Here is a 288358-nt window from a genome sequence, read left to right as displayed (position 1 = left end):
GTTGCCTCCACCATGTTTTACAGAGGATGTGGTGTGCCTTGGATCATGTGCGTTCCCTTTCTTCTCCAAACTTTTTTCTTCCCATCATTCTGGTACAGGTTGATCTTTGTCTCATCTGTCCATAGAATACTTTTCCAGAACTGAGCTGGCTTCTTGAGGTGTTTTTCTGCAAATTTAACTCTGGCCTGTCTATTTTTGGTATTGATGAATGGTTTGCATCTAGATGTGAACCCTTTGTATTTACTGTCATGGAGTCTTCTCTTTACTGTTGACTTAGAGACAGATACACCTACTTCACTGAGAGTGTTCTGGACTTCAGTTGATGTTGTGAACGGGTTCTTCTTCACCAAATTAAGTATGCGGCGATCATCCACCACTGTTGTCATCTGTGGACGCCAGGCCTTTTTGAGTTCCCAAGTTCACCAGTCAATTCCTTTTTTCTCAGAATGTACCCAACTGTTGATTTTGCTACTCCAAGCATGTCTGCTATCTCTCTGATGGATTTTTTCTTTTTTTTCAGCCTCAGGATGTTCTGCTTCACCTCAATTGAGAGTTCCTTTGACCGCATGTTGTCTGCTCACAGCAACAGCTTCCAAATGCAAAACCACACACCTGGAATCCACCCCTGACCTTTTAACTACTTCATTGATTACAGGTTAACGAGGGAGACGCCTTCAGAGTTAATTGCAGCCCTTAGAGTCCATTGTCCAATTACTTTTGGTCCCTTGAAAAAGAGGACGCTATGCATTACAGAGCTATGATTCCTAAACCCTTTCTCCGATTTGGATGTGGAAACTATCATATTGCAGCTGGGAGTGTGCACTTTCAGCCCATATTATATATATAATTGTATTTCTGAACATGTTTTTGTAAACAGCTAAAATAAAAAAACTTGTGTCACTGTCCAAATATTTCTGGCCCTAACTGTATATATATATACAGTACAGACCAAAAGTTTGGACACACCTTCTCATTTAAAGATTTTTCTGTATTTTCATGACTATGAAAATTTTAAATTCACACTGAAGGCATCAAAACTATGAATTAACACATGTGGAATTATATACTTAACAAAAAAGTGTGAAACAACTGAAACTATGTCTTATATTCTAGGTTCTTCAAAGTAGCCAACTTTTGCTTTGATGACTGCTTTGCGCACTCTTGGCATTCTCTTGATGAGCTACAAGAGGTAGTCACCGGGAATGGTTTTCACTTCACAGGTGTGCCCTGTCAGGTTTAATAAGTGGGATTTCTTGCCTTATAAATGGGGTTGGGACCATCAGTTGTGTTGTGCAGAAGTCTGGTGGATACACAGCTGATAGTCCTACTGAATAGACTGTTAGAATTTGTATTATGGCAAGAAAAAAGCAGCTAAGTGAAGAAAGACGAGTGGCCATCATTACTTTAAGAAACGAAGGTCAGTCAGTCCGAAAAATTGGGAAAACTTTGAAAGTGTCCCCAAGCGCAGTGGCAAAAACCATCAAGCGCTACAAAGAAACTGGCTCACATGAGGACCGCCCCAGGAAAGAAAAACCAAGAGTCACCTCTGCTTCTGAGGATAAGTTTATCCGAGTCACCAGCCTCAGAAATCGTAGGTTAACAGCAGCTCAGATTAGAGACCAGGTCAATGCCACACAGAGTTCTAGCAGCAGACACATCTCTACAACAACTGTTAAGAGGAGAGTTTGTGCAGCAGGCCTTCATGGTAAAATAGCTGCTAGGAAACCATTGCTAAGGACAGGCAACAAGCAGAAGAGACTTGTTTGGGCTAAAGAACATAAGGAATGGTCATTAGACCAGTGGAAATCTGTGCTTTGGTCTGATGAGTCCAAATTTGAGATCTTTGGTTCCAACCACCGTGCCTTTGTGCAACGCAGAAAAGGTGAACGGATGGACTCTACATGTCTGGTTCCCACCGTGAAGCATGGAGGAGGAGGTGTGATGGTGTGGGGGTGCTTTACTGGTGACAATGATGGGGATTTATTCAAAATTGAAGGCATACTGAACCAGCATGGCTACCCCAGCATCAGGGGCTGACTGGCAAATTTTAGCCTGGGGGGCAAGCACACAGCAGTGGCCCATGAGTAGCGGCTCATCCTTAAAGGGGTTGTCGGATCTTATGCTACATGTCTACAGACACTATGTGTGAATCCTCATATCATGCGCTATGAAGATTCTCTGGTGCCGGCAACAGGTGGTCTTGTGACTGCAAGCATGCGATATATATATTCCCAGCCACATTTCGACTAGACTGTTTTGGGCCTTGTTCAATACAGTTGCATTAGGCCATGCAAGTCTGGTCGGCATGTGACCGCATGTATGCAAATCACAAACTTACAGCCACACACCCGCCAAATGACCACAGCACTGCCAGCAATGTGAGAAGCACAAGTCTGCAGTCCAAAGAATGACAGAGTGAATGCACCAATGGCACACACACACACGCACAGCCCCACTGTATAATGACAGACACATGCACAGCCCCACTGTATAATGACACACACAGCCCCACTGTATAATGACACACACACACAGCCACACTGTATAATGACACACAGCCCCACTGTATAATGACACACACACACAGCTACACTGTATAATGACACACAGCCCCACTGTATAATGACACACACAGCCCCACTGTATAATGACACACACACACAGCCACACTGTATAATGACACACACATAGCCCCACTGTATGACACACACAGCCCCACTGTATGACACACACACACGCACAGCCCCACTGTATAATGACACCCACAGCCCCACTGTATAATGACACCCACACAGCCCCACTGTATGACACACACAGCCCCACTGTATAATGACACACACACACGCACAGCCCCACTGTATAATGTCACACACACAGCCCCACTGTATGACAGGCACATGCACAGCCCCACTGTATAATGACAGGCACACGCACAGCCCCACTGTATAATGACAGGCACACGCACAGCCCCACTGTATAATGACAGGCACACGCACAGCCCCACTGTATAATGACACACACACAGCCCCACTGTATAATGACACACACACAGCCCCACTGTATGACACACACACGCACAGCCCCACTGTATAATGACACACACCCGCACAGCCCCACTGTATAATGACACACACACACGCACAGCCACACTGTATAATGGCATACACACACAGCCCCACTGTATAATGGCATACACACACGCACAGCCCCACTGTATAATGACACACACGCACAACCCCACTGTATAATGACACACACACGCACAGCCCCACTGTATAATGACACATGCACAGCCCCACTGTATGACAGGCACACGCACAGCCCCACTGTATAATGACAAACACACACAGCCCCACTGTATAATGACATACACACACCCACAGCCCCACTGTATAATGACACACACGCACAACCCCACTATATAATGACAGGCACACGCACAGCCCCACTGTATGACACACACACACGCACAGCCCCACTGTATAATGACACCCACAGCCCCACTGTATAATGACACCCACACAGCCCCACTGTATGACACACACAGCCCCACTGTATAATGACACACACACACGCACAGCCCCACTGTATAATGACACACACACAGCCCCACTGTGTGACAGGCACATGCACAGCCCCACTGTATAATGACAGGCACACGCACAGCCCCACTGTATGACAGGCACACGCACAGCCCCACTGTATAATGACAGGCACACGCACAGCCCCACTGTATAATGACACACACACAGCCCCACTGTATAATGACACACACACAGCCCCACTGTATGACACACACACACACGCACAGCCCCACTGTATAATGACACACACGCACAGCCCCACTGTATAATGACACACACACACGCACAGCCACACTGTATAATGGCATACACACACAGCCCCACTGTATAATGGCATACACACACGCACAGCCCCACTGTATAATGGCATACACACACGCACAGCCCCACTGTATAATGACACACACGCACAACCCCACTGTATAATGACACACACACGCACAGCCCCACTGTATAATGACACATGCACAGCCCCACTGTATGACAGGCACACGCACAGCCCCACTGTATAATGACAAACACACACCCACAGCCCCACTGTATAATGACACACACGCACAACCCCACTATATAATGACAGGCACACGCACAGCCCTACTGTATGACACGCACAGCCCCACTCTATAATGACACACACACGCACAGCCCCACTGTATAATGACACACACACAGCCCCACTATATAATGACATACACACACACACATGTACAGCCCCACTGTATAATGACACACACACGCACAGCCCGACTGTATAATGACACACACACACGCACACACGCAACAGCACCATTCTATAATGACAGGCACACGCACGGCCCCACTGTATGACAGGCACACGCACGGCCCCACTGTATAATGACAGGCAAACGCACGGCCCCACTGTATAATGACAGGCACACGCACGGCCCCACTGTATAATGACACACATGCACAGCCCCACTGTATAATGACAAACACACACAGCCCCACTGTATAATGACAAACACACACAGCCCCACTGTATAATGACAGGCACACGCACGGCCCCAATGTATAATGACACACACACACACACAGCCCCACTGTATAATGACAGGCACAAGCACAGCCCCACTATATAATGACAGGCACACGCACAGCCCCACTGTATAATGACACACACACGCACGGCCCCACTGTATAATGACACACACACTCACACACAGCCCCCCTCTGTATAATGACAGGCACACGCACAGTCCCACTATATAATGACAGGCACACGCACGGCCCCACTGTATAATGACAGGCACATGCACGGCCCCACTGTATAATGACACACACACACACACCCATTGTATAATGACAGGCACACGCACGGCCCCACTATATAATGACAGGCACACGCACGGCCCCACTGTATAATGACACGCACACGCACGGCCCCACTGTATAATGACACACATGCAGCTCACATATGCACGCAGCACACACACGCACGCAGCTCACACACACGCACGCAGCTCACACACACGCACGCAGCTCACACACATGCACGCAGCTCACACACACGCACGCACGCAGCTCACACACACGCACGCAGCACACGCACGCAGCTCACACACACACATGCACGCAGCTCACACGCACACATGCACGCAGCTCACACACACACACACGCACGCAGCTCACACACACACACGCACGCACGCAGCTCACACACACACACACACTCTCCTCATACACACATACACTCTCTCATACACACACACACTCTCTCCTCATACACACACAGACACTCTCCTCTGTGGTGCAGGGGCGGCTGATGTCCATGTGCAGCTCTTCAGTTTCTCCTGCTCACAGCTCTGCACTGTCCCGGCACCTCCCCCATCTCTCCTTCTCTGCCGGGATAGCAGATAAGAGCAGGAGAAGCCGGAGCTCCGTGCACACACAGGCGGGTATGCCGGTATGCTGACCTTTCATCTTGGCTGCTGGCTCTCTCCCTCAGAGTGGCAGTGGCGCATAGGAGCTTGCTCATCACATACCCCTGCAGCTTGCATGTTAGGGCTGCTGGCGGGATGACACCATCGCGCACTACAGGTGCGCTATGTATTAGTCACTGCCAGTCCTCCAGCGGCCCTGTGCAGCTGCTTAGACACCGGCCCGGGGGGCATATGCATTTCTGCCACCTGGGCCAGCCCGCGCCTGCCCAGCATCTTGCAGCGGCATGCTATTCCATCCGGTTTGCATTTAGTTGGACCATCATTTATTTTTCAACAGGACAATGACCCCAAACACACCTCCAGGCTGTGTAAGGGCTATTTGACCAAGAAGGAGAGTGATGGGGTGCTACGCCAGATGACCTGGCCTCCACAGTCACCAGACTTGTACCCAATCGAGATGGTTTGGGGTGAGCTGGACCGCAGAGTGAAGGCAAAAGGGCCAACAAGTGCTAAGCATCTCTGGGAACTCCTTCAAGATTGTTGGAAGACCATTTCCGGTGACTACCTCTAGAAGCTCATTAAGGGAATGCCAAGAGTGTGCAAAGCAGTCATCAAACAAAAGGTGGCTACTTTGAAGAACCTAGAATATAAGACATATTTTCAGTTTCACACTTTTTTGTTAAGTATATAATTCCACATGTGTTAATTCATAGTTTTGATGCCTTCAGTGTGTATGTACAATTTTCATAGTCATGAAGATACAGAAAAATCTTTAAATGAGAAGGTGTGTCCAAACTTTTGGTCTGTACTGTATAGATTTATTTCACCTCTCGGAATCAAAGTATTTGGCACCTAATGAGTTAATTTTTCATTTTAGCTCCCAAGTAGGTGTAATTATCCCATTCAAAAACGTATCAAAAAGCGCACGCACAATATATCCATTTTAGTCAACGTTTATCCTGACAACACTCTTGAATTTGAAGCATAAAAATGTGCTACAAATACTGAACGTGTGCACGTACCCTAGTGGAGATATACCTGTCTGTCCACTATCAAAGGGTTGCTCTATCTGGGATGGTGTCACGATTCCCCTGACCGCTGTCACCAATTGGTCAGGATTCCCACCGTGACCGTCACCCCTACGTCACGGATTGAGGTGACTTTAGGCCAACAGACGGCTATCACATGTGCAGGGGGGGCTTATCTTAGTTATCCCTCCACTCCACGATGTGATGAAAAAAACCACACACAAGGCTATTGACCTCTTAGTTTACAGCAGGGGCTTATTCTAGGTATCCCACTGCTTTTCTATATACCACGAACTGCAGGGATTCATGTATATCCCACTTACAGTTCCACTTAACACTTGCAGCTCTCTGGCGCCCCCTTACTCTCAGGTCAGATTAGGTACTGCACCCTGGGTAATTAGTCGCCAGAAAGGCTGCCTGCTATGTACTGGCTATTGGGCACGCTGCAGCAACGCGATAACTACTCCCACTCAGGCAGGAACAATAATTAGCAATGCCGCAGTCGCTTCAGCATAACCCCAAAAGTCAGCCCACTCTCGCTGCCACCAGCTTCGATTAAACGGGTCCGAAGCTAACCCAACCCAACAGTAGCGTATTTCCCTTCAGAAGACAGGGTAAGTTTAGAGCAGGATGAACGAACTAATATTAAATATTATATCCCATAAAAATAATTAGGCAATGCTTTATCAAAAATATATTATAAAGAAGTTACAAATGAGACAATTGCAAATATGTACAAGGGTAATTATAACATAAAGGGAATAAATGAGAAAAAGCAACACTCACATGTTCAAAGCATGGCAGGCAACCATACGTCCCAGCTCATTTGGACGTGTGCAGGGCTCTTCCAGGAGAAGACAAGAAATCAAGCAGAAAGTGACTCCTCAGAGCCTGCCAGACACTTAAAACATTAAGGCTGTGACATCACAGAAAGGCTGGCTTATCCAGACCCTCCTCTCTCTACATTCTGCCTAAACTTTAAACTATTTTCTCTAATTTCTATAACTTCACTACAAAACACGTCATAGTTCTAACAAACTCATCAATCATCTCGGATTAACGTGAGCATTCTAATGAGATCAAATATGTCCTATCTGAGATACATATTTTCAGAGAAAACCCTACTTCTTTACCAGACGGAGTTAGAAGCCCGAGTTTCAAGGGATGGGTAGGTACACCGAGTGAGAATAAGAATATATATTTTCGTATGTCTAGCTTAAATCGTTTGCCTAATATCTAACAAAAACTAAACAAAGAATCTTTCATGGATCCTCGCGGTTTCTACTTCACTTATAGCTGAACAAGAGCTTACACAGGAAATGCCGGTCGTAAATTCCTTTTGGCTCTACTAACCCCCACACTCTCTGAGAAGGAAAGCCAGGAATTTGCAGTATCACTCCAAGAAGGGGGGCTTAGCCCACGCAGGCTAGCAAGAGAACTACTTATGATATTTCATACCATAGCGTGACAGATGGCTTAATGCAAGGAAGGGTTTGTGTTATGACCTGGTGGTTAGGACAATAATGGACCTGGTGGTTAAGAGCACACGGAATGACCTGATAGTTACTAATAATACAGGACGAGCTCTGAGACGTGGGAACTCTGCTGACCGCAATCCCTAATCCTATCACACACACTAGAAATAGCCGTGGATTGCTCCTAACGCTCCCTATGCAACTCGTCATAGCCTAAGGAACTAGCTAGCCCTAGAGATATAAAAATAAAGCCTACCTTGCCTCAGAGAAATTCCCCAAAAGAAAAGGCAGCCCCCCACATATAATGACTGTGAGTAAAGATGGAAATTACAAACACAGAGATGAAATAGATTTAGCAAAGTGAGGTCCGACTTACTGAACAGACAGAGGATAGGAAAGGTAACTTTGCGGTCAGCACAAAAACTACAAAAAGACCACGCAGAGGGCGCAAAAAGACCCTCCGCACCGACTCACGGTGCGGAGGCGCTCCCTCTGCGTCCCAGAGCTTCCAGCAAGCAAGACAAAATCAAAATAGCAAGCTGGACAGAAAAATAGCAAACCAGAGAAAAACAAGCAGGAACTTAGCTTCTGCTGGGAAGACAGGTCACAAGAACGATCCAGGAGCGAACTAGACCAATACTGGAACATTGACAGGTGGCATGGAGCAATGATCTAAGTGGAGTTAAATAGAGCAGCCAGCTAACGAATTAACCTCGTCACCTGTGGAAGGAACCTCAGAAGCCGCAGCCCCACTCACAACCACCAGAGGAAGCCCATGGACAGAACCAGCCGAAGAACCATTCATGACCACAGGAGGGAGCTTGACAACAGAATTCACAACAGTACCCCCCTCCCCTTGAGGAGGGGTCACCGAACCCTCACCAGAGCCCCCAGGCCGACCAGGCCGAGCCAAATGAAAGGCACGAACCAGATCGGCAGCATGAACATCAGAGGCAAAGACCCAGGAATTATCTTCCTGACCATAACCCTTCCACTTGACCAGGTACTGGAGTTTCCGTCTCGAAATACGAGAATCCAAAATCTTCTCCACCACATACTCCAACTCCCCCTCAACCAACACCGGGGCAGGAGGATCAACGGATGGAACCACAGGCGCCACGTATCTCCGCAACAACGACCTATGGAATACATTATGGATGGCAAAAGGAGCTGGAAGGGTCAAACGAAATGACACAGGATTGAGAACCTCAGAAATCTTATACGGACCAATGAAACGAGGCTTAAACTTAGGAGAGGAAACCTTCATAGGAACATAACGAGACGACAACCAAACCAAATCCCCAACACAAAGTCGGGGACCCACACAGCGCCGGCGGTTAGCGAAACGTTCAGCCTTCTCCTGGGACAATGTCAAATTGTCCACCACATGAGTCCAAATCTGCTGCAACCTATCCACCACAGTATCTACACCAGGACAGTCCGAAGACTCAACCTGCCCTGAAGAGAAACGAGGATGGAAACCAGAATTGCAGAAAAACGGCGAAACCAAAGTAGCCGAGCTGGCCCGATTATTAAGGGCGAAGTCAGCCAAAGGCAAAAAGGACACCCAATCATCCTGATCAGCAGAAACAAAGCATCTCAGATATGTTTCCAAAGTCTGATTAGTTCGTTCGGTTTGGCCATTTGTCTGAGGATGGAAAGCCGAGGAAAAAGACAAATCAATACCTATCCTAGCACAAAAGGATCGCCAAAACCTCGAAACAAACTGGGAACCTCTATCCGAAACGATGTTCTCCGGAATGCCATGTAAACGAACCACATGCTGGAAAAACAATGGCACCAAATCAGAGGAGGAAGGCAATTTAGACATGGGTACCAAATGGACCATCTTAGAAAAGCGATCACAAACCACCCAAATGACCGACATCTTTTGAGAGACAGGGAGATCTGAAATAAAATCCATAGAAATATGCGTCCAGGGCCTCTTCGGGACCAGCAAGGGCAAAAGCAACTCACTGGCACGAGAACAGCAGGGCTTAGCAAGTCCCACAAGACTACACAAAAGAACGCACATCCCGCGACAGAGACGGCCACCAAAAGGATCTAGCCACCAAATCTCTGGTACCAAAGATTCCAGGATGACCAGCCAACACCGAACAATGAATCTCAGAGATAACTCTACTAGTCCATTTATCAGGGACAAACAGTTTCTCCGCTGGGCAACGGTCAGGTCTATCAGCCTGAAATTTTTGCAGCACCCGCCGCAAATCAGGGGAGATGGCAGACAAAATTACCCCCTCTTTGAGAATACCCGCCGGCTCAGGAACACCCGGAGAGTCGGGCACAAAACTCCTTGACAGGGCATCAGCCTTCACATTCTTAGAGCCCGGAAGGTACGAAACCACAAAATCAAAACGGGAGAAAAATAGCGACCAACGAGCCTGTCTAGGATTCAACCGTTTTGCAGACTCGAGATAAGTCAAATTCTTGTGATCCGTCAAGACCACCACGCGATGCTTGGCTCCTTCAAGCCAATGACGCCACTCCTCGAATGCCCACTTCATGGCCAACAACTCTCGATTGCCAACATCATAATTGCGCTCAGCAGGCGAAAACTTTCTAGAAAAGAAGGCACATGGTTTCATCACCGAGCCATCAGAACTTCTTTGCGACAAAACAGCCCCTGCTCCAATCTCAGAAGTATCAACTTCGACCTGAAACGGGAGCGAAACATCTGGCTGGCACAACACAGGGGCAGAAGAAAAACGACGCTTCAACTCCTGAAAAGCTTCCACAGCCGCAGAAGACCAATTGACCACATCAGCACCCTTCTTGGTCAAATCAGTCAACGGTTTAGCAACACTAGAAAAATTACTGATGAAGCAACGATAAAAATTAGCAAAGCCCAGGAATTTTTGCAGACTCTTCACAGATGTCGGCTGAGTCCAATCATAAATGGCCTGGACTTTAACAGGGTCCATCTCGATAGTAGAAGGGGAAAAAATGAAACCCAAAAATGAAACCTTCTGAATTCCAAAGAGACACTTTGACCCCTTCACAAACAAAGAATTCGCACGAAGGACCTGGAACACCATTCTGACCTGCTTCACGTGAGACTCCCAATCATCCGAGAAGACCAAAATATCATCCAAATATACAATCAGGAATTTATCCAGGTACTCTCGGAAGATGTCATGCATAAAAGACTGAAATACTGATGGAGCATTGGAAAGCCCGAATGGCATAACCAGGTACTCAAAATGGCCCTCGGGCGTATTAAATGCTGTTTTCCATTCATCGCCCTGTTTAATACGCACAAGATTATACGCGCCACGAAGATCTATCTTGGTGAACCAACTAGCCCCCTTAATCCGAGCAAATAAATCAGACAGCAGCGGCAAAGGGTACTGAAATTTGACTGTGATCTTATTTAGAAGGCGGTAATCAATAATCACCATTACACACTGAATGGGAAACCACTGGGTAAATCTGACAGGGAGAAGGACTTGGGGATCCTAGTTAATGATAAACTTACCTGGAGCAGCCAGTGCCAGGCAGCAGCTGCCAAGGCAAACAGGATCATGGGGTGCATTAAAAGAGGTCTGGATACACATGATGAGAGCATTATACTGCCTCTGTACAAATCCCTAGTTAGACCGCACATGGAGTACTGTGTCCAGTTTTGGGCACCGGTGCTCAGGAAGGATATAATGGAACTAGAGAGAGTACAAAGGAGGGCAACAAAATTAATAAAGGGGACGGGAGAACTACAATACCCAGATAGATTAGCGAAATTAGGATTATTTAGTCTAGAAAAAAGACGACTGAGGGGCGATCTAATAACCATTGTGAGGTGCCAAGGGGAGAAGTACTAGAAAACAGATATGTTTCTCCCCGTTTCATTTCATATGTATCACGGTATTGATTGTGAAGCTGTTTATTTCTCTGTAATCCGGTCCTGGTTTCTTTAGTGATCAGCCTGAAAGCTCTGGTGCTTCCCTTCCACACATACGATCCAGCTTTTGCTTCAGCTGATATAATCAAGGAACTGCTGGGATCTCAGTCTCTCATCTGCTGGTCTGGGAGCTGACACAGTAAGGTTGCACAAACTTCTTTCTTGTTGTATAGGTTTATTTTGCAGTTAGTATCTTGTTGTTAGTTAGTGGCCAGACGGCCTTAGACATTTTATTTCATGTTTGGCACGTGTAACATTGTACGGCAAATGTGTACAATAAATACACCTGACACATACCTGTGTGGAACTCGCTAGCCTGCTATTGTTCGTTGTGACTCCATAGCCACCTGCTTGGGCCAAAGCAGAGATCCCTGATGAGCTATATTCCCACAAATGGTTTTGAGAATGCGGGCATAGTGGCTGTTGGACTGTGACTGCAGATAAAGTGCTCTGTGTATGTCCTGGCTGAAAGCTCATGTGCTTTTGAAGAGCCAAGAGTCCAGTAATATGGAGGAACTAGTGAAACAATTATTGCAGGCAAATGTGCAACAACAGCAGACCAATACTTACTTCCAGCAAGCCCTGGACCAGCAAAAAACCAGATTCAGCAAGAGCAGTTGAATGCAATAAAGCAGGCTTTGATTCGGCAGCCCCGAGATGAGAGGGATCATGCACAAAGTGTTGCTGGTGCACGGAAAGCCGTACAAAAAACCCTGCTTAAAATGACTGCTGACGATGATGTAGAAGCGTATCTCACCGTATTTGAACGTATTGCAGAACGTGAGCATTTACCGGTGGACATGTGGGCTGAAGTGGTTGCGCCATTTCTGAGTGGAGAGCCACAAAAGGCCTATTACGATTTAAGTGGAGTGGATGCTATGGACTATACCAAATTAAAAAGCGAAATCCTGGCAAGGCTGGGAGTAAACACATATGTACGAGCACAGAGGGTACATTTATGGACTTTTGTGGAAGATCAGCCAGCCCGCTCACAAATGCATGATCTTATCCATCTAGTAAAAAAATGGCTGCAACCAGAGATTTTGACATCTGCAGAGATGGTGGAACGTGTTGTTCTAGACAAGTACCTGCGGTCCTTGCCCCCTAAGTTACAGAGGTGGGTTGGACAAGGTGACCCATATACAGCCGACCAGTTGGTGAATATGGTCGAACGCTACAATGCTTCCGAAAGCCTACTCCAAGGGACGTTATCACCTCGCTGGGCTCCCAAGAAATCGCCAGAAAATACTGCGAGACCTACTTCATCTTCAAAAGAAGAGAACGTTGCAATAAAGGGTAGCAGACCCACAAAGAACTATGGAGGCGGTACAGTCTCACAGCAATTCAGCAGACCCTATCAGGCGTCTCCGGCGAGGAAGCAAGGACCTATACAATGTTGGCGATGTCGCGGGCTTGGCCATGTAGCAGCTAACTGCCCAATGACTACAGAGCCAATGGACTGTAACGCTATGAGACGTCTTTCGTTATATGTACAGTCAGTCTGTGTTGCAGAGGTCCTCACAGGAAATGAACGACACGTGTGTTGCCTCGAGGTCGACGGCCATAGTGTGAATGCCGTCTTGGATTCCGGCAGTCAAGTAACTCTGGTACATGCCAGTTTGGTGGACCCTAGAGCCCTAACGAACTCAACCCTGGGCATTAGTTGCATCCATGGCGATATAAAAAACTACCCCACTGCCTGGGTCACCATTGCCACGCCAGTAGGAACCAAAAGACATCAAGCGGCAGTCCTAAAGTCTATGGGACATGATGTAATATTGGGGAGAGACTTTCCCTTATTTTGGGACTTGTGGAACCTTAAAAATGGCATGAGCACTCTAGTTGAGGAGGGTGCCGTGGGGCTAACCCCTGAGCTATTGCAGCAAGAGGGGGGGGGGGGGAGTCCATCTCAGAGGTAACTCCAGAATCTGTAGACTCACCTCTGGCTGTATATGCAGGCGATGCAAGTTAACTAGAGGAGGCTATAGAAATGCCAGGTCTTGAGGTGGCCCGTGGTAAGTTCGGGACCGCTCAACACCAGGACCCTACTCTGGCAAGGGCATGGGAAAATGTAAAGGTCTCTGAGGGAAGACCATTGTACCCAGGGGCTCAAAATGAGTTCCCACACCTAGCTGTGCAACAAGGTATGCTGTATCATATAGACAAAGTGCGGGGGGTGGCGGTAGAGCAACTAGTGGTGCCCAAGTCCTTTCGCCAGGTAGTTTTGGAACTGGCACATAAACATCCCTTGGGGGGACACCTGGCCGGAGAAAAAACAAAACACCGTATTCTGCAGCGTTTCTTTTGGCCGGGTCTAGGGGGGGACGTGACCCGGTATTGTCAGTCCTGTCCTACGTGTCAATTGACCACACCTATGTCACATTTTAGAAGCCCCCTTGTGCCCTTACCAATAATAGAGGTGCCCTTCGAGAGGATAGCAATGGATATAGTGGGTCCATTAGTTAAATCTGCCAGGGGACATCAGTACATTTTGGTAGTACTAGATTATGCCACTCGTTACCCTGAAGCAGTGCCTCTGCGGAATGCCAATGCGAAAGCAATTTCAAAGGAGCTTGTTAATATGTTTTCTCGCACCGGCATTCCGAAAGAAATACTAACAGATCAGGGAACCCCCTTTATGTCTCGAATACTTAAGGACTTGTGTAAGCTACTAAAAATCTCCCACTTGCGTACTTCAGTATATCACCCTCAGACTGACGGGTTGGTGGAGCGATTTAATAAAACCCTGAAGGGAATGTTGAAAAGGGTGGTAGATAAGGACGGGAGGGATTGGGATGCTCTCCTACCATATCTCCTGTTCGCTATACGGGAAGTACCCCAATCCTCCACAGGCTTTTCGCCTTTTGAGTTAGTTTACGGGCGATGTCCTAGAGGCCTGTTAGATATTGCTAAAGAGACTTGGGAACGAGAGGTGACTCCTTATCGCAGTGTAATTGAACACGTAATGCTTATGCAAGATAGAATTGAGGCGGTCATGCCAATAGTTAAAGAATGTTTAGAACGTGCGCAACAGGCCCAAAGCACGGTATATAACCGAACGGCTAAAACACGAGTCTTTCAACCCGGAGACAGGGTGTTAGTATTAGTACCCACTGTAGAAAATAAATTTCTTGCGAAGTGGCAGGGCCCATACGAGGTGTTGGAGAGAATAGGTGAAGTGAATTATAAGATATATCAACCAGACAAGAGGAAAACCGAACAAGTCTACCACATAAACTTGCTTAAGGCCTGGCGGGATAGGGAGAGTCTAATGACAAAAGCCACCCTTAATGATGGACCTCGTAGGGCACCCCCATCTGTGGTAAATGACCCCCAGGTAGCATTGCCAGAGGTGGGTATTGCAGAGACACTATCCGAAAGTCAGAAACGAGAGACTAAGGAATTTATACAGAAAAACGCAGAGGTTTTTTCAGAGCTTCCTGGTCGTACTCAATTAAACACGACATTGTTACTGATCCACAGGTCCGTGTACGACTAAAACCATATCGAATTCCGGAGGCTCGGAGACAAGCCATTGCCCAGGAAGTCGAGAAAATGTTAGAACTTGGAGTCATTGAAGAGTCCCGGAGTGATTGGGCTAGCCCAATCGTGCTAGTGCCCAAACCCGATGGGACTATTAGGTTTTGTAATGATTTTCGGAAATTAAATGAGGTATCAAAATTCGATGCCTACCCGATGCCGAGAGTTGATGAACTTATAGAGAGACTGGGTTCGGCCAGGTACATATCTACTATCGACTTAACAAAAGGTTATTGGCAGATTCCCCTCACGGATTCAGCCAAAGAGAAAACGGCCTTTGTAACGCCCCAGGGACTGTTCCAGTACCGTGATATGCCATTTGGGTTGCATGGTGCTGCAGCCACCTTCCAACGTCTAATAGATATTGTCCTTAAACCCCACGTCCGGTATGCGTCCGCATACTTGGACGATATCATTGTCTTTAGTGATGACTGGGACACACATTTGTCAAAAGTACAAGCCGTCTTAGACTCCATAAAAACTGCTGGGTTAACTGCCAATCCTAAGAAATGTACCTTGGGATTGGAAGAGGCTCGCTATCTGGGATATAGCATAGGGCGAGGAGTCGTAAAGCCACAGACCAATAAAGTGGACGCTATTCAGAATTGGCCACGACCGGTCAACAAAAAACAGGTCGGAGCCTTTTTAGGGATCGTTGGCTATTATAGGCGCTTCATTAAAAATTTTGCCACCATCGCGGCCCCTCTCACAGAGCTTACCAAGGGCTCAAAATCTATCACAATAAAGTGGAACGCAGAAGCAGAGAAGGCCTTTCAGTATTTGAAAACGGTCCTCTGTGACCAACCAGTGTTGGTTGCCCCTGACTTTAACCCCTTCATGACCCAGCCTATTTTGACCTTAAAGACCTTGCCGTTTTTTGCAATTCTGACCAGTGTCCCTTCATGAGGTAATAACTCAGGAACGCTTCAATGGATCCTAGCGGTTCTGAGATTGTTTTTTCGTGACATATTGGGCTTCATGTTAGTGGTAAATTTAGGTCAATAAATTCTGTGTTTATTTGTGATAAAAACGAAAATTTGGCGAAAATTTTGAAAATTTCGCAATTTTCACATTTTGAATTTTTATTTTGTTAAACCAGAGAGGTATGTGACACAAAATAGTTAATAAATAACATTTCCCACACGTCTACTTTACATCAGCACAATTTTGGAAACAAAATTTTTTTTTGCTAGGAAGTTATAAGGGTTAAAATTTGACCAGCGATTTCTCATTTTTACAACGAAATTTACAAAACCATTTTTTTTAGGGACCACCTCACATTTGAAGTCAGTTTGAGGGGTCTATATGGCTGAAAATACCCAAAAGTGACACCATTCTAAAAACTGCACCCCTCAAGGTGCACAAAACCACATTCAAGAAGTTTATTAACCCTTCAGGTGCTTCACAGCAGCAGAAGCAACATGGAAGGAAAAAATGAACATTTAACTTTTTAGTCACAAAAATGATTTTTCAGCAACAATTTTTTTATTTTCCCAATGGTAAAAGGAGAAACTGAACCACGTAAGTTGTTGTCAATTTGTCCTGAGTATGCTGATACCTCATATGTGGGGGTAAACCACTGTTTGGGCGCACGGCAGGGCTTGGAAGGGAAGGAGCGCCATTTGACTTTTTGAATGAAAAATTGGCTGCACTCTTTAGCGGACACCATGTCACATTTGGAGAGCCCCCGTGTGCCTAAAAATTGGAGCTCCCCCACAAGTGACCCCATTTTGGAAACTAGACGCCCCAAGGAACTTATCTAGATGCATAGTGAGCCCTTTAAACCCCCAGGTGCTTCACAAATTGATCCGTAAAAATGAAAAAGTACTTTTTTTTCACAAAAAAATTCTTTTAGCCTCAATTTTTTCATTTTCACATGGACAACAGGATAAAATGGATCCTAAAATTTGTTTGGCAATTTCTCCTGAGTACACCGATACTTCATATGTGGGGGTAAACCACTGTTTGGGCACATGGTAAGGCTCGGAAGGGAAGGAGCGCCATTTGACTTTTTGAATGAAAAATTATCTCCATCGTTAGCGGACACCATGTCGCGTTTGGAGAGACCCTGTGTGCTTAAACATTGGAGCTCCCCCACAAGTGACCCCATTTTGGAAACTGGACCCCCCAAGGAACTTATCTAGATGCCTAGTGAGCACTTTAAACCCTCAGGTGCTTCACAAATTGATCCGTAAAAATGAAAAAGTACTTTTTTTTTCACAAAAAATTTATTTTCGCCTCAATTTTTTCATTTTCACATGGGCAATAGGATAAAATGGATCCTAAAATTTGTTGAGCAATTTCTCCCGAGTACGCCGATACCTCATATGTGGGGGTAAACCACTGTTTGGGCACACGGCAGGGCTCGGAAGGGAAGGCGCGCCTTTTAACTTTTTGAATGGAAAATTAGCTCCAATTGTTAGCGGACACCATGTCGCATTTGGAGAGCCCCTGTGTGCCTATGCAATGGAGCTCCCCCACAAGTGACCCCATTTTGGAAACTAGACCCCCCAAGGAACTTATCTAGATGCATACTGAGCACTTTAAACCCCCAGGTGCTTCACAGAAGTTTATAATGCAGAGCCATGAAAATTAAAAATAATTTTTCTTTTCTCAAAAATGATTTTTTAGCCTGGAATTTCCTATTTTGCCAATGGTAATAGGAGAAATTGGACCACAAATGTTGTTGTCCAGTTTGTCCTGAGTATGCAGATACCCCATATGTGGGGGTAAACCACTGTTTGGGCGCACGGCAGGGCTCAGAAGGGAAGGCACGCCATTTGGCTTTTTAAATGGAAAATTATCTCCAATCATTAGCGGACACCATGTCGCGTTTGGAGAGCCCCTGTGTGCCTAAACATTGGAGATCCCCCACAAATTACCCCATCTTGGAAACTAGACCCCCAAAGGAACTAATCTAGATGTGTAGTGAGCACTTTGAACCCTCAAGTGCTTCACAGAAGTTTATAACGCAGAGCCATGAAAATAAAAAAAAAAAATTATTTTCTCAAAAATGAATTTTAGCCCGCAATTTTTTATTTTCCCAAGGGTAACAGGAGAAATTTGACCCCAAAAGTTGTTGTCCAGTTTCTCCTGAGTACGCTGATACCCCATATGTGGGGGTAAACCACTGTTTAGGCACATGCTGGGGCTCGGAAGTGAAGTAGTGACGTTTTGAAATGCAGACTTTGATGGAATGCTCTGTGGGCGTCATGTTGCGTTTGCAGAGCCCCTGATGTGGCTAAACAGTAGAAACCCCCCACAAGTGACCCCATTTTGGAAACTAGACCCCGAAAGGAACTTATCTAGATGTGAGGTGAGCACTTTGAACCCCCAAGTGCTTCACAGAAGTTCATAACACAGAGCAGTGAAAATAATAAATACGTTTTCTTTCCTCAAAAATGAATTTTAGCCCGCAATTTTTTATTTTCCCAAGGGTAACAGGAGAAATTTGACCCCAAAAGTTGTTGTCCAGTTTCTCCTGAGTACGCTGATACCCCATATGTGGGGGTAAACCACTGTTTAGGCACATGCTGGGGCTCGGAAGTGAAGTAGTGACGTTTTGAAATGCAGACTTTGATGGAATGCTCTGTGGGCGTCATGTTGCGTTTGCAGAGCCCCTGATGTGGCTAAACAGTAGAAACCCCCCACAAGTGACCCCATTTTGGAAACTAGACCCCGAAAGGAACTTATCTAGATGTGAGGTGAGCACTTTGAACCCCCAAGTGCTTCACAGAAGTTCATAACACAGAGCAGTGAAAATAATAAATACGTTTTCTTTCCTCAAAAATAATTTTTTAGCCCAGAATTTTTTATTTTCCCAAGGGTTACAGGAGAAATTGGACCACAAAAGTTGTTGTCCAGTTTCTCCTGAGTACGCTGATACCCCATGTGTGGGGGTAAACCACTGTTTGGGCACACGTGGGGGCTCAGAAGGGAAGTAGTGACTTTTGAAATGCAGACTTTGATGGAATGGTCTGCGGGCGTCACATTGCGTTTGCAGAGCCCCTGGTGTGCCTAAACAGTAGAAACCCCCCACAAGTGACCCCATTTTAGAAACTAGACCCCCAAAGGAACTTATCTAGATGTGTGGTGAGCACTTTGAACCCCCAAGTGCTTCACAGAAGTTTACAACGCAGAGCCGTGAAAATAAAAAATAATTTTTCTTTCCTCAAAAATGATGTTTTAGCAAGCAATTTTTTATTTTCTCAAGGGTAACAGGAGAAATTGGACCCCAGTAATTGTTGCGCAGTTTGTCCTGAGTATGCTGGTACCCCATATGTGGGGGTAAACCACTGTTTGGGCACACGTCGGGGTTCGGAAGTGAGGGAGCACCATTTGAATTTTTGAATACAAGATTGGCTGGAATCAATGGTGGCGCCATGTTGCGTTTGGAGACCCCCTGAAGTGCCTAAATAGTGGAAACCCTTATCCCAACTGTAGCCGTAACCCTAATCACAACCCTAACCCCAACACACCCCTAACCACAACCCTAACCCCAACACACCCCTAACCCTAACCACAACCCTAATTCCAACCCAACCCTAAGGCTATGTGCCAACGTTGCGGATTCGTATGAGATTTTTCAGCATCATTTTTGAAAAATCCGCGGGTAAAAGGCACTGCGTTTTACCTGTGGATTTACCGTGGATTTCCAGTGTTTTTTGTGCGGATTTCACCTGTAGATTCCTATTGAGGAACAGGTGTAAAACGCTGCGGAATCCGTACAAAGAATTGGCATGCTGCGGAAAATACAACGCAGCGTTCCCGCGCGGTATTTTCTGCACCATGGGCACAGCGGATTTGGTTTTCCATATGTTTACATGGTACTGTAAACCTGATGGAACACTGCTGCGGATCCGCAGCGGCCAATCCGCACCGTGTGCACATAGCCTAATTCTAAAGGTATGTGCACACGCTGTGGAAAACGCTGCGGATCCGCAGCAGTTTCCCATGAGTTTACAGTTCAATGTGAACCTATGGGAACCAAAAATCGCTGTACACATGCTGCAGAAAAACTGCACGGAAACGCAGCGGTTTACATTCCGCAGCATGTCACTTCTTTCTGCGGATTCCGCAGCGGTTTTACAACTGCTCCAATAGAAAATCGCAGTTGTAAAACCGCAGTGAAATGCGCAGAAAAACCGTGGTAAATCCACGATAAATCGGCAGCGGTTTAGCACTGTGGATTTTTCAAATCCGCTGCAGAAAAATCCGCATAGGACCAGAATACGTGTGCACATACCGAAATCCTAACCCTAGCCCTAACCCTAACCCTACCCCTAACCCTAACCCTACCCCTAACCCTACCCCTAACCCTAACCCTAGCCCTAACCCTAGCCCTACCCCTAACCCTACCCCTAACCCTAACCCTAGTTCTTACCCCAACCTTAGTGAAAAAAAAAAAATTCTTTATTTTTTTTATTGTCCCTATCTATGGGGGTGACAAAGGGGGGGGTCATTTACTATTTTTTTTATTTTGATCACTGAGATAGGTTATATCTCAGTGATCAAAATTCACTCTGAAACGAATCTGCCGGCCGGCAGATTCGGCGGGCGCACTGCACATGCGCCCGCCATTTTGGAAGATGGCGGCGCCCAGGAAAGAAGACGGACGGACCTCGGGCGGCCAGGTAAGTATAAGGGGGGGGAGATCAGGGCACGGGGGGGGCGTCGGAGCACGGGGGGGTGGATCGGAGCATGGGGGGGGGTGGATCGGAACACGGGAGGGAGGATTGGAGCACGGGGGAGGATTGGAGCACGGGGTGAGGGATCGCTGTGCGGGGGGGGTGGATCGGAGCACGGGGGGGGTCGCTGTGTGCGGGGGGGGGATCGGAGTGCGGGGGGGTTTGATTGGAGCGCGGGGGGTGTGATTGGTGCACGGGGGAAGCGGACAGGAGGACGGGGGAGCGGAGCACAGGACGGAGGGGAGCGGACCACAGATCGGGGGGCTGGGGGGGCGATCGGTGGCGTGGGGTGGGTGCACATAAGTGTTTCCAGCCATGGCCGATGATATTGCAGCATCGGCCATGGCTGGATTGTAATATTTCACCAGTTTTTTAGGTGAAATATTACAAATCGCTCTGATTGGCAGTTTCACTTTCAACAGCCAATCAGAGCGATCGTAGCCACGAGGGGGTGAAGCCACCCCCCCTGGGCTAAACTACCACTCCCCCTGTCCCTGCAGATCGGGTGAAATGGGAGTTAACCCTTTCACCCGGCCTGCAGGGACGCGATCTTTCCATGACGCATATGCTGCGTCATGGGTCGGAATGGCACCGACTTTCATGACGCAGCGTATGCGTCAAAGGTCGGGAAGGGGTTAAACGGGAGTTTATTGTCCAAATGGACGCCTCTGGTGTCGGCCTCGGTGCAGTGTTGTCACAGGAAGTGAATGGCGAGGAACACCCAGTAAGCTATCTGAGTAGGAAGCTTACCAGGGCAGAAAAGAATTATAGCGTGGTTGAGCGCGAAGCCCTGGCTGTGAAATGGGCCCTATTCACCTTACGCTATTATTTACTAGGTCGCCAATTTAGGCTAGTAACGGACCATTGACCCCTAACATGGATGTCCCGCGCAAAAGAGGGCAATGCGAGGGTGACACGCTGGTTCTTGGCATTACAACCTTTTAACTTTTCCGTTGAGCACAGGGCAGGCGCAGCGCACGGGAATGCAGATGCGTTATCCAGAACACACTGCTTAGTGACTCATCGTGTCCGACCCTACAGGCTCGAACAAAGGAAGGGGGTATGTGAGGTGCCAAGGGGAGAAGTACTAGAAAACAGATATGTTTCTCCCCGTTTCATTTCATATGTATCACGGTATTGATTGTGAAGCTGTTTATTTCTCTGTAATCCGGTCCTGGTTTCTTTAGTGATCAGCCTGAAAGCTCTGGTGCTTCCCTTCCACACATACGATCCAGCTTTTGCTTCAGCTGATATAATCAAGGAACTGCTGGGATCTCAGTCTCTCATCTGCTGGTCTGGGAGCTGACACAGTAAGGTTGCACAAACTTCTTTCTTGTTGTATAGGTTTATTTTGCAGTTAGTATCTTGTTGTTAGTTAGTGGCCAGACGGCCTTAGACATTTTATTTCATGTTTGGCACGTGTAACATTGTACGGCAAATGTGTACAATAAATACACCTGACACATACCTGTGTGGAACTCGCTAGCCTGCTATTGTTCGTTGTGACTCCATAGCCACCTGCTTGGGCCAAAGCAGAGATCCCTGATGAGCTATATTCCCACACCATGTATAAGTATATAAGGGGACAATTCAAATATCTCGCTGAGGATCTGTTTATACCAAGGAAGGTGACGGGCACAAGGGGGCATTCTTTGCGTCTGGAGGAGAGAAGGTTTTTCCACCAACATAGAAGAGGATTCTTTACTGTTAGGGCAGTGAGAATCTGGAATTGCTTGCCTGAGGAGGTGGTGATGGCGAACTCAGTTGAGGGGTTCAAGAGAGGCCTGGATGTCTTCCTGGAGCAGAACAATATTGTATCATACAATTATTAGGTTCTGTAGAAGGACGTAGATCTGGGGATTTATTATGATGGAATATAGGCTGAACTGGATGGACAAATGTCTTTTTTCGGCCTTACTAACTATGTTACTATGTTACTATGTAATACAAGGTCTCAAAGAACCATCCTTCTTGGCCACAAAAAAGAACCCTGCTCCCAATGGCGACGACGACGGGCGAATATGACCCTTCTCCAAGGATTCCTTAATATAACTCCGCATAGCGGCGTGTTCTGGCACAGATAAATTGAACAGTCAACCCTTAGGAAACTTACTACCAGGAATCAAATTGATAGCACAATCGCAATCCCTATGAGGAGGTAGGCACTGGATTTGGGCTCATCAAATACATCCCGGTAATCCGACAAAAACTCCGGGACTTCAGAAGGGGTGGATGACGAAATAGACAAAAATGGAACATCACCATGTACCCCCTGACAACCCCAGCTGGACACAGACATAGATTTCCAATCCAATACTGGATTATGGACCTGTAGCCATGGCAACCCCAAAACGACCACATCATGCAGATTATGCAACACCAAAAAGCGAATATCCTCCTGATGTGCAGGAGCCATGCACATGGTCAATTGGGTCCAGTACTGAGGCTTATTCTTGGCCAAAGGCGTAGCCTCAATTCCTCTCAATGGAATAGGATACTGCAAGGGCTCCAAGAAAAAACCACAGCGCCTAGCAAACTCCAAGTCCATCAAATTCAGTGCAGCACCTGAATCCACAAATGCCATAACAGAATAGGATGACAAAGAGCAAATCAGAGTAACGGACAAAAGAAATTTCGACTGTACTGTACCAATGGTAGCAGACCTAGCGAAACGCTTAGTGCGCTTAGGACAATCGGAGATAGCATGAGTAGAATCACAACAGTAAAAACACAGCCCATTCCGACGTCTATGTTCTTGCCGTTCAGCTCTGTTCAAAGTCCTATCACATTGCATAGGCTCAGGTCTATGCTCAGATAATACCGCCAAATGGTGCACAGCTTTACGCTCACGCAAGCGTCGATCGATCTGAATGGCCAAAGACATAGACTCATTCAGACCAGCAGGCATGGGAAATCCCACCATGACATCCTTAACCCCTTACCGGCATCGGACGTACTATACCGTCCGATGCCGGCTCCCCTGCTTTGATGCAGGGCTCCGCGGTGAGCCCGCACCAAAGCCGGGACATGTCAGCTGTTTTGAACAGCTGACATGTGCCCGTAATAGGCGCGGGCAGAATCGCGATCTGCCCGCACCTATTAACTAGTTAAATGCCGCTGTCAAACGCAGACAGCGGCATTTAACTACCGCTTCCGGCCGGGCGGCCGGAAATGACGTCATCGCCGACCCCCGTCACATGTCCGGGGGTCGGCGATGCGTCTCCATTGTAGCCATAGAGGTCCTTGAGACCTCTATGGTTACTGATTGCCCGTCGCTGTGAGCGCCACCCTGTGGTCGGCGCTCACAGCACACGTGCAATTCTGCTACATAGTAGCGATCAGCAGATCGCTGCTATGTAGCAGAGCCGATCGGCTTGTGCCTGCTTCTAGCCTCTCATGGAGGCTATTGAAGCATGGCAAAAGTTAAAAAAAAAAGTTTTAAAAAATGTGAAAAAAATAAAAAAAACATAAAAGTTTAAATCACCCCCCTTTCGCCCCAATCAAAATAAATCAATAAAAAAAATATCAAATCTACGCATATTTGGTATCGCCGCGCTCAGAATTGCCCGATCTATCAAATAAAAAAAAGTATTAACCTGATCGCTAAACAGCGTAGCGGGAAAAAAACTCGAAACGCCAGAATTACGTTTTTTTGGTCGCCGCGACATTGCATTAAAATGCAATAACGGGCGATCAAAAGAACGTATCTGCACCGAAATGCTATCATTAAAAACGTCATCTCGGCACGCAAAAAATAAGCCCTCAACCGACCCCAGATCACGAAAAATGGAGACGCTACGAGTATCGGAAAATGGCGCAATTTTTTTTTTTTTTTTTTTAGCAAAGTTTGGAATTTTTTTTCACCACTTAGATAAAAAATAACCTAGTCATGTTTGGTGTCTATGAACTCGTACTGACCTGGAGAATCATAATGGCAGGTCATTTTTAGCATTTAGTGAACCTAGCAAAAAAGCCAAACAAAAAACCAATGTGGGATTGCACTTTTTTTGCAATTTCACCGCACTTGGAATTTTTTTCCCGTTTTCTAGTACACGACATGTTAAAACCAATGATGTCGTTCAAAAGTACAACTCGTCCCGCAAAAAATAAGCCCTCACATGGCCAAATTGACGGAAAAATAAAAAAGTTATGGCTCTGGGAAGGAGGGGAGCGAAAAACGAACACGGAAAAACGAAAAATCCCCTGGTCATGAAGGGGTTAAAGGGAAGGTGCCACCAGTTTTCTTGTATTTTGTTTTTTTGTGAAATTAAGCTTAAAATAGTAATTAAAATGTATTAATGCAATGTTTCCACTGTTTGCAAACATTTCTATATGAAAAATATTATATATTTTTCTACAAATATACATATTTACCACTAGGGGGAGCATTTTCCGTTTTAGACCTCAAGCAGCTATAGTAAGATTTAGCAGCTCTGCCCCAGGGATATTAGACCACCCAAAAGGGGAGGGAAATGGTGATGTCAGCAGTTACTGCCCCAATTTTGCTGCTAACAAAGAATGAAGAGCAGCATCACAGGGCAGCACCATTTTGTGTGTGACTGCCCTGTGACCTGCTATCACCAGCAGTTACTGCATCAGAGGCACAGCTTGTTTACAGAGGAGGAGAACACAGTGGGCTCAGCAGCATCTTTTGTGAATAACATTCTTGCCATTCCCCTTCCCCCACCTTAATCCCTGTCCTGTCAGCTGCCCTGCTCTCTCTCTCCAGGTGTCACCTCCCTCTCTGCAGGCTGTGAGTGCAGCTTACCAGAGATCACTGGGACTGTGTGTGAGGGGGAGGCAGGAGAAGCACACAGGGCAGTGTGTGAGGAGCAGAGGATGCCTGCTTGGAGTACAGAGGAGCAGTGAGGGCTTCTTCTGTCCTGCGATAGAGAGTAAGTGGAGCTCGGCACATAGCACAGGGCTATAATAAAATGGCAGCTAGTCACACCTACAGCAGTGAGTTGTGCAGCCCACAGAGGCGTGCCCAGCTCACTGCTGATGCTGCTGCAATGTTACAGATAGGGTCCGTGCTGGTCTATTATCTCCTATGTCCATGGGGTGCCGTAATCTGACACTGATAGGACCCTGCTACTGCTGCAAAACCAAGATGTCAGCCCCCAGTGCATTCTTTAAACTCATATAACACATGAAATCTGTTTCACATGCATTTCAAACTTGCTTATAGCAGCATGTTATGCTACATTACAGTGATTTATTAATGACCTACAAACGCGGTACCTTCCCTTTAAGGGCTTCAGAGAGACACTTTCTCAAAATTGCTGCCAGGGCACATTCATTCCACTGAGTGAGTACAGACCACTTCCTAAACTTCTGACAATATATCTCTACCTCATCCTGACCCTGACACAGAGCCAGCAAGATTTTCTCTGCCTGATCCACTGAATTTGGTTCGTCATAAAGCAATCCAAGCGCCAGGAAAAACGCATCAACATCACGCAATGCCGGATCTCCTGGTGCAAGGGAAAATGCCCAGTCTTGAGGGTCGCCACGTAACAAAGAAATAATGATTTTTACTTGTTGAACAGGGTCATCTGAGGAGCGAGGTTTCAAAGCAAGAAATAATTTACAATTATTTTTGAAATTCAGAAACTTAGATCTATCCCCAAAAAACAAATCAGGAATTGGAATCCTAGGCTCTGACATCGGATTCTGAACCACAAAATCTTGAATGTTTTGTACCCTTGCAGTGAGATTATTCATACAAGAGAACAGACCTTGAATGTCCATATCCACACCTGTATCCTGAACCACCCAGAGGTAAAGGGGAAAAGAGAGACAAAACACACTGCAAAGAAAAACAAATGGTCTCAGAACTTCTCTTATCCCTCTATTGAGATGCATTAGTACTTTGGGCCACCTGTACTGTTATGACCTAGTGGTTAGGACAATAATGGACCTGGTGGTTAAGAGCACACGGAATGACCTGATAGTTACTAATAATACAGGACAAGCTCTGAGACGTGGGAACTCTGCTGACCGCAATCCCTAATCCTGTCACACACACTAGAAATAGCCGTGGATTGCTCCTAACGCTCCCTATGCAACTCGTCACAGCCTAAGGAACTAGCTAGCCCTAGAGATAGAAAAATAAAGCCTACCTTGCCTCAGAGAAATTCCCCAAAAGAAAAGGCAGCCCCCCACATATAATGACTGTGAGTAAAGATGGAAATTACAAACACAGAGATGAAATAGATTTAGCAAAGTGAGGTCCGACTTACTGAACAGACAGAGGATAGGAAAGGTAACTTTGCGGTCAGCACAAAAACTACAAAAAGACCACGCAGAGGGCGCAAAAAGACCCTCCGCACCGACTCACGGTGCGGAGGCGCTCCCTCTGCGTCCCAGAGCTTCCAGCAAGCAAGACAAAATCAAAATAGCAAGCTGGACAGAAAAATAGCAAACCAGAGAAAAACAAGCAGGAACTTAGCTTCTGCTGGGAAGACAGGTCACAAGAACGATCCAGGAGCGAACTAGACCAATACTGGAACATTGACAGGTGGCATGGAGCAATGATCTAAGTGGAGTTAAATAGAGCAGCCAGCTAACGAATTAACCTCGTCACCTGTGGAAGGAACCTCAGAAGCCGCAGCCCCACTCACAACCACCAGAGGAAGCCCATGGACAGAACCAGCCGAAGTACCATTCATGACCACAGGAGGGAGCTTGACAAGAGAATTCACAACAGGTTTGTCCTGATGAAGCCATATAGTCTTAATGAGCTTTATAGGGTACGATTACTCCAGCGGGCATAAAGAGACCTATACACTGGGCAATCTGGGAAATAAGTATGCAAAGTATCTCTCCTTCATCAAAAAGAAGGCTGAGTCTCTTTGTGATTTCAAATGGCAGACGCTTGATCATAAGGTAAGCTGTTCCGAAGGTTTCTGCCCCTCATCAGGGCTGGGGTTAGAGGCCTTTGATAAAGGTCTCGGGGTTACCGTTTCTTCTTGTGGAGACCACAGACCAGGCAATACTTCCTGGGAAAATGTATGCAAATTAGTTCTCTTCCTGGGCGGACATGGCTGAATATTTGATGCCATTGTAAAGCAGGAACTTTGATGCAATGCATAGATAACACAATAACACAAGGCAGGAGCAGTCAGTGATCGCTATATTTCTATTAAGATGCAGTAGTAGTTTTGCAGTAGTTTAATATAATCTCTGAACAATTACAGTAGTGACAATAACAAAGCAAGTCAACAATGGAACATATAACATTACTCCTAGAATGTCAGATAAAGTCTTTCGCTATATAACGTTAATGTTCTCTTAGATAAGCTGGTGCGCCCATTCAGGGGGGTTACCACGTGAGTTCCCTCTGTCAATCTGGCCCTAGTTGGGGGTCACTGGGTTTTCCTGCTAGGCCCAAAGTCGCTCTCTGACGAAGTCTATTAAAGGGTGTTGAGCCTCCGATGCCCAAAGCAGCCACCTCCCAACCTGTTGCCCTAATCCCGGCCAACCCTAGTACCTTAGGTTATAACTGGACGGGACTGCCCTGCTCACTTGTGCGCTTCCTCATCAATCACAGGCATGCCTCTCCTGTCACAGTGTCCTCACAGATCTTTTCGGCTTGACTGACAACAGAATTCTTTTGGGCTTAGTGCAGACATAACTAGGCATTGGCTCAGACAGAACTCAGGGTCCTTCTGAGGGCTTGGCCAGGCGGTGATGGTCCTCTAAGAGGTGTAGACTTCCAGTTGGGGCCTGTTACGCTGATCTTGGCGGCATCACCGGAGCGCGTCTGCTCCACTCTCTTCTCTGGCACCAAAGCTGCCTGCGGCTCAGCGTGCAGGGATTTTATATCATGCAGGTTACCAGTTCAGGTCCAGCACAGTCATTCTTCCCCGCAAATCTTGCAGCACCAATTGGTTCCACTTGATTTCGCCGGGCCAGCAGGCAGCAGTCTGTCTTCTCTCATGCCATATGCTGCAAGGTTTCTTCAAGGGTGTCACTGCTAACAGCACTCTGACTCTCAAGGCTGCAGCCTATGGCTATGTGCACACGTTCAGGATTTTTCGTGTTTTTTTCATGTTTTTTCGACCGTTTTCCGCGGAAAAAGCGCTTAAAAAACGCATACATAAGCATCCCATCATTTTTAATGCATTCTGCAATTTTTGTGCACATGATGTTTTTTTTCTGCGAAAAAAAACGCATTGTGGTAAAAAACGCAGCATGTTCATTAATTTTGCGGATTTTTCGCGTTTTTGCCGCTATTTAATGCATTGTGAAGCTCTGGAAAAAAACGCACAAAAAACACAAAAAAAATGCATGCGGATTTCCTGCAGAAAAAGTACGTTTTTGTTCAGGAAAATTCTGCAGAAAATCCTGAAGTGTGCACATAGCCTAAAGGTGACCCCCCTAAAGGGGTTGACTAATTTAAAAAAAATCCAGGCCATAGTTATTGTTATTATATCCTGCAAAATAACAAACCAAACAATATTTCATGTGTCCTTGTACCTTCAGAATCACTTATCTGCTGCTCCTCCCTGGTGCTTGTTGACAAGACAGCAGTGGTGACATCTCCAATTACCGTACTTTTCTCAGTGGTGTCGTACTGTCTACCATGGCATGATCAGTCAACCCCTTTTATGCTCTGTTCACATCTGCGTTGGATGCTCTGTTTGGAACGTCCATCACAGGACAGGACAAAAATACAGGACAAACCCACAGCAGTATAATCCACTACTTGATAAAAGAAGATAGACCACCTCATTACAGTCAATGGACTCTGCCTGACAGCAGACTTTGTGCCAAACCTGGATAAGCCATTTTAAAGGAAATCTCAATGCATCAGCAAGCAAGACATTTTGGAGAATTGCAGCTTCTGTGTGGGAACAGTTTGGTGAAAGCCATTTTCTGTTCCCCATGAGTGTGGACAAAGCAAGGTCCATAAGGGCATGGCTGAGGGAGATCGCTGTGGAAGAACTTGACACTGTGAAAATCTTCAGTAAGGAAGGTGGGCCTAAAACTGTCCCTGGAACTGGGACCCTAATTATTCCTGTCCCGGGGGTACTCATAAAGGTAGAGAGGCCTGAGTCTCGAGACCTTACTATACTCCTGTTAAATCCTAAATGTGTCCCCTCCCCCACCCCATGATGCCTGAGACAGAAATATAAGGTAAACAAGACACAAAGACAAAACCAGATAACAGAAAGCAACAAACATACAAACACTCACCAAAGGCAAAGAGGTATATAGGGAAAAATAGGAATGTACCAACCAAATGGGAATAGGACAAAGATGAAGGCATATATCCAAAAACAGCACGCAACAATCTCCAGTAGCAACAATGATCTATTCAGCACAGCATCTCCAAGGAGCTAGGAAGCAAAGCTTTCACTGGCAAGACAGAGAGGGTCGGGCCAGGTTTTATAGGGAAAGGTAATGACCAGATCAGAAGCAGCTGAGAATGGAGCAGCAATTTTCTGACCAGCAGAGAAAGGGTCGTTAAACTCTTCAGCACCAAAGGAAACTAAATCCTTTTAATATGGGACACAAACACAAATGTTAAATTAAAGATCTGCGATTCCCAATATGCAGTGTTCTTCTAACCATGATCTCTCAGGAGGATGTGACACACTTGTGACAGGCGCACTGCATAGAGACCACATCTCAACCCCATCAAAATCTTTTAGGATGAACTAGAAGAGAGACATTGAGCCCGCTCATCTCATCCAACATCAGTGTCTGACCTCAAAAATGCTTTTTTGAATGAATGAGAAAAAAATCCCTAGAGACTTCCAAAGTCTAGAAATCCTTCCCAGAAGAGTGGATGCTCTTATAACCTTAATGGAACCAACTCCATATTAATAGCAATGCATGTAGAATGTGACGTCATAAAAGCTTGTGTGCAACATAGTACTGTTCTGATGGCACTATATGTATAGTACTATTTGTAAATGTAAGCAGTACATGGCAGTATTTTATATATACAGTTTTTTTATTTATTTTTATTTTTAAATGACTGGAAAAACTGTTGATAAATTAAAACCGAGGGATCATTTTCTTGTTGGCCAGGGTCCCTGTCAGGTGTCCCGGGACAAGGGGCTCCTTCCCGCTACCTAATGCTAGGGGCACCCAGCTCGCCCTGTTCCCCGGATTACTTGTGATGATGAAGATGCTGGGTCCCCGTACCTTGCCTTATTAGCTCCTGAATCCACCCTCAGTCTGTACCCTTCCCCCACCCAAGGTAGAGGGGACTAGTAGTGTACCATAATACAACAACCAGATTAACAAGGTAATACAAACAGGAAAAAGGAAAATAACAATCAGACAAATATTCTCACACAAACAGAGGTAAACATGGGAGTAGAGGATGGAGTAAAACCAAAGTAGGAGAAGGCGGGAGATTAATCCACCAAACACCTTCATAAACAACAACAACAACAAACCACCATCTGCTAAGCCATGATGAATGAAGCTAACTTTGGCAATTACTGCTTGCTAAGGCCCAGAATATATAGGAGAGGAGTGTGGCCAACAGTGAACAGCTGAGAGCTTTAATGCAGGAAAGCTTCCAAGAGCTCTCAACTGAGCATATTAACCCCTGCACTGCTAAAAGAAACCTGTACCATTTCATATGAAAGTGAAGTGCTTCTAAACAGTGCAGGAGTAGGAGAAATTGTTGCAGTCTTCTGGCTCCTCTGTAGTGGTAAACCGTGATAGTCAAAAAGAGAAGGAATGTCCAGCTTCACCGAATCCGTAAAAAAATAATTTTCTTTATTCACAAACTTTAAACATGGAGGATACAGACTTCAGCACGAACCATATAGGTAGGAATCTCAACGCGTTTCTGGAGACTAAGCTCCCTTAATCATGACACGCCTGGACACAGCGGGTCCGTGCTCCCGAAGATTGGTTTATGCATCACGGGTGAGCTGGCTTATTTTTCCTCTTTCCAAACCGTGATAGTCCCATTTTCTGTAGAAAAAACCCACAGCTTTAGCAACATCCCTGCCACCTTTTAGCACTTCATTAACCTCTTTACCCCCGAGGGTGGATTGCATGTTAATGACCACTGTCCCTTTATGATGTAATAATTCTGGAACGCTTTATTAGATCCTGGTGATTCTGAGACTGTTTTCTCAAGACGTATTGTACAGTCATGGCCAAAATTTTTGAGAATGACACCAAAATTATATTTTCACATGATCTGCTGCCCTCTGGTTTTTATTAGTGTTTGTCTGATGTTTATATCACATACAGAAATATAATTGCAATCATATTATGAGTACCAATAGGTTATATTGACAGTTAGAATGAGTTAATGCAGCAAGTCAATATTTGCAGTGTTGACCCTTCTTCTTCAATTCCTCTGCAATTCTCCCTGGCATGCTCTCAATCAACTTCTGGACCAAATCCTGACTGATAGCAGTCCATTCTTGCATAGTCAATGCTTGCATTTTGCCAGAATTTGTTGGTTTTTGTTTGTCCACCCGTCTCCTGATGATTGACCACAAGTTCTCAATGGGATTAAGATCTGGGGAGTTTCCAGGCCATGGACCCAAAATGTCTATGTTTTGTTCCATGAGTCATTTAGTTATCACCTTTGCTTTATGGCAAGGTGCTCCATCATGCTGGAAAAGGCATTGTTGGGCGCCAAACTGCTCTTGGATGGTTGGGAGAAGTTGCTCTCTGAGGACATTCTGGTACCATTCTTTATTCATGGCTGTGTTTTTAGGCAATACTGTGAGTGAGCCGATTCCCTTGGCTGAGAAGCAACCCCACACATGAATGGTTTCAGGATGCTTTACAGTTGGCATGAGACAAGACTGGTGGTAGCGCTCACCTCTTCTTCTCCGAATAAGCTGTTTTCCAGATGTCCCAAACAATCGAAAAGGGGATTCATCAGAGAAAATGACTTTGCCTCAGTCCTCAGCAGTCCACTCCCTGTACCTTTTGCAGAATATCAGGCGGTCCCTGATGTTTTTTCTGGAGAGAAGTGGCTTCTTTGCTGCCCTCCTTGAAACCAGGCCTTGCTCAAAGAGTCTACGCCTCACAGTGCGTGCAGAAGCACTCACACCAGCCTGCCGCCATTCCTGAGCAAGGTCGGCACTGCTGGTAGTCCGATCCCGCAGCTGAAACAGTTTTAAGATACGGTCCTGGCGCTTGCTGGTCTTTCTTGGGTGCCCTGGAGCCTTTTTGACAACAATGGAAGCTCTCTCCTTGAAGTTCTTGATGATGCGATAGATTGTTGACTAAGGTGCAATCTTTGTAGCTGCGATACTCTTCCCTGTTAGGCCATTTTTGTGCAGTGCAATGATGGCTGCATATGTTTCTTTAGAGATAACCATGGTTAACTGAAGAGAAACAATGATACCAAGCACCAGCCTCCTTTTAAAGTGTCCAGTGATGTCATTCTTACTTAATCATGACTGATTGATCGCCAGCCCTGTCCTCATCAACACCCACACCTGTGTTAATGGATCAATCACTAAAACGATGTTAGCTGCTCCTTTTAAGGCAGGACTGCAATGATGTTGAAATGTGTTTTGGGGGTTAAAGTTCATTTTCTGGGCAAATATTGACTTTGCAAGTACAGTAATTGCTGTTAAGCTGATCACTATGACATTCAGGAGTATATGCAAATTGCCATTAGAAAAAATGAAGCAGTAGACTTTGGAAAAATTAATATTTGTCTCATTCTCAAAATTTTTGTCCATGACTGTACTTCTTGATAGTGATAAAATTTATTTGATATGACTTGCATTTATTTGTGAAAAAAAGGAAATTTGGCTAAAATTTTGCACTTTTCCAATTTTGAATTTTGATGCCCTTAAATCACAGAGATATGTCACACAAAATACTTAATAATAATACTTAACATTTCCCACATGTCTACTTTACATCAGCACAATTTTGGAACCTGAATTTTTTTTGGTAGGGAGTTATAAGGGTTATAAGTTGACCTGCGATTTCTCGTTTTTACAACAACATTTTTTTTTTTAGGGACCACATCACATTGGAAGTCACTTTGAGGGGTCTATATGATAGAAAATACCCAAAAGTGACACCGTTCTAAAAACTGCACCCCTCAAAACCATATTCAAGAATTATATTAACCCGTTAGGTGCTTCACAGGATTTTTTGGAATGTTTAAAAAAAAATGAACATTTAACTTCTTTCCACAAAAAAATTACTTCAAATCCAATTTTTTTTTTACCAAGGGTAACAGGACAAATTTGACCCCAAAAGTGGTTGTGTAATTTGTTCTGAGTACACCGATACCCCATATGTGTAGGTAAACTACTGTTTGGGCGCACGGGAGAGCTCGGAAGGGAAGGAGCACCTTTTGACATTTTCAACGCAGAATTAGATGGAATTGAGATCGGACGCCATGTCGCGTTTGGAGAGCCCCTGATGTACCTAAATAGTGGAAACCCCGTACTAGTGATCCCATTTTGGAAACTAGACCCCCCCAAGGAACTTATGTAAATGTGTGGTGAGCACTTTCAATCCCCAAGTGCTTCACAGAAGTTTATAACGTACAGCCGTGAAAATAAAAAAAAATCATATTTTTTTCACAAAAATGATCTTTTCGCCCATTTTTTTATTTTCCAGAGTGTAACAGGAGAAATTGGACCGCAAAAGTTGTTGTGCGACTTCTCTTGAGTACATGGATACCCCATATGTGGGGGAATACTACTTTTGAAGCACCGTGCAAAGCTCAGAAGGGAAGAGGTGGCATACTGGAGTTCAGATTTTGCTGGAATGGTTTGAGGGAGCCATGTCATATTGGCAGAGCCCCTGAGGTGCCAGAACAACAGAAACCCTGCTGCCATTCCTGAGCAAGATCGGCACTGCTGGTAGTCCGATCCCGCAGCTGAAACAGTTTTAAGATACGGTCCTGGCACTTGCTGGTCTTTCTTGGGCGCCCTGGAGCCTTTTTGACAACAATGGAAGCTCTCTCCCTGAAGTTCTTGATGATGCGATAGATTGTTGACTGAGGTGCAATCTTTGTAGCTGCGATACTCTTCCCTGTTAGGCCATTTTTGTGCAGTGCAATGATGGCTGCACGTGTTTCTTTAGAGATAACCATGGTTAACTGAAGAGAAACAATGATACCAAGCACCAGCCTCCTTTTAAAGTGTCCAGTGATGTCATTCTTACTTAATCATGACTGATTGATCGCCAGCCCTGTCCTCATCAACACCTACACCTGTGTTAATGGATCAATCACTAAAATGATGTTAGCTGCTCCTTTTAAGGCAGGACTGCAATGATGTTGAAATGTGTTTTGGGGGTTAAAGTTCATTTTCTGGGCAAATATTGACTTTGCAAGTACAGTAATTGCTGTCAAGCTGATCACTCTGACATTCAGAAGTATATGCAAATTGCCATTAGAAAAAATGAAGCAGTAGACTTTGGAAAAATTAATATTTGTCTCATTCTCAAAATTTTTGTCCATGACTGTACAGTTATATGAAAAAGTTTGGGCACCCCTATTAATCTGAAGCTTAATGTTTTATAAAAATTGTTTTTTTTTGCAACAGCTATTTCAGTTTCATATATCTAATAACTGTTGGACACAGTAATGTTTCTGCCCTGAAATGAGGTTTATTGTACTAACAGAAAATGTGCAATCTGCATTCAAACAAAATTTGACAGGTGCATAAGTATGGGCACCCCACAGAAAAGTGACATTAATATTTAGTAGATCCTCCTTTTGCAAAAATAACAGCCTCTAGTCACTTCCTGTAGCTTTTAATGAGTTCCTGGATGAAGGTATTTTTGACCATTCCTCTTTACAAAACAATTCCAGTTCAGTTAAGTTTGATGGTCGCCGAGCACGGACAGCCCTCTTCAAATGATCCCACAGATGTTCAATGATATTCAGGTCTGGGGACTGGGATGGCCATTCCAGAACAGTGCAATTGTTCCTCTGCATGAATGCCTGAGTAGATTTGGAGCGGTGTTTTGGATCATTGTCTTGCTGAAAGATCCATCCCCTGCGTAACTTCAACTTTGTCACTGATTCATGAACATTATTGTCAAGAATCTGCTGATACTGAGAGGAATCCATGCATCCCTCAACTTTAACACGATTCCAGGTGCCGGCATTGGCCACACAGCCCCAAAGCATGATGGAACCTCCACCAAATTTTACTGTGGGTAGCAAGTGTTTTTCTTGGAATGCTGTGTTTTTTGGCCGCCATGCATAACGCCTTTTTGTATGACCAAACAACTCAATCTTGGTTTCATCAGTCCACAGGACCTTCTTCCAAAAAGAAATTGGCTTCTCCAAATGTGCTTTTCAATACCTCAGCCGACTCTGTTTGTGGCGTGCTTGCAGAAACGGTTTCTTTCGCATCACTCTCCCATACAGCTTCTCCTTGTGCAAAGTGCGTTGTATAGTTGACCGATGCACAGTGACACCATCTGCAGCAAGTTGGTGCTGCAGTTCTCTGGAGGTGGTCTGAGAATTGTCCTTGACTGATCTCACCATTCTTCTTCTTTGTCTTTCTGATGTTTTTCTTGGCCTGCCACTTCTGGCCTTAACAAGAACTGTACCTGTGTTCTTCCATTTCCTTACTATGTTCCTCACAGTGGAAATTGACAGGTTAAATCTCTGAGACAGCTTTTTGTATCCTTCCCCTGAACAACTATGTTGATCTTTGTTTTCAGATCATTAGACAGTTGTTTTGAGTAGCTCATGATGCCACTCTTCAGAGGAGATTCAAACAGGAGAACAACTTGCAAGTGGCCACTTTAAGTAGCTTTTCTCTTGATTGCATACACCTGGCTATGAAGTTCAAAGCTCAATGAGGTTAGAAAACCAAAAAAAGTGCTTAAGTAAGTCAGTAAAAAGTAGGTAGGAGTATTTAAAACAAGAAAATGATAAGGGTGTCCATACTTATGCACCTGTCAAATTTTGTTTGAATGCAGATTGCACATTTTCTGTTAGTACAAAAAACCTCATTTCAAGGTAGAAACATTACTGTGTCCAACAGTTATTAGATATATGAAACTGAAATAGCTGTTGAAAAAAAAACAATTTTTATAAAACATTAAAGTTTAAGATTAATAGGGGTGCCCAAACTTTTTTCATATAGCTGTATATAAGGGGTGCTGTCATGATGGACTCCTGGAAACACTATTACAGGTAGGACTAATTCCTACTTTCCAGGACATCCCTCCTGACAGCAGCACCAGGAAAAATACCAAATAACTCCTATTTTAGGGCGGGATTACAGCTTGGAGGACTTTCCTCCCAAATGTAGTTTGTTGGTTTGCTATAACGTCCAACTTATAATGCCTACAGAAGGTATTTGATCTAGACCAAGTTGCAGCTCTAGTTCATAGAAGCCCCGGCGCTTTCTGCCCATGAAGCCGAGATTGCTCTCAACGAGTGCACTTTGAGGCTTTCCGATGGGGATCTCCCCGCCGAGATATAGGCTGCACTGATAGTTGACTTAATCTATCTAGCTAGTGTAGCTTTGGACGCCTTCTTCCCTCTGTTTCTTCCGGCCATCTGGATGAAGAGGTTAGAGTCCACTCTCCAACTGTTTGTGATTTCTAAATAGTGGAGAATTGTTCTTTTAAAGGGAACCTGTCACCCCGTTTTTTGAGATTGAGATATAAATGCTGTTAAATAGGGCCTGCGCTGTGCGTTACTATAGTGTATGTAGTGTACCCTGATTCCCAACCTATGCTGAGAAATACATTACCAAAGTCGCCGTTTTCGCCTGTCAATCAGGCTGGTCTGGTCAGGTGGGCGTGGTGACATCGCTCTTTTGTTCCCCAGCTTTCCGTTGGTGGCGTAGTGGTGTGCGCATGTCCAATTTCCGAATTCCCTGCGCGCACGTGAAGAAACAGCGCACGATCTGCGCTGTAATCCCTTGCATCGGTGGGGGCGGCCATCTTCCTGGGGCCGCGCGTGCGCAGATGGAGTGCTCTGCTGCACGGGGCTTCAGGAAAATGGCCGCGGGATGCCGCGCGTGCGCAGAAGAGATCGCGGCGGCCATTTTCCCAAAGCCGAGTTTGCATCTCGGCTTTGGGAAAATGGCCACCGCGATCTCTTCTGCGCACGCGCGGCATCCCGCGGCCATTTTCCTGAAGCCCCATGCAGCAGAGCACTCCATCTGCGCACGCGCGGCCCCAGGAAGATGGCCGCCCCCACCGATGCAAGGGATTACAGCGCAGATCGCGCGCTGTTTCTTCACGTGCACGCAGGGAATTCGGAAATTGGACATGCGCACACCACTACGCCACCAACGGAAAGCTGGGGAACAAAAGAGCGATGTCACCACGCCCACCTGACCAGACCAGCCTGATTGACAGGCGAAAACGGCGACTTTGGTAATGTATTTCTCAGCATAGGTGGGGAATCAGGGTACACTACATACACTATAGTAACGCACAGCGCAGGCCCTATTTAACAGTATTTATATCTCAATCTCAAAAAACGGGGGTGACAGGTTCCCTTTAACATCTAAAGCGTGAAGGGAACACTCCTTCTCATTACTATAATTTTGGCAAAAGGTAGGTAGAACAATCTCTTGACTCCTGTGGAAGTCAGAAACCACTTTAGGCAGAAAGGCAGGATCTAGTCTTAGGATGATGCAGTCATCTTGGATTTTCAAGTATGGGTCTTGCCTGATTTAGTGGTTCATATGGTTCTTTACAAAGTTCGTTCAAAACTAGGTTGAGATCCCAGGGAGGTACTGTACTGCGTATTGTGGGCCTAAGCCGTTGGGTGGCTTTGACAACCCAGGGATGACTGGCTAGCTGGAAGTCATAGAAGGAACTAAGAGCTGAAATTTCTACCTTTAATGTACTAAGTTTTAACCCTTTATCGAAGCCTGATTGAAGAAAGTCTAGGATTCTAGGAATATCTGGGCTCTGAGAGACCGATACAGGAGTTGTACTTTGTGAACAGAACTTCGTCCATATTTTCCTGTATATTGCAGAAGTCACCGGCTTTCTACTGTTCTGGATGGCAGAAATGACTGAATCTGAAAGACCTTTAGACCTCAGGTTCTCCTTTTTCAGGATCCAAGCTGTTAACTGTAGCAGGCCCGGGTTTTGATGGTGTAGAGGGCCCTGAACTAAAAGGTCCAGTCTTGCTGGTAGATGGACTGGATCTTCTAAGGACATCCATTTTAGTAGGGGAAACCAGCTCCTCTTGGGCCAGTATGTCACGATTAAGATTACCGTCGTCTGACTTTCCTGAATCTTCCTTAAGACCCTCGGTATTAACGCCAATGGTGGAAAAGCATAAGCCATATTCACATTCCAATTTTGGGCTAAGGCGTCTATTCCTGACGGCCAGTCTTCTGGATCTAGAGAGAAGAATCTTTCAGTCTTTGTATTTTTCCTTGAAGCAAATAGATCTATTTCCGGGATACCCCAGCATTGCGTTAACTGAACGAAGATCTCCTGATTTAAAGACCATTCTGTGAGACATAGCTTTTGTCTGCTCAGGAAGTCAGCTACTTGATTTTCAGTGCCTTTCAGGTGAACTGCTGTTATTGATTTTACTGTGAGTTCTGCCCAGGAGAATATTGTGTTTGAGAGATCCTGTAAATGGCGATGTTTTGGACCTCCCTGGTGTAGTAGGAAGGCTACCGTTGTAGAATTATCTGAGAAGATATGGACGTGTTGGTCCTTTAGCTCTTCCTGATATCTCTTTAAGGCTTCCCAGACTGCTCTGAGCTCTCTGTAGTTGGAAGACCTGTTGCGTATTGACACGGGCCAGGATCCTTGGGAGTAGTTTTCCTCTATGTGGGCTCCCCAGCCTCTGAGACACGCATCCGTAGTGATGTTCACGCATGGAAATGTTTTCCAGGGTCTTCCTTTTCCCGAGGTTTGTTGTCCTGGTCCACCATGACAGTGAACTTTTGGTCTCCGCGGATAGGTGCACTCTGTTGTCCAGAGATGTGTCTCTGCCATCCCATAGTGAAAGAACTTCCTGCTGTAGAGGTCTTGAATGATACTGGCTCCAATGAACACTGGGAATGCACGATGTCATTAACCTAGTACATTAACTTCCTTGTTTCTGGTTTGAAATTTGATTTTTTTAGATTTATTAGCCATCCTAGACTCGTTAGGACTCACACGGTTGTCGTTAAATGTTGTTCCATTTGTTGAGGGGAGTCTGCTATAAGCAGAATGTCGTCCAGATAAGGAACGATCAGGATTTCTTTTTCTCTCAGAAAGGCCATCACTTCTGCCATAAGTTTGGTGAAGATTCTGGGAGCAGACGAGAGCCCGAATGGTAGACACCTGAACTGGAAGTGTTGTATGTGATCTCGGTTTTTTTATAGCAAATTTGAGATATTGTTGATGGGAGGCGTACATGGGGACCTGGTAGTAAGGACTTTTTAGGTCTAGTGTGCTCATTACTGAGTATTCCCTGATTAGAGGAATTACAGATTTGAGGGACTCCATCTTGAACTGTTTGTATTTTACCCACTGGTTTAGTGGTTTCAGATTTATGATTGTACGATATTCTCCACCTGCTTTCTTTATAGAGAATAGGCTTGAATAGTGTCCCCTGAATCTTTGAGAATGGGGTATCGGGATAATGGCCTTTAACTGGAGAAGTTCCTGTATATCCTTTAGAAGTCTCTGGAGAACTGTCGGAGACTGGGTCTGAGTCAGACAAAATCTTTTGGGGGGTAACTGGCTGAAATCTATTCTGTACCCCTGTTCTATTGTACTTAAGATCCTCAAATTCTGGGTGATCTCTTGCCAGCCCTCTAAAAAGTACTGGAGTCTTCCACCCACACTGCTCTGGCGTCATTGTTTGTTGGATCTTGATTTCTGATCCTGGAAGGTACCTCTACCTCTAGCACCTTTCGGGTAGCTCCACCTTACACCTTTCCCTTTATAGTCCTGTCTGGGATGGGAACGAGTCCTACGAAAGGGCGGCGTGTTCTTCGGGTTCTCTTCAGGAAAGCCCTTCTTCTTGTCTGCTGCTTTTTCAAGCAGCTCGTCCAATACTGGACCGAATACATGAAGGCCAGAGAAGGGTATTGAACAGAGTTTGTTCTTTGATTGTGTATCCCCAGACCATGACCTAAGCCACAGAGCCAATCTTGCCGCATTGGATAAAGCATTGTTTCTTGCTGCAAAACGAACTGATTCTGCCGAAGCATCAGCCATAAAATTCGTCGCCATCTTCAACAATGGTAATGATTTTAGGATCTCTTCTCTAGAAGTTTTATTGTTAATCTGGTCTTCCAGTTTTTCTACCCATAGTGACATTGATCTGGCCACTGAGGTTACAGCAATGTTAGCCTTTATGATGGCTGATGATGCCTCCCAGGCCTTTTTGATGAGATCTTCTGATCTTTTGTCCATAGGGTCTTTGAGACCAGACGAATCTTCAAACGGTATGGCAGTCTTTTTTGAGACCTTAGCCACTGGGATATCTACCTTAGGCACGGATTCCCATACTTTAGTTTCGTCTGGATCAAATGGGAGTCGGTGTTTAAAATCCCTTGGGACTATGAGTTTCCTTCTGACGTCCTCCCATTCTTCCAGAATCATTTCTGTTATATGGTGGTTTACTGGAAACACCCTGTTCCTGCGAGCTCTAAGCCCGCCAAACATTTCGTCTTGAACCGTCAGAGGTTCTGTGGCTTCCTCCACCTTCTTGGTGTTTCTGACAGCCTGTAAGAGTATGTCCGTGTTTTCGAAAGAGAATAGATACATCTTCCTCTCTTCTGGAAGCAAAGCTGAAGAACATTCGGCTTCCATGGAATCCGGTATAGAATAAGTTGACACATCTCCTTCTTCTGAGCTAAGATCCAACCTGGGTGTTTTAGGACGGGGGTATTCAACCGGCATCAGAGAAGATACCGTAGTCTGTACCTCCTCTTTGATCACAGCTTTAATGCTGTCTAAAAAAGAGGTCTTCTCTTCTTTATGTAGCCCCGCCATACAGCCATCATAGTTTTTTAAGGGGTCCGTCTGGGAGTCTGTTTGAGCATAGGGGACATCTATTAGTCTTGCGTTTAGTCCCTGCCGCCGGACACTTGGGTGCTTCCTTGTCCTGAAATAGACATATAAGAAGGCCCAGATGTTTGTACCTGACCGGCCCTAGAAAACGCCACTATGCATCTACTCACATGTTCTGGGGCGAGCTCTGAGGACTGGACATCTGTACGGTTTGAACCCTCCATGTTTACTGGGTCAAGTGTGCTGTCAACTGTCCGTGTCTAAATCGTCTGCCTCACCTGGCTTCAAAACATCTGACACATCCTCCTTCCGAGCTCAGCTGCTGCAGATTTCAGTGATTGCAGGTCCCAGCTGTAGTGTGCATGCGTCATCTGGAACACACGCTGACCAGCCTGGGACCTTATTCTCAGTGCCTTTACCGCTTTACTCCAGCGATTTGCCCGGGTCCATTACACTGGAAACCGCCAGCATCGCTGAATCCGGACTCTGGCCACGCCCCCCAGAAGCAGTCACCGGCGCGCCCTCTCCGACGCAAAGCGCAGGAAGTGTGGCAGATATCCCGGGTGCCGGAAGTCCCAGGGGGGTGCCGGAAGTCCCAGGGAGGCGCCGCCACCACCGGAGAGTGGGGGAAATGCCGCCGGCACTGGCCCACGTGGAGAGCAGACACGGGAGTCGCCAGACCCCGCTGCAGCAGCTGCTGCCTCAGAGTCATTTACAAAGGGGTGAGGCAGCTGATGGGAGCACAGAGCTCTACCTACATTACAGGAGGGACCTCCATCGGTATCCTGCCATCTTTATGAGTCCCTTTCATAGGGACCCCTGCGGTCCAGTGCCCCCTCCAGGAGGAAAGGACTGCCATCGGGAGCCTCTGCTTCCTGAAATCATATCCAGGTACTCTATCTTCTTGGAGAGAACTCTCCTGCGTCTGTCCCTAATAGGGACAGGAAAAACACTGAAGGGTGGATGTGTGTTCCTGTTACTATCAAGGATAAGAAGGCCAACCTCCTGGTGGTGCTGTCAGGAGGGACATCCTGGAAAAAGAGCTTATACTATACTCACCTGCAAGGGCGCGGCAGTCCGGTCTGAGGGGCATTGCTTGTCTTGGTCTGATGCCTCCTTTCTTCTTGCAATGCCGCCTGTTGTGAATTCTGTTGTCAGGCTCCCTCCTGTGGTCATGAATGGTACTTCGGCTGGTTCTGTCCATGGACTTCCTCTGGTGGGTGTTTCTGAGTTTCACAGGTGACGAGGTTAATTCGTTAGCTGCTGCTCTATTTAACTCCACTTAGATCTTTGCTCTATGCCACCTGTCAATGTTCCAGTATTGGTCTGTTCACTCCTGGATCGTTCTTGTGACCTGTCTTCCCATCAGAAGCTAAGTTCCAGCTTGTATTTCTTTGGTTTGCTATTTTTTCTGTCCAGCTTGCTATTTAATTTGTTGTCTTGCTTGCTGGAAGCTCTGGGACGCAGAGGGAGCGCCTCCGCACCGTGAGTCGGTGCGGAGGGTCTTTTTGTGCCCTCTGCGTGGTCTTTTTGTAGGTTTTTGTGCTGACCGCAAAGTTACCTTTCCTATCCTCGGTCTGTTCAGTAAGTCGGGCCTCACTTTGCTAAATCTATTTCATCTCTGTGTTTGTATTTTCATCTTTTCTCACAGTCATTATATGTGGGGGGCTGCCTTTTCCTTTGAGGAATTTCTCTGAGGCAAGGTAGGCTTAATTTTTCTATCTTCAGAGCTAGCTAGTTTCTTAGGCTGTGCCGAGTTGCATAGGGAGCGCTAGGCGCAATCCACGGCTATTTCTAGTGTGTTTGATAGGTTTAGGGATTGCGGTCAGCAGAGTTCCCACGTCCCAGAGCTCGTCCTTATTATCAGTAACTATCAGGTCATTCCGTGTGCTCTTAACCACCAGGTCTATTATTGTCCTGACCACCAGGTCATAACAGCCGCCCTCCTGCTTGCTTCGTGTGGATGACGTGTCTCCTCAGCACCGCATCCTCCGCAGGCGTACTTATGTCCTGTTGAGGGCAGAGCAAACCACTGCAGTGCACAGCTGCCGGGAAAGGTCAGAGAGGCCCAGAGCATGCGCACTGCAGTACTTTGCTCTGCCCTCGACAGGACAGAAGTACGCCTGCGCAGGAGCGCTGTGCCGAGGAGACTGTGTGGATGACGAAGGGATACGTCATCCACATGAAGCAAGCAGGAGGACGGCATTGCAAGAAGATGGGAGGCGCTGGACTTTGGGATGCATATGATCTATGGCTGATTATTATATTTTTTTTCTTGCTATTGAGCATGACAGCACTGTCTGGAGACATTAGTCTGTTTTAACCCTATATGACTGACTTAACATGTGGGCGCTGTGTATATTGTGACTCTCTTGTGGTACTATTTATGCTCTATTATAATTAATCTGAGTTATGACATCTTTTTTTGAGAGATGTATGTCCATATGCTGACAGCGGACCTGTATTAATAGGTGTTCTCGGTGGTATACCCACTATATAAATAAGTTATGCCTATGTGATCAAATTGGCTTGCACTTGTATTGTGATGTCCTAATAAGGGTACAGCTTCGGCTATATTAGCGTATCTCATTGAATTATGTACCGCAAATCTCTTAAAATTTTGGTATGTGCTAGATAGCCTATTACACATTTGTGGTAACGTATATAGAGATTTCTCTGTGTATAAGAGCCGCTGTGTTTTTTTTTTTTGCTCTTTCCACAACATTGGAAGGTGAAGACTAGTGAACATCTGAGTAATAGTAATTAGTGAACATTACTTGACAGTACATATAGTATCATATACAGTGCGAGATAGGCTTTGTTCACATGCTTTTGAGACATTGAATATCTTCTCGGTCATTTTTTTGTGTGTGCGTGTTTTTCTGTGTGTCATATCTTTTGGTATATTAGGGTGACCTAGGGATTCTAGGGACACAGACATTGAGCGGGGCGCCATGTCAACAACTATGGTGCCAACTAGTGATGAGCGAATATACTCATTACTCGAGATTTCTCGAGCATGCTCAGGTGTCCTCTGAGTATTTTTTAGTGCTCGGAGTTTTAGTTTTTCTTGCCGCAGCTGAATGATTTACATCTGTTAGCCAGCATAAGTACATGTGGGGGTTGCCTGGTTGCTAGGGAATCCCCACATGTACTTATGTTGGCTATCAGATGTAAATCATTCAGCTGCGGCAAGAAAAACTAAAACTCCGAGCACTAAAAAATACTCGGAGGACCCCCAAGCATGCTCGGGGAATCTTGAGTAACGAGTACCATATATACTCGAGTATAAGCTGAGATTTTCAGCCCATTTTTTGGGGCTTATACTCGAGTCATACCTGGGGGTCGGCAGGGGAAGGGGGGCGGAGGCTGTGTGGTTATACTTACCTGCTCCCGGCGCGGTCCCTGCTTCTCCCGGCGCTGCATCTTCTTCCTGTATTGAGCGGTCACATGGTACCGCTCATTACAGCAATGAATATGCGGCTCCACCTCCCATAGAGGTGGAGCCGCATATTCATGACTGAAAACGAGCGGTAACTGTGACCTCTCAATACAGCAAGAAGATGCAGTGTCGGGAGAAGCCGGGACTGCAGGGACCGCGCCGGGAGCAGGTAAGTATACGGGGAGGGGAGCGCTGCGCGATATTTACCTGCTCCTCGCTCCGGTGCTGCTCCATCTCTAGCGTCCTCTAGCAGTGACGCTCAGGTTAGAGGGCGCGGTGACGTAGTCAGTGCGCGCCCTCTGCTGAGCGTCAGTGCTGGAGACGGAGCCGCACGAGGAGCAGGTAAATATTGAAAGCGCCGGTGTCCTGAGCAAGAGAGGTGAGTATGTGATTTTTTTTTTTATTGCAGCAGCAGCATTCTATATGGCACAGCTTTATAAGGAGCATCTATGGGGCCATAATGAACGGTGCAGAGCATTCTATATGGGGCACAGCTTTATATGGGGCCATAATGAACGGTGCAGAGTATTCTATATTGGGCACAGCTTTATAAGGAGCATCTATGGGGCCATAATCAACGGTGCATAGCATTCTATATGGGGCACAGCTTTATATGGGGCCATAATGAACGGTGCAGAGCATTATATGTGGGGCACAGCTTTATATGGAGCATCTATGGGGCCATAATAAACGGTGCAGAGCATTATATGTGGCAAAGCTTTATATGGAGCATCTATGGGGCAATAATGAACGGTATGGAGCATCTATTTTTATTTTTGAAATTCACCGGTAGCTGCTGCATTTCCTACCCTAGGCTTATACTCGAGTCAATAAGTTTTCCCAGTTTTTTGTGGCAAAATTAGGGGAGTCGGCTTATACTCGGGTCGGCTTATACTCGAGTATATACGGTATATTCGCTCATCACTAGTGCAAACCTCCGCAGACAGGTAGGGCCTCATTAGGGCCTACTAGGGTGAAATTAGTCCCCCTTTTTTTCTGACATATGTTAACTTCATTGAGACATTTGATTTTTTTGTCGCTATATGTGAGTGTTATTTAGGTCACCCGGCTTTTGGGCATTTTAAATTATATTATTAACCCCTTCCCGACCCATGACGCCACGTAGGTGTCATGAAAGTCAGTGCCAATCCGACCCATGACGCCTATGTGGCGCCATGGAAAGATCGCGTCCCTGCAGATCGGGTGAAAGGGTTAACTCCAATTTCACCCGATCTGCAGGGACAGGGGGAGTGGTACCTCAGCCCGGGCTTTGGCTTCACCCCCCGTGGCTACGATCGCGCTGATTGGCTGTTGAAAGTGAAACTGCCAATCAGAGCAATTTGTAATATTTCACCTAAAAAACTGGCAAAATATTACAATCCAGCCTGTTGTGAATTCTGTGGCTGAGTTCACTTCTGTGGTCACAAGTGGTATTGCAGTCTCTGGGCTTCCTCCCTCAGGTGTTTTGGTGAGCTCGTTGGCTGCCTTGCTATTTAGCTCCACCTGAGTCTGTCTTCCTTGCTCCTTGTCAATGTTCCAGTGTTGGATCTGAGCTACTGCATCTTTCCTTGGGCCTGCTGCTCTGCTAGATAAGTGCTTCTAGTTTGTTTTCTGTTTTTTCTGTCCAGCTTGCTATTAACTTTTGCTGGAAGCTCTGAGAAGCAAAGGGGTGCACCGCCGTGCTGTTAGTTCGGCACGGTGGGTCTTTTTGCCCCTTTGCGTGGTTTTCGTTTTAGGGTTTTTTGTAGACTGCATAGTTCTCTTTGCTATCCTCGCTCTGTCTAGAATATCGGGCCTCACTTTGCTGAATCTATTTCATTCCTACGTTTGTCTTTTCATCTTGCTAACAGTCATTATATGTGGGGGGCTGCCTATTCCTTTGGGGTATTTCTCTGAGGTAAGTCAGGCTTGTATTTCTATCTTCAGGCTAGTCAGCTCCTCAGGCAGTGTCGAGTTGCATAGGTAGTTATAGGCGCAATCCACTGCTGCTTATAGTTGTGTGAGGATAGATCAGGTACTGCAGTCTACAGAGATTCCACGTCTCAGAGCTCGTCCTATTGTTTTTGGTTATTGCCAGATCTCTGTATGTGCGCTGATTACTGCACGCTGTGTTGCCTGATTGCCGGCCATAACAGTACAAGGAGCCACACCAATGATTCCCAATAGAGGGAAAAAAGAAATCCTGACATCATTTTTTTTTCTTAGCTCTGTCTTCAGTCTTTTTTTTCCCCTAGACATTAGAGTGCTTCAGGACACAGCTGTGGACATGGATATTCAGGCTCTGTGCTCCTCAATGGATAATCTCGTTGTAAATGTACAAAAGATTCAAGATACTATTGATCAGAAATCGATGCTAGAACCAAGAATTCCGATTCCTGATTTGTTTTTTGGTGACAGAACTAAGTTCCTGAGCTTCAGAAATAATTGTAAGCTATTTTTGGCCTTGAAACCTCATTCTTCTGGTAATCCTATTCAACAGGTTTTGATTATTATTTCTTTTTTGCGCGGCGACCCACAGGACTGGGCGTTTTCTCTTGCACCAGGAGATTCTGCATTGAGTAATGTTGATGCATTTTTCCAGGCGCTGGGATTGCTTTACGATGAGCCTAATTCAGTGGATCAGGCTGAGAAAAATCTGCTGGCTTTATGCCAGGGTCAGGATGATGTAGAAGTATATTGTCAGAAATTTAGAAAGTGGTCAGTACTCACTCTGTGGAATGAATCTGCACTAGCGGCTTTGTTCAGAAAGGGTCTCTCTGAAGCTCTTAAGGATGTAATGGTGGGATTTCCTATGCCTGCTGGTTTGAATGAGTCTATGTCCTTGGCCATTCAGATCGGTCGTCGCTTGCGCGAGCGTAAATCTGTGCACCATCTGGCGGTATTGTCTGAGAGTAAACCTGAGCCTATGCAGTGCGACAGGACTATGACTAAAGTAGAACGGCAAGAACACAGACATCTGAACAGACTGTGTTTCTATTGTGGTGATTCTACTCATGCTATTTCTAATTGTCCTAAACGCACTAGGCGGTTCGATAGCTCTGCCGTTATTGGTACTGTACAGTCCAAATTCCTTTTGTCCATTACCTTAATGTGCTCTTTGTCATCGTATTCTGTCATGGCATTTGTGGATTCAGGCGCTGCCCTGAATCTGATGGATTTGGATTATGCTAAACGTTGTGGATTTTTCTTGGAGCCTTTGCGGTGTCCTATTCCGTTGAGAGGAATTGATGCTACACCTTTGGCCAAGAATAAGCCTCAGTACTGGGCCCAGCTGACCATGTGCATGGCTCCTGCACATCAGGAAGTTATTCGCTTTCTGGTACTGCATAATTTGCATGATGTGGTCGTGTTGGGGTTGCCATGGCTACAAACCCATAATCCAGTATTGGATTGGAACTCTATGTCGGTAACCAGCTGGGGTTGTCAGGGAGTACATGGTGATGTTCCATTTTTGTCTATTTCGTCATCCATTCCTTCTGACATCCCAGAGTTCTTGTCGGACTTTCAGGATGTATTTGAAGAGTCCAAGTCTGATGCCCTACCTCCGCATAGGAATTGTGATTGTGCTATCGATTTGATTCCTGGTAGTAAATTCCCTAAGGGTCGTTTATTTAATTTGTCCGTACCTGAACACACCGCTATGCGCAGTTATGTGAAGGAGTCCCTGGAGAAGGGACATATTCGCCCATCGTCGTCACCATTGGGAGCAGGGTTCTTTTTTGTAGCCAAGAAGGATGGTTCGCTAAGACCGTGTATTGATTACCGCCTTCTTAATAAGATCACTGTTAAGTTTCAGTATCCCTTGCCATTGATTTCTGACTTGTTTGCTCGGATTAAGGGGGCTAGTTGGTTCACCAAGATAGATCTTCGTGGTGCGTATAATCTGGTGAGAATCAGGCAGGGAGATGAATGGAAAACGGCATTTAATACGCCCGAGGGTCATTTTGAGTATCTGGTGATGCCGTTCAGACTTGCCAATGCTCCATCTGTTTTTCAGTCTTTTATGCATGACATTTTCCGTGAGTATCTGGATAAATTCTTGATTGTTTACTTGGATGACATTTTGATCTTCTCAGATGATTGGGAGTCTCATGTGAAGCAAGTCAGAATGGTTTTCCAGGTACTGCGTGCTAATTCCTTGTTCGTGAAGGGATCAAAGTGTCTCTTCGGTGTGCAGAAAGTTTCATTTTTGGGGTTCATCTTTTCCCCTTCTACTATCGAGATGGATCCGGTTAAGGTTCAGGCCATCCAGGATTGGACTCAGCCGACATCTCTAAAAAGTCTGCAGAAATTCCTGGGCTTTGCTAATTTTTATCGTCGCTTCATCTGTAATTTTTCTAGCATTGCCAGACCATTGACCGATTTGACCAAGAAGGGTGCTGATTTGGTTAATTGGTCTTCTGCTGCCGTGGAAGCTTTTCAGGAGTTGAAGCGTCGTTTTTGCTGTGCCCCTGTGTTGTGTCAACCTGATGTTTCTCTTCCGTTCCAGGTCGAGGTTGATGCTTCTGAGATTGGTGCAGGGGCGGTTTTGTCACAGAGAGGTTCTGGTTGCTCAGTGTTCAAACCATGTGCTTTCTTTTCCAGGAAATTTTCTGCTGCTGAGCGTAATTATGATGTGGGCAACCGAGAGTTGCTGGCCATGAAGTGGGCATTCGAGGAGTGGCGTCATTGGCTTGAGGGTGCTAAGCATCGCGTGGTGGTTTTGACTGATCATAAGAACCTTACTTATCTTGAGTCTGCCAAGCGCTTGAATCCTAGACAGGCCCGTTGGTCGTTATTTTTTGCTCGTTTTGATTTTGTGATTTCATACCTTCCGGGCTCTAAAAATGTGAAGGCGGATGCTCTGTCTAGGAGTTTTGTGCCCGACTCTCCGGGGTTATCTGAGCCGGCGAGTATCCTCAAGGAAGGAGTCATTGTGTCTGCCATCTCCCCTGATTTGCGGAGAGTGTTGCAGAAATTTCAGGCTAATAAACCTGATCGTTGTCCGGCCGAGAAACTGTTCGTCCCTGATAGGTGGACTAGTAAAGTTATCTCTGAACTTCATTGTTCGGTGCTGGCCGGTCATCCAGGAATCTTTGGTACCAGGGAGTTGGTTGCTAGATCCTTCTGGTGGCCATCTCTGTCACGGGATGTGCGTGCTTTTGTGCAGTCCTGTGGAATTTGTGCTAGGGCTAAGCCCTGCTGTTCACGTGCCAGTGGGTTGCTTTTGCCCTTGCCGGTCCCGAAGAGGCCTTGGACACATATTTCGATGGATTTCATTTCTGACCTTCCCGTTTCTCAAAAAATGTCGGTCATTTGGGTGGTCTGTGATCGCTTTTCTAAAATGGTCCATCTGGTGCCCTTGGTTAAATTGCCTTCCTCCTCTGATTTGGTGCCTTTGTTCTTCCAGCATGTGGTTCGTTTACATGGCATTCCTGAGAATATTGTTTCTGACAGAGGTTCCCAGTTTGTCTCGAGGTTCTGGCGAGCCTTTTGTGGTAGGATGGGCATTGACCTATCTTTCTCCTCGGCCTTCCATCCTCAGACTAATGGCCAGACCGAACGAACCAATCAGACCTTGGAAACATATCTGAGATGTTTTGTTTCCGCTGACCAGGATGATTGGGTGTCATTTTTGCCGTTGGCTGAGTTCGCCCTTAATAATCGGGCCAGCTCGGCTACCTTGGTCTCTCCATTTTTCTGCAATTCTGGGTTCCATCCTCGTTTCTCTTCAGGACAGGTTGAGTCTTCGGACTGTCCTGGTGTGGATTCTGTGGTGGACAGGTTGCAGCAGATCTGGACTCAGGTGGTGGACAATTTGACCTTGTCCCAGGAGAAGGCTCAGCTTTTCGCTAATCGCAGACGCCGTGTGGGACCCCGACTTCGTGTTGGGGATCTGGTTTGGTTATCTTCTCGTCATATTCCTATGAAGGTTTCCTCTCCTAAATTTAAACCTCGTTTTATTGGTCCGTATAGGATTTCTGAGATTCTCAATCCGGTGTCTTTTCGTCTGACCCTCCCAGACTCCTTTTCCATACATAATGTATTCCATAGGTCGTTGTTGAGGAGATACGTGGCACCTATGGTTCCATCTGTGGAGCCTCCTGCCCCTGTTTTGGTGGAGGGGGAATTGGAGTATATTGTGGAGAAGATTTTGGATTCTCGTGTCTCTAGACGGAAACTCCAGTATCTGGTCAAATGGAAGGGTTATGCTCAGGAAGATAATTCCTGGGTTTTTGCCTCTGATGTCCATGCCCCAGATCTTGTTCGTGCCTTTCATGTGGCTCATCCTGGTCGGCCTGGGGGTTCTGGTGAGGGTTCGGTGACCCCTCCTCAAGGGGGGGGTACTGTTGTGAATTCTGTGGCTGAGTTCACTTCTGTGGTCACAAGTGGTATTGCAGTCTCTGGGCTTCCTCCCTCAGGTGTTTTGGTGAGCTCGTTGGCTGCCTTGCTATTTAGCTCCACCTGAGTCTGTCTTCCTTGCTCCTTGTCAATGTTCCAGTGTTGGATCTGAGCTACTGCATCTTTCCTTGGGCCTGCTGCTCTGCTAGATAAGTGCTTCTAGTTTGTTTTCTGTTTTTTCTGTCCAGCTTGCTATTAACTTTTGCTGGAAGCTCTGAGAAGCAAAGGGGTGCACCGCCGTGCTGTTAGTTCGGCACGGTGGGTCTTTTTGCCCCTTTGCGTGGTTTTCGTTTTAGGGTTTTTTGTAGACTGCATAGTTCTCTTTGCTATCCTCGCTCTGTCTAGAATATCGGGCCTCACTTTGCTGAATCTATTTCATTCCTACGTTTGTCTTTTCATCTTGCTAACAGTCATTATATGTGGGGGGCTGCCTATTCCTTTGGGGTATTTCTCTGAGGTAAGTCAGGCTTGTATTTCTATCTTCAGGCTAGTCAGCTCCTCAGGCAGTGTCGAGTTGCATAGGTAGTTATAGGCGCAATCCACTGCTGCTTATAGTTGTGTGAGGATAGATCAGGTACTGCAGTCTACAGAGATTCCACGTCTCAGAGCTCGTCCTATTGTTTTTGGTTATTGCCAGATCTCTGTATGTGCGCTGATTACTGCACGCTGTGTTGCCTGATTGCCGGCCATAACACCAGCCATAGCCGATGCTGCAATATCATCGGCCATGGCTGGAAACACTGGTGTTTCCCCCCCCCCACCGATCTCCTCCCCGGTCCTCCGTTCTGTGGTACGCTCCCCTCCGCCATCCTGTCTGCTCCCCCGTCCTCCTGCCCGCTCCCCCCGTGCTCCGATGCCACCCCCCGTCCTCCGTTCCACCCCCCATGCTCAGATCTCCCCCCCCCATGCTCAGATCTCCCCCCCTTATACTTACCGGGCCTCCCGGTGTCCGTCCGTCTTCTCCCTGGGCGCCGCCATCTTCCAAAATGGCGGGCGCATGTGCAGTGCAGGCAGATTCGTTCAAGGTATATTTTGATCACTGTGACATAACCTATCACAGTGATCAAAATAAAAAAAATAGTAAATGACCCCCCCCTTATCACCCCCACAGGTAGGGCCAATAATAAAATAAAGAAAATATTTTTTTTCTTTTTCCACTAGGGTTAGGGTTAGAACTAGGGTTAGGGTTAGGGCCAGGGTTAGAACTAGGGTTAGGGTTAAGATTAGGTTTAGGGTATTTGCGCACGGTGCGGATTTGGCTGCGGATCCGCAGCGGATTGGCCGCTGCGAATTCGTAGCAGTTTTCCATCAGGTTTACAGTACCATGTAAACCTATGGAAAACCAAATCGGCTGTGCCCATGGTGCGTAAAATACCGTGCGGGAACGCTGTGTTGTATTTTCCGCAGCATGTCAATTTTGTGCGGATTCCGCAGTGTTTTACACCTGTTCCTCAATAGGAATCCGCAGGTGAAATCCGCACAAAAAACACTGGAAATCCGCTGTAAATCCGCAGGTAAAACGCAGTGCCTTTTACCTGCGGATTTTTCAAAAATCGTGCGGAAAAATCTCACACGAATCCGCAACGTGGGCACATAGCCTTAGGGTTAGGGTTGGAATTAGATTTAGGGTTGGAATTAGGGCTAGGGTTGGAAATAGGGTTAAGATTAGGCTTGTGGTTAGGGTTATGGATAGGGTTTGGGGTGTGTTGGGTTAAAGTTGTGGTTAGGGTTGGGATTAGGTTTAGGATTAGGGTTACGGCTGTGTTGGGGTTAAAGTTGTGGATAGGGTTGGGTTTGGGGTTACGGGTGTGTTGGGGTTAGGGTTGTGATTAGGGTTATGGCTGCAGTTGGGATAAGGGTTAGGGGTGTGTTGGGGTTAGTGTTGAGGTTAGAATTGAGGGGTTTCCACTGTTTAGGCACATCAGGGGTCTCCAAACGCAAGATGGCGCCACCATTGATTCCAGCCAATCATGCGTTCAAAAAGTCAAATGGTGCTCCCTCCCTTCCGAGCCCCGAAACAGTGGTTTACCCCCACATATGGGGTACCAGCGTACTCAGGACAAACTGGGCAACAACTATTGGGGTCCAATTTCTCCTGTTACCCTTGCGAAAATAAAAAATTGCTTGCTAAAACATAATTTTTGAGGAAAGAAAAATTATTTTTTATTTTTACAGCTCTGCGTTATAAACTTCTGTGAAGCACTTGGGGGTTGATAGTGCTCACCACATATCTAGATAAGTTCCTTGGGGGGTCTAGTTTCCAAAATGGGGTCACTTGTGGGGGGTTTCTACTGTTTAGGCACATCAGGGGCTCTGCAAATGCAATGTGACGCCCGCAGACCATTCCATTAAAGTCTGCATTTCAAAAGTCACTATTTCCCTTCCGAGCCCCGACGTGTGCCCAAACAGTGGTTTACCCCCACATATGGGGTATCAGCGTACTCACGACAAACTGGGCAACAAATATTGGGGTCCAATTTCTCCTGTTACTCTTGTGAAAATAAAAAATTGCAGGCTAAAAAATTATTTTTGAGGAAAGAAAAATGATTTTTTATTTTCACTGCATTATAGACTTCTATGAAGCACTTGGGGGTTTAAACATCTAGATTAGTTCCATGGGAGGTCTAGTTTCCAAAATGGGGTCACATGTGGGGGAGCTCCAATGTTTAGGCACACAGGGCCTCTCCAAACGCGACATGGTGTCCGCTAACGATTGGAGCTAATTTTTCATTCAAAAAGTCAAATGGCGCGCCTTTCCTTCCGAGCCCTGCCATGTGGAAGTGGACAAATTGAGGCTAAATGAATTTGTTTGTGAAAAAAAAAGTACTTTTTCATTTTTTCGGATCAATTTGTGAAGCACCTGGGGGTTTAAAGTGTTCACTATGCATCTAGATAAGTTCCTTGGGGGGGTCTAGTTTCGAAAATGGGGTCACACGTGGGGGAGCTCCAATGTTTAGGCACACAGGGGCTCTCCAAACGCGACATGGTGTCCGCTAAAGATTGGAGCCAATTTTTCATTGAAAAAGTCAAATGGCGCTCCTTCCCTTCAGAGCCCTGTCGTGCGCCCAGACAGTGGTTCCCCCCCACATATGAGGTATCGGCGTACTCAGGACAAATTGTACAATAACTGTTGGGGTCCAGTTTCTCCTTTTACCCTTGGGAAAATAAAAAATTGTTGCTAAAACATCATTTTTGTGACTAAAAAGTTAAATGTTCATTTTTTCCTTCCATGTTGCTTCTGCTGCTGTGAAGTACCTGAAGGGTTAATAAACTTCTTGAATGTGGTTTTGAGTACCTTGAGAGGTGCAGTTTTTAGAATGGTGTCACTTTTGGGTATTTTCAGCCATACAGACCCTTCAAACTGACTTCAAATGTGAGGTGGTCCCTAAAAAAAATGGTTTTGTAAATTTCGTTGTAAAAATGAGAAATCGCTGGTCAAATTTTAACCCTTATAACTTCCTAGCAAAAAAAAATGTTGTTTCAAAAATTGTGCTGATGTAAAGTAGACATGTGGGAAATGTTATTTATTAACTATTTTGTGTCACATAACTCTCTGGTTTAACAGAATAAAAATTCAAAATTTGAAAATTGCAAAATTTTAGCCAAATTTCCATTTTTTTCACAAATAAACGCAAAAATTATTGACCTAAATTTACCACTAACATGAATCCCAATATGTCACGAAAAAACAGTCTCAGAACCGTTAGGATCCATTGAAGCGTTCCCGAGTTATTACCTCATAAAGGGACACTGGTCAGAATTGCAAAAAACGGCCAGGTCATTAAGGTCAAAATAGGCTGGGTCATGAAGGGGTTAAAAGGTATATTTTAGAGGGTTGTTTTTTCTGTTGTGGTGTCTAAAAGGCGCTGAACTAAGGCTACTTTTACACTTTCGTTTTTTTTAATCCGTCACAATGCGACGTATCAACGGATGCGTCAAAAATAGTGAAAAACGGATGCAACGCATCCAGTATTTCGACAGATCCACTAGACGGTTCCGTAAAAAAACTGGATCCCATGCATCCGTTTTTACCATCCGTTTCTTTGACGGATCCGTTTTTCATGCCTAAAAATGGGAGTCTCCCAAATGTGATTGGCTACTGGAAAATAGGGAAACCAATATATTGACTGGCTGGCTGTCTTCAGGCTGGCAGGAGTCTTGCTGGCACATTTGAGTGTGACGCCCCAGGCCAGGTTTATATAGATTTGGGGCCTGTCTGGCCAATTGGCTACAAATTCCTGATTCTGAGCATGCTCAGTGTAAAAAAACGGATTCCAGCGCTGGATTCCGTTGTACGACGTGTCAACGACGGATCCATAGGCTTCCATTCTAGTCAATGACGTATGCCGCAGGATCCGTCGCGACACGTTTTCCCAACGCAGACAAAAAAACGTTACATTGAACGGTTTTTCCAGACAACGGTCCGCCAAAACACGACGGATCCGTCGCACGACGGATGCGACGTGTGGCCATCCGTCGCTAATACAAGTCTATGGGGAAAAAAACGGATCCTGCGGGCACATTTGCAGGATCCGTTTTTTCACCAAAACGACGCATTGCAACGGATCTGAAAAGACGGAAGTGTGAAAGAGGCCTAAAACAAGAGATACCCCCAGGTGAGTATAATAAAAGCTCTTTTTCTGCTCTTGCAGGTCAGGTTGGGGGCAGATGTACAGCATTATAGAATGCCATATATCAGCCCTGAAAGGTGATGGCTGTATTTCTTATCGGCCAAACCTGGTGGTGACAAGTTCCCTTTTAGTACACTCCACAAAGCCTCCCAGACCCTCCGCTTAGTATACTCCACAAAGCCTCCCAGACCCCCTCCGCTTAGTATACTCCACAAAGCCTCCCAGACCCTCCGCTTAGTATACTCCACAAAGCCTCCCAGACCTCCTCCGCTTAGTATACTCCACAAAGTCTCCCAGACCCCCTCCGCTTAGTACACTCCACAAAGCCTCCCAGACCCGCTCCGCTTAGTACACTCCACAAAGCCTCCCAGACCCGCTCCGCTTAGTACACTCCACAAAGCCTCCCAGACCCGCTCCGCTTAGTACACTCCACAAAGCCTCCCAGACCCCCTCCGCTTAGTACACTCCACAAAGCCTCCCAGACCCCCTCCGCTTAGTACACTCCACAAAGCCCCCCAGACCCCATCCACTTCGGAAACTCTACAAAGCCCCCCAGACCTCATCCGCTTAGGAAACTCTACAGAGTCCCAGACCCCCCGCTTAGTACACTCCACAAAGCCTCCCAGACCCGCTCCGCTTAGTACACTCCACAAAGCCTCCCAGACCCCCTCCGCTTCGTACACTCCACAAAGCCCCCCAGACCCCATCCACTTCGGAAACTCTACAAAGCCCCCCAGACCTCATCCGCTTAGGAAACTCTACAAAGAGTCCCAGATTCCCCCGCTAAGTACACTCCACAAAGCCTCCCAGACCCCCCGCTAAGTACACTCCACAAAGCCTCCCAGACCCCCCACTAGGTACACTCCACAAAGCCTCCCAGACCCCCTCCGCTTAGTAAACGCCACAAAGCCTCCCAGACCCCCTCCGCTTAGTATACTCCAACGCCTCCCAGACCCCCTCCCTTAGTACACTCCACAAAGCCTCCCAGACCCCCTCCGCTTAGTACACTCCACAAAGCCCCCCAAACCCCCCGTCACGATTCCCACCGTGCTGACACCAATAGGTCACGGATCGCGGGTGACCTTTGGTCAGCACACGGCTATTACATGTGCAGGGGGCTTATCTTAGTTATCCCTCCACTGGTACAATGTGATGAAAACACAAACAAGGCAATAGACCTATCAATTTTCCACAGGGGCTTATTTTAGTTATCTCACTGCTGCTACAAAATAACACGAACTGCAGAGATTTATGTATATCCCGCTTTCCAGTTCCGCTTCGGAAATTGCAGCTCTCCGGCGCCCCTTACCCTCAGTTCAGTCAGGGAACTACACTTGGGATAATTAGTCACTGGACGGGCCGCTTCACTGTGGACTGACTAGCAGGCATGCTGCAGCGAAGGAATTATAAATGCTCAGGCCGCAGCCAGACAATAGCTTATAAAACACCGTTCTGTCGCTGCCAGCGGCACCCACCTAGCCCAGAACACACTTCGCTGCCACCAGCTTAGATTTCTCACACAGAGGGGTTCGAGCCAACCCAAATTAGAAGCGTAATTACTTCAGGTACGTGAAAAATCGCACAGTGCATGGAGAAGACGAAACTAGTAATTTTATATTTTACTCCGAAAAGGTAGGCAGTGTTTATAAAAGGTATATAAAGATTTTACAATATGAGACCATTTAAAGTATGTACAGCAATTATAAAATAAACAGGGATTAAAGAAAGATAAAACTCACATTTTGCTTAAGTAATTTCAGCTAACCAGGCTGGTAGGCGGAACCAAATGTCCCAGTTCATCAGACAAGACCTGCTGTAACAGCTCCTCAGGCAAGACTGAAGGTTGGGCTCACTGGCAGTAACTTATATTTGCAGGCTTGTGACATCACGAAAGGGGCTGAGTTACCACCGCCCTCCCCTTTTCCACAAAGTTACAGATTTGCCAGCCTAACTTATTACCGTATCTTGGCTTCAGAACATGCCAGAGTCACAGCACACTCATCATTCATCTTATATTAAAATTAGCTTTCTATTGATACCACATTTGTACTAGTTGTTCCACATGATTCCGGAGAAATCCGCACTTTGTACTCGTTGTGTTTAGCTGATAGCGCTTACAGTGGTTGACAGATCGACCGATCGAAATTCGCAATATGGACTTATTTTTGTAGCCCAAATCGGTGGCCCAATATCTCACTATAACAGAACAAAGAACCTCATGTCTTTTTAGAGAGACTAGACCAGTTCTAGCTGGTACTAGATGGGAGGACTGTCTACTGCAGCTACAGAGGTCGTAAAAATTCTTGTGGGGAGAGGGAATGAGAGGTTTAGAATTCACACACAGCAGAAGCAAAGAGAGAAGCGGGGGGTCAGAGCCCACAGCGAGCGTGATAACAGGGAAAATGGAAAATCCTACTCCATTTTATACATTATCGTGACACCCCCCACTTAGTACACTCCACAAAGCCTCCCAGACCCCATCCGCTTAGTATCCTCCACAAAGCCTCCCAGACCCCCTCCGCTTAGTACACTCCACAAAGCCCCCCAGACCCCCCCGCTTAGTGTTCTCCACAAAGGCCCCCAGACCCCCCCGCTTAGTACAGTCCACAAAGTCTCCCAGATCCCCTCCGCTTAGTACACTCCACAAAGCCTCCAGACCCCACCCGCTTAGTACACTCCACAAAGCCTCCCAGATCCCCTTCGCTAAGTACACTCCACAAAGCTCCAAGACCCCCTCTGGTTAGTACACTCCACAAAGCCTCCAAGACCCCCTCCGCTAAGTACACTCCACAAAGCTCCAAGACCCCCTCTGGTTAGTACACTCCACAAAGCCTCCAAGACCCCCTCCGCTAAGTACACTCCACAAAGCCCCCAGAACCCATCCACTTAGAAAACTCTACAAAGCCTCCCAAATCCCCGCTAAGTACACTCTACAAAGCCTCCCAGACCCCCTCTGCTTAGTACACTCCACAAAGCCTCCCAGACCCCTCCACTTAGTACACTCCAAAAAGCCCCACCGACCGTCTCCGCTTAGTACACTCCACAAAGCCTCCCAGACCCCTCCGCTTAGTACACTCCACAAAGCCCCCCAGACCCACTTCACTTAGTACAATCCACAAAGCCTCCCAGACCCCCTCCGATTAGTACAGTCCACAAAGCCTCCCAGACCCCTCTGCTTAGTACAGTCCAAACAGCCTCCCAGACTCCCTCTGCTTAGTACAGTCCACAAAGCCTCCCAGACCCTTCGCTTAGTACACTCCACAAAGCCTCCCAGACCCCCTCCGCTTAGTATACTCCACAAAGCCCCCCAGACCAACTCCGCTTAGTACACTCCACAAAGCCTCCCAAGCCCCCTCCGCTTAGTATACTTCACGAAGCCTCCCAGACCCCCTCCGCTTAGTATACTCCACAAAGCCTCCCAGACCCCCTCCGCTTAGTATACTCCACAAAGCCTCCCAGACCCTCTCCGCTTAGTACACTCCACAAAGCCCTCCAGACCCTCCGCTTAGTACACTCCACAAAGCCTCCCAGACCCTCCGCTTAGTATAGTCCACAAAGCCTCCCAGACCCCCTCTGCTTAGTACACTCCACAAAGCCTCCCAGACCCTCTGCTTAGTACACTCCACAAAGCCCCCCAGACCCCCTCCGCTTAGTACACTCCACAAAGCCCCCCAGACCCCCTCCGCTTAGTACACTCCACAAAGCCTCCCAGACCCCCTCCGCTTAGTATACTCCACAAAGCCCCCCAGACCCTCTCCGCTCAGTACACTCCACAAAGCCCCCCAGACCCCCTCCGCTTAGTACACTCCACAAAGCCCCCCAGACCCCCTCCGCTTAGTACACTCCACAAAGCCCCCCAGACCCCCTCCGCTTAGTACACTCTACAAAGCCCTCAGACCCCCTCCACTTAGTACACTCCACAAAGCCTCCCAGACCCCCTCCGCTTAGTACACTCCACAAAGCCCCCCAGACCCCCTCCGCTTAGGCTACGTTCAGACTAGCGTTGCGCGCCGCTGCGTCAGCGATGCAACGCACGACGCACACAAAAACGCGGCAAAACGCACGCAAAAACGCTGCGTTTTGCGACGCGTGCGTCATTTTTTGCCGAAAATCGGACGCAAGAAAAATGCAACTTGTTGCGTTTTCTTGGTCCGACGCTAGCGGCAAAAAAGACGCAAGTGTTGCAAAACGCAACACACAAAAACGCATGCGTCCCCCATGTTAAACATAGGGGCGCATGACGCGTGCGTCGCCGCTGCGTCGCCCGACGCTAAGGCGACGCACACTCGCAGAACGCTAGTGTGAACGTAGCCTTAGTACACTCCACAAAGCCCCCCAGACCCCCTCCGCTTAGTACACTCCACAAAGCCCCCCAGACCCCCTCTGCTTAGTACATTCCACAAAGCCCCCCAGACCCCTTGCTTAGTACACTCCACAAAGCCCCCCAGACCCCCTCTGCTTAGTACACTCCACAAAACCCCCCAGACCCCCTCTGCTTAATACACTCCACAAAGCCGTCCAGACCCCCTCCGCTTAGTACACTCCACAAAGCCCCCCAGACCCCCTCTGCTCCCAGTACACTCCATAAAGCCCCCCAGACCCCCTCTGCTTAGTACACTCCACAAAGCCCCCCCAGTCCCCCTCTGCTTAATATACTACACAAAGCCCCCCAGACCCCCTCCGCTTAGTATACTCCACAAAGCCCCCCAGACCCCCTCTGCTTAATACACTCCACAAAGTCCCCCAGACCCCCTCCACTTAGTACTCTACAAAGCCCCCAGACCCCCTCCGCTTAGTACACTCCACAAAGCCCCCCAGACCCCCTCCGCTTAGTACACTCCACAAAGCCCCCCAGACCCCCTCTGCTTAATATACTCCACAAAGCCCCCCACACCCCCTCCGCTTAGTACACTCCACAAAGCCCCCCAGACCCTCCGCTTAGTACACTCCACAAAGCCCCCCAGACCCTCCGCTTAGTACACTCCACAAAGCCCCCCAGACCCTCCGCTTAGTACACTCCACAAAGCCCCCCAGACCCTCTCCACTTAGTACACTCCACAAAGCCCCCCAGATCCCCTCCGCTTAGTACACTCCACAAAGCCCCCCAGACCCCTTCCGCTTAGTACATTCCACAAAGCCCCCCAGACCCTCCGCTTAGTACACTCCACAAAGCCCCCCAGACCCCCTCCGCTTAGTACACTCCACAAAGCCCCCCAGATCCCCTCCGCTTAGTACACTCCACAAAGCCCCCCAGACCCCTTCCGCTTAGTACATTCCACAAAGCCCCCCAGACCCTCCGCTTAGTACACTCCACAAAGCCCCCCAGACCCCCTCCGCTTAGTACACTCCACAAAGCCCCCCAGACCCCCTCCACTTAGTACACTCCACAAAGCCCCCCAGACCCCCTCCGCTTAGTACACTCCACAAAGCCCCCCAGACCCCCTCCGCTTAGTACATTCCACAAAGCCCCCCAGACCCTCCGCTTAGTACACTCCACAAAGCCCCCCAGACCCTCTCCACTTAGTACACTCCTCAAAGCCCCCCAGACCCCCTCCGCTTAGTACACTCCACAAAGCCCCCAGACCCCCTCTGCTTAATATACTCCACAAAGCCCCCCAGACCCCCTCTGCTTAATATACTCCACAAAGCCCCCCAGACCCCCTCCGCTTAGTACACTCCACAAAGCCCCCCAGACCCCCTCTGCTTAATATACTCCACAAAGCCTCCCAGACCCCCTCTGCTTAATATACTCCACAAAGCCTCCCAGACCCCCTCCGCTTAGTACACTCCACAAAGCCCCCCAGACCCCCTCCGCTTAGTACACTCCTCAAAGCCCCCCAGACCCCCTCCGCTTAGTACACTCCACAAAGCCCCCAGACCCCCTCTGCTTAATATACTCCACAAAGCCCCCCAGACCCCCTCTGCTTAATATACTCCACAAAGCCCCCCAGACCCCCTCCGCTTAGTACACTCCACAAAGCCCCCCAGACCCCCTCTGCTTAATATACTCCACAAAGCCTCCCAGACCCCCTCTGCTTAATATACTCCACAAAGCCTCCCAGACCCCCTCCGCTTAGTACACTCCACAAAGCCCCCCAGACCCCCTCCGCTTAGTACACTCCACAAAGCCCCCCAGACCCCCTCCGCTTAGTACATTCCACAAAGCCCCCCAGACCCTCCGCTTAGTACACTCCACAAAGCCCCCAGACCCTCTCCACTTAGTACACTCCACAAAGCCCCCCAGACCCCCTCCACTTAGTACACTCCACAAAGCCTCCCAGACCCTCTCCACTTAGTACACTCCACAAAGCCCCCCAGACCCCCTCCACTTAGTACACTCCACAAAGCCTCCCAGACCCCCTCCACTTAGTACATTCCACAAAGCCCCCCAGACCCTCCGCTTAGTACACTCCACAAAGCCCCCCAGACCCTCCGCTTAGTATACTCCACAAAGCCCCCCAGACCCTCTCCACTTAGTACACTCCACAAAGCCCCCCAGACCCCCTCCGCTTAGTACACTCCACAAAGCCTCCCAGACCCCCTCCACTTAGTACATTCCACAAAGCCCCCCCAGACCCCCTCTGCTTAATATACTCCACAAAGCCCCCCAGACCCCCTCTGCTTAATATACTCCACAAAGCCCCCCAGACCCTCCGCTTAGTACACTCCACAAAACCCCCAGACCCCCTCCACTTAGTACACTCCACAAAACCCCCAGACCTCCTCCGCTTAGTACACTCCACAAAGCCCCCCAGCCCCCCTCCGCTTAGTACACTCCACAAAGCCCCCCAGACCCCCTCCGCTTAGTACACTCCACAAAGCCTCCCAGACCCCCTCCGCTTAGTACACTCCACAAAGCCCCCCAGACCCTCCGCTTAGTACACTCCACAAAGCCCCCCAGACCCCCTCCGCTTAGTACACTCCACAAAGCCTCCCAGACCCCCTCCGCTTAGTACACTCCACAAAGCCCCCCAGACCCTCCGCTTAGTATACTCCACAAAGCCCCCCAGACCCCCTCCACTTAGTACACTCCACAAAGCCCCCCAGACTCTCCGCTTAGTACACTCCATAAATCCCCCCAGACTCCCTCCGCTTAGTACACTCCACAAAGCCTCCCAGACCTCCTCCGCTTAGTATACTCCACAAAGCCCCCCTCCGCTTAGTACACTCCATAAATCCCCCCAGACCCTCCCGCTTAGTACACTCCACAAAGCCTCCCAGACCTCCTCCGCTTAGTATACTCCACAAAGCCCCCCAGACCCCCTCCGCTCAGTACACTCCACAAAGCCTCCCAGACCCCCTCCGCTTAGTACACTCCACAAAGCCTCCCAGACCCCCTCCGCTTAGTACACTCCACAAAGCCCCCCAGACCTCCTCCGCTTAGTACACTCCACAAAGCCCCCCAGACTCTCCGCTTAGTACACTCCACAAAGCCCCCCAGACCTCCTCCGCTTAGTACACTCCACAAAGCCCCCCAGACCCCCTCCGCTTAGTACACTCCACAAAGCCCCCCAGACCCCCTCCGCTTAGTACACTCCACAAAGCCCCCCAGACCTCCTCCGCTTAGTACACTCCACAAAGCCCCCCAGACCCCCTCCGCTTAGTACACTCCACAAAGCCCCCCAGACCTCCTCCGCTTAGTACACTCCACAAAGCCCCCCAGACCCCCTCCGCTTAGTACACTCCACAAAGCCCCCCAGACCCCCTCCGCTTAGTACACTCCACAAAGCCCCCCAGACCCTCCGCTTAGTACACTCCACAAAGCCCCCCAGACCCCCTCCGCTTAGTACACTCCACAAAGCCCCCCAGACCTCCTCCGCTTAGTATACTCCACAAAGCCCCCCCAGACCCCCTCCGCTTAGTACACTCCACAAAGCCCCCCAGACCCCCTCCGCTTAGTACACTCCACAAAGCCCCCCAGACCTCCTCCGCTTAGTACACTCCACAAAGCCCCCCAGACCCCCTCCGCTTAGTACACTCCACAAAGCCCCCCAGACCCTCCGCTTAGTACACTCCACAAAGCCCCCCAGACCTCCTCCGCTTAGTATACTCCACAAAGCCCCCCAGACCCTCCGCTTAGTACACTCCACAAAGCCTCCCAGACCCCCTCTGCTTAGTACACTCCACAAAGCCTCCCAGACCCCCTCCGCTTAGTACACTCCACAAAGCCCCCCAGACCCCCTCCGCTTAGTACACTCCACAAAGCCCCCCAGACCCCGTCCGCTTATAACACTCCACAAAGCCCCCCAGACCCCCTCCGCTTAGTACACTCCATAAAGATCCACACAGACTCCCTCCGCTTAGTACACTCCACAAAGCCTCCCAGACCCCCTCCGCTTAGTACACTCCACAAAGCCTCCCAGACCTCCTCCGCTTAGTACACTCCACAAAGCCCCCCAGACCTCCTCCGCTTAGTACACTCCACAAAGCCCCCCAGACCCCCTCCGCTTAGTACACTCCACAAAGCCCCCCAGACCCTCCGCTTAGTACACTCCACAAAGCCCCCCAGACCCTCCGCTTAGTACACTCCACAAAGCCCCCCAGACCTCCTCCGCTTAGTACACTCCACAAAGCCCCCCAGACCCCCTCCGCTTAGTACACTCCACAAAGCCCCCCAGACCTCCTCCGCTTAGTACACTCCACAAAGCCCCCCAGACCCCCTCCGCTTAGTACACTCCACAAAGCCCCCCAGACCTCCTCCGCTTAGTACACTCCACAAAGCCTCCCAGACCCCCTCCGCTTAGTACACTCCACAAAGCCCCCCAGACCTCCTCCGCTTAGTACACTCCACAAAGCCCCCCAGACCCTCCGCTTAGTACACTCCACAAAGCCCCCCAGACCCTCCGCTTAGTACACTCCACAAAGCCCCCCAGACCCTCTGCTTAGTACACTTCACAAAGCCCCCCAGACCCTCCGCTTAGTACACTCCACAAAGCCCCCCAGACCTCCTCCGCTTAGTACACTCCACAAAGCCCCCCAGACCCTCTGCTTAGTACACTCCACAAAGCCCCCCAGACCCTCCGCTTAGTACAGTCCACAAAGCCCCCCAGACCCTCCGCTTAGTACACTCCACAAAGCCCCCCAGACCTCCTCCGCTTAGTACACTCCACAAAGCCCCCCAGACCCCCTCCGCTTAGTACACTCCACAAAGCCCCCCAGACCCCCTCCGCTTAGTACACTCCACAAAGCCCCCCAGACCCTCCGCTTAGTACACTCCACAAAGCCCCTCAGACCCTCCGCTTAGTACACTCCACAAAGCCCCCCAGACCCTCCGCTTAGTACACTCCATAAAGCCCCCCAGACCCCCTCCGCTTAGTACACTCCACAAAGCCCCCCAGACCCTCCGCTTAGTACACTCCACAAAGCCCCCCAGACCCTCCGCTTAGTACACTCCACAAAACCCCCAGACTCTCCGCTTAGTACACTCCACAAAGCCCCCCAGATCCCCTCCGCTTAGTACACTCCACAAAGCCCCCCAGACCCTCCGCTTAGTACACTCCATAAAGCCCCCCAGACCCTCCGCTTAGTACACTCCACAAAGCCCCCCAGACCCCCTCCGCTTAGTACACTCCACAAAGCCCCCCAGACCCCCTCCGCTTAGTACACTCCACAAAGCCCCCCAGACCTCCTCCGCTTAGTACACTCCATAAAGCCCCCCAGACCCCCTCCGCTTAGTACACTCCACAAAGCCCCCCAGACCCTCCGCTTAGTACACTCCATAAAGCCCCCCAGACCCTCCGCTTAGTACACTCCATAAAGCCCCCCAGACCCTCCGCTTAGTACACTCCACAAAGCCCCCCAGACCCCCTCCGCTTAGTACACTCCACAAAGCCCCCCAGACCCCCTCCGCTTAGTACACTCCACAAAGCCCCCCAGACCCTCCGCTTAGTACACTCCACAAAGCCCCCCAGACCCCCTCCGCTTAGTACACTCCACAAAGCCCCCCAGACCCCCTCCGCTTAGTACACTCCACAAAGCCCCCCAGACCCCCTCCGCTTAGTACACTCCACAAAGCCCCCCAGACCCTCCGCTTAGTACACTCCACAAAGCCCCCCAGACCCCCTCCGCTTAGTACACTCCACAAAGCCCCCCAGACCCCCTCCGCTTAGTACACTCCACAAAGCCCCCCAGACCCCCTCCGCTTAGTACACTCCACAAAGCCCCCCAGACCCCCTCCGCTTAGTACACTCCACAAAGCCCCCCAGACCCCCTCCGCTTAGTACACTCCACAAAGCCCCCCAGACCCTCCGCTTAGTACACTCCACAAAGCCCCCCAGACCTCCTCCGCTTAGTACACTCCATAAAGCCCCCTAGACCCTCCGCTTAGTACACTCCACAAAGCCCCCCAGACCCTCCGCTTAGTACACTCCACAAAGCCCCCCAGACCCTCCGCTTAGTACACTCCACAAAGCCCCCCAGACCCTCCGCTTAGTACACTCCACAAAGCCCCCCAGACCCTCCGCTTAGTACACTCCATAAAGATCCACACAGGCTCCATGGCTTTTACACTCCAAAGCCCCCACAGACCACCTCACTTAGTACTCTACACCCCTCCCCCGCTTAGTACACATTCCAGTCTCACACACAGACGTCTGCCTTTGTGTGCCCCGCCCACTTGTCACTCTGATAACACTCCTCCCCCTTGCCATCTAGGCTCCTCCCGCGGGCAGACTCTCGGAGTTGCCGGCAGTTGGGGGCCACTGCCAGCACGCGCTCTAGAAGAAACCGGAAGCCGCCTGCCAAACCGACCACGTGACGGGCGAGCCACGTGACCATCTGACGTCATACATATTAGGAGCCCTTACAGTTTAGCAAGAGAGAGACAAACTGCTGGGAGTCTGCAAGATGGCGGCGGAGTGCTAGCGGTGCCGCCGAGTCTGACGTGCCCAACTCATTGCGTTCCTTGTTTTTCCTAGTTTTTTTTTTTATATTTCTTGTCATGGGAGACTTTTAAGAAAGAGAAAACCCGAAGTAGCGGCCCTTCATGAGAAGACCCCGCTATCTGCACAGTGAAGCAGCGGAGGCCGCAGCTCCGCCTCGCACGGGAGGCAGCAGACATTTTTTTTTCTTCACTTGTCTAAATTTCACGCTCGCTCCGGGATTCGCTGGTGAAGCTCCCCGGCTCTCGGCGCCATGACGTCCATACACTTCGTGGTCCATCCGCTGCCCGGCACCGAGGACCAGCTCAATGACCGGTAATGCGGGGGGAGGGGACTGCAGGCCGCGGCCTAGTCACAGCCCGCCATCCCCGGGGAGACCGGGCACAGTCACCGAGGGGGTCCCCGAATATGGCGGGGGGCTCATGGTTATCTGTGGGAGGAGGAGAGTGCCCCCTAGTAATTATACGGCGGGGGGCTCATGGTTATAGGTGGGAGTAGTGCCCCCTAATAATTATACAGGGGGAGGGGGTCCCCTAATAACTATACGGCGGGGGTGCTCATGGTTATCGGTGGGAGGAGGAGAGTGCCCCCTAGTAATTATACGGCGGGGGCTCATGGTTATCGGTGGGAGGAGGAGAGTGCCCCCTAATAATTATACGGCGGGGGCTCATGGTTATCGGTGGGAGGAGGAGAGTGCCCCCTAATAATTATACAGGGGGAGGGGGTCCCCTAATAACTATACGGCGGGGGGCTCATGGTTATCGGTGGGAGGAGGAGAGTGCCCCCTAATAATTATACAGGGGGAGGGGGTCCCCTAATAACTATACGGCGGGGGGCTCATAGTTATAGGTGGGAGGAGGGAGTGCCCCCTAATAATTATACAGGGGGAGGGGGCCCCTAATAACTATACGGCGGGGGTGCTCATGGTTATCTGTGGGAGGAGGAGAGTGCCCCCTAATAATTATACAGGGGGAGGGGGTCCCCTAATAACTATACGGCGGGGGCTCATGGTTATCGGTGGGAGGAGGAGAGTGCCCCCTAATAATTATACAGGGGGAGGGGGTCCCCTAATAACTATACGGCGGGGGGCTCATAGTTATAGGTGGGAGGAGGGAGTGCCCCCTAATAATTATACAGGGGGAGGGGGCCCCCTAATAACTATGACGGGGGGGCTCATAGTTATAGGTGGGAGGAGGAGTGCCCCCTAATAATTATACAGGGGGAGGGGTCCCCTAATAACTATACGGCGGGGAGCTCATAGTTATCGATGGGAGGACTGTGCCCCCTAATAATTATACAGCGGGGGGCTCATAGTTATCGGTGGGAGGAGTGTGCCCCCTAATAATTATACAGTGGGGGGCTCATGGTTATCGGTGGGAGGAGGAGAGTGCCCCCTAATAATTATACGGCGGGGGGGGGGGGGGGGGGCTCATGGTTATAGGTGGGAGGAGGAGAGTGCCCCCTACAGGGGGAAGGGGGTCCTTAATATTTATATGGCAGGGGGGGGCCTCATAGTTATAGGTGGGAGGAGGAGAGTGCCCCCTACAGGGGGAAGGGGGTCCTTAATATTTATATGGCGGGGGGGGGCTCATAGTTATATCTGGGAGTAGAGTGCCCCTTAATGGTTATTCAGGGGGGTCTCTAATAGTTATACAGTGGGGGCCTCATAGTTATATATGGGAGGAGGAGAGTGCCCCCTAATAATTATACATAGACGGAGAGTGCCCCCTAATGGTTATACTGGGGGAAGGGGGTCTCTCAGGGTATGTTTCCACGTTCAGGAAACGCTGCCATTTTGACGCAGCGTTGAGCCGCAGCGTCCAGATGTTACAGCATAGTGGAGGGGATTTAATGCAGTAAAAGACGCATGACGCATGTCCCTACATTGCAGAAAAAACGCAAGGACAGCGCAGGTGACCTGCCAGTGACCTCAGGTGCAGATTTGTTCAGGATTTTACCTGCATAAAATCCTGACCAAATCCTGATGCAATCCTGAACGTGGACACATACCGTAATAGTTATATGGTGAAGGGGCCTCAGTGATATATGGGAGAATACCCCCTAATAGTTATTCGGTGGGGGGGTCCTCTTAGTTACAGTATGTGGGAGAATGAGTGCCCCATAATAGGGACCCGCCTGCCCCATAGTAGGGACGCCCCTCCCCTATATATCTAATAGTTATACGTGGGAGAAGAGTGCCCCATAATGATTATACAAGGGGAATTGATCCCTAATAGTTATACGTGGGAGGGGGAGAGTGCTCCCTAATATACGTGTGTGGGGGGCCTCATAGTTACACGTTGGAGAAGAGTGCACCTTAATGGTTATACATAAGGGGGCGGGGGTCTCAGTTATATTTTGTAGGGGGGAATGTGTCCCCTAATATACTCTTGGGGGACCTTAAGAGTTATGTGGGAGGAGTAGAGTGCCCCCCTAATGGTTAAACATGGGAGCCTCAGTTGTACATGGGAGGAGGAAAGTGCCCCCTAAAGGTATGTGCACAAGTATTCTGGAGGACTGTGGATTTTTCCGCAGCGGATGTGGAAAAACCGCACTGCAAAACCGCTGCGGTTTTTCCTGCGGATTTATCGCGGTTTTTACTGCGGATTCCGCTGCGGCTTTACACCTGCAGTTTTCTATTGGAGCAGGTGTAAAACCGCAGTGGAATCAGCACAAAGAATTGACATGCTGCAGAATGTAAACCTCTGCGTTTCCGTGCGTTTTTTTTTTTTAGCTGCATGTGCACTGCGGATTTCGTTTCCCATAGGTTAATATGGTACTGTAAACTCATGGGAAACCGCTGCGGATCCGCAGCAAAATCCGCAGCGTGTGCACATACCCTAATAGTTATACAGGGGGGTATCATAGTTGTATGTGGGAGGAGTGCCCCAATGGCCATACATAGAGGGGGGCTCATAGTTATACGTGGGAGGAGAAGTGCCCACTAATGGCCGCTGCAGATTTGCAGCAATTTTCCATGTGTTGTACAGTATCATGTAAGCATATGGAAAAAAAAATCCGCAGTACACATGCTGCAGAAAATACCGTACAGAATCACTGTGTTGGATTTTCCGCAGCATGTCAATTCTTTGTGCGGATTCCGCAGCGGTTTACACCTGTTCCTCAATAGGAATCCGCAGGTGTAAATCTGCACAAAAACTGCAGCTAATCCGCAGCGTGTTTTACCTGTGGATTTTGCAAAAACTGTGCGGGAAAATCTGCACACGAATCGCGTGCACATAACCTTAGTGTTTTTACATTGTGCTATTAGCTGCAGCTTGGCTCCTTTTGGCAGGTCATGTTTTAATAAAACCGCTTTGGTTTTGGAAACTTCCTGTTAGCTTTGATAAAACAGTCACGCATTTTCAACTGCAATCACTCTGCAGAAACAAATACATTTTTCATACATCTTATTCAAGTCCACAGAGAAAATACACGCCCAAGATGCATTTACTGCACATGCTGCGGTTTTCAAAACAATGCAGGTCAGTTTACACAGCGGTAAAAAAAAACAAAAAACGCGGGCAGGAGATTTCTATAAATTCCATCCACTTTGCTGGAACTGGAAGAAGCTGCATTAAAAGCTCATGGTGGGGAGGAAGGAATTCAATCTGTTATTCTAGATATTTATTTAATGTCCATGACCAGTCTGATTCCGTCTGCAAGTTCAGCCACTTAATGTGGACCTGACATCAATAACCTCAGTGACCCCATTGTGACGAGACGCATAGAAGGCAGTGGAGGTCCCATGCGGCCACCACATGTGCTACATTCCCATTGTCTTATCATTTAAAGGCAAAACAAATAAGACCCAATCAAGACTTGCATCATGTGAATTCGGACACCTGGCGATATATTATTACAGCACAGCTCCCATTATAGCAGGCGGCACCCTCCAGGCATAACTATAAGGGGCACCCTTATATATAATTATTAGGGGTAACCTCCGACCCACCTACTGGGAGATGGGAGGGCACTCCTGTGTAACTATTAGGGGGGCTCTCACCCCTCACTCCCATGTATAAGCCCACCATGTATATTAGGCTACGTTCACATTTGCGTTGTTGGGCGCGTCGACGCAAACCAACAACGCATGTACACAACGCAGCGTTTTGCGACGCATGCGATGTCATAAGATCCTACAGATCAGGAATTTCGGTGCAGGGAAAATGCTGCAAGTAGCATCCTCTGCGCCCTGTCTTGTGCGTCTATATATGATGCATGCGTCGTAAAACGCAGTACAACGCATATCGGCGCATGTCCATGTGCCCCCCATGTTAAAGATAGGGGGCGCATGGCGTATTTCCTAAAGATCCCGCTCCAAGGCACAATAGCTGAATGATTAAGCTGCTGGTTTGGCCTATGGCTCTCCTGCTCCTCCCACCCTTTGTCCCCAATAAATAGGATCACAGGGATGAGCACTACTGTGTTCCCTAGGAAGCTGCTGCTGGAAGCATGGCACTGGCTTATCACCTGGAGAAAAAAAGTTTGGCCAGTGAAAAATGGACTTTCCTGCTTTTCACTCTCCCCTGACATCATTGTCAGGGAGTAGGAGGCCCCCATATAGTCTAATCTGTTGGCAACTTAACCGTATTTGATACTCAATGTCATGCACAATTTAATTACTTTGGTTAGGCTACGTTCAGACTAGCGTTGTGCGCCGCTGCGTCGGCAACGCACAACGCACGCAAAAAACGCGGCAAAACGCTGCGTTTTGCGACGCGTGCGTCGTTTTTTGCCGAAAATCGGACGCAAGAAAAATGCAACTTGTTGCGTTTTCTTGGTCCGACGCTTGCGGCAAAAAAGACGCACGCGTCGCAAAACGCAAAAACGCTTGCGTCCCCCATGTTAAACATAGGGGCGCATGACGCGTGCGTCGCCCGACGCTAACCCGACGCACACTAGCACAACGCTAGTGTGAACGTTGCCTTAATGTTTCAACTGCTGTGCACCATCGTCAGAAATGTACTGCAACTGAGGATTGGTGTACGATTCTGTCATAATTTTCACCAGTTTGTTGCATCGGTGTAATATGAAAATGCCAAAAATTGCTGAATTCTTGCGCACACATTTTGCAATATGTCAAGCAGTTTTACATCATAATTTTGGAAAGCTGAATGAATGTGGGCTGCTCTTTCATAAAATCAGACTTTATTCAGGATTTTTCTGACCAGTATTAAGAGAATTGTTCCTAATCTAAACTCTGCTACCTTTTTAATGGCGAAATTAAAAACCGTAACCCAGCGTGTTCAAGGGAGCAGTTGGTATGAAATGAGAGCAAAAGCTGGCCACTTGTGACCTGGTGGCCAGCCTGCCTTAACCCCTTAGTGACCGAGCCAAATTTTTGAAATCTGACCAGTGTCACTTTATGTGGTAATAACTCTGCAACGCTTCAACAAATCCCAGTGATTTTGAGATTGTTTTTTCGTGACACATTATACTTTATGATAATGGTAAATTTTGTTCAACATTTTTTGTTTATTTATAAAAAATATCAAAAATTTGAGAAAAATGTTAAAAAATTAGCAATTTTCTAAATTTGAATGATTATCACTTTAATCCAGATAGTCATACAACAGCAAACCATTAATAAATAACATTTCCCACATGTCTGCTTTACATCAGCACCATTTGTAAAATGTTATTTTATTTTGTTAGCATTTTAGGAGGTTTAAAAATGTAGCAGCAATTTTTCATTTTTTCAAAGAAATTTACAAAATTAATTTTTTTAGGGACTTATCCATGTTTGAAGTGACTTTAGGGGTCCCATATATTGGGAAACCCACAAACGTGATACCATTTTAAAAACAGCACCCCTAAACATATTGAAAACTGCTGTCAGGTAGTTTATTAACCCTTCAGGTGCTTTACAGGAATTAATGCAAAGTGTATTTTTACCACCTAAATGTTGCTAACTTCTAAACAGATTACTACAGCCGTCAGACTCTAAGGCCACTATTTGGTCATGAATTGCCATGGCAAACATAAGGACAACAAAATCATGATCTGAGGGCACCAATTGTGACAAAGAAGAAGCCCCCACACTCTGTTAACCATTTATAATGAAGTAGTCACTATTGACAGCAGCATCTAAGGGGTTAAACAGATTTAGATGGTGCAAATACTGATCGTGGCTGGTACAGCAAGTTGTCAGCTATAGTGTACAACCGACAGATGCTGGATTGTCATCTGTATGGGGAGGCTATTCTCTTATATCTCAGGTCAGTTAAAAGATGTATTGGCGGTCATTAAGGGGTTAAAGGGAACCTGTCGGCAGATGTATGCTGCCCAAACCGTTGGCAGCATGTCAGCCATGGCCTGTACAATCTCAGCCATGTGTGGTTGTCTCTGAAATGCTCGGCAGGGATCCCGCCACGTGGGTGACTACTCATACAAGTGTCATCTGGGGCCTCTCCCGTCTAACTCCGGGGACTGAGAAGCCTCTGTATGCACAGGCAGGGGTTTCAGTCATTGTCAGCATGCAGGGAGAAGTGGCAGGGGACCCGCCTGTATAACTAGTCACCCGTGTGGCTCGGCTATTAAGTGGTTTTCTCTGAAACAACGCAGCGTTTCAGAGACCAACATACATGGCTGTTATTGCAGAGCCCGGTGATGATACATGCTGCCCAAACTGAGGGCAACATGCATCAGCTGACAGGTTCCCTTGTAAAGGGGTGTTTTTTTGCTGAAAAGTCTCCAGTCACTCTGTGCACACTATGTACATGCAGTCATGTGACTGCTCGCTTGTACTGCATACACAGGGTAATCGTGACAGTGTGTGTTACACACTATCATCATTTGACAGTTTATAGATTACTGGTAGTTTTGCCAGACTGATTGTAAAGGCCTTAACCTCTGGCAGTACAGTAAATGGTAGTTTTGTTTTTGTCCTAGTAACATAACAGAACAGAATTGATGGGGAATCGGCAAACTGATGATGGCTCCCTCCTCGTAGAACAGTATGTTCAGAAATGATGTGGGGAGAAGATCACGGGTTAGCTCTCCGGCTCCTTCCCATCTGCCTCTGCATAGTATCTTCACCTAGTAGCCTGATTCTCTTCTACACCTAAAGTCGGACAAACACTCCCTATCGTCCTCCCCCACCCCACATGGTCTATTAAAGGGAACCCTCAGCAGGGTTTTGCTATGTAATCTGAAGGTAGCATGCGGTTAGGGGCTGAGACTTGGCTTTCTGCTTATTCGGCTGTGCATATATACAATGAGTGGTTTATCAGCATAAGATTATCGTTGTCTGGCATAGACTCGTAGACCAGCCCCTCCACTGGCACAGATTAGCAGCTTACCGTCACATTACAATGCACACAAAAAGCAGTGGTGTGGATGAGGGCACCTTTCTGAGCTCTGCTACATCTGCGCCCAGTAACCAAAGTGACACATTACTGTAATCCGGGTCTTTCCTGACATTAAGCAGATCTCAGATGATGGTACAAAACCTGCTGACATATTTCCTTTTTAACCCCTTACCGGCATCGGACGTACTATACCGTCCGATGCCGGCTCCCCTGCTTTGATGCAGGGCTCTGCGGTGAGCCCGCACCAAAGCTGGGACATGTCAGCTGTTTTGAACAGCTGACATGTGCCCGTAATAGGCGCGGGCAGAATCGCGATCTGCCCGCACCTATTAACTAGTTAAATGCCGCTGTCAAACGCAGACAGCGGCATTTAACTACCGCTTCCGGCCGGGCGGTCGGAAATGACGTCATCGCCGACCCCCGTCACATGATCGGAGGTCGGCGATGCTTGTGAATGGTAACCATAGAGGTCCTTGAGACCTCTATGGTTACTGATTGCCCGTCGCTGTGAGCGCCACCCTGTGGTCGGCGCTCACAGCACACGTGCAATTCTGCTACATAGCAGCGATCAGCAGATCGCTGCTATGTAGCAGAGCCGATCGTGCTATGCCTGCTTCTAGCCTCCCATGGAGGCTATTGAAGCATGGCAAAAGTAAAAAAAAAAAAGTTTAAAAAAATGTGAAAAAAATAAAAAAAACATAAAAGTTTAAATCACCCCCCTTTCGCCCCAATCAAAATAAATCAATAAAAAAAAATATCAAATCTACGCATATTTGGTATCGCCGCGCTCAGAATCGCCCGATCTATCAATTAAAAAAAAGTATTAACCTGATCGCTGAACAGCGTAGCGGGAAAAAAATTCGAAACGCCAGAATTACGTTTTTTTGGTCGCAGCGACATTGCATTAAAATGCAATAACGGGCGATCAAAAGAACGTATCTGCACCGAAATGCTATCATTAAAAACGTCATCTCGGCACGCAAAAAATAAGCCCTCAACCGACCCCAGATGATGAAAATTGGAGACGCTACGAGTATCGGAAAATGGCGCAATTTTTTTTTTTTTTTTTAGCAAAGTTTGGATTTTTTTTTCACCACTTAGATAAAAAATAACCTAATCATGTTTGGTGTCTATGAACTCGTAATGACCTGGAGAATCATAATGGCAGGTCATTTTTAGCATTTAGTGAACCTAGCAAAAAAGCCAAACAAAAAACCAATGTGGGATTGCACTTTTTTTGCAATTTCACCACACTTGGAATTTTTTTCCCGTTTTCTAGTACACGACATGCTAAAACCAATGATGTCGTTCAAAAGTACAACTCGTCCCGCAAAAAATAAGCCCTCACATGGCCAAATTGACAGAAAAATAAAAAAGTTATGGCTCTGGGAAGGAGGGGAGCGAAAAACGAACACGGAAAAACAAAAAATCCCCCGGTCATGAAGGGGTTAAAGGGAACCTGTCACTAGAAAAAATAATGCTGTTAACCTGCAGATATGGGGTTATTAGCACTACCATGCTGGCCACCGCCTGCACTTGGTTTTCTCCCCGCAGATAGGCTAACTTTATTTTCCCCGGCAGCATTCCTGTTTTAGTCACGGGGCCGGCGCTGGTTGTCACAGCTCCAAGTATAGAGTGGTAGCCCCCGGCCCTGACTGACAGCTGGCCCCAATGCCGGGGGGCGCGGTGTGTACATAGAGCAGTAACAGACCAAACCGCTGCACGACCAGCTCTACCATCACCTATTGTATCCTCACCCATCCCTTGTAGATTGTGAGCCCTCGCGGGCAGGGTCCTCTCCTCCTGCACTAGTTATGATTGTACCTGTTTTTATGTATACCCCTCCTCACATGTAAAGCGCCATGGAATAAATGGCGCTATAACAAATAATAACTGAACCGGCGTCGCCCCCATGACGGAAATTGGAGCGCTTCCGTTGAGAATGCAGTTAATTTTCTCCCCACAGCGTTGGAATATAAACAGGCGCCTGGTTGGTTAGTAACACTATTAACTCTACGGGTTAATAGTGTGTTGTGTTTTTTTATTTTTTGTGATAAGTTACCTTTTAAGGCCGTATCAGTATTTTGAATATTTCATCCCATTTTTGCAAATTAAACACTACAAGCTGCTCATTTTGCTTTTCTTAGCAGCCTCGTCAGATCCTGGAAACGTCATGCCATTGGATCGCATTATCCACCGGTTTAAGGTGACACAGATGTCAGGGTGGAGAGGACTATTATTACTTATTAGCCTGTTTGTCAGGTTGTCACTTCATGTTATGTGCTCACGTGCCTCAGGCGCATGGACTGTGTTGTCTCAGCTCTTCTCCAGAAACGTGATGTCCTTGGCTGGCTTAGTTGAAGCACCTTACAATGTTACGCTTTGCCATCTTTAGACCTGAGCTCCGGATGCCAGTAGGGGCACTGTGCCAGTAGGGCAGTGTTTACTAGTAGTACAATTACTAATGGTTGTGGAATTCAATTGTTTTGTTTTGAAACTTGTTGGTTTTTAAGTGGGAGCTGTCATCTAACTTAATGGGTTGTCCCAAAAAAAAAAAAACATCTATCTATCTCATTAGATGGTGGCCCGATTCTAGCTCATCGGGTATTCTAGAATATGTATAGTAGTATATAGCACAGGCCACGTAGTATATAGGAATACGGGCACCATATCGCTGTTAACTTTTTTTTTTTAAAGTTATATACTCACCTTCCGGCGGCCCCCAGATCCAGCCCAGGCATTTACCGATGTTCCTTGCGACGCTCCGGTCCCAAAAATGCATTGCGGCAATAACACGTGATGATGTAGCGGACTCGTGAGACCGCTACGTCATGTCCAGTCATTGCCGCAATGCATTCTTGGGACCGGAGCGCCGCGAGGAGCGGGAAAGGTGCCGGAAGGTGAGAATGTACTGATTTTTCACTTTTTATTTTTAACATTTGATCTGCATAGGCAGCATCAATAGTAAAAAGTTGGTCACACAGGGTTAATAGTAGCGTTAACAGACTGCGTTATGCCACGGTGTAACGCAGTCTGTTTAACCCCTTCCCGACCTATGACGCATACGCTGCGTCATGAAAGTCGGTGCCAATCCAACCTGTGACGCAGCGTATGCGTCATGGCAGAATCGTGTTCCTGCAAGTCGGGTGAAAGGGTTAACTGAAATTGCACCCAACCTGCAGGTACAGGGGGACTTGTACTTTACCCCAGGGGGGGTGACTTAGCCCCCACTTGGCTACGATCGCCCTGGTGACCACTTTGTCACCAACCCCCAAATCTGATTGGAGCTAGTGTCCATGTGACGCTATCTCTCCATTCAGATGTGGAGGGGCAGAGAGAACCATGGCTGCCTCGCTGTCCAGCTTCATGCCTTCCGTGGAAGCTGCTGCGATCGCCGCTGCAGTTACCAACACTGCTATCGCCGCCGCCAGGTACTCCCCCCTGCTTCTCCCTAAACACCCCCCCCCCCCCCCCCCGGTGATCACCTCCTCCTCCCTGACCCGGAGATCATCCTCCTCCTGCTGCATCTCACCTGACAGCCCCGCCCCAGTGATCCCCCTGATCAACCCCCCCCCCGATCTGTGGATCGCCCCCTGCCCCGCTGGTGGCCCTGCTGACGAGAGTAGGAGGTCTTGGGAGGATCGAAGATTGCGTGAGAAGATAGTGGGAAATTAGTTCAGAGATATAGGGAGGGGACAGGTTGTGGACGGCTTTGTAGCTCAGTGTTGGTAGTTTGAACTGGATTCGTTGGGGAATTGGGAGCCAGTGGAGGGATTTGCAGAAGCGAGGAGAGAGGTGGATTAGCCGGGCAGCAGAGTTGAGGACAGACTGGAGTGGTGCAAGGGCGTTAGCGGGGAGGCCACAGAGGAGGGTGTTGCAGTAATCGAGGCGGGAGATAAGGGCATGCACAAGAGTTTTGGTAGATTGTGGGGTGAGGAAGGGATGGATTCTGGCAATATTTGAGTTGGAGGTGGCAAGAGTTTGGACGTGCGGTTTGAAGGACAGGGCAGAGTTGAGTTACCCCGATGCAGTGGATTTCAGGTGCGGGAGAGAGCATGATGCCGTTTACCATAATAGATAGAACAGGTAGGGGGGATACGCGAGATGGGGGAAAGATGAGTTCGGTTTTGTCTACATTGAGTTTTAGGAAGTGATAGTTGTAGGAGGATATGGCTGATAGACACTCTGGGATTCTGGACAGCAGAGAGGTGACATCTGAGCCAGAGAGGTAGATCTGAGTGTCGTCCGCATACAGGTGGTCCTGGAAGCCATGGGAGTTTAAGTTGTCCTAGGTCAAGAGTAATGGATGGGTGTCTTATAGACGCCTCTCCATTACTAAGCTACAGGGCAAGTGGGAAGAGCTGGGCAAAGCGCATCTAATAGATGTGCCTTTCCTGGCCAGCTGTGGGCTGCTGTTTTTAGGCTGGGGGCCTATATCAATGGCTCCTTTCCAGTCTGAGAATAGCAGCCCCCAGCTGTGAGCTTTAGCAAGGCTCGTTGTCAAAAATGGGGGGGGGGGGACCCCTACGCTACGCTACGCTGTTTTTTAAAATTTATTTAAAAAAAAAAAAAACTGGGGACCCCTTATTCTTGATAACCGACCTTGCAGAAGCTGACCGCTGGGGGTTGCAGCCCCTAGCTGCGAGTTTTGTCTGGTTGGTTGAATAAAATAAGGGGGAACCAACGTTGGGTTTTTCATTCGTTTCCGAACGATTGCAGCTGGCGGCTGTGGAATGCCCCCATCATCTGCACCTACTGTCACTGGTATTAGCGTCAACAGGTGTCGGATGATGGGTATAACGGTCCCAAAACCACCACCTGCTGTCATTCGTTCTTTAATATAATGTTCTTCATTCTCCTGCTCGCTGTCAGAGCAGGGGAGAATGATGAAAGCCAGCTTCAGCACCAGGTGCCGGGGAACAGTGCTTACTGTAGCACTTCTTCCCCGGCGGCCATCTTGTGTGCTGTATGTGTTTACACGGACCCATTGACTTGTATGTATCTGTGTGATCCGTGCAGCTGCACAAAAACGGACATGTCCACGTGTGGGGCACACTTGCATCTTGTCCATGAAAACTGTCACCACACGTACCAGAGACACTGATGTGTGAAACCGGCCTAAAATGATACCTTGGTTGATATGCAAATTGCCTCTTTTGAGAAATAGAGGACTTAAACTCTATAGCGCCACCTGTTGTAAGTAGTGATCCTACAAGTCACAATCAACCCTTTAACGAGTCGGGCAATATGACTTGGGATAAAAGCCAAATCAGTATCTCAATTCGGACACGGGGTTTCAGACTGTTGGCCCTCGTCAGTGCGAAGCATGAGAACTGATTTGGCTAGGTGAGAGGCTCTGGACTGGGGTCTGAGGGGTTGGTTGATGAAATCCGTCTTGTGGTTTTGTTTAATCTTTATTTTCAGTTAATGATATGGTCGTGCTCCGGGGCGGCCCGTGTCTTCATGTGGTGCTCTGATTAGGTATTCATAATGCAGACTGGTCACTGATCCCTCACTGACCTGTCCCCTAGTTTACATAATGCAAAAAAAACCCTTCTGCAGCCGTATGTACGGATTATAATTAATGTTAAGGTTATCCTGATAAAAAATTTTTTTGAAAATGGTGCCCTCATAGTAGCAGCTATCTGTGTATTTACAAGTGATCCAGTAGCTGCTACTGTGCCTCGGAGGTGCCAACATAGTGGAGACTTTTTTTTTTTTTTCTTTTTTCCTTTAGCAAGTTGGTGGCCAGTGCCATTTTCAAACTGTTTTGTTTAGGAATTTATGGATAACATGAAAGAAATGAATTACATATGTGATCAGGCTGCAGCGCAGGCGCCACCGCCGCCGGCTGCCTGACGAAAGTTTTTTTTTTTTTTTTTTTTTTTTTTTTTACAAAGCATGTACATATAACATTCATCATGCAAAATAGGGGCCAGATCAGTAACATGTCAGAAGCCATACAGATAAATACCTAATCATAACACACACACACACACACACACACACACACACACACACACACACACACACACACACACACACACACACACACACACACACACACACACACACACACCGCCCTGGAGCACGGGCATATCTTTAGCTCAAAACTGAAAATTAAGATTATACAACAAGACAGATTTCATCACTGGGTAATATTGTAATAATGTTGCCGACCTGACACTGTGTGTAGGTTACTGTGCACAATCCTGCTGACGGGTGCCCTTTAACTGCTTGGTAGTGATGAGCAAATATACTCGTTACTCGAGATTTTCCGAGTATTATTTTAGTGCTCAGAGATTTTGTTTTCTTCGCCGCAGCTGAATGATTTACATGTTAGCCAGCATAAGTAAGTACATGTGGGGATTCCCTAGCAACCAGGCAACCCCCACATGTACTTATGCTAGCTAACAGATGTAAATCATTCAGCTGTGGTGAAGAAAACAAAATCTCTGAGCACTAAAATACTCGGAGGATCCCCGAGCGTGCTCGAGAAATCTCGAGTAACGAGTATATTCGCTCATCACTACTGCTTGGCCTTCCAGAGAGAAGCTGTAAATTCGAGGAGTTCTGGGATTTATCCACACAGATAAAAGTTGAAAATTTGAGCTGTTTTTGTATCAATTCTTCTCTGCACACTTTATATCTTTTAATATTTCCATTGTCCATAAACACCCACAGATCATGTCAGCCGTCACCCACAGATCATGTCAGCCGTCGGCTGGTAAACCTCAGTCCTTGAAACCTTTTTCTGTGCTCTGACCTAGTGACACATTTTCATGCTGCCGCATCATGTATTGGCTGGAAGCGGGCCAGCCTCATGGCTGTAATGCTCCATCGGCGTCTGCGGGGTCCTACGTAACCACGGTCTCTTCAGACGAGTAGCTGGGGAGGTGTGCATCTGCAGAGGGGGTAGCTGGTGTCTGTGATCCGCTCCCATTATTTTAGGTTTGGTGAATACAGAGTCTCCTTGTAGCAATGTATTGGGGGTGGATTACGGTATCTTTGTTCTTTGACACTTGTAAAATGTTTGTCACGTGTGAACATGTATTTTAATGTTCAGAAATAATTACGGTAAATGTCACATTTCTCATGACATGGGGCATATTCATTTGAGCTAGGCATTACAACCGCTCTGTAATGCCACTTACGCAAAATACCACCATGTAAAAGTATTTGTAATCTGAAACCCAGACTTGGTCCAAAATGCAGAAGAGACGTGTGTTTCCTGACTGACAAATATTCATGCACACAAGTTAAAACTAATGCTGCTGCATGAAAGGATTTTCACCCCAGATATATTTTTATTTTTTTATTAAACCACCTGATAAATCATAAGGTGACATTTCAGAAGCATGTGAAATAGAAAGCCTTATGGGCATGCTTATTAAAGGGTTTTGGCCACTCTGTAAGGTTATGTGCACATGATGCGGATTTACTGCGGATCCGCGGCGTTTTTTCCGCGCAGAAACGCTGCAGATCCGGAAAGTGATTTGCAGTACAATGTAAATCAATAGGAAAACAAATGCTGTGCTACTGGTGCGGAAAATTCCGCATGGAAAACGCTGCAGATCAAAAGGAGCATGTCACTACTTTTGTGCAGATCTGCAGCGTTTCTGCTCCCTTCCATTATAGAAATCCACAGGGGTACAAAACGCACAAAATCTGCATAAAAAAAACTCAGCAAATCTGCGCCTGTTTTCTGCCAGGAGATGCAGATTTTGTGCAGGAAATTCTGCACCCCAATCTGCAACGTGTGCAAATAGCTTTAACACTTGCCGTGTTTTTGCAGGCCGCTTTTGCGGGCCCAATAGATTTCTATGGGACTGCAAAAATTCTTTGGAACCCCATATGGACATGAGGGCCGTATTTACGGCCGTGAAAAAATATCAAGCCTGCTCAATATTTTTTACGGACACTGCCCCATTGAAATCAATTGGGCCGGAAAAACATTGGAAGCTTGGCCAGTGTTGATTTTTGCGGTACACCGTGAAGGCCATATTTTTACTAGGACCCTGCCATGTACTTCCTGTTTATCACTTCGAAGAACCTACAGAGACACGAGATGGACCTATTCCAAACCAGAAAAACGGTGATCCAAGAAGATTTTTGCAGCACACCGTGAAAACTACAGCAATACGGCCCGCAAAAAGCACGGCAAGTGTAAGACGCCAAGGCCTCATGCATGCCAGTGTTATGCTATTAACATAGTGCACCATATTCATCTAGGGAGGTTTCATATGTGCTAAAGGGAACCTGACATTCTCTACACTGTGGTGTTTCAGAGAAAAAGTTTAAAATAAAAGCCGCTGGTGACTGAGCTACACAAGATTAGACAGGCGGGTCCTGTGCTGCCCTGGAGTGTAGGAGAGACCTGTCACTCCAGGGCAATGGGTGGCGTGAAGCTACTGGGGTCCTGTCTCTCTCTAATTTTGTGCTGCTCACTGCCTGTGGATCAGGCAACATCTTGTATCAGCTATCGGGTTTTCATTAACGCCAACCCCTATTGCAGTGAACATTTTGATATTTACATGCGTGCACACATCTCTGCTACATATGCACATATTGGCATAGGTGAGCGCCCGCACAGCTCTGCTACATATGCATGTGTAGGCTAGTGCCCGCACGCACCGCTCTGCTGCACATGTACAGAAGCGCCCACGCTGTATTTGTACATGACCTCATCTTGCCGTTCCTTCCAGACATGTGACTGATGACATGACCTGAAAGGTAGGACGTGCAGCCTCTGCTCAGGCCCTTGTGGCTTCCTCTGCTTTGCACCGATCACCCAGGAGGTGAGCGCAGTGCTCCAGCTCAGAAAGCTACCGCTGAACTAGAAGATGCGCACATTTTAGTAAGAAGTTTTTCTTACTAAAGTGGTCTTGTATTCCGAAACTCTGGTCCTTGCCTAGTCTGATAGTGACTTCCAACCTGTGTGATAGGCCGCAGCTGCTGAAACAATGCTGCAGGTTTCAAGGCTGAAATATACAGAACTGTTGAATTTAGGGAGAAGTATAAACAGAGATCAGGTGTTTCTATATGCTCAGCTTTCCACTGTTGGGTATGTTATTAATTTTTTTTTATGTACTGGATAAATAGTTGGGATCCTCTTTGTTGTCACTGCCGTCTTGTTCTGTATCATGTGACTTTAGCAGCCAATCGCTGGCTGTTGCCATGTTGTATCATCCATGTGCTGAATATGTATGTATATTACACTGGTCCTCTTTTGCTATAGGTGTCTGACCCAGTAGTGTTCTGAGCATGCCCCATGCTCAAATTGATCTAACAATTTTTCTATAGTGGCAAGATTTTCTGCTTTACTTTAACCCCTTAATGACCACCAATACGTCTTTTAACTGACCTGAGATATAAGAGAATAGCCTCCCCATACAGATGACAATCCAGCATCTGTTGGTTGTACACTATAGCTGACAACTTGCTGTACCAGCCACGATCAGTATTTGCACCATCTAAATCTGTTTAACCCCTTAGATGCTGCTGTCAATAGTGACTACATCATTATAAATGGTCAACAGAGTGTGGGGGCTTCTTCTTTATCCCAATTGGTGCCCTTATATCATGATTTAGTTGTCCTGATGTTTGCGATGGCAATTCATGACCAAATAGAGGCCTTAGAGTCTGACGGCTGTAGTAATCTGTTTAGAAGTTAGCAACATTTAGGTGGTAAAAATACACATTGCATTAATTCCTGTAAAGCACCTGAAGGGTTAATAAACTACCTGACAGCAGTTTTCAATATGTTAGGGGGTGCTGTTTTTAAAATGGAATCACGTTTGGGGGTTTCCCAATATATGGGACCCTTAAAGTTACTTCAAACATGGATAAGTCACTAAAAAAATAAATGTGGTAAATTTCTTTGAAAAAATGAAAAATTGCTGCTACATTTTTAAACCTCCTAAAATGCTAACAAAATAAAATAACATTTTACAAATGGTGCTGATGTAAAGCCGACATGTGGGAAATGTTATTTATTAGTGGTTTGCTGTTGTATGACTATCTGGATTAAAGGGATAATCATTCAAATTTAGAAAATTGCTAATTTTTTAACATTTTCCTCAAATTTTTTATATTTTTTATAAATAAACACAAAAAATGTTGAACTAAATTTACCATTATCATAAAGTATAATGTGTCACGAAAAAACAATCTCAAAATCACTGGGATTTGTTAAAGCGTTGCAGAGTTATTACCACATAAAGTGACACTGGTCAGATTTCAAAAATTTGGCTCGGTCACTAAGGGGTTAAAATAGTGTGGACTTCTACAGACAATATATTAACACTGCTCAACAGTTAGAGGAGTGAAGGTCCTGCTCCCAATCTGTAAGGAAATGGAGGACAAAATGGGTTAAGGTGCTTGTCATGTGTGGATCGCTGGTCCAGTCATTAGGGCATTTCAAATCAAAATGAATAGGAGGGACCATGAGGAAAAATCAGAAAGCGGAAGAGCTAGTGAAGTGATAGGCCCCTCTAAAGAGGTGTTTCTTAAAGCGTGCTGATAAATGGGGAGGGGGGCATTGGGTATTAGTTGGACTGTCCTGGTTAGTGTATTCCAGAACCCTGGCACAGCGCTAGAGAAGTCCTGGAGACGGAGGCGGGAGGTTTGGGGTATGGAAGGCATTAGTTTGAGTACTGTAGTTGCAGATCGGGGGCACTGGTAGGGTGATTAGGGAGGTGTATGGCAGTGAAAAGCTTTGAGGGTCAGATGTTTGAATTGTACAACTAATGACCATCCGTTATCAGAATTCCTATAGACTTCAGTATTAAAAAAAAAAATTGTTCCAGAGAGAGAGAGAGATATATATGTCTAAGGGGTACTTCCGTCTGTCTGTCCTTCTGTCACGGTTATTCGTTCGCTGATTGGTCTCGGCAGCTGCCTGTCATGGCTGCTGCGACCAATCAGCGACGGCCACAGTCCGATTAGTCACTCACTGCCCGGCGCCCGCTCCATACTCCCCTCCACTCACCGCTAACACAGGGTTAATGGCAGCGGTAACGGAGTGCGTTACACCGCGGGCCGTTACCGCTGCCAAACGCACTCCGTTACCGCTGCTATTAACCCTGTGTCCCCAACTATTTACTATTGATGCTGCCTACGCAGCATCAATAGTAAAAATAGGTCATGTTAAAAATAATAAAAAAAAACAAAAAACCTGCTATTCTCACCCTCCGCCGCCTTTCTCGCTCCTTGCCACGCTCCCGGGACCGCTCCATTGCTAGCGGCAGCTTCCGGTTCCGTCCCAGGGCTCGTGTGCGACAAGGACTGGACACTGTCATGTGACCGCGACATCATCATAGGTCCTGCTCACACCAGCCCTGGGACTGCAAGCTGCCGCTTGCAATGGAGCGATCCCAGGAGCGTGGCGAGGAGCGGGAAAGGCGGCGGATGGTGAGTATAGCAGGACTTCAACGGGCTATAGGTGAGTATATGTTTATTTAATTTTTTTTAAGTCTCTATACTACGTGGCTCTGTGCTGGGCAATAGACTACGTGGCTGGGCATTAGACTACGTGGACATGCATATTCTAGAATACCCGATGCGTTAGAATCGGGCCTCCATCTAGTGTATGTGTATATATTTCCTATCCTGCTAAAAGTCCCTTTATGGCAGCACTTCTCCCATTCTCATGAATGAGGCCTGTGCTGGAGCACTTCACTGTTGATCTCCCTGCAGAATGCAGTTTGCTGTTAATGAGCTTTATATGGTTATTCCCACCTTTAGCAGCTATCGCCTTTCCATAGATCAGTACCCAGTGATCAATAATCTCCATGATCCTTTTGCTGGTGTGATTGGCATTGTATGATAGGAAGTCAGGTTGGTTCTTACAGATTTGGACTTGGCACATAGTTTGGTCTTTCATGCATCTAATTAGTCTGCAGATCTGCTCTGCCATCATGCCTCTCTGATCATTAGTGGGGTTTGTTTTGTCTTCCACAGTTTGTGTGTTGGCAGATAATTCTGTAACTGGCTGCTTTATCCATTATCTGGCGTCCTTACAATGTGCCATTCTGGTGATGTCACTTATCTTGCTTTGTATAAACATTTCTTTTTCTCTGTATAGGATGAAATAATCGATAGTCCTGATCAAATTCTTTGTTGAACTGCTCACAGGATGTGATAATAGTGGCTGTAGAATGAAATAAACTTTATTTTTTTTTATTTTGTGTATCGTGGAGGTATTGGCAAAGTATCTGGCACCTACTTGGATTTAACAAAAGTTAGCAAATTGCCCTGTTTGATACCTATTTTGTTAATCTATCCGCAATGGAGAAGTTAGTTTTATTCTGCTCTGCAGCTGCTATGACATATTGTGTCCCGTTGAATGTGAAAGGACCCCTTTAAACTGTAGGATTGAGCCCGGTGTATACAGTATATGCTGACAAAAGCTACCCACATACCGTATATACTTTTAAAGGGAACCTGTCATGTTGAGTGATCTGCAGGATGTTGTAGAGCAAGGGGAGCTGACGAGATTAGACATTATTGTTGGAAGTTTCATTCTTAAGGCCCCTTCACATTTAGCGACGCTGCAGCGATACCGACAACGATCCGGATCGCTGCAGCGTCGCTGTTTGGTCGCTGGAGAGCTGTCACACAGACCGCTCTCCAGCGACCAACGATGCCGGTAACCAGGGTAAACATCGGGTAACTAAGCGCAGGGCCGCGCTTAGTAACCCGATGTTTACCCTGGTTACCATGCTAAAAGTAAAAAAAAACAAACAGTACATACTTACCTACAGCCGTCTGTCCTCCAGCGCTGCGCTCTGCTTCTCTGCTCTCCTCCTGTACTGTCTGGGAGCCGGAAAGCAGAGCGGTGACGTCACCGCTCTGCTTTCCGGCTCACAGCCAGTACAGGAGGAGAGCAGAGCACAGCGCTGGAGGACAGACAGCTGTAGGTAAGTATGTACTGTTTGTTTTTTTTTACTTTTAGCATGGTAACCAGGGTAAACATCGGGTTACTAAGCGCGGCCCTGCGCTTAGTTACCCGATGTTTACCCTGGTTACCAGTGAAGACATCGCTGGATCGGTGTCACACACGCCGATTCAGCGATGTCTGCGGGGAGTCCAGCGACCAAATAAAGTTCTGGACTTTATTCAGCGACCAACGAACTCCCAGCAGGGGCCTGATCGTTGGTCGCTGTCACACAGAACGATTTCATTAACGATATCGTTAACCATATCGTTATGTGTGAAGGTACCTTTAGGCTATGTGCACACGTACAGGTTTTTTCGCTTTTCTTGTGTTTTTTTCATACATTATGCATTCTATCATTTAGAATGCATTCTGCATGTTTTGTGCACATGGATGCGTTTTTTTTTTCCACGAAAAAAACGCATCGCGGTAAAAAAGTGAACATGTTCATTATTTTTGCGGATTTTCTGGATTTTTCCTGCAATTCTATGCATTTGGAAAAAAAACGCGTCAAAATCGCAGTAAAAATGCATGCGGATTTCTTGCAGAAATGTCCAGTTTTTGTCAGGAAAACTTCTGCAAGAAATCCTGATCGTGTGCACATAGCCTAAAGGTACCGTCACACTCAGCAACTTTACAACGAGAACGACAACGGTCCGTGACGTTGCAGCGTCCTGGATAGCGATCTCGTTGTGTTTGACACGCAGCAGCGATCAGGATCCCGCTGTGATATCGCTGGTCGGAGCTAGAAGTCCAGAACTTTATTTGGTCGTCGGGTCGGCATGTATCGTCGTGTTTGACAGTAAAAGCAACGATGCCAGCAATGTTTTTACATGGAGCGAGAACGAGAAGTACGTCACTGGATCGCTCCTGCATCGTTCTGGAGCTGCTGTGTTTGACGTCTCTACAGCGACCTAAACAGCGACGCTGCAGCGATCGGCTCGTTGTCTATATCGCTGCAGCGTCGCTGAGTGTGATGGTACCTTAACTTGCTTTTTGTTAATTGAAAAATCTCTCATGTTGTATACATAGGAGTCCAGAGGGTGGTCCTAGTTGGTGATTAAATCTTCCCTGTATCACGGCACAGTGATGATGGCCAGTCCCCTTGTAGGGGCGACCTATGGACTTGCACATAAACAAACTGCAGGGATTTCAATGAATAAATTTCTAGTTATACTGAACCTTTGATAACAAATGTATATCTATCTCTCATTCTTGGCTGCTTTATACCGTGTACATGCAGTCTGATCTGCAGGCAGTAATGTGGCAGGTTCCCTGTGTTTCCATAAGCCCCCATTTGCCATATGCACACACGTGTCCCCTGTCCGGCTGATGTGCAGCTATATACTATTTCAAGGTGTAGGATGGGGTTGCAGGCAGTGCTTCTATAAGACTGTCACCAAAAAAAGTATACTGTTTTTTTTTTTTTTCCCTGCTGTGGGTCCATATGGTGAACGGTCACCTCTTCCCATCCCGACTGGCCTCGTGTTGGCCATATACCTACCGTACTTCCTATGCTCAAGAGTAGCCAGCAATGAAGTGTGCATTTCACATTCTTAGTAGCAGACCTAACGCAGCAGCATTTAAGGGGATCCTTACACATTTCATAAACTTCATCTACGGTGTATTGTTACCCCCCTGCTGTTCCGATAGATGGTGGCGGGGGGCTGTTTTTCCTGATCATTTCTATGGGAGTTACAGAAGTCGCCTGTCTCTGCAGTGTAGCTGGGTGGAGTTATTCTTGTTGTAGCCATTAACGCCTGAGATGAGAGCACCCTTTTAATATGTTCGGGAACTCATGGAAACTGCTTTTTTGGGCTCCCAATGCTAAATTGTAAAGCTGTCGTCTCCAGTCCTCACTTGTGACGTTGTTTCCTACTAGAGAAGAGCTATTCTACCCACCTTTTTCCAGTAAGCATTCCTCTGGACGGACTAGGATGGTATAGTGGTCTGTATGCACAGTGTAACATGTAAAATGAGATGTGCTGCGGTGTGTACAGGCGGAAGTGTCCCCCATGGGGTTTGTACTGTACGCCTCCATTACTGTAGTAGAATAGTAATACACATGTGAAAATACACTGGAGCCTTGTAAATATTGTTAGCACATTTTGCTGTTAAAACGCTGAGCTGTGCATGGTACTAATGTGATATTGGACTGATCTGCTTTTTGTTTTCTCAAACATCTGCACTTGTGAAAGACAAAGAATTCCCTGAAAACAAACAGTTGCTCCATTATCAGTTAAGAAAACATGACCCCCCTCATGTGCAGTCACTGTCCCTCACTTTAATGAGGGCCTGTGACTTTCTCAAAAGTGGAGTTAAATTCTTTCTAAAAATCCTTAAGCTCCCTTGATTCTGCAACCCTTCCGTTCTTTGCTCTGCCTCACTTCATTGCAGAGATTTTCACTTACTGTCAGTGTCCAGAGTGATCAGCAGTCGAGCTATGAAAGCCGACACCCCAGAGAAGTCTGTGAAGAAATGGCCAGTTGGTTTGCAAGCAGAAACTTCACATACTGCGCTCTAAAAGCAACAAGTGTGAATATCTCTGCAAAGGAGCAATGCAAAGCAGAAGAGCATGGCAGAATTGGGGGAAGTGAGGGCAATTTACCAGGCATTTAACTCCGAGAAAGTGACTGTCCTTCTTTTAAGTGTGAATGCACATTGTGCAGATTTGTTATACAGCACCAGAAAATTAGATGAGATCCCAATAATCTTGATGGAGGGAAGGCTCACAAGAGACTCTTGTATTTTTGGTAAAATGTTTAAATAGAATGGTATACATAGAAATTCTCCGCTAGATGCCCGCTAGTCATGTGTCGTATGCAGACAACTTGGTAGGCTCCTGACTGCAGCAGGGAGAATTTGATGTTGCTAATAAGAATCTGATCCTTTAACTTGTCGGGAATCTGACTAGGGGCACAGTCAGACGGGCGTAAAACACATCCGATCGCAACAGTGCACGGACTGTCCCAACGGCTCTCCTGATCGGAGCATGACAGCCAGGGCTGTAGAGTCTGTCGGTATAAAATAAACCGACTCCTAAAATATATCATTGGGTACAGTAGTACAATACAGGATGTGTTGTAGATTTTTTTTTTTTTTTTTTTTTCGTAAGAATTGATAAAATGTCCTATAAATTTCTGTTCTGTTCCTGATCTTGGCTTTTGGTTGATTCCATGCTGCACTTTGTGCCTGCTCAGTAGTGAGGCAGGGCTATGGAGTCGGAGGTTTGACTTGCCAATGCCACAGCCCTGGTGACTGTCTTGTATTTCTATTGAGCTGGGGTCCGGAGCGGTGTCGGGCAGTCCGTCTGACTGCGCCCTTCAGGCTGCATACGTTTACCTGTAGTACTGTGGATGGCATTTGGACTGATAGTTTCATAAGTCCATAGACACATCTGTTTGAACACCGATCTGTGACACTCCGTGCCTCTCCTATTCTCATCAGTTTGCAGACTGGAGTTGGCCATTAAAGTTTATGGGGATCAGTTTTCTGTTAAGAGAAAATGGATAAAGTAATAGTCTACCTGCTTAAAGGGGTTGTCCACTACTAGGACAACCCCCCCTTCTTGATCAAAATGTTCGACTCCCCATTAAAAAAAAAATAAATAAAAAAATTCTGCCGGAGCTGTTCCCATGGTGTCGACACTCGCGGTCCCAGGACCCTCGTGCTGTTATTGTGATGCTGGTGCCCAATCAGTGCTGGCGTTGGTGTTTCCGCCTTCAGACAAATCGAAGATGAAGAGCAAGTCCGGGCTGCGGCTTCTCTTGGCGCCAGCGGTGATGGGGCGCCAGTGTCACAACAGCTCGGGAGCCCCAGGAGAACGAGTTCTGGCACCACGAGAACAGTGCCAGCAAGAGGGTAAAAATGTATTTTATCTGGGCTAAGCGTGCGATATGAGATGATGTCCAAGTAGTGGATTACTACTTTTAAGTTTTTGAAATCACATGAGGAAATGAAAGACAGAACAACATGGAGTCCAAGTGGATGATATGAAAGAACAATCCGTTATACAGGGCTGTAAAAATTCACAATTGTGTGAATCTAATCATTGGCTAATGTGTGCAGGGCCTGCTGATACAGAGATAAGCCAACAGTCTGTGTGTACAGGGGTGGTGGCCGACTAGATGTTTGGCCATGTCCAATTTCATACTGCCCATCGCTTTGTTCTCTGCTGGCTGGCATAGATGTCTGTTATTGGCTTTCTCACCAAAAACACACGCTTTCCGAAGATCACTCCTATGTATGAGAGGAACGGCAGAGACTGCCAGTAGCCGAAGCATCGTTCATCCGATATCCATCTGTGTAGGAGCCTTTAAAACCACAGAAAACCTCTACATTGTTTGTTGTCCATAGTCCTTTTTGCACTATTTAAAGGCTAAATCCTGAACAAGCTATTTATAAAAAAAAGTGATATTATGCATGTTTATCTTCCCCATATACTGCAGTAAACTTATATTTTTTTATTTATTTTTTTATAAAGGTTAAGAGAAGTTTCTGAAAAACTGAATAAATACAACTTAAGCAGGTGAGTGTATAGACTGAAGCCAAGCAGGACCTTTTATCTCTAATTATGACAAATTATTGAGCTCTGAGTGAGCGAGATGTTTTGGTTGGTGTGGTTGATGAGAATCGAGAGTGGTCCGAGGATGAGGAAACTTCCGGGAGGAGCACAGACACCTGCTGTTGGGAGGACACAAGCCTGGCGGGTTGTGTTGCAACTTGTGTAAGTTTCTCTCGATGACCCCCACCGCCAGATCATCTCATGCTGTCCATCCATGTGCCCTCGTGCACTGTTGGCAAGCGGCTACATACAGGGTGTGAGCGGCCTTACGGTGTCGGGTTAGATCCATAAACCATCTTGTCGGTTTACAAGGATCAATCCTTGTGGAGAATCTGCATTTACAGCTGTGTTTAATGAAATATATTGACCCACTTTATTGCCTGCAGAGCGGTTGAACTCAGATCACAGGACATTTGATGTTTTTTATTGCTAGATAGACTCTCTTGCAGACAAAAAAACCCCCACAATGATCATAAAGCTCAAGTATAATCCATTTAATGCATTTTGCCCTGTTTTCTGTGCAGCCACCCGCCTCTGAATGTACTGGAACAGACGACTATAAAGCAATGTGTGGTTGGACCGAACCACGCGGCTTTCCTCCTGGAGGTACACTGGTAGCGCTGTATTTCCTCCTCCTGATATGATTGACTGCAGCAGTCGCTTCTTTCTAATGACTTTCAATGATCCTTTGTTTCTCATTAGGATGGCAGAATCTGCAGAATTGGCTTTTTAGTCCAACCAGACAGACTAGAATTGAGTAAACCAGAAAACAATGATGGGTAAGACGGTGTTTTTTATTTATTTTTGTTAATGTATCTGGTGACCGCCTTCCTGATACACGTGTGCATACAGTGAGGACGGCTAGTCAATGGCTGCAAGGATTTTGATAAATAAAATACAAGTTATGCTAAATATTTCCCCAGATACATATAAATTTCTTTTTTTGCAATATCATGTACAGCTTTTTAGTCCCGTTTTTAGCTACTGGTAGAAGCATTGTGACACCCTAGCTCAATGTCACCTTGTACCGTTAGCCCCATGGCGTGTACCATCACGAAATTTGAAAAAAAAAAAACCAAAACCTGATCTTAAGGCTTCAGAGTTTTGCTGGGTTCAAAAGTGTCTTGCTGAGAATTGCTGTGGTTTTGAAATGTAGTTATCGACTGCATGGCTCTAATGGGTGAAACATTAAGAATGAAGAAAAAAAACAAAGAAACCCTATTCTTGCCTCATATCCAACACAAAAAAAGCTCCCATATGACGTCGACAGAGATAAAAAGAAAACAAAAAAACAAACAAGCAAATACTTGCTACATGGTTTAAAGGGTAAGGCTAGGGTCACATTGCGTTAGCGCAATCCGCTAGCGCTAAACGGATTGCACTAACGCAATGTTTTTAACGGGGCCGCGTCCCGGGGTCGCGGTAACGTCCCCGCTCGCGCAAATCCACGATCTGCCAGAGCGGGGAACGGACCGCGGGCGCGCCTCGGACGCTGCAAGTAGCGTCCGCGGCGCGCCAGGAAACACCGGCGCGTCGCTAGCGCGTGCCGAACATGGCACGCGCTAGTGCTGCGCGTTCCCATTGCCGTGAATGGGCGCGCTAACGGACGCGTTGCACGGCATTAATTTCGCCGTGCAACGCTGTCCGTTAGCGCGTTCCCATTAACGCAATGGGAACCAAGCCTTAATCCTCAGTTTTGCAATGATTGTGGCTGGAGAAATGCAGGGTCCCTGCACAGGGCAAGGTCACTGCTTCTCACCTGCTCACTGCTGGTTATGACTTTCATTAACCTTAGAGGTCGCTTAAGTTTAAACCTGGATTGTCGCTGGGCTGAAATCTGGGACTGGGGAAAGCATCTTGGCAGTTGTCTTTTACTGGGCTGTTCCTTATATTGGCCGGTTACTAGATCTTTCTAAAATATTAGTAGAGACCCTCTTAAGGGGAAACCTAACTGTGTGGTGCTACTGGAGCATCAGTGCTTTAGTATTGGTTCGTGCAGCTCGCACTGAATCTCTCCTAAAGGGAGTCAGGGCCGCAAAAAAAAGGGTGACAATCTAAGGCTGCCGTCTCACTAGCAGTATTTGTCAGTATTTTACATCAGTATTTGTGAGCCAAAACCAGGAGTGGAACAAGTAGAGGAAAAGTATAATAGAAACATATGCACAACTTCTGTATTTATCACCCACCCCTGGTTTTGGCTTACAAATACTGATGTAAAATACTGACCAAATACTGAGTGTGACGGCAGCCTAAAAAGCCTGATGTAGAGGCATCGACAACGATTCCAGGGATGTCACTGGCCTGCTTGCTGCAGTCTTGATTAAAACTTTATTGTTTTTTTTTTTTTTTTTTTTTTTTAACTCCCTGTATGAGTTGTCCAATCATAAACAGGCTGCAACACAGCAGGAAAAAGGGGTGATTTAATTTTTTTTTTTTACTTTTGCCATTCTTCAATAGCCTCCATGGGAGGCGAGAAGCTGGCATAGCCTGATCGGCTCTGCTACATAGGAGTGATCGTAAGATCGCTCCTATGTTGCTGAATTACAGGCTTGCTATGAGTGCCGACCACAGGGTGGCGCTCACAGCAAGCCAGCATCAGCAACCATAGAGGTCTCAAGGAGAACTCTGGTTGTTATGCCGACGCATCGCTGACCCCCAATCATGTGACGGGGGTCGGCGATGTTGCCATTTCCGGCCGGAAGCGCCGGTTAAATGCCGCTGTCGGCATTTGACAGCGGCATTTATCTAGTAAATAGCGGTGGGTGAATTGCAATTTCACCCGCCGCTATTGCGTGCACATGTCAGCTGTTCAAAACAGCTGACGTGTCCGGGCTTTGAGGTGGGCTCACCGCCGGAGCTCACATCAAAGCAGGGGACCCGACCTCTGCAGTAATAGTACAGCAGAGGTCAGTAAGGGGTTAAACCTTAATAAGGCACCCATAAGTTGTGCGCCTGTGAATGTGTGGTCACTGAATTGGTGTTTTCCAATGTGCCACATGGGGCGTAATCCTCCCAGCAAGATCCCAAGGGTGTTGCTTAGGCTGGTTTCTTGCCAGACCAAGTCCCGGAGCATTTCTTTGTACCTGGGGTTCCAGGCTTCTTGACGTCCCAGCTGGTGGTGCTTTCTTTACTTTTTGACTGATGTGACCTCTTTTATTTTCAGTTCAAAGTTGAACAGTGGCTCAGGGGCAGGAAGGACATCCAGGCCAGGCAGGACTAGTGATTCTCCCTGGTTTTTGTCTGGCTCAGAGACTCTGGGCAGACTGGCAGGCAACACCCTTGGGTAAGTAGTAATAGGGTTAAGGCTGAAAATATCTATTTAACTATACTTTTTTTATTTTAATGGAAGTTACATATGTATTTTCAATGTGCGTAGGAGAAACTGCAACCAATGAGGATGAATACAGCTTTTTCCAAGTAGGCCACAAATGTGGCACCTCTCAATGTAGTCCAGGTGATTGTATAGATCAGGGGTGGGCAATTAATTTTGCCATGGGGCCGCATGAGAAATTGGGAAGGTTTTAGAGGGCCGGACTAATATAATGAACTCATTTTTACCCAATACTGTAGTATACATATGCTATCTTTTCCCCCACTTTAGGTAGTATTCTCCATGTAGCCCCCAATTATTGTGTCACCCTGTGTTTTCAACACTCCTGTGTCATCCTGTGTATTCTGCACCGTTTCACCCTGTGCATCCTGCACCCCTGTGTCTCCCTGTGTATCCTGCACTCCTGTGTTTCTCTGGATATTTTTCACCCCCATGTCACCCTGTGTATCCTGCACCCCTGTGTATCCTGCACCCCCGTGTCGCCGTGGGTATCCGGTGGCTGCACTATATGGCTGTGTCCCCTATATTATCCTCTGTCTCTTATAAGTACAGATAAGAGATGCCACCTCTGCCACTCACCCCCAGCCCAGAACACACATGCTTCCTACAGGACTGGGCCCTGGCTCTCTGGAAATTGATGCTTGCTGGTTTCTCTGCTGATTCTGAGGATTGTTTTGGTTGAATTTCCCTGGGAGCAGATATGGACCCCAGACGCACAGGCTTCAGCTGCAGATTAGTGTCTCGTCATACCCGTGTCGTGTCCACCTCGGCATTAGGTAGTACATGGACGTGTACATTCCCCGGGTCTGCACCGTTCGTCTTCCCATCACACGTCCCCGCTGGCCTCCTCTCCATGGCTCCACTAGAAAATGCAGGAGTCCTGTCACTACCTAATGCCAGAAGGGCCGGCTCGGCCATGGGCGTGTGTGGATCGCTGTCCCCGATCCGGTTTTCTTTGTCAGTCAGGGAGCCGTTTCGCTCCCCCTTATGAAATAACTTGCACTTTTAGGTCAGATGAATAATTTACATAGGCATCCTCCCTCACTCTCCCCAGCAACACGGGGACCCCATCTACCCCTGACAGTGTGGCTACTCACCCGAAGACCACCAGCCAGCAACTTTCACCGCAGCACATCCCGCGTGGCGCTGGAGTGACGTACAGGGCCGGCCAGTGAGCACCACCCCGCCCACCCACCAGCGTCGCCCTGACCGCCGATGCAAGATCACATGGGACCCCATATGATCAACGCATCAGACAGCGGGCGGAGTCAGTGGGTATGGCAGGGTGCAGTCAAATGACCAACGCACTCCGGCGGCCATCTTAATCATGGGCTGCTCGGAAGCCTCTGGCGGCTGGCCGAGCGGTGCCGGGGGCGGGCCGTTTAAAATCATCAGGCGGGCCGGATGCGGCCCGCGGGCCGCATCTTGCCCAGGTCTGGTATAGATGAATAGATTGAGAGTACAGTATTGAGTATCATTCCTTGCAGGCCGTAGGGTAATGTGACCTTTTGCTTATGTGAAACCGTGTAGACCAAAGCTTTATATTTAGATGTTACATAAAATTAATATCCATGTGTGTTCTTTGCCTTTATATTATTTATTTTTTTTTTTGTCTCTTTTAGCAGTCGTTGGAGCTCCGGTGTGGGTGGAAGTGGTGGTGGATCCTCTGGTCGGTCGTCTGCAGGTGCTCGGGATTCTCGTAGACAGACTCGGGTCATTCGTACTGGGAGGGACAGAGGCTCTGGACTTCTGGGAAGTCAGCCGCAACCAGTGATTCCAGCATCGGTGATACCTGAAGAACTTATATCACAGGTCATTTCATTAACCTCAATCTCCTTTATGGTTATTTACTTTTTTTTTTCTTTGCAGTAATTAAATAGCGGCATGTAGAGTTGGTGTGAAACTGTCTTCTGTGGCTCGATTATCATCCACGTCAGTAATTTGTCTGCTGGACAGGAGCTCTCAGAAGCGCCTCTTACCTGACACTGCCAGCTTCTGTGGTGATTAATTGGCCTGGCACGGGGTCATTGTTTTGGCATGATACGCATGCGATGTTACACCAGTCTGGTTAATCGAGAGCTGAGGGTGCCATCAGGTAAGAGGCAGTTCTCGGGGCTCCCCTCAAGCGACCATAGACTACTGACACAGCCGATGGGTCGGGTCCTGTGAATCTCTTACGCACCAAGTATAGATGCAATGTATTTTAGTAGCTTTAATGCAAGTAATTAAAAAAAAAAAAAAAAAATAGGACCGGTTCTGGATTCCACCACCTTCCTCGCAATTGTTTGCTCCACAAGTGCCTATGGGTGTATTCAGTAGAAATAAAAAGCTGGCAATGCAACCAAAAGCACAATAGGATCTTATTTGAGGGTTAGCTAGAACAATTAAGTGTGTATATGTCCTTACCTGATAAGGTTGTGCGAGACTCAACCACTGTAGGAGCATGAAATGTCTGCTGCAAGCCTACAAGGGACAGTCGTGAAAACTTAACTGCGCTGCTGATGAATTTTTGAAGGATCCAGGAGACTGAAGAATATTCAGTGAGGTTTATGTCGCTGCATACAGCATGAATGACTACTTAAAAATAGTCAGTCCCCAAATCACACCTCATTGTCCTCCTGGCACCCCCTGCAAACACCTACTTCTCCTAGGGTTTAAGTCCTGGTACATACTATACAAGGATGACATGACTGACAGAATGGGCGCCTCTCGCACAGAGCTGTTCTCGTTTCTGCCTCCATAGAAGAGATCCACCACTTGGATTTGCCTTTGTGATGTCCATATGCCCCGAGAGGGTAATGCAGTTCCGGGGTGACTGTCACAGCTTCATCCACTTTTCTTACTGTGCAAACCATGGCCCCGATTCATCAAGGTCTGTTCTTCAAGGGGCGTGCTGGAGTCAGACATCCCAATTCATCAAGAGAAAGGGGTTTCTTAATAAATCCGCCGCATCTGAAAAGTGGCGCGTCTCGCTATAAGGCCGGGATCGCACATGCAAGAAACATGGCCAAGTCTCGCATGTTAATACCCGGCACTGCACTTGGCACCCGGAAGCGGAGCGTGCGGCTGCATGTATTGCTATGCGGCCGCTCCTGAGTGCCGGGTATTAACATGCGAGACGCGGCCGTGTGTCTCGCATATGTGATCTCGGCCTAAATCTTACTCCAGTCATGAATAAATGAGAAAAGCTAACAATGACAGACTGGTACAGAAAGGAGAGGACCCTCGTGGGCTTAGCCTACAGATGATCGGTCTTGTGTGTCCATCCTTTTAAGCCCAGTGTCTTTCAGGAGAGGGGCAGAAATATCCAATACACAGAATTGCAGTACAAGGTGTGCAATCATTTAGTTTGGTGAATCTGATTTGGATTCACTTATATATATTTTTTTTTGTGTATATTCCGCATACTGTTATGACTAGTAAAAAGGCAGTGACAGAGGATTCCTCTGGGTTTACGACTAACTTTTCTCCTGTGGAATTCCATTTCTCTCTTGCCCACTATAGGCCCAGGTCGTCCTCCAAGGCAAGTCTCGAAGCGTCATCATAAGGGAGCTCCAGAGGACCAATCTTGACGTGAATCTGGCAGTGAACAACCTCTTGAGCCGCGATGATGAAGACGGAGATGATGGCGACGACACGGCCAGCGAGTCCTACTTGCCTGGAGGTTAGCTTTTACTTGCATGTCCTGTCTATTACTCGCGTCTAGAGGTGGTCTTGTTTCCTAAAGCCGAATCTTAGACTATGAAATACGACGTGGTCTTGTTCTGAGTCCATGTCTGTGACCTTGTTTCTGGGTGTTAGTGACTGTAGTGAAATGTCTCATGGCATTCTGTTTTTTTTTTAAATTTTGCTTAATGACGGCTTGTGATCCTTGTGTTTGTAGAGGATCTTATGTCACTGCTGGATGCTGACATTCATTCTGCTCACCCAAGTGTCATAATTGATGCTGATGCTATGTTTTCAGAAGATATTAGCTACTTTGGTTATCCATCCTTTCGGCGCTCTTCACTTTCCAGGATAGGCTCATCTAGAGGTAATTCTGTGCCTTTGTCTTTTTTTAGAAATTAGCCACGTTTAATGTCGTAGTCGTTAGCATTCCCTTGTGATTTTTTTTTTTTTTTTTACTCTTTAAACGTGTTGGCCAATGGCAGATCCTGTTTGCAGTCAGTAAACCTCCTGGGTGGGCTACAGAGGCAATTGTCGTACTAATATAATATTGTTCACCACCCCCTCAATTATTTTTTTTATTTTTTTTTTATTGATGTTATACTAGACCTCACAGCAAACTGTTAAAGGGGTTGTCCAGCCTTAGTGACTGCAGACCCATGATTCTTCAGTGTGTGAACGATGTGCTATGGGAATTGTGTTGCTGGGAGCCTGTGGTCATGTGATGTGCCACATTCCGACTAGACTTGTCTGGCCACACTTGCATTGAGCGAGGCTGCACACGTCTAGTCGGCATGTGACTGTATAGATGCAAATCGCGTAACTTGCGGTTATGCCTGGCACAGGAGAACCTTAATAGTGCATGGAGGGAGCGATGTGAAGATTCACAGGTCTGCACTCACCCAGTGACTACAGACTTATACCATTTTTAAAGCCGGGCAGCGCCTTAGTTGCTAAGTTGCTCTTGATCTGATATTTAGAGCGACCCCTTTTGACTTCTTAACTAGCAAAATGGTCAATGAAGAAATCAACCTTGCATGTGATTTTTCATAACATTATACTTTGATTCTTGGCTCTACCATTTTAGAAATTGATCCTCAGTTTTGTCATTACTGGCCCAGTACGGAGTCGTACTGACAAGCACTCTGCACCAGTAACCTTAATATGCTCGATGACCCTCCTGGCGAGTAGTGTTGCATTACACCTCCCATTTAGGGCTAAACCATGCTTGTCGAGCTACTTTATCATTGTGGGTTTCCTTTATTTTAATGTTCCTCCTGAGCAGAGAAGCATGTCCTCTCACAAACCACTCCTGTGTGTGAAAAAATGGCACTAGTCATATGACCCTAAATACCAAGAAATGGTAGTAATGGAGATCATTTCTTTGAAGCGATACATAAGCTTAAGTTGCTGCTAGATAAGAAGGGTCTTAAATAGAGATTGGCTTACTTTTATCCCACTGGTGTGACCCCATTGCATACCAGTTCTCCTTCTTCCCTTAGAAAGAGACTCTGAGCTGTTGCGTGAACGCGAGTCAGTCTTACGCTTGCGCGAGAGGCGGTGGCTTGATGGGGCCTCATTCGATAATGAAAGAGGCTCCACCAGTAAAGAAGGGGAGCCCAGTCTGGACAAGAAGAACACTCCTATACTGAGCCCAGTATCTCTCGGAGAAGATCTGCAATGGTGGCCGGAAAAGGTATCATTATTTAATTTTTGAAAAAATTCTCTGCCTATGGACACCCTTAAGAAAGGCCTTAGTGCTTAAAGGGGTTATAACACAGAAAAAAAAGCATGTTTCCTGTTATGGATGTGCATGCAGGTTACTCGGGACCTCTACCACTGATCGCTGGGTTTTGTGCATTGATCACATGCTTGTCCTGCAGCTCCATCCAGGGTCTATAGGGAGGAGAGGAAACGGCGAGTACAGTGCTCAACCGTTTAGGGTAGCCCATTTTTGATAAGGGGTGTTCTCGGCGCCTCACTGAGGGACATAGAGCCATGGTAGTCTCTTGCGGTCACCAGTAGGCCAGCACGTAGTTACTTAAAAGGGGGGATCTGCTGCTCCCCATCAAGAGGCAGTGGTGGAGACACCAACCCAGGGAGAGTGGGTAATGCACAGGTTCAGGGTGTGGACTGTATGTACTGGGCTCCCCCTGGTGGTTACTTTAAGTAATTGCACAGCTATATGTATTGTCTTCACTTCTGATTGTATTTGACATGCTGATGGTTTTTCAGTCTATTAACAAATTTTATTTATTTATTTTTTCATATTTTGTGCAAAGGATGGGACTAAATTTATAGCCATTGGAGCTCTGTATTCTGAGCTGGTTGCAGTGAGCAGTAAAGGAGAGCTGTGTCAGTGGAAATGGCTGGAGTCGGAGCCGTATAGGAACCCACAGGTTTGTCGTCGTTCTCCACCACTTCTGTAACTTTAAGTTGTTTTTTTTTCTCTTTTGATAAATAAATGAATCTAAAATAAAAAAAATTTAAGTATGTGCAACATCTTCTATAGTTTTGAAATACTGACTTTTTTTTTCTTTTCCCTCTTAGAACCCATTGCTTCATCATCCAAGAATTGCTTTCCTGGGTCTGACAAGCGAGAAAATTGTTCTACTTTCTGCTAATAGTATTCGCGCAACGGTTGCTACAGAAAGCAATAAGGTTGGTCTTGATTTATTTATTTTATAATTTTTTTGTGTGTTTTTAAGTTTTGGTGAAATCTTTACACTTTTTTTTTGTGCCTCAAACGCTAACTTTTTGCTGAATTTCCACAAGACTAAATCAGTGATTCTTGTAGTTAGACTGCACTCTGCTCCAGTGACATGCACAACAGGATTTATTTACCAACCACTAGATGGCGTAACAGTGATTCTTCCCATGTGTCTAGCCGGGCCATTTACAAGCCTTTCCACTACACAAGGGACAAATTGATGCCATTATGCTCTGTGGGGGTGATAAGTTCTTAGCTTTGATGTCTCTCCTGTGGAGTACAAGTATTAGCAGGATCTGGGACGTGTAAACCTTTTGGGGGTCTGTGGCCAGGACCATTGTACTTTTCCACGGTCATCTGTAAGATGCCTTTTTATTAGGCTATTCACTGGGGTGTCGCACCATCTTCATGAGTCTTCATTTTGGTTTGTATTTTATATATTTTTTGCGTTAGGTGGCCACATGGGTCGATGAGACTCTAAGCTCTGTTGCTTCAAAATTAGAACATACGGCCCAAGTGTTTCCAGAGCTGCAGGGAGAGAAGATTGTATCACTACACTGCTGTGCGCTTTACACATGTGCACAGCTGGAAAACAACCTCTACTGGTGGTGAGTAGATCCGTCGCCATATTAACACGATGAGGGGGTCATCAGGACAATGCCTTATTAATGGCCCCAGGGTGCTGTATGTATAAATCTCCTGAACTGGTGCTTATCCTAAGGTCGGCTTTGTGGCTACCGCTGCGTTCGTGACCTAAGCAATATCTCTTCACTGCTGCAACTGATTTGATCAGCTGCAGTGTTCATTTACTTCTAAGACTGGGTTCATACTGCCTTTTAGGTGACCGTTAGACTGACTACGTTACAACACGGCATAACGCAGTGTTGCGTAGTCCGTTAACGCCGCCATTGAGTCCAATGTCGAATGCATCGCTAGCGCAAGCCCACAATGTGCGTGCGCTAGCGATGTGCCGTCATTGAGTGACGGACCCTGGGATGCGGGCTGCAGCGTTTCCGGGTCCGTCACTGCTAGCGCAGATACAGCATCTGCTATCTCTATCTGCGCTAGTGCGTTGTCATGTCAGCACTTGCGTTAACAGCAGCCCGCATGTGTTGAGCAGGCTGCTGTTATTGCAATGTGAACCTAGCCTAAGCGAAGTGTTTCTTCTACTTGGGAGGAAATGCATAGGCTGCAGTGATCAGAGGCCACCAGGCGGGCCACGGACTGAGAGCTGAGAAGTGGTTGGTCCAGAAACTAAACTTTTTTTTTTTTTCTTTCTTAATTTATGCAGCATCCTATGGCCATTACCAACGTGTTATGTAGAGTTGGGCAAGCCCTTTTTCAGTTGGTCTTTTTAGTTTAGAAGACTTTGTACGTTGTCTCCTGGTGATTTCACGGATATTGATGGTTTAGTCCGCCGGTCTAACATGTATGGGGGTCCCCGACAGCTTGTTGGTGGGAGACAGGGATCCGATATGTCAGATTGTGGATTGCCAATCGTTTTGTTCCCTGAGAGATGTCTGGCCAGGGCTCTCATAGATCACACGGGAGCAATCTGGGAGAGATGGAGGCCATCATGTGCCCAACAGCCATGTGAAGCGTATAGTCGTGCTGGATACATTGTGTGCAGAACTATTCCTTTATTTCTTTTTTGTTTTCCAGGGGGGTTGTTCCTTTTAGCCAGAGGAAAAAAATGCTTGAGAAAGCGAGAGCGAAAAACAAAAAACCCAAATCTAGTGCTGGGATTTCTTCAATGCCAAATATAACAGTTGGTACCCAGGTAAGAGTTCTTCTTGTCGTACCTGTATGGCGTATTGGTAATCGGTGAATAACCACACTTTTTTTTTGCATGTGTTTTCATATAGTAACTTTTTCTTCCATTTTGGATACCAATATTAACTTCTGCATCTTTCTAACAGGTTTGCTTAAGAAATAACCCTCTGTATCATGCGGGTGCCGTGGCCTTTTCTGTAAGTGCTGGAATCCCAAAAGTCGGGGTTCTAATGGAGTCTGTGTGGAACATGAATGACAGCTGCAGGTTTCAACTGCGTTCACCCGAGAGCCTAAAAAACTTGGAGAAAACCAGCAAAACTATAGAGACCAAGTAAGTACAAGCACAGCCAATTGTATAAGTGGTGGAATTTTTGTGTTTCCCCATCTCTTCCTCCCTTATTGAGCCAAACTTGCATGGAATTATTACTAAATATCTGTCTGATCTAAAATAAGTGTGACCAATAACCACTTTATGGCCTTCCTGTCAGGATCTAAGGTGCCTGGATCATTTATACCTGCTTATCGCTGCTGGTAGCACATAGTCCTGTGTAATCAGGATATACGATCTGTATGTCCAGTTTTGTTAGCCCTTGTGAACAGTACCATAAACAAGTGCCTATTGACTTGTATATAGTTGGGTGCTCATTTATGGTCATAAGTTCACTTGTCTTTAAAGGATTGTCCGTTACTTATATATTGGTGTCCGATCTCTACAATAGGTCATCAGTACCTGATCGGTGGAGGTGCGACACCCAGCACCACCGTCTATTAAGTGTTCCTAGTTCCGGCTGGATGTGCTTAGTTTTGGAACCACACAGCTCCATCAGCTCTATCGTGACCGCAGCAGAGAAACGGCAGATCCTCCCCCTATTTATTAATAAAGGGGTGGATGTGCGGTGCCCTGCTCCGTAACTGGTCACATTTGGCCGGGAGCAGCTGATCGACACTGGTGTAGTGTTTCACCCCTCTGGTATTAATGATCTACCCTGAGGATGCACAATCCGCACTTTAAAAGTACTTTGCCAACCTTTAATGATTCTGAAGAAAGGCTAATCCTTGTTTTGTGATGTTTAAAGGCCTGAAATGAAACAGGAGCCGGTAAAAACAGAAATGGGACCTCCTCCTTCTCCTGCATCCACCTGTAGTGACGCATCTTCCATTGCAAGCAGCGCTTCAATGCCATATAGTAAGTCGGGGATGATTGTCATACTGCAGAGTTTATTAAACATTATGTGTATCTCCTCTGTGTCCTTAAAACGAACCTGTCACCAGACAAAATGCAATTAATCTGCAGATTAATGGCGTTATTGTGGCTGGTGCCTGAGCGTAGCCGAATACAGTGAGGAGAAAATGAACGTTATTCTCCCCAGCACTGACTGACACTAACTGTGTATTAGGGCCGGGGGAGCAATTATGGCCACCAATCTGTATTCTCAGAGCAGTGACTGAACCAGCGCTGTGACTAAAACGAACGCCGCGGAGTGGGTTAAAATTCATGGAATGGGATGTCAGACTTTATCTGCAGCTATTGAGTGTAGCTGGACCCCCTCAGATGTCGTATTCTGTCCCCTCCCCACCCATAAGTAAAGCTGACGTTTTTCTCGGTTTAGCTGTTGCTTTTGGACCAAAAGGCATAAGGGGTAGTCAAGTTGATTAAAAAAAAAAATATATATATATATGTATATATGTGATTGGTCTTGCCAGCTGCCACGATTAATCAGCAACGGCCACAGTCCGATTAGTCCCTCCCTACTCCCCTGCAGTCAGAGCCCGGCGCCCGCTCCATACTCCCCCCGCATACTCCCCTCCAGTCACTGCTCACACAAGGTTAATGCCAGCGGTAAAGAACCGCGTTTTGCCGCGGGTAACTCACTCCGTTACCGCCGCTATTAACCCTGTGCGACCAAGTTTTTACTATTGATGCTGCCTATGCAGCATCAATAGTAAAAAGATCTAATGTTAAATAATAATAAAAAAAACAGCTATTCTCACCTTCCGTAGTCCGACGTGCTCGCGCCTGCCGCCAGCTTCCGGTTCCCAGAGATGCATTGCGAAATTGCCCAGAAGACTTTGCGGTCTCGTGAGACCGCTAAGTCTTCTGGGCAATTTCGCAATGCATACTGGGAATGCAAGATGGCGGCAGCCGCACGCGCATCGCCAGAGGGTCGCTGGATCCTGCCGGCGGGTGAGTAACTAATTTTTATTTTAATTTTTTTTTTTTTTTTACAGGGATATGGTGCCCACAGTGCTAAATACTACGTGGGCTGTTAGATACCGCGTGGCTGCTATATACTACCTGGCCAGTGTTAGATACTATGTGGGCTGTGTTCTATACTGCGTGGGCTGCGTTATATACTGAATGGCTGCTATAAACTACATGGGCAGTGTTACATACTACGTGGGCTGTGTTATTTACTGTGTGGCCTATATTAACGCATCGGGTATTCTACAATATGTATGTATATAGCAGCCACATGGTATATACCACAGGCCACGTAGTACTCCTATATACTACATGACCTGTGCTATATACTATGTGGCTTCTATATACATATTCTAGAATACCCGATGTGTTAGAATTGGGCCACCATCTAGTGTGTGTGTGTATATATATATATATATATATATTAGTGTTTCTTTAAAAGAAACTTTTGTATATATACATATACTTTATTTTTTTTCTCCCCCTTTTGCAAGAACGTAGACGATCTACTCCAGCTCCTAAAGAGGAAGAAAAAGTGAATGAGGAGCAGTGGTCTCTTAGAGAAGTCGTGTTTGTCGAAGATGTCAAGAATGTCCCTGTTGGCAAGGTTAATTACGCAATATTACTGTCCTGCAGTCCAGGCGCTGTGCATTTTGAGATGGATCTTTAATTTTTTATTTTATTTTTTTGTATAATGTTTAGGTGCTTAAAGTTGATGGAGCTTACGTGGCTGTAAAGTTCCCTGGCACGTCAAATAATTCCAACAACCAAAGCACCCCCGGCTGTGATCCCGACCCATCATCTCTACTCCAAGACTGCAGACTTCTCAGGATCGATGAGCTTCAGGTACAGCATATTTCCCCCAACCCCACACCCACTTGTCAAGACAGTATGTATGTCTAATGCAAAAGTTAATTATTGTTGGGAACTTGTAGGTGGTGAAGACTGGTGGAACACCAAAAGTCCCTGATTGTTTCCAAAGGACTCCTAAAAAGTTGTGCATTCCTGAAAAAACTGAGATCCTTGCTGTCAATGTGGATTCCAAAGGTAGCGTCACAAGAAATGCTCTATTAACACTGCCATTTGTAAGGCCTCCTCAGTGGATGCTGGATTGGATAACAAGAGCTCAAATGCATAGTGGGGAATTATTTTGTGATTTTTGGCGTATTCATGCCAGTTCCTTCCAGCTTTGACAACTTTAAGAGACGTAGACTGATCATAGCCAAACTCCCCTCGACAAAGTTATTTTAAGCCATGAGGTTTCGTAACTTAAGACAAAATGTGCATCAGCCCATGGCTGTCATACGTTACTGATGACGGCACACGTTAGATTAAAGAATTTTGGTCATTTTCCAAGACATGCACACCACTTCACTGACAGTGACATGGTCCCGTTCTCTAGATGGATGCTGATCCCATTGAGGAAACTCGCACGTACTATACACTTATGGCATCTCCTGTGAATATGCTGTAAATGTGCAAGATGGGAATATCTTTAAATAACAAGTCTGGAACAAGTTTTATGAAGTGGTTACTGAAATTTGTAAGAGGCAACAAGTCCTCTTCATGCACTGTATTTTGTGGACTGTTCTGTGGCTATTTGCCGTGTCATCTCCTTTTCTGTGTGCAGGAGTCCATGCTGTCCTGAAGACCGGTACTTGGGTGCGATATTGCATTTTTGACCTTGCCACCGGAAAAGCAGAACAGGAGAACAACTTCCCCACTAGCAGCATTGCTTTTCTTGGTCAGAATGAAAGAAATGTGGCCATTTTCACCGCCGGACAGGTCTGTACCATGCTTAGTATAAAAGTTAAAAAAAAAGAAGCTTAATTTTGTTTTGTGCTGAAATTGCTCTGTAGCGGTACATAAAATTATACTCAGCTGTAATGTGCTACATAGACGTGCTACATAGACGTGCTCATCAGGTGGTGAAGATATTTTCTCCTTTGCCTCATTGGGGGACACAGCCCGTGGGTGTATGCTGCTGAGGCTAAGTGATACAAGGAAAGTTCGCTCCTCCCCTGCAGTATACACCCTCCTGCTGGCTCTCGGCTCCTCCCCTGCAGTATACACCCTCCTGCTGGCTCTCGGCTCCTCCCCTGCAGTATACACCCTCCTGCTGGCTCTCGGCTCCTCCCCTGCAGTATACACCCTCCTGCTGGCTCTCGGCTCCTCCCCTGCAGTATACACCCTCCTGCTGGCTCTCGGCTCCTCCCCTGCAGTATACACCCTCCTGCTGGCTCTCGGCTCCTCCCCTGCAGTATACACCCTCCTGCTGGCTCTCGGCTCCTCCTCTGCAGTATACACCCTCCTGCTGGCTCTCGGCTCCTCCCCTGCAGTATACACCCTCCTGCTGGCTCTCAGCTCCTCCTCTGCAGTATACACCCTCCTGCTGGCTCAGCTAACCAGTTCTTGCTTAATCTGTAGGAGGCACATGGGTCTGGTCTATATAATAACCATGTCTATATATAACCATGCATACAGGGCATATGGGTATGCAAATAAGAATAAGCGACCAACGCAATAGCAATCTTAGGCTACGTTCACATTTGCGTTGTGCGATGTTGCGTCGGAGACGCAATGCACAACGCAAACAAAAATGCACGCTAAAACGCAGCGTTTTGCGACGCATGCGTCCTTTTTTGCCGAAATTGGGACGCAAAAAAAATGCAACTTGCTGCGTTTTCTGCGCCCCACGCTTGCGGCAAAAAAAACACGCATGCGTCGCAAAACGCAGCACAACGCATGTCCATGCGCCCCCATGTTAAATATAGGGGCACATTTTGGAATAAGCAATGAAATAGGGCGCACTACCAACATATAAACCTAATATAAAAAAAAAAAAATATATCCATAAATACGGGGTGCAAGCGAGTGACAAAACGACCAAATATAACCAGCAGAAAGAAAAGTATCACTCCAGTTATGCACACCACGTATAAAAAATGAAAACATAATGTAGGAAAAAACACAAGATTTTATTGACACACAACATAATAAAACATACTTAAAAACAGAAAGGCAAGGCCCTGTCCATAACACTCAGTAAATACAGAGTACAATATATATAACCCATAATAAGCATACTGATAACCAATGCTATAAGCCTGCCTGTACCCTAGGACTAGATGCAGACCATACGTGGCCAGCTCACAGGACAAACTAACCAACCCAGGCGGATGTATACAAAATCCTAAGTGGCCAGTAAACACCCAAATAGTGCATTTAGCCCGAACGGCTCATGGGACAAAAATATCTACCCTAAGCCAGTAAGGCAACAGGATCCCAAAATAATAGTGGGAGAAAAAAAAAAAAAGAGCACTGGAACCGCCAGGAAAAACCTCAGAGCACTAGAAGAAGGGGTTACCGAAATGGTGACCAGAGCGGAGTCCGTGGGTAGCCAGGCAAGCAAGCAGGACAGGGACCAGAGCAGCCCCACGCGTATCGCCCTTCAAGAGAGGGCTTCGTCAGACGAAGCCCTCTCTTGAAGGGCGATACGCGTGGGGCTGCTCTGGTCCCTGTCCTGCTTGCTTGCCTGGCTACCCACGGACTCCGCTCTGGTCACCATTTCGGTAACCCCTTCTTCTAGTGCTCTGAGGTTTTTCCTGGCGGTTCCAGTGCGCTTTTTTTTTTTTTTTTTTTCTCCCACTATTATTTTGGGATCCTGTTGCCTTACTGGCTTAGGGTAGATATTTTTGTCCCATGAGCCGTTCGGGCTAAATGCACTATTTGGGTGTTTACTGGCCACTTAGGATTTTGTATACATCCGCCTGGGTTGGTTAGTTTGTCCTGTGAGCTGGCCACGTATGGTCTGCATCTAGTCCTAGGGTACAGGCAGGCTTATAGCATTGGTTATCAGTATGCTTATTATGGGTTATATATATTGTACTCTGTATTTACTGAGTGTTATGGACAGGGCCTTGCCTTTCTGTTTTTAAGTATGTTTTATTATGTTGTGTGTCAATAAAATCTTGTGTTTTTTCCTACATTATGTTTTCATTTTTTATACGTGGTGTGCATAACTGGAGTGATACTTTTCTTTCTGCTGGTTAAATATAGGGGCACATGACGCATGCGTCGCCGCGGCTGCGCCCGACGCAACCGCGCAAAACGCTAATGTGAACGTAGCCTAATAGTGCATATAAATGTGCGCTCGGGCATATATATGTGTAAAAGATAATGTTAGCAAGCAAAGTGCAATCAAATGTAGAAAAATATATATAGATGACCATGTGCAATAAAAAAATATATAAATAAATGTGTTTGCAAAATTGCAAATAAGTGCAAGGAAAATATATATGCCAAAAACTTCTATAGTTGGCAGTGTTCACATAGTATTAAAATCTATGTGCACCCAAAGCACATGTAATGAACGCCAGGCTTGTATCCGAAACGCGCATCGGGGTGCGCTGTATTTGGAGGAACGGACCTCAAAAGGTATGTATTATACATTTAATTATATATATATTTTTTTACTTTGAGCCTGGCGTTCATTACATGTGCTTTGGGTGCACATAGATTTTGTGAACACTGCTGGCCATCGTACCAATTAAATTTAATAAAGGTATATACACACATATATATGCATATGTATTGTTTCTCTCACTATTGTTTTATATACTTGTATACATTTTTTTATATAGATTTTTTTTTATCTCCATATATTGGGTTTTTTCCATTTGTGAACAGCATTTTCAAGTCGTGACCTTGTCCTTTTTTGTGGAAGATAGCCGTAGGCACTACTATAAGTTGTGGTGCACAAGTAGGTGCCCAAACCGTACTTATGTTGTAAATAAACTTGGCACACACGTGGTCAAATGAAAGTGAGATTTAATTGAAAGAGAGTACATACAATATTGATGTTTCGGTCTTAGGTTAGACCTTCATCAATGTACCTCTCTTAGAGTATTTCATAGACTGATGTACTAATAGGAGATTAATCCCTCTGCTTGTGGCTGGTGCAGCTACAAATAGCCGGCTACACTGGGCGCCTGTGTTGTGCTGTGCTGGACGCGGCATCCACCGCTCGTCTGTGTGCCAAGTTTATCTACAACGTGACCTTGTCCTTCGGCCTTGCTACTGCACCCAGAGTGTTCGCAAGGCTCATGGCGGCTGTCATGTTCCTCTTGCACACTAGAGGCGTGGTCGTCCTGCCATGTTTGGTCGACTGTCTAGCCACCCTTCCAAGTCTACGCTGAGTCGTATATCACTTGCGATACCCTCTCACCTGGGCTGGCAGCTAAACTTAGACAAGTTCTCCTCATTTCCAGCCCAGCAGATATCCTTTTTGAGGATGATCCTGCACACTTCCAGAAGGATGGTAATTCTCCCTTGAGACAAGGTCATGGCCCTTCAACAGGGAGCTCGTGCACTTGATCACTCATCCCCTTATTTCATTCGATTTGCTAGGAGGGTTCTGAGGAAAAATGGTGACGACAATGGAAGCAGTTTCCTTCACTCCGCTCGTTTTCAGCAAGTCAAACAGACTTTCAGACGTTAGTCTCTGAGCTCCTTCATCCAGGGCCTTTCTCCCGGTTCAATGCTTATTCGTAACTACCAATGCCAGTCTTCTCCCGATCATTGCTCTCGAGATACGAACTGTAGTCCTACAGCAGGTCCACTGCCTTCTGGTGGGTCACCCCATCCAAATTCAATTGGTTAATGCCACGGCTGTGCCATGTCAATCTAGCACATTCTCTGATGGGCCGAGATCTATCATTCGGTGATCTCGGCAGTACATATCCCTGAAGTAGAACTCTGGGCGGCAAACATATTCAGCTGTCAGGGTTCCGCCTCAAGTGAGTGGGAACTTCGCCCGGAAGTCTTCCATCAGATCTGCCTTCACTGGAGCTCTCCAGTTGTAGATCGGATAGCGTCCAGACTGAACGCCAATGTACTCGAGTTCGTGGTTTGGCCTCGAGATCCAAGAGCCATCGCACTGCTTGCTCTGGTTCTTCCATGGTACCAGTTTCCATAACTCCCCTTACACTACTTCCGAAAGCTTTTCGGAAGCAGAAAGGGCCCCAGTGGTCCTCGGAGATCCACACTGACCTAGTCAGTTTTTTGTTTGCGGAGCTAGTATCTTTCCGCCTTATTGCAACAAAACTGCAAGTAGGGGCTTTCTCGCAGGGAGTTTTCACACATAGGGAAGAACTATCGCATACCGTTAGATCATTGGGACCTTAATGGTCCTAGGAGTCTCCTTTTTGATCCAGACTTTACTATCAGGGAAGGTCGCACTTTTTGCTCTGCGATATCCTCATCCTGACGAGTCTTCGGAGCTAGCTGCTCTTCTTTTACTTTTTTTTTTTTTTTTTTTTTTTTTCCCTTATAACCTTTTAAGGCAAGGTTGTCCTCGGGTCATCCCCGTCCCTTGTTACCAAGGTGCTATTGTATTACCACTGTTATGAGGCCATAGTTCTTCCCTCATCTCTTTCGGCACCAGTCCACAAAATGGAATGAGTTCCCCATATTCTGGACGAAGTGAGTGCTCTGAGTAGGTACCTCTCGGACTGCGTCCTTCCAAAAGTTGGATGCTTTATTTGGGCTTCCTGACGGTAAGAGGAAGGGTTTAGCCGTTTCAAAGGCCATGTTAGCCTGGTGGATTCGTTTCAACATCCAGGAGTCCTTCCGTGTTAGATGTCAACCTATCGTGGGTTCTAGGCACCAGGCGTCGGAAAAGCACACCTGCAAGCTTGCGGATTCGTCCAGTCTGCATGCATTCTTGAAGCACTATAATTCCCACACTTCCACAGATGAGTCTGGGCAGGCGGACTCTGCAGGCCGCGGTGGCGCACTTGTAAGTAGCGGTTACACAGGGCCTGATCTGATGTTGTCCCCACCCAGGGACTGCTTTGGGACGTCCCACGATCTGTGTCCCCCAATGAGGCGAAGGAGAAATGGGGATTTTTATGTACTCACCGTAAAATCCTTTTCTCCGAGCCATTCATTGGGGGACACAGCTCCAACCCTGTTATTAGCTTATGCTTGTTTTATAATCTGACATGCTATACTCTCATATATAATTACATGCTATGCACTCATGTTATCTCCTACTGCTTTTGCTCTGAACTGGTTAGCCGAGAGCCAGCAGGAGGGTGTATACTGCAGGGGAGGAGCTAACTTTCTTTGTATCACTTAGTGGCAGCCTCCTAATGGCAGCAGCATACACCCACGGTCTGTCCTCCAATGAATGGCTCGGAGAAAAGGATTTTATGGTGAGTACACAAAAATCCCTATTTACCGTGTGCCCATGATTGTTGTTGCAGGAATCTCCCATTATCCTTAGAGATGGAAATGGCACCATCTATCCCATGGCGAAGGACTGCATGGGTGGCATCAGAGACCCGGATTGGTTGGATCTTCCTCCGATTAGTAGTTTAGGGATGGGAGTTCACTCGCTGGCTAATTTACCTGCAAACTCTACCATCAAGAAGAAGGCTGCAATCATTATCATGGCTGTCGAGGTATGGATGGGTCTGTTACAGCTATGTGTAGTGCACGGAGGGGCTGATTCATCAAAATGTCTTACGCCAGAAATCTGTCGTAAAACTGCTTTTGATTGCAGTTTTTGCTGCAGATCCTACATTCTTTTTATTAAGTGCAGAGCTTGGCGGGAGTGGGCGACCCAACAAATTTATGCCACAGAACCTGCCTGAAAAAGCACCCCATAAAGTGAACGTAATGCCCAGCAGTGTAAAAATGGCAGCGTGCATATGTTTGACCAGATGTCCTTTCTTTTAATCGCTTAAGGGTTCCTTTATTTTTTTTAACCCCTTCGCGCCATGCGCCGTACTAGTACTGCGCTGCCGGCACTGCATTAGTGCCAGCAGCAGTACTAGTACGGCGCATCGATCACCGCGGTCTCGCGCTGAGCGCCGCGGTGATCGGGTGCGGGTGTCAGCTGTATATGACAGCTGACACCCCGCAGCAATGCCCACGATCGGCGCTATCGCCGATCGCGGGCATTTAACCCCTCTGATGCCGCTGTCAGTAGTGACAGCGGCATGGAGGGGGATCGCGCAGGGACGGGGGCTCCCTGCGCTCTCCCACCGGAGCAACGCAATGAGATCGCGTTGCTCCGGTGACCCGGAAGGAGTCCCCGGATCCAAGATGGCCGCCGGACTCCTTCCGGGTCATGAAGTGACCTGGCTAGCCGGCGCCTGCTAAGAGCAGGCGCTGGAAAGCCAGGTAAGCTGCCTGTCAGATCAACGATCTGATCTAATACAGAGATGTCCCACCCTGGGACAATGTTAGAAAGTAAAAAAAAAAAAAAAATAGAATGTGTAAAAAAAAATAAAAAAAAATCCCCAAATAAAAAAAAAAAAAAAAACATTTCCCAATAAATCCATTTATTTATGTAAAAAAAAAAAAAAAACAATAAATGTACACATATTTGGAATCGCCGCGTCCGTAACGACCCGCTCTATAAAACTATCCCACTAGTTAACCCCTTCAGTGAACACCGCAAAAAAAACAAAAAAAAAGGCAAAAAACAACGCTTTATTATCATACAGGCGAACAAAAAGTGGAATAACACGCGATCAAAACGACGGATATAAATAACCATGGTACCGCTGAAAACGTCATCTTGTCCCGCAAAAAAAAGCCGCCATACAGCATCATCAGCAGAAAAATAAAAAAGTTATAGCTCTCAGAATAATGCGATGCGAAAACAATTATTTTTTTATATAAAATAGTTTTTATTGTGTAAAAGCGCCAAAACATAAAAAAAATTACATAAATGAGGTATCGCTGTAATCGTACTGACCCGAAGAATAAAACTGCTTTATCCATTTTACCACACGTGGAACGGTATAAACGCCCCCCCCTAAAAGAAATTCAGGAATTGCTGGTTTTTGTTCATTCCGCCTCCCAAAAATCGGAATAAAAAGCGATCAAAAAAGGTCATCTGCCTGAAAATGTTACCAATAAAAACGTCAACTCATCCCGCAAAAAACAAGATCTCACATGACTCTGTGGGCCAAAATATGGATAAATTATAGCTCTCAAAATGTGGTGATGCAAAAACTATTTTTTGCAATAAAAAGCGTCTTTTAGTGTGTGACGGCTGCCAATCATAAAAATCCGCCAAAAAAACGCTATAAAAGTAAATCAAACCCCCCTTCATCACCCCCTTAGTTAGGGAAAAATAATAAAATGTAAAAAAATGTATTTATTTCCATTTTCCCATTAGTGCTAGGGTTAGTGCTAGGGTTAGTGCTAGGGTTAGTGCTAGGGTTAGTGCTAGGGTTAGTGCTAGGGTTAGTGCTAGGGTTAGTGCTAGGGTTAGTGCTAGGGTTAGTGCTAGGGCTAGGGTTAGGGCTAGGGCTAGGGTTAGGGTTGGGGTTAGGGTTTCAGTTATAATTGGGGGTTTCCACTGTTTAGGCACATCAGGGGCTCTCCAAACGCGACATGGCGTCCGATCTCAATTCCAGCCAATTCTGCTTTGAAAAAGTAAAACAGGGCTCCTTCCCTTCCGAGTTCTCCTGTGTGCCCAAACAGTGGTTCCCCCCAACATATGGGGTATCAGCGTTCTCAGGACAAGTTGGACAACAACTTTTGGGGTCCAATTTGTCCTGTTACCCTTGGGAAAATAAAAACATAAGGGATAAAATATCATTTTCGTGGAAAAAAAAATATTTTTTATTTTCACGGCTCTGCGTTATAAACTGTAGTGAAACACTTGTTGGTTCGAAGCTCTCACAACACATCTAGTTAAGTTCCTTTGGGGGTCTAGTTTCCAATATGGGGTCACTTGTGGTGGGTTTCTACTGTTTAGGTACATCAGGGGCTCTGCAAATGCAACATGACACCTGCAGTCCATTCCATCTAAGTCTGCATTTCAAACGGTGCTCCTTCCCTTCCGAGCTCTGCCATGCACTCAAACGGTGGTTCCCCACCACATGTGGGGTATCATCGTACTCAGGACAAATTGGACAATAACATTTGTGGTCCAATTTCTCCTGTTACCCTTGGGAAAAAAAAAATTGCGGGCTAAAACATCATTTTGTGGAAAGAAAAAATGATTTTTTAATTTTCACAATGCTACATTCTAAACTTTAGTGAAACAATTGGGGGTTAAAAGTGCTCACCACACATCTAGATAAGTTCATTAGGGGGTCTTCTTTCCAAAATGGGGTCACTTGTGGGGGGTTTCCACTGTTAAGGCACGTCAGGGGCTCTCCAAATGCGACATGGCGTCCGATCTCAATTCCAGCCAATTTTGCATTGAAAAGTCAAATGGCACTCCTTCCCTTCCGAGCTCTGCCATGCGCTCAAACAGTGGTTTATCCCCATATATGAAGTATCGACGTACTCAGGACAAATTGCACAACAACTTTTGGGGTACAATTTATCCTTTTACCCTTGGGAAAATAAAAAATTTGGGGCAAAAATCATTTTTTGTGAAAATTTAATAAAAAATTTTTTTTTACGGCTCTACATTGTAAACTTCTGTGAAGCACTTGGAGGTTCAAAGTGCTCACCACACATCTAGATTAGTTCATTAGGGGGTCTTCTTTCCAAAATGGGGTCACTTGTGGGGGGTTTCCACTGTTAAGGCACGTCAGGGGCTCTCCAAATGCGACATGGCGTCCGATCTCAATTCCAGCCAATTTTGCATTGAAAAGTCAAATGGCACTCCTTCCCTTCCGAGCTCTGCCATGTGCCCAAACAGTGGTTTACCCCCACATATGGGGTATCGGCGTACTCAGGACAAATTGTACAACGACTTTTGTGGTCCAATTTCTCCTGTTACCCTTGGTAAAATGAAACAAATTGGACCTGAAGTAAAAATTTTGTGAAAAAAAAGTTAAATGTTCAATTTTTTTTAAACATTCAAAAAATTCCTGTGAAGCACCTGAAGGGTTAATAAACTTTTTGAATGTGGTTTTGAGTACCTTGAGGGGTGCAGTTTTTAGAATGGTGTCACTTTTGGGCATTTTCTGTCATATAGACCCCTCAAAGTCACTTCAAGTGTGAGGTGGTCCGTAAAAAAATGGTTTTGCAAATTTTGTTGCAAAAATGAGAAATCGCTGGTCAACTTTTAACCCTTATAACGTCCTAACAAAAAAAAAATTGTTTCCAAAATTGTGCTGATGTAAAGCAGACATGTGGGAAATGTTGTTTATTAACTATATTATGTGATATAACTCTCTAATTTAAGGGCATAAAAACTAAGAGTTTGAAAATTGCTAAATTTTCATAATTTCCGACAAATTTTTGTTTTTTTCACAAATAAATGCAAGTCATATCGAAGAAATTTTACCACTATCATGAAGTACAATATGTCACGAGAAAACAATGTCAGAATCACCAGGATCCGTTGAAGCGTTTCAGAGTTATAACCTCATAAAGTGACAATGGTCAGAATTGTAAAAATTGGCCCTGTCACTTAGGTGAAAACAGGCTTTGGGGTGAAGGGGTTAAGCGGTTAAGTGACATACAGTGAAAGACAGCGGCAGCAGAACCGTCACAAGAGTAAAGGCAATTCTACGGCGTTGCCTGGGATAACTCTGCGGCTGCGCTAGCGTCTAGAAGACACGGTGTCCACATAGCCTAGGACTGGGGAAACCACCAGTCTTCAGGAATCGGCCCCGTAGTGTTATGTGATCTGTAAAGTCCATGTTGGACAAGGATCACAACTGGCTCCTTTTTAAAATATCAATAAAGGGGACACCATGGTGTGATTAAATCCATGTTTCCCCTTTCTATAGCGTTAGTGACTCGAAGCTGCGGTCGGTGTAATAATCATGTTTCCCTCCAGAAACAAACCCTGATGCAGCACATCCTGCGCTGTGACTTTGACGCCTGCAGACAGTATTTGGTGAACCTGGAACAGGGCGTAGTCCTCGACCAAAACACCCAGATGCTGCAGACCTTCCTCAGCCACCGATGTGATGGCAACCGGAACATCCTGCACGCGTGCGTCTCCGTCTGCTTCCCTACCAGCAACAAGGAGACCAAAGAGGAAGAGGGTAAGGGTAAATGCCATTTTACTTATTATCCCCTTTATCCCCTTCAAACATTACCCCATAGTGTGTTCATTTTGAGTGTTAAATGTCAAGAATACAAATGATTCTTCTCATTGTTCCAGAAGCAGAGCGCTCTGAGAGGAATACATTCGCGGAGAGACTTTCTGCTGTAGAAGCCATTGCCAATGCCATCTCTGTGGTGTCCAGTAACGGACCTGGAAACCGGGCCGGATCCTCAAGCAGCCGGAGGTAAACCTTTTCCTTGGTATCCTTATAAAAGATTAGTGTGGTTTTTTTTTTTTATTTTTTTTTTTAACGTATTAAAAGCCATATTTTTAAATATAATGATAAAAAAAAACCTCCGATTAGGCACTTGGGTCACAGAGGGGCATATATCTCAGCTTTGTCATGTTTGCAGGAATAGGCCCTTAACTGAAGCCCATAGTGTGATCACACCTTTTGTGGCCACCATACGGTTTTCTCCTCAGTGACAGACCGCTCCCATGGGCCCTGTAGCGGCCGTGTGCTCTGTACTGGTTCGCTAGTGTCGTGTGAGCATGTTTATGTATTAAAGCGCTACACACAGCTAGGTGTACCTTCTTGTATCCTTTCTAATGTAATTGGTGTCTGTATATTCAGCTTAAGACTTCGGGAGATGATGAGGAGATCACTTCGAGCAGCAGGATTGGGCCGACACGAAGCTGGCGCTTCAGCTGATCATCAAGATCCCGTTTCTCCACCCATAGCTCCTCCTAGCTGGGTGCCGGATCCACCGGCTATGGACCCAGGTGAGCTAAGCTATGTGCGATCCTTGCGAATAACACCACCAATATTTCTACGTATCATCTTCTGTCAAGTAGAGCTATTAAAATTACTTGGTTACAGTTTAGATATGTTGTAGCCCCTCTTAAGCACTGACTGGTGGTAGGAAAGGTCATAAAAGCCCCATCGGCTGATCAAACTAAAGGCAGAAAGGCTTGTCTAGGGCATGCGTAGATCGGTGTAGGGGCTCAATAGAAACTCTGCCACTGCCCTGTGCATGCTCATATAAGAGCTGCCCATTTGGCCCCAAAAAAAGCCGTCTTGGGGGCAATCTTTAAATTAGGGGCCACAACATATCGACAAATTATTTTAAAGTTTACTTAAACTTTTTGTATATGCAGTAGTTTACTTAACACAGATATTTTACGGTTTATTAGCAAAGTTTGTCACATAATATATTAAAGGACATTTCTCAATCTAATCATGAGAACTTTTTATTTTTTTCACCAAGGATGTGCATCATCCAGGTAGCAAGAAGAAGCATGTAACTTGTTGTTTTTGTTCGTTTGTTGTTGTGTTTTTTTTTTTTTTTTTTTTTTAAATAAATTTTATACCAAAAGAGAGGTGCAGGAATTTAATGAGGGAACAATAACGAAAGCTATGCCAAAAATTGGAGGGCAGCTCAAAATGATATATAATTATAACACAAGGAATACAGGATGCATTGGGTAATATTAAAACATCTTATGCTGCAAATAGTGTGGGGGGGTGTTGCGCAGCCACTGCTACAGAGGTGCATGCAGGGGTTCCGGCTTACGTGACAGACCGGAAGTGTGGCTAGAGATGCCAGGCGGGTAAATTCAAAAGGGAACCGTATAGACTCTTCCTGCTGCATGCAGTCCGGGAATCATGGAGGATAGCGAACAACCACAGCAACAGACGATACAGCCACATCGGCAGCAGGCTAAGAGACATTCCTCATACAATCCAGTAGCCACTTTATGCAGCACAGCAGAAAATCCAGCTCAATGGACAAATGTCAATCTTCAAAAAGCCTCTTATTGGATCCTATCCCTCCTCCAGAATCGGTACCCGCAGCTGCGTCTGAGTGATCTTCGTGAAAGTTCACCATTTTAATTAGGGTTCCCTTCTCTTCTTAGGGAAGGAAGAGATTGGGAGAAGCTAAGCACAGATGTTGCCCCATGTGTGATAAAGCATTGCCAGTCACCTGGGACAAGAAGCTATGCCATTCTTGCATAGGACAAATGCTATGCGAAGAAACTCCAGACTTTGCCTCTGAGCTGAGATCAGTGATCAAAACTAAGGTCGACAGTGCCTTAAAATCCCTCACGCAGGGGATAAGGTCAGAGAGCGGGAAGCCACCAAATACTCCCAGTCTGAGTCCTCTTGATTCGGGGGAATAGGCTCAAGATATATTAAATTCCTCCTTGTCCTCAGATGATGAAAGGGGGGGTATCACTGTTTTCATCTAGAGGAAGTAGAAAGTCTGGTTAAGGCGGTGAGATCTACTGTGGTGGTGATAGACCCTTGCCCCAATAAAACTGTACAGGGCATAATGTTTGGTGGGTTAGGCCAAAGGAAGCAGAAAGCTTTTCCTCTGAGAATATTCAGGGCCTAATCAAAGTGGGAAAGGACTGACAGGAAAAATTAATTGGTGCCTTCCCTTAAAGGGAGCCTGTCAACCCCAAAATCGAAGGTGAGCTAAGCCCACCGGCATCAAAGGCTTATCTACAGCATTCTGTAGATTCCCCGATGTATCCTAAAAGATGAGAAAGAGGTTAGATTATACTAACCTGGGCGGTCCAATCCAGTGGGCGTCACGGTCCTGTCCAGCGCCTCCCATCTTCATAGGATGACGTCCTCTTCTGGTCTTCATGCTGCGGCTCTGGCGCAGGCATACTTTGCCCTGTTGAGGGCAGAGCAAAGTACTGCAGTGCGCAGGCGCCGGGAAAGGTCAGAGGCCCATCGCCTGCGCACTGCAGTACTTTGCTCTGCCCTCAACAGGGCAGACAAAGTACGCCGGAGCTGCAGCGTGAAGACAAGAGGACGTCATCTGAAGATGGGAGGCACCGGACTGGACCACGACACCCATCGGACCGGGACCACCCCTGGGTGAGTATAATCTAACCTCTTTTTCTTATCTTTTAGGATACATCAGGGGCTTATCTACAGCATTCTGGAATGCTGTGGATAAGCCCCTGAAGCCGGTGGGCGTAGCTCACCCTCGATTTTAGGCTGACCGGTTCCCTTTTAAAAGAAAATACCCCTTTGTGGATATGGCGCTAGCATCATGGGGTAAAGCCGCTAAATTAGATGTTGTAGTAGCCAAGGCCTCTAAAGAAATTTGCACTCCTCTTTTGAACACATGTAAACCTTGAATGACCCTTTAGATAGGCTGACACTATTCTTAATGGGTCATGGGAGTCATCTGGGGGGGTTTATCTTAGGTCTGCGAGTACAGCTACCTGTACCTCTAGGTCCCTTTATAATATGGGTGGATCAGTTGGCGAAACAGCTGCGAGATGGGAGTACCCAGAAATAAGGTACTAGAGTCCATTCCCTTGATGCAGGGGGCATATGCTTTCTTAACCTGACTGAGCCAGCTGAAGAATCTGCTAACTCCAAGTCTGCAGCTCTCTCTAATGCATCCCGTAGAGCAGAGGTCCCCAACTCCAGTCCTCAAGGCCCACCAACAGGTCATGTTTTCAGGATTTCTTTAGTCTTGCCCAGGTAATAATTGCATCACCTGTGCAATGCAAAGGAAATCCTGAAAACATGACCTGTTGGTGGGCCTTGAGGACTGGATTTGGGGACCTCTGCCGTAGAGCACTTTGGCTCAAATGCTGGCCAGTAGTTTTAACTTGGTCTGCAAATCTATGTTCAATCCCATGTGAAGGAGTTTTTGCTTGGGGAACATTAGACGACATCCTTCATAAGGTAGGGGATAAGAAAAAGGATTCCCTAATCGGGCCATTCTCACACTCAAATGGTTATTTCGGAGTAGAAAATTCTTCTGTAGAAGGCCCCCGAGAGAGCAGGGAGGGGAAGAGGAAAGACACGGGTTTCCTCTCTGAGGGTTTCCTATCCCGAGAGGAATTCCCAAAGTGATGCTTTTTCCTGGGTGGGGACTATCCCAGTTCCTTCCGGCCTGGGAAAAGATCTCAAACAACCCTAGAGGATGGGATTGGGGGGGGGGGGAGGGAGGGTTGGCAGAGCTGGACGACATGGTTACTCAGGGGATTTGGAGAGGCCAAGAGATCCAGGTATCATCAAACCAAGAAGAGCTATTGACAGTAAGTCCTATCGGCCCTAACAGGGCCTCCATTTGAACCTCTAAATTCAGTCCCTCTTGAGGTCCTGTCATTCAAAACTGTCCTCCTTGTGGCTTTAACATCAGCCTGGAGAGTAAGTGACATACAGGCCTTCTCTGCAGGCCCTCCCTTCACTGAAATCCTAGATGATGGGGTGATTTTAAAACCTGACTCTGCTTACTTGCCCAAGGTAGCATCTTGGTTCCACAGATCCCAAGAGGTAGTCCTTCCTACCTTTTGTTCTACCCCTAAGAATAGAGAAGAAAGATTCCACACCTTAGACGTTAGATGTCTGGTCCAATACCTAGACTCCTCCCAGAGGTGTAGGAAGGAAGGATCTCTGTATGCTTTCAGGGGCCTAGAAAGGGACTCGAAGGCCTCCAAGAGTACCTTGGCAAGATGGATAAAAGATGCAATAGCCTTAGCCTACTCATCTAGTGGGAGTATCACCCTGGAGGGTCTGAGAGCTCATTCTACAAGAGCGGTGGCAACCTCCTGGGCAGAGGTTGGAGGGATCAATAGAGCAGATCTGTAAGGCTGCCACTTGGTCATCACCTCATAAAATGAACTTCTGAAGGTCATGATGATGATGTGCTACTTATTTGAGGAGCTTTTATAGATGATTGTGATAAGGCCCCCCCCCCCCCCCGTATCTGTGGATCGTCTAAAGATGGTGAGCATGGATTCGATGGCTGTAGCGCTCCTGAGTATCAACGTGATAAAGGATCAGCGAGTTATTTGTGAAGTTTCTGAAGATTTGGGTGACAAACCACCTTATTGTGCATCTCATGAATGTGAACCATGTGGGGATGCTGCAGTGTTCAGGTCACGGCCTCTGGAGGTCTCAGCCACCACACGCCAATCTCTGCCCGTCTTCAAATCGTCAGTCATCATAGTCATTCTCGTCCTTGCCATCCTTGTGTGGGGCGCCCTTCTCTGGAACATGAGGTCAATCCATCGCTGTGGTGTCGTGGTCATCGGGCCGGGACTCAAACATCGAAGCTGGATGAAATCGCCATATTATGTGATTCGGGGGGGATGACTCCAGCCTTCCCTCCTTGCTGGACTGCCAGAAGTCTAGAGCCATGGAAAAGGCCTGTGCCACAGTCATCACCATCTGTGCCAGCTTCTTAGCAGATTGAGTGTGGCCATATACATATTTCATATTGCAGGACGGATAAAGTACAGAATAAAGCTTTTGCTTACGTGGCTCAGAACCAGTCCAACTGGGCCGTCGAGTGTCACGCCTTCCTGTCCCCTAAAAAGCTGGCCCAGACTGACTGTGGCACAGGCCTTTCCCTTGGCTCTAGACCTCTGGCAGTCCAGCAAGGAGGGGAGGCTGGAGTCTTCCCCCAACCCGAATCACATAATGTGGTGATTTCATCCAGCTTGGGTGCCTCTGAGCCCCGGCCAGATGACCACAACATCACAGCAATGGATGGACCTCATGTTCCAAAGAAGGGCGCCCCGGGGACACAAGGATGGCAAGGACGAAGACTGAGGACAGAGATCGGCGTGTGGTGGCTAGGACCTCCAGAGGCTGTGACCTGAAGGCTGCAGTATCATCACATGGTTCACATTCATGAGATGCACAATAAAGTGGTTTGTCACCCAGATCTTCAAAAAGTTCATAAATAACTTGCTGATCCTTCATCACATTGATCCTCGGGAGCTCTACAGCTATCGAATCCATGCTGACGATCTTTAGAAGATCCACAGATACAAAAAAAAAACTTCACTATGATCTTTAGGAAATCCACAAAGAAATAACCCATCACTATTGTTCTCAAACTCCAAAGTCAACTGGTCCATGAGCATTCGAGCATTATCCTCAACACAATCATCTGTAAAAGCTCCTCAAATAAGTAGCCCATCACTTGGTCATCACCTTCAATCTTTTTCAAGCACTATCGCCTGGACCTAGCCTCTTCTTCTGACTTAACCTTTGGGAGAAGGGTTCTTCAGGCTGTGGTCCCTCCCTAAAGTTACAAATATCTGTAATTCTCTCCTCTGTGCTTTCATTGGGGGGGATGAGAAAGACGTAGTTACTTACCAGTAACGGGATTTCTCAGAGCCCATGACAGCACCCATATATTCCTTGCCATCACTTGTGTGAGCATGTTTTTCACTGTTTGTAGCGTTTTTGTGTAGACACAGTGCAGAAAATCTCGGCTTATACACGAGTATATACGGTAATCCACATATTGTAGTAAGTAGATGCAAACGTTTCGGTCACAGACCTTCCTCGGTGTACCTACTTGTTTGGCAGGTATTCAAAAAAAAAAAAAAAAAAAAAAATCTTGTATTTTGAAAGTTTGTCTGTGTATCTAAGTGTTAAAAATGGCACTGAGTCACGTACCCACTTCTCATCACGTGACTTGGGGTTGCATCTGCAAGGGTTAATCTCACACGCAGTCCAGCACTCAACCTCTGTCCTATGCTGTACTGGGAGCATAAATCACACACCGACCCAGGCCACACACCCGCTCATACACACTGCCACCACTCACTGAACACACGGGCGATGAGTCCCAGAAATGCTACTACTATATGCCAATCACCAGGAGCACACACTCTAAGGCCGGCTTCACACTCAGCGTATGAAAATACGGTCCGTATATTACGGCCGTAATACGCTGAAATGTCCCGAAAATAGTGGTCCGTAGCTCCTCCGTAGGCAGGGTGTGTCAGCGTTTTTTGCGCATGGCATCCTCCGTATGTAATCCGTATGGCATCCGTACTGCGTGGTTTTCTCGCAGGCTTGCAAAACCAACATACCGCTATAGAAATGATCCATGTGTCCCAAAAAGAAAAAGAAAAAAAATAAAAAATATATATATATATATATAAATTTTTTTTTTCTTCCAGCGCTATACAGCTTGAAAGCCGGTAATTCAATTACCTGCTTTTTCTTTCTCCTCCTTAAAACCCGACATGATTTGAGACATGGTTTACATACAGTAAACCATGTCTTCTCTCCATTTTTTTTTTTTGCAGATTCCACACTACTAATGTCAGTAGTGTGTATCTGCAAAATTTGGCCGTTCTAGCTCTTAAAATAAAGGGTTAAATGGCGGAAAAAATTGGCGTGGGCTCCCGCGCAATTTTCTCCGCCAGAGTAGTAAAGCCAGTGACTGAGGGCAGATATTAATAGCCTGGAGAGGGTCCATGGTTATTGGCCCCCCCCCTGGCTACAAATATCTGCCCCCAGCCACCCCAGAAAAGGCACATCTGGAAGATGCGCCTATTCTGGCACTTGGCCACTCTCTTCCCATTCCCGTGTAGCGGTGGGATATGGGGTAATGAAGGGTTAATGCCACCTTGCTATTGTAAGGTGACATTAAGCCTAATTAATAATGGAGAGGCGTCAATTATGACACCTATCCATTATTAATCCAATTGTAGTAAAGGGTTAAATAAAACACAAACACATTATTTAAAATTATTTTAATGAAATAAAAACAATGGTTGTTGGAGTATTTTCTACGCCCAATCCAGTCACTGAAGACCCTCGTTCTGTGAAAGAAAAAACATAATAAACCAACAATATACTTGCCCTCCGCAGATCTGTAACGTCCAACGATGTAAATCCTTCTGAAGGGGTTAAAACACTTTGCAGCAAGGAGCTTTGCTAATGCAATGCTACTCCTCGCTGCAAAACCCCGGGGAATGAGTCTAAATATAGATCAATGAGCTATATTTAGCTTCATTTGCGGTGAGGCGCCCTCTGCTGGCTGTTCATAGATCGTGGGAACTTACCTAGAAAGCTCCCAGGCTTTCTAGGAAAGTTCCCACGATCTATGAACAGCCAGCAGAGGGCGCCTCACCGCAAATGAAGCTAAATATAGCTCATTGATCTATATTTAGACTCATTCCCCGGGGTTTTGCAGCGAGGAGTAGCATTGCATTAGCAAAGCTCCTTGCTGCAAAATGTTTTAACCCCTTCAGAAGGATTTACATCGTTGGACGTTACAGATCTGCGGAGGGTAAGTATATTGTTGGTTTATTATGTTTTTTCTTTCACAGAACGAGGGTCTTCAGTGACTGGATTGGGCGTAGAAAATACTCCAACAACCATTGTTTTTGTTTCATTAAAATAATTTTAAATGTGTTTGTGTTTTATTTAACCCTTTACTACAATTGGATTAATAATGGATAGGTGTCATAATTGACGCCTCTCCATTATTAATTAGGCTTAATGTCACCTTACAATAGCAAGGTGGCATTAACCCTTCATTACCCCATATCCCACCGCTACACGGGAATGGGAAGAGTGGTCAAGTGCCAGAATAGGCGCATCTTCCAGATGTGCCTTTTCTGGGGTGGCTGGGGGCAGATATTTGTAGCCAGGGGGGGGCCAATAACCATGGACCCTCTCCAGGCTATTAATATCTGCCCTCAGTCACTGGCTTTACTACTCTGGCGGAGAAAATTGCGCGGGAGCCCACGCCAATTTTTTCCGCCATTTAACCCTTTATTTTAAGAGCTAGAACGGCCAAATTTTGCAGATACACACTACTGACATTAGTAGTGTGGAATCTGCAAAAAAAAATGGAGAGAAGACATGGTTTACTGTATGTAAACCATGTCTCAAATCATGTCGGGTTTTAGGAAGGAGAAAGAAAAAGCCGGTAATTGAATTACCGGCTTTTTGCTATATCGCGGCTGTATGAAGTAAGAATATATATACATATGTGTCTCACTGACATATATATATATATATATATATATATATATTTATATTTATTTATATTTATTTATATTTATTTATATTCTCTATTCTGTCAGTGTGATTTTACTGTACACCGCACTGAATTGCCGGCTTTTCTCTCTAACACCGCTGCGTATTCCTCGCAAGTCACACTGCTGGTCCGTGTGTAATCCGTATTTTTGGGGCTTCCATAGACTTTCATTGGCGTTTTATTTGCGCAATACGGTGACAAACGCAGCATGCTGCGATTTTTTTCTACGGCCGTAGAAGGCCGTATAATACTGATCAGTTTAATACGGCAGATAGGAGCAGGGGCATAGAGAGTAATTGTGCCGTATTTTTTGCGAGTTTTACGGACGTAGTTTCTGCGCTCCTACGTCCGTAAAACTCGCAAGTGTGAAGCCGGCCTTAGGCTATGGATTCTTTAGAGCATACAAGGTTCAAACTTATTAAAGTTTTTAAGCGTTAATAGAAAAGGAACAGTGCTTACAATAACAGGATATACAAATATGGAAATAATGACATACAAATATGCAAAACAGTTAAAAAATAAAAGGGAGAAAAACTAACTTTGTAGTATGCTTTCTGCTCCCTGAGGGGGGATGAATATGGAATATTTACTCCAGCTTGGCTGTCCCTCACTCTGACAGTTTCTATGTGTGAATTTATAGATTTAACTTGGATATCAAATTTTCTAGACCAGCCTCTCATGTTAATATTCTAATTCCTGGGATGTGACTGGACCATGGCTACTTTACCAATGAAAACATTATTTCTCCTACGCCTCATTGGGGTGTTATGCTGCTGCCACCAGGAGGACACTAAGTAATACAGAAAATATGGCTCTTCCCCTGCAGTATGCACCCTCCTGCTGGCTCTAAGTGAACCAGTTCTTGCTTAGTGTCTGTAGGAGGCACTTGGGTCTGCTTTCAGACCCCACCCTCTTTATTTTCAATCTTTATTTTTATTCTATTTTTTTCTTTAACGAAGCGAATGGGGGCGACGGACCCTTTCTAGGTTCCGATCTTCCCCGAACCATCAACAGGCAAGTATGTGGAGCGTCCCTCCCGTATCTTTTCCTGCAACGTTGGATGCCAGCCCTGAGCTCACCTTACGGATGACGGTTCCTTAGCTTTCCGATCTCCCCCCCCCCCCCCCCCCCCCTCCATAGCAGGCGACCACATGGAGTAGCCCTTCATCTACCTCTCCAGGGGCCAGGTGCATAGCCTGACATAATATGTATGGTGTCTGTGCAGCCCCCCACTGCATCACCGCTGATTTAGCGGATGACGCAAGGCGGCAGAAGCTCCCCACCCCCTCCCTGACTACAGCAACGGTGGATTGAGCACCGACTCGCCACACCTACTGTGAGTACACCAACGGGGGCCGAGGCGTAGGGGGGTCCTGGTCCCTGGGATAGGGGAGGTCCGTAAAAGCTCCTGGTCGATGGGTCATGTCTGTCTGCAAACGGTGGTCACGACCAGAGCGGCGGGCGTCCGTGTGCGCAAACTGCTGTCGCGGCACTGCAGGCTGCAACCGGCTGTTATAAATTTAGCCCCCGGCTTTCTCAGGTGTACAGGCTGCAAGGCTGGCTTCGCCCACTGGCAGTTAGCCCCACCCTCTCTTTCTGGCGCTTCTCGGTCCATGAGAAGCGCCTTTACTTCCTGATCTCGGCCGCCATATTTATCCACCTGCAACGCTAATACCGCAGCGCCTATTCCAGCGATTGAACAGCCTTCACAGGATCTGGCGATTTTCTGTGGACATATTGCGGCACCTCCCCTGGGGACTCAAGACACAGGACCTGGGTAAGCTGCATAAATATAGCTTAACCCTTCCCCTGCTAGTACGCTAGCCTTTCAAGGCGACAATGTCTCAATCTAAGGCTTTCAAAAAGACTGGCAAAACCCACACTGTGTATTTTGCTGCTGGTACCACTTGTAAGGTTACCTTTACCCCGGGGTGGCAATACTGCGTTCTGCACAGCTTGTGAACCGGTGACCACTCAGGAACCACCTATTTCTGATACCGTACCCAGTGAGCCTAGTCCCCCCTGAGTGAGCTACCGCTTTCCCAGTCTATGGCATCCCTGGTCAAAGCAATAGACTCTCCGGGACCCTTCCTCTAACCAGGGCTCTCACCTATTTACAGATGACTCTCCCGATGGACAGAACCCATTGTCCACTAGGGTTATACTTTACCAAAGAGCTATCGCTCTTCCAGTGAAAGGTCCATGCCATTTCCCCAGTCTATCACAGGGATTCGGGTTCTGGGAGTTCAATTTCTCGTTCCCCCTCTCCTGCCTTAGATCAGGAATTCCGACACGATCAGGAGACAGTCGACTCCCTCATTGATTCAGTGAATAAAGCCCTGAAACTAGATGAGGAACTCTTATTTAAAACTGATCATGCTGTGTCCTTTAAGAGGACCAAGCGAGCTCACAGGGTATTCACGAATCATCCCGAATTTACCGAAATTGACAGGATCCGTCCAGATAAACGTTTCACATGGCAGAAGCTCATGGAATCCAAATATCCCTTTGCCCCTGATCTAAGGAAAGATTGGTCAGTCTCCTCCGGTATTGCGTTCTTCCTAGGGCGCCTCAGTTAAAAATCCCACCGATGGTTAGATCGACAATCTCTCGCTCAGCCTTTGAAGCTTCAGCAGCCGCACTCTTTCCATCTTTCGCCGCTACTTGGGTGGCTAAGGCTATCTAGATACCAATCTCCCCCCCCAGACCCCCCCCCCCCCCCCCCGAGGTAGCAGATCTCGCTACTCCGCCAGAGCCGGGGATTTCGTGGTGACGGCTTCTTTGTATGCTGCTAACTGCGCTTTCACAAGCAGCAGCAAACGCTATCACCATTAGGAGGTCTCTATGGCTCAGAGACTGGCATGCGGATTCAGCTTCCAAAAAGTCATTCACCTCCTTACCATATCAGAGTGGTCGCTTGTTTGGCGACAAGCTCGATCAGCTTATCTTGGACGCCTCTGGAGGGAAGAGCAAATTTCTTCCACAGCAGAGACTCTCTCGGCCCTTTCAGAACCAGCAACAGCAGGCTCGGTCCCTATTTTTTTTTTTTTTTTTTTCTTCCTCTTCTCCTTTTCGTTACAGTTCAAACTGGTCCTCTAATTCCACATCTACCGGACCCGCCCGGGCACAATGCAGGGACAGAGGCCCCACAGATCTCATATAAACCTTCCCCTTCATGGAGAGGCAGGCCTTAGGCAGTTGGGATCCAGAGGGTCCAGACCAGGCAGATCTTCCACACAATGACGCCCTGTAGTATCCGGGGGACACCCTCAAAGTAGGCGGCCGCCTGCTTTCCTTCAGCCATGCATGGCTCTGTCGTTAACGATGAGTGGGTCCGAGACCTAGTGTCCTCTGGATACAAGCTAGAATTTTCATCTCGCCCTCCAAATAGTTTTTTCCTGTCTTCTCCTCCCAGAGCATCAGCGTTCTTCCACGCCATAAACACTCTAAAAGAGGACGGGGTTATTACCCCTGTTCCTCAAAGTGAAAGGTTTCAAGGTTTTTTATTCAAACCTGTTCATTGTTCCAAAGAAGGACGGTTCGGCCCATACTGGACCTAAAGCTGTTGAACAAGTTCGTCAGGGTGCGACTGTTCCAAATGGAATCGCTTCGTTCTGTCATCGCTTCAATGGAAAAAGGAGAGTTCCTGGCATCTACAGACATCCAGGACACGTACCTTCATATTCCGATTTTTTTTTTTTTTTTTCCCCATCTCACCAAAGGTTTCTTCGTTTTGCAGTTCAGGAAGAACATTTTCAATTAGTTGCTCTGCCCTTCGGCCTCGCCACCGCTCCCAGGGTATTCAGCAAGGTCATGGCGGCTACCGTGGCCATTCTCCACACCCGAGGAGTGGAGGTGTTACCGTATCTAGACGATATTCTCATCAAAGGACCACCTTCTCGTGCCTGCGAGGAGGCCGTGAACATCTCAATAGATACTTTCTCGCCTGGGTTGGAAGATAAACTTCACAAAATCCTCCCCTGTGCCAGCTCAGCGAATTTCCTTCCTAGGAATGATACTGGACTCGTCCCAGGGGTTGGTGCTTCTTCCTCTGGAAATGATCTGTCTTACAGCGGGAAGCTCAGTTCTCCCAACCTCACACTCACTCTCTGCGCTTTGGTATGAGTCCTCGGCAGGATGGTAGCAGCTATGAAGGCGGTCCCATTTGCTCAGTTACACCTCCGCCCCTTACAACATGCCCTCCTGGCTGTGTGGGACAGGAACCCGTTCTCTCTATCGTCGTTTCCTCCTTCCCCAGCGAGTCAGTGTCTCTCAGGTGGTGGACATTGAAGTCCTCCTTGAATTAAGGGAAGTCTCTTCTTCCCGTACATTGGCTAGTTGTGACAACAGATGCCAGTCTTCTGGGCTGGGGAGCGGTGTTCCACCATCACTGCTATGGGCCTCTGGTCCCTTCAGGAAGCACGCCTGCCGATCAAGATCCTGGAAATACGGGCAATCAGGTTGGCTCTTCTCCAATTCCAACCCTTCCTGGTGGGTTGTCCCATCAGGATTCAGTCCGACAATGCGACGGAAGTGGCATACATCAACCGGCAGGGGGGGGGAACACGCAGCAAGGCAGCCATGACCGAGGTAGGCCATATTCTCTGTTGGGCCGAGGAAAACCGCTCAATGATTTCAGCGGTTCACATCCCGGGAGTGGAAAATTGGGAGGCAGACTTACTCAGCCGTCAAGGTCTTGACTCTGGGGAGTGGTCTCTCCATCCGGAGATCTTCCACCAGATCTGTCGCTGGGGAACCCCGGACGTGGATCTGATGGCCTCACGGCTAAATTCCAAGGTTCACGACTTCATAGCTCGGTCCCACGATCCAGCAGCCATCATGGCAGATGCACTCGTACACTCGTGGCATCCGTTCCGGCTTCCATACATATTTCCCCCGCTTCCCTTACTGCCGAGAGTCATCAAGAAGATCAGAGTGGAGGGGATGCCAGTAATCCTGATTGTGCCAGATTGGCCGCGTAGGGCCTGGTACAACGAACTACTTCAACTAGTCACCGATGTCCCCTGGCAATTACCGAATCGCATAGACCTGTTGTCTCAGGACCCCATTTACCACCAGAACTCCGAGGCCCTGTGTTTGACGGCATGGCTGTTGAGTCCTGGGTGCTAACCCAGGCAGGATTCTCTCCGGAAGTCATTTCTACCATGATTAGCACTAGAAAGCCTACGTCTATGCGTACTTATCGCATTTGGAAGACCACTTTTTTTTTTTTATGGTGCAAATACCGTTCACCTCTTGAATTTTCCATTCCTTCAGTCGGGATTGGACTTGGGTCTCGCCCTTAGTTCTCTCAAGGGGCAGATTTCAGCCTTGTCAGTTCTGTTCCAATGCAGGATTGCCAACAGATTACAGGTGAAGACGTTCATTCAGGGAGTCTCCCATGTGGTGCCTCCCTATAAGATTCCGTTGGAACCATGGGACCTTAATTTGGTCCTGAGTCTTACAGTAGGCCCCCTTTTGAACCTCTGCAGGAGGTTTCCCTATCTTTTCTTTCATGGAAAGTTGCCTTCCTGGTTGCCATCACGTCCATCAGACGAGTCTCAGAGCTGGCGTCTTTTGTCTTCTCAAGTTCCTTTCCTCAATTTTCATCAAGATAAGGGGGTTTTGAGAACATCCCCGTCTTTTCTACCGAAAGTTGTCTCGTCTTTCCACCTCAATGAGGAAATTGTCTTGCCTTCACTCTGTCCGGCACCAGTACATCGCACCGAGAAGACTCTTCACACACTGGATTTAGTGAGAGCTCTTAGGAGATACGTCTCGCGGATGGTGTCTTTCCGCAGGTCAGATGCCCTGTTTGTGCTCCCGGAAGGGCCAAGGAAAGGTCTAGCCGCTTCCAATGCTACAATAGCCAAGTGGATTCGTTCAGCTATCCAAGAGTTGTACCGAGTTGGAGGTCATCCCGTCCCAGCAGGGATTAAGGCTCATTCTACTCTGTCAGTGGGTGCGTCTTGGGCCATCCAGGCATCGGCAGCACAAGTCTGCAGAGCTGTGACTTGGTCCAGCCTGCATACGTTTACAAAACATTATCATATCCATTCTCAGGCCTCGGCAGATGCGTCCGTCGGCAGACTAATTTTGCAGGCGGCAGTGCCGCATCTGTAACTTGTTGGTACAAGGAGCAATTCCAGTTGGTTGTTCCCCACCCAGGGACTGCTTTAGGACGTCCCATGGTCCTGTGTCCCCCAATGAGGCGTTGGAGAAATAGGGATTTTTGTGTACCCACCGTAAAATCCTTTTCTCCGAGCCAATCATTGGGGGACACAGCACCCACCCTGTTAGCCTATTGGCTTTAGTTTTTTCTGTTGACCTGGTTTTGACATAGTCCATTCTTAATTAAGCTCCTACTGCTTTACCGAACTGGTTCACTTAGAGCCAGCAGGAGGGTGTATACTGCAGGATATGAGCTATTCTTTCTGTGTTAACTTGGTGTCCTCCTAGTGACCGCAGCATAACACCCATGGTCCTGTGTCCCCTAATGATTGGCTCGGAGAAAAGGATTTTACGGTAAGTACACAAAAATCCCTATTTTCCTCTGAACACTGTGTAACCTTTTTTCTCATAGTAAATATAAATTGTCAGGCTGAGCTAGGTCCCATTTGGCATCTGCCTTTGAGGCATCAGAGGTGTTAAATGTTTCCAATTCTGTGAAGCCCCCTGTGGTCTGAACAGGAAAACCACCCTTTTTTTTTTTTTTTTTTTTAAGGGTAACCTATATTATTGGTGAGACCTGCAGCCTAAAGACAGATGCTAGTTAACTGCCGGCCATACATATACATACAGTATTTCACTACGCATTGTAAGCACTTTAAACTTTCAGCACCTTCACACAGAACTCACTAAGAATTCCCAACTTCTTTTATATCTACCAGTTACTTGCAAAATACTTGCAAAATATTCTATCCATGTTAGGGGGAGACTTTACGTTGCAATGCATACACACTATTTGCAGCATAAGATGTTTTAATATCACCCATGCATCCTGTGTACCTTGAGTTATAATTATATATCATTTTGAGCTGCCCTCCAATTTTTGTCATAGCTTTGGTTATTGTTCCCTCATTAAATTCCAGCACCTTTCCTTTGGTATATTTTTTGTCTTATAAGAAATTGATGTTTAATAAAAATTTTATTTAAAAAAAACAGAAGAAAACAAAGAAACAATTTACATGCTTCGTGCTACCTGGATGATGCACATCCCTGGTAAAAAAAAGTTTCCAAATTTTTACTGTAAGCAGTGTGATTATGTTCAGATTATGTCTCCAGATATGGAGGTTATTTCCACCATGTTGGTAAACATGCTGTTCTTCTTTCTGAAAGATGGTGACATAGATTTTATCCTGGCCCCTGCAGTAGGATCCCTTACTACAACATCCACTGGCACTGGTCAAGGGCCTAGTACGTCAACCATTCCAGGTGAAACTGCTTTGACTTTTGATATAAGCTTTTACTGCAGATCCTGTAAAACAGTCTAAAGCTATCGCAGTTTAGCTTGGATTTTATGTTTTGTGCCCATTTTCAGCAAGTCTTTCATTAACCACTTAATTCTTTCAGGTCCTTCCTCAGAGCCTTCAGTGGTGGAGTCTAAAGATCGGAAAGCGAATGCTCATTTCATTCTGAAATTACTGTGTGATAGTGTCGTTTTGCAGCCGTACCTCAGAGACCTTCTTTCTGCCAAGTATGTTCACTGTTCTTTTTACCTATCCTTTGGTTGCAAATTTAACCACTTAACCGCCAGTAGTCCTTTAAAACGGTGGCCGCTAAGGAGCATTATTCCCTCATCGCCATTTTAAAACTACAATCGGGAATAAGTTTATAGCACCCCCCCCCCCCCCCCCCAAGAGTCTGAAGATGTGTAGACCCTGGAGAACAATATCAGGGCTGATTTTTCCGGTCCCCCAATAACATGAGCGCCACGCCAAAAAAAGTCTGCTATAAAAATCTATTCTCTCTTCTGACGTAATCTAACATGTCAGAGGAGAGAGAAATGATGTCCCCAAACTCCCCTCTGTACTTCCACCATCCTCCGGGCCCGACTGTCTCCCAGCCCTCCTCTTCCTCTAGATGAAAAAATGTAATGCGACTGCCAAGAGCTGCTGACTGCACCAGCAAGGACTCGTTCTATTAAAGACTTTTGACCACTGTGATGGGGGTCGATCAGTGATCAAAAGACCAATGATTTGTAACCCCCCCCCCCATGTCATCTTAGTCTTTTATTTCTTTCATTGTTTGCTGGGAGGGTTGGGCTTGTTGAGAGGGTTTTTTTTTTTTTTTTCAAAGTTGAAGAAAAACCAAAAACTATATAATGTTGAACGGAAGTGCTCACTACTAGTTTGCATGGGGTGCTCTGTTATGCATGGAGTATCTTGGGTGCTTGAGTGACATGCTCAAGTCCTGCATATTTCATGGCTGTTGGACACCCACAAAATGTGGGTATTGCCTGCAATACATGGGCGACCCCGCATGTTTTGTGGTTGCAGAACAGCTGTGAAACATGCGGGGCAAGGACTCGAGCATGATGTTCTAGCTCCCGTGCTACTCTGTGCGCCTCCCTGCGCTACTCTGTGCACCTCTTTAAGGGGTGTTGTTTCCAAAATGGGGTCAGTTGTGGGGAGTTTCTGCTGTTCAGGCACGTTGGCTGCCCTGCAAATGGGACATGTCTCCCGTAATCTATTTCAGCCAATTTATGTTCCAAAATACAAATATTGTTCCTTCCGCTCCGAGCCCTGTTTGTCCAAACAGAACTTTTTGACTACATGTGGGGGTATTACTGGGCTTTAGTAAGAAAATGGGTAACAAACTGTGGGGTTCACTTTTTGATATACTGTTATTTGCATTATCCTGTGAAATAACAATCAATATTGTCAGCCATTTAAGTTGTGAGCGAACATTTTTTTTTTTTTTTGTATCTTGTAAGGCCATGTTCACACAGTGCGTTTTTTACCGCGGAACCGCGGCGGTTTTGCCGCTGCGGTTCCGCAGCTGTTTTCCATGCAGGGTACAGTACACATGGTCCGGAAATTGTAAAAAAAAAGCCGCGCTGAATAGCTCCCGGAAAAAAGAAGGAGCATGTCAATTCTTCTTCCTGAACCGCAGCGGTTCTGCACCCATAGACCTCCATTGTGAGGTCAAAATCGCAGTAAAACACGCAGATCAAAAATATATCTGCGGGTTTTACTGCGATTTGATGTGCAGAACCGCTGCAGCAGGAAGTGCGGGGGAGCGGGCGGAAGTGCGTGGGCGGAGTGTGGCTGCCCCCCCGTGCTCCGATCCCGCCCCCCGTGCTCCGATGCCCCCCCCAGTGCTCCGATGCCCCCCCCGTGCCCTAATCTCCCCCCCTTATACTTACCCGGCGTCCCGGTGTCCGTCCGGCCGTCTTCTCCCTGGGCGCCGCCATCTTGCAAAATGGCGGGCGCATGCGCAGTGCGCCCGCCGAATCTGCCGGCCGGCAGATTCGCTCCAAAGTGCATTTTGATCACTGAGATAGGTTATATCTCAGTGATCAAAATAAAAAAATAGTAAATGACACCCCCCCCACTTTGTCACCCCCATTGGTAGGGACAATTAAAAAAATTAAGAATTTTTTTTTTTTTTTTTTCACTAAGGTTAGAATATGGGTAGGGTTAGGGTTAGGGGTAGGGGTAGGGTTAGGGTTAGGGGTAGGGTATTTTCAGCCATTTTAGCCCTAAAAAGCTTCCTAGGAAACACAGTCTCTGCATAGAAAACTGCATAAAAAAAGGATAAAAAAACGCATCAAAAAACGCATAAAAAAAAGGACCAAAAAAAGGACCTGCGTTTTCTGCCAAGAGCTGCAGTTTTTTTTAAAAAAAACTGTCCTGAAAAAAAAAAGGATGGAAATCCTGAACGTGTGAACATACCCTAAGTGTTCAGTTATGAATTGTTTCAGGGATGCTAGAGGTATGACGCCATTCATGTCTGCTGTCAGCGGAAGAGCTTATCCAGCTGCTATAACCATTCTGGAAACTGCACAGAAAATCGCCAAAGGTCAGTGAGCAGGTGTATGCCGAATGAGAAGATGCATGTGTCATTAAAGTTCTCTGTGCTCATGTCATAAATGCTCATTTTAGCTGAAGCAAATGCAAACGAGAAGGAAGAGGAAGTTTTCAAGTTAATGATTTGCCCACCGGGAACTAACGCTGATGATTCCCCCCTGTATGTTCTGTGTTGTAACGATACATGCAGCTTTACATGGACCGGAGCTGAACATATAAACCAGGTATATATGTGTTTTTTTTTTTTTTTTTTGTGTGCGTTGTTTCAAGGTGGCCATTTTTATATATTTTTGCGTTTCTCACATGTTTGCACCTTTTTTTTATTTTTTGCCATTTTTATTCTGCTGTTGCAATTTTTTAGGGACATGGTTGGGAATGTGACCGTGCTTTGCTTTTGCAAATGCGTCTAAGTCAGACTTACAACTGCAGATTTTAACCTTCGTCCGGCTGAGTAGGTACAATTATAACTATTCCGTTTTAAAATTGCAATAACTTTTTTTTTTTTTTTTTTGAAAAGCCGTAGAGGGCTGAAATTTTGTGACATCTCTGCAGTTTTGGTCCAGAATATATTGGCCAAATTTCAATAAAATATATGAAGGTACAATTGTACCTCTGCAGCCTGTTAACGTTGTAAAATTATGCAGCCTGACGAAGGTTAGAGTCAATAAAAACTAAAACGTGTATTTAAAAAAAAAAAAAAAAAAAAAAAAAAATTGTCAAACTTTGGCCAGCGCTTTGATAAACTTAATGCAAACAGTCTATGCAAAAGGGACTATAAAAATTCCGCTCATGAATCCCCAGTTTACGCAACTTTTACATTATAGGGACTGTACTATAATTGTACGTTGCAGTCAGCAGAGCTGTGTCAGCTATTATACAGCAGATACCCTGCTATATCTGCCAGAATCAGACTTTCTGTTAGATGCTGTGATTAAAGGTGTTGTCTGGTCCAAATCTATAGTCTGCAGTCACTGTGTGACTACAGACTTATGAATCCCCCAGCATACGCATTCCGTGCTGCGGGGATTCTCCGGTTTCTGACCTAGGACTGGAGGGCGTGTACAATTTTATACATACTTCCGGCCAGTGGTCGTGTCATAGTAACATAGTTAGTAAGGCCGAAAAAAGACATTTGTCCATCCAGTTCAGCCTATATTCCATCATAATAAATCCCCAGATCTACGTCCTTCTACAGAACCTAATAATTGTATGATACAATATTGTTCTGCTCCAGGAAGACATCCAGGCCTCTCTTGAACCCCTCGACTGAGTTCGCCATCACCACCTCCTCAGGCAAGCAATTCCAGATTCTCACCGCCCTAACAGTAAAGAATCCTCTTCTATGTTGGTGGAAAAACCTTCTGTCCTCCAGACGCAAAGAATGCCCCCTTGTGCCCGTCACCTTCCTTGGTATAAACAGATCCTCAGCGAGATATTTGTATTGTCCCCTTATATACTTATACATTGGTTATTAAATCGCCCCTCAGTCGTCTTTTTTCTAGACTAAATCTTAATTTCGCTAATCTATCTGGGTATTGTAGTTCTCCCATCCCCTTTATTAATTTTGTTGCCCTCCTTTGTGCCTTTGCGCTCCATACATTTTGTATAGTGAGGCTGCATCCTCGGCCACACCCTTTGAACAGCTGCGTCAGTAGACAAGTCGCTACCTCGCTCCATACAAGTGTATGCAGAACGAAGCTGCGCCCACTAGCCAGAGCATGAATCCATGTTGTGCACAGCAAGTGTCCGGGGGGATTCATAAGTCTGCAATCAGAGTAACTGAAGACTTATCAATTTGGACCAGACAACCCCCTTAATGTTGATCAAAGGGTCTGTGTTTAAATGTGGAAAAACATAAAAAACCTTTCGTCGAGTATATAATAAACCATATGCTTAATTGAATACGCCAATCTCTCATTTGATTCCTGTCCAAACATTTTGTAACTTGCTCTGTTGTCAGGACATTTTTGAGTGCCGAACCTGCGGCTTATTGGAGTCTCTCTGCTGTTGTACGGAGTGCGCTCGGGTCTGCCACAAAGGACACGACTGCAAGTACGTTGGTTACCCGTCTACCTTTCCTTAATTGGCAATGTGTACTCTTATCTCAATTGTTTTTTTCTTTTTTGTAAACAAACAAGTTTTCTTTATATAGTGTATTAAAAAACCAAAGTTAAATTTTTGCTTGCTTGAATTCTAGGTTAAAGCGAACGTCACCAACGGCCTATTGTGATTGCTGGGAAAAGTGCAAATGTAAAACCTTAATTGCTGGCCAAAAGTCTGCTCGTCTCGATTTACTGTACAGACTACTGACTATCACTAACCTAGTCACAATGCCAAACAGCAGGTAACGTATCGTCCTTTCCTGATGGCCCGAATACATGTTTAATGTCTTTATTTCATTTGCTTATGGCTTCTTCACTTGCATTACCACCATAAAATTTGAGTATAATCTAAGGTTGTGAATTTTGATTCGCTTAGAGAAAAAAACTAACACTTTTTTTTTTTTTTAGATAGATCTCAAGTTAACCATTTCAATCCATTATAGGTATTCCCAAATCAGACATTTGGGGCACGTCTAAAGGATGTGCTAAACGACTGATAGATGGATCACTTATCCATCTCGAGAACAGGGCCTTTCATGTTACGCTGCTGACTTGCCTTAATAGGCTAGGTTCACACTACGTTAGTGCAGTCCGTTCAACATATCCATTAAACGGACTGCACTAACGCAAGTGCCGGCACTTGCACAGCGCTAGCGCAGATGGAGCTTCTCCTAGCTCCATCTGCGCTAGCGGCGAGCTAGCAGTGACGGGCCCGAAAATGCTGCAGGCGGCGTCTCGGGTCCGTCACTCAATGACGGCACATCGCTAGCGCACGCCCATTGTGGGCGTGCGCTTGCGATGCGCTCGCCATTGCTTGTAATGGCGGCGTTAACGGACTACGTTACACCGCGTTATGCCGCGGTGTAACGTAGCCCGTTAAACGGGTTCACACAACGCAGTGTGAACCCATTGGTGATCTGAAGGCCAAATAAATTTTTCATCTAAATCCCGATCTATTTATTAATTATTATTATTATTATTATTATTATTATTGCACCATTTATTCCATGGCGCTTTACATGTGAGGAGGGGTATACATAATAAAAACAAGTGCAATAATCTTAAGCAATACAAGTCATGACTGGTACAGGAGGAGAGAGGACCCTGCCCGCGAGGGCTCACAATCTACAAGGGATGGGTGAGGATACAGTAGGTGAGGATAGAGCTGGTCATGCAGTGGTTTGGTCGATCGGTGGTTACTGTAGGTTGTAGGCTTGTCGGAAGAGGTGGCTCTTCAGGTTCTTTTTGAAGGTTTCCATGGTAGGTGAGTCTGATATGTTGTGGTAGAGCGTTCCAGAGTAGGGGTGATACGCGAGAGAAATCTTGTATACGATTGTGGGAAGCGGGGAATAGAGAAGGAGATCTTGTGAGGATCGGAGGTTGCGTGCAGGAGAGTACCGGGAGACTAGGTCACAGATGTATGGAGGAGACAGGTTGTGGATGGCTTTTTTATGTCATGGTTAGGGTTTTGTACTGGAGTCTCTGGGCAATGGGGAGCCAGTGAAGGGATTGACAGAGGTGAGAATCTGGGGAATAGCGGGGGGACAGGTGGATTAGTCGGGCAGCAGAGTTTAGAATAGATTGATATCTATAATAAATTTTAATATGCTTGCTTTAGGGAATTCTCAATGTTCCCTGACTACATTAAATGTTGTATTTCTGCTTACCCAATGATGGCACCACGGAGAGTGGGGATCTGCCTTTCAAGGACTGTAAACATACAGATAAAATGGGTGGTATCTCTCCCCGCATCAGTTGGTTTCTTGTCCTAGATGGAGGGCCTACAGTCTGCGTACCTGCAAAGAAAGACATACCTGGGATCGTCATGGGATGCCAGACCGATCCAAGCAGCGGGGGTTCCCTGCCTCGGCTGGCTTGGTATCCTGAGGCACCACCGCTGGGGTCAGTGTGCCTTTAGAGTGTGAGGGGAGAGGCAGCAGAGAAGAGGCTCTCTGGATGTTGCCTCTCCCAAAATCCTCTTTGCCGGAAATCCTCGTGGCTCTGCAGACAGCCTGTCTGCGCTGAGGCTGGACAGATGTGCGCCTGGCACTTCTGGGATGTAGTGCAGTTGTGCCCCTATGACGCGGTGTTGCCATGCATGACTGAGTAATCCATTCGGGGCATGGATGCGTCCTCACCACCAGTGTATGGGCCGGTTTCTGTCTGCGGACACACTGCACCCCTCCCAAAGGTGCCTATGGCTGGCGTCTGGGACTCTTGGTTTACACACTGGGCAGCAGTCGTGCCTCCATCTCGGAGTACGCCTTGGGATTTAAACTTGGTCCTTACAGCCCTAAACAAGCTTCCTTTCGAACCTCTGGTAGTCTTCGCTGAGAATCCTGTGCCTTAAAACATCACTTCTAGTAGCTCTCACATCAGCTCGTAGGATCAGTCACATCCAGGTATTATCAGCCAGCCCTCCCTTCACGTAAATCTTGGAGAATAGGGTTATTAACCAGCCTACCTACCGAAAGTGGTGGTGTTTTCATAGTTCTCTGGAGATCTCCCTCCCTTCTTTTTGTCCCAATAATAGGGAAGAGTATTACACACACTAAATGGGTAGGATTGCTCTGTGTGCTTTCAGGGTCCTCGTAAGGGGCAAAAAGCTTCTAAGGGCAAGATGGATAAGGGACATCATCTCGCTGTCATACTCCTCACATGGTGCGGCCTCCCCAGAGAAAATAAAAGCTCATTCGACGAGGGCAGTGGCAGCCTCCTGGGCAGAAAGAGGCGGTGCCTCAATAGAACAGATCTGTAGAGCCGCTACATTCTCCCCTTCCCTCTACATTCTTCAATCACTATTGGCTGGATCTAGCCTCTTCTTCAGACCTTACGTTTGGTAGAAGGTTTCTGGAAGCGGTGGTCCCTCCCTAATGTTACATTCTCTGCAAATCTTTCCATGGTGCCGTCATGGGGGAAGGGGAAAGACTTGGTTACTTACCGGTAACAGGATTCCTCAGAGCCCATGACTGCACCCATACATTCCCTCCCTTCACGTGTGGGTGTTCACACTTATTTTCGCTAATTTTGTTACTTCTATGTAGTCACAGGGTGTTTCTGTTAAGCTTCATAGTAATGTTGAATATTCTATTAACATGGAGGTCCCCTCGTGCTCTGTAAACTGATGTGGGAGAGGTACCGCCCTTATCTGTAGGTTTCCTGTCCTTGAGTGGATCCCCTCTCTCTGTGGTGCCATCATGGGCTCTGAGATATCCCGTTACCGGTAAGTAACTACATCCCTTTTTTCCCTTTCTTCCTGTGATTATATTTTTGTGTATCCCAGTGCATGCTGGGATAGACAACAAACCATCATTAGGGGGCAGAGTCGCTGCCTCTGCCCCTTCCCTGAAATGAAGTGTGATGCTTGTTTCAGAGGCTTGGCTAGTCCCTGGTCTGTACCTGTTCACTGTGCAGAATCAGTGCGTCATGCTTTGCTGGCTCAGATCAGTAGTGACGAGCTGGCAACACAGGAGAGCGCGCTGCAAGAATACCTGGCGGTGTGCAGTCACTTGCGGTGGTGGAGCAGTTCACGTCATTTGTGGGGGCTATTCTGCTCTCTGCACACTAGGTATCATGAAGGTGCGCTCTCCAGTTAGAGCGCACTGTCTGTCCCGATGACATAAGTGTCATCACACAGAATATATAAAGAAGAAAAAAAATATATAAGCATTTAATGCAGTCATGGAACGAGACAGAATTTTTAATGCAAGCATATTAGAAATTAGTTTAGGTTCCGGCACTAAACATGCATTGAGATGAAGATTTCTTTGGCCATCCTTAAACCCTTTTCTGCATAACTGCTAGGTTTTATTGAAACCATTCATTTTACATTCAGGTTTATATTTCCCTTATTTTCAGAGGGGAGCACCTACTACTGTTCTTGGTGCAGACTGTCGCCAGGCAAACAGTTGAGCACTGCCAGTACAGACCACCCCGTATACGCGAAGACCGAAATCGCAAAGCAGCCAATCCTGAAGGTATATTCTTAATTCTTGCACTTTGATATTATCCACATATCCGAATATCTTCATGTGTGAAATCTATTTATGCAGTTAATTATAATTTAAATATGGCAATGATAATCCTGTGGTGAATGTTTCTGCCAGATTCTGACATGCCAGACCATGATTTGGAGCCCCCAAGATTTGCACAACTTGCCCTTGAACGTGTCTTACAAGACTGGAATGCACTTAAATCCATGATCATGTTTGGATCCCAAGAAAACAAAGACCCGTGAGTTATTCTTTTCCACTTTAATGTAAAGAATATTAAACTGGTTTCCCCTATTGGGCAGCCTCTTCTTAAAAAGCCACTCTGATCTCTGCAGGTGGCCAAGGGATCCATTCAGATGAATCCCCCAGAAGTGGTTATAGCCCCCAACCAGATTGCTCACAAACATTCACTATGAAGATTTCCAAACTAATAAACAATTTCTTTTCTCAAGTCTTAGTGCAAGCAGCCGAATTGGTCACCTTCTCCCAGAGGAACAAGTGTATCTAAACCAGCAGAGCGGTACCATTCGCCTGGACTGTTTCACTCACTGTCTCATTGTCAAGTGCACGGCAGACATCCTGGTAAGTGTTGCTTCTTGCAGAAATCGAGAGCTTAAAGCAATGTTCCATTTTGCTTAGCTGGTAATGCTGTGGGGTGATGCATATTGTTAAAGATTAAGCATTTTTGTGCCATTGTGATTGTTATAATGTCAATGGAAATCATTTGGTACTCGCTGTACAATCTTTCCATGATCATTCATTGGGTTACCTGTGTCCCCCAATGAAGCGTTAAATAAAATGTCTCCAGAAACTTACTAGTATTTTCCATCTTTTTTCTTAGCTTTTGGACACATTGCTTGGAACACTTGTGAAAGAACTTCAGAACAAGTACAATCCTGGGCGTAGGGAGGAGGCCGTAGCGGTCACAATGCGATTTTTGCGTTCTGTCGCTCGCGTCTTTGTTATTCTCAGTGTCGAAATGGCTTCCTCCAAAAAGAAAAAGTAAGTCTTCAGCTGTGATAGGTATTCAAAGGGTTTGTTCTATCTGTAGGTGTCCCTCACCGATCAGCTGGGCGGACATAAGCGACATAAAGGCAGAACACAGCAGCTCCCCATATATTGCTTAGTGGCCGTTGTCGAATCCGGCGCTTTGTCTCCCATTCATTTCAACTGAATGAGAAGTTAACTTTCTGCAGACTTGGCAATATGCAGGGTTGAATTCATACTACTTGGATGGGATATTCAGCTTGGGAATATTTGTACTAAAATTTAGACTCTATTTGATTTACCCGCTAGTATTGGGCTTTAGAGATGGCCATGGTTTAACGGTTTTGATTTTTTTTTTTTTTTTTTTTTCCCCCCAGCAATTTTATTCCACAACCTATTGGCAAATGTAAAAGAGTTTTCCAGGCATTGCTTCCGTACGCAGTGGAGGAGCTGTGTAATGTTGCCGAGTCGCTCATTGTCCCTGTGAGAATGGGAATCGCACGTCCGACTGCCCCCTTCACACTGGCCAGCACAAGCATCGATGCCATGCAAGGGAGTGAGGAGCTTTTCTCAGTGGAACCTCTTCCTCCAAGACCATCATCTGACCAATCCAGCAAGTGAGGATTTATCAGACTCTATACATTGTTCCTGCCAGTCCTGTTTACTTTTTTTTAAGTGCATTTTGGGACCAAAACAATGCTGTAAGATGTTGCATCGAATTCTTGGGAAGTGTGGTGGAGGGGGAGACTTGGACACTGACGTTCTTAGATAAGTGTTTTGGTGGCCGTATTGGCAGTTTTTCTGTCACTAAAGTGTTTTTTTTTTTTTTTTGTTTTTTATGTATAGTTCCAACCAGTCCCAGTCTTCATATATCATTAGAAATCCACAGCAGAGAAGGATCAGTCAGTCACAACCTGTGAGAAGCAGAGACGAAGAGCAGGACGACATAGTGTCTGCCGATGTAGAAGAGGTAACGTGATGGTGCAGCTTTTGTAGGATTATGTAGACAATAAGCAAGTCATGTTTAATTCTGACTTTTGTGATGTTCACACGGCGGTATGTTTGTATTGTGTATATAATAAAGGCAATATGAATGAAGGAAAAAAATACACCATGCATGCACTTTTGACTCACTCCCCCAAGACTTGGATTTGAAAAGCTGATGGGGAATAGGGGTTTTCGGAAACTTTGCCGCTTCGCTTCTTTTCACGTTGGTAGTGAGCACTGATGGTGGCAGGTATTATGCAGGTCTCCGATCCTAATCAACAAAATGTGCAGGGCACCTGCACATCGTGCACATGTTTTGACTGAGTTGACACCACTTTCCCGATGCAGAAGTGACTGGCACGATTACATAATGTCAAACTCTGGCCTGCAGCGTGAGTATATTTGGCCTTCGATCCCGCGCAGCCGGCACGATTAAGTCATTACAGCACTCATTGTACCAAGATGTACATCGTATATGAAGCGACCGGATCAGCGGGGGAAATGGTCGAGGTGTTTTAATGTGGGGCCTGTTATACTGTATAAAGCACTGTGGGGCCTGTTGGTGCTCGATACAGTATAATGGGCACCACATTGTGCTCCATACAGTATAATGGGCCCCATAAAGTGCAGTAAGTGGGACCATTATACTGTATGGAAGCTCTTTGGGGCTTACAGTTGGAGAATCGTACTGTGATGGGGGTCACCATTCTTTGTTGGCAGGATTGAGGCAGAGGGGGTACAGTAGGGTCATCATACCATGCATGTGGAGAAATTGGCTGTGGGGTGTCCTGTGCTTGTGGGGGAGCACCTTTGTTGGAATTATACTTATCTTTATTCAAGGTTTTTTTTTAACATTTGCGATTACATATTTAGTTTAGGCCATTGGGTCATATGCTTTTTACTGCGCTTGCATAACAATATTATTCCAACATTTTATTACCGAAAATGTATGACCCCCTTAAGGTTTTTTCTATATGAAAGTTAATCGTTATATTTTATAAGGGAGAACTTCCTCAATTATAGACTCTCTGTATGTCAAGGTTGGCTCCGTGACTTTGTCCAAGCTTTTGTAATTTTGTGTATGAGTGACATCCCTTTAAACTAGCCAGTCACTGCTGCCTTTTGTCATGGTCCCCCTTGTGGTTTACTTTCAGGTGGAGGTAGTAGAGGGAGTGGCAGGTGAGGAAGACCACCATGATGAGCAAGAGGAGCATGGGGAGGAGAATGCAGAGGCTGAAGGACAGCACGACGAACACGATGAGGATGGTAATTTGCAATGTGTGACTGCGGTCTAAGCCTAATGACTCCTGACTACTCTGAAAGTAAACTGCAAACTGTTCCTTAGGGAGTGATATGGAGCTGGATCTCCTGGCTGCTGCAGAGACTGAAAGTGACAGTGAGAGCAATCACAGTAACCAGGACAATGCCAGTGGCCGCAGAAGTGTGGTGACAGCAGCAACAGCTGGTTCAGAAGCGGGTATGTGTCGGCACTTCACGCTTTCTCTGTATCTAAAGCAATGTGATAAATTTGTCATTGATTCCATGCAGGTGCAAGCAGCGTCCCAGCTTTCTTCTCTGAAGATGACTCTCAGTCCAATGACTCCAGTGATTCAGACAGCAGTAGTAGTCAGAGTGATGACCTCGATCAGGAGACTTTCATGATTGATGAGCCCTTAGAGAGGTCAACTAACAGCACCCATGCGAATGGTGCTGCACAGGCTCCTCGTTCCATGCAGTGGGCTGTGAGGAACACACAAAATCAAAGAGCCCCCAATACTACTCCATCTAGTACCTCCACCCCAGCAGGCAAGTGGAAATCAAATCGCATGCCCCAACACCATGCTGATCCATTATCTGATTACAAAATGAACTTTTCCTTTATGTTTTTGTATTGCTCATAAGACTCCTTTTTATTCTGCAGCCAGCTCAGGGGCGCTCATTTACATCGAACCATCCAGCTTGCGAAGAAGCGGGAATATGAGCTCCAGTGCAGCTGCCGCCGCCGCCCTTGAAGCGAGCAACTCTAGCAGCTACTTGACATCAGCAAGCAGCCTAGCCCGAGCATACAGCATAGTAATTCGGCAAATATCAGACTTAATGGGCTTGATCCCCAAGTATAACCACCTGGTGTATTCCCAGATTCCTGCCGCTGTGAAGCTGACTTACCAAGATGCTGTTAATTTGCAGGTAAGCGTTCTTGTGTACCATCAATTATAAAGGGTAAACCTCCTCTGTCTTATCGGGAGATGAGCGGTGATGTCTACAGATATTTCCCGCTTGTGAGTGATGGATATTGTTCCTCTGTACTATTAACTAGAACAGATGCGCAGGAGCTGCCGCTTGTGGGCTTGAGAGCTGGCAAAGATCTGTAGGGGTCTCGTCTCCACCTCCTGATGAGGATGTGAGTGGAGCCGGATTAACACTTTAATGCTTGTTTTTGTGACTGTTGCCTTTGGTAAATTTATCTTCAGAACTTTGTAGAGGAAAAGCTTATTCCAACCTGGAACTGGATGGTCAGCATCATGGACTCTACTGAGGCCCAGCTTCGTTATGGGTCTGCATTGTCCTCCGCTGGAGATCCTGGTCACCCAAACCACCCTCTCCATGCATCCCAGAATCCCACCCGTAGGGAGAGGATGACTGCACGGGAAGAAGCTAGTTTACGGACATTAGAGGGTAGAAGGTAATGTGGATTTCTGTTCCAAAGTTTTGCATGTCAGTTTTTCTGGTCAAAATTGTAGCAAGACTTTATTTTCTATTTGTCAGAAGACCACCATTTTGGAGACAGATATTGCGTTTAACAGGAGTGTCCTATGTCTGAGATGTAGCCCCACACAAAACTGCCCCTTAAAATTATTCAAGACTTGCCTCATCTCTGTGCCTCAATGCTCTGCTCTGTATTTCTAGAAGAGCCACTCTACTGAGCGCTCGTCAGGGGATGTCTGCACGTGGAGACTTTCTGAACTACGCTCTATCACTGATGCGCTCCCACAATGACGAACACTCGGATGTTCTCCCAGTGCTGGATGTCTGCTCCCTAAAACATGTGGCATATGTTTTTCAAGCTCTTATTTACTGGATTAAAGCGATGAACCAGCAGACCACATTGGACACCCCACAACTGGAGCGAAAGAGGTACGTGTGTTTTCTTTCCGCATGGTGACTACAGCTTGTCACCGCAAGGCAGAAGAAATGGTGCATGGATAATATCTGCCTTGTTTTACCATTGAAAAATATATTTTGTTCTTTCTAGGACAAGAGAACTGTTGGAACTTGGTCTCGATAATGAAGACTCTGAGCATGAAAATGACGATGACACCAACCAGAGTTAGTATAAATGAATCCATAGACTTTTAGGTCTGTCGGCTGGTGGACGACTATTTAACTAAAGTCTCGTCAGACCTTCTGCTAATTACAATAAGGACCATCAATAAGCCGTGAATGATCACAAGATTTGTAACACCAATTTGCACTGAAAATATTCATAAACCCAAGATTGTGCAAAAGGTATTTGCAACTTGTTGAATGTGATCAGGATCACCGCATGCAGGCCAATAAAATGCCGTACCATACAGGAGGTAGTTGGGTCTCTAGCTGTCACTCGTGACCTTTGGGAGAAGACAGAAGCAGTTAATCACCACTTCTGTCTTTTCTTTTGCCATCTACATAAAGCTATTAGCATCCTTCACATGAACCTTGGTCTGTATGGTGTAGCAGAGGTGGTCTTAGCAGACAGGATCCGCTGTCGGTAAAATAAACCCCCCCCCCCGCTGTGGTATAATTTAACATGTAGCAACGTACAATGGAAAAATTAAGGTAAAAGTTCCCCCAGAAATCTTAATGGCCTTTTGAGGGGGAAAAATGATATGGAAAGAACAAGAATATTAAAGTACCACTTTCTCTCACTATATCCCTCCACTAAATAAAATTGGCTTGAAAGAAAAAATAAAAATTTCCTGATCGTTAAGGGGTTATATATTGCTCATTCCACTTTATTTTCTGACCTGTTTAGAACCTTTTGAGGAAACTTAATATTGATAACCATAGCGGTAATGAGGCAAGATCACTGATGGGACGGGTTTATTACCTGTTGATTTATTTTCCTCTTATTTGCCCCTAATTAAGTTTCTATGATTCAGGTTCTACATTGAATGACAAGGACGATGACACTTTGCCCTCAGAGACAGGCCAGAACCACCCGTTCTTCCGCCGCTCAGATTCCATGACGTTCCTTGGTTGCATTCCACCAAATCCTTTTGAGGTTCCTCTTGCAGAAGCGATTCCTCTAGCTGATCAGCCACATCTCCTGCAGGTAAGAAATGGCTTTCCCAAATCTTAACATTTGTTCTTCAGCGATTGTGTAAGGTATCATTATAGTACCTGATATTTAGCCTTTGGTACCTGAATAAAGGATCCTAGCTGATCTCATGTCTGATGTAGGGATAAATAGTAACTATATCACATCTGTTTGGTCACGGCCAAGTGAAGATGTCCTCTCCTCTATAGTTCATTCTGCACTTTTGTCTACTTTAATACATCATAACTTTATCAATCCATTGTAAAATATAAATTAATATATAATCATGACTATCACGGGATTCTTTTCAATTTGTAGCCAAATGCTCGGAAAGAAGACTTGTTTGGCCGGCCGAGTCAAGGTCTATATTCATCTTCAGCTAATAGTGGAAAATGCCTGATAGAAGTAACAGTAGACAGGAACTGCCTGGAGGTGAGACGAGGCCACAGCCAGGGCTGCACTTGGGTCACTCACTCTGTCTGATCGTGTAGTGTAAGATCCTCCATATATCCTGATCATCTCACAGTATGTAGGGGAAAATGTCATCTCCAAAGTTAGTGACTATGAATAAAGATCCCTCACATCAACATTTTTGCATTCTTTTACACTTTACTACCCTCAGTATTTGCTGGTGTTGCATTGCATGATTACTCTGTCACCTCATTGGGGGACACAGGACCATGGGTGTTATGCTGCTGTCCACTAGGAGGCGACACTATGCATAATCTGAAAAAGATTAACCATGGCTCCTCCTCTACAGTATACACCCCTGGATGGCGTTGGCATTCTCCAGTTTTTGCTTAGTGTCGCATAGGAGGCACACCTAAAATTTTGTACTTTGTTTTTTTTTCTCCGACGGGATTACAGATGAAAAAAAGTGGGTCTCCTGCGAGACTCCCGGCATGGCTCCTTCCACGGCCCCCTATTATAGGATACCCAGTTGAAGTCGAGATGGGGGCATTAGGTTGAGACGCCTCAGGTAGGGCCTGTACATGTAGCACTCTGCAGCTCCCAGCAACATGGGCCAGCACACTGCGCCTGCATCCATGGATCCCAGCCTAGCTGCGGGCTCTGTCGGGGTCGGGGGGAGTGCAGGCAGGCATGGCACATCTGAGACACAGGGCTCCCTGCACCCGGTCTCTGCCCACCCCCCTACCACTTATAGCCCCACCGCTATCCTGCTTTTCAAATCCAGGAGGGTTTGTTCAGATCCGATCCCCTCCCAGACTTCCGTGCCAGCCTGCAGCCCTCTTGGGCATCAGGCATCTACTTTAGGCTGCGGCTTTGGCCTAGCCTAGGCCGCCGCCTTGTTTCTGCCAAGACAACCCCCTTCCCCGGGCCGCCCACCCCCGGGTGACAGATATGACACTCTACAGTGTCATAGAGGGGGCGGATCAAGACTGAAAGGGCGCATTTTTACACAGCCCTGCTGCCTTTTTCTCCGCTCTTCGACCCCTTTCTCCTTCTTCCTCTTCTCCTCGGCGGCCATTTCTTCTGCAGGACAAGATTAACCCTGCATCTCCCTGCGTCCAGACCAGCCAGTCTCTGGGGGGCACAGGACTGGATCTTCGGCGCTGGACCTAGGGGCAAACTGGTGGGTAAGATCACAGCTGGGGTTCTTACTCGGCTGTGATTCCATATTCCTATAAGACCCCCTATAGGTTCCTCTGCATAGCCACCCCTGTAGGGCCCTCTGCATAGGCACCCCTCTCACGCACTATGCCGGGCTCAAGGTCCAAGAAAACCAGGCAGGACTGCTTTTATGCATTCTGCACAGCCTGCAGGACTGCTCTTCCCAGTTGCAGCACGTACCCACACTGCCGAGACTGCATCCAGACTACTGTCAGAGCCCCAAGAAGCCCCTGCCAATGGTTCGGTGTCTAATGCCACGCCGGAATAGGCTACTCAGATGTCGCAATCTATGACGAAGTCTATAGATAACCTAACCTCCACATTGCTTCAGGCTCTGCAGGGTCATGCCTTGGCTATGAACATTACCCAGCAAAGGGAGAACTCGACTCGGGGACATGACGTCCCAGGCACATCCATGTCTAGGTCAGAACGTAAGCGGACCCACAGGTCACGTTCATCTGCGTCATCCCATAGAACACGGTCATCCCCCTCTAGGGAGAGACACCGCAGTTCCAGATCACCTAGACCGTCCCCTACCAGGGACAGACAATGCAGATCTCCGCAGCGATCCCCGACCAGAGAAGACCTCTGCCCCAGTTCACCCACCAGGAGACGCCTCAGCAATACACAGGATTCGGAAGGCATCTGTGACTCTGACAAGGAAACGGAGGGGTCCCTGATCCCAATTCCCCCTAGCAATACAGCGCTAGTTGAGGACGTAATCTGTTCCATCCATTGGGTGCTGGACATTTCTGATCCAACCCTGGAGGCCCCAGAACACAAGATTTCCTTTGAAGGAGTTCTGAAACCGCCTAAGGTCTTCTCTAACCTCCCAGAGTTTAAGGCGATCCTTAAAAAGCAGCTCTCACAACCTGAGAAGTTCGATAATCGCAAATATCTGGAGGAGAGTTACCCTTTCCCGCAGAAGGACACCAAAGAATGGACAGATCCACCCGAAGTGGACCCCCCAGTCTCTAGACTAGCAGCACAGACCCTCCTTTCACTGCCAGATAGCTCAACCCTCAGGGACACAGCAGACCGGCAGGTAGAACGCATGGCTCGTTTAATTTTTGAGGCTGCAGGGGCCTCCCTGGCTCCCGAGTTCGCTTCAGTTTGGGCTGCCAAGGCCATCCTGGCTTGGGCCCAAAATTTACAAGCTGGCCTCCAAGCATCCGCTCCTGAGCTGTCGGGCGGTTCAAATAGCAGTTGTAGCAGATTACATGCTTCATGCAGCTCCGGATTCAGCAAGGGGGATAGCATCAAACGACATCACGATTCGGCGTATCCTCTGGCTGCGGGAATGGAAAGCGGACACAGCCTCAAAGTCCCTCACTCCCGTATCTCAGTGGGCGACTTTTCAGTGAAAAGTTGGACACAGATATCCAATGCCACCGGGGGTAAGAGTACTTCTCTCCCTCAACTGAAACCTAAACGCACTTAAAGAAGCATAACCAAACCTGATTCCGATCCTTTTGCAAATCTTCGGGCTGGTCAGTCTCGCGTCCAGCACAAGATCGTAACTGTTCCCCACTCATGGTTGACTCAAAGGTCAGACAAGACCTGGCAGTCAAAAGCAGGCCAGTCAAAGCCTAAAGGAGGAAAACCTCAGACTTTCTCCTCATCATTACTCACGGACTCCGGAAGACATCCCACTCGTAGGCGGCCGACTTCTGCTCTTTCAGCAAGCCTGACTGCCTATTACAGAAGACAGGTGGGTCAGGGAACTAGTGTCTTTCGGATACAAGATAGAGTTCACTTCCAACCCACCGAACCGATTCTTCCGCTCTGTTCCCCCCAAAACCGCCAGCCAAGACTCGTTCCTTCCACCAAGCTGTTTCCTCGCTTCTTCAAGCAGGAGTCATACCGTAGTACCGGTTCTCGCAGCTGAGCGCTTCCGAGTGTTCTACTTCAATCTATTCGTAGTCCCCAAGAAAGGAGGCAACGTACGGCCCATACTGGACCTAAAAAAACTCAACAAATATATGTACGGGTCCGTCACTTCCGCATGGGAGTCCCTTCGGTCCATCATTGCGTCCATGGAGAAGAAAAAATATCTTGCCTCCATAGACATACAAAACGCATACCTGCATATACCGATTGCACCCGCCCATCAGATTTCTCAGGTTCGCAATCGACCAGGACCACTACCAGTTCGTGGCTCTCCCGATCGGACTCTCCACGGCTCCCAGAGTCTTTACCAAAGTCATGGCAGCCACCATGGACGTCCTGCACTCCAGAGGCATAGTAGTCATTCCATACCTGGACGATCACCCTGTTGCCCTTTACGGGCCGCTGTTATTGTTGAATTCTCATATTGTTCTTTGAGCTCGTACGTAGTGGCCGCCTTACAGGCATGGTTATGTTATTCATGTTACTTTCCTCCTAATGCTTTTGCACAAAACTGGAGAAGGCTAACACCTTCCAGGGGTGTATACTGCAGAGGAGCCATGGTTAATCTTTTTCAGATTATGCATGGTGTCGCCTCCTAGTGGACAGCAGGATAACACCCATGGTCCGGTGTCCCCCAATTAGAGGCTAAGATAAAGGAGAATTTTGTGTACGCACTGTAAAATCCTTTTTCTTCAGTGAATTGCCCGTGTATCTTATACCTTAATGGATATATTGTTTTTCTGCAGGTTCTGCCAACTAAAATGTCCTATGCTGCTAACCTGAAAAATGTCATGAGTATGCAAATCAGGCAGAAGGACTCAATGGAAGAGAGCGCTCCCACAGAGGAAATGGAAATATCAAAGCCGGGACCTTCTGCACACGATCTTGCAGCCCAATTAAAAAGCAGCCTATTGGCAGAAATTGGACTGACTGAGAGCGAGGGTCCTCCTTTAACATCATTCAGGTAATCCTGACTTGCCATGCTATCAAGTGTTTAACATTGTTGGCCGGGCAATACCTGGATGCTACAAGTGGTGTTTTTTTTTTTTTTTGCTGCTTATTTTTGCCCCCTTCCGTTCCTCCCTCTTCTTTTCATTGCCTTCTTCCTGCATCTATTTTATTTACGCTTTTTTTTTTTTTTTTTTTTTTTTTGCCCAATTGTTTTTAGGCCGCAGTGCAGTTTCATGGGTATGGTGATATCTCATGATATGCTGCTAGGACGATGGAGATTATCTCTTGAACTGTTTGGAAGAGTGTTTATGGAAGATGTTGGAGCCGAGCCCGGTTCTGTAAGTTACATTTCCCTTTGTTCTGTTGTCTGTCTTGGTGACACCTGTTAATCTTCTTGTGTGGGTTTTTTTTGTACCAGATTCTAACAGAATTAGGTGGTTTTGAAGTAAAAGAATCCAAGTTCAGAAGAGAAATGGAAAAGCTCAGAAATCAGCAGTCTAGAGACCTAACATTGGAGGTATGAATGATTTTGAATGTGTGGATGTATGAGGTTTATGGACGATATATTGACAATTTTATATTGGCCGCAGGTTGACAGAGATCGAGATCTCCTTATTCAGCAAACCATGAGGCAGTTAAACAATCATTTTGGGAGAAGATGTGCCACAACACCAATGGCTGTCCACAGAGTGAAGGTCACCTTCAAGGATGAGCCTGGAGAAGGCAGTGGAGTAGCCCGAAGTTTCTATACCGCAGTTGCACAAGCATTTCTATCTAATGAAAAGCTGCCCAGTCTAGACTGTATCCAAAATGCCAATAAAGGAACACATACCAGTAAGGACATTTTGTAACCCTAAATAGGTTTCCCTGTTAGTTACTTATTGTATTTATGGTATAGACCCTAAAATGGTGCTGCCTGGTGGTCAAATTGCATAGCAGTGTGGAAATCGAACAAGCTGAGAAGTGCTGTCAACAGCAGAGTGGCCAATTGAAAGGTGGTTATGTAAGATCGGTTCTTCTGATTTATGTATCGGAGGGAGTACAAGGTGGTTAAAAGCTGCCACAATGAAGGTAAATCCTAAAACAACCTTGTTTGTTGTAGCAGTCTGTATGTACTGAGAAACTAATCAACCCTTTACAAGCAGCTATGTCCTCTAGAAGAATTACAAGGCAGGAAGTGTGTGCACCTTAGAAGCCATATCTTCCATTTATCTGGCCTGCATGATGCACAATATTCTGCATGTATTAATCAGATATCCCTGTATAAGTTGGGGCTTCTGGTGAGAGGTGTGAATTTTTATTTTACCGCTTCATGGCATTGGGGGACACGGGTAACCATGGGTGTATGCTGCTGTTGCTCGGAGGTTGACACTTGGCAAAAATTAAAAAAAAAAAAAAAAAGCTGGCTTCTCAGCAGTATACACTCATTGATTGGCACACAGCTTGTGCGTTTTAACTTGCTGTCAGTAGGGGGCAAACTTGGATCTGATTCCAGCAGATCTGTTGGGTGTTTTTTTTTTTTTTCCCCCCCCCCCCTTAGGTCACCTTGTTGTATTTTCTGAGTCTTATCCATTTTTGTCTTTCAGGTTACTCATCAGGGTAACCGGGTGTAACGTGTCACCCAGTTTTCACAAAAATAAGGTACCGAGAGCGTGTGGTGCCATCCACATTGTACCCTCTGGTCTGTGGGACATGACCCCCTCCCCCCCCCGTGTCTCAGGGTGGTTTGTGGCAGCTGGTCGTTGCCTGTTCCTCACCTCGGCCCTCTCCTAGGATCAGACAGTTTTCTGCACCCATGACAGTGCGAGGAGGAATCCTCTTTCCAGTGACCACCTCCATCTTGAGGACTACATCAGGAGTCCCCAGGTGAGGAGGGGAAGGAGTCGGGACCTCTGTCAGCAAGTACAGTCCCTCTTTCTTCAATCCCTCTTTAAGACGGTGGGGACATCAGCATAGATGGAGAACAACCTACATCCTCTCATCCTTTTCACGGCGAGATTTCCAACACTCTGAAAATTACTCTGAATTTAACCCCCTTGTGTGCTGGCATTCAAATCGGCTCTGGCGTGTGCAGTATCCCTCAATAGGAGCACTTGTTTGTTCTCTCTCAGCGTGGGCTTTCAGCATGCACTTTACTTGGCCTGCCCCTTCCTTCTCATTCACTACTGCCTCAGTCTCCGGTGTTGCATCTCCTGCTGCAGCTCCACAGCATCATTTTTTTTTCTGCAGGACTTGTCTTAGGCGAACAGACCAGCTCAGACGAGGCTCTGCATCCAGTACTGGGTAGGCTCTGGCCAGGCTGTGTTTCTTCCTTCCGTCCTAGTCTTGGCCCTCCACAGCACCTCAGCCCCAGGTCTATACATATGTCCAGTCTTAGGGAGTCTTGCTCCAGTCTCTCTCCATTACTATCCACTATGCCTGTGCTTTCTGCCTAAATTGCAGCCCTTTCGTCATGCAAGTTTCACAGGAGCCTTCCTCCTGGGACAAAAGCACCCCCCCATCCCACAGAGTGCACTGTTATTTTTCAAATAGTAACTGACCTAGCTAAGGTTTCCTAGTCGATGGTACAGGGCCTTGAACGTTTACGTAACCGGTCAGCTGCCACCAGTGCTCCAATCCTTTCTCAGGACAAATCACCGACACCCATCAGTCATCCTTAGCATGTCAGATCAAAGATAACGTACAAAAATAGTGCACACTCCAGTTCCTCTTCTAGATCCCCTTCTCCTTCCACATTTCCCAGGTAGCCCACGGTATACCACTCTTCCTCCCTGAAGGTGGCCTCGGCTCTTCTGTGTGAGAACAGATCTCTCAAAGGTGAGGCACTCTGAATGTTGATCTGATTGCGTCCCAGATGAATCACAAAGTCACTAGTTTCGTGACCCCCATGGCAGTCAGTTATGGTGCCCTGGTCTTTCCTTAGTATCAGTACCAACTTGTATCTTTTTTCCACCTCTTCCCCTGATTCCCAGAGTCGTCAAGAAAATCATGGCAGAAGGAGTTACCCTGGTGGCCCAGATTGGCCTAGAAGATCCTGGTATGCGGATGTACCCTGGAAACTCCCAGATCGACCAGACCTACTCTCTCTCAGGGTCCCTCTTTCACCAGAATTCTCGGTCTCTCAGTTTAATGGCATGGCCATTGAGGCTGCAGTCCTGAGTGAGGCAGACTGCTCATCCCAGGTCATACAGACCATGATCAGGCACAGAAACCTACGTCCTCATGCGTTTATCATCAGAAGATCTTCGCTCACTGGTGTAAAGACAGCCCCACACAACACAACTCCCATGTCTGTTTTTTTTTTCTCCCATCCTGGCGTTCTTACAATCAGTGCTACAGTCTGGTCTGTCCCTTAGTACTCTCAAGGATCAGGTATCTGGGCAATCCATTCTGTTCCGACAGGTCAAGACCTTCGTTCATGGTCTTGCTTGCCTAGCATCACCATTTCGTTCCCCTGTGGACCCGTGGGACCTCAACCTAGTTTTGAGCATTCTTCAGGGCTCTCCTCCTTCGAAACCCATTCAGGACATGGTGTCTTCTCTTCTGTCCTGGAAGGTGACCTTTTTTTGGTTGCGGTCTTTTCCATCAGATCGGTCTCTGAATTAGCAGCTGTCTTACTGCTCTACTTTCATTATCTTGCCCCAGAACAAGGTGGTCTTTCGACCAGTTTCTTCATTCCTTCCTAAGGTAGTCTCCACGTTCTACATCAACGAGGATATGGTCCTTGCTTCCTTCTGCCCATCCCCTGGAACAGTCTCGCCATAATCTGGACCCAGTCAGAACCTTAGAGTTGAGTCAATTTTTCAAAATTCTGTTCTGATTACGAGCGGCGAATATGGCTTTTGTAATATTTGCCGAACACAACCGAACGTCATTTGATTCAATAGCGGTTGAAATGAACGAATATGTTCGGAATCTATTGTCAAACACAAATTCAGCACTATTAAGGTACCAATTTGTCAAATTCAGATTCGGCGACTGAATCCTTCAGACGTTCGGATGTCTTGTCATTCCTGTGGGTTGTCGTATGGGACTGCCTGCCTCCAAGTCTATTGCCTGCTGGAGTTCGGCCTTTACTGGAGGGTTATAGCGTTAAGTATAGACCTCCCTTTTTGGGGGTGAGGGCTTACTCCACCTGTGCGCTGGGTGCCTCCTGGACTGTTCACCACCAGGCCTCTGCAACGTAGATTTGCAAGGCCGCTACCTGGTCATCCCTTCACAGGATTCTACAGTGTACTTGCCCAAGCCGATGCCGGTCTAGGTAGAAGGATTCTGCAAGCAGTAGTTGCCGGGCCTGATTTGAGCATGGTCTATTCTCTACCTTAGGACTGCTTCAGGAAGTCCCATGGCAATGTGTCCCCAAATAAAGCGATTAAAGAGATTTTCCGGCGAGTACCCAAAATCCTTTTCTTGTAGCCTTCATTCGGGGACACGGTGTACCTTGCTGAGGAGCTTTCTTTTCCTAGTGTCAGCCTACTAGTGACAGAAGTATACATGCATGGTTACCTGTGATGGCACAAAGATTTTACAAGTGAGTACCAAAAATCTTTTTTTTTTGGGGGGGGGGGGGGAGATTCTATTATAATTGGTGAATAAACTCTCCAATTTCGTGACTTTTGGAGACTTTGAGGAAAAAGATCCATTGCGCCTTGTGGGTATAAATGGGGGAACAAACGAGATCTAATTACAAGGCTCCTCTGCTTTTCCATTTAGATGCTATATAGAATCAGTCGTCCTCTCCCTCAGTATACCTCAGAGGAGATAATCTCACCAGATTTGCACTTTTTGTAAAGTGAAAGTAAAACCTGCTTCCCTGTGAAACTGAGAATCTGATTTAATGAAATTACATGTATTTTTCTTTTCATCTGCCTTTGCTTTTTGTTTTGTCAGTTGACTTAAGTGGATTTATCACTGCATTACGGTAAATAGCAACTTTTTTTTTAAAGTCCATGTATAATTTTTGCTTTAAGGTTTAATGCAGAGACTAAGAAATCGAGGAGAGCGAGATCGAGAAAGGGAAAGGGATATGAGGAGGAGCAGCGGTATACGAGCTGGTTCTCGTCGGGATAGAGACAGGTACATTTTACTTTTACTTTCGTTCACTTGTAGTATTACATTTTTTTTTTTCTCTTCCCCAAGTAACACCTTTTTTATTTTAGGGATTTCAGAAGACAGCTGTCTATAGATACCAGGCCGTTCAGGCCAGCCTCTGAAGGGAATCCCAGTGATGACCCTGACCCATTGCCTGCTCATAGACAGGCCCTTGGTGAGAGGCTGTATCCAAGGGTACAAGCTATGCAGCCGGTAAAAACAGTTCAGCTAAAAAAGAAAAGCTTTCTGTTCCACTTTTTTTCTTTGTAGTCTTAATGTGGTGTTTTTAAGATGTATAACACTGACGGTGGCTATTTCTCTTCAGGCCTTTGCAAGCAAAATTACCGGCATGCTGCTAGAATTGTCTCCGGCACAGTTACTACTGCTGCTGGCCAGCGAGGACTCTCTGCGAGCCAGGGTAGACGAGGCAATGGAGCTGATTATAGCACATGGAAGGTACAATACACCACCCTGCTGTTATGCATAGAATCCTATATAGAACGTAATTAAAGGGGTAATTGAAGACTGTTTTATTTCTATTTTTTTTTACTATGAATCTAAGCACTAATAGGTCGGTAATTGGCAACTGCCTACCTGTTCTACCAGGGGTCGGCTCAGAGCAGTCATGGACTGCTCCTGCCGACAGTTCAGCTACTTCATCAGCTGGGTGTGACTATCCATGTCATGCTGATTGACCGTTGGATTACCACGATTCTGCAGCGGGGAGCCTGTCAATTAGCATGACATTGGCTCATTCCCAGGCTTGTAGTAAAAAATTAAATAGTCCCTGGTAACCCCTTTTAACGTGCCATTATTTTCTCTAGGGAAAATGGAGCAGACAGCATTCTTGACCTTGGCTTGCTAGATTCATCTGAAAAGGTGCAGGAAAACAGGAAGCGCCATGGTTCCAGCCGCAGCGTAGTCGACATGGAGTTGACGGACACAGATGACGGAGATGATAACGCACCCTTATTTTATCAACCTGGTAAAAGAGGTTTCTATAGCCCCAGGCCTGGCAAAAACACAGAAGCACGGTTAAACTGTTTCCGGAATATTGGCAGGTAATGGCAGATCAGTTTTTGCGTATATGCGGACCGCTCTATAAATTGGCAGATTATTAATAATCGTGCTGTGTCCACCTCCAGGATTCTCGGCCTGTGTCTGTTGCAGAATGAATTGTGTCCAATCACATTAAGCAGACAGGTTATCAAAGTTCTTCTGGGCAGAAAGGTAAGTGCACTCTCCGATTTGGTGGTCTTTTAATTGAAATAAATTCCTAGATTTGCTCAGTTTTTTTATCACAGATCTTATGGGGGATGGAGCTTTGTGTAGAAGCTCCAAGGGGGATTTTTACTATTCTCTTAAGTGACCTCCTATTCTGTCCTTTTTGGATGCTGGCAAGAGGCATTTGTGAAGAAATGATTCTTCAAGAGCACACAACTTCTTGCTTTTTTTTCTGGGAGGCAGCGCACTACAGATTATTTTAGAGCATCGGCGGTGCCGCTTGTCCAAATTGTACTCTCCCAGGTTGCTGGCTGGGGGCACAGGGACGTTGACCCTGGTCTGATTCAGTGATCTGGACCTCTTCAGAGCAGCACCAGCAGGCTGTAAACCAAAGAGCCTGCTTGCTCCTTGCCTAGGTAACTGGCCAGGCTGGCTGGTAACCAAGGCATCAATCTGCTTGGGAACGCAAATAAGTGGTAAGTTGCAAAATTGCCTTTTTTTTTTTTTTTTTTTTTACAAGCACTTTGCAATTTTACCAATTCATGAACTTAAGACAACCCCTTAAAGCTACATATGCATGCTGCTCTGATGTATGCTTTTCATTACTGATCTATTTTCACTTATGTTAAGGTGAACTGGCATGACTTCGCGTTTTTCGATCACGTGATGTATGAAAGTTTGCGGCAGCTGATTCTTGCCTCCCAGAGTCCTGATGCAGATGCGGTGTTTGCATCCATGGATCTAGCCTTTGCAATAGACCTGTGCAAGGAAGAAGGTGGTGGACAGGTATGGCTGCTAATGATTTTAGTCCCACACTGCCTGCATTGGGAAAGCTTCATAACATTGCATACACATACCATGGATGCAAATGAATTGTATATTGTTATTCCAGCTTTACTGGGTCAATACTAATGTATCCTGGTTATTACATTATATTTGCTAATCTGAGCTAAATCTGAGAGATTTTGATAATTTTGTATGTTCAATTTTTTTTAACACTTTCATGACCGTTGACATATTTACGTCAAAGGTAGTGTCCCTGCCTTTGATGTGGACCCCCACTCCGTGCCCACATTTTTCACCGCACATGGCTAATTTAGTGTTTTTTTTTTTTTTTACTACTTTTGCAATTTTAGCACGCTTCTAGTTTTATTTCCTGCTCTCCAGTGTATCATGCTAAAATGAATGCTGTCAATATACAACTGATCTTGCAAAAAGCAAGCCCTGGAAAAATGGTTGACTTTTCCAATAATGGGAGCAAAAAAAATAAAAGCGTAAAAAAAAAAAAAGCCCCGGATAATCGCAATGTCGTGAGGCAATGCAAATATGACATCTAATGGCTGTGTATCTATGTAAGCTCCGGTGTGTGTGGAGAAAATATGCAGACTTTTTTAATCCTTACTTTTTCTCCTCAGGTTGAACTCATCCCCAACGGTGTAAATATCCCTGTAACCCCTCAGAATGTGTACGAATATGTCAGGAAATACGCCGAACACCGGATGCTGGTCGTAGCGGAACAACCTCTCCATGTGAGTTGTTATTAATTTTGAAGTGTAGTAGGTGATTATCTACTTATGGGGTGGGATTTACTCTGGTTTTGTGCAGATTTTGGGTTACATCGTGACACTCCATATTAGTAAAATGCAGTTTGTCGCCGGTTGTCATGAGATGCTGACAGTTACAGAGCAAAGCTCGTATTCTGAGCCTCCGAAAATGTTTTGGAAAGCTGCTGAATTCTATTTGGAAGTGTTGCTTGTGCTAAGACCTCTTACTGTTAGAGCTGATTGGTGTGCAGACCCCTTACTGAGCTGATTGGTGGTGTGCAGACCCCTTACTGAGCTGATTGGTGGTGTGCAGACCCCTTACTGAGCTGATTGGTGGTGTGCAGACCCCTTAAGGCCCCGTCACACATAGCGACGCTGCAGCGATACCGACAACGATCCGGATCGCTGCAGCGTCGCTGGAGAGCTGTCACACAGACAGCTCTCCAGCGACCAACGATCCCGAGGTCCCCGGTAACCAGGGTAAACATCGGGTTACTAAGCGCAGGGCCGCGCTTAGTAACCCGATGTTTACCCTGGTTACCATCGTTAAAGTAAAAAAAAAACGCTACATACTTACCTACCGCTGTCTGTCCCCGGCGCTGGGCTTCTCTGCTCTGGCTGTGAGCACAGCGGCCGGAAAGCAGAGCGGTGACGTCACCGCTCTGCTTTCTGGCTGCCCGCCGCTCACAGCCAGAGCAGAGAAGCCCAGCGCCGGGGACAGACAGCGGTAGGTAAGTATGTAGCGTTTGTTTTTTTTACTTTAACGATGGTAACCAGGGTTAACATCGGGTTACTAAGCGCGGCCCTGCGCTTAGTAACCCGATGTTTACCCTGGTTACCAGCGAAGACATCGCTGAATCGGCGTCACACACGCCGATTCAGCGATGTCAGCGGGACCTCAACGATCAAAAAATGGCCCAGGCCATTCCGACACGACCAGCGATCTCACAGCAGGGGCCTGATCGCTGGTACGTGTCACACATAGCGAGAACGCTACTGAGATCGGTGTTGCGTCACAAAACTTGTGACTCAGCAGCGATCTCGCTATGTGTGACGGGGCCTTTACTGAGCTGATTGGTGGTGTGCAGACCCCTTTTCTTTATCGCCTCTCATTGGGGGACACAGGAACCATGGGTGTATGCTGCTGCCACTAGGAGGCTGACACTATGCAAATAAAAAAGTTAGCTCCTCCTCTGCAGTGTACACCCCACCGACTGGCATTATACTCTTCAGTTTAGCTTAGTGTCAGTAGGAGGTGGACACGGGTCTTTCATTAGACCCTTATCTACCTCAATGTGCGTCGTTTTCTTTCAGTTTTCCTCGGAGGGATACAGGGTGAACAGTCACACCTGTATTCCCACAAGCGGACTATGAGTACGGTGTGTACTGCCACCCCGTATCCTCACAGATCCCTCACCAGGACCAAGATCCTGACACACCAGCGTGCTCAGAAGTCCGGTCCTGGCTCCGTCCCCCACCCACTCGCCCACCAGAGCCTGTCGGTTGGAGGAGACGAGGACGTCCATCAGCCCTGGATGTCTCACCCTCTTTTAAGGTTAGTACGGCGTGGGATGTTTTTTAGGTGAGTATTTCCCCTATCCCATCCCAGATCCTTGTTAGGGGGGGGATTCTTGTTAAGGGCTCCCAGACGGTGACCCTCTCTTACCCGGTCATCGCCTGTAACCTTGCGGCGCGGTCGATATTTTATCGGTGATCCTGGAGCTCCAGCATTTTCCCCATTCTGAGCAGGCTGCGGCGCCTGTTTTCTGGCCGCAGCGCTCTCACCCGTGACCAGCACCTTCTTTCTTGACAGCTCTTGGCTCCTTTCCGCGGCGCACTATCAGCGCTGCGGTTTTTCACTGGGCACAGTCCTCAGCGCAGCAGCCCTGCAGTCTATCGCGCTGCTTATCGCTGCAGTGCATTGCTCCGGCGCCGCAGGAGGTGGATCTGCGGCGCCCTTCAGCGGCGCAGCCTAGCAGGCTGCGGCGCCTGTGCCGCCAGCCTCCCGTCGCGGCGCATTGCTCCGGCGCCGCAGGAGGTGGATCTGCGGCGCCCTTCAGCGGCGCAGCCTAGCAGGCTGCGGCGCCTGTGCCGCCAGCCTCCCGTCGCGGCGCATAGCTCCGGCGCTCTATACCGGCGCCGCGGCTCGTTTCCCGGCCGCCGGTTCCTAATTTAAGCCCCGGCTTCGGCCGGGGCCTACTTCCGGTCTTCGGATCTGTCTCTTCCGCTTCTGCAGGCGGGCTTTTTTCCCGCCCGACATACTATGACCTGCCCACCGGCGCCTCTGCGTCTAGCTCCGCCCCCTTCCTCGTGGGACGCTCGTCTGGTGTGAGCATCGCTTCACACCACAGCAGCAGCCCTTGCAGTGCCTCACGCAGCGCGCCACGCTCCTTCGCCCGCATCTTCTGTGAGCTCAGCACCAGGGGATTTCTCCACCAAGGACAAGTGGGACATCTTCCAGGACCGGGTCCGTGAGTAGCTGCACTGCAGTCTGACACCCCCCTCTGCCCACTGTCCCCTAACCAACTGGCATCTTCAGGGTCCCTCAAAATGTCTTCCTCTAAAGGGGGCCGCTCTCGCCCCCCCTACTTCTTCTTCATCTACTACCTTAGTCACGTACTTTGCATGTTCGTCCTGTAACAGCAAACTTCCCTCAGGTCAGTCCTCCCCGCTGTGTCAGTCCTGCAGCAACCCGATTGCTCCCACCGCCCAGGATCCCCCGGCTGTTCCGCCCGAGAGTGATCCCCCCCATCCCAGGCTGGGCCGCTTCTCTGTCACAATCGGTGGCCGATTTAACACGGGTGTCTCAAACCCTGGTGTCCGCGCTGGATCGGTTACCCCTGCAGACCCCTGCAGTGGCCAGCGGGTCGCAGGAACCGCCGCCCGAGCCCTCCTTGATTAGCCACAAAAGGTCCAGACAGGAACGTCGGTCTGAGTCCTCTTCGCGTTCCATCTCGCCGCACGGCCCTCCCCCGCGGTTGGTGTCGCACCGTTCCTCCTCCCCTGAGTCAGGCGAGGCTTTATCTGATGCGCCCTCAGAGGAGATGTCGGAGTTGGATCCTAGCCAAATCGCCACCATGAGTGAGTCGGTCCAGAACCTCATTCGGGCTATAAACCAAACCTGTGGCATTAAGGATCCCTCTACGGAACCCGCAGATCAGGCGGTTTCGTTTAGACGGGCCAAATTTTTTGCCCCTCATCCTGAATTCGAGGAAATCCTGGCCAGAGAGAGAGAGAATCCGACCAGACGTTTTCAGAGGGGAAAACGCCTGGGGGTGTTATATCCTTTTTCACCAGATCTTACCGCCAATTGGACGGTCTCTCCCTCGGTGGATCCACCTGTGTCCAGGCTGTCCACCAACACGGTGCTCCCACTGTCCGGCGGAGCGTCTCTGAAGGATTTTAACGACAGAGTTATAGAATCCTTCGCAAAATCTGCCTTCGAAGCGGCTTCAGCAGCGCTATGCCCGGCCTTTGCTTCCACTTGGGCCTCAAAATCCATCTCAAAATGGGCCAAGGATCTGCGCGAGGTATCCTGGACGGAGCTCCTCCCGCGCAATTAGCGGAACTTGCCAACCAGATTTCCCACGCTGGTGAATACCTGGTTTCCGCCTCCCTGGATGTCGCCTCTTGTGCGGCTCAGGCTTCCAGCAATGCCGTTGCCATCCGCCGGACCGTTTGGCTCAAGGCCTGGCAGGCGGACTTGTCCTCCAAAAAGTCCCTCACTAGTCTGCCCTTCCAGGGCTCTCGTCTCTTTGGTTCCCAGCTGGACCAGATCATTAAGGACGCCACTGGGGGCACAAGTTCCCTTCTCCCCCAGGCTAAACCTCGTCGCCCTCCTCCTAGACGGCAGTTTCGCTCGTTCCGGCCTTTTCGTCGCTTCGCTGCATCAAACTCCTTTTCCCAGCAGCAACAGAGGCCACAGGCACGTCAAGAGAAGAAGGCGGTGTCCTTCAGGCCCACTCCGTCCTGGCGTCCTCGCTATTCCCAGGGTAGATCGTCCAGGCCCAGGACTGGAAGATCCACTTCCGCATGACTCTCGGCAAGACTCCAGCCCAACTCCCAGGTTGGGGGGCCGTCTTCTCCGTTTCAGGGACGTCTGGATTTCCGCAGTAGAGGATGCATGGGTCAGGGAAGTTGTCTTCGGGATACAAAATAGAGTTCGCCTCCCGACCCAGAGATCGTTTCTTCCAATCTCGTCCTCCAAAAGATCCCGCTTTGGTTCCGGGCTTCTTCGCAGCCATCGCTTCTCTGCTCAAATCCGGGGTAATCGTTCCCGTCCCAGAAAAGGAACGGTACACGGGTTTCTACTCGAACCTCTTTGTGGTACCGAAAAAAGACGGCAAGGTTCGTCCCATTCTGGACCTCAAATTGTTGAACAGGAGGGTTCGCCTGAGACACTTCAGGATGGAATCCCTTCGTTCAGTAATTGCTTCCATGGAGGCTCAGGAATTTCTATGCTCTATAGATATCCAGGACGCCTACCTACATGTTCCAATATTTCCCGGACATCACCGTTTCCTGCGCTTCGCAGTGCAACAAGATCATTTTCAGTTCGTCGCCCTGCCGTTCGGTCTCGCAACCGCGCCAAGGGTGTTCACGAAAATCATGGCGGCGCTGATGGCCATTTTGAGGGTCAGAGGCTTGGTTCTGTTTCCATACCTCGACGACATCCTCATCAAGGCTCCGTCCTTTGCTCAGGCCCACGAAAGCTTGTCCATTGTTCTCGACACCTTATCCCGTTTCGGATGGCTGGTCAACCGGAAGAAGTCCTGCCTTATTCCTTCTCAGCGCATCATTTTTCTGGGCATGCTCTTCGACACTCGTCAGTCCAGAGTCTTCCTTCCCAAGGACAAGAGATCCACCCTTTGTCGGGACATTCTCTTGCTCCAGGGTCCTCGGCCTCCCTCCCTCCGATCGGCCATGAAGGTTCTGGGGAGGATGGTAGCTACCTTGGAAGCGATTCCCTTCGCCCAATTCCATTCTCGACCCCTTCAGCAAGCCATTCTGTCTCAGTGGGACAGGTCGGTCTTCTCCCTGGATCGGCCGATCAGACTCTCCTTTCGGGTCAAGCGGTCTCTCAACTGGTGGCTGACGTCTCCTCTCATCTCCCAGGGCAGGTCCTTCCTTCCAGTTCACTGGCAGGTGGTGACAACGGATGCCAGCCTGATCGGCTGGGGTGCGGTTTTTCGCCACCTGACGGTTCAGGGCCGTTGGTCGCTGCAGGAGTCCGCGCTGCCGATCAACGTCCTCGAAATTCGGGCCATCTTTCTGTCCCTCCGCCATTGAGAAAGGATCCTCAGGGGCCTTCCAGTCCGGATCCAGACGGACAATGCCACGGCTGTGGCATATGTCAACCATCAGGGGGGGACTCGGAGCTCCTTGGCCCTTGCCGAGGTGTCCAAGATCCTCCTTTGGGCAGAGGCAACGGTTCTGGTGATATCCGCGGTGCATATCCCCGGCGTAGAAAACTGGGCCGCCGACTTCCTCAGCCGCGAGGGTCTTGCGGCGGGGGAATGGTCCCTGCATCCGGAGGTCTTCCATCAGATTTGTCTTCGATGGGGAACTCCGGATGTGGATCTCACGGCGTCTCGGATCAACAGGAAGGTTCCACAATTCGTCTCCAGGTCACGCGATCCTCTCGCAGTGGGCGCCGATGCTCTGGCCATTCCTTGGTCACAGTTCGAGCTGCCCTATCTGTTCCCACCCCTTCCATTACTTCCCAAACTGTTGAAGAAGATCAAAGCGGAAGGGGTGCCGGTCATCCTGATCGCCCCGGATTGGCCCAGGAGAGCTTGGTTCGCGGAGCTCGTCAACCTTCTCGCGGACGCTCCCTGGTGCCTTCCAGACAGGCCCGATCTGCTGTCCCAGGGTCCGATCTGCCACCCGAATTCTCGGTCGCTCAGTTTAACGGCGTGGCTGTTGAGACCGCGGTTCTAAGAGCGTCCGGCCTTTCGGACCGGGTGATTCACACCATGATTCAGGCTCGGAAGCCTTCGTCTTCCAGGATCTACTACCGCACCTGGAAGGCCTACTTCCGTTGGTGCGAGTCCAACCGCGTGCCGCCTATGGTTTTTTCCCTGCCTTCTCTTTTGGCCTTCCTTCAGGCAGGACTGGATTCGGGCCTGGCTCTTAGTTCCCTGAAGGGTCAGGTCTCTGCGCTTTCCATCCTCTTTCAGAAGACCTTGGCCTCTCGGCCACAGATTAAGACCTTCTTTCAGGGGGTAGCTCACGCCGTCCCGCCGAACAGGGCCCCTGTGGAGGCATGGGACCTAAACCTGGTACTGGACGTTTTGAAGGTTTCTCCCTTTGAACCTCTTAGGGAGATTCCTCTATCAGTTTTATCTTGGAAGGTGGCCTTTCTTGTGGCCATCACGTCCATTCGCCGCGTTTCCGAGCTGGCGGCACTGTCTTGCCGCCCTCCGTTTTTGGTCATTCACCAGGACAAGGTGGTCTTCCGACCTCGACCTTCTTTTCTTCCTAAGGTGGTTTCCACCTTCCACCTCAACGAGGACATCGTTCTACCTTCCTTTTGTCCAGCTCCGACTCATCCTCTGGAGCGATCGTTGAACAAGCTGGACCTAGTCAGGGCAGTGAGGATTTATCTGGATAGAACATCCTCTTTCCGGAAGACGGATTCATTTTTCGTCATTCCTGATGTGCCATCATGTTGTGCCATGATGTGATTCCTGATGTGCCATGATGTGCAGAGGCCAGCCGGCTTCTAAAGCGACTATTGCTCGCTGGATCAGAACGGCAATTTTGGAGGCTTACCGGGTCAAGAACAGAGTGCCCCCTCCTGGGATTAAGGCTCACTCTACCCGGGCAGTCGGCGCCTCCTGGGCGGTGCACCACAGGGCTTCCGCCCTACAGCTTTGCAAAGCGGCAACTTGGTCTTCCATCCACACGTTCGCCAAATTTTACAAGGTCCATACCTACGCATCGGCGGACGCCAGCCTAGGCAGAAGGATCCTGCAGGCGGCAGTGGTGAGTCCTCTGACCTGATGGAAGTCTGTTTTCCCGCCCTTGGGACTGCTTTGGGACGTCCCATGGTTCCTGTGTCCCCCAATGAGAGGCGATAAAGAAAACAGGATTTTTGGTTGCTTACCGTAAAATCTGTTTCTTGAAGCCTCCATTGGGGGACACAGCTCCCTCCCAATGTTTTCTGTTGTTATCTGTTCTATGACTGTTCTCACGTTACAGTTCTCAAGTTTGTGGTTATGGTTTTTCAACCTTGTTTCATTATCTCCTACTGCTTTCTCACTAACTGAAGAGTATAATGCCAGTCGGTGGGGTGTACACTGCAGAGGAGGAGCTAACTTTTTTTATTTGCATAGTGTCAGCCTCCTAGTGGCAGCAGCATACACCCATGGTTCCTGTGTCCCCCAATGGAGGCTTCAAGAAACAGATTTTACGGTAAGCAACCAAAAATCCTGTTACTGAGCTGATTGGTGGTGTGCAGACCCCTTACTGAGCTGATTGGTGGTGTGCAGACCACTTACAGATACAAAGCTGCTGAACCCCTCTGTGCCCCTTAATTTTCTGCTTCAGACAGTAATAGGCAGTGCCATAACTGAGCGCTGTTCCCTTTTTGTTTCTGCCCAACTGTGAGCGGAGTCGAGCCTTTTTCAACAGGAACCACAGGGCTGAACTTGTCTACCCCTTCATTTTAGTAAACATTGTGGTCTTGGCACAGAGGTACCCACTGGTCAAAACTTTTAACAAGTTTCGGTGACTTGTAAGGCTGGGTTCACATTGCGTATGGCAGTCCGTTAGACGGACTGCGTTACACCGGGTATAACGCAGTCCGTTAACGCTGCCATTACCCCTATTATCGGGTGGATCGCCTACGCATGCCATAATCTGCATGCGCTAGCGATGTGCTGTCGTTCTGTGACGGACCCTCGGACGCGGGCTGCAGCGTTTCCGGGTCCGTCACCACTAGCGCAGATAGAGCATCTTCTTCGGCACTTGCGTTAATGTAGTGCGTTTAGCGCTTGTGTTGAACGAGCTGCACTAACGCAATGTTAACCTAGCCTAAGATTGATAAAATGAGTAGTAAATGGTGTAACACAAAACCTGAAATGATGCATCTTACACTCTCTGTAGCATACATCAGTAAAATGTCTCTCGGTCTCACTATAGTTCTACCATATGTACCTTGCAGGCCATGAGGAAAGGCTTACTGGATGTGCTTCCAAAGTCTGCGCTGGAAGATCTAACAGCCGAGGATTTCCGTCTGCTTGTGAACGGCTGCGGAGAAGTCAATGTTCAGATGCTGATCAGTTTCACATCCTTCAATGATGAATCAGGTAAGGGCTGGATTCTTTATCAGGTATGCCTGTAGCAAACACAAATGTAGAATCCGAGTAGATCCGTCCATTACTTTTGTAATTGCAATAAATCAGAGAAGCTGCCGTGAACCTGGAAAAACCTAGTGTGAGAATTAATAGTGGAAGAAAAAAAATCCTTTAGTCACTAACCGGTGCAGCTTATACTGAACGAAAAATGCTCCACTACTCCCTTACTAACATAGTGGGAGGTTTGATAATGTTCCACTTTGTGTAATCGCTGTACTATAATAGAACGGTCAAAGTGAAAAAACCCCGAACTTCTCTGAAGACACTCTCACTCCCAATTAGCTGTTCCCACCAGTGGGCGCTTTGTGCATTTAACAATTGGCCACATAGTCTGCTGCGACCGATGGAACAGGAGATCCTGATCTGTGGTGACCATATGCCCCTACCCAAAATACCCTGGGTCATGAAAGGGGTTATTTTCATTTTTTTCATTTTTCGCTCCCCTCCTTCCCAGAGCCATAACTTTTTTTTTTTTTTTTTCTTTTTTTCCCCTGTCAATATGGCAATGTGATGACTTATTTTTTGTGGGACAAGTTCTTAAATTGCAAAAAAGTGCAATCTCGCACTTTTTTGCTAGGTTCACTAAATGCTAAAACTGACCTTTCATTTTGATTCTCCAGGTCATTACGAGTTCATAGACACCAAACATGGCTAGGTTCTTTTTTATCTAAGTGGTAAAAAAAAATTCCAAACTTTCCTTAAAAAAAAATAAAAAAATTGCGCCATTTTCCGATACCCGTAGCGTCTCCATTTTTCGTGATCTGGGGACGGATGAGGGCTTATTTTTTGTGTGCCGAGCTGACGTTTTTAATACCATTTTGGTGCAGATACGTTCTTTTGATCGCCCATTATTGCATGTTAATGCAAAGTCGCGGCGACCAAAAAAAACGTAATTCTGCTGTTTTGATTTTTTTTTTCTCGCTACGCTGTTTAGCGATCAAGAGTTAATTCTTTTTTTTTGATTGGGCGATTCTGAACACGGCAATACCGCGTGTGTGTGTGTGTGTATGTATGTGTGTGTGTATGTATGTATATATGTATATATATATATATATATATATATATATATATATATATATATATATATATATATATATATATATATATATATATATATATATATATATATATATATATATATATATATATATATATATATATATATAAATTTTTTTTTTTTTTTTTGAAAGGGGGGTGATTTTAAACGTTTCTATATTTTTTAAAATGTGTTTGTTTTTTTGGTTTTTTTTTTTAAACTTTTGCCATGCTTCAATAGCCTCCATGGGAGGCTAGAAGCTGGCACAACTCGATCGGCTCTGCTACATAAAAGCGAAGCATAGATCGCTCCTATGTAGTAGAATTGCTGCATTGCTATGAGTGCCAACCACAGGGTCAAGGAGACCTCTGGTTGTCATGCCGACTCATTGCTGACCCCTGATCACGTGACGGGGGTCAGCGATGCTTCAGTTCCAGCCTGATGGCCGGAAGCGGTAGTTAAATGCCACTGTCAGCATTTCAAAACAGCTGAAATGTCCCGGCTTTGATGCGGGCTCACCGCCAGAGCCTGCATCGAAGCTGGGGTTCTGACCTCAGACGTACTATCCTGTCCGATGTCAGAAAGGGGTTAAAGGCCCAGATCATGAACTGAATACATAGGTTTAACTTACTATAATGGTGCATTTGATCTGCGGATGCCATAAAATCGGCCTGGTAATACATTTTTTTTTTTTTTTCTTTGTCTTTACAGGCGAAAATGCTGACAAGCTATTACAATTCAAACGCTGGTTCTGGTCCATAGTGGAAAAGATGAGTATGACCGAGCGACAAGATTTAGTAAGTGATCGTTTAAGTACAAATGGAATCCTTTTTTGTCTCTCTAACCTGCCTTACTTAGCTCATCACCTATATTATCATGGCTGAATCTTGTGAAGTGGATCGATCACCAGAATTCACAATACATCTATCTATATAAGTCTAAGGTCCACGTCCGTCTGTTTGTCTCTGTCATGGAAATCCTGCGTTGCTGATTGGTCGCGGTCGGCTGGACTTGACCAATCAGCGACAGGCACAGTCCGGCCGCGAATTGGCCCATCTCTACTCCCCTCCAGTCAGTGCCCCTTCCCTACTGCCCTCCAGTCAACGCCCCCTCCATACTCCCCCTCCAGTCAGCGCCAACATAGTGCTTTAGCAGTCCGTTAACGCTGCCATTAACCCTGTGTGACCAACTTTTTACTATTGATACTGCCTATGCAGCATCAATAGTAAAAACATACAACGTTAAAAATAATTTAAAAAGTCATTATATTCTCACCTTCTGGCGTCCGCGGCAGCCTTTCCCGCTCCTCACGACCCTCCGGTCCCAAGAATGCATTGCGGCAACGACCCGTGATGTAGGGGTCTGGTGAGACCGCTACATCATCACAGGTTATTGCAGCAAGGCATTACTGGGAACATAGCGTCGCGAGGAACATCGCTAAAGGACTGGGCTGTATCTGGGGGCCGCCGGAAGGTGAGTATATAACTATTTTTTATTTTAATTTTTTTTTTTTTTTTTTAATTAGATTTTTTTTTATGGGGATATGTTGCCCACATTGTGTACTGCGTGGGCTGCGTGGGCTGTGTTGTGTACTGTGTGGGCTGTGTTGTGTACTGTGTGGGCTGTGTTGTGTACTGCGTGGGCTGTGTTGTGTGCTGCGTGGGCTGTGTTGTGTGCTGCGTGGGCTGTGTTGTGGGCTGCGTTGTGGGCTGCGTTGTGGGCTGCGTTGTGGGCTGCGTTGTGGGCTGCGTTGTGGGCTGCGTTGTGGGCTGCGTTGTGGGCTGCGTTGTGGGCTGCGTTGTGGGCTGCGTTGTGGGCTGCGTTGTGGGCTGCGTTGTGGGCTGCGTTGTGGGCTGCGTTGTGGGCTGCGTTGTGGGCTGCGTTGTGGGCTGCGTTGTGGGCTGCGTTGTGGGCTGCGTTGTGGGCTGCGTTGTGGGCTGCGTTGTGGGCTGCGTTGTGGGCTGCGTTGTGGGCTGCGTTGTGGGCTGCGTTGTGGGCTGCGTTGTGGGCTGCGTTGTGGGCTGCGTTGTGGGCTGTGTTGTGGGCTGTGTTGTGGGCTGTGTTGTGGGCTGTGTTGTGGGCTGTGTTGTGGGCTGTGTTGTGGGCTGTGTTGTGGGCTGTGTTGTGGGCTGTGTTGTGGGCTGTGTTGTGGGCTGTGTTGTGGGCTGTGTTGTGGGCTGTGTTGTGGGCTGTGTTGTGGGCTGTGTTGTGGGCTGTGTTGTGGGCTGTGTTGTGGGCTGTGTTGTGGGCTGTGTTGTGGGCTGTGTTGTGGGCTGTGTTGTGGGCTGTGTTGTGGGCTGTGTTGTGGGCTGTGTTGTGGGCTGTGTTGTGGGCTGTGTTGTGGGCTGTGTTGTGGGCTGTGTTGTGGGCTGTGTTGTGGGCTGTGTTGTGGGCTGTGTTGTGGGCTGTGTTGTGGGCTGTGTTGTGGGCTGTGTTGTGGGCTGTGTTGTGGGCTGTGTTGTGGGCTGTGTTGTGGGCTGTGTTGTGGGCTGTGTTGTGGGCTGTGTTGTGGGCTGTGTTGTGGGCTGTGTTGTGGGCTGTGTTGTGGGCTGTGTTGTGGGCTGTGTTGTGGGCTGTGTTGTGGGCTGTGTTGTGGGCTGTGTTGTGGGCTGTGTTGTGGGCTGTGTTGTGGGCTGTGTTGTGGGCTGTGTTGTGGGCTGTGTTGTGGGCTGTGTTGTGGGCTGTGTTGTGGGCTGTGTTGTGGGCTGTGTTGTGGGCTGTGTTGTGGGCTGTGTTGTGGGCTGTGTTGTGGGCTGTGTTGTGGGCTGTGTTGTGGGCTGTGTTGTGGGCTGTGTTGTGGGCTGTGTTGTGGGCTGTGTTGTGGGCTGTGTTGTGGGCTGTGTTGTGGGCTGTGTTGTGGGCTGTGTTGTGGGCTGTGTTGTGGGCTGTGTTGTGGGCTGTGTTGTGGGCTGTGTTGTGGGCTGTGTTGTGGGCTGTGTTGTGGGCTGTGTTGTGGGCTGTGTTGTGGGCTGTGTTGTGGGCTGTGTTGTGGGCTGTGTTGTGGGCTGTGTTGTGGGCTGTGTTGTGGGCTGTGTTGTGGGCTGTGTTGTGGGCTGTGTTGTGGGCTGTGTTGTGGGCTGTGTTGTGGGCTGTGTTGTGGGCTGTGTTGTGGGCTGTGTTGTGGGCTGTGTTGTGGGCTGTGTTGTGGGCTGTGTTGTGGGCTGTGTTGTGGGCTGTGTTGTGGGCTGTGTTGTGGGCTGTGTTGTGGGCTGTGTTGTGGGCTGTGTTGTGGGCTGTGTTGTGGGCTGTGTTGTGGGCTGTGTTGTGGGCTGTGTTGTGGGCTGTGTTGTGGGCTGTGTTGTGGGCTGTGTTGTGGGCTGTGTTGTGGGCTGTGTTGTGGGCTGTGTTGTGGGCTGTGTTGTGGGCTGTGTTGTGGGCTGTGTTGTGGGCTGTGTTGTGGGCTGTGTTGTGGGCTGTGTTGTGGGCTGTGTTGTGGGCTGTGTTGTGGGCTGTGTTGTGGGCTGTGTTGTGGGCTGTGTTGTGGGCTGTGTTGTGGGCTGTGTTGTGGGCTGTGTTGTGGGCTGTGTTGTGGGCTGTGTTGTGGGCTGTGTTGTGGGCTGTGTTGTGGGCTGTGTTGTGGGCTGTGTTGTGGGCTGTGTTGTGGGCTGTGTTGTGGGCTGTGTTGTGGGCTGTGTTGTGGGCTGTGTTGTGGGCTGTGTTGTGGGCTGTGTTGTGGGCTGTGTTGTGGGCTGTGTTGTGGGCTGTGTTGTGGGCTGTGTTGTGGGCTGTGTTGTGGGCTGTGTTGTGGGCTGTGTTGTGGGCTGTGTTGTGGGCTGTGTTGTGGGCTGTGTTGTGGGCTGTGTTGTGGGCTGTGTTGTGGGCTGTGTTGTGGGCTGTGTTGTGGGCTGTGTTGTGGGCTGTGTTGTGGGCTGTGTTGTGGGCTGTGTTGTGGGCTGTGTTGTGGGCTGTGTTGTGGGCTGTGTTGTGGGCTGTGTTGTGGGCTGTGTTGTGGGCTGTGTTGTGGGCTGTGTTGTGGGCTGTGTTGTGGGCTGTGTTGTGGGCTGTGTTGTGGGCTGTGTTGTGGGCTGTGTTGTGGGCTGTGTTGTGGGCTGTGTTGTGGGCTGTGTTGTGGGCTGTGTTGTGGGCTGTGTTGTGGGCTGTGTTGTGGGCTGTGTTGTGGGCTGTGTTGTGGGCTGTGTTGTGGGCTGTGTTGTGGGCTGTGTTGTGGGCTGTGTTGTGGGCTGTGTTGTGGGCTGTGTTGTGGGCTGTGTTGTGGGCTGTGTTGTGGGCTGTGTTGTGGGCTGTGTTGTGGGCTGTGTTGTGGGCTGTGTTGTGGGCTGTGTTGTGGGCTGTGTTGTGGGCTGTGTTGTGGGCTGTGTTGTGGGCTGTGTTGTGGGCTGCGTTGTGGGCTGCGTTGTGGGCTGCGTTGTGGGCTGCGTTGTGGGCTGCGTTGTGGGCTGTGTGACTTTCGCCCGGGGCCCTCAAAAAGCTGGAGCTGGCCCTGGCTTCACTGATTGGTCAGCGACAGGCGCAGTCCGGCGGTGAATTAGCACGGGATTTGAACCACGCTTCGCTAATTGGTCGCGCCCGGCCGGCTGAATCCTGTGTATTCATTGCATTATTCTGAAATCTTCATAAATACACTACATACATATTCTAGAATACCCGATGCTTTAGAATCGGGCCACCATCTAGTTTAACATAAATGATCAATGGGTCTATAAACTGACAAAACTGGTGTATTTACTTTGACAATCCATATTCGAATAGCAGCATAATCCTGATCCTTTTACTAATCCCACTATGAAATGACTCGGGAGTTCCAAGTGCAATTTAGTCTTTCCACCCACCCAGCCTGATGGCTGCAGCTTGTGATATCCCTGCAGCAGGGAGGAGGGATCCTGAGGAGCGCTGTCAATCAGGGTAGGTGGGTGGAGATTGAATTAAGTTTCATCCAAGGATTATACAGCCAATAACTATGGGAGACCAAAGTTTTGAGAAGGAAAATATTTCACCGAAGTGGTTTTTTTGACACTTCCATCCATTAATATTTTTACAAGGCATTCATTTAAACATAAAAGGATCCATCATGAGGATAAAACCTTGTGCTTTCCTGCCGTACAGTACACCCCTAGTCATAGGAGTATGCACAGAGTAATGGGAATTTTGTGTCACTATGAACAGCCAATTGCATATATAGTGATCTTTGTGATCAGTATTGCTAACTGCTGCCCGGCCGCCCTCCTCACAGGGGTCTTAATAGATACTCCCTAGACTAGGAAAAAAGCATCCTGCCAATTTACAGCTCTGTTCACATTGCAAGCAGAAAACCACAGAAATTACAGGTTTGAAAAGTAAAGGAGAGAATTTATATAGAACTGTGCATGTATTAACAATAAGAATAGTAAAAACTAGTGTTTACATAGAAATCACGCAAAATGAAAAGGGGATCTGAACTGTGAAATACCTGAGAAACAACATTCCTGCTCTGAACTGGGTTTAGTGGTAACTCTGCCCCGGTACATCTAGTTCCTGCACGTTTCTAAAATCCATTTGTTTTGTCAGTTTAAAGTCTGGTTTGAAACCCGTGCCATAATGGGAGACGGCAAGTTAAAGGGAACCTGTCCTCGCAGATGAACAGCATTTTTTTCTTCCCCCAAGTTACCAGCGATATGCTGCTTGTCACTTGCCGAAATTGCGCTTTCCCTCCCCCCAATGCAGAGGAAGTGATGGTCAGTCAGCGCCGGGGGCACTGTTAGAGCTGCCACCCCTCTCCACCCTTTACTGAAACAGAAATGCTGCCGGGCAGGGAATAGTTAATTTTCTCCCCACAGCGTTCGGCTACGTGCAGTCGTCAACCAGCATAATAACCCTAATTAACAGGATTGTACTGCTATTTTGACATGGATTTGCACTTACACCAGCCTCATCAGGTCTAATGTATCTATTCAATCATGGTGCATACGTGTACTGTGAAATCTGGGGATGGATTCCAGCAGAATCAAAGCTATAAAGATTCATTTAAAACATGGCTATATCTAATGGTTTGTTCTCTTGCTAGGTATATTTCTGGACGTCAAGCCCATCTTTACCCGCGAGTGAGGAAGGATTTCAACCCATGCCATCCATCACTATCCGCCCGCCAGACGACCAGCACCTCCCAACGGCGAACACGTGCATCTCCCGCCTCTACGTCCCCCTTTACTCCTCCAAACAGATTCTCAAACAGAAGTTGTTACTTGCTATTAAAACCAAGAACTTTGGTTTTGTGTAGAATAACGTGCTACTCTGTAATATACCTAGCAACGAAGAAAAAAATAAATTGGGTTTTGTAGATCTCTTTCCATTTGTCAATCCAAAACAAGATATGAAGGTTAATGCTGTCATACCCACTGGTGGTCTATCAAGGACCTTTTTACTGTGGGTGCTCCCGTCACGGGCACAATCACCAGTGGGGTGTAGACCATCCTCAGTACGGTGACGGCACAGACACAAGCTCGACATTACCCCTGGCACGTTCAGATAAACTGTTTAGCTAGGCTGTGCCCATCCCAAGGAACCGGACAGCAAACAATGATTACACTGTGACGAATAGTGAGAAGACCAGGGTAATACGATTGACTATTCACTTACTGCCTTTGTGAAAACTGCTTCATGGCTGTCTCTTGGAAGGAGCAAGTAAGCAATTGCAATGTAAAAACGAAATTCAGATCCCTTTTTTTTTTTTTTTTTTTTCCTTTTCTATTTTTTTTTTTGTGTGGGAATGTTTGGGTACATTTTTTTTTTTTTGCTCCCATGCTATTTAATTTGTAGTTTGGCTACTGTGATGTACATGATGTATATTAAACTTGTAAAAGTGATATCCAGATATGATATATCGATCTTATGTTGCACTATTTTGTTTTGAAGTGTCACTTGCCTACAACTTGGCCTGACCGAGGCTCTCTCCATAGACTGGAACAATTGTTAACCATGGGCTCTGATCATTTGCATGTACAAATACAGCTGTCATTTTATGTTATATGCACTCGAGAAAAAAAATTATTTTTTTTTGGGTCATTCACTTTACGATGCTTTGTCAATTCCTAAGCAAATGGGGGGGGGGGGGGGGGGGAACATACAATCTCGAAGCCGATGTCTACTGTTTTTACTTTAAATGGAAGCGTTTAGTAAAAAAGAAACAAAACAAACTGAAAAACTATAGTCTCTTTACTTTATTTCCTAATGTTAAGGTTTATTGCTGTTAGTTTGCCTTTTATCGTGGGACAGATTTTTTTTTTTTTTTTTGGGGGGGGGGGGGGGGGGGAGATGTGGAGAGATGCTGATACGCAGATGTGCGAGGCTGGCGGCAGTATCGTGCATGTGTCCCTGGCAGAAATCATCTCTTGAACTGGCCGCAGGCAACAATGTGTGAACGGTGACAGGAGATGCGGTGAGTATCGGTGGTGAGCAGCAGCCTGCATTGTACTACCCTCTGGATACTGCACTGTTCCCACCACTGCCGGCGTCGTTGCTACAGCACTGCGATTTGTGGTGATCGCAGCACTGCAGAAGTGACTTCCTCCAGGTATGAGAGCAGTGCGGTACCAGCCTGCAGAGCTGCAGCGTTCAGAGCACAGCAGTGTAAACATCGTGCTCTGCTGCATCAGTGTAAAGACTCAGACCTCTGCATAAGGCTTTACACTAACATAGCAGAGAACTGTGACTAATGGCCATCACATGGGAGACAGCCTGCAGACCTGCGTATCTAATGCCCATCATGGGGGGGAATAATACAGCCTGCAGAGCTGTGTATCTAATGCCCATCATGGAGGGGAATACAGCCTGCAGAGCTGCGTATCTAATGTCCATCATGGGGGAATACAGCCTGCAGAGCTGCGTGTCTAATGTCCATCATGGGGGGAATACAGCCTGCAGAGCTGTGTCTAATGCCCATCATGGGGGGAATAATACAGCCTGCAGAGCTGTGTATCTAATGCCCATCATGGGGGGGAATACAGCCTGCAGAGCTGTGTCTCTAATGCCCATCATGGGGGGGGAATACAGCCTGCAGAGCTGTGTATCTAATGCCCATCATGGGGGGGGAATAATACAGCCTGCAGAGGTGCGTATCTAATGTCCATCATGGGGGAATACAGCCTGCAGAGCTGTGTATCTAATGCCCATCATGGGGGGGAATACAGCCTGCAGAGCTGTGTATCTAATGCCCATCATGGGGGGGAATACAGCCTGCAGAGCTGTGTCTCTAATGCCCATCATGGGGGGGGGGGGGGAATACAGCCTGCAGAGCTGTGTATCTAATGCCCATCATGGGGGGGAATACAGCCTGCAGAGCTGTGTCTCTAATGCCCATCATGGGGGGGGGGGGGGGGGGGAAATACAGCCTGCAGAGCTGTGTCTCTAATGCCCATCATGGGGGGGGGGGGGGGGGAAATACAGCCTGCAGAGCTGTGTATCTAATGCCCATCATGGGGGGGAATAATACAGCCTGCAGAGCTGTGTATCTAATGCCCATCATGGGGGGGAATACAGCCTGCAGAGCTGTGTATCTAATGCCCATCATGGGGGGGAATAATACAGCCTGCAGAGCTGTGTCTCTAATGCCCATCATGGGGGGGAATACAGCCTGCAGAGCTGTGTATCTAATGCCCATCATGGGGGGGAATAATACAGCCTGCAGAGCTGTGTATCTAATGCCCATCATGCGGGGGAATAATACAGCCTGCAGAGCTGTGTATCTAATGCCCATCATGGGGGGGAATAATACAGCCTGCAGAGCTGTGTATCTAATGCCCATCATGGGGGGGAATAATACAGCCTGCAGAGGTGCGTATCTAATGCCCATCATGGGGGGGGGGAATACAGCCTGCAGAGCTGTGTATCTAATGCCCATCATGGGGGGGAATAATACAGCCTGCAGAGCTGTGTATCTAATGCCCATCATGGGGGGGAATAATACAGCCTGCAGAGCTGTGTATCTAATGCCCATCATGGGGGGGAATAATACAGCCTGCAGAGGTGCGTATCTAATGCCCATCATGGGGGGGAATACAGCCTGCAGAGCTGTGTATCTAATGCCCATCATGGGGGGAATAATACAGCCTGCAGAGGTGCGTATCTAATGCCCATCATGGGGGGGAATACAGCCTGCAGAGCTGTGTATCTAATGCCCATCATGGGGGGGAATACAGCCTGCAGAGCTGTGTCTCTAATGCCCATCATGGGGGGGGGGGGGGAAATACAGCCTGCAGAGCTGTGTATCTAATGCCCATCATGGGGGGGAATACAGCCTGCAGAGCTGTGTCTCTAATGCCCATCATGGGGGGGGGGGGGGGGGGGGGGGAATACAGCCTGCAGAGCTGTGTATCTAATGCCCATCATGGGGGGTGGGGGGGGGAAATACAGCCTGCAGAGCTGTGTATCTAATGCCCATCATGGGGGGGAATACAGCCTGCAGAGCTGTGTATCTAATGCCCATCATGGGGGGGGAATAATACAGCCTGCAGAGCTGTGTCTCTAATGCCCATCATGGGGGGGAATACAGCCTGCAGAGCTGTGTATCTAATGCCCATCATGGGGGGAATAATACAGCCTGCAGAGGTGCGTATCTAATGCCCATCATGGGGGGGGAATAATACAGCCTGCAGAGCTGTGTATCTAATGCCCATCATGGGGGGGGAATAATACAGCCTGCAGAGCTGTGTATCTAATGCCCATCATGGGGGGGGAATACAGCCTGCAGAGCTGTGTCTCTAATGCCCATCATGGGGGGGGGGGAATACAGCCTGCAGAGCTGTGTCTCTAATGCCCATCATGGGGGGGGAATACAGCCTGCAGAGCTGTGTCTCTAATGCCCATCATGGGGGGGGGGGGAATACAGCCTGCAGAGCTGTGTCTCTAATGCCCATCATGGGGGGGAATACAGCCTGCAGAGCTGTGTATCTAATGCCCATCATGGGGGGAATAATACAGCCTGCAGAGGTGCGTATCTAATGCCCATCATGGGGGGGAATACAGCCTGCAGAGCTGTGTATCTAATGCCCATCATGGGGGGTGGGGGGGGAAATACAGCCTGCAGAGCTGTGTATCTAATGCCCATCATGGGGGGGAATACAGCCTGCAGAGCTGTGTATCTAATGCCCATCATGGGGGGGGAATAATACAGCCTGCAGAGCTGTGTCTCTAATGCCCATCATGGGGGGGAATACAGCCTGCAGAGCTGTGTATCTAATGCCCATCATGGGGGGGAATAATACAGCCTGCAGAGCTGTGTATCTAATGCCCATCATGGGGGGGGGGAATAATACAGCCTGCAGAGCTGTGTATCTAATGCCCATCATGGGGGGGAATAATACAGCCTGCAGAGGTGCGTATCTAATGCCCATCATGGGGGGGGAGCTGCACATTCCCTTTAATGGACGACAGGATGCCAAAGAACTGGGCTTTGCTGGTGTGTGCCTGAGGATGCATATTCAAGGAATAGTTCAGCAATACTGTGGGGGTTGGTACATAAAGAACAGATTAGAGACCACAGACTTCATTGGGCTTTAGAGGGGTTGTCACAAATAGTCGTCATAAACAGTCATTGCTTTGGGGGTTTTGTTACCAGAAACAGAACAAGAATTGTTATGGCACTGCAGACGCCTGTGCTGTGATAACAAGCAGGACTGGCATTAGCCACCTGGCCAATATCCTGCCATGCATGCAGTAATGGTTCTAAGCCAGACAGGGTTCTGTAGAGGAGGCGACCAAAAGCTGACGTTACAATATATTTTTTGCACAATTTCACTTTAACCCCATTTACAACCCCTTTAAAGTCTGCAGGCACACTACACCATTGGGTGCGTTGTCAGAATTTGCTTGATTGGACTACAAGCATGCAGTCACATTCCAACTAGACTTGCGTGGCCCTTCTCAATGCAAATAAACAGGGCATGGCTGGATACGTCTAGTTGGAATGTTGTCGAAAGTATACAAATCTCATTCTGGTGGTCAGGTGATCACTCGTTCACGACACTGGAGAATCCTGACAGTGCACAGTGTACGGATTTCAAAGTCTGCAGTCACATAGTTTATAGACTTTCTATTCATCCCGTCAATCGCAATATGCGCATGCTTGATAAGCTGCGAGGTTTTGAGATTGAATATCTCTCTAATATGCCACTCGTTTTGATTAGTCGGTTTCTGTTCAGCAGCGTCCTGCCTGCATTATAGGTGTGGGAACTTCACTTCCTATCATTCATTTCTCCTGCTGTTGTCCAATGGCTTGCCTATCCCGAACCGAAGGGCTGCAGTCATACATGATGGACCTTGTCTCACGAATGTTTATGTATACAATTATGACAGCAGAGAAACCACCACAGGCAGTTTTTCAGCAAGATCATGTGTGGGTAGGAACCAAGATGGTGAAGCAGAGAGCTGCCATTAGACAAGGTACAGCTCTGTACAATGCCGATATCCAGCCACTGCCAGAGCGGATAACAGATTATTGATTAGTGAACATGATCAGATAAGGTGTTATCTGCGCATGCTCAGGTGCTAACAAAGTGTCTTCGGTGTGCTCAAATATGTTTGAGTCCACGTGGCTGCATGTCTTGGAGGGATTGCCTTACACAGGCCACATGAGCACATAGTGGATGGGATTTCTAGAATCCTCTAGATTATTCTGCCCAAACAAGCAGCATGATTCAGAGCCAGGCTGTATGAATATTTGACATGTTCCCTTTAAATATGGAAAAAAAACTTTCTGCGCCAAAAAAAAGAAAAGATTACGCTGCTACTACATTAAAGTGCTGAGGATTTTACATGCACCAAATATGCAAGGTGCGAGCCCAGCCTTATAATTTCTTGCAGTTACCAGAATATCTGGGGAAAAAAAAAACATTGATTTATGTATAACAGTACATGGCCACGATCAGGAATTGTTGTCGGTTTGACGCTGTGTTTATGCAGCATCCAACCCTCAGCGGATAGATGTCACAGCATTTCTAGAAATGTGTATGTGCTCCTGCGGATCACCCGCACAGACTGACATGTGGCGCATCTTTCAGGATCACAGCAGGTCAATCTCCTGCAGAGGCGCTCAGTCTCCACAACAGAAAATGTAATCAATAGAAATGTATTGAATGCAGTAATTCCACACAGTTCAGTGATCACATGCGGATTCACCGGTGTTCAGTGGACGGCAGCGAACAAGTCCTTCATCAAAAGCGTTGTTACATCCAGACTGTGGGCACAGCCTAAACTATCTAGAACAAAAATAATCCAGTTGGCACCTATAGCTGTGGCGGGGCAGACAGCATCTATGGCTGTGCCAGTGTATAGGTGGCATCAATGGCTGTGGTGCTGTGTAGGTGACATCTATGGTTGTGGTACTGTAGGTGGCACCTCTGGCTGTGTGGGGGTAGATTGTATCAATGGCGGTGTATAGGTGACATCTATGCCTGTGTATAAATGGCTCTGCTGGTGTACAGGTGACATCTATGGCTGTGGCGGTGTATAGGTGGCATCTATGACTGTACCCGTGTATATCTTGCATCTCTGGCTGTGTATAAATAACTGCCAGTGTACAGGTGACATCTATGGCGGTGTATAACTGACATCTATAGGTGTACCGGTGTATATCTTACATCTATGGCTGTCTATAAATGGCTGTGCCAGTGAACAGGTGAAATCAATGGCTGTGGTGGTGTATAGGTGACATCTATAGCTGTAGAGGTGGCGTCTATGGCTGTACCTGTGTACAGGTGGCATCCATGGCTGTACCTGTGTATAACTGGCATCTATGGCTGTGCCAGTGTACAGGTGGCATCTATGGCTGCACCTGTGTATAACTGACATCTATGGCTGTGCCGGTGTAAATCTGACATTTCTGGCTGTGTATAAATGGCTCTGCTGCTGTACAGGTGGCATCTATGGCTGTGCCGTTCTATAGCCGACATCTGTGGCTGTGCTGGTGTACAGGTGACATCTATGGCTGTGTATAAATGGCTGTGCCAGTGTACAGGTGACATCAATGGCTGTGGTGGTGTATAACTGCATCTATGGCTGTGTATAAATGGCTGCAGATGTACAGGTGACATTTACAGCTGTGCTGGCGTGTAACTGGCATCTATGGCTGTGCCGGTGTACACCAGCAGAGCCATTCCTACACAGCCATAGATGTCACTTATCCCCCGGTACACCCATAGATGTCACTTATCCCCCCGGTACAGCCATAGATGTCACTTATCCCCCCCCGATACACAGCCATAGATGTCACTTATCCCCCGGTACACAGCCATAGATGTCACTTATCCCCCGGTACACAGCCATAGATGTCGGTTATCCCCCGGTACACCCATAGATGTCACTTATCCCCCGATACAGCCATAGATGTCACTTATCCCCCCCGGTACACAGCCATAGATGTCACTTATCCCCCGGTACATAGCCATAGATGTCGGTTATCTCCCGGTACACCCATAGATGTCACTTATCCTCCGGTACAGCCATAGATGTCACTTATCCCCCGGTACAGCCATAGATGTCACTTATCCCCCCGGTACACCCATAGATGTCACTTATCCCCCAGTACACCCATAGATGTCACTTATCCCCCGGTACACAGCCATAGATGTCGGTTATCTCCTGGTACACCCATAGATGTCACTTATCCTCCGGTACAGCCATAGATGTCACTTATCCCCCGGTACAGCCGTAGATGTCACTTATCCCCCGGTACACCCGTAGATGTCACTTATCCCCCGGTACACAGCCATAGATGTCGGTTATCCCCCGGTACACAGCCATAGATGTCACTTATCCTCCGGTACGTAGATGTCACTTATCCCCCGGTACAGCCGTAGATGTCACTTATCCCCCGGTACACCCGTAGATGTCACTTATCCCCCCGGTACACCCGTAGATGTCACTTATCCCCCGGTACACCCGTAGATGTCACTTATCCCCCGGTACAGCCGTAGATGTCACTTATCCCCCGGTACACCCATAGATGTCACTTATCCCCCGGTACAGCCGTAGATGTCACTTATCCCCCGGTACACCCATAGATGTCACTTATCCCCCGGTACACCCGTAGATGTCACTTATCCCCCGGTACAGCCGTAGATGTCACTTATCCCCCCGGTACACAGCCATAGATGTCGGTTATCCCCCGGTACAGCCATAGATGTCACTTATCCCCCCGGTACACAGCCATAGATGTCACTTATCCCCCGGTACACAGCCATAGATGTCGGTTATCCCCCCGGTACACAGCCATAGATGTCACTTATCCCCCGGTACAGCCATAGATGTCACTTATCCCCCCGGTACACCCATAGATGTCACTTATCCCCCCGGTACACAGCCATAGATGTCACTTATCCCCCCGGTACACCCATAGATGTCACTTATCCCCCGGTACAGCCATAGATGTCACTTATCCCCCCGGTACACAGCCATAGATGTCACTTATCCCCCCGGTACAGCCATAGATGTCACTTATCCCCCGGTACAGGCATAGATGTCACTTATCCCCCCGGTACAGCCATAGATGTCAGATATATATATGTATAGATGCGATGACTGGCTGCTGCGGTCGTGCACTGCAGCTGCCACACACCGGACAGGCTCCCATCCCCCGCCGTACAGTTCCTCCCCTGTATGAGGAGGAGTCGGTGGCAGCACAGCCGGCTCCGGAGCTGCCACTCACCGCCCGTGTCCTCCTCACACCGCGCTCTGCCCCTGGCCGCGTCTGAGGCTGCGCTGCAATGGGGGACAGCAGACTTCCGGGGGAAGAACAGGTAATGCACACCTATATATACTGGCGCTATGGAGCGGCCCACTCACGGAGGGGGGACCCAGGACATGGAGTAACAGGACGTCAGTGTGTGCGACCAGCAGATACTCCCGCCTCTAAAATCTTGATAATCTGCACTAAAAGGAGAGGGCACCAGGAACGTCTAACCAATCAGATCACTGCTCTCATTGTCAGTTCTTCATTAAATAAATGAAAGCTGCAGTCTGATTGGTTGCTACTTTTAAAGTGGCAGGTCACAGCTAGTTCCCTTTAAAGGGACAGTCACTGTGACGGTAATAATTCATGTCTTTGTCGTTACACTGTTAATCTCATGGGGGAATAGTTGGACACGGTCAGTCAGGAAAGGGTTCTGTAGTTGGGTCCTGTGCGCCCCCGACTCCTGTCACTGTGGGGCGGCCACTGTATCTCCTTATGGTTGTAATGGACGGGCGACATTTCTGCTGAAAAAACAACCAAAATATAAATAGTATAAGGGTATAATTGTTGAACAACCACAAAAAGCGAAAAACCCTAAAAAAAAAATACTTTTAATAGATATGCATTAAAAGATGCTGACCATCATATTGAAAAAAAACAAAATATAAATTACCAACACCCGAGCTGGGTAAGGTTATGAACACTGGGCCAAAAAATACCAGGTGAGGGTGAAAAAATACCTGAAAATACCCTGCAGGGGTCCTAATATACTGACCCTTCCTGCCAGTGGAGGTTGGCACCCTAATATTCGGTGTGGTGCCCCCACTCCTCTGGGCCAGGAGGGATAGTCGACGAGGAGTGGGGGCACCACACCGAATATTAGGGTGCCAACCTCCACTGGCAGGAAGGGTCAGTATATTAGGACCCCTGCAGGGTATTTTCAGGTATTTTTTCACCCTCACCTGGTATTTTTTGGCTTTTGGCCCAGTGTTCATAACATTACCCAGCTCGGGTGTTGACATTTCTGCTGCAAATGTTTAAGCAACAATGGACCTCATTTTCCCGCTGGAGGAAATGCAGCAGAAATGCTGCATTCACACCTCGCTGTATAAAAAGTCTGCACAGAAAGTGCAGTGCGATTTATTGCTACTGACTAGTGATGAGCGAGTGTACGCGTTGCTCGGGTGACCTCCGAGTATTTGTGACTGCTCCGAGATTTAGTTTTCAGATTTACAGCTGCTAGCCAGGCTGAGTACATGTGGGGGTTGCCTGGTTGCTAGGGAATCCCCACATGTAATCAAGCTGTCTAGCAGCCGTAAATCATGCAGCTGCGGCGAGGAAACTCAATCTCCGAGAAGTCACAAACACGCGGAGACCACCCGAGCAACGCGTACACTCGCTCATCACTAATCGGTAGCAATAAATCGCACCTAATGTGAACTTAGAGGGATATTGATGAAGCTGTTGGCTGGAAAAATTCGGCAAGTATTTTGTGCAAAAAATGTTCAACTTTTTCCGCCACTCTTTTTGAAGAAAAAGGTGAGCAGAGTTCAACGGGAAGAACACAAAAAAACACATTTTGGTCGCCGACAAGTATATGACGGCCTACAGGAGCATAACAGTCAGGAAAAACGCTTGACCTATACTTTCTGCCAAGAACATGAACACAAGAGTGGACTTATAGTGGTGGGTACGGAAAGTATTCAGACCCCTTTAATTTTTTTCACTCTTTGTTTCATTGCAGCCATTTGTTAAATTCAAACAAGTTCATTTTTTCACATTAATGTACATTCTGCACCTCATCTTGACTGAAAAAAAAGAAATGTAGTAATTTTTGCAAATTTAAAAAAAAAAACGAAAACTGAAATATCGCATGGTCATAAGTATTCAGACCCTTTGCTCAGTATTGAGTAGAAGCACTTTTTGAGCTAGTACAGCCAGGAGTCTTCTTGGGAATGATGCTACAAGTTTTTCACACCTGGATTTGGGGATCCTCTGCCATTCTTTCTTGCAGATCCTCTCCAGTTCCGTCAGGTTGGATGGTGAACGTTGGTGGACAGCCATTTTCAGGTCTCTCCAGAGATGCTCAATGGGGTTAAGGTCAGGGCTCTTTCTGGGCCAGTCAATAATGGTCACAGAGTTGTTCTGAAGCCACTCCTTTGTTATTTTAGCTGTGTGTTTAGGGTCATTGTTTTGTTGGAAGGTGAACCTTCCACCAAGTCTGAGGTCCAGAGCTCTCAGCAAGACGTTTTCATCCAGGATATCTCTGTACTTGGCAGCATTCAGGTTTCCTTCAATGACAACCAGTCGTCCTGTCCCTGCAGCTGAAAAACACCCCCTCAGCATGATGCTGCCACCACCATGCTTCACTGTTGGGATTGTATTGGGCAGGTGATGAGCAGTGCCTGGTTTTCTCCACACACACCGCTTAGAATGATCACCAAAAAGGTCTATCTTCGTCTCATCAGACCAGAGAATCTTATTTCTCATAATGTGGGAGTCCTTCATGTGTTTTTTTTTTTTAGCAAACTCTATGTGGGCTTTCATATGTCTTGCACTGAGTAGATGCTTCCATCGGGCCACTCTGCCATGAAGGCCCAACTGATGGAGGGCTACTGTAATAGCTGATTTTGCGGAACTTTCTCCCATCTCCCTACTACATCTCTGGATCTTCCACAGTGATCTTGGGGTTCTTCTTTACCTCTCACCAAGGCTCTTCTCCCACCATTGCTCAGTTTGGCTGGACGGCCAGGTCTAGGAAGACTTTTGGTGGTCCCAAACTTCTTCCATTTAAGGATTATGGAGGCCACTGTGCTCTTGGGAACCTTGAGTACTGCAGAAATTCTGTTGTAACCTTGGCCAGATCTGCGCCTTACCACAATTCTGTCTCTGAGCTCCTTGGCCAGTTCCTTTGACCTCATGATTCCCATCTGGTCTGACATGCGCTGTGAGCTGTGAGATCTCATACAGGAAGGTGTTGTCCTTTCCAAATCAAGTCCTATCAGTTTAATTAAACACAGCTGGACTCCAATGAAGGAGCAGAACCATCTCAAGGAGGATCACAAGGAAATGGACAGTATGTGACTTAAATATGAGCGTCTGTGCAAAGGGTCTGAATACTTATGACCATGTGATATTTTAGTTTTTCTTTTTTTATTACATTTGCAAAATTACTACATTTCTGTTTGTTTTTCAGTCAAGGTGGGGTGCAGAGTGTACATTAATGTGGAAAAAAATGAACTTTGTTTCATTGCAGCCATTTGGTAAATTCAAAAAAAGAGTGAAAAATGTAAAAGGGTCTGAATACTTTCTGTACCCACTGTATATATTGTTGAGGATAAGTGACGGTAATGGTGGATTTTGGATTTGGTGACTATAGGGTCAATGTAATGGAGACTTAACGCAAAGCCAATTGAGTGCGGAAATTGACCAATAAAGGTATAGTAAATGCTGTGCGCTTCACTTATTAACTGTTGTAGACACTTTTTGCATTTTCCTTTCACTGTTTTGAAATGTGTCTAAAAAAAGCAAATGTCACTAAGAAAAGGTGAAACCTCCACTAGTGGATAACCCCTATAAGAAATATTGAGCCCAGTTGTTAACAATGTAAAAAAAAACATGTAACATGGCGACATGTTATGTCCTCTGCAGAACGGTTGCAGCGTTAGTAATGGAGCCAGTGATGAAGATGAGCCCCTTCTCAGGAAAAATCCACGGCGTTTCGTCATTTTCCCAATTCAGTATCCTGACATTTGGAAAATGTATAAGAAGGCGCAGGCTTCATTTTGGACCGTGGAGGAAGTAAGTGATTATTAGACGACAGCTTCTGTGTATTCTATGTGTTATATAATCAGGAGACTAGACAAATGCCAGAATCTGACGGCCTCATTTATCAAAGCTGGCTATCAGAAAAAACTTACCTAGTCACCTTTAGCAACCAATCACAGCACAGCTTTCATTTATATAAAACAGTTTAGAACTAGAACTACTTTCTGAACAACTCTCTGAATCTGCCCTCATTGAATCCTGGATTCAGGATTCTGACCCTGTCTCCCCTGCTGCCATTTTCCATAGTGGCTTACAATTATCCCATTCCCTGAGACCCACAAACAGACCTGGTGGTGGAGTCGGCATACTTCTCTCCCCTCAATGCACTTTCCAGTTCATCCCCCCAGTTCCATCTCTCTCATTCCCTTCGTTTGAGGTCACACCATCAGGCTCTTTCGTCCCCTCTCCCTCACCCACCCACTTCCTGGACCATTTCTCTGCCTGGTTGCTGCACTTCATGTCCTCAGAACTCCCAACCCTTATTCTGGGAGACTTCAACATCCTCATTAACAGCCCCACTTCCACATCTGCATCCCAGCTTCTATCACTAACCACTTCTCTCGGCCTCTCACAGCTCTCAACCTCTGAGACGCACATGGACGGTAACACCCTTGACCTGGTCTTTGTTCGGCTCTGTTCAATCTCCTACCTAAACAACTCACCGCTTCCCCTATCTGACCACAACATTCTCTCCTTCATGCTCACAAATCCTCGCTCACCCTAGCACACTCATACCTACCATACATTCAGAAATCTGCAAGCCATTAGCCCTCATACGCTTTCAGACTCCCTATACTCATCACTGTCCCCAATCTCCTCTTTTTCCTGTCCTGATCTGGCGGTACACCACTACAATGACACACTCAGAAGCACCCTGGAACAAGTAGCTCCCCTCACCCTCAGAACCTCCAAACACAGAGTGAAACAGCCCTGGCTCACATCGCAAACTCGATTTCTCCAGCGATGCTCTAGGCATGCTGAACGCTTATGGAGGAAAACTTGCACACTAGAAGACTTCATCCACTTCAAATTTTTGTTAAAAACCTATAACTCTGCCCTTCACCTCGTCAAACAGACCTACTTCACCACTCTGATGTCCTCACTATCAAACAACCCCAAGAAACTTTTTGACACCTTTCACTCCCTCCTCAGGCCAAAAGCACAAGACCCTATCACAGACATTTGTGCTGATGACCTGGCCTCCCACTTTATAAAGAAAATACCGTATATACTCGAGTATAAGCCGACCCCTCTGTTATGAACAGGTGATTCAGAACCACAATGGACCTAGTGGTTAAGAGCACACAAAGTGACCTGATAGTTACTAACATAGGACGAGCTCTGAGACGTGGAAACTCTGCTGACCGCAATCCCTAATCCTATCATACCACACTAGAGGTAGCCGTGGATTGCGCCTAACGCTCCCTATGCAACTCGGCACAGCCTGAGAAACTAACTAGCCCTGAAGATAGAAAAATAAGCCTACCTTGCCTCAGAGAAATTCCCCAAAGGAAAAGGCAGCCCCCCATATATAATGACTGTGAGTTAAGATGAAAATACAAACACAGAGATGAAATAGATTTAGCAAAGTGAGGCCCGACTTACTGAATAGACCGAGGATAGGAAAGATAGCTTTGCAGTCAACACAAAAACCTACAAACAACCACGCAGAGGGGCAAAAAGACCCTCCACACCGACTAACGGTACGGAGGTGCTCCCTCTGCGTCTCAGAGCTTCCAGCAAGCAAGAAAAACCAATATAGCAAGCTGGACAGAAAATATAGCAAAGAAAAGTAACACAAGCAGAACTTAGCTTATGCAGGGCAGACAGGCCACAAGAACGATCCAGGAGAGAGCTAGACCAATACTGGAACATTGACTGGAGGCCAGGAACAAAGAACTAGGTGGAGTTAAATAGAGCAGCACCTAACGACTTAACCTCGTCACCTGAGGAAGGAAACTCAGAAGCCGCAGCCCCACTCACATCCACCAGTGGAAGCTCATAGACAGAACCAGCCGAAGTACCACTCATGACCACAGGAGGGAGCTTGACCACAGAATTCACAACAGTACCCCCCCCTTGAGGAGGGGTCACCGAACCCTCACCAGAGCCCCCAGGCCGACCAGGATGAGCCAAATGAAAGGCACGAACCAGATCGGCAGCATGAACATCAGAGGCAAAGACCCAGGAATTATCTTCCTGACCATAACCCTTCCACTTAACCAGGTACTGAAGTTTCCGTCTCGAAATACGAGAATCCAAAATCTTCTCCACTATATACTCCAACTCCCCCTCAACCAAAACCGGGGCAGGAGGATCAACGGATGGAACCACAGGTGCCACGTATCTCCGCAACAATGACCTATGGAATACGTTATGGATGGAAAAAGAAGCTGGAAGGGTCAAACGAAAAGACACAGGATTAAGAACCTCAGAAATCCTATACGGACCAATGAAACAAGGCTTAAACTTAGGAGAGGAAACTTTCATAGGAATATAACGAGATGACAACCAAACCAAATCCCCAACACGAAGTCGGGGACCCACACAGCGCCTGCGGTTAGCGAAACGTTGAGCCTTCTCCTGAGACAATGTCAAATTGTCCACCACATGAGTCCAAATCTGCTGCAACCTATCCACCACAGTATCCACACCAGGACAGTCAGAAGACTCAACCTGCCCTGAAGAGAAACGAGGATGGAAACCAGAATTGCAGAAAAACGGCGAAACCAAAGTAGCCGAGCTGGCCCGATTATTAAGGGCGAACTCAGCCAAAGGCAAAAAAGACACCCAATCATCCTGATCGGCAGAAACAAAACATCTCAGATATGTTTCCAAGGTCTGATTGGTTCGTTCAGTCTGGCCATTTGTCTGAGGATGGAAAGCCGAGGAAAAAGACAAATCAATGCCCATCCTAGCACAAAAGGCTCGCCAAAACCTCGAAACAAACTGGGAACCTCTGTCAGAAACGATGTTCTCCAGAATGCCATGTAAACGAACCACATGCTGGAAGAACAATGGTACCAAATCAGAGGAGGAAGGCAATTTAGACAAGGGTACCAAATGGACCATCTTCGAGAAGCGATCACAAACAACCCAAATGACCGACATTTTTTGAGAGACGGGGAGATCCGAAATAAAATCCATAGAGATATGTGTCCAGGGCCTCTTTGGGACTCGCAAGGGCAAAAGCAACCCACTGGCACGAGAACAGCAGGGCTTAGCCCAAGCACAAATCCCACAGGACTGCACAAATGAACGCACATCCCGCGACAGAGACGGCCACCAAAAGGATCTAGCCACCAAATCTCTGGTACCAAAGATTCCAGGATGACCAGCCAACACCGAACCATGAACCTCAGAGATAACTCTACTCGTCCATTTATCAGGGACAAACAGTTTCTCCGCTGGGCAACGGTCAGGTCTATTAGCCTGAAATTTTTGCAGCACCCACCGCAAATCAGGGGAGATGGCAGACAAAATTACCCCCTCCTTGAGAACACCCGCCGGCTCAGACAAACCCGGAGAGTCGGGCACAAAACTCCTAGACAGGGCATCCGCCTTCACATTTTTAGATCCCGGAAGGTACGAAACCACAAAGTTAAAACGGGAGAAAAACAGCGACCAACGAGCCTGTCTAGGATTCAACCGTTTGGCAGACTCGAGATAAGTCAAGTTCTTATGATCAGTCAAGACCACCACGCGATGCTTAGGTCCTTCAAGCCAATGACGCCACTCCTCAAATGCCCACTTCATGGCCAGCAACTCTCGATTGCCAACATCATAATTACGCTCAGCAGGCAAAAACTTCCTGGAAAAGAAGGCGCACGGTTTCATCACCGAGCCATCAGAACTTCTTTGCGACAAAACAGCCCCTGCTCCAATCTCAGAAGCATCAACCTCGACCTGGAACGGGAGCGAAACATCTGGTTGACACAACACAGGGGCAGAAGAAAAACGACGCTTCAACTCTTGAAAAGCTTCCACAGCAGCAGAAGACCAATTGACCACATCAGCACCCTTCTTGGTTAAATCAGTCAACGGTTTAGCAATACTAGAAAAATTATTGATGAAGCGATGATAAAAATTAGCAAAGCCCAGGAACTTTTGCAGACTCTTCAGAGATGTCGGCTGAGTCCAATCATAAATGGCCTGAACTTTAACAGGGTCCATCTTGATAGTAGAAGGGGAAAAAATGAAACCCAAAAATGAAACCTTCTGAACACCAAAGAGGCACTTTGACCCCTTCACAAACAAAGAATTCGCACGCAGGACCTGGAACACCATTCTGACCTGCCTCACGTGAGACTCCCAATCATCCGAGAAGACCAAAATATCATCCAAGTTTACAATCAGGAATTTATCCAGGTACTCTCGGAAGATGTCATGCATGAAGGACTGAAACACTGATGGAGCATTAGAAAGCCCGAATGGCATAACCAGGTACTCAAAATGGCCCTCGGGCGTATTAAATGCTGTTTTCCATTCATCGCCCTGTTTAATGCGCACAAGATTATACGCACCACGAAGATCTATCTTGGTGAACCAACTAGCCCCCTTAATCCGAGCAAACAAATCAGACAGCAGCGGCAAGGGGTACTGAAATTTGACCGTGATTTTATTTAGAAGGCGGTAATCAATACAAGGTCTCAGCGAACCATCCTTCTTGGCCACAAAAAAGGACCCTGCTCCCAATGGCGACGACGACGGGCGAATATGACCCTTCTCCAAGGATTCCTTTACGTAACTCCGCATAGCGGCGTGCTCAGGCACAGACAAATTAAACAGTCGACCTTTAGGAAACTTACTACCAGGAATCAAATCGATAGCGCAATCACAATCCCTATGCGGAGGTAGGGCTCTGGACTTGGGCTCATCAAATACATCCCGGTAATCCGACAAGAACTCTGGGACCTCAGAAGGGGTGGATGATGAAATAGACAGAAATGGAACATCACCATGTACCCCCTGACAACCCCAGCTGGACACAGACATTGATTTCCAATCCAATACTGGGTTATGGACTTGTAGCCATGGCAACCCCAACACGACCACATCATGCACATTATGCAACACCAAAAAGCGAATATCCTCCTGATGCGCAGGAGCCATGCACATGGTCAGTTGGGTCCAGTACTGAGGCTTATTCTTGGCCAAAGGTGTAGCATCAATTCCTCTCAATGGAATAGGATACTGCAAGGGCTCCAAGAAAAACCCACAGCGCCTAGCATACTCCAAGTCCATCAAATTCAGGGCAGCGCCTGAATCCACAAATGCCATGACAGAATAGGATGACAAAGAGCAGATCAAAGTAACGGACAAAAGAAATTTCGACTGTACCGTACCAATGGTGGCAGAGCTAGCGAACCGCTTAGTGCGCTTAGGACAATCGGAGATAGCATGAGTGGAATCACCACAGTAAAAACACAGCCCATTCCGTCGTCTGTGTTCTTGCCGTTCAGCTCTGGTCAAAGTCCCACCGCACCGCATAGGCTCAGGTCTATGCCCAGATAATACCGCCAAATGGTGCACAGTTTTACGCTCACGTAAGCGTCGATCGATCTGAATGGCCAAAGACATAGACTCATTCAGACCAGCAGGCATAGGAAATCCCACCATGACATCCTTAAGGGCTTCAGAGAGACCCTTTCTGAAAATTGCTGCCAGAGCACATTCATTCCATTGAGTGAGCACAGACCACTTCCTAAATTTCTGACAATATATCTCTACCTCATCCTGACCCTGACACAGAGCCAGCAAGATTTTCTCTGCCTGATCCACTGAATTAGGTTCGTCATAAAGCAATCCAAGCGCCAGGAAAAACGCATCAACATCACGCAATGCCTGATCCCCTGGCGCAAGGGAAAATGCCCAGTCTTGAGGGTCGCCACGTAATAAAGAAATAATGATCTTTACTTGTTGAACTGGGTCACCAGAGGAGCGGGGTTTCAAAGCCAGAAATAGTTTACAATTATTTTTGAAATTCAGAAACTTAGCTCTATCTCCAGAAAATAACTCAGGAATAGGAATTTTAGGTTCTAACATAGGATTCTGAACCACTAAATCTTGAATGTTCTGAACACTTATAGCGAGATTATCCATCAAAGAGGACAGACCTTCAATGTCCATGCCTACACCTGTGTTCTGAACCACCCTGATGTAAAGGGGAAATGAAAGACAAAACACAGTGCAAAGAAAAAAAAATGGTCTCAGAACTTGTCTTTTCCCTCTATTGAGAAGCATTAGTACTTTGGGCCTCCAGTACTGTTATGAACAGGTGATTCAGAACCACAATGGACTTAGTGGTTAAGAGCAAACAAAGTGACCTGATAGTTACTAACATAGGACGAGCTCTGAGACGTGGAAACTCTGCTGACCGCAATCCCTAATCCTATCATACCACACTAGAGGTAGCCGTGGATTGCGCCTAACGCTCCCTATGCAACTCGGCACAGCCTGAGAAACTAACTAGCCCTGAAAATAGAAAAATAAGCCTACCTTGCCTCAGAGAAAAACCCCAAAGGAAAAGGCAGCCCCCCACATATAATGACTGTGAGTTAAGATGAAAATACAAACACAGAGATGAAATAGATTTAGCAAAGTGAGGCCCGACTTACTGAATAGACCGAGGATAGGAAAGATAGCTTTGCGGTCAACACAAAAACCTACAAACAACCACGCAGAGGGGCAAAAAGACCCTCCGCACCGACTAACGGTACGGAGGTGCTCCCTCTGCGTCTCAGAGCTTCCAGCAAGCAAGAAAAACCAATATAGCAAGCTGGACAGAAAATATAGCAAAGAAAAGTAACACAAGCAGAACTTAGCTTATGCAGGGCAGACAGGCCACAAGAACGATCCAGGAGAGAGCCAGACCAATACTGGAACATTGACTGGAGGCCAGGAACAAAGAACTAGGTGGAGTTAAATAGAGCAGCACCTAACGACTTAACCTCGTCACCTGAGGAAGGAAACTCAGAAGCCGCAGCCCCACTCACATATACCAGTGGAAGCTCATAGACAGAACCAGCCGAAGTACCACTCATGACCACAGGAGGGAGCTTGACCACAGAATTCACAACACCCCCCCTAATTTTGCCACAAAAAACTGGGAAAACTTAATGACTCGAGTATAAGCCTAGGGTGGAAAATGCAGCAGCTACCGGTAAATGTCAAAAGTAAAAATAGATACCAATTAAAGTAAAATTAATTGAGACATCAGTAAGTTAAGTGTTTTTGAATATCCATATTGAATCAGGAGCCCCATATAATGCTACATAAAGTTTATGATGGCCCCTTAAGATGCTCCATATTAAAATATGCCCCATATAATCCTGCATAAAGGTTAATAATGGCCCCATAAGATGCTACACAGACACATTTGCCCAATATAATGCTGCACAAATGTTGCTTATGGCCCCATAAGATGCTCCATAAAGATATTTACCCCATGTAGTGTTGCACAAACGTTGATTATGGCCCCATAAGATGGTCCATAAAGATATTTGCCCCATATAATCCTACACAAACGTTGATTATGGCCCCATAAGATGCTCCATGCAGACACTTGCACCATTTGCTGTTGCTGCGATAAAAAAAAATCACATACTCACCTCTCTGTCGCTGAGGCCCCTGGCACTTTCAATATTCACCTCTCCTCGTTCCGGTGCCACTTAATCTTCAGCGTTTTCTGCACTGACGTTCAGGCAGAGGGCGTGCACTAACCACGTCATCACGCCCTCTGACCTGAGCGTCACTGCAGAAGACGCTGAAGACAGAGCAGCGCCAGAACGAGGAGCAGGTGAATATCGCACAGCGCTCCCCTCCCCGTTATACTCACCTGCTCCTGGTGCGGTTCAGTCCCTGGTTCTCTGGCGCCGCAGCTTCTTCCTGTATTGAGCGGTCACCGTTGCCGCTCATTACAGTAATGAATATGCTGCTCCACCCCTACGGGAGGTGGAGCCGCAAATTCATTACTGTAATGAGCAGTATCATGTGACCGCTCAGTACAGGAAGAAGCTGCAGCGCCAGGGAAGCAGGGACCGCGCCAGGAGTAGGTGAGTATAATAAGACAGCCCCTGCTCCCCCTCTCCTGCCGACCCCTGGGTATGACTCGAGTATAAGCCGAGAGGGGGACTGTCAACCCCAAAAAATGGGCTGAAAATCTCGGCTTATACTCGAGTATATACGGTAGATAACATCTGTCAGGAAATCCGCTCCCAACCACCAAGTTCAGTGACTCCCATCCCTCCCTGCATTTCCCCTGGCTCACTCTCCACATTTGATCCCATCACAGAAGAAGAAGTCTCCTGGCTCCTCTCTTCTTCACGTCTGACTACATGCACCACCGACCCCATTCCCTCTCATCTCCTCCAGTCATCACATCTCACCTAACTACAATCTTTAATCTCTCTCCTCAGGCATTTTCCCATTCTCCTTCAAACACTCTATCATTACTCCATTGTTAAAGAAACCCACTCTCGACCCATCCTGCACAAATAACTACAGACCGGTCTCCAATTTCCCCTTTATCTCTAAACTCTTGGAGCGCCTAGTCTACTCCCGCCTTACATCTCCACTCACTCCCTCCCACCTACACCCTTCACAGTCCGGCTTCCGACCCCTACATTCGGCAGAAACTGCACTCCCGACTCCAAGACTTCTCCCGCGCTGCGCCAATCCTCTGGAATAATCTACCTCAAGATATTAGGACCATCGACAATTTGCATATTTTTAGGCGCTCCCTCAAAACACATTTGTTCAGAGCGGCCTATCTCGTTCCCTAATCAAAGTAATTTTAAGTTTGCGAGTGTGTGTGTAGACCTTCACTACTTCCATCTATCCCTCACCCCCTGAAGATGGCTGGACCATCATTGTAAATACATCATTGTAAATACACACCTGTACTTTGTATCTCCCCACCTCATTGTAGATTGTAAGCTCTCACAAGCAGGGTCGTTTTACTTTGCTTTAATTATTGTATTGTTAACGTTATTACTTATGACTGTTGTGTTTGAAACTGTTAAACTGTAAAGCGCTGCGGAATATGATGGCGCTATAAAAATAAAGATTATTATTATGAAATGAAAGCTGAATTCTGATTGGTTGCTATCATCACAGGTTAAATTCTATTCTATCAACAAGTCACTTTAATGTTTTCTATTTTTACCTCCCAAAGTTTAGCCTCTGAAAGGCTAGAAGCTGAGCATAGGGGCCACCACCATCAGTTCAAGCTTTGGTGGGAGAAACAGAGGCCCCAGCTGTTAATGAACATCTGGTTTCCAAAGTAACTACTCTGGAGGTGTACCCTCTAATTATTACTCTAGACTTTTTATAGCAATTTTGTTTAGACTAATTGTTAACTTTTTCAGAAGCCGGCAGCCCAAAGTGACTGGTCTCAAGCCACTATATCTAATAGATCCCATAGGAACCACAATCTTCACCCTTTAACTCCCTATGGGAATCTAGACTTACAAAGGGGCCCCTGGGTTATTATTATTATTTATTATTATAGCGCTATTTAGTCCATGGCGCTTTATATATGAAGAGGGATATCTACTACATAATTGTCTAAGGGTCACTTCCGTCTGTCTGTCTTTCTGTCTGTCTGTCTCGGAAATCCCAAGTCGCTGATTGGTCGCGGCAAAACGGCCACGACCATTCAGCGACGGGCACAGTCCGGCCGCGAAATGGCCGCTCCCTACTCCCCTGCCGTCAGTGCCCCCTCCATACTCCCCTCCAGTCAGCGCTCACACAGGGTTAATGGCAGCGTTAACGGACCGCGTTATGCCGCGGTGTAACGCACTGCCATTAACCCTGTGTGACCAACTTTTTACTATTGATGCTGCCTATGCAGCATCAATAGTAAAAAGATCTAATGTTAAAAAAAAGAAAAAATCATTATATATATTCACCTTCCGGCACCTTTCCCGCTCATCGCGACGATCCGGTCCATGCATTGCGGTCTCGCGAGACTGCTACGTCATCATCTCGCGAGACCGCAATGCACTCTTGGGACCGGATCGTCGCGAGGAGCATCGGTAAACGCTGGCTGGATCCAGGGGCCGACATGGGCAGTGTTGCCAGTGGCTGGGCAATATACTACGTGGCTGGGCAATATACTACGTGTCTGTGCTATATACTACGTGTCTGTGCTATATACTACGTGTCTGGGCAATATACTACGTGGCTGGGCAATATACTACCTGTCTGTGCTATATACTACGTGTCTGTGCTATATACTACGTGGCTGGGCAATATACTACGTGTCTGTGCTATATACTACGTGTCTGTGCTATATACTACTTGGCTGGGCAATATACTACGTGTCTGTACTATATACTACGTGGGCTGTGCTATATGCTACGTGGGCTGTGTTATATGCTACGTGGGCTGTGTTATATGCTACGTGGGCTGTGTTATATACTACGTGGGCTGTGCGATATACTACGTGGGCTGTGCTATATACTACGTGGGCTGTGCTATATACTACGTGGCTGTGTTATATACTATGTGGGCTGTGGTATATGCTACGTGGGCTGTGTTATATGCTACGTGGGCTGTGTTATATGCTACGTGGGCTGTGTTATATGCTATGTGGGCTGTGTTATATGCTACTTGGCTGTGCTATATTTCTCTACTGTATCTTTGCATCATGAATCGTGGTATGTGTTAAAGAGGGGGCCCACTGAGACCTCTTTCGCCCGGGGCCCTCAAAAACCTGGAGCAGGCCCTGGCTTCACTGATTGGTCAAGCCCGGCCACGAACAATCAGCGACAGGTGCAGTCCGCCCGCGAATTGACGCGGAATTTGAACCACGCTTCGCTATATGGTCGCGGCCGGCCGAATCCTTTGTATAAATTGCATTTTTCTAGAATACCCGATGCGTTAGAATCGAGCCACCATCTAGTACATAATAAAAAGCAAGTACAATAATCTTAATCAATACAAGTCACGACTGCTGCATAAGGGGAGAGGACCCTGCCCGCGAGGGCTCACAATCTACAAGGGATGGGTGAGAATACAGTAGGCGAGGGTAGAGCTGGTTGTGCAGCGGTTTGCTCGATCGGTGGTTACTGCAAGTTGTAGGCTTGTCGGAAGAGGTAGGTCTTCAGGCTCTTTTTGAAGGTTTCAATGGTAGGTGAGAGTCTGATATGTTGTGGTAGAGAGTTCCAGAGTAGGGGTGATACGCAAGAGAAATCTTGTATGCGATTGTGGGAAGAGGAGATAAGAGGGGAGTAGAGAAGAAGATCTTGTGAGGATCGGAGGTTGCGTGCAGATAAGTACCGGCTGACGAGGTCACAGATGTATGGAAGACACAGATTGCGGATATGGAAGACACAGATTGCGGATGGCTTTGTATGTCATGGTTAGGGTTTGTACTGGAGTCGTTGGGTAATGGGGAGCCAGTGAAGGGATTGACAGGGAGAGGCTGGGGACAGGTGGATTAATCGAGCAGCAGAGTTTAGAATAGATTGGAGGGGTGTGAAAATGTTAGAAGGGAGGCCACAAAGCAGGAGGTTGCAGTAGTCAAGGCGGCAGATGATGAGGGCATGGACTAGGGTTTTTGCCGATTCTTGGTTTAGGAATGTACGGATTCGGGAAATATTTTTGAGTTGAAGTCGGCAGGAAGTAGAAAGGGCTTGGATATGTGGTTTGAAGGAGAGATCAGTGTCAGCTTGTGAGACTGGGGAGAATGAGCTGCCATTTACTTTAATGGATAGGTCTGTTGGGGGAGTTGAGTGAGATGGGGAAAACATGATGAAATCTGTTTAGTCCATTTTAAGTTTTAGAAATCTAGTGGAGAAGAAGGGTGAAATATTCATGGAGTGGCTTCTGACCGGAGGAGAGAGACCTAGGCAAGGATGGTCGAACATCAGTAGGGGCAAAACTAGGTACAGAAACTCAGAGAGAAGGCAAAAGTTAGAAATAAAACAGGGCTCAGGTACCAGAAGGTCAGTCCAGAAGGAAGTGAAGCATGCAGGGGTCAGAATCGGGGCGGATTATAAAACAAAATGTGGTCAGGTCACTTAGCCAGGTCAGAATCAGAGCATACAAATAGGACCACAGATGTAGGAAAACCAATAAATAACTGCCAATTCCCAGTAGTATGTTGGTAGTTTAAGTAGGGTGTGGTGGTGCCCCATTGGCCACAGCAGGGAACTGGTTATTCCTACTGAGCTGATGGACAGCACATACATCCATTCTGTCTCACTGGTAGGCACCACTAATCAGAGCCATACCAGTATACTTGGCTAGCCACCATCGATATTGGTGTTGTGCTAGTCTGAGGTTACAAATCCATCTTGAAGCCATTGAGTAAGTAGGTTCCGTGTTATTATTTTTCCTTCCCACCTCACATAGCCCCATTGATGGAAAAATAAAAAAGTTTCGGATCTGTTTTTTTTTTTGAGTTAAGAAGTTTTTTAGCCACTAATATACAGTATATCTATAATCTATATATAAACCTTTTACATTTGGTATCCCCAAAATCATACTAACCTGAAGAATCGTGTTGCAGGTCATCATGGGTATTGCACATTGGACGCTATGAAAACAAACCCCCCATAACAATGATGACATTGTGTTGTCTTTTCACCATATCTCACTACAAGGAATGGTGTCATCAAAGATCGCAACTCATACCACAAAATATAGAAACCTCTGAAACGGCTATGTTGATGGTAAAAAAAATAAATAAAAGGGAAGAAGGGACAAAAAGAAAATGCAAAAATGAAAAATAAAAAAAATGGCTTGGTCTTTAGTTTGAGGGGTTTAATAATGCACCTGCAAAGATTTCAGTTATAGGATCTGGGAACCTCAAAGATCCGTTGAGTTTTGTTTTGAGGCTACAGTAAGAAGTCAGTAAGATTTGCAAACACAGATGGAAAGTGACAGGAAGCCATAATTATTATTTTGCACAGTCACACGTCTGGACCCCGAGAGCGTCATAGGCTATGTTGTGAGGTGAAATTTTAACCCTGTGCTTTCCAATTCATCAAACAATTTTGCCCCTATCTACATAATGGGGGAAAAAGTGAAAGGAAAAGTGTTGGAGGCAAATTGACAGCTGCCAGATGTGAACAAGGGGGACTTAAAGAGTGAGAGCGATGGCGCCAAAGAGTATATACCGTACAGTTGCTAAGGTGGGGCCCCGACATGGGATACTCACCACACACGGGGAAATGAACACACACACAAAATGCGCCACACACTACCACGTGCTTGAACACATATATCACCTTCAGCACACATTTCACCACACATACATACACCAACCTCGCCACATAAAAGTCGAAACACAAAAGTCACCGCTCAAAACTCGCCACGCGCAAAATTCACCACATGCGAAACTCGCCACATGCAAAACTAGGCTCACGCAAAACTCGCCACACGTGCAAGACTCACCTCATGGAAAACTCACCACAGGCAAAACTTGCACACGCGGAAAAATTGCCACATGCACAAAAGTTGCAACACATGCAAAAGTTGCCTCACACAAAACTTGCACGTACTCAAAACGCACCACGCGAAAAACTCGCCATGCGCAAAACTTGCACACAACTTGCTACACTAACCTGTCACATGCAACTCAACACAAAAAGTTGCTACACACATGTCGCCACACAAAACTCATCTCACAAAAGTCGCTACATGCATGTCGCCACACGCAACTCAACACACACAACTTGACACATGAAACTCGCCCTAAAACACACACAAGTCTGGTATTATCCTTCAAAAATAAAAATCTGATTAATAAGCAGACAAACTACAAGTGCACAAATGTACCATATAGGAAATACGGCAGCTGTCAGTCACATGACCTGTCTATTATGTGTATGTGTGAGCTAATATATACTGCCAGGGGGAGGGCTTCCTGTTGGCTGGGGATTTATCAGGCTGCCAATTTAGTTTACAAATACTGAGGTAAAAATACTGACCAAATAACGTGTGAACGAGGTCTAATACATGAGGAGATGACATACAGATATCTATAATATAACGCTGGGAGCGTCACTCTGTCCGAAGCCTTTATAGACTGCGCAGGCGCAGTCTGGGCCTCACAGAGTGACGCTCCCGGGAGATCGCGCTATGCGTTCACACTGAACGCACACCGCGATCTCCAACAGAGAAGCAGGGACCGCCAGGAGGGTGAGTATCGGCCATATTCACCTGTCCTGCTTCCCACCGCTGAGCGCCGCCATCTTCCCGGTCTTCTGCCTGTGACCTTCAGTTCAGAGGGCGCGATGACGCGCTTAATGCGCGCCGGCGCCGCCCTCTGACTGAACAGTCACAGCCAGGAGACCGGGAAGATGGCGGCGCCCAGCGGTGGAACGTAGGACAGGTGAATATAGTAAGTGCTGGGGGGGCCTGAGCTGGCGGCGATACCGGCACCTGACCCCCACAGCGCGTCGGTGTCCCCGCCTGCTCAGGCCCCCGGATGGGTGCAGCACATGACAGGATGGGGACACAGGATGGGTGCAGCACATGACAGGATGGGGACGCAGGATGGGTGCAGCACATGACAGGATGGGGACGCAGGATGGGTGCAGCACATACCAGGATGGGGACGCAGGATGGGTGCAGCACATGACAGGATGGGGACCATATACCAATACAAATGCTCGCCACCCGGGCGTAGAACGGGTTCAATAGCTAGTATACTATATACAGGGGAGATGACACACAGATATATACTATATACAGGAGGAGATGACATACAGGTACATACTATATATAGGGGAGATGACACACAGGTATATACTATATACAGGAGGAGATGACACATAGGTGTATACAATATACAGAAGGAGATGACATACAGCAGGTATATACTATTTACAGGGGAGATGACACAGGTATATACTGTATACAGGAGGAGATGACACAGGTATATACTATATACAGGAGGAGATGACACAGGTATATACTATATATAGGAGGAGGTGACATACAGGTATATACTATATACAGGAGGAGATGAGATACAGGTATATACTATATAAAAGAGGAGATGACACATGGGTATATAGAGGAGGAGATGACATACAGCAGGTAGATACTATATACAGGATAGATGACATACAAGTATATACTATATACAGGAGATGACATACAGGTATATACTATATACAGAAGAGATGACATACAGGTATATACTATATACAGGAGGAGATGACATACAGCAGGTATATACTATTTACAGGGGAGATGACATACAGGTATATACTATATACAGGGCGGATGACATACAGGTATATACTATATACAGGAGATGACATACAGGTGTATACTATATATACGGGAGATGACAAACATGTATATACTGAGGGGAAAATGAGAGGTGTGAGGTGAAAATGAAAAGGTGTGAGTGCAAAATGATAGGAGTGAGGGAAAATAGTGGCGTGTTCGGAAAATGACAGATGTGAGGTCGAAATGACAAGTGTTAGGGGGGAATGAGAGGAGTGAGGGGGAAAATGAGAGGTGTGAGGGGGAAAATGAAAGATGTAAAGGGGAAAATGAGAGGCGTGATGGGAAAATAAGAGAAGTGAGGTGCTATAACTAACCACAGATATTTACTATGCCCAAGCAACGCCGGGCTCTTCAGCTAGTAAATTATATAATACATGACCTGTGGGAGAAATGACTCTGTAGAAAGAAGAACATTGTCAGTAATCTTTCTGTTATATGTTGTAACTCTTAACACCTGCATGTTATTCACCATATATTATAACAGTTGTATATAATCTAATGATATACTGTAGATAGTCTATTGATATAATTGCTGTATACCCTAATAGACATTTACAGAATGATTCTGATAAAGGTCAGGAATCAGCCCAGAACTACACGGGAGTACCTGGTCAATGACTTGAGAGCTGGGACAACAGTCTCAAATATTACCATTAGTAACACACAATGCCGTCATGGATTAAAATCCTGCAGGGCATGCAAGGTCCCCCTGCTAATGCCAGAACATGTCCAGACTAGTGATGAGCGAGTGTACTCGTTGCTCGGGTGTCCTCTTAGTATTTATGACTGCTCGGAGATTAAATTTTCATCGCCGCAGCTGAATGATTTACAGCTACTAGCCTGCTTGATTACATGTGGGGATTCCCTAGCAACCAGGCAACCCCCACATGTACTCAGGCTGGCTAGTAGCTGTAAATCATTGAGCTGCCGAGATGAAAACTAAATCTCCGAGCAGTCATAAATACTCGGAGGTCACACGAGCGTGCTCAGGAAAACCCGGGCAACGAGTGCACTCGCTCATCACTAGTCCAGACCCATTTGAAGTTCATCAATGAGCTTCTAGATGATCCAGAGGAGGCATGGGAGAAGGTCATGTGGTCAGATGAGACCAAAATAGAACTTTTAGGTATCAACTCTACTCGCCGTTTTTGGAGGAAGAAGGATGAGTACAACCCCAAGATCATTGTCCCAACCGTGAAGCATGATGGGAGAGACATCATACTTTAGAGATGCTTTTCTGCAAAGGAGACAGGATGACTGCACCGTATTGAAGGGAAGATGGATGGGGTCATGTATCGTGAGTAGTGATGAGCGAATATACTCGTTACTCGAGATTTCTCTAGCACGCTCGGGGGTCCTCCGAGTATTTTTTAGTGCTCAGAGATTTAGTTTTCATCGCCGCAGGTGAATGATTTACATCTGTTAGCCAGCATAAGTACATGTGGGGGTTGCCTGGTTGCTAGGGAATCCCCACATGTAATCAAGCTGGCTAAGAGATGTAAATCATTCAGCTGCGGCGATGAAAACTACGTAAATCTCCGAGCACTAAAAAATACTTGGAGGACACCCGAGCGTGCTAGAGAAATCTCGAGTAACGAGTATATTCGCTCATCACTAATCGTGAGATTTTAGCCAATAACCTCCTTCCCTCAGTAAGAGCATTGAAGATGGGTGGTGGCTTCCAGCATGACAATGACCCGAAACAGCCAGGGCAAGTAAGGAGTGGCTCCGTAAGAAGCATTTCAAGGTCCTGGAGTGGCCTAGCGAGTCTCCAGACCTGAACCTAATAGAAAATCTTTGGAAGGAACTGAAACTCAATGTTGCTCAGCGACAGCCCTGAAAGCTGAAAGATCTGGAGAAGATCTGTATGGAGGAATGGGCCAAAATCCCTGCTGCAGTGCGTGCAAACTTGGTGAAGAACTACAGGAAACGTCTGATGTCTGTAATTGCAAACAAAGGTTTCCGTACTAAATATTAAGTTCTGTTTTTCTATTGTACCAAATACTTATTTCATGTAATAAAATGCAATTTAATTATGTAAAAATCATACAATGTGATTTTCAGTTTTTTATTCTTAGAGTCTATGTGCACATGTTGCGGATTTGCCAGCGGATCCGCAGAGTTTTTGACACTGTGGATCTGCAGCAGTTTTCCATGTGGTGTACAGTACCATGTAAACCTATGGAAAACCAAATCCGCTGTGCACATGCTGCAGAAAAAACAGCGCGGAAACGCAGCGGTGTTTTTTCCGCAGCATGTCAATTCTTTGTGTGGATCTGCAGCATTTCTGCATCCATTGACTTGCATTGAGTCGGGCACATCTGCAGCAAAATCGCAGATGTAAAAAAGATTTGCGGTTTAGCTGTGGATGAAACGCTGCAGATCGGGAGGAGGGAAGTGTGTGGGCGGTGACTGTGTGCATGTATGTGTGTGCGGGCGGGGTCTGTGGGCTGTACGGGGGTCTGCCGGGTCATCTGCGGGCTGTCCGGGACAGTGCGGTGCTGTCCAGGGGTCTGCGGGCTGTCCGGGGGTCTGTCCGAGGCTGTGCGGTGCTATCTGCGGGGTCTGCGGGGCTGTGCGGGGTGGGTCTTTGTGTGTGTGTGTAGGCATCATCTGATTGGACTACAAGTGCCATCCGGCTATGCCTGCTACAGTGACAGTGATTGACACATTAGCCAATGATGGGACAGTAGTAGTCCCATCATCCGGCTAATGTGTTGAATGTAAAAAAAAACCATACAGTACATACAACATATGGGACATACAACATACGGGACATACAACATGCAGTACATTAAACATACAGTACATACTCACCAATCACCTTGATTCCTCAAGCCATCGATCACCTGTAAAAAAATTCTAAAATAATAAACAAACAATATACTCCATGATCCGCAGAAATCCAATTAATATGAGTGTGCCATGACGATCTCCTGTGGGGAGATGCCACATCAGCTGATGCGACCGCTCTCCAGGGGCTCTGGGATATAATGACGGAACTTATCCTTCCGCACTGTTTCCCTCCGCCGCCGTGAGTATAGTTCATACTCTCACTTGCGGCACTGCTGCCTTGGAGATTTCCCACGCAGCATTGCCATAAAGCGAGAGAGTGAACTACAGTAATCTCTTCAGTGATGCACTGCAGGAGCCATTGTCTCCTGTCAGTGTGTCAATGGAGGCCTATAGAGCAGTGACACCACCCGATGTCACTGTTCTACAGGGGAGATCGTCTTTGGACACTCGTTATTAATTGGATTGCGTCAGACAGTGAGCATACGGTTGGTGTATTTTTTATTTTTTTGCAGGCGATTGAGGGCGTCGCAGGAATTAGGCGTGTTTGTAAGTATGATGAAATTAAGAATATTAAAATACTTTATTCCGGCTGTGTCTTTTTTTTTTTTTTAACTCTTTCACTACTATAGGATTAGTAATAGATAGGTATCTTATTGACACCTCTCCATTACTAACCGGGCTTAATGTCACCTTACAACACAAAGGTGACATTAACCCCTTATACCCCATATGCCACCGCTACAGTGCAATGGGAAGAGAGAGGCTAAGTGCCGGAATTGCGCCATTTCAGACAGCTACGGGCTGATATTCATAGCCTGGGAAGGGGCCATGGGTATTACCCGATTCCCAGGCTACAAATATAATGCCCCCGGCTGTCAGCTTCCCCCCTCTGGTGCAGAAAATTGCGTGGGAGCCGACACCATTTTTTTCCCCATTTTTAAAAAAAATTAAACATTTTGTTCATTAATAAACCGGCCTTGCTATTATATATCTATATATATCTATATCCGCGCTGGGGGGTACCATAAGATCCAAACGTATAGAAAAACTTACTAAATAAAGTGTCTATCCCAACATATATAGACAATTGCCTTATTGGGAAATATTACGGCATCTAACATGCATATGAGATGTAAATGATTACCGGATATCCACATGCGGGTCTCTCCTGATCCGGGATTCCCAAGTGTTTACACGACGGTGGAAAAATCTTCTGCTATCTTTCATACAAGTATGTGAGGGAAGGGTATAAAAAAGCCTGTCCCGGCCGGTGACAGACACCCCCTACCTCACAAATATTGTTTCCTGATCTTCAGCGCGAGACGGCGCTTCCACACGCTGATTGCCGGCGAGGTGCAGAAAGTTTGCAGGACCTCGCGTGACGTCACAAGTACGTGATGCTACACGTGATCGGCTTACGAAGTGCACACAGTGCCAAAAAGGTTCTGTCCAACGCGTTTCGGAGTCTACGGACTCCTTCCTCAGGGATGGACCGGTGCATGTCGGCAGTACTTCTTATATTATGTGGCGAGTGGAAGCGCTTGGTTTGATTGGCTAAAGATAAGGAGTTAACACCCGCTGTTAGGCCCATCATATGGAACGTGGAAGCACTGGGTTTTATTTATTAAAAGCAAAGGAGCTATAGGAGGCCTCACCAGTAATTTGTCAAGATATGTTGATTGCCACTTACAGAAACTATGTCCCTCACTTCCATCCTATCTAAAGGATAGTGCCCACATCTTACGAATATTACAAACCGTCCAGTGGCAGGACCACTACATAATAGGCACTCTTGACATCACTTCTTTGTATACAGTCATCCAGCATCAGAAAGGATGTGAAACGGTCCAACATTTTTTACGTAAAGACGGTATTTTACCAGGTGATCAAATTGCTTTTATTATTGAATGTATTAATTTTATACTTACCCACAACTACTTTTGCTTAGGGAAGGACTACTACTCCCAGCAGTGGGGCACTGCCATGGGTACCAGGTTCGCCCCTAGTTATGCTAATTTGTATGTTGGGAAGTGGGAGGAAGAACACATCTATATAGATGGGCTCCCACGGGCGAACCTGGTCCTATGGCAGCGTTTTATAGATGACATAGTTTTTATATGGTCGGGAGGCCCTGTTTTATTACTAGATTTTATTGATGGTCTTAATAAAAATAATTATTTTTTAAATTTCACAGTTAACACAAGTAATAAAGAAATTAATTTTTTAGATTTAAAGTTTTTTTATAGAGGAGAACAGAATCCAAACCACTTTATATCACAAACCTACAGACTCAAATAATTATATTTCATTAAATAGTTGCCACCTACCTAGTTGGCTCTTGAACGTACCCAAGAGCCAATCTATAAGAGCCCACAGAAACTGCTCTAAACTGGAGGATTACAAGAAGGAGACAAACACTCTGATAGAGAAGTTTTGTCAGAAAGGATATGATAAAGAGACACTGATACGGGTTAAGGAACAGGTAGAGAAACAGCCAAGACAAAAATTACTTAAACAAAAAAAGAAAAACAGCAATACCATGGGAAATGAAGTTATACCGATAATAACGTCATATAACTCCAATAGTCACTTTTTGAAAAAAATTGTTAAAGGGAACCTGTCACCCCGTTTTTTGAGATTGAGCTATAAATACTGTTAAATAGGGCCTGCGCTGTGTGTTCCTATAGTGTATGTAGTGTACCCCGATTCCCCATGTATGCTGAGAAATAACTTACCAAAGTCGCCGTTTTCGCCTGTCAATCAGGCTGGTCAGGTCGGGAGGGCGTGGTGACATTGCTGGTTCTTCCTCAGCTTTACGTTGGTGGCGTAGTGGTGAACAAGCAGCATGCGATCTGCGCTGTCATCCCTTTCGTCGGTGGGGGCGGCCATCTTCCTGGGGCCGCGCGTGCGCAGATCGAGTGCTCTGCTGCACGGGGCTTCAGGAAAATGGCCGCGGGATGCCGCGCGTGCGCATTAGAGATCGCGGCGGCCATTTTCCCAAAGCCGAGTTTGCATCTTTAATAAGCATTGGAGTTTACTTAAGGAAGATAGGATAATCGGTAACATATTAACAGAACATCCAAGATTTGTTTATAGGAGGGCGAACAACTTAGGTAATATACTAGCTCCATCTGTTCGTAAATCTGCGCCGCCCATATTACCGTCTATACCACAAACCTTGTCGGGCTTTTTTCCATGCAAAAAGTGCCTTCCGTGCAGAAAATTGAACACGGAAAAACAATTGAGCATTATTTACAAAGAGAATGAGGTAGAAATTAAGGACCTCATAACCTGTTCCACCAGAGGAGTGATCTATGGCATAAAATGCCCGTGTGAAAAACTATATATAGGGCGTACTATCCGTCCCATGAGCACACGTATAGGGGAACACTTACGCAATATTAACATAAAATTTGCGGGTCACCCCCTATCAAAACATTTTGAGGAATACCATGAGGGCTCTATAAAAGATATTGTGGTCACTGGGATCAAGATAGTGAAAAAGAATTGGCGGAGAGGTAACTTCATCCACCAGATGTCAAGGGAGGAGAGTAAATGGATTTTTGAAATGAACACATTAATTCCGAATGGGCTCAATAGCGAGATTGAACTCTTTGCTTTTAATAAATAAAACCCAGTGCTTCCACTCTCCATATGATGGGCCTAACAGCGGGTGTTAACTCCTTATCTTTAGCCAATCAAACCAAGCGCTTCCACTCGCCACATAATATAAGAAGTACTGCCTACATGCACCGGTCCATCCCTGAGGAAGGAGTCCGTAGACTCCGAAACGCGTTGGACAGAACCTTTTTGGCACTGTGTGCACTTCGTAAGCCGATCACGTGTAGCATCACGTGCTTGTGACGTCACGCGAGGTCCTGCAAACTTTCTGCACCTCGCCGGCAATCAGCATGTGGAAGCATCGTCTCACGCTGAAGATCAAGAAACAATGCTTGTGAGGTAGGGGGTGTCTGTCACCGGCCGGGACAGGCTTTTTTATACCCTTCCCTCACATACTTGTATGAAAGATAGCAGAAGATTTTTCCACCGTCGTGTAAACACTTGGGAATCCCGGATCAGGAGAGACCCGCATGTGGATATCCGGTAATCATTTACATCTCATATGCATGTTAGATGCCGTAATATTTCCCAATAAGGCAATTGTCTATATATGTTGGGATAGACACTTTATTTAGTAAGTTTTTTTATACGTTTGGATCTTATGGTACCTCCAGCGCGGATATAGATATATATATGATCGTTGGTGTTTTTTCACTTTACATCGGACAGTTTAGGTAGTTGTGTCCGTATATTTGCAGCAGGAGGATCACCAGTACATTTTATGCAGCGCCCCTAGTCGCTTTTATATTATTTATTATATATCTATGCATATATCTATAGAGATAGATATGGATATATCTATCTATGGATAGATATATGGATACATATATCTACATCTATCCATATATCTATCTATCCATAGGTACAGTGGGGCAAAAAAGTATTTAGTCAGTCAGCAATAGTGCAAGTTCCACCACTTAAAAAGATGAGAGGCGTCTGTAATTTACATCATAGGTAGACCTCAATTATGGGAGACAAACTGAGAAAAAAAAATCCAGAAAATCACATTGTCTGTTTTTTTAACATTTTATTTGCATATTATGGTGGAAAATAAGTATTTGGTCAGCAACAAAATTTCATCTCAATACTTTGTAATATATCCTTTGTTGGCAATGACAGAGGTCAAACGTTTTCTGTAAGTCTTCACAAGGTTGCCACACACTGTTGTTGGTATGTTGGCCCATTCCTCCATGCAGATCTCCTCTAGAGCAGTGATGTTTTTGGCTTTTCGCTTGGCAACACGGACTTTCAACTCCCTCCAAAGGTTTTCTATAGGGTTGAGATCTGGAGACTGGCTAGGCCACTCCAGGACCTTGAAATGCTTCTTACGAAGCCACTCCTTCGTTGCCCTGGCGGTGTGCTTTGGATCATTATCATGTTGAAAGACCCAGCCACGTTTCATCTTCAATGACCTTGCTGATGGAAGGAGGTTTGCACTCAAAATCTCACGATACATGGCCCCATTCATTCTTTCATGTACCCGGATCAGTCGTCCTGGCCCCTTTGCAGAGAAACAGCCCCAAAGCATGATGTTTCCACCACCATGCTTTACAGTAGGTATGGTGTTTGATGGATGCAACTCAGCATTCTTTTTCCTCCAAACACGACAAGTTGTGTTTCTACCAAACAGTTCCAGTTTGGTTTCATCAGACCATAGGACATTCTCCCCAAACTCCTCTGGATCATCCAAATGCTCTCTAGCAAACTTCAGACGGGCCCGGACATGTCCTGGCTTAAGCAGTGGGACACGTCTGGCACTGCAGGATCTGAGTCCATGGTGGCGTAGTGTGTTACTTATGGTAGGCCTTGTTACATTGGTCCCAGCTCTCTGCAGTTCATTCACTAGGTCCCCCCGCGTGGTTCTGGGATTTTTGCTCACCGTTCTTGTGATCATTCTGACCCCACGGGGTGGGATTTTGCGTGGAGCCCCAGATCGAGGGAGATTATCAGTGGTCTTGTATGTCTTCATTTTCTAATTATTGCTCACACTGTTGATTTCTTCACTCCAAGCTGGTTGGCTATTGCAGATTCAGTCTTCCCAGCCTGGTGCAGGGCTACAATTTTGTTTCTGGTGTCCTTTGACAGCTCTTTGGTCTTCACCATAGTGGAGTTTGGAGTCAGACTGTTTGAGGGTGTGCACAGGTGTCTTTTTATACTGATAACAAGTTTAAACAGGTGCCATTACTAGAGGTAATGAGTGGAGGAAAGAGGAGACTCTTAAAGAAGAAGTTACAGGTCTGTGAGAGCCAGAAATCTTGATTGTTTGTTTCTGACCAAATACTTATTTTCCACCATAATATGCAAAAAAAATGATAAAAAACAGACAATGTGATTTTCTGGACTTTTTTTTCTCAGTTTGTCTCCCATAGTTGAGGTCTACCCATGATGTAAATTACAGACGCCTCTCATCTTTTTAAGTGGTGGAACTTGCACTATTGCTGACTGACTAAATACTTTTTTGCCCCACTGTATATCTATGGATAGATATATCTATAGATACATAGATATATCTATCTATAGATCTATATACCGTATATAGATCTATCTATCTATCTATCTATCTATAGATCTATCTATCTAACTCATTCCTTCTATCTATCTGCAGTTGTGGCCAAAAGTATTCACACCCCTGCAATTCTGTCAGATAATACTCAGTTTCTTCCTGAAAATGATTGTAATCACAAATTCTTTGGTATTATTATCTTCATTTAATTTGTCTTAAATGAAAAAACACAAAAAGAATTGTCCTAAATCCAAATTGGATATAATTCCACACCAAACATAAAAAGGGGGTGGACAAAAGTATTGGCACTGTTTGAAAAGTCATGTGATGCTTCTCTAATTTGTGTAATTAACAGCACCTGTAACTTACCTGTGGCACCTAACAGGTGTGGGCAATAACTAAATCACACTTGCAGCCAGTTGACATGGATTAAAGTTGACTCAACCTCTGTCCTGTGTCCTTGTGTGTACCACATTGAGCATGGAGAAAAGAAAGAAGACCAAAGAACTGTCTGAGGACTTGAAAAACCAAATTGTGAGGAAGCATGAGCAATGTCAAGGCTACAAGTCCATCTGTAAAACTGCAGTGAAAACCGCAGAAAAACCGCGGCAAATCCGCAATAAATCTGCAGCAAAAACGCAGCGTTATTGCAGATTTATCAAATCTGCTGCGGAAAAATCCTCAGTGGACTATTACACGTGTACATATAGCCTAAGAGAGTGGAACAAGTCATGGATGTGATTAACAAGGCTATACACCTGTTTTATCATTACCAATTGATGTCTAAATGCAGATTTTCAATGCCTTCTTTATCTATATTTATGCACTGCACTTTATGTGATGAATAATTCCGGTATCACTGTCTGCACTTTATGCATGTCAATGATAATGTAAACACATGCTCTTACAATTATGATTAATGCAAATGATTAAAGTTATGTATACTCTTTATATACCTGGCACTTTCACATGTTCACTGCTTGAGAAAGGTTCCTGTTGGGACCAAAACGTCGCTTTCTGGGCTGATAAAGTAGCTCCTTTTCACTACAAACCGTGTGCTGCCTCCAATTTTTTGTATGCCTGCCTGTCTGTAATGGAGCGTGGGTTGGACAAATGTAAAAGAGGAGGTTGGACAAGAGATGACATCACAAATCTTTTTTTTTTGTTCAATAAGGCTACTTTCACACTAGCGTTTTGCAGAAAAAACGCATCCTGCAAAGTTGTTTGCAGGATGCGTTTTTTCTCCATAGGCTTGTATTAGCGACGCATTGCCACACGTCGCAACCGTCGTGCGACGGTTGCGTCGTGTTGTGGCAGACCGTCGGCACCAAAAAACGTTGCTTGTAACGTTTTTTGGCGCGTTGTGTCCGTCATTTCCAACCGCGCATGCGCGGCCTGAACTCCGCCCCCTCCTCCCCGCAACTCACAATGGGGCAGCGGATGCGTTGTAATAATGCATCCGCTGCCCCCGTTGTGCTGCGTTGGCACAGGATGCGTCGGTACGTCGGCCCGACGCACTGCTACGTAGCCTAAGAGATCTTTATTAGGCTTTAAAAACGCATGCACATAAAAAAGTATCAAAAAACGCATCAAAACCATGCACCTGCGTTTTTTGCCAAGAGGTGCAGATTCAGTGCGGAAAAATCCGCAGGCACATCCGCAATGTGTGCACATACCCAGATTCTGTCTCTCACAGGTGACGTGTACCTATAATGAAAATTACAAACCCCTCCATTCTTTGTAGGTGGGAAAATTTGCAAAATCTGCAGTGTATCAAATACTTCTTTTCCGCACTATATTTACTGTATGATATAACACTGGTATAGTTTCTACTTTGTACATGATATTAGTATAATAGATGTGCAGTATAATACCGCTATAGTTTTTTTTAGTAATGGCCTATTATATAGGTTACATTTGCTGCTGTATATTATAATCCTCAGATACATTATATAAGGTTATGATTATACGTAGCGCAGAGCACATGCAATGACAGTCAGAGAGCCCCTTTGGTTCTGTTCACATTTTCGCTCGGACTTTCCATTTGTTTGTTCCGTTTTAGGAACAGAAAAACAGGATAAGAGATCCCTGACATCGAAGTAAATAGAAGCAGAGTTTTTAAGAATACAAGAAAAAGTTCTGCATCCAGGATTTTTTTTCTTTTCTAAAAAACAGACCCCATAACGGGACCGCTCGGCTTCTGTTTGCATAAGTGATGCAGTGGATCACATATTCCACTTGTCTGTTTGTAAAATGGAAAAGTCAAAAAGAATGTCTGAATAGAAATGTGAAAAAAGCATGAAAGCGGCACGGTGGCTCAGTGGTTAGCACTGTATGGTGGCTCGGTGGCTAGCACTGTATGGTGGCTCAGTGGTTAGCACTGTATGGTGGCTCAGTGGTTAGCACTGTATGGTGGCTCAGTGGTTAGCACTGTATGGTGGCTCAGTGGTTAGCACTGTATGGTGGCTCGGTGGTTAGCACTGTATGGTGGCTCCGTGGTTAGCACTGTATGGTGGCTCAGTGGTTAGCACTGTATGGTGGCTCGGTGGTTAGCACTGTGTGGTGGCTCGGTGGTTAGCACTGTATGGTGGCTCGGTGGTTAGCACTGTATGGTGGCTCGGTGGTTAGCACTGTATGGTGGCTCGGTGGTTAGCAATGTATGGTGGCTCGGTGGTTAGCACTGTATGGTGGCTCGGTGGTTAGCACTGTATGGTGGCTCGGTGGTTAGCACTGTATGGTGGCTCGGTGGTTAGCACTGTATGGTGGCTCGGTGGTTAGCACTGTATGGTGGCTCGGTGGTTAGCACTGTATGGTGGCTCGGTGGTTAGCACTGTATGGTGGCTCAGTGGTTAGCACTGTATGGAGGCTCAGTGGTTAGCACTGTATGGTGGCTCGGTGGTTAGCAATGTCTGGTGGCTCGGTGGTTAGCACTGTATGGTGGCTCGGTGGTTAGCACTGTATAGTGGCTCAGTGGTTAGCACTGTATGGTGGCTCAGTGGTTAGCACTGTATGGTAGCTCGGTGGTTAGCACTGTTACTTTGCAGCGCTGGAGTCCTGGGTTCCAATCCCACCAAGGACAACATTTGCCAAGAGTTTGTATGTTCTCCCGTGTTTGTGTGGGTTTCCTCCAGGTTCTCTTTGTTTTTTCCCACACTCCAAAAAACCCACTCTGATAGGGAATGTAGATTGTGAGCCCCAATGGGGACAGTGATGATGATGCCTGTGGAATTAATGGTGCTATATAAATCAGTAAAATAAATAAATAAAGAATTGAAATGATGCAGATTAAAAAAAAAACCTGCAGCAGTTTTCCCATTCAGTTAGGAAAAGGCAAAACAAGTGTGTGCATGAGATTTCTGAAATCTCATAGCTTTTGCTGGCACTGGCAGCTTTTAATTTGCATTAAAAAAACGCAGCAAAAATGCAGCGTGTGAACATAGTTTTAGATCCATGGCATGTCCCATGCCCTGGGTACGTGTAAGCCCAGAACCTTTGATCTGCTGTATATTGTAGTGGATGTCCATTATCTGCTGAATATTGACATACTGTATAATGCAGTTTATAGTCTGTTGTATAATAGCACATGTTATACAGTAATGGCCGAAAGTATTGGTACCCTTGAAATTTTTCCTCGCACAGTTCTCTTCTCCTCGGTCTGTTCTCCATGCTTAGTGTAGCACACACAGACACACAATGGAAAAATTGAGTCAACTTCTCCAGTTTTTATCTGGTTTCATGTGTGATTTTCATATTGCCGACACCTGTTACTTGTCACAGGCGACTTTGAACGAGCATCACATGTTTGAAACTAGGTCGTTTACCCACAATTTTGCAAAGATGACAACAATTGTGTCCTGTCCATTTTTGGGTTTTGTGTAAAATTATGTCACAATTTCCCCTTTTTTTTCATTTTTTTTCGTGTTTTTTTCAATACACTCAAAGGAAACAGACGTGTTTAACAAAACACGTGTAGTTGCAATGATTTTCTGGGAGAAATACTTCATTTTCTGGATCAAATTCAACACTTTCAGCCATACTGTATATTATAATAACTGTTGTAATCTGGTGGATTTTTAACTATACGATTATCTAATGTATATATGCTACTCGCTGCTTATTATCCTTTTTTTACTATATGTATAATAAATATTATTGCTGTTTAATATTCGTGCATGTTATAATACTGCAGCAATGCCCACTGTATATAATCTACCATCTTCTGTTACAATTTCTCTATTAGGTGGATTTATCCAAAGATGTTGCTCACTGGGAGAAGCTGTCGTCGGATGAGAAGTACTTTATTTCCCACGTATTGGCTTTCTTTGCTGCTAGCGATGGCATTGTTAATGAGAATCTGGTAGGTGTTAGACGGTATGTGTTCTATTACTATACCTCCAATGAGAAATGTAGTTCTTCTGATTCTCTATGTTGCTTACCCCATATTCAGCGCATTGCAGGTATCCATGGTTACAACCAGCCATATAGTGACAGTTAGTTAGCTCTTAGTGGTCGTAACCATGGATACCTTAACTACTGCAATGTCCTGCACATGGGGTAAGCGGGATAGTGAATCAGAAAAACTATACTACATTTCTAATCTGAGGTATTTGCTAATATTATTATTATTACACCTACACAGTGTATGGTGCGCCCACCGTCAGTACCCCTTTATGAAGTCTTCAGTTCCTCTGACTACAATATTTGTGATCTAATCCATAGCAATAAATGGCATTTTTTTTATTATCTCAGGTGGAACGATTCAGTCAGGAGGTTCAGATACCAGAAGCTCGATGTTTTTATGGCTTTCAGATTCTGATTGAGAATATTCATTCTGAAATGTACAGCCTGCTCATCGAGACGTATATCAAGGATCCTGAGAAACGGTACGTCGGGAATACAATGGGCAGCATATAAAGGGGGTCTATCAGCACAAAATGGCTGTTCGAACCAAGCATAGGTTCACTCTTGGTGTGGCCCAGCAGTTCGGTGCATCTTCACATCTACTTGTTTTCCATTTATCTGCCCTTCTCTGACTCCTACTATCAATCAAGAAAGAAGTGGATGCTATACAAGTAGGAGGGTTGGGGCTCTGAACTGTTTTGCCACCTGTGTTGGGTTTGAACAGTCATTTTGCGCTGACAGATTCCCTTTAAAATCTCCATTATAATAACTTTGCAAATACTTTCCGTGATCCTATACTTGTCTTGTACTGGTTTTCAGCAATGTGTTATTTTCTACTCTATTCACATCCAAAGTCAAAGGAGAAAATTCTACTTGTTCTTATCACGTTGTGACTGTTCGTGATTAGGGAAAGAGGTCCTGAACAGTCGCTAGGGCTGGGGCCCTTCCTATCCCTGCTCCCAAAAGTACATCTTAAGGTGAGGAGGTTTGGGCCACCAACCTTACTGTTCTCCTGTTATTCCCTTAGCTATGCTCTCCCCCTCCTCCAGGAGGCCCGGGACGGAAATGCTACTGTATCAACACGTAAGACAGACAGGGATAGCAGAAAGGAACTAACATACAAACACTTACCAAAGGTAGAGAGGTATATAAATAAGACTAGGAATGTACCAACCAAATGGGAATAGGACAGTGAGGAAAGCATACACACAAAAACAGCACACAACAACGATCTCCAATTCAGCACAACGTCTCCAAGGAGCTAGGAAGCAAAGGATTCACTGGCAGAGGGAGAGGTAATGACCAGGTCAGGGACAGCTGTGAGATGGAGCTGCAAGCTGCTGTCCAGCATGGAAAGGGTCATTAAACTCTTCAGCACCAAAGGAAACGGAATCCATTTAATGTGAAACACAAACACACCGGCTAGATGGAAGATCTGCGATTCACAATACTTAGTGATTTTCTAACGCCATATCTTCCAGGAGCACGTAACCTGCTCGTGACAGTTCCCATCGCCGTCATGTGACCTTACAACTGAGCAACATCATTTTGAGCTCCCAAAAATGATTTATAAAGCAGTAGAATGCAAAAGATTAGCAAACAGTTTTCACCTAATGATGGAAGTCTGTAGGGTAATCCGTGTCCGTGTATTCTGTCTCCATATCTCACCAGGGGGTCTAGCTAGGGCCGAGAAGAAAAGCAACATTTGGCACCTTCCAGGTCTTGGAGGGGAGATGCTAATTGCAGCTTGAGGGAAGCTATCCCTGGGAACCACCTCACAAGTGTCTCCAGAGGAAAATAAAATATATTCATTAGTAGAGTAGCCGTGCCCAATCAAACAGACCGCAATTATGATATTAACCTGGGAGGCCGGTCTAGAAACCTGACCTCAGACCAAAGTTATAAATTTAGGCTGCAGACAGAGAATTGTGTTCACATGTGAGGGCATCCTGAGAAGCTGATGTGTTCCACCAACTCCATCCACCCCCCCTCAGGGAGCAGAAAGCAAACTACCAGTTAGATGATTTCTGTAAGTTTTCTCCTGTTTATTTTGACACTGTTTTGCATAAGTTGTATGTCTTTTTATTATCATATTTTTATACCTTTTTCTTATTGTAAGCATTGAACTTTTTATTATTAAAGTAAAACTTTAACAAGTTGAACCTTGAATGTTCTAAAAGAATCCATAGCCTAAAGGTGTGTGAGCCTTATGAGTGATAGACATATTTTTATTAGTATTATTGTTAGTTCCGGGACTCATCGCCCGTGTATTCGATGAGTGGTGGCAGCGCGTATGAGCGGGTGTGTGGCCAGGGTCGGTGTGTGATTTATGCTCCCATTACAGCATAGGACAGAGGTTGAATGCTGGGACTGAGAGTGGGGAGATAGATTAACCCTTGCAGGCACAACCCCAAGTCATGTGTGAGAGCAGGCACGTGACGAATAAGTGACACCACAGGGAAGGGATCCATGACAGGGCAGATGGAAAGTGTCGGTCTCCACATCAACTTTTTTAAAAATAAAAATTATTATTTTATTGGATATTTTATATGCATTTTTTTTGTGTGTGTTTTATGTTTTCATTTTCTTTTTTCTTTTTTAGTAATTTTTTATTTAATGCAATTGAAACAATGCCATGCATCAGAAAAAAAGCTGAGTGGGCCCTGCATTGGATATCAAACAGGAAAGCTTCCTTTGGTACGTACAGTCCGAGACTATGCTGGAGCTACAGGAATAATTACCCTTTATTGAGATGCACAGAATGCGCCTTACACTTTCTGTGCTAAAGAGATGACATTATGGGTGGGCGGACATGTTGCAAGTTTGGAGTAGATTTTCCTCGTAGATTTGCATATAGTAATTTCACAGCAATATGTAGAATTATCGTGGGCTTTCACACTGCGTATTCGCTACTGATATTTCACACAGTGTATATGCAGCTTTTCTGCAGCAGAATCCGTGCACGTTACTTGTGGATTTTGATGCAGATTTCACCCTTCCGGTTAAGCTCACCTGTTGTGTGTGAATTTTTCTGAACTGAAATGCACAGTTTGTCAGCATCTAAAATGCGCACTTATTTTCTGCGCTTATTCATGCACTTTTATGAGCGTTTTTTTTTTACACGATCCCAGGAAGGCATTTTTACCCCCGCTGAATTAGGGCCTCCAGTGAAATTAATGGTTAAAACCTGCTCTAAAAAGGTGAGTTTCTGCAACAGAAATTGACAAAAAAAAGCAGAGAGACAGAGAGCCCAATTCATCCTTGCATTTTTTTTTGTCAAGTCACTTTTCTTTTTTCTTCTTGTATTTGTTGAGGTTTTTTTACGCCAAATTCTTCAAAATGGCGAAGGCAGGTCATAAAGTTTGCATAAAATCAGTAATACTTTTTATCTTTTGAGGTTTTTGGAACTTTTTTAGCCCAAAATGTTGCAAAATTTGCTCACAAATTTTGTGCAGAAAATCTCTACAGAGGTGGACTGGAAACACATTTTTATAAAAATCACAATTAATGAAGCAACCAAAATCATCTGGAAACTCCAAACCTCGCCCACAATGACAAACATAAAAAAAAATAAAACAGACAATTGAGCACATATTAAATAGACTTAAAAAGGGGCACAAATTAAAAGAAAAATAAGGCACAAATAAAAAACAAGCAAAAAAACATCAAAACCTAGACAAGAAAAGGCCCAAATGCAATAATGAATTGGGCCCATAGTGTCCTATCTGTTCATGATCCCACTTGTGGTGACGACTGGGAAAAACAGTGACTGCATCGGATGAAATGCAGAGTGAAGGACAGATTCTTGATTCTGAGCGAAGAACTGATGAAGAACGTGTCCAGTTACAACAGTGAGTGATAAACTGACGAAGAACACATCCAGTTACAACAGTCCGTTAAGAACTCATTAGGAACACGTCTCGTTACAACAATGCATAAAGAACTTATTAAGAACACGTCCAGTTACAACAGTGAGTAATGAAGTGACGAAGAGCATGTCCAGTTTATAATAGTGAGTAAAGAACTGATTAAGAACACATCCAGTTACATCAGTTCGAAAAGAACTGATGAAGACCACGTACAGTTACAACAGTTAGAAAAGAACTGATGAAGAACACGTCCAGTTACATCAGTGAGTAAATAACTGATGAAGAACATGTCTAGTTACAACTGTGCGTGATAAACTGATGATGAACACGTCTGTTACAACAGTGCGTAAAGAACTGATTAAGGACATGTCCAGTTACAACAGTGAGTAAAGAACTGATTAAGAACGTGTCCAGTTACAACAGTGAGTAAAGGAATGATGCAGAACATGTCCAGTTACAACAGTGAGTGATGAACTGACGAAAAGCATGTCCAGTTACAATAGTGAGTAAAGAATTGATTAAGAACACTTCCAGTTACAACAGTGAGTAAAGAACTGATGAAGAGCATGTCCAGTTACAACAGTGAGTGATGAACTGACGAAGAGCACGTCCAGTTACAGCAGTGAATAAAGAACTGATGAAGAACACATCCAGCTACAATAGTGTGTAAAGAACTGATTAAGAACACGTACAGTTACAACAGTGAGTAAAGAACTGATGAAGAACATGTCCAGTTACAACAGTGAGTAAAGAACTGATTAAGAACACGTCCAGTTACAACGGTAAGAAAAGAACTGATGAAGAATATGTCCAGTTACAACAGTGAGTAAAGAACTGATTAAGAACACGTCCAGTTACAACGGTGAGTAAAGAACTGATTAAGAACACGTTCAGTTACAACAGTGAGTAAAGAACTGATTAAGAACACGTCCAGTTACAACAGTGAGTAAAGAACTGAATAAGAACATGTCCAGTCACAACAGTGAGTAAAGAACTGATGAAGAACACGTCCAGTTACAACAGTGAGTAAAGAACTGATGAAGAACATGTCCAGTCACAACAATGAGTAAAGAACTGATTAAGAACACGTCCAGTCACAACGGTGAGAAAAGAACTGATGAAGAACATGTCCAGTTACAACAGTGAGTAAAGAACTGATTAAGAACACGTCCAGTTACAACGGTGAGTAAAGAACTGATTAAGAACACGTCCAGTTACAACAGTGAGTAAAGAACTGATTAAGAACACGTCCAGTTACAACAGTGAGTAAAGAACTGATGAAGAACACGTCCAGTTACAACAGTGAGTAAAGAACTGATGAAGAACACGTCCAGTTACAACAGTGAGTAAAGAACTGATGAAGAACATGTCCAGTTACAACAGTGAGTAAAGAACTGATTAAGAACACGTCCAGTTACAACATTGGACATGTTTTTCATCAGTTCTTTTCTCAATGTTGTAACTGGACGTGTTCTTAATCAGTTCTTTACTCACTGTTGTAACTGGACATGTTCTTCATCAGTTCTTTACTCACTGTTGTAACTGGACGTGTTCTTCATCAGTTCTTTACTCACTGTTGTAACTGGACGTGTTCTTCATCAGTTCTTTACTCACCGTTGTAACTGGACAAGTTCTTCATCAGTTCTTTTCTCAGTTACAACGGTGAGTAAAGAACTGATTAAGAACACGTCCAGTCACAACAGTGAGTAAAGAACTGATGAAGAACACGTCCAGTTACAACAGTGAGTAAGAAACTGATGAAGAACATGTCCAGTTACAACAGTGAGTAAAGAACTGATCAAGAACCACGTCCAGTTACAACAGTGAGTAAAGAATTGATTAAGAACACATCCAGTTACAACAGTGAGTAAAGAACTGATGAAGAACACGTCCAGTTACAACAGTGCGTTAAGAACTGATGAAGAACACGTCCAGTTACAACAGTGAGTAAAGAACTGATTAAGAACACCTCCAGTTACAACAGTGAGTAAACGCAGAGCAGGGGGTGGGATATTTAGGAAGGTTAGAAGGATGAAAAGTAATTTTTTTCAAAAATGATGTATTTGCAGTGATTACTGATTTTAGGTTTAGAACACACCGTGCCATCAATGTGATCTTGGGAATAATCCTACGAGTTAAAACTCATCCACTTTGCTGTTTCTCTAAATTTTACGTGAGTAAAAGAATCCGCATCAAATATGCAACATGTGAACCTAGCCTAATCCTATTATGGCACCCCAGCTAAGCGTTGATGTATGTGTCCGGCAGCCTCTTATCTCCCCCACTTTTTATTTAAATAGCATGCAGATTGATCCTAGGCATGACTCTGATAACTGCCTTGTACATCCCTTTACCTCGCACCCGTGCTATGCCTGCGGTCACTCTTGTCTCATATTGTGTTCTTCGTAGGGGAGAGAATTGTCGCGTTCGCTGCTGTAGAAGGGGTCTTCTTCTCTGGATCTTTTGCTGCTATTTTCTGGTTGAAAAAGAGAGGTTTGATGCCCGGACTCACCTTCTCCAATGAGCTGATCAGTCGGGATGAGGTGACACCTTCATAGAAAACCTTAAGCTTCACTAATGCAAACATTATGTAATATGAGGGGTAATGTGCCCCTTGCAGGAAATTTCCAGAATATTATAGGTTCCATTTGTTGCGCACTTACACAGGTCACATATATAATAGATTATAATATTGCTGATAATTTATTATTTCTTTACTAAAATCAATATCTATGATTCTACTGAAGTCACTCAGATTCCCATAGGTTTCTATGGTGATGTAGCTTCGGTTCAGGTCCAGGGGGGGTGCTAGAAGACCCTAGAAAGTTAGTTTTTCCTCCTGCCCCATAACATACCTCTGCAATTTTTTCCCATTTGTTTAAATAAGGTAAGATGCATTACTAAATACTGTATGTAAGGGCTTGTGCACATTACCTTGTTTTTGGTCCGAGTGCGATCCAACAAAATATCGGATCACACTCGGACCAATGTTTTTCTATGCCGTCATGCACATGTCTCATTATTTCCTCGGACTGGCTCAGTCCAAGGAAAAGATTGCAGCATGTCAAAGTTGGATCTGAGTTTGCCAAGATCACGCTTTGCCAAGCAAGTCAATGAGTCTGTGAAAAACATCGGACTGCACTCGGATGACAGAGTGCAGTTTTCTTTTCAAGGACTAACCGAACACAGAAGATGAAGAGAATTTTTTCCCTTCTTCTCATCCGAGAAAATCGGACCACACTCTGATAAAACTCTGATCGAAGTGTGATTAGCATTATCGGCCTGATTCTTTCGGATGAGAGAATATATGCTGGTGTGACCGTAGCCTAAATAAGACTTTTCCTTGTTACAGACAACGAATGTGTTAGAACAGTTTCTATTAAAAAAAAAAAAGCTCTAACGAGCATATGTTTTGTACATGATAGATGAGAGTGACAAAAGATCACCATCAGTTTTTGAACAGCTAATTGACAAGTGACAACTAATTTAGCTACATGAAGTTTTTTGAGGAGCCATTTGGAGCCGGTTCTGCTCCAAAAAATGTTTAAAACATTGTTCAAAAAACATTTGAAAGACTCTTTCTATTCATTTCAATTGGAAAACCTCTTTGCTTTTCATTTGTTTGGACGTTTTTCTTCTGCTTCAAGTTTTTAAACTTTACAAAACGATATAAAAACTTTAAAAATTTCTTCAAGGAAAAGAAAAACTCCTCCAAAACTCTTAAAGCGGACCTGCCGAGGTTTTCCCAAACAAAGCCACTTCAGGAAAAAGCCGTCAATCATTTCCTGAAGCCACTTTGCTGGCAGTCTTATGGCCGGTGTGTTATTTATTTATCTCACATATATAGAGGAAAATAAATTCCACTGCGCTTTACAGAACTCATTATCACTGTCCCCGTTGGGGCTCGCAATCTACAGTGGGGAAAATAAGTATTTGATACGCTGACGATTTTGCCAGTTTTCACACACACGAAGAATGGAGAGGTCTGTCATTTTTATCGTTGATACGCTTCATCTGTAATAGATAGAATCTAAAAAAAAATCCAGAAAATCACATTGTATGATTTTTACATAATTAATTTGCATTTTATTGCGTGAAATAAGTATTTGAAACAGTACTTAATACTTGGCACAGAAACCTCGAAAAATTGTTTGCAATTACAGAGGTCAGAATTTTCATGTTGTTCTTGACCAAGTTTGAACGCACTGCAGCAGAGATTTTGGTCCCTTCCTCCATACAGATCTTCTCCAGACCTTTCAGGTTTCCGGTCTGTCGCTGGGCAACATTGAGTTTCAGTTCCCTCCAAAGATTTTCTATTAGGTTCAGGTCTGGAGACTGGCTAGGCCACTCCAGGACCTTGAAATGCTTCTTACGAAGCACCTCCTTACTTGCCCTGGCTGTTTCGGGTCATTGTCTTGCTGGAAGACCCATCTGTGACCCATCTTCAATGCTCTAACTGAGGGAAGGAGGTTGTTGGCCAAAATCTCACGATGCATGACCCCATCCATCCTGTGGTCCTAGCTCTCTTCAGATCCTGCATGGAGCCCCAGAACGAGGAAGACTGACAGTCATGTTGTGTTTCTTCCATTTTCTAATAATTGTGCTAACAGTTGTTGCCTTCTCACCAAGCTGCTTGCCTATTGTCCTGTAGCCCATCCCAGCCTTGTGCAGGTGTACAATTTTGTCCCTGGGGTCCTTAGACAGCTCTTAGGTCTTGGCCATGGTGGAGAGGTTAGAGTGTGATTGAGTGTGGGAACAGGTGTCTTTTATACAGGTAACAAGTTTAAACAGGTACAATTTTAATATAGGTAATGTGTGCACAGTAGGTGGGCTTAACCCCTTTCCCACATCGGGCATAATAGTAAGCCAATGTTGGACTCCCTCCCTTTGATGTGGGCTCCGGCACTGAGCCCACATCTTTTCCAGCTCATGTCAGCTGTTTTGAACACCTGACATTTACCTCTAACAGCCAGGGGTGGAATCACGATCCACCTCTGGCTGTAAACTAAATAAATGCCACTGTCAATCTCTGACTGCGGCATTTAGCGCGCACTTCTAACAAGCGCGACAGAAATCCCGCCCATCGGTGACCCTGTCACATGATCGCGGGTCACCGATGGATTGGCATGGCAACCAAAGATCTCCAGCAGACCTCTATGGTTGTCACTATCAATTTGCTATGAGCACCGCCCGGTGGTCGGTGCTCATAGCAAGCGAGAAATTGTGCTACATAGAGGCGATCTGATCATTGCCTTTCTGTAGCTCAGCCGATCGGATTATAGCAGCTTCTAGTCTCCCATGGAGAATATTGAAAGATGCAAAAAATAAAAAAAATGTTTTGAAAAATATATAAAAAAATATATAAACGTTCAAACCACCCTTCTTTGCCCCATTCAAAATAAAACAACAACAACAAAAAAATCAAACCTACACATATTTGGTATCGCCGCGTTCAGAATCGCCCTATCTATCAATAAGAAAAAGGATTAACCTGATCGTTAAACGGCGTAACAAGAAAAAAAGTAAAAACGCCAGAATTACGTTTTTTAGGGTTGCCGCAACATTGCATTAAAATGCAATATTGGGCGATCAAAATATCATATCTGCACCAAAATGTTAAAATTAAAAATGTCAGAGCGGCGCGCTAAAAATAAGCCCTCACCCGACCCGAGATCACGAAAAATGGAGACGCTACGGGTATCGGAAAATGGCGCAATTTACTTGTTTTTTTTAACAAACTCTTTCACCACTTAAATAAAAAAGAACCTAGAATTATTTGGTGTCTATGAACTGGTAATGACCTGGAGAATCATAATGGCAGGTCAGTTTTAGCATTTAATGAACATGGTAAAAAAAAACAAAAAAAAAACAGAAAACAACTGTGAGATTGCACTTTTTTTTACAATTTCATCGCAATTGGAATTTTTTTTGTTCCCGTTTTCCAGTACACGGATATGTTAAAACCAATGGTGTTGTTCAAAACTCCAACTCGTCCCGCAAAAAAACAAGCCCTCCCATGGCCATTTTGACCAAAAATATAAAAAAAAAGTTATGGCTCTGGGTAGAAGGGGAGCAAAAAATTAAAATGCAAAGCCAAATATACCTCTGGTCGTTAAGGGGTTAAAGAAAAACTAACAGGTCTGTGAGAGGCAGAATTCTTGCTGGTTGGTAGGTGATCAAATGCTTATTTCATGCAATAAAATGCAATTTAATTATTTCAAAGTCATACAATGTAGTTTTCTGTGTTTTTTATTCTTATATTCTGTCTCTCACAGGTGAAGTGTACCTACGATAAAAATTACAGACCAATCCATTCTTTGTAGGGGTAAAACTTGAAAAATCGGCAGGGTATCAAATACTTATTTTCCCCACTGTAAATTCCCTATCTGTATGTCTTGGGAGGAAACCGGAGAACCTGGAGGAAACCCACGCAAACACGGGGAGAACATACAAACTCCTTGCAGATGTTGTCGTTGGTGGGATTTGAGCCCAGGACCCTAACGCTGCAAAACAACAGTGCTAACCACTGAGCCACGTTGCTGCATCATCTTAAGCTATAACTTCCTAACTGAAACTGCCTAAAGAGTTAAGATGTGACTTCTTTTAGCAATCTCACAGTTTCCGAACCTTGAAGCGGTTAAAAGAAGTAACAAAAGACTGAACATGTGCACAGCAATGTGGCTTTTACGTTGCTGTGCAGTATATTATTTTTTTTGTTTTTTTTTCTTGCATTTGAGTTATGGCTTTACCTGTAATATCTGATATTTCTGCTTGCAGGGTCTGCATTGTGATTTTGCATGTTTAATGTTTCACCACCTGTTGAATAAACCCACAGAGCAGCAAGTGACTGAGATCATTGTCAGCGCTGTGAGGATAGAACAGGTAATTTGTATTCTTGTTAATACTGAATATTATAGTAGCGTAGTTCTGTACAGAAAAGATAGGAGGTCCATAGCAAAGAGCAAAAAGCACCATTTCCATTAAAGTCTGGGTATTTACCATCCAAAATAAAAGGGTCTGGTCTTTGTTTCCCAGTGAACCATTTCCGCCCTCTTTTGTGTGTTAACAATACAGATCCTCTAGATCACACATCTCAAATTCTGGCCCACAGGGTGATTCGATTTGGCCCGCAACCCTGGCATAGCCACCCCCACCCCGGCATTGCACCTTCAAACCTATCGGCATCCTGACCAGGGTAGTTTTATTTTACATTTTTTTATGTGGAGCCATTATACTGTATGGAGCACTGTCTGGGGCCATTATGCTGTATGGAGGACTATGTGGGGCTATTATGCTGTATGGAGGACTATGTGGGGCTCATTACTCTGTTTGGATGACTATTTGGAGCCATTATACTGTATGGAGGACCATGTGGGGTCCATTATTCTGTCTGGAGGACTATGTGGAGCCTTTATACTGTATGGAGAGCTACAGTGGAATCAAAATTACTGTTATTGTGAACATCTTTAAGCAAGTTGAAGATTAAATGATCTCTAAAAGGCCTAAAGATAAAGATGACACATTTCCTTTGTATTTTAGGCAATATATATATATTTTTTCATCTTTTACATTTTAAAAATTACAAAAAGAAAAATGGGCTGATGCAAAAGTTTAGTCACCCTTGGAGATGTGTGTCCTCTGATAACTTTGACTAAACTTTCAGACCTTAATTAGCCTGTTGGGGCTATGGCTTGATCACCATCATCATTAAGAAAGGCAAGGCGATGTATGTTTCCCAGCTTTATAAATGCCCTGCCTCCTCTAACCTTGTGCCAAAAAACAGCAGCCATGGGTTTTTCTAAGAAGCTGCCTGGCACTCTGAAAATGAAAATGATGGAATCCCACAAAGCAGGAGAAGGCTGGAAGAAGATAGCAAAGCATTTTCAAGTTGCCCTTTCCTCAGTTAGAAATGTAATTAAGAAATGGCAGTTAACAGAAACTGTGTAGGTCAATGTAATGTCTGGAAGACCAAGCAAACATTCAGTGAGAGCTGCTCATAGGATTGCTAGAGAGGCCAATCAGAAGCCCCTCTTGACTGCAAAAGACCTTCAAAAAGATTTAACAGATTCTGGAGTTGTGGTACTTTGTTCTGCTATTCAGAAACACCTACACAAATCTAGCCTTTTTAATGGACTGGGCAGCGGAACCACTGTGCTGTGATCTGTGGAGAGCCTGTGGGGCGTGACTATTTGGCTCACCAAGTCTGACCTCAGATGTACGGTGGCAGATGATACCGTGATCCGAGGAGGGGCAAGGGAGGCAGGACCAGGTGTTACACCAGTACTGACCTTGGGTGGATGGCAGCTCACCCCTAAGGGACAGGAGGCAGAAGCAGCCCACAATGGTGGACAGGCAGGCACACGGGCACGGCTGACATAGATAGGCAGGCAGGTGGGCACAGCTGATAAGCAGGCAGGTATACAGGAATACGAGCACTGATGAATTTTGGAAACGAGGCCCCAACCATAAAGCTTGGCGGTGGATCAATCATGCTTTGGAGTTGTGTTACAGACAATGACACAGGGAACATTTCATGGTTAGAGGGAAGAATGGCTTCAATGAGATTTCATCAAATTCTTGATTCAAACATAACACCATCTGTAAAAAAGCTGAAGTTGAAAAGAGGATGGCTTCTACATATGGGTAATGATCCTCAACACATGTCAAAATCTACAATAGACTGTCTCAAAAGGCGCAAGCTGAAGGTTTCACAATGGCCCTCACAGTCTCCTGATTTGAACATCGTTGAAAATCTGTGGTTAGCCCTCAAAATAGAAGTGCATGCAAGACGGCCCAGGAATCTCACAGGACTGGAACAATTTTTCAAGGAAGAATGGATGAAAATCCCTCAAACAAGAATTGAAAGACTCTTGGCTGGCTACCAAAAGTGTTTATAAGCTGTGATACTTTCAAAAGAGGATGCTACTAGGTACTAACCATGCAAGGTGCCCAAACTTTTGTACCAGCCCATTTTCCTTTTTGCAATTTTTAAAGTGTAAAAGATGACAATATATATATTTTTTTGCCTAAAATACGAAGGAAATGTGTCATCTGTAACTTTAGGCCTTTTATAGATCATTCCATCTTGAACTTGCTTCACTATTTACAATAATTGTATAAATAACAGTAATTTTGACAAGGGGTGCTCAAAACTTTTAATGTCACTGTATGTGGAATCCATTATTCTGTATGGAGGACTATGTGGGCCTTTATTCTGTAACGAATGATATAGAAAAACGTCTTCTATTGTAGATATGTTTTTAATAAATATCAAGGTTGGCCCGCTAGTTTGTCGAAGTTTTTAATTTTGGCCCTTTGTGCATTTGAGTTTGACATCCCTGCTCTAGATAGTTGCATTCTGTACAGTGTGAGGGGTTGACTCACTCAGCTGCTTGCACAGGTAAACACAGGAATGCCTCTTGTGGTAAATCACCTGCTGGTTTATTAGAGCACAGCATAAATGGTAGCAGCGTTGAACAAAGTAAACATGGCCTTTCTGGCCAAGACACAATTCAATAAAGTCATTTTTCGTGCCAGATTCACCCTCAGGAAACACTCAAAGTCCTCAGCTCCTCCTAGAGCCACCTCTGGAGTCTTTCATGTCCAAACACAAAACAGAGAAAAAAAATAGTAGCTGAACATTTAAGTCCCCAGTCACACCCTTGAGGTAGAGATATGGTGAGTAGGCGTACCTCCCATCTCTTACCTACTCACCAAAAAACCCAGTCTCTTCCTGGCTGATTAACTTCTTCAGCACATAGCATGCTGGAGAGAAACTTATGGGTTTTTAGATCACGGAAGAAAGCAATCTTCATGACACATATCTCCCCTCACATACACTGTCTGTGACCCTATCACAACACGTTGTAGATATTCAGTTGTATATGGAACTTGACCAAGACCAACAGATTAGCTATCTGAGCTTCTAGTTTTATAATTATATGATCTGAACTTCTTGTTCTAGAATTCTATAATCTTAGCTTCGTCTAGAATTCTATGATCTGAGCTTCTTTACTAGAATTCTGTGATATGAGCTTCTTGTTCTAGAATTCTGTGATCTGAGGTTCTTCTAGAATCCTATGATCTGAGCTTCTTCTAGAATTCTATGATCTGAGCTCCTAGAATTCTATGATCTGAGGTTCTTGTTCCAAAATTTTATGACCTGAGGTTCTTGTTTTAGAATTTGGTGATATGAGGTTCTTGTTCTAGAATTCTATGTCTCTATACCATACATATGTACATACACAAACACGTCAATGTAACTTATAGCACCCTGGATAAACCCTCATAGGGAATATGTTGAACCAATCAGTTTTATTTGTTGTTGTTTTTTTTTTTTTTTTTTTTTATATATATTTAAAAAAAAATTCCATATTACAATCTCTATTAAAGATTATCTGAAATCTTGCAATTTTCACACTAGGTTTTGTAATCAGACTCACACTTCCTGTTCTGTAACGAAAGCTTTTCAGCAGTTTTATTATCACATACAGAATTACAATGAAAGGAAGGTAACACCTGTATATCAGAGACGCCACCATTAACGATAGGTAATGTCACAGCTCACTTCCTCCCCCCTTTATAATGATCTTTGTCCTGATAAGAGCATGCTCATTAGATGCTTCAATACAAATCAGTAGGTTCTTAGTCAGTCTATTGCTGCTAATGTTCAAGTGCTCAACTGGATGTAGAAGTGTAAAATTAAGCTTAGTGGCTTATGGGAAAATTGAAAAATTATTTTGATTATTTCCATCATTTTGACGAAGAGCTATGTTTCCATCAAGTCCTCCAAAACCGCTGACAGCACATATGAATGTATGTACAGGTGTACACATTATTATGAATGAGTCCATGGCCAGTGGCATCATCAGCAGAGCATTTGACATCACACCATTAATAATAAGTCAGGGATCTGCAGGGTTGGCTAGCAATTTAGAATTGAACAATTACCTCCGCCTCTAGATGAAGGTTAATAACTCTCGTAGTCTATCTCATTAACATGTCATTATCTTTTTTTTCCATAGGAGTTCTTAACAGAAGCGTTACCTGTGGATCTCATTGGCATAAACTGCAGGTTAATGAAGACGTATATAGAATTTGTGGCCGATCGATTGCTGGGGGAACTTGGCTTTTCGAAGGTAAATGTATATTCCTACTTTGTCTGATCATGCAGTTTTCCCTGACTCCTGAAACTTTGGTTTTGTGAGTATAGATTCTGCCCGAATATTTTACAGCGCGTGTGAATGGTATCTCTAAAATATTCAATTCACAGACACTGCCGGCAGAATGTTGGCGGATTCTGTCTGGTTTCAGATGTGAAAACCCCATAAATATCGTAATACGGAACAATAAGAATTCTAGGAAAGCTGCAAATTAAAGGAGTTGTCCACTAGTTTTAAAACGTTAGCACAAATCTGCATTCAACATTATATGGCGTCTGAGACATAACAATGAAACACCGATGCTCAGACCAGGGCTGTGGAGTTGGAGTCGTGGAGTCGGAGTTAGTTTTGGTTGGAGTCGGAGTCGGTAGAAATGTACCGACTCCGACTCCAGCTTTAACAAAATGTAAAAAATATTTCACAATTGAACTTTCATATGAATTTTATAAATGTTACTCAAATATATATGTTCAATCAAACTATGAACAACAGTGATAAGCAGTTCTGCTGGAGATAGAGACATTTCTTACTTCTTATGTGTCACTGTTCTCCACTGCCCTTATCTATAATCTAAGTATCTAAGTATAATCTTATACTTGGTTAACCTCATGCTGCCCCAACCCTGCTACTTACAATGTATGAAACTGAAAGTGAAAATGTGTTGCAAATTCTTAGTAGTAAAGCTCCTCCTCTAGACTAGATGTTTGGTGTGTGTCTTCCAAGCATCTCACAGCTGCTACTCAGAAGAGGAAGACTGTAAGAAGTATTATCCTTTCAACAAATTTTGCATCAGTTAACTGTGAGTACATGAGGAATAACAGTATTACTGACTACTATATCAGTTGTACGACCTGGCAATAATTTTGTACAATTGTTTTTAGGAAAAACAATTGTCATTTGGATTGTGAATGCAGAATTAAAAACCTGAGAATGTCAAAGAAGCGTCACATTAAATCAGCTGTATTTGAACATTTCACCATCACTCAAGATAGAAAACATTATGTCTGTCAGTGTATGACAAATGATCCAGACGAAAACAAATGCTGTGAAGCCAAGATCAGTGCATATTCAGGCAAAGATAAAAATGCTCCTACCAGAGCTTCTAATGTAAAGAGACATTTACAGCGCTTTCATCCAGAAGTACTGAAAGCAGTGGATGAGAAAGACTGCATCCAAACCAATGAACCAGTGCCCAGCTCTTCCAGCCAAACAAAGGAGCAGAGAACTTTGCAGCCATGAGTTGCAAGATATTTTGTCAGTGACAAAGATACTGCAACAATGACAGTAGATACATTTAAAAAAACATCATAGAGCTTGTTGTAAAGGATAGTGTGCCTTTTTCATTATTTTCACGACCAGCTTTTATGTGTCTGAATGGGGAAATGGCCCGCAAGCTTGGTGTTTCTCTGGAGAGAGAGAGAGTATTAGAAAATTAGTAATCGAAGAAGCTTTTAAACAAAAGGAAGAACTTAAAAAAACTCTCAAGGGACGCTTTCTGTTTCTTAAAATGGATGCCTGCACACGTCACAGAGAGAACTATTTTGCCATCAATTTCCGATTTGTTTGTGACAAAAATGAAATAGTTACCAAGACATTGGCAATAAAAGACACCAAAGCTCATCAAACCAGTGAGTTTCTCCAGGTCTTGGTGGAAAAGGTTCTGCAAGACTATGAACTTAAAAAAGAGCAAGTTCTTTCTGTCGTAACTGACAATGCTTCAAATATGATAAGTACTATTACGCTAATGAATGAGAGTAATCATGGTGACCAGCAGCTAGAAGAACATTCTGGGTCCACAGACACAAATGTTTGAAATAGAGGAACACAGTATTGTAACTGAGGAGCAAACTGAAGTTGCTTCAGATGAACAGCAACATGATAGTTTAGATGATCTTGTTGAAACTGTGTCAATACGTTCTTTCATTCATCACATGCGCTGTGTTGTGCATACGCTACAGCTGGCTATAAGAGACAGTCTGCAAGAAGGACATGCTGCTGCACTGATTGGCAAGGTGAGAAAATTGGCTACTGTTGCCAGAACCCCTAAAGTTGACTCAATTTTGAAGAGACGTGCTGGAAAAGGGGCAATTATTGATCAAGCCACACGATGGGGCAGTACTTACTTAATGATTCGGCGCTTGGTTGAACTGAAAACCTTTCTTGTAGACATGGCTAACCCTCAACTGACGCGAAATGAAAGTCAGTGGAATTAGGTGACTGAGCTGGAAAAATTGCTAGAGCACCCATTTACAGTGACTAAAAAATTACAAGCAGAGGACTGAACTCCAGGTATTTTCTTAAAGGAGTGGAAGAACCTGATGTTTCGCCTGTCCCAAAGAGGAGGGTTAATTGCAAGTGGCATTGCTACATCAATGAAACAGAGAGAGGAGCTACTATTACAAAATAACATTCTTTTGGCAGCTGTTTATGTAGGCCCAATGCATCGGATTCTTCTAGATGATCAACAGCTAGCTAAAGGAAAAGAAGCTCTGTTTGAAATAGCAGTAAGGATGAAAGGGTTGCAGAACAGTCAGGAGGAACAAGAAGAATTTGGTCGTCCTGCCACATCTTCACCCTCATCAACTGATGAAGAATTTAATTTCGAAAAATATTTGGATCACAAGGACCGTGCAAAGCGTTCCCGCATAGAAGAGTAATCCCCATCAAAGAACACAGCCAGTACATTTCAGCGGAATTTTTCATGTGCACCAAAAGAAATTGAGAAATTTGACCGTTCATCAAAAATAACAGTGCAACAAGCGATTCCTCTGTATCCTGACATTGTCAGAGATGTTGCCCGAGTGGTTACTGCTTTGCCACCAACCCAAGTTAGTGTAGAGAGGTTGTTGTCTGCTCTCAAAATAATTAGATCAGATTTGAGGGCATCCATGAAGGAGGATCTGACGGAGGCAATACTTTTTCTGAGGACAAATTTATAGATTTCTTCTTATTAACTGCATAACAGTGTTTATTGCATATTTACTTACAAGAGTTTAGAAAAGTTTATAAAAGTTATTTGCTATATTCTAATTGTATTCTAATATAGTTTTTGCTCTAAGTGGTCTGATTACTTATATGATGGTGAGAAACTGAATAAGCACGATGTCAATATTTGACAACAGTAAATTTATTGTTACGAATTGGCCATTTATGAAGGAGTCGGAGTCGGAACCTGATAAAATCCAGGAGTCGGAGTCGCAACTGTGGCTTACCGACTCCACAGTCCTGGCTCAGACACACACCAGCTTTCTTTTCCACTTGGAGAAATATGAAGGATGCAGCCGATCAGTGGATGCTGATTGGCTGCAGCCATCATGTGATACACCCAATGGAAGAGGAAGCTAGATGCTCGTCGTGGCATGCCGGCGACTGTTGTGAATTCTGCTCTTGGGTTCCCTCCAGTGGTTGTAGGTGGGAATGCAGTTGTCTCTGAGTCACAGTCCTGGCCAGGTGTATCTGCTAATTGCTGTTCTGACTGGGATATTTAAGTGTGCAGGATTCATTAGCCCTTGCCAGTTGTCAATGTTTCTTTGGAAGTATTGGATCTCTGCCTGGCCTCACCTGCTTAGCTGCCAGTTCAGCAAAGATAAGTGTCTGTTTCTTTTTCTGAAGCACACTTGCTGTGTGCTTATTTTCAGTGCTGATCTTTTGTTTCTATTTGTCCAGCTTAGACTGTGTCAATTGTTTTTCTCAGTCTGGTTGGATTCTCTGGAGTTGCAGTTATACTCTCCACATCTTTAGTTAGGTGGTGGAGTTTTGTATTTTCTGCTGTGGATATTTTTGTAGTATTTTTATGCTTACCGCTTAGTATCCTGTCCTGTCCTTTTCTATTTAGCTAGTAGTGGCCTCCTTTGCTAAGCCTGTTTTCTGCCTGCGTGTGTCTTTTCCTCTCCAACTCACAGTCAATATTTGTGGGGGGCTGCATATCCTTTGGGGGTCTACTCTGAGGCAAGATAGTTTTCCTATTTCCATCTTTAGGGGTATTTAGTCCTCCGGCTGTGTCGAGGTGTCTAGGTTTTGTTAGGCACACCCCACGGCTACTTCTAGTTGCGTGGTGATAAGATCAGGGTTTGCGGTCAGTATAAGTTACCACCTACTCCAGTGAAGGTTTTCATGCTGCTCCAAGGCCACCTGATCATAACAGGCGACAGAACAGAGGAGCATCACTGGTCCAGTAAGTGAGAAAAATGTTTCTCCTCTTTAAATTTTCCACTACCCTGGGACTATAGAGAAAGCTTTTTAAAGTAGCGGACAACCACATTCGCCACCATGGAGGTGGAAAAGGCATAATACTCATCTTCCAGCATTTCTCTAAATATACACATTCCATATTTGTTCATTTACACCCTCAAACTTACATTTTTTTTATTTGCAAAGTGTAAAAGACATAATACATTTATTTTTTTATTTTACTAATTTATATAGTGTTATTAATTCAACTGTACAGACATTTTCGGCACTGTGCCCATAGGCAATGCAGATTATGAGCCCCAATCAGTATGTCTTTGGAATGTGGAAGGAAACCAGAGTACCCAGAGGAAACCCACCCAAACATGGGGGAGACATACAGAGTCCTTGACGATATTGTCCTCGGAGGGATTTGAACCCAGGACCCCAGCGCTACAAGGCTGTGGCTATGTATTGTTGCAGCCACTATGCTGCCACAATACATAGTTTTTCTAATTATTTAAAAAATATAAATCTGAAAATTATGACGCACATTTGTATTCAGCTCCGTGTAGTCTGATACTCCTAAATTCAATCCCGAGGGACCAATTGCCTCCAGAAATCACATAATTAGTAAATTGAGTCCAGCTGTGTGTAATTTATTCTCAGTATAACTACACGGCTGTTCTGTGAAGGCCTCAGAGGTTTGTATGAGAGCATTAGTGATCAAACAGCATCATGAAAGCCAAGGAGCACAACAGGCCGGACAAGGATAAAGTTGTGGAGAAGAATAAAGTAGGGTTAGGTTATATATATTTATTTTAAAAAAAGTAGCCAGAGTTCTGAACATCCCACAGAGCACTGTTCAATCCACCATGCAAAAATGGAAGGAGTATGGCACAATTACAAACCTACCAAGACATGACTGTCCAGCTAAACTGACATTCCAACCAAGGAGAGGACTGTTTAGAGAAGCTGCCAAGAGGCCGATGGTCACTCTGGAAGAGATGCAGAGATCAACATCTCAGGAGAATCTGTCCACAGAATAGCGATTAGATGTATACTCCACAAATCTGTCTTTTATGGAAGAGTGACAATTAGAAAGCCATTTTTTAAAACAAGCTACAAGAATTCGCATTTGCAGTTTGCAGAAAGCCATGTAGGGGACAGAGCTAACATGTGGAAGAAGGTGCTCTGATCAGATGAGACCAAAGTACAACTTTTTGGGCTAAGTGCAAAACGCTATTTGTGGGGGAAAACACCATCCCAACCATTAAACATGGTGGTGGCAGCATCTTGCTGTGAGGATGCTTTTTATAGCAGGAACAGGGATGCTGGTCACAGTTAATGGGAAGATGGATGGAGCTAAATACACCATCTAATCCTGGAGAAAACCTGTTCAAGGCTGCAAAACACTTGAGACTGGGGCGTAGGTTCACTTTCCAGCAGGACAGCGACACTTAATATACTGCCAGAGTTACAATGGATGGTTTAGATCAATACATATATTCATGTGTGTGAACAGCCCAGTCACAGTTGTAGTGCAGCGGTAGCACACTTATGCAGGGATGAGGCAGTGACCCAGCAAAGTTCAAAGCAAAACGTCTCTTTAATATTTAACTAAAAAAAAAACACAGCATAAAATATCCTCCGGATCGCAGCCGGGAAGCTTATCTTCTGGATTACAGTCACTAAACACGCCGCCAGTCCACATCCTGAGACCAGTTGCCGTGGGCGACTGCACTGCCGTCTCTTTACTCACAGCATTATACAGTACACGATATCCTCCGGATCGCAGCCGGGAACCATATCCCCCAGTTTACAGTCAATGAACACGACAGTGCACCTCTGGCCAGTTACTGTGGGCGACTGCACCGCTGTGCACACTATGGGTGCCAGGCGTCTCAGCCCCCCTGGCTGCTTGGCTCCGCTGTCCTGTGATCCCTCACACAGGAGCTCTGCAGAGCCAACCGCTCTGCCCTTTAGCATACACCAGACTGACTCTGACCCTGACACCCCCAAACCCTATACTGCAGGGTTTTTAACTTGCATCTGTGGCTCAGCCACATGGAAAACCCGGCCAGGAATGAAATGGACTACATGACTATTATCCTGTAGTTCGCTTCTAAGCACAAAAGCCCAGCAGGTTTTCCCTAAATCTGCCTTGGACAACCAGCATGTCCAAGACCTATACTCACTTAAGGCTGCATTGCAGCCACAGCTGTAACTGCAATGCACTCCCATGGCCCCAACTCGCCTCCGTGCACATCCTGGGGAGCACATACAGTGACCCTCACATGTAACGCCAGTCACTGCCTCACACAGTCCTGACCTAAATCCCATTGAGAATCTGTTGCGTGAAAATCGCTGTTCACAGACGTCTCCATAAAGTCTCACCGAGCGAGTGTGCAAGGAAGAATGAGCAAACATGTCACCTCTAGACGTGCAAAGCTGGTAGACTGTAAATTATGCAATAGGATCTTGATATAAATAAGTAGAACTTCTCACCTTGTGTGGTTGTGTCAGACACAACACTTGTAGAGCTTGAGAACCAGATGCAGCAGCTTCCATAGACAGCAGAATTAAATAGCAGAATAGGAAGTATTTCTATCTACGTGTATGGTTGTCCAAGGAGTCAGTTGACTCTGAAATGTGTTGACAGTAAACCTACAGTTCATTTATCTATACATGTGATTTAATCCATAGACGCAGAAATACTTCCTATCCTGCTAGTTAATTCAAAGCTGGTAGAGACAGACTTGCATCCTTACTTGCATTGAAAGGTGGTTCGTATTGATGCAGGGAGACTGACTACAAAGGCACATCTCAATTTTCAGATTTACACTTTTTAAATATTTAGAAAACCCTGTATCATTTCCTTTAAACTTCACAAATGCAATACGTGCTACTTTGTGTTGGTAGATCACATAAAATCCAAATAAAAAAAAAACTTTTTTTAAATTTGTAGGTGTTATGTGAAAAAATGTTTACAGGGTATGGATACTTTTTCAAGGCACTGTGCTTGTGTGCGTGTGTGTGTGTGTGTGTGTGTGTGTGTGTATATAGATAGATAGATAGACACACAGTTGGTATGGAAATTATTCAGACACCTTTAACCCCTTCCCGACCCATGACGCCACGTAGGCGTCATGAAAGTCGGTGCCAGTCCAACCCATGACGCCTATGTGGCGTCATGGAAAGATCACGTCCCTGCAGATCGGGTGAAAGGGTTAACTCCAATTTTACCCGATCTGCAGGGACAGAGGGAGTGGTAGTACAGCCCAGGGGGGGTGGCTTCACCCCCCCGCGGCTACGATCGCTCTGATTGGCTGTTGAAAGTGAAACTGCCAATCAGAGCGATTTGTAATATTTCACCTAAAAAACTGGTGAAATATTACAATCCAGCCATGGCCGATGCTGCAATATCATCGGCCATGGCTGGAAACACTGGTGTGCCCCCACCCCACCGATCTCCCCCCCAGTCCACCGATCTGTGGTCCACTCCCCTCTGTCCTGTGCTCCGCTCCCCCGTCCTCCTGTCCGCTCCCTCCGTGCTCCTATGCCACCCCCCCGTGCTCCGATGCCCCCCCCATGCCCCGATCTCCCCCCCCCTTTTACTTACCGAGGCTCCCGGTGTCCGTCCGTCTTCTCCATGGGCGCCGCCATCTTCCAAAATGGCGGGTGCATGCACAGTGCGCCCGCCGAATCTGCCGGCCAGCAGATTCGTTCCATGTACATTTTGATCACTGTGATCAAAATAAAAAAAAAAAGTAAATGAACCCCCCCCCCTCTATCACCCCCATAGGTAGGAACAATAATAAAATAAAGAAAAAAAATATATTTTTTTCCACTACAGTTAGAACTAGGGTTAGGGTTAGGGAATGTGCACACATATTCTGGTCCTCTGCGGATTTTTCCGCAGCGGTTTTTATAAATCCACAGTGCAAAACCGCTGCGGATTTATCGCGGTTTTTCTGCGGATTTCACTGCGGTTTTCTATTGGAGCAGTTGTAAAACCGCTGCGGAATCCGCAGAAAGAAGTGAAATGTGCGGAATGTAAACCGCTGCGTTTCCGCGCAGTTTTTTCTGCGGAAACGGCGGAAATGCTGTGGATCCGCAGCATTTTCCGCATCATGTGCACATACCCTTAGAATTAGGCTATGTGCACACGGTGCGGATTTGGCTACGGATCCGCAGCAGATTTAGCTGCGGATCCGCAGTGGATTGGCCGCTGCGGATTCGCAGCAGTTTTCCATCAGCTTTACAGTTCCATGTAAACCTATGGAAAATCAAATCCGCTGTGCCCATGGTGCGGAAAATACCGCGCGGGAACGCTGTGTTGTATTTTCCGCAGCATGTCAATTCTTTGTGCGGATTCCGCAGCGTTTTACACCTGTTCCTTAATTAGGAATCCGCTGGTGAAATCTGCTCAAAAAACACTGGAAATCCACGATAAATCCGCAGGTAAAACGCAGTGCCTTTTTACCCGCGGATTTTTCAAAAATGGTTCGGAAAAATCTCACACGAATCCGCAACATGGGCACATAGCCTTAGGGTTAGGGTTGGAATTAGAGTTAGGGTTGGAATTAGGGCTAGGGTTAAGATTAGGCTTGTGATTAGGGTTATGGTTAGGGGTGTGTTGGGGTTAGGATTGTGGTTAGGGGTGTGTTGGGGTTAGGGTTTGGATTAGGGTTAGGATTATGTTTAGGGTTGGGATTAGGGTTAGGGGTGTGTTGGGGTTAGGGCTGTGGTTAGGGGTGTGTTGGGGTTAGGGTTGTGATTAGGGTTATGGCTAGAGTTGGGATTAGGGTTAGGGGTGTGTTGGGGTTAGTGTTGGAGGTAGAATTGAGGGGTTTCCACTGTTTAGGCACATCAGGGCGCCACCATTGATTCCAGCCAATCTTGTGTTCAAAAAGTCAAATGGTGCTCCCTCCCTTCCGAGCCCCGACATGCGCCAAAACAGTGGTTTACCCCCACATATGGGGTACCAGCATACTCAGTGCAAACTGGGCAACAACTATTGGGGTCCAATTTTTCCTGTTACCCTTGTGAAAATAAAAAATTGCTTGCTAAAACATCATTTTGAGGAAAGAAAAATTATTTTTTTATTTTCACGGCTCTGCGTTGTAAACTTCTGTGAAGCACTTGGGGGTTCAAAGTGCTCACCACATATCAAGATAAGTTCCTTGGGGGGTCAAGTTTTCAAAATGGGGTCACTTGTGGGGGGTTTCTACTGTTTAGGCACATCAGTGGCTCTGCAAACATAACATGATGCCCGCAGACCATTCCATCAAAGTCTGCATTCCAAAACATCACTACTTCCCTTCTGAGCCCCGACGTGTGCCCAAACAGTGGTTTCCCCCACATATGGGGTATCAGCATACTCAGGACAAACTGGACAACAACTTTTGGGGTCCAATTTCTCCTGTTACTCTTGTGAAAATAAAAAATTGTGGGCTAAAAAATAATTTTTGAGTAAAGAAAAATGATTTTTTATTTTCACGGCTCTGCGTTATAAACTTCTGTGAAGCACTTGGGGGTTTAAAGTGGTCACCGCACATCTAGGTTAGTTCCATGGGAGGTCTAGTTTCCAAAATGGGGTCATATGTGGGGGAGCTCAAATGTTATTTGGTGTCAGCTAACGATTGGAGCTAATTTTTCATTCAAAAAGTCAAATGGCGCTCCTTTTCTTTCAAGCCCGGCCGTGTGCCCAAACAGTGGTTTACCCCCACATGTGAGGTATCACTGTACTCAGGAGAAATTGCCCAATACATTTTAGAATCCATTTTATCCTGTTGCCCATGTGGAAATGAACAAATTGAGGCCAAAATAATTTTTTTGTGAAAAAAAAAGTACTTTTTCATTGTTAAGGATCAATTTGTGAAGCACCTGGGGGTTCAATGTGCTCACTATGCATCTAGATAAGTTCCTTGGGGGGTCCAGTTTCCAAAATAGGGTCACATGTGTGGGAGCTCCAAGGTTTAGGCACACAGGGGCTCTCCAAACGCGACATGGTGACCGCTAACGATTGAAGCTAATTTTTCATTCAAACAGTCAAATGGCGCTCCTTCCCTTCCGAGCCCTGCCGTGTGCCCAAACAGTGGTTTACCCCCACATATGAGGTATCAGTGTACTCAGGAGAAATTGCCCAATAAATTGTAGGATCCATCTTATCCTGTTGCACATGTGGAAATGAACAAATTGAGGCTAAAATAAATTTTTTGTGAAAAAAAGTACTTTTTCATTTTTACGGATCAATTTGTGAAGCACCTGGGGGTTCAAAGTGCTCACTATGCATCTAGATAAGCTCCTTGGGGGGTCTAGTTTCCAAACTGGGGTCAAATGTGGGGGAGCTCCAATGTTTAGGCATACAGGGGCTCTCCAAACACGACATGGTGTCCGCTAACGTTTGGAGCTAATTTTTCATTCAAAAGTCAAATGGCGCTCCTTCCCTTCCGAGCCTTGCCGCGTGCCCAAACAGTGGTTTACCCCCACATGTGAGGTATTGGTGTACTCAGGAGAAATTGCCCAACACATTTTAGGATCCATTTTATCCTGTTGCCCATGTGGAAATGAACAAATTGAGGCTAAAAGAAATTTTTTGTGAAAAAAAAGTACTTTTTCATTTTTACAGATCAATTTGTGAAGCACTTGGGGGTTCAAAGTGCTCACTATGCATCTAGATAAGTTCCTTGGGGGGGTCTAGTTTCCAAAATGGGGTCACTTGTGGGGGAGCTCCAATGTTTAGGCACACAGGGGCTCTCCAAATGCGACATGGTGTCCGCTAAAGAATGGAGCCAATTTTTCATTGAAAAAGTCAAATGGCGCCCCTTCCCTTCCGAGCCCTGTCGTGCGCCCAAGCAGTAGTTCCCCCCCACATATGGGGTATCGGCGTACTCAGGACAAATTGAACAATAACTTTTGGGGTCCAGTTTCTCTTTTTACCCTTGGGAAAATAAAAAAATTGTTGCTAAAAGATAATTTTTGTGACTAAAAAGTTAAATGTTCATTTTTTCCTTCCATGTTGCTTCTGCTGCTGTGAAGCACCTGAAGGGTTAATAAACTTCTTGAATGTGGTTTTGAGCACCTTGAGGGGTGCAGTTTTTAGAACGGTGTCACTTTTGGGTATTTTCAGCCATATAGACCCCTCAAACTGACTTCAAATGTGAGGTGGTCCCTTAAAAAAAAAGGTTTTGTAAATTTTGTTGTAAAAATGAGAAATCACTGGTCAAATTTTAACCCTTATAACTTCCTAGCAAAAAAAAATATTGTTTCCAAAATTGTGCTGATGTAAAGTAGACATGTGGGAAATGTTATTTATTAACTATTTTGTGTCACATAACTCTCTGGTTTAACAGAATAAAAATTCAAAATTTGAAAATTGCGAAATTTTCTAAATTTTAGCCAAATTTCCATTTTTTTCACAAATAAACGCAAAAATTATTGACCTAAATTTACCACTAACATGAAGCCCAATATGTCACAAAAAAACATTCTCAGAACCGTTAGGATCCGTTGAAGCGTTCCCGAGTTATTACCTCATAAAGGGACATTGGTCAGAATTGCAAAAAACGGCCAGGTCATTAAGGTCAAAATAGGCTGGGTCATGAAGAGGTTAAATTTTTCACTCTCTCTGTTTCATTGCAGCCATTTGGTAAATTCAAAAAAGTTCATTTTTTTATCTTTAATATACACTCTGCACCCATCTTGACTGAAAAGAAAACAGAAATGTAGTAATTTTTGCTAATTTGTTAAAAAAGAAAAACTGAAATATCACATGGTCATAAGTGTTCAGACCCTTCTTCCTGGAAGAAAATGGTGGGCTCATGCACAGTGAAGGCACAATAGGAGATTTTTCTTATTGGTTCATTTTGATCACTGTAATAGACCCCATCACAGTGATCAAAATAAAAAAAATTGTAACCCAAACCCCCCTTTGTCACCCCCTTAGTTAGGTAAAAATAAAATAATTTTATTTTTTCCATTCTTTGCAGTTATAGTTAGGGTTGGGGTTAGAGCTAGGCTTGTTGGGGCTGTGGATTAGGGTTTTAGATTAGAGGTAGGGTCAGGGTTGGGGTTAGGGTTGGGGCTATGGTTTAGGGTTGGGATTCGAGCTAGGGTCAGGGTTTTGGTTAGAGCTAAGGTTAGGATTGGGCTAGGGTTGGGGCTAGGGTTGGGCTTAGAGCTAAGGTTAGGATTGGGCTAGGGTTGAGGCTAGGGTTTGGGTTGTGTTGGGGTTAGGGCTATGTTGGGGTTACGGTTGTGTTGGAGTTATGGTTGTGTAGGGGTTACGGTTGGGGTGTGGGGAATATTGTGGTGTTGGGATTGTGGTTAGGGTTTGGATTAGGATTAGGGTTGGGGTTAAGGGTAGGGCTGTGTTGGGGTCGGAGTTAGAATTGGGGGGTTTCCACTGTTTACGTACATCAGGGGGTCTCCAGACGCGACATGGCACCCACCATTGATTCCAGCCAATTTTGCGTTTAAAAAGTCAAACGGTGCTCCCACCCTTCTGAGCCCTGCCATGCGCCCAAACAGTGGCTTTCCCCCACATACATGGTATCGGCATACTCTGGAGAAATTGCACAACAAATTTTATGGTCCATTTTCTCCTGTTACCCTTGTGAAAATAAAAAAGTTTGGGTCCAAAGTAAATTTTTTGTGAAAAAAAGTACAATGTTCCTGCCACATTGCTTTAGTTTTCGTGAAGCACCTGAAGGGTTAATAAACTTCTTGAATGTGGTTTTGGACACCTTGAGGGGTGCAGTTTTTAGAATGGTGTCACTCTGGGGTATTTTCTGTCAATGGTTTTGTAAATTTTGTTCTAAAAACGAGAAATCGGTGATCAACTTTCAACCCTCATAACTTCCTAACAAAAAACAATTATGTTTCCAAAATTGTGCTGATGTAAAGTTGACCTGTGGGAAATGTTATTTATTATCTATTTTGTGTGACACGACTCTGTTTTTTGGCAAATTTCCGTTTTTTAAATAAACGCACGCAACTCATATCGAAGAAATTTTGCCGCTAACATGAAGTGCAATATGTCATGAGCAAAAAATCTCAGAATCAGTGGAATCCATTGAAGCGTTCTAGAGCTATAACCTCATAAAGTGACAGTGGTCAGAATTGTAAAAAATTGGCTTGGTCATTAGGGTGAAAGTTGTCTCGGTCACTAAAGGTACCTTCACACACAACGATATTGTTAACGATATCGTTGCTATTTGTGACGTAGCAACGATATCGTTAATGAAATCGTTATGTGTGACAGCGACCAACGATCAGGCCCCTGCTGGGAGATCGTTGGTCGCTGAATAAAGTCCAGAACTTTATTTCGTCGCTGGATCTCCCGCGGACATCGCTGGATCGGCGTGTGTGACACCGATCCAGCGATGTCTTCACTGGTAACCAGGGTAAACATCGGGTAACTAAGCGCAGGGCCGCGCTTAGTAACCCGATGTTTACCCTGGTTACCATGCTAAAAGTAAAAAAAAACAAACAGTACATACTTACCTACAGCCGTCCGTCCTCCAGCGCTGCGCTCTGCACTCCTCCTGTACTGTCTGTGAGCCGGAAAGCAGAGCGGTGACGTCACCGCTCTGCTTTCCGGCTCCCAGACAGTACAGGAGGAGAGCAGAGAAGCAGAGCGCAGCGCTGGAGGACGGACGGCTGTAGGTAAGTATGTACTGTTTGTTTTTTTTTACTTTTAGCATGGTAACCAGGGTAAACATCGGGTTACTAAGCGCGGCCCTGCGCTTAGTTACCCGATGTTTACCCTGGTTACCGGCATCGTTGGTCGCTGGAGAGCGGTCTGTGTGACAGCTCTCCAGCGACCAAACAGCGACGCTGCAGCGATCCGGATCGTTGTCGGTATCGCTGCAGCGTCGCTTAATGTGAAGGGGCCTTAAGGGGTTAAAGATAACAATGTCAATGTTTTGGAGCGGCCATCACAAAGCCCTAATCTCAATCCTATTGAAAATGTATGGGCAAAGCTGAAAAGGCAGGGGTGAGCAAGGCGACCTACAAACCTGGAGCAGTTACACCAGTGTTGTCAGGAGGAATGGGCCCAAATTCCGACCAACTATTGTGAGAAGCTTGAGGAAGGTTTATTCCGATTTCATGTCAGATATTGAGAAATACATGCAGATGTGTCTTTTTATAAAGTGTGTGTAAAATTCCAGTGTCAACTGTATATTTAGTTGTGGACCAAAAATACAGTAGTGTGAACTTAGGTCACATTCAGATATCCATTTTTCTCATACAAGTAAAAACAGACTTATAATTTTGATCAGAGTTTGATCAGAATGTGGTCGGAGTGTCATCCGTTTTTCATAGGTGGAGAAAAAATAAAGTTTCTCCATATTCGTCGATGTGGCCGTCCGTGATGTTATCCGAGAGCAGTCTGATTTTTTTTTTTTAATAGACCCATAGACTTGCATTGCCGATTTTGATGCCCCCCTCAGATCAAAATCGGACATGACCGCAATTTTCTGAGAACCGAGAGGTCCGCAAAAAGTAACGGACATGTCAATGGCCCCATAGACAATCACAGGCACGAGTGCTATCTTTGAAAATCACAGGTAGCACTTGCACGAGAACATCAGACGCCTGAGGCCTTACTCTGAAATTTTGTGAGGCGTGAAAACATTAGCCTCTTCACTATACACGGTATTTTTCTATTTATTGTGTTTCTTTTTCCTTTCGTTCCAGGTATATAACGCAGAAAATCCATTTGACTTTATGGAGAATATTTCTCTGGAGGGAAAAACCAATTTCTTTGAGAAGCGAGTGTCTGAGTATCAGCGGTTCGCTGTTATGTCTCAGACGGCGGATAACGTCTTCACTTTGGATGCAGATTTTTGACTGTGTGCAGAGATGCCTGGCAAACATAAGACGCCGTGTTATACCCTATACGAGCAGGAGATGGCCAGTCTTAGGACTTATGCCCTTTCCGTTGTATGTGTAGTACTAGTTTTATTTATTGAATGCTGCTATGTGATATAACCAAGGCTCTTCTTTTCCGAAAAAACATGTGAAAAACACGGGCATATAATCACCCAAGACCAGAAATCTTTTGACTTTCACAATGGCCACTAGACCTTATACTAGACTCACACTTCCTGTTCTGTATAGATCAGAGGTGTCAAACTGCATTCCTCGAGGGATGCAAACAGGTCATGTTTTCTGGATTTCTTTGTGTTGCACAGGTGATAATTTAATCACCTACACAGCATGATTCCAGCACCTTGTGCAATGCTAAGGAAATCTTGAAAACACGCATGGTTTGAGGCCCTCAAGGAATGCAGTTTGACACCCCTGGTATAGATGACTTTTTTTCAGCAGTCCCATCACAGACAGGATTACATTGACCCCTCTGTATACAGTAGATAATACGGGATCCACCATCTATTGAGGGTGATATTCAGCTCACCTTCTCTCCCTTCCTGCACAATGACCTCTGACCGGATTAGAGCATGGACAGATAACACTTGTATACAAACAAATAGCGTCTTAGTAGTTTATTGATGCTAATATCCATGTGAAAAACAGGAAGTAAAAGCCCAGTGTTAAACCTAGTGGTCAGTTTGAAAATTACAAGACATTTTTTAACATCTAGCTATTGATATCAAATGTAAAAAAAAAAGTTACAAGAATATTTGAAAAATAAATTTTAGCACAAAAACCTGATTTAAACAATTGGTCATTTTCTGATTACATATTCCCGTTAGTGATGTGTTGGAATACCCTCTGATAAGATAAAGTACAGTATATTCTTGTAAGATCCCTTCATACGTGGAGTTTTACTTTAAGGTTGATATATTTCTCTATCGCCTCATTGGGGGACACAGGAACCATGGGTGTATGCTGCTGCCACTAGGAGGCTGACACTATGCAAATAAAAAAGTTAGCTCCTCCTCTGCAGTGTACACCCCACCGACTGGCATTATACTCTTCAGTTTAGCTTAGTGTCAGTAGGAGGTGGACACGGGTCTTTCATTAGACCCTTATCTACCTCAATGTGCGTTGTTTTCTTACAGGTTTTCCGGAGGGATACAGGGTGAGCAGTCACACCTGTAATCCCACACTATGGACTATGAGTATGGTGTGTACTGCCACCCCGTATCCTCATAGATCCGACAGCAGGACCATGATCCTAGCAAATGTGCTCAGAAGTCTGGTCCTTGCTCCGTCCCCCACCCACTCGCCCACCAGAGCCTGTCGGTTGGAGGAGACGAGGACGTCCACCATCAGCTCCATGGACGTCTGACACCTTTCTCTAAGGTTAGTAACGGACGGCGTGGGAGTTTTTTGAGGTATATTCCCACCCGTTCCAGTTAGGAATTGGAGATCCCTCTGGGCCTCTTTATTTTATTAAGGTCTGCAGTACTTGTTTGGCGGGTCCCACGGGGCAGGGATCGTCGCTGCACTGCAGTGGCCTTGCTGATCGCTTCCCCTCCCTGTTCCATGGGGGGGCTGCTCTATCTTCCTCCGCCGTGCTGCCTTTTTATTCTCCCAGCTCTCTCCTGCTCCGGTGGCTTCTACAGGCAGCTCTGCTGCCTACTTTCCCCGGCGGCCACGTTCCTCTCTGGTGCGGCGGCCTTAGCAGGCAGCCGCGCTGTTTTCCCTTAGCGGTCGCCATCTCCCCGCCGGTCGCACTGCTCATTCCTCAGCGCAGCGGCCCTCACCGGTGGTGGCGGCCTCTAATTTAGGCCCTGGCTTCTGCCCGGGCCTACTTCCGGCACCGCGGCTCCGCCCACTTCCCGTTTGCTCGGGTGCGCTTTTCTCCCGCCCGACAATCTTCCTCCCTGCAGTCTCCGCCCACCAGCGCCATCTTTGTGCTTCTGGGTGCTCGGTACATTCGAGCTTGGTGCCACACTTCGCCACTCCGCCCCTTACAGAGCGCGTATTCTGCCGTCCGGGCAGGTCCACCGCAAGCTGACAGCTTCCTCCATCTGGAATCCGTTTTTCGTCTGCCGTGAGTAGCTCTGCACTGCAGACTGACATTCCCCTCTACCCCTGTCCTCTAACCCTCTGGCATTTTCTTCAGGGACCCTTCAAGATCTCTACCTCTAAGGGAGGCCGCTCTCGTCCCCCTACTTCTTCCTCTACTTCTTCTGCCTTAGTCAAATACTTTGCATGTTCGTCTTGTAGCTGCAAACTTCCCTCAGGTCAGTCCTCTCCACTCTGTCAGGCCTGCAGCAACCCGATTGTTCCCACCGCCCAGGATCCCCCCGCCGCTCTGCTTGAGAGTGATACCCCCACCCCAGACTGGTCTTCCTCTCTGTCACAATCGGTAGCAGATCTAACTCGGGTGTCTCAAACTCTGGTGTCCGTGCTGGATCGATTACCCCCGCCGTAGCCAGTGGGTCGCAGGAGCCTCCGTCCGAGCCCTCCATTCTAAGCTGCAAAAGGTCCAGACAGGAACTCTGGTCTGAGGCCTCTTCTAGCTCCATCTCACCACACGGTCCTCCTCTGCGGTCGGTTTCCTCCCAGTCCTCCTCCTCTGAGTCAGGCGAGGCATTCTCTGATGCGCCCTCGGAGGATATTTTGGAGCTGGATTCTAACCAAATCGCTATCATGAGGGATATGGTTCAGAATCTCATTGGAGTGATAAATAAGACCTGTGGCATCAAAGATACCTCTACGGAACCCGCAGAGTAGGCGGTTTCGTTTAGACGGTCAAAACCAACTTCCAAGGTCTTTGCCCCACACACTGAATTTGTACTTGCCAGGGGAAGATGCTTTCAAACAAGGAAACGTCTAGGCATCCTATATTCCTTCTCCCCTGAGCTCATTGCTAACTGGACTGATTCCTCGGCAGGAAGCGGGCAATTCTGGTCTCGTCAGTCCCCAGACTGTCTACCAACTTGGTCCTTCCACTTTCCAATGCAGCATCCCTCATGGATTCCAAGGATACAATTATAGAATTGCTGGATAAATCAGCCTTTGAAGCGGTTGCTTCTTTGTGCCTCAGCCATTGCCTCTACCTGGGTCTCAGGGACCATAGCTAGATGGTCCAAACAGCCTTGTAAGGGCACCCTGGCTGGAGCTCCTCTGGGGGAGCTAGCCGACCTGACAGACCAGATTTCCTATGCAGGGAAATATTTGGTATCTGCCTGCCTAGATGCGCGGCTTGTGCAGCTCAGTCGCACAGCAATATGGTGGCCATCCGGCGGAATATTCGGCTCTACACACGGCAGGCGGACTTGTCTTCAAAGAAGTCCCTTACCAGCCTCCCCTTCCAGGGGGCCGGTCTCTTTGACTACATGCTGGAACAAATTATTAAGGACGCCACGGGAGGCACGCATTCCCTCCAAGCCTTGCCGGCCTCTCCTGAAATGGCAGTTCAGCTCCCTTTTGTCTCTTCGCTGTTTCGCGGCGTTGGAAGATTCCTCTAGCTAACACAGACCGCGGTCTCATCTGGCTACAGGAAAGCCTACCCCTTCCCGGCGTTCCCGCAACTCCCATGGTAGGTCCACCAGGCCTAGACCTGGCAGATCTTCCTCGGCATAACTCGTGCTAAGGGCCCAGCGTTCCTCCCAGTTAGACGGGCGTCTCTTGTTTTTTTTCAGGGATGTTTGGCTGGCCTCGGTGGAGGACGCTTAGATCAGGGAGGTGGTATCCTCTGGATAAAAGATAGGGTTCGCTTCGTGGCCCCGGAATCGTTTCTTCGAATCCCGCCCTCAAAAAAAAATCCTCCTCTGATCCCAGGTTTCTTTGCGTCCATTACCTTCCTCCTTTGTTCGGAGGTTATCGTTTCCGTCCAACAGCAGGAACGCTTCACAGGTTTCTATTCAAACCTGCTTGTAGTGCCGAAGAAGAGCGGCGCAGTTCGACCCATCCTGGCTCTGAAGTTAGTAAACAGAAGGTTCTGCCTGCGGCATTTCAGGATGAGGTTCCTCTGTTCAGTTCTGGCATCCATGGAACCACAGGAATTCCTGTGCTCAATAGATATCCAAGATGCCTATCTCCATGTTCTGATTTTCCCAGCACACCTGAGTTTCCTGCTTTTCACAGCGCAGAAGAGTCATTTCCAGTTTGTCGCCCTGCCGCTTGGTCTTGCGACCACTCCCAGTGTCTTCATAAAGATCATGGCTACATTTATGGCCATTTTGAGGATCGGGGCCTAGTGCTCATTCCATACCTCGAAGACATCCTCATCAAGGCTCTGCCCCTCTCTCAGGCCCAGGAGAGTCTGACCATCGTCCTCGACTCCCTGTCCCGTTTCTGGTGGCTGGTCAACAGAGCAAAGTCTTGTCTTGTTCCGAGTCAGCGCCTCATCCTCTTAGGCATGCTGTTCGACACCGTCAGTCGAGGGTTTTTCTTTTCGAGGAGAAGCGGGCAATTCTGCAGAATGGAGTCCGCTCTCTGCAAGGCCCTCGGCTGCCTTCCTTCCATTCAGCAATGAAGGTCCTGTGACGCATGGTGACAGCATCGGAAGCGTTCCCTTCTGCGCTGTTACACTTGAGACCACTTCAGCAGGCCATCTTTTCTCAGTGGGACAGGCCTGTGCTGTCTCTGGATCGTCCGATTCGGCTTTCTGTCCAATTTGAATAGTCTCTCAACTGGTGGCTGTCATCCCCTCTCATTCCCCAGGTCCGGTCCTCCCTTCTCGCCCATGGCAGGTGGTGATGATGATGGTCACCAGCCTTCCCGGCTGGGGCGCGGTTTCTCACCATCCGTCAGTGAAGGGGGCGTTGGTCGGAGCATGAGTCCTCTCTGCCGATCGACACCCTTGAGATAGGGGCCATTCTTCTGTCCCTGAGTCACTGGGAAAGGCTTCTCAGAGGTCTGCCAGTCAGAATCCAGACGTCCAATGCCTCGTCTGTGGCATATGTCAATCACCAGAGAGGGAATCAGAGTCTCTTGGCAATGGTGGAGGCATCCAAGATCCTCCTCCGGGCAGAGGCGACGGTTTCGGCACTATTCACAGTGCATATCCCCTGCGTGGACAACTAGGCCGCAGTGTTTTTCTCTGCCGCGAGGGCCTTGTGGCAGGAGAATGGTCCCTGCATCAGGAGGTCTTCCTTAAAATTTGCCTTTGATGCGGAACTCTGGATGTAGATCTCTTGGCGTCCCGACTGCTCAGGAAGGTTCCACCGTTTGTTTCCAGGTCCGCGATCCTCTTGTTGTGGATACCGATGCTTTGGCCATTCCTGGGTCGCAATTTGTACTTCCCTATCTGTTTCCTCCCCTTCCCTTTCTTCCCAGGCTGTTGAAGATCAATGCGAAGGGGGTGCCGGTCATTCTGACCGCACCAGATTGGCCCAGAAGGTTCTGGTTTGCTGAGATCGCCAATCTCCTCGTGGACTCCCACTGGAGGCCCCCAGACAGGCCAGATCTTCTGTACCAAGGACTGATCTGCCACAGAGTTCTTGGTTGCTCAATTTAACAGCTTTGCTGTTGAAACCTTCCATTTTGGCCGTTTTCTCAAGGCGGGACTTGATGCTGGCCTTGCCCTTAGTTCTCTAAAGGGTCAGGTAGCAACCCTTTCCATGCTCTTTCTGAAGTCCCTTTCAGAAGTCCTTAGCTACTGGCTATCACGGTACAAAGATTTATATCCGTCCCGTTCTCAGATCAGAACTTTACTTTAAGGAGTAGCGCATGCGGCTCTCACGTACCAGACTCCCATGGATCCCTGGGAACTCAATCTTGTTCTGGAGGCTCAGTGGGGTTCCCTCTTTGAACCTCCCCATGAGGCCTCACTCTCTGTCCTGTCCTGCAAGGTGGAGTTTCTGGTTGCCATCACCTCCATTAGGCGCCTCGGAGTTGGTGGCTCTCTCCTGTCGCCCCATTTCTTGTTTCTTCACCAGGATAAGGTAGTTTTAAGTCCTTCGTCGCCTTTTCTTCCCAGGGTGGTGTCCTCCTTTTACTTGAATAAGATCGTCCTTCCCACCTTTTGTCCTGCTCCGACCTATTCTCTGGGGCGTTCGCTGAACAGGCTAGACCTGGTCAGGGCCGTGAGGATCTATTTGTCTTGGACCGCCTTCTTTAGGAAGACGGACCATCTATTTGTCATTCCAGACAGTATGCCAGGAGGCCTGCCGGCTTCCAAGGTTACGATTGCTCTCTGGATCAGAACTACTATTCTGGAGACTTACCGGGTCAAGAACAGAGTGACTCCTCCTGGGATTAAGACTCACTCTGCCCCGGGCGGTACACCATGAGACATCCGCCCTACAACCTTGCTAGGCGGCAATCTGGTGTTCCATTCACTCATTTGCCAAATGTTATAAGCTCCATACCTACGCTTCGGCAGTTGCCAGCCTAGGCGGAAGGATCTTCCAGGCGGCAGTGGTGAGTCTTCCAACCTGAATGGAGTTTTTCTGCTGTTCCCACCCCAGGGACTGCTTTGGGACGTCCCATGGTTCCTGTGTCCCCCAATGAGGTGATAGAGAAAAAAGGATTTTTGGTTGCTTACCGTAAAATCTGTTTCTAGGAGCCTTCATTGGGGGACACAGCACCCTCCCAAGTTGAACAGCTCTGTTTTATTGTGTTATATTGTTAGTTTGAGTTTTCTATCTTTTACATGTTGCTTCTCCTACTGCTTTCTCGCTAACTGAATATCCTACTTCCTGTCGGTAGGGTGTACACTGCAGAGGAGGAGCTAACATTTTTATTTGCATAGTGTCAGCCTCCTAGTGGCAGCAGCATACACCCCATGGTTCCTGTGTCCCCCAATGAAGGCTCCGAGAAACAGATTTTACGGTAAGCAACCAAAAATCCTGTTTTTATGTGCCTGTTTTTGGTGTCCTGAATTGCACTGTTATCTCTCTTCCTTAGAGGACATAGGGGGATGTTGTCGAAACACACAGACTGCTCAATGTTGGCTATTGATGACAGTGGTGTTCTCTTTGTTTTTATATGCTGAGGACTTTATCTGGTAAGACTTTGCTGCTGATCTAGTGGTATTATAAGCTGTGATTATTAGTTAATTTACGTTTCCTTTGCATTTTATTTCTTTACAATTTGATCTTACTTTTATACTCATATATAATAGATACTGTACATTTTCAGATTTGAAGGAGCCGAAGTCTCCCCAACAAATGTAAACTTGACCTCTGGTTTAATTCACAAGTTAGAATTGAGACTTCCAGGACTTTAGCATTTTCACAATGTACCATCAGATCAAAACTGTACATGCCACATGAGAGGCCAATGTCCTGCCAACTAAATGCCACCCTGAACTGACATTCTCTCCTGAATTATTACTCGGTGAATTCTCATTTACGCCTTAACAATTCTCGGCTGTGATTTATCTCCTGCAGCATCGTCATTACATGTGACATTGTGGCCTGCTGAGGCTTCTAAAAACTTGAAGCAAAGTCAGGAATTACATGGGGGGATTAATGAATATCAGCTAATGAAAATCAGACACTGCTTTTGAGTTGTGGTTCAACAGAAAAAAATAAAGCTCAGGAAAATGGCCTAGAGAAAAATGATGGTACCCATAGAAAAGATTGAAAATAATTTGGCCATAGGGACATTTAAAACTAAGGTGTGTCCTCTAATTAGCATCACAGGTGTCTACAAACTTGGAATGAATCAGTCTGCATATTTAAAGGGTGAAAAGTAGTCACTGTGCTGTTTGTTGTCATGGTGTGTACCACATGTAACATAGAGCAAAGAAAATTAAGAGAGTTGTCTTAGCAGGTTAGAAAGAAATTTATAGTCAAACATGTTAATGGTAAAGGCTATAAGATCATCTCAAAACAGCTTGAGGTTCATGTTACTACAGTTCCACATATTCAGAAATGAAAAGTCTAAAGAGCTGTAGCCAACTTCCTTCGATGTGGCCGCAAGAGGAAAGCTTATGAAAAAGTGATGGATAATGCAAATACTAACCATACAGCTTCCAAAGTGATTAGAGGTGACCTCCAAAGTCAAAATATATTGGTATGCCACTTCACCATCCGTCATTGGCTTGGCCAAAGTGGACTTCATGGTAGATGACTGAGGAGGAAACCACTGTTGAAAGCAAATCATACAAAAGCAAAACTGGAATTGGCCAAAATGCTTATTGACAAGCCCCAAAACTTGTGGGAGAATGTCTTTTAGATAGATGAGACAAAACTGGAGCTTTTTAGCAAGTCACATCGGATCTATGTTCACAGATGCAAAAATGAAGCATAAGACAAAAATAACATTGTACCTACTGTGAAGCATGGAGGAGGCTCGGTTATGTTCTGGGGCTTCTTTCCTGCATCTAACACAGGTTGTATTGAATCTGTGCAGAATACAATGGAATCTCAAGACGATGAAGTCATTCTGTAACCAAATGTGTGGCTAATGTCAGAAAGGTTGGTCTGAGCCGCAGGTCATGGGTCCTCCAACAGGTTAATGATCCAAACATACAACTAAAAATATCCAAGGATCAGATCTAGCTGGAGCAGTTTGCTCACGGGGAGTGGGCCAAAATATATGTGGACAGGGGCAGAAGTCTCATTGAGAGCTACAGACATTGTTTATTTGCAGTGATTACATTAAAAGGTTGTGCAATATTACATTAAATTAAGGTACCATCATTTTTATCCAGGACATTTTCATTATTTTTTTGGTGAACCATAATGCAAAAGCAACGTTGATTTTCATTAGTTGATATTCAGTAAATTTAAGTTGAAATTTTTTCCTAACGGTTTCAAGTTATTTTGGTGACCATTGTGGGGTTTTCTTCCTTTAACAGAAGGTACCAACAATTTTGACCACATCTGTACATAGTGACTCGCAGTTGATGTTCTTTTTCATTGGAGACATTCACTTTTCCAGACTTTTCCATCTGGCTCAGACCATGATGACGACATCTTCTAGCTAAGGCTATGTGCACACGATGCGGATTTTGCTGCCGATCCGCAGCGTTTCCGCAGCTGCGAGTCCGCAGTAGTTTCCCATGTGTTTACAGTTCAATGTAAACGTATGGGGGAAAAAAACGCTGTGCGCATGCTGCGGAAAAAAACACGCAGAAACGCAGCGGTTTACATTCCGCAGCATGTCACTTCTTTGTGCGTTTTCCGCAGCGGATTTACAACTGCCTTTATGGAAAACCGCAGTTCTAAATCCGCAGTGGAAACCGCGATAAATCTGCAGCGGTTTTCCACTGCGGATTTATCAAATCTGCTGGAATCCGCTGCGGAAAAATCCGCAGTGGACCCAGAATACGTGTGCACATAGCCTAAGACTCCTCTATCTACAGGATTCACGACACAGATGCATGTCACTTCTTACATTTTCAGCTCCCATCTCTCACCTACCCAAGTTACCGTCCTGCTAGTAAACCAATGCTGTACTTGATGCTGCCCTATTTGCACCATCTGTGTTGCGCAGTATCAGTTCTCCCATTAGTGCCCCACATTGTAATACTGACCCCTTTGTACCCTCTACATGGCAATAAAATTGCTTCCTACAAAATAATACATGGTAATAATATTAATATTACTTATGTCCGACGTTCGCCCTAGAAAATAATAATGCCACCCTGAGCTCCCCTCCTACATTTAATGGCAATGCGTAGAACGGGGACCCGTGGAAGCGCTACTGTCGCCGCGAAACGGCCGTCGTCACATCCTGCTCACTTCCCTCTTTGTTTGTATCCCTATGCCGTGAAGATGCGGTGTGTGCATTTTTCCAATAAATGATTCAGACCACACAGGACCGGTGAGTGTTGCCGCTTCTTTCTACGCATTGCCTGTGGTTTGTACTTGTTTCATGCGTGCACCTCTACCTGGTAATCGGCTCCTTGAGAAGTTACTATGCACCGAAGATACCGCTAGTGATTGAGGAACAGCTGTGCGGCGCTTTTTCCCTAGACTGCGCCTCCTACATTTAATAATGCCCCATCAGACCCCCTCAAAAAGTAATAGTAGGTCAGAAAATAAATGATACACTTTCCTAATCCTGGTGGGTCACCAGCACAGACATTATCCGACCGCAGGTGGAGAGGTGAAGTGAAGTCTTTGTGTTGGGATGCTGACGTCCTGCCAACCTAGAGGCCAATGCAACCTATAAAATAGAGATTTGCAGGGTAGGCCTGCTGTACCATAGTGTTTACCAGTGTCTGCGCCCCATGCACGACAATACAGTTGAGATTTCCCTTCCAACCACCCTACCCTCCACTATCAACTGTGCTGCTTTGTTGAAAGCAACCATAGCCTCCTTTGAATTGGCGTCACTTTTCGTGCAAGTGTCGCTTTAATTTTTCGTTTCTAGAACCAAAATATTGCAGTGGCTTTTTTAGACACTTGTAAGCAGCACTGCCAGTGAAGACCACCAGGTGTCAGCACTTTCCATGTTATAGATTGTTAAAATCATATTTACCATTATTTTGTTAGAGGGGTTTTCCATTCCTAAGAAAGTAACAGTGGGGAATGTGTTGTGAATTCTGTGGCTGAGTTCACTTCTGTGGTCACAAGTGGTATTGCAGTCTCTGGGCTTCCTCCCTCAGGTGTTTTGGTGAGCTCGTTGGCTGCCTTGCTATTTAGCTCCACCTGAGTCTGTCTTCCTTGCTCCTTGTCAATGTTCCAGTGTTGGATCTGAGCTACTGCATCTTTCCTTGGGCCTGCTGCTCTGCTAGATAAGTGCTTCTAGTTTGTTTTCTGTTTTTTCTGTCCAGCTTGCTATTAACTTTTGCTGGAAGCTCTGAGAAGCAAAGGGGTGCACCGCCGTGCTGTTAGTTCGGCACGGTGGGTCTTTTTGCCCCTTTGCGTGGTTTACGTTTTAGGGTTTTTTGTAGACTGCATAGTTCTCTTTGCTATCCTCGCTCTGTCTAGAATATCGGGCCTCACTTTGCTGAATCTATTTCATTCCTACGTTTGTCTTTTCATCTTGCTAACAGTCATTATATGTGGGGGGCTGCCTATTCCTTTGGGGTATTTCTCTGAGGTAAGTCAGGCTTGTATTTCTATCTTCAGGCTAGTCAGCTCCTCAGGCAGTGCCGAGTTGCATAGGTAGTTGATAGGCGCAATCCACTGCTGCTTATAGTTGTGTGAGGATAGATCAGGTACTGCAGTCTACAGAGATTCCACGTCTCAGAGCTCGTCCTATTGTTTTTGGTTATTGCCAGATCTCTGTATGTGCGCTGATTACTGCATGCTGTGTTGCCTGATTGCCAGCCATAACAGTACAAGGAGCCCTCCAATGATTTCCAATAGAGGGAAAAAAGAAATCCTGACATCATTTTTTTTTCTTAGCTCTGTCTTCAGTCTTTTTTTTCCCCTAGACATTAGAGTGCTTCAGGACACAGCTGTGGACATGGATATTCAGGCTCTGTGCTCCTCAATGGATAATCTCGTTGTAAATGTACAAAAGATTCAAGATACTATTGATCAGAAATCGATGCTAGAACCAAGAATTCCGATTCCTGATTTGTTTTTTGGTGACAGAACTAAGTTCCTGAGCTTCAGAAATAATTGTAAGCTATTTTTGGCCTTGAAACCTCATTCTTCTGGTAATCCTATTCAACAGGTTTTGATTATTATTTCTTTTTTGCGCGGCGACCCACAGGACTGGGCGTTTTCTCTTGCACCAGGAGATTCTGCATTGAGTAATGTTGATGCATTTTTCCAGGCGCTGGGATTGCTTTACGATGAGCCTAATTCAGTGGATCAAGCTGAGAAAAATCTGCTGGCTTTATGCCAGGGTCAGGATGATATAGAAGTATATTGTCAGAAATTTAGGAAATGGTCAGTACTCACTCTGTGGAATGAATCTGCACTAGCGGCTTTGTTCAGAAAGGGTCTCTCTGAAGCTCTTAAGGATGTAATGGTGGGATTTCCTATGCCTGCTGGTTTGAATGAGTCTATGTCCTTGGCCATTCAGATCGGTCGTCGCTTGCGCGAGCGTAAATCTGTGCACCATCTGGCGGTATTGTCTGAGAGTAAGCCTGAGCCTATGCAGTGCGACAGGACTATGACTAAAGTAGAACGGCACGAACACAGACGTCTGAACAGACTGTGTTTCTATTGTGGTGATTCTACTCATGCTATTTCTAATTGTCCTAAACGCACTAGGCGGTTCGATAGCTCTGCCGTTATTGGTACTGTACAGTCCAAATTCCTTTTGTCCATTACCTTAATGTGCTCTTTGTCATCATATTCTGTCATGGCGTTTGTGGATTCAGGCGCTGCCCTGAATCTGATGGATTTGGATTATGCTAAACGTTGTGGATTTTTCTTGGAGCCTTTGCGGTGTCCTATTCCGTTGAGAGGAATTGATGCTACACCTTTGGCCAAGAATAAGCCTCAGTACTGGGCCCAGCTGACCATGTGCATGGCTCCTGCACATCAGGAAGTTATTCGCTTTTTGGTACTGCATAATTTGCATGATGTGGTCGTGTTGGGGTTGCCATGGCTACAAACCCATAATCCAGTATTGGATTGGAACTCTATGTCGGTAACCAGCTGGGGTTGTCAGGGAGTACATGGTGATGTTCCATTTTTGTCTATTTCGTCATCCATTCCTTCTGACATCCCAGAGTTCTTGTCGGACTTTCAGGATGTATTTGAAGAGTCCAAGTCTGATGCCCTACCTCCGCATAGGAATTGTGATTGTGCTATCAATTTGATTCCTGGTAGTAAATTCCCTAAGGGTCGTTTATTTAATTTGTCCGTACCTGAACACACCGCTATGCGCAGTTATGTGAAGGAGTCCCTGGAGAAGGGACATATTCGCCCATCGTCGTCACCATTGGGAGCAGGGTTCTTTTTTGTAGCCAAGAAGGATGGTTCGCTAAGACCGTGTATTGATTACCGCCTTCTTAATAAGATCACTGTTAAGTTTCAGTATCCCTTGCCATTGATTTCTGACTTGTTTGCTCGGATTAAGGGGGCTAGTTGGTTTACTAAGATTGATCTTCGTGGTGCGTATAATCTGGTGAGAATCAGGCAGGGAGATGAATGGAAAACGGCATTTAATACACCCGAGGGTCATTTTGAGTATCTGGTGATGCCGTTCGGACTTGCCAATGCTCCATCTGTTTTTCAGTCTTTTATGCATGACATTTTCCGTGAGTATCTGGATAAATTCTTGATTGTTTACTTGGATGACATTTTGATCTTCTCAGATGATTGGGAGTCTCATGTGAAGCAAGTCAGAATGGTTTTCCAGGTACTGCGTGCTAATTCCTTGTTCGTGAAGGGATCAAAGTGTCTCTTCGGTGTGCAGAAAGTTTCATTTTTGGGGTTCATCTTTTCCCCTTCTACTATCGAGATGGATCCGGTTAAGGTTCAGGCCATCCAGGATTGGACTCAGCCGGCATCTCTAAAAAGTCTGCAGAAATTCCTGGGCTTTGCTAATTTTTATCGTCGCTTCATCTGTAATTTTTCTAGCATTGCCAGACCATTGACCGATTTGACCAAGAAGGGTGCTGATTTGGTTAATTGGTCTTCTGCTGCCGTGGAAGCTTTTCAGGAGTTGAAGCGTCGTTTTTGCTGTGCCCCTGTGTTGTGTCAACCTGATGTTTCTCTTCCGTTCCAGGTCGAGGTTGATGCTTCTGAGATTGGTGCAGGGGCGGTTTTGTCACAGAGAGGTTCTGGTTGCTCAGTGTTCAAACCATGTGCTTTCTTTTCCAGGAAATTTTCTGCTGCTGAGCGTAATTATGATGTGGGCAACCGAGAGTTGCTGGCCATGAAGTGGGCATTCGAGGAGTGGCGTCATTGGCTTGAGGGTGCTAAGCATCGCGTGGTGGTTTTGACTGATCATAAGAACCTTACTTATCTTGAGTCTGCCAAGCGCTTGAATCCTAGACAGGCCCGTTGGTCGTTATTTTTTGCTCGTTTTGATTTTGTGATTTCATACCTTCCGGGCTCTAAAAATGTGAAGGCGGATGCTCTGTCTAGGAGTTTTGTGCCCGACTCTCCGGGGTTATCTGAGCCGGCGAGTATCCTCAAGGAAGGAGTCATTGTGTCGGCCATCTCCCCTGATTTGCGGAGAGTGTTGCAGAAATTTCAGGCTAATAAACCTGATCGTTGTCCGGCCGAGAAACTGTTCGTCCCTGATAGGTGGACTAGTAAAGTTATCTCTGAACTTCATTGTTCGGTGCTGGCCGGTCATCCAGGAATCTTTGGTACCAGGGAGTTGGTTGCTAGATCCTTCTGGTGGCCATCTCTGTCACGGGATGTGCGTGCTTTTGTGCAGTCCTGTGGAATTTGTGCTAGGGCTAAGCCCTGCTGTTCACGTGCCAGTGGGTTGCTTTTGCCCTTGCCGGTCCCGAAGAGGCCTTGGACACATATTTCGATGGATTTCATTTCTGACCTTCCCGTTTCTCAAAAAATGTCGGTCATTTGGGTGGTCTGTGATCGCTTTTCTAAAATGGTCCATCTGGTGCCCTTGGTTAAATTGCCTTCCTCCTCTGATTTGGTGCCTTTGTTCTTCCAGCATGTGGTTCGTTTACATGGCATTCCTGAGAATATTGTTTCTGACAGAGGTTCCCAGTTTGTCTCGAGGTTCTGGCGAGCCTTTTGTGGTAGGATGGGCATTGAACTATCTTTTTCCTCGGCCTTCCATCCTCAGACTAATGGCCAGACCGAACGAACCAATCAGACCTTGGAAACATATCTGAGATGTTTTGTTTCCGCTGACCAGGATGATTGGGTGTCATTTTTGCCGTTGGCTGAGTTCGCCCTTAATAATCGGGCCAGCTCGGCTACCTTGGTCTCTCCATTTTTCTGCAATTCTGGGTTCCATCCTCGTTTCTCTTCAGGACAGGTTGAGTCTTCGGACTGTCCTGGTGTGGATTATGTGGTGGACAGGTTGCAGCAGATCTGGACTCAGGTAGTGGACAATTTGACCTTGTCCCAGGAGAAGGCTCAGCTTTTCGCTAATCGCAGACGCCGTGTGGGACCCCGACTTCGTGTTGGGGATCTGGTTTGGTTATCTTCTCGTCATATTCCTATGAAGGTTTCCTCTCCTAAATTTAAACCTCGTTTTATTGGTCCGTATAGGATTTCTGAGATTCTCAATCCGGTGTCTTTTCGTCTGACCCTCCCAGACTCCTTTTCCATACATAATGTATTCCATAGGTCGTTGTTGAGGAGATACGTGGCACCTATGGTTCCATCTGTGGAGCCTCCTGCCCCTGTTTTGGTGGAGGGGGAATTGGAGTATATTGTGGAGAAGATTTTGGATTCTCGTGTCTCTAGACGGAAACTCCAGTATCTGGTCAAATGGAAGGGTTATGCTCAGGAAGATAATTCCTGGGTTTTTGCCTCTGATGTCCATGCCCCAGATCTTGTTCGTGCCTTTCATGTGGCTCATCCTGGTCGGCCTGGGGGTTCTGGTGAGGGTTCGGTGACCCCTCCTCAAGGGGGGGGTACTGTTGTGAATTCTGTGGCTGAGTTCACTTCTGTGGTCACAAGTGGTATTGCAGTCTCTGGGCTTCCTCCCTCAGGTGTTTTGGTGAGCTCGTTGGCTGCCTTGCTATTTAGCTCCACCTGAGTCTGTCTTCCTTGCTCCTTGTCAATGTTCCAGTGTTGGATCTGAGCTACTGCATCTTTCCTTGGGCCTGCTGCTCTGCTAGATAAGTGCTTCTAGTTTGTTTTCTGTTTTTTTCTGTCCAGCTTGCTATTGTCTTTTGCTGGAAGCTCTGAGAAGCAGAGGGGTGCACCGCCGTGCTGTTAGTTCGGCACGGTGGGTCTTTTTGCCCCTTTGCGTGGTTTTCGTTTTAGGGTTTTTTGTAGACTGCATAGTTCTCTTTGCTATCCTCGCTCTGTCTAGAATATCGGGCCTCACTTTGCTGAATCTATTTCATTCCTACGTTTGTCTTTTCATCTTGCTAACAGTCATTATATGTGGGGGGCTGCCTATTCCTTTGGGGTATTTCTCTGAGGTAAGTCAGGCTTGTATTTCTATCTTCAGGCTAGTCAGCTCCTCAGGCAGTGCCGAGTTGCATAGGTAGTTGATAGGCGCAATCCACTGCTGCTTATAGTTGTGTGAGGATAGATCAGGTACTGCAGTCTACAGAGATTCCACGTCTCAGAGCTCGTCCTATTGTTTTTGGTTATTGCCAGATCTCTGTATGTGCGCTGATTACTGCATGCTGTGTTGCCTGATTGCCAGCCATAACAGGAATGTGATCGAATATTGATTAAAAACCGACAGTTAAATCCCCGCTGCTTCAGTACAGATGCTCCGGTGGTCCGGGGCGGCTGTTTGTTTACTTTCTGCAGTGATCATGTGAAGTACATAACTCCATTGACCACTGCATTTAATAACTGGTCTCAGTGGTCACGTGCTGTACATGCAGGCATCTTTACTAGGACAAGTGATTGGCTGCAGTGGTCACATAAACGATGTACAGCATGTGGTCAGTACTGAAGGTAAGTGTCCATGTGACCACATGACCTTCTCCCATGTCTCTTCTGGATCATCCAGATGGTCATTGGCAAACGGTCCTGGGCATGTGCCCTGCAAGATTTTAATCCGTGACAGCGTAGTGTGTTACTAACGGTAATGATTAAGACTGTTGTCCCAGCTCAGGTCATTGACCAGGTCCTCCCGTGTAGTTCTGGAAAAACCAAAAAAGATGGCCTAGGTCTAATATCAAGAGAAAAAACAAAAAAAATTACAAAAAAAAGACCTAAAAAATATTCTTTTAATGACAATAATTAAAATATAAGACTAGAAACCACACATACCAAACAAAAACAATGGTAGGGAACCCAAAAATAGGATCAGATAATAATTGAATATAGATAATCGCTAATAAGGAAAGGGCTAGGGAAGATAGACGTGCCTCACCCTACTGGAGTCCCTTCCTTGCAGCGGAGGTTGGCACCCCGGCTCAACGTAGACTGACCCTAGAAACCCTAAAAGGTATCCCTACCAAAGCCACCACCCAAAACACCACAAAAAGCAAAAATAAATAGATACTTATGTGCTGTTGCTGCTAATGGCTGTCAATGCACCATGACGTTGGTGAGCCTTTTTCACTTCCATCTGTGGAAATGTATTAACTAGGATGAGTGATTTAGAAGGATGTATATATTAAACAATACTCCCTTTCTAATAATCGTAGAAAAATATAGGTGTCTCCGTCATTAGCAGATTGTCTGAGACGGTGAAAGAAAATGTTGTCACTTAACCCCTTCACGACCTTGGGATTTTCCGTTTTTCCGTGTTCGTTTTTCGCTCCCCTCCTTCCCAGAGCCATAACTTTTTTATTTTTCCGTCAATTTGGCCATGTGAGGGCTTATTTTTTGCGGGACGAGTTGCACTTTTGAACGACATCATTAGTTTTACCATGTTGTGTACTAGAAAACGGGAAAAAAATTCCAAGTGCGGTGAAATTGCAAAAAAAGTGCAATCCCACACTTGTTTTTTGCTTGGCTTTTTTGCTAGGTTCACTAAATGCTAAAACTGACCTGATATTATGATTCTCCAGGTGATTACGAGTCCATAGACACCTAACATGACTAGGTTTTTTTTATCTAAGTGGTGAAAAAAAATTCCAAACTATGCTAAAAAAAAAAAAAATTGTGCCATTTTCCGATACTCATAGTGTCTCCATTTTTCGTGACCTGGGGTCGGGTGAGGGCTTATTTTTTGCGTGCCGAGCTGGCGTTTTTAATGATAGCATTTTGGTGCAGATACGTTCTTTTGATCGCCCGTTATTGCATTTTAATTCAATGTTGCGGTGACCAAAAAAATGTAATTCTGGCGTTTTGAATATTTTTCTCGCTACGCCATTTAGCGATCAGGTTAATGCTGTTTTTATTGATAGATCGGGCGATTCTGAACGCGGCGATACCAAATATGTGTAGGTTCGATTTTTTTTTTATTGATTTATTTTGAATGGGGCGAAAGGGGGGTGATTTAAACTTTTATATTTTTTTTTACTTTTTTCACACTTTTTTTTACTTTTTTTTTTTACTTTTGCCATGCTTCAATAACCTCCATGGGAGGCTACATAGCAGCGATCTTATGTTCGCTGCTATGTAGCAGAATTGCAGGTGTGCTGTGAGCGCCGACCACAGGGGGAGCTCACAGCTACCGGCGATCAGTAACCATAGACGTCTCAAGGACCTCTATGGTTACTATTCAGAAGCATCGCCGACCTCCGATCATGTGACGGGGGTCGGCAATGTCGTCATTTCCGGCCGCCCGGCCGGAAGCGGTAGTTAAATGCCGCTGTCTGCGTTTGACAGCGGCATTTAACTAGTTAATAGGCGCGGGCACATCGCGATTCTGCCCGCGCCTATTACGGGCACATGTCAGCTGTTCAAAACAGCTGACATGTTCCGGCTTTGATGTGGGCTCACCGCCGGAGCTCGCATCAAAGCGGGGCTTCTGACCTCGGACGTACTATCCCGTCCGAGGTCAGAAAGGGGTTAAACAGGAGATACTGTAAAACTTTCTCTACTAATAGGGTATATGGATAAAGGATATGATCACCTGTTCAGAGATCATGCCGTATATTGGTAGTATGAATAATATGCACTCATCATGGTAAAATTACCAAAACCTCAGATACTTAGTCATAAAGCCAAATATCGGCATCACCGCCAGAATAGAGCCATTATTATGATATTCCAATAGTTACATCCATATGATGGCATATACGTTGATAGGGGTAAGGTTACCAAAAACTCAAATGCTTAGGCACCATCAAAAAATCGGCATCATCGGCAGAATAGAGCCATTATTACCATATTCAATAGTTACATGTAAGTGATGGTATCACCGCCAAAAATAAATGGGCATCATCGCCAGAGATATAATGGTCCGTCAATATAGATAGATAGATGGCATCCGTTTAGGGTTTCTAGGGTCAGTCTACGTTGAGCCGGGGCGCCATATCGTATCCCAGGGTGCCAACCTCCGCTGCAAGGAAGGGACTCCAGTAGGGTGAGGCATGTCTAGCTTCCCTAGCCCTTTCTTTATTAGCGATTATCTATATTCAATTATTATCTGATCCTATTTTTGGGTTCCCTACCATTGTTTTTGTTTGGTATGTGTGGTTTCTAGTCTTATATTTTAATTATTGCCATTAAAAGAATAATTTTTAAGTCTTTTTTTTTGTAATTCTTAGTTTTTTCCTCCCGTGTAGTTCTGGGCTGATTCCTGACCTTTCTCAGAATCATCCTTACCCCTTGAGTTAGATCTTGCATGGAGCCCCAGACCGAGCAAGATTGACAGTCATCTTGTGTTTATTCCATTTTGTGATAATTATGCCAACAGTTGTTGCCTTCTCACCAAACTGCTTGCATATAGTCCTGTAGCCTATCCCAGCCTTGTGCAGGTCTACAATTTTGTCCCTGGTGTCCTTAGACAGCTCTTTGGTCTTGGCCATGGTGGAGAGGTTGGAATGTAATTGAGCGTGTGGACAGATGTCATTTATACTGGTAACGAGTTCAATCAGGTGCAATTAATACAGGGAATGAGTGTAGAGTAGGAGGCTTCTTAAAGAAAAACTACAATTTAAATATTTAATAATTCTACAATGTGATTTTCTGTTTTTTTTTATTTTTAGATTCTGTCTCTCACAGTTGAAGTTTTCCCTACGATAAAAATTACTGGCTTCCCCATTCTTTGCAGGTGGGAAAACTTGCAAAATCGGCAGTGTATCAAATACCAAATATTTTCTACTCTGTAAATCAGGCGTGGGGAATCTTTTTTCAGCCAAGGGCCATATAGATATTTATACCGTCCTTCGGGGGCCGTACAAACTCCACCCACAAAGTGCATCCTGACTCTGGCACTGGTGTCAGGACGTAATCTTTCATTGCATGCCCTTCAGTGTTCGGTAGTGAACACTGTGTGTGCGCTAACAGAGCAAGAAGAAATTAATGAGCTGGTGATAATCAAAAAACAACTCCCTGCCAAAAGCACTGTGGTCCCTGAGAATCTTCCCGGGGGCCGGATAAAAGGTCATCGAGGGCCGTAAATGGCCCGGGGGCCTGAAGTTCCCCACCCCTGCTGTAAATGGAGGTCCCAAAAGATGAACCCCTTCTATGAACTTGTAGTTCCCTGTTAAAGGGTTATAAGGGTTATTCCTAATCTTGCAAGTTAACAACTATCCACAGGATAGGTGATAACTTTATGATCAGTGGGGGTCAGACCACTGGGATTATTGGGCCTTTAAAATACCCCATCGGAATGAAGCTGCAGCCGTATATGTTCACCACTTCATTTTGGAAAAAGTAGAGCGCTGTACTCAGGCTATTTCTGGCAGTCCTGTTTCAGCACTTTTGAGACTTGTTCTTCTAAGTGGTGAGAGTCCCAGCAATTGGACACCCACCAATCATCACGTTATCATTTGTCCTGTGGATAGGATAGCTTTAGATATTGAGAATAACCCTTGGAGAAACACTGTTCTCAGACATATGCTGCATGTCTGCTGAATTTTGCATATTAAAAGAATAAAAAGTGCTATGACGGACCCTAATTCTTGATATAGCTGCAGCATTTTTGGCATATTTTCTGCATATTCCGTAATACTGGGTGTTCGCCGCCTCTGCACCCCCTATGGCTATGCCCTGTTCAGAGCTTGCCCAGTATCAGTCTGATCTCTGGGGTGACTGCGTTCTGAGAATTGATATCCTGTTCAGGGAACCTTTCTAACATTTTTAGCTCTATCTCATATATTTCAGCTGCAAGCTGAATTTCCAGTAGTGGGTAGATTTTATTTTCCTAGAATACATATTTTCCAGAACCTGAATTTCAAGGAAAGTAAAGCACTTTTCAGTGAATACATGGTAAAGGTAGAATACATGTATTTAAGAATGTAGCTCGTTAAATCACGGTTTTATAGTTACATGTAATAAAAGATTGCAGTTAAAAAGAGCCCTTGTCTATTTATATTATATCATATAGATGCCTGTATGGTAAATTCCTTAAAGAATAAACTATCAGCAATAGGTCCTCTACCAGAAGGAACCATCCTGGCCACCATGGATGTGGAATCTTTGTACTCCAATATCCCACACCAGGATGGATTAAATGCCTGCAAATTCTTCCTGGAAAACGCAGGGACTGATGCAAATTCTGTGGTGAAACTTATAAAATTCATCCTCACCCACAATTACTTTGAGTTTGACAAGAAGATCTATCTACAGGAGACTGGCACAGCAATGGGAAGTAAAATGGCCCCACAGTATGCAAATCTTTTCATGGCCAAGCTTGAAAGCGACTTTTTGTCCTCATGCCCCATCAGGCCTCTGGCCTACTACCGCTACATTGATGACATTTTAATCATCTGGACGGAGTCTGAGCCGCAGCTAAAGACGTTCCATGAACAGTTTAATCAATTTCATCCTACCATCAACTTGACACTCAACTACTCCTGCACTGAAATTAACTTTTTGGACACCATCATTAGGCTGCAGAAAAATGAAATAGAGACATCCCTGTATCAGAAGCCAATCGACCGCCCAACATACCTTAAATGGGACAGTTTCCATCCAAAACACATAAAAAACTCTATTGTCTACAGCCAAGCCATCAGATACAATCGTATATGTTCCAACCCCATGGATAGGGATGAGCACCTTGGTCGCCTCAGAAAGATCTTTTTGAATCAGGGCTACCATCCAAGAACAATTGAAAATCAGATCACAAGAGCCACCAGAATATCAAGGAATCACCTGCTACATTACAAAACTAAAGAAGAAAATAACCGGGTACCTCTAGTGGTTACCTACAACCCAAATCTGGAGGTGCTAAGGGGAGCTGCACGGAAATTACAACCTTTACTGCAAAAAGATGCCCGATTACAATCCATTTTTCCAGACCCCCCACTACTGTGTTTTAGGCAGCCCCCAAATCTAAGAAGCATCATTGTCAGGAGCTCCCTGTCCTCTCCAACAGCTGCAGGAACCTTTCCTTGCAACCAGAAAAAATGTAAAACCTGTCCATTTATAATGACCACGGACAAGATAAAGATCCCCAATTCACATCAGGACTACAAGATCCCAGGTACTTTCAGCTGCGTCACTTCTAATGTGGTGTACCTAATTATATGTACTAAATGTCCAACTGGGGGTCTGTATGTGGGGGAGACAGGGCAGAAGCTTAGAACAAGAATGAACTCCCATCGCCATACAATAAGAGAAAAAAGAATGGATCTACCGGTGGCAATACATTTCTGTCTCCCAAATCATAACATTATGGACATGAAATTACTTGTATTGAAAGGAAACTTCAAATCGCAGAAAGACAGGAGAGTCTGGGAATATAAACTGATGACGACCTTTGACACTCTTAATGCAGGAATGAATGTGTCACATGGATTTATGTCTTTTTACATCAACTAAGGAACTTGCCCCTCAGACCATGAAGGGTCATTAAAACAGAGACCCTAATCACAGGACAATAAAACAATCCTTATCTAAGAATTGGCCCAATATTTATGGACGTAACTGTTTATCACCCATGGTAATTCTGCTTCATGTCACCTGGCTTATCCATGGTTTTTTTTTTTTTTTTTTTTTCCTATACTATGTTGTGCATAAATATGTGATTCTTCAGAATTTGTTTTAGTCTTTGCCTGATGAAGAGACCTGTGTAGTCTCGAAAGCTTGCAATTTGTTACCATCTTTTCAGTTAGCCATTAAAAGGTATCAACCACTGAGGACTCTCAATTCTAAATATTTTCCTTAAAGAAAGTAATTTATCCTCTAAATGGATCTGGACAGTGTTGCTGCTGAAGATTTCTGTTTCAGAGCAATGCAATGGTCACCTTCCTAGGGACAGTACTGTAGTTTCTAGAAAATTTACTAAAAGATTATGCTGGTTAATTGCCGCTCTCAATGATGTAGGCATAGATAGTACTGTGTGACAGGTAGATGCTGCACTGTTGATTTAGAGTTATCCAGCAGCTATAGGGGTTATAATAGTTATAGCAGACAAGGAGTGGTTAGCTCTGCCCCAGGAGATACTGGGAAAGTGGTTATTGTGTCCTGGACATCCAAGAGTAAGGTGAACTCAAGACAAGCTGTATTGTCCAGCTCTTCCAGGGAAGCAATTCCTGTAATCATAGAAGCAGTCAGGACATCCAGGAACATCTTTATTAGCTCAAGATAGAAGTGAGAGAGCTACAGCACCAGACTCATTCCCCTCCCTCACTGCATGAGGAAGGTACAGTTCTGCTTAGGTTAAGACACTGTGAAGAGAAGTTATCTGTGAAGAAACTTTCATATAGAAGTATTGCATGAAGAAAAGTGATTCCATATGATAAAAAGAAGCTTAAATAAAACCTCTGTTATTAACTTCAGCTCAGAACTGTGTCACAACTGTGTGCCTGTAATACCTCCCCTCTACTGTGAAGAATTAAAATTAATGATCGCCCTGAGTAAGATTTCCCCAGGATTTCAAAAAGAACTCATGTTTTTTTTGTATCACCCTCATATCGTAAGTGGCATGCATGCAACCACTGCCTCCCTGACTCTCTCTATAATATAGGGTAGACTTAGATAGTACTGCCTCCCTGACTCTATAAATGATGTAGGCATAGATAGTACTGCCTTACTGACCCTCTCAATAAATGATGTACTGCTTCCCTGTCTCTCTCTGTAAAGGATGTAAGCATAGATAGTGTAAACCAGGTGATCGGCTGCAGCGCACAGATGGGCACGAGGTGGAAACAGACAAGGAACTATTTATTTCTTCTGATATGGTGGAAACTTAGAGTAGTTGGGAAACAGTTAATATAAAAACGTGTAAGCACAAGTGAATTATACAATACGGAACTTGCGATAGGTCTTAGAGTTCAATTTGAATACCAGAGAAGTCTCTTAGGGATTAAACTTGTGTCCCTCTGACATGTGTGATTCACCCGTTCTTGGGAGAGCTCCTCTTGAAATAATGGCCCAAGCGGGAACCACCAAATTTTCCTGCTACGCCGCAAGTCCTTCTAACAGAGTCTATCAAGGAATGTTGAGCCTCCTTTGCTACAGCTGACCCCCACTCCACTTGTTGTCCTAGCCCAGGCCGACCCCTGTATCATACGCTGATGCTGGAAGCGACGGCCTGGAATCCTCCTCTGGTTAAAGTCTCCTCACAGATCTTCGGTGCTTGACCGGTGGTGGTTATCTCCTGGGCCTGAGGAAAAGAGCTAGCTAGCTAAAGCTCTCGACTGTTGTTGTCTGGACTCTGGAACTTGACTGGCATAGAGCGAGGATTTGGACCTTGACCAGCGCAGTCTAGGCTCTGGGTCATGACTGTCGTAAACCGGGTCCTCGGGTCTTGATCAACGTAGTCAGGTATTTGTATCTCACTTGGTGACATCAGGGCTCTGTCTGACTGCGGCCAGCACCCTGCTGGCACACTCTTTCCACTGAGGCCTGTCACTGGTGCAATTAACTGGGATGATATCCTGAGACATAAAAGTACACAAAGAAAATGGACATTTATTAGCATCCTGGATAGGACCTGTGCACAGTATATATCGTATGGGAATAAACATACTAGAAATAGGAGGAAACCAATATGGCTAAATAGAGCTCTAAGGGGCGCAATAAGTGACAAAAAGAAAGCATTTAGAGAATTAAAGGAAGTAGGTAGTGAGGAGGCATTAAATAGATATAGAAAATTAAATAAATTCTGTAAAAAGCAAATCAAGGCAGCAAATATTGAGACAGAGAGAGTAAAAATAATCACAAAATATTCTTTAACTACATAAATAGTAAGAAACTAAAAAATGATAGTGTTGGCCCCCTTAAAAATAGTCTGGGTGAAATGGTGGATGAGGATGAGGAAAAAGCCAATATGCTAAATTACTTTTTTCAACAGTATTTACACAAGAAAGTCCCATGGCAGACAATATGATCAGTGATAACAAAAATTCTTCATTAAATGTCACCTGCTTAACCCAGCAGGAAGTACGGCGGCGTCTAATAATCACTAAAATTGACAAATCTCCGGGCCCGGATGGGATACACCCCCGAGTACTGCAGGAACTAAGTACAGTCATTGATAGACCATTATTTTTAATATTTAAAGATTCCATAATAACAGGGTCTGGCGTATAGCAAATGTGGTGCCAATATTCAAAAAGGGGACAAAAACTGAACTCGGAAATTATAGGCCAGTAAGCTTAACCTCTACTATGGGTAAAATCCTGGAGGGAATTCTAAGGGATGCTATACTGGAGTATCTGATGAGGAATAACCTCATGACCCAGTATCAGCACAGGTTTACTAGGGACCGTTCATGTCAGACTAATTTGATCAGTTTCTATGAAGAGGTAAGTTCTGGACTGGACCAAGGGAACCCAGTGGACGTAGTGTATATGGACTTTTCAAAAGCTTTTGATACGGAGCCACGCAAAAGGTTAATACATAAAATGAGAATAATGGGGATAGGGGAAAATATGTGTAAGTGGGTTAAGAGCTGGCTCAGGGATAGTAAACAAAGGGTGGTTATTAATGGAGCACACTCGGACTGGGTCGCGGTTAGTAGTGGGGTACCACAGGGTTCAGTATTGGGCCCTCTTCTTTTTAACATATTTATTAATGACCTTGTAGGGGGCATACAGAGTGGAATTTCAATATTTGCAGATGACACTAAACTCTGCAGGGTAATCAATACAGAGGAGGACAATTTTATATTACAGGATGATTTATGTAAACTAGAAGCTTGGGCTGATAAATGGCAAATGAGCTATAATGGGGATAAATGTAAGGTCATGCACTTGGGTAGAAGTAATAGAAGTAATAAGATGTATAACTATGTGCTTAATTCTAAAACTCTGGGCAAAACCGTCAATGAAAAAGACCTGGGAGTATGGATGGACGACAAACTCACATTTAGTAGCCAGTGTCAGGCAGCTGCTACAAAGGCAAATAAAATAATGGGATGCATTAAAAGAGGCATAGATGCACACGAGGAGAACATAATTTTACCTCTATACAAGTCATTAGTTCGACCACACTTAGAATACTGTGCACAGTTCTGGTCCCCAGTGTATAAGAAAGACATAGCTGAACTAGATCAGGTGCAGAGAAGAGCGACCAAGGTTATTAGAGGACTGGGGGGTCTGCAATACCAAGATAGGTTATTACACTTTGGGCTATTTAGTTTGGAAAAACAAAGACTAAGGGGTGATCTTACTTTAATGTATAAATATATGAGGGGACAGTACAAAGACCTTTCTGATGATCTTTTTAATCATAGACCTGAGACAGGGACAAGGGGGCATCCTCTGCTGTTGGAGGAAAGAAGGTTTAAGCATAATAACAGACGCAGATTCTTTACGGTAAGAGCAGTGAGACTATGGAACTCTCTGCCGTATGATGTAATGAGTGATTCATTACCTAAATTTATGAGGGGACTAAATGCCTTTCTTGAAAAGTATAATGTTACAGGGTATTGTGGAGATATAGCTCATCAGGGATCTTTGCTTTGGCCCAAGCAGGTGGCTATGGAGTCACAGCGAACAATAGCAGGCTAGCGAGTTCCACACAGGTATGTGTCAGGTGTATTTATTGTACACATTTGCCGTACAATGTTACACGTGCCAAACATGAAATAAAATGTCTAAGGCCGTCTGGCCACTAACTAACAACAAGATACTAACTGCAAAATTAACCTACACAACAAGAAAGAAGTTTGTGCAACCTTACTGTGTCAGCTTCCCAGACCAGCAGATGAGAGACTGAGATCCCAGCAGTTCCTGATTATATCAGCTGAATCAGTCAGGAGTCAAAAGCTGGATTGAATGTGTGGAAGGGAAGCACCAGTCCTTTCAGGCTGATCACTAAAGAAAACCAGGACTGGATTACAGTGAAATAAACAGCTTCACAATCAATACCGTGATACATATGAAATGAAACGGGGAGAAACATATCTGTTTTCTAGTACTTCTCCCCTTGGAACCTCACATACCCCCTTCCTCTGTTCGAGCCCGTGGGGTCGGATACAACGAGCTGCCAAGCAATGTATCCTAGACAACGCATCTGCATTCCCGTGCGCTGCGCCTGCCCTGTGTTCAACGGAAAAGTTAAAAGGTTGTAATGCCAAGAACCTGCGTGTCACCCTCGCATTGCCCTCTTTTGCGCGGGACATCCATGTTAGGGGTGAATGGTCCGTTACTAGCCTAAATTGGCGACCTAGTAAATAATAGCGTAAGGTGAATAGGGCCCATTTCACAGCCAGGGCTTCCAGCTCAACCACGGAATAATTCTTTTCTGCCCTAGTAAGCTTTCTGCTTAGACCACTGGGTGTTCCTCGCCATTCACTTCCTGTGACAATACTGCACCGAGGCCGACACCAGAGGCGTCCGTTTGGAAAATAAACTCCCGTTTAAAGTCAGGGGCAACCAACACTGGTTGGTCACAGAGGACCGTTTTTAAATACTGAAAGGCCTCTGCTTCTGTGTTCCACTTTATTGTGATAGATTTCGAGCCCTTAGTAAGATCTGTGAGAGGGGCCGCGATGGTGGCAAAATGTTTGATGAACCGCCTATAATAACCAACGATCCCCAAAAAGGCTCCGACTTGCTTTTTGGTGACCAGTCGTGGCCAATTCTGAATAGCGTCCACCTTATTGGTCTGTGGCTTTACGACTCCTCGCCCTATGCTATATCCAAGATAGCGAGCTTCTTCCAATCCCAAAGTACTTTTCTTAGGATTGGCAGTTAACCCAGCAGCTTATATTGAGTCCAAGACGGCTTGTACTTTTGACAAATGTGTGTCCCAGTCATCACTAAAGACAATGATATCGTCCAAGTATGCGGACGCATACTGGACGTGAGGTTTTAGGACAATATCCATTAGATGTTGGAAGGTGGCTGCAGCACAAATGGCATATCACGGTACTGGAACAGTCCCTGGGGTGTTACAAAGGCCGTTTTCTCTTTGGCTGAATCCGTGAGGGGAATCTGCCAATAACCTTTTGTTAAGTCGATAGTGGATATGTACCTGGCCGAACCCAGTCTCTCTATAAGTTCATCAACTCTCGGCATCAGGTAGGCATCAAATTTCGATACCTCATTTAATTTCCGAAAATCATTACAAAATCGAATAGTCCCATCGGGTTTGGGCACCAGCACGATTGGGCTAGCCCAATCACTCCGGGACTCTTCAATGACTCCAAGTTCTAACATTTTCTCGACTTCCTGGGCAATGGCTTGTCTCCGAGCCTCCGGAATTCGATATGGTTTTAGTGGTACACGGGCCTGTGGATCAGTAACAATGTCATGTTTAATTAGGTGAGTACAGCCAGGAAGCTCTGAAAAAACCTCTGCGTTTTTCTGTATAAATTCCTTGGTCTCTCGTTTTTGACTTTCGGATAGTGTCTCTGCAATACCCACCTCTGGCAATGCTACCTGGGGGTCATTTACCACAGATGCGGGTGCCCTACGAGGTCCATCATTAAGGGTGGCTTTTGTCATTAGACTCTCCCTATCCCGCCAGGCCTTAAGCAAGTTTATGTGGTAGATTTGTTCGGTTTTCCTCTTGTTGGGTTGATATATCTTATAATTCACTTCACCTATTCTCTCCAACACCTCATATGGGCCCTGCCACTTCGCAAGAAATTTATTTTCTACAGTAGGTACTAATACTAACACCCTGTCTCCGGGTTGAAAGACTCGTGTTTTAGCCGCTCGGTTATATACCGTGCTTTGGGCCTGTTGCGCACGTTCTAAACATTACTTAACTATTGGCATGACCGCCTCAATTCTATCTTGCATAAGCATTACGTGTTCAATTACACTGCGATAAGGAGTCACCAAGTCTCTTTAGCAATATCTAACAGGCCTCTAGTTCATCGCCCGTAAACTAACTCAAAAGGCGAAAAGCCTGTGGAGGATTGGGGTACTTCCCGTATAGCGAACAGGAGATATGGTAGGAGAGCATCCCAATCCCTCCTGTCCTTATCTACTACCCTTTTCAACATTCCCTTCAGGGTTTTATTAAATCGCTCCACCAACCCGTCAGTCTGAGGGTGATATACTGAAGTACGCAAGTGGGAGATTATTAGTAGCTTACACAAGTCCTTAAGTATTCGAGACATAAAGGGGGTTCCCTGATCTGTTAGTATTTCTTTCGGAATGCCGGTGCGAGAAAACATATTAACAAGCTCCTTTGAAATTGCTTTCGCATTGGCATTCCGCAGAGGCACTGCTTCAGGGTAACGAGTGGCATAATCTAGTACTACCAAAATGTACTGATGTCCCCTGGCAGATTTAACTAATGGACCCACTATTGTTGTGAGTTCTGTTTTTGGGCTCCCTCTGGTGGTTACTGATGGTACTGGGTGATTTGTGTTCTGCTGTCTCTGGTGTCCACCTGTTCTATTAGGATTTGGGAGTTTCCTATTTAACCGGGCCTTCTTGTCATTTCCTGGCCGGCTATCAAGGTTATCAGAGTGTTTTGTTACCTCAGCTTCTGGCCTCAGTAATCTTCTGGACAAGCTAAGTTTTTGATTTTCTTGTTCCACATTTGCTTTATTTTTGTCTTGTCCAGCTTGCATTGACGTGTTTCTTTGCTGCTGGTTGCTCTAGCGGGCTGTAATTGCTCCTCATGTTCCATGAGTTGGAACATGAGTTCAAGTAATTACAGGATGGTTTTTTGAAGGGTTTTTTGCTGACCGCACAGTTTACTTTTGTATCCTCTGCTATCTAGTTTTAGCGGGCCTCATTTTGCTGAATCTGTTTTCATACTGTGTATGTGCCTTCCTCTCATTTCACCGTCATTATATGTGGGGGGCTGCTATTTCTGTGGGGAGTTTCTCTGGAGGCAAGAGAGGTCTGTGTTTCTTCTAATAGGGGAAGTTAGATCTTCGGCTGGTGCGAGACGTCTAGGATCAACGTAGGCACGTTCCCCGGCTATTGTTATTTGTGTGTTCAGGTTTAGGGTCGCGGTCAGCTCAGGTTCCATCACCCTAGAGCTCGTTGGTGCTTGTCCTTTTGTGATTCCCTGCCATTGGAATCATGACACACTATATCCATTGCTATCCTCTCAAAGGGCACCTCTATTATTGGTAAGGGCACAAGGGGGCTTCTAAAATGTGACATAGGTGTGATCAATTGACACGTAGGACAGGACTGACAATACCGGGTCACGTCCCCCCCTAGACCCGGCCAAAAGAAACGCTGCAGAATACGGTGTTTTGTTTTCTCTCCGGCCAGGTGTCCCCCCAAGGGATGTTTATGTGCCAGTTCCAAAACTACCTGGCGAAAGGACTTGGGCACCACTAGTTGCTCTACCGCCACCCCTCGCACTTTGTCTATGTGATACAGCATACCCTGTTGCACAGCTAGATGTGGGAACTCATTTTGAGCCCCTGGGTACAATGGTCTTCCCTCAGAGACCTTTACATTTTCCCATGCCCTTGCCAGAGTAGGGTCCTGGTGTTGAGCGGTCCCGAACTTACCACGGGCCACCTCAAGACCTGGCATTTCTATAGCCTTCTCTAGTTCACTTGCGTCGCCTGCATATACATCCAGAGGTGAGTCTACAGATTCTGGAGTTACCTCTGAGATGGACTCCCCCCTCTTGCTGCAGTAGCTCAGGGGTTAGCCCCACGGCACCCTCCTCAACTAGAGTGCTCATGCCATTTTTAAGGCTCTACAAGTCCCAAAATAAGGGAAAGTCTCTCCCCAATATTACATCATGTCCCATAGACTTTAGGACTGCCGCTTGATGTCTTTTGGTTCCTACTGGCGTGGCAAGGGTGACCCAGGCAGTGGGGTAGTTTTTTATATCGCCATGGATGCAACTAATGCCCAGGGTTGAGTTCGTTAGGGCTCTAGGGTCCACCAAACTGGCATGTACCAAAGTTACTTGACTGCCGGAATCCAAGACGGCATTCACACTATGGCCGTCGACCTCGAGGCAACACACGTGTCGTTCATGTCCTGTGAGGACCTCTGCAACACAGACCGACTGTACATATAACGAAAGGCGTCTCATAGCGTTACAGTCCATTGGCTCTGTAGTCATTGGGCAGTTAACTGCTACATGGCCAAGCCTGCGACATCGCCAACATTGTATAGGTCCTTGCTTCCTCACCGGAGACGCCTGATAGGGTCTGCTGAATTGCTGTGAGACCGTACCGCCTCCATAGTTCTTTGTGGGTCTGCTACCCTTTATTGCAACGTTCTCTTCTTTTGAAGATGAAGTAGGTTTTGTAGTATTTTCTGGCGATTTCTTGGGAGCCCAGCGAGGTGATAACGTGCCTTGGAGTAGGCTTTCGGAAGCATTGTAGCATTCGACCATATTCACCAAATGGTCGGCTGTATATGGGTCACCTTGTCCAACCCATCTCTGTATCTTAGGGGGCAAGGACCGCAGGTACTTGTCTAGAATAACACGTTCCACCATCTCTGCAGATGTCAAAATCTCTGGTTGCAGCCATTTTTTTACTAGATGGATAAGATCATGCATTTGTGAGCGGGCTGGCTGATCTTCCACAAAAGTCCATAAATGTACCCTCTGTGCTCGTACATATGCGTTTACTCCCAGCCTTGCCAGGATTTCGCCTTTTAATTTGGTATAATCCATAGCATCCACTCCACTTAGATCGTAATAGGCCTTTTGTGGGTCCCCGCTCAAAAATGGCGCAACCACTTCAGCCCACATGTCCACCGGTAAATGCTCACGTTCTGCGATACGTTCAAATACGGTGAGATACGCTTCTACATCATCATCAGCAGTCATTTTAAGCAGGGTTTTTTGTACGGCTTTCCGTGCACCAGCAACACTTTGTGCATGATCCCTCTCATCTCGGGGCTGCCGAATCAAAGCCTGCTTTATTGCATTCAACTGCTCTTGCTCAATCTAGTTTTGCTGGTCCAGGGCTTGCTGGAAGTAAGTATTGGTTTGCTGTTGTTGAACATTTGCCTGCAATAACTGTTTCACTCATCGGAGCTTTCAGCCAGGACATACACAGAGCACTTTATCTGCAGTCACAGTCCAACAGTCACTATGCCCGCATTCTCAAAACCATTTGTGGAGATATAGCTCATCAGGGATCTCTGCTTTGGCCCAAGCAGGTGGCTATGGAGTCACAACGAACAATAGCAGGCTAGCGAGTTCCACACAGGTATGTGTCAGGTGTATTTATTGTACACATTTGCCGTACAATGTTACACGTGCTAAACATGAAATAAAATGTCTAAGGCCGTCTGGCCACTAACTAACAACAAGATACTAACTGCAAAATAAACCTACACAACAAGAAAGAAGTTTGTGCAACCTTACTGTGTCAGCTCCCAGACCAGCAGATGAGAGACTGAGATCCCAGCAGTTCCTGATTATATCAGCTGAATCAGTCAGGAGTCAAAAGCTGGATTGCATGTGTGGAAGGGAAGCACCAGTCCTTTCAGGCTGATCACTAAGGAAAACCAGGACCGGATTACAGTGAAATAAACAGCTTCACAATCAATACCGTGATACATATGAAATGAAACGGGGAGAAACATATCTGTTTTCTAGTACTTCTCCCCTTAGAACCTCACAGTATATACACTAGATTCCTTGATAGGGCGTTGATCCAGGGAACTAGTCTGATTGCCGTATGTGGAGTCGGGAAGGAATTTTTTTCCCTAATGTGGAGCTTACTCTTTACCACATGGTTTTTTTTTGCCTTCCTCTGGATCAACATGTTAGGGCATGTTAGGTTAGGCTATGGGTTGAACTAGATGGACTTGAAGTCTTCCATCAACCTTAATAACTATGTTACTATGGCTTCAGTGTCATCTCTGGTCCACATCTGCACCTTTCTCTCTCGGCACCAAATTCCTCCACGGTTTGGCACACAGAACCTTTATTTCTGGGAACTTCTTTATCAAAAGCACCAAACAGGGTGTTGCATTTGGACTCGTCCCCCCTTCAACTCTTCCTGCGCCGATTGGTTCCACATGGTCCTGTCTGGACATTAGGTGGCAGCACTAATGATACATCCCGCCAAGGTTCTTCAGTATTGTCGCCTCCTCTTACAATAGTACCGCCACCCTGTCTCTCTGTAAATGATGTAAGCAGAAATAGTACTACCACCCTGTGATGTAGGCAAACAGTGCTGCTCCACTGTCTCTCTCTGCAAATTATGTAGGCATAGATAGTACTGCTGCCTTGTTTCTGCAAATTATGTGGGCATAGATAGTACTGCCTTCCTATCTCTACCTATAAATGATATAGGCATACATAATGCTGCCTCCCTGTCTCTGGAATTGATGTAGGCATAGATAGCACTGCCTTCCTGTTGCTCCATATAAATGATAAAGGCATTGATAGTACTGCCGCCCTCTCTCCCTCTGTAAATGATGTAGGAATACATAGTGCTGCCTGACTGCCCTTCTCCGTAAATTATATAGGCATAGATAGTATGGCCTCCCTGTCTTTATGTAAATGAGGTAGGCATAGATGGTACCACTTCGCTGTCTCTATAAACAATTTAGGCAGAGGAAGTACTGTCTCCCCATATCTCCTTGTCCATTATGTAGTAAACACAAATAGTACCGCTTTGCTGTGTCTCAATAAATAATTTAGGCAGCAGAAGTAGTGTCTTTTCATCTCGCCTTGTCCATAGTGTAATAGGCTCATACGTGTGCTGTCTGTGATTTTTCACAGAGCCTTGGACTTGTATGTGTAATTTTGATCCGTGACTCCATACAAAAAAAAGACAATCCACAAAACAAAATGGACATGTTACTGCCCCCATAGACTAGGGAAGGTGCCACCAGTTTTCTTGCATTTTGTTTTTTTGTGAAATTAAGCTTAAAATAGTAATTAAAATGTATTAATGCAATGTTTGCACTGTTTTCAAACATTTCTATATGAAAAATATTATATATTTTTCTACAAATATACATATTTACCACTAGGGGGAGCATTTTCCGTTTTAGACTTCAAGCAGCTATAGTAAGATTTAGCAGCTCTGCCCCAGGGATATTAGACCACCCAAAAGGGGAGGGAAATGGTGATGTCAGCAGTTACTGCCCCAACAGTAAGAATGAAGAGCAGCATCACAGGGCAGCACCATTTTGTGTGTGACTGCCCTGTGATCTGCTATCACCAGCAGTTACTGCATCAGAGGCACAGCTTGTTTACAGAGGAGCAGAACACAGTGGGCTCAGCAGCATTTTTTGCGAATAACATTCTTGCCATCCCCCTTCCCCCACCTTAATCCCTGTCCTGTCAGCTGCCCTGCTCTCTCTCCAGGTGTCACCTCCCTCTCTGCAGGCTGTGAGTGCAGCTTACCAGAGATCACAGGGACTGTGTGTGAGGGGGAGGCGGAGACACAGCAGGAGAAGCACACAGGGCAGTGTGAAGAGCAGAGGATGTGCCTGCCTGGAGTACAGAGGAGCAGTGAGAGCTTCTGTCCTGTGATAGAGAGCACAGGGCTATAATAAAATGGCAGCTAGTCACACCTACAGCAGTGAGTTGTGCAGCCCACAGAGGCGTGCCCAGCTCACTGCTGATGCTGCTGCAATGTTACAGATAGGGTCCGTGCTGGTCTATTATCTCCTATGTCCATGGGGTGCCGTAATCTGACACTGATAGTGACGTACTACTGCTGCAAAACCAAGATGTCAGCCCCCAGTGCATTCTTTAAACTCATATAACACATGAAATCTGTTTCACATGCATTTCAAACTTGCTTATAGCAGCATGTTATGCTACATTACAGTGATTTATTAATGACCTACAAACGCGGTACCTTCCCTTTAATGGGTACTTGTTCTATCATTGAAAATCACTGAAATCCGTACGTGAAAAATGAATGTCAGAGTGAGTCTTTATAAGGGCTTGACCACACAACGGATCGTGCTCAAACCAATATTATTCAATGGGGCAGTGCAGATAAACGATTTTTTTTCACTGAGGGTGGTTTCACATTTGCGTTTTTTTTGCGTTTTTGCGGTAAAAAACGCAAAAAAAGCATGCGTTTTTTTCCCTATACTTAACATTAAGAACGCATGCGTTTTTTTGCATGCGTTTTGACGCGTTTTTGCAACGCATGCGTTTATCTGCATGCGTTTTGTTGCAGAAATGCAACATGTAGTAATTTTAGCGGCGTTTTTTTCGTGGCCAAATAACGTATTGATGTCTATGTAAACGCATGCGTTTTTAAGCACATGCGTTTGCATGCGTTTTTATAGAAAAACACAAGAATACACACTTATAAGCCACCCCCCAACCCTAACCCTAACCCTAAAACACAAACTCTAACACAAACCCTAACACAAACCCTAACCCTAGGGATCCTAACCCTAACACAAACCCTAACCCTAAAACACAAACTCTAACCCAAACTGTAACACAAACTCTAACACAAACTCTAACATACACTCTAACACAAACTCTAACACAAACTGTAACACAAACTCTAACACAAACCCTTACCCTAACCCTAGGGATCCTAACCCTAACACAAACCCTAACCCTAAAACACAAACTCTAACCCAAACTGTAACACAAACTCTAACACAAACTGTAACACAAACTTTAACACAAACCCTAACCCTAACCCTAGGGATCCTAACCCTAACACAAACCCTAACCCTAAAACACAAACTCTAACCCAAACTCTAACACAAACTCTAACACAAACTCTAACACAAACCCTAAACCTAACCCTAACCCTAGGGATCCTAAGCCTAACCCTAACACAAACCCTAACCCTAAAACACAAACTCTAACCCAAACTCTAACCCAAACTCTAACACAAATTCTAACACAAACTCTAACACAAACTCTAACACAAACTCTAACCCTAACCCTAACCCTATGGATCCTAACCCTAACACAAATCCTAACCCTAACCCTAAAACACAAACTCTAACCCAAACTGTAACACAAACTCTAACACAAACCCTAACCCTAAAACACAAACTCTAACCCAAACTGTAACACAAACTCTAACCCAAACTATAACACAAACCCTAACACAAACCCTAGCCCTATCCCTAACCCTAAGGATCCTAACCCTAGGGTTAGGGTTAGGATCCCTTAGGGTTACAGTTAGGGTTAGGGTTTGTGTTAGGGTTAGGATCCCTAGGGTTAGGGTTTGGGTTAGGGTTAGGATCCCTAGGGTTAGGGTTTGTGTTAGGGTTAGGATTCCTAGGGTTAGGGTTAGAGGTTGTGTTAGGGTTAGGATCCCTAGGGTTAGGGTTAGAGTTTGTGTTAGGGTTTGTGTTAGGGTTTGTGTTAGAGTTTGTTTTACAGTATGGGTTAGGGTTAGACTTTGTGTTTTAGGGTTAGGGTTAGAGTTTGTGTTAGGGTTAGGGTTAGGGTTAGGATCCTTAGGGTTAGGGTTTGTGTTAGGGTTAGGGTTAGGATTCCTAGGGTTAGGGTTAGAGTTTGTGTTAGGGTTAGGATCCCTAGGGTTAGGGTTAGAGTTTGGGTTAGGGTTTGTGTTAGGGTTTGTGTTAGGGTTTGTGTTAGGGTTTGTGTTAGAGTTTGTTTTACGGTTTGGGTTAGAGTTTGGGTTAGGGTTAGAGTTTGTGTTTTTGGGTTAGGGTTAGAGTTTGTGTTAGGGTTAGGGTTAGGATCCCTAGGGTTAGGGTTTGTGTTAGGGTTAGGATCCCTAGTTTTAGGGTTAGGGTTTGTGTTAGGGCTAGGATCCCTAGGGTTACTAGGGATCCTAACCCTAACCCTAGCTATTTATGTTTATAGTGGGTTTTCTAGTTGATTTTGATGATTGGCAGCTGTCACACACTTCTCATCATGCGTTTCAAAAAGGCAAACGCAGGGAAAAACGCGTTTAAACGCAAAAACGCATGCGTCTAAAAAACGCTGCATTTAAACGCGTTTAAACGCGTTTTTGCACCAAATGCGTTTGCGTTTAAAACGCGTTTTAAAACGCAAGTGTGAAACCAGCCTGACTGAGTTTGCATGTGAAAAAAATCACAGCATGCCTGATTTGCCTCTGAAAATCGGTTGAGACCCATTCGAGTCTGTGTGTGTGTGAGAAAAAAATCGTCCCACTTTTCTGGATGCAACTCTGAACTATTTTTTATACTGTTGTGTGAACTGGTCTTAAAGGAAACCCATTTATTTGTTGATGCAGACTCATTTCTTGTGCAGTCTAATGCCAGCCACATTATACAGTAGATAGCCGGTGGACGACCATTCGGCTGACTCGTTTCTCTCCTGATTTCCCCCCATACACAGTTTCATTGTTTCTTTCTAAAGAAAGCTGCCACCACAATCATCTGTCAATGCTTACAATGATTACCTGCTTACATAGTGCCATTAATTTCCCTAGCGCCTTACAGACATTTTTGTCACTGTCCCCATTGGGGCTCACAATTTAATTTCCCTATCAGTACGTCTTTGGAGTGTGGGAGGAAAACTCAGAAACACAAGCAAAAACGGGGAGAACATACAAACTCCTTACAGATGTTGTCCCTGGTAGGATTTGAACCCAAGACGGCAGTGCTAACCACTGAGCCACCATGCTGACGTGCTGGGTTTATCTCCCTATGGGGTGATAAATGTCCTAAATCTCCTTCAATATAATCCATGAAGGGACAGTTGGGAGGTATGCCATACACATTAGATGGTTGACCACTGCTGTCCAAATTGTCAGGTTTCGGACAGATTATACCTAATGTGTATTATGGCTTGTATCCATCCTCGCGTCTGAGTTGGAGACTTTTAATGCCATTATGTACAGTGTGGAGCTCAGAGGCGTAGCTAGGGTTTTGGTTCAGGGGGGCGAAACTTTTGAGCAGGCCCCTAACAAGGTAACCTTGATTACAACTGGGTGACGCGCCCTAATAGTGGAGGAGAACCTCAGCAGATGACCGCGCTGTTACTGAAGATAATCTCTATAACGACCAACATGGATATTACCGCCATATGGTCAGTGGTAGATACCAGTCCTGCAGAACATATAACAGATCGCTGCACAGTTACAGATAATGTCTTACCACTGATGTCCTTTCGGATGGAATCGTTCACTTTTCCTGTCTTTTCCATCTGGCCCAGACCTACATGACAACTTCTTCCAGCCAGGACTCATCTGCAGAGGTTACAACAAAGGAACGTTTCACGTCTCATATTCCAGCCCCATCACCATCTATTCCAAACCTGCACAAACTCCTCATCCTGCTGATACCCCAATACTGAGCCGCTGCTGCCATATGTGTCCCTATTACTACACCTGATACCCCAATACTGAGCAGCTGCTGCCGTATGTGACCCTATTACTGCACCTGATACCCCAATACTGAGCCGCTGCTGCCATATGTGACCCTATTACTGCACCTGATACCCCAATACTGAGCCGCTGCTGCCATATGTGTCCCTATTACTGCACCTGATACCCCAATACTGAGCCACTGCTGCCGTATGTGTCCCTATTACTACACCTGATACCCCAATACTGAGCCGCTGCTGCCGTATGTGACCCTATTACTGCACCTGATACCCCAATACTGAGCCCCTGCTGCCATATGTGTCCCTATTACTGCACCTGATACCCCAATACTGAGCCGCTGCTGCCGTATGTGTCCCTATTACTGCCCAACATACCCCAATACTGAGCCTCTGCTGCCGTATGTGTCCCTATTACTGCACCTGATACCCCAATACTGAGCCTCTGCTGCCGTATGTGTCCCTATTACTGCACCTGATACCCCAATACTGAGCCTCTGCTGCCGTATGTGTTACTGTTACTGCACCTGATACCCCAATACTGAGCCACTGCTGCTGTATGTGTCCCTATTACTGCCCCACATACCCCAATACTGAGCCACTGCTGCCGTATGTGACCCTATTACTGCACCAGATACCCCAATACTGAGCCACTGCTGCTGTATGTGTCCCTATTACTGCCCCACATACCCCAATACTGAGCCTCTGCTGCCGTATGTGTCCCTATTACTGCACCTGATACCCCAGTACTGAGCCGCTGCTGCCGTATGTGTCCCTATTACTGCACCTGATACCCCAATACTGAGCCTCTGCTGCTGTATGTGTCCCTATTACTGCCCCTGATACCCCAATACTGAGCTGCTGCTGCCGTATGTGACCCTATTATTGCCCCACATACCCCAATACTGAGCTGCTGCTGCCGTATGTGTCCCTATTACTGCACCTGATAACCCAATACTGAGCTGCTGCTGCCGTATGTGACCCTATTATTGCCCCACATACCCCAATACTGAGCTGCTGCTGCCATATGTGTCCCTATTACTGCACCTGATACCCCAATACTGAGCTGCTTCTGCCATATGTGACCCTATTATTGCCCCACATACCCCAATACTGAGCTGCTGCTGCCATATGTGTCCCTATTACTGCACCTGATACCCCAATATTGAGCTTCTGCTGCCGTATGTGACCCCATTACTGCACCTGCTGTGTAGTTCTCTGTGCCTTCTAAATTCTAAAGCATCCCTCTATAATATAGTAATGCTGGGTGCAAGTTCCCTAGAAAACAGTGCCCATATTTTGCCCCCTAGAAAGTAATATTGCGCTGTGTTCCCCTTTGATAGCCACAGTAACCGGAGTTCCCCTATAACTATAAGTGCCCACTTTACATTGAATAATGTCCTGAGTCTCCCCCTGTACAGTTTCCCTATACACAGTATGATGCTCTCTTATACACAGTATAATGCCCCCTCACTGTATAGCACCACCCACACAGTATACTGACTCCTTAATAGCCCCCAAACTGTTTGATGGCTCCAACAATGTATAATGACCCCCACACTGTAGTATCCATACTGTATGATGGCTCCCTAGATAGCCTCCATATACAGTAGCATAATGCACTAAATAGTCCACAATATAGTATAATGCACTCCCCATAGGCAGACTCTATAGCATACGGCAGCCCCCATAGGCAGACACTGTAATAAGGCAGCACCCCCATAGGCAGACCCTGTAATAAGGCAGCCCCCATAGTCAGACCCTGTAATAAGGGATCCCCCATAGTCAGACCCTGTAATAAGGCCGCCCCCCATAGTCAGACCCTGTAATAAGGCAGCCCCCATAGTCAGAGTCTGTAATAAGGGATCCCCCATAGTCAGACCCTGTAATAAGGCCGCCACCCATAGTCAGACCCTGTAATAAGGCAGCCCCCATAGTCAGAGTCTGTAATAAGGGATCCCCCATAGTCAGACCCTGTAATAAGGCCGCCCCCCATAGGCAGACACTGTAATAAGGCAGCCCCCATAGGCAGACACTGTAATAAGGCAGCACCCCCATAGGCAGACCCTGTAATAAGGCAGCCCCCATAGTCAGACCCTGTAATAAGGGATCCCCCATAGTCAGACCCTGTAATAAGGCCGCCCCCCATAGTCAGACTCTGTAATAAGGCATCCCCCATAGTCAGATCCTGTGATAAGGCTGCACCCCTATAGTCAGACTCTGTAATAAGGCAGCACCCCCATA

At 46.0% G+C, this 288358-nt stretch overlaps 2 protein-coding genes across 10 annotated transcripts; both read left to right on the top strand.

Annotated features, from left to right (window-relative positions):
* The first annotated feature begins 67332 nt into the window (after positions 1-67332).
* UBR5 (ubiquitin protein ligase E3 component n-recognin 5) lies at positions 67333-177955 on the top strand. 9 transcript variants are annotated; one of them, XM_069731726.1, is made up of 58 exons: positions 67333-67708; positions 92127-92171; positions 92732-92813; positions 92910-92986; positions 95371-95490; positions 97161-97350; positions 99043-99202; positions 99422-99571; positions 100707-100900; positions 101487-101603; positions 101755-101865; positions 102368-102522; positions 103577-103694; positions 103834-104018; positions 104764-104873; positions 106385-106497; positions 106593-106736; positions 106826-106937; positions 107521-107675; positions 113159-113356; positions 117658-117874; positions 117988-118114; positions 118505-118653; positions 134040-134135; positions 134274-134397; positions 136627-136724; positions 136808-136956; positions 138693-138784; positions 138930-139076; positions 142693-142811; positions 142941-143067; positions 143279-143408; positions 143668-143828; positions 144191-144430; positions 144660-144783; positions 145955-146066; positions 146146-146277; positions 146349-146606; positions 146722-146987; positions 147272-147483; positions 147708-147935; positions 148054-148127; positions 148940-149112; positions 149416-149529; positions 153366-153583; positions 153788-153908; positions 153989-154087; positions 154161-154404; positions 158541-158646; positions 158730-158874; positions 158987-159117; positions 159486-159722; positions 159807-159891; positions 160516-160671; positions 161301-161414; positions 169597-169741; positions 171537-171622; positions 176827-177955. In XM_069731726.1, the coding sequence occupies exons 1-58, from the start codon at positions 67647-67649 to the stop codon at positions 177037-177039; spliced, it is 8367 nt and encodes a 2788-aa protein (XP_069587827.1). In that variant the 5' UTR covers positions 67333-67646; the 3' UTR covers positions 177040-177955. The 9 variants fall into 9 exon arrangements, with proteins under 9 accessions (XP_069587827.1, XP_069587828.1, XP_069587823.1 ...); XM_069731727.1 differs by having other exon boundaries at positions 67338-67708; positions 117658-117868; XM_069731722.1 differs by having other exon boundaries at positions 67506-67708; positions 97164-97350; positions 100689-100900.
* Positions 177956-185421: 7466 nt separating this feature from the next.
* RRM2B (ribonucleotide reductase regulatory TP53 inducible subunit M2B) lies at positions 185422-248768 on the top strand. Its single transcript, XM_069731718.1, has 9 exons — positions 185422-185551; positions 189136-189285; positions 217725-217841; positions 218234-218367; positions 220488-220582; positions 224164-224297; positions 228532-228636; positions 232779-232892; positions 247791-248768. The coding sequence occupies exons 1-9, from the start codon at positions 185519-185521 to the stop codon at positions 247941-247943; spliced, it is 1035 nt and encodes a 344-aa protein (XP_069587819.1). The 5' UTR covers positions 185422-185518; the 3' UTR covers positions 247944-248768.
* The last annotated feature ends 39590 nt before the right edge of the window (positions 248769-288358 follow it).

Source organism: Ranitomeya imitator, chromosome 6, assembly GCF_032444005.1.
Source record: "Ranitomeya imitator isolate aRanImi1 chromosome 6, aRanImi1.pri, whole genome shotgun sequence".
NCBI classification, from domain to species: Eukaryota; Metazoa; Chordata; class Amphibia; order Anura; family Dendrobatidae; genus Ranitomeya; species Ranitomeya imitator.
Note: the sequence above shows the minus strand (reverse complement) of the source record. Positions and strands in the feature narration are given on the sequence as shown.

Excerpts from the sequence above, each read along its gene's own strand:
- UBR5 (XM_069731719.1), top strand. The coding sequence starts at position 67,647 with ATGACGTCCATACACTTCGTGGTCCATCCGCTGCCCGGCACCGAGGAC. Across the intron at positions 103,695-103,833 it reads ATATAACAGTTGGTACCCAG|GTTTGCTTAAGAAATAACCC; the intron begins GTAAGAGTTCTT and ends TCTTTCTAACAG. Across the intron at positions 144,784-145,954 it reads TGTCTGCCGATGTAGAAGAG|GTGGAGGTAGTAGAGGGAGT; the intron begins GTAACGTGATGG and ends GTTTACTTTCAG.
- RRM2B (XM_069731718.1), top strand. The coding sequence starts at position 185,519 with ATGGGGGACAGCAGACTTCCGGGGGAAGAACAG. Across the intron at positions 224,298-228,531 it reads AGCTGATCAGTCGGGATGAG|GGTCTGCATTGTGATTTTGC; the intron begins GTGACACCTTCA and ends TTCTGCTTGCAG. Across the intron at positions 228,637-232,778 it reads GCGCTGTGAGGATAGAACAG|GAGTTCTTAACAGAAGCGTT; the intron begins GTAATTTGTATT and ends TTTTTTCCATAG.